This window comes from Microtus oregoni, unplaced genomic scaffold, assembly GCF_018167655.1.
Source record: "Microtus oregoni isolate MIOR12 unplaced genomic scaffold, Mior012 000016F_ref0000370, whole genome shotgun sequence".
In the NCBI taxonomy this organism is placed as follows: domain Eukaryota; kingdom Metazoa; phylum Chordata; class Mammalia; order Rodentia; family Cricetidae; genus Microtus; species Microtus oregoni.
Window position 1 is genome coordinate 22,846,542 of NW_024543075.1, and position 266,197 is coordinate 23,112,738.

General features: G+C 46.4%; 3 protein-coding genes, 1 long non-coding RNA gene and 1 pseudogene across 5 annotated transcripts; 2 read left to right on the forward strand and 3 right to left on the reverse strand.

Annotated features, from left to right (window-relative positions):
• The first annotated feature begins 2,079 nt into the window (after positions 1 to 2,079).
• Positions 2,080 to 40,026, forward strand: Gga2 (golgi associated, gamma adaptin ear containing, ARF binding protein 2). Its single transcript, XM_041666388.1, has 17 exons — positions 2,080 to 2,273; positions 11,849 to 11,933; positions 13,466 to 13,541; positions 15,881 to 15,979; positions 17,935 to 18,058; positions 21,822 to 21,925; positions 25,636 to 25,716; positions 26,171 to 26,308; positions 29,645 to 29,726; positions 30,878 to 30,994; positions 31,729 to 31,818; positions 32,094 to 32,122; positions 32,443 to 32,576; positions 34,588 to 34,745; positions 36,739 to 36,908; positions 38,285 to 38,395; positions 38,977 to 40,026. The coding sequence occupies exons 1-17, from the start codon at positions 2,174 to 2,176 to the stop codon at positions 39,085 to 39,087; spliced, it is 1,809 nt and encodes a 602-aa protein (XP_041522322.1). The 5' UTR covers positions 2,080 to 2,173; the 3' UTR covers positions 39,088 to 40,026.
• Positions 40,027 to 42,875: 2,849 nt separating this feature from the next.
• Positions 42,876 to 47,547, reverse strand: LOC121457551. Its single transcript, XR_005975771.1, has 3 exons — positions 47,497 to 47,547; positions 45,838 to 46,051; positions 42,876 to 43,130 (listed from the first exon to the last, which is right to left on the reverse strand). It is a non-coding gene; the product is annotated as an uncharacterized LOC121457551 (long non-coding RNA).
• Positions 47,543 to 112,110, forward strand: Cog7 (component of oligomeric golgi complex 7). The gene is made up of 17 exons (XM_041666387.1): positions 47,543 to 47,865; positions 50,823 to 50,971; positions 51,593 to 51,709; positions 57,337 to 57,505; positions 65,170 to 65,252; positions 66,308 to 66,430; positions 74,492 to 74,690; positions 81,679 to 81,806; positions 82,722 to 82,876; positions 87,786 to 87,902; positions 90,072 to 90,137; positions 94,502 to 94,688; positions 95,993 to 96,133; positions 103,803 to 103,886; positions 105,098 to 105,212; positions 109,444 to 109,587; positions 111,553 to 112,110. Exons 1-17 carry the CDS (start codon positions 47,697 to 47,699, stop codon positions 111,717 to 111,719), a joined length of 2,313 nt encoding a protein of 770 aa, XP_041522321.1. The 5' UTR covers positions 47,543 to 47,696; the 3' UTR covers positions 111,720 to 112,110.
• A 5,313-nt stretch (positions 112,111 to 117,423) lies between these two features.
• Positions 117,424 to 181,074, reverse strand: Scnn1b (sodium channel epithelial 1 subunit beta). 2 transcript variants are annotated; one of them, XM_041666915.1, is made up of 13 exons: positions 180,984 to 181,074; positions 142,733 to 143,051; positions 137,091 to 137,358; positions 134,879 to 135,069; positions 126,175 to 126,278; positions 123,948 to 124,111; positions 123,618 to 123,725; positions 121,484 to 121,601; positions 120,488 to 120,563; positions 120,340 to 120,397; positions 119,551 to 119,612; positions 118,315 to 118,390; positions 117,424 to 118,210 (listed from the first exon to the last, which is right to left on the reverse strand). In XM_041666915.1, exons 2-13 carry the CDS (start codon positions 143,041 to 143,043, stop codon positions 117,830 to 117,832), a joined length of 1,917 nt encoding a protein of 638 aa, XP_041522849.1. In that variant the 5' UTR covers positions 143,044 to 143,051; positions 180,984 to 181,074; the 3' UTR covers positions 117,424 to 117,829. The 2 variants fall into 2 exon arrangements, with proteins under 2 accessions (XP_041522849.1, XP_041522850.1); XM_041666916.1 differs by lacking the exon at positions 180,984 to 181,074 and adding an exon at positions 169,481 to 169,545.
• LOC121458169 lies at positions 139,839 to 139,935 on the reverse strand (annotated as a pseudogene).
• Positions 181,075 to 266,197: the final 85,123 nt, after the last annotated feature.

Below are 266,197 nucleotides of genomic sequence, written 5' to 3' on the forward strand. Positions count from 1 at the left end.
CTTCGGGCACAAGTCATGTATGTGGTGCATAGATGGGCATGCAAGCAAAACACCCATTCACATAAAAATTAAAAATAGATATCTGTGAGCTCGCTGCCTGCTCACACTGACCCGCTTGGGTGGCTCTCCCGGGACTGGCTGCTCTGTGGACCTGCCTGTGCCAGGGACCCGCCAGCATTTTCCACCACCAGCTGCAGGGATCTCGCCAGCATTTTTTAAAAATCATAAAACATGTATTTGGGATTGTGATATGCCTAAAGTCCTAGGTCTCCTCTTACTACTTCCACTATTCAGGTGTCTGTTCAGATACTTATTGGCACTGGTATGCCAAGTACTTTTTCATGTGCTGGAGACACAGCTCTGCACAAATTAAAATCTTTCCTTATGAGTGTGTGTTGTGGGGGGTGGCATCGAGTGTGGGGAATGACAGGTGAGGGATAGTAGGGAGGAACTGGTGCTTCAGGGGAACCTTGCGCAGTCTCCTTGCCTTCCAGTCTTAACAATGCTGTCGGCAGTAGATCATTGACAGCACTGCAAAATTATTCTGGCTTCTAGACATGAACATTAATCCTGTTCACTGGACAGACAGCTTTCTCCACTGGCTGGAGCCAGTATTGTACCTATTTGCTTGCTTGTTTCAACAGTCCATTTTCTATACAGATTTGCCCTTTGGCTTTTCTTGTGGACATATTAATACATCTTCTTGATTTCTTTTTTTTCTTTTTTTTTTTTTTTTTGGTTTTTTGAGACAGGATTTCTCTGTAGCTTTGGAGCCTGTCCTGGAACTCCCTTTGTAGACCAGGCTGGCCTTGAACTCACAGAGATCCGCCTGCCTCTGCCTCCCGAGTGCTGGGATTACAGGCGTGCGTCACCATCGCCCGGCCTCTTCTTGATTTCTTTTTTTTTTTTTAAATATTTATTTATTTATTTATTATGTATACAATATTCTGTGTGTCTGCCTGCAGGCCAGAAGAGGGCATCAAATCTCATTTCAGATGGTTGTGAGCTACCATGTGGTTGCTGGGAATTGAACTCAGGACCTTTGGAAGAGCAGGCAATGCTCTTAACCACTGAGCCATCTCTCCAGCCCTTTCTTCTTGATTTCTTTAATTCAAGAGTTAAATAAAATAATTTATGTGTAAGTTGGCATGGCAGTTCATACCTGCCGTTCCAGCTCTTGGGAGGCTGAGGCAGAATTACTGCAGGGTTTTTAGGATATCTTGGCCTACATAGTTCAAGAGCATCTCAGACTACTGAGTGTAAGAGACCCTTTCTCAAAAACAAAAACAAGGACTGGAGAGATGGCTCAGAGGTTAAAAGCGCTGGCTGTTCTTCCAGAGGTCCTGAGTTCAATTCCCAGCAACCACATGGTGGCTCACAACCATCTGTAATGAGATCTGGTGCCCTCTCCTGACTGTAGGCATACAAGCAGAGAGAATATTGTATACATAATAAAAACAAACAAAGAAACAAAACCTAAACCACAACAAAGCTGTGGTGGCTGCACTTGCTTTACTCATGCTTGGAATATGGTGGCAAGAAGATCAAGAGTTCTGGGTCCTAGTGTAGTGGTCCAAGCCAACTGGTTACAGGAACCCTTAACCCAAAACAATCAGAAAAAGGTGTGTTTATAGCTATTTAACGTGCTCTTCTTAGGGTATGAGAATCACGACCTGCTTTTGAGAAAACTATTCTCTCTTAAATATGAGTTTTATAAATTATGGTATAATGTGTCATGTAGAAAAATAAAAGTGTGGAAGCCAGAATGGAAGGTGCTCTGGGAAGACCCTAATGTATAAAATGCTGAAATAAAACAAATGTGGAAAAAATAAAAATGCTGAAAGGCTCATTCTTTATCTGAAATTCAGATTAGCCAGGAGTATCTTATCTGGGAACCTACGTCTGAACGAAGAGGGGAACAGTACCTTGCTAGCTTGGTTTTTGACCTTTCAAATGGTCTTGCACAAAAAGACCTCGTGAATTGGAGGCGCGGAGGAGCGGTATGGGGCGGGGCTGGGGCTAGAAATGGGCGTGTCCAGTAGGGTCCCGCCTCCGTCACGTGCCTCTCTGTGCCTGCCGCGTCGGCAGCAGGAGAGAAGGCTAGGCGGCGGCGGCGGCTACAGCTGCAGGTTTTGGGCAGCCGTGTCTGTGGCTGCAACACTGAGCTGGGCAGATGGCAGCGACGGCAGTGGCGGCGGGGACTGGAGCCCCGGCGGGGACCGAGTCGGCGGAGGGTGCCCCGGGGCCGGCGGCGGCGCTGGAGCTGTGGCTCAGTGAGTAGCATCGCGCCGCACGTGATCCCGCTTCCCGCCGCCCTGGTTGTCCTCCTCGGTGTGGAAGGGGCCTCTAGGAGCGTCCAGGGAATTCCGGGGACCGCAGACTACCCCACAGCTCAGAGGCCCAGCGGCTCCACCTAACAGCTGGAGCACGAATGCCTAGTGGTCCCTTGTGCCAAGCACTGTGCAGAAGGCGTTTCAGCCATTGTTAGTCTGGTCGCAGACCCTGGAGGAATCAGCATTTACTAACCCCAGACTCGAGTGTGCAGACTGCGCAGCTTCTTTGCATATTCTTGAGTCTAAGAGCTCTTGTGCTGCCTTTAAGAGTAAAACCAGCCTTTATGACTCTGGCCAGACTTAATTGTTTCTTGTCCTAGCTTCATGGTGGTCCCTAGAGATGGGGTTCTTATGGTTCTCGCTTAATATGAGGAATTGAGGTTCAGAAAGGATAAAGAATCCACCCCTTGTGTGGGCTCCGCCGCGTTCTGGGTGCACTGCGATGGTAACACTGGGGCAGTGCTTACAAAGACATTTTCATTGGGTACGAGAACCGTACCTCGTTACCAGAAGCTGGAGGAGGGGAGCTAGTAGGGGATGTTTTGTTTACCTGGGTCATAGCTTGTATACAGTGTTTGTGTGGACAATGGAGGAGGCCATATTCCAGACAGGAAACTGCAAAAACTCAGGAGGAGAATGTAGAACATTCTGGGAGCGAGCAGGCCTGTTGGCTGGGAGTGCAGAGCTTAAAGAGCAAGGAATACAGAAAAGATACCCCAGGCTAATTTGCTTATGGGAGTAAGAAGAGCATGGATGTCTTTGTATGCTGTAGAAGGAATGGTATTATTTTTAAAAAAAATATTTTTATTACATTTTGTGTATTTGGGGTGGGGCATGCTGTTCCCAGATTATGGAGGTCAGGGAACTGAGGAGGGGGAGCGGTTTATTCCCTTAGACTCTTTTGTGGGTCCTAGGACTTGAACTCAGGTCAGAAGACTTGATTGCAGGAATTTTTATCTTCAGAGTTGTTGCAGGCCCAGAATTTTATATTTTAACGGATGGGAGAAGCTGTTGGAGATAATCTGATCCAGTTGGCCTAAGAAAGGCCCCACATGCGGTCCTACAGGATGAATTGGTTGAGGGTGGTGGTGGTGCAATAGGGCTGATTGACAGTGGGGATCAAGAGGATAGGGATCAGCTGAGCCTACCAGAAGGGTTTAATGTAAACACAGATGCATGTGCATTGCTTTGATTAAAAAAAAAAGCTTGGAGCCGGACGGTGGTGGTGCACACCTTTAATCCCAGCACTTGGGAGGCAGAGGCAGGTGGATCTCTGTAAGTTCGAGGCCAGCCTGGTCTATAAAGTGAGTTCCAGGACAGCCAGCAGTACATAGTGAGGCCCTCTCTAGGAAGAAATAAAACAAAATAAACAACAAAAGACTCAAAAAAACCCACCAATAAACAAAACCCAGAATGGATTAGCCAACAGCATAGACAGCCTTCCTGTAGGGTACCCGGATGGACTCAGGAGATGAAGAATGGGAAGGATCTCTGGTTTCAGGAGTCAGAAGTAATTATGGATGCCCTACCGTGAGGAGGAGGGATTATGTATTGTGAAGTTTGCAAGGTAGTCAGGAAGAGGCTCTGTGAGCCTTCAGTGGGCTCCGGGGAGGGGGAGGGTAAGAGCGGGAGATGTGGTTTAGAGTCAGGCTGCTGGTGTGTGTGTGTGTGAATAACAGAGCTGGAGCTTGGGCAGCCTCCATATTTCCCAAGCAGACAAGACCAGTAGCCTGAAGGCACAGAAGCAAACCTGGAAAGCTGGGCTGGAGAGAGCCTCAGAATGAGGGGTGTGGCCCATAGCTGCTTCAAAATGGAGACTAGAGGGAGGGGAATTTTGAGTCTGGTAAAAGGTTATTGAAAGCGCATTGAGTAACATGGTGGGAACAGGTTTGTGAAGTGGTGGGAACGGCAGGCTTAGATTCGAGTTGGAGGAAAACATGTACGCGGGGATATTTCAGGAAGCCTGTCTGAGGACTCGCCTCTCCAGCGCTAGCCAGGTAGCAGCGAATCACAATGTTCCTAGATCCTCTGCTTTTTCTGAGAGGGCTAGAATCAACCTTTTTATGAGGAATTCCTTGAGTTTCTTCAAAAGTTGGCTACTACTTTAAAAGAAACGTGTTGAAGGGCAGTGGGATAATCTGTAGGGTGGGTGTGTAAATGTTTTCTTTTTATGGTGCTTGGCTGTGAAAGGAAGGGGAGGAGACATCCAGTGGGAATTTGAGAATAATGGAGAGGGCCCGTGAGCCCCTCTTCCTGTGGTGTTCCTTTTGGTAGCTCCCCTTGGCTTCTAGGACCATGTTCGGTCACTGTGGAGGGGCTTTAAGGTGTTGGAGCCCTTGGGAACCTGAATGGGAAGTGTGGGGCCAGGGTGTGGCTGTAGAGGGGAAGAACAGCTTGTCTTGGGGAGGTCTGGGGAAGGAGATAAAGGTGATTGCACATGCAAACTAGTCACTCGTGCGCCAGTCCTTGTTACAGCCGTGGACTTGAGGAAGGTGCGGAAGTTCAGAAGTCCGAGGAGAAAACCACAACGTGAAGGTGCACAGCTGGCCTGCACGGTGTTGGGGACGGGCTGTTAACTTTTTTTTTTTTTCGGGCCGTTAACTTCTGTGATTGACATCTTGCGCCTAAATTCCGAGTGTGGTAGACTGTCCTGTGCAGTACTGAACATTTAAGTTCATCTTGACCTCCATTAGATGCCAATTACACACCTGACCTTGCCAGTCCGGACACCCCAAGGTGTCTCCAGATGTGTCCAATTTTTCAGCGTGGGGAGGGTTGGATCAGGGGCCGCCTGTCTGCCCACCTCCATTTCCCCTCTCAGTTGGGATGTTGAGTGCTCATCAGAAACGTGAACAGCAGGGGCTGGGGACGGGGCTAGTGCTTAGTACACAAGTGGCACTACCTGAGCTGAGATCCCCGGGAACCACATAGAAGGTCAGGCATGACAACACACGTCTCAGCACGTAGCCATAGAGGGCAGAGACAGGCAGATCTCAGGGTCTTGCTGCCCAGCCAGGCTAGGCAAACCAGAGAGCTCCAGTTTCAAAGAGAGACCTTATCTCAGAAAATAAAGAACAAACGTAGAAAGGCAATGGAGAAGATACCGCAGCATTAACCTCTGCCTTCCACAAGTATTTGCAGAGGAGAGAGAGAGCATGTACGCATGGAGACAGTGCTACGGTCTAACGCAGGAGTGCTGAGGATGGAGGACCGGTGGAATGATGTAGAGACAAGAGCTGGAGGAGGGCGAGGTACGGTCAGGACAGGTGTTGCGGAAGATGCCCCACCTGTCTTGACAAGAGGGGAAAGAAAACCATTGGTGGATCTTCCCTTTATCTTCTCCTTAGGGTTGCTGGAGTATCAAAAACGTTAGTAAATTTTCATGAAGTTTGTTTTCTTTTGTTTCTGAGACAGATTCTCACTGTGTAGTCCTGGCTGTCCAGGAACTGGATCTGTAGCCCAGAGAGCTGCTTGCCTCTGCCTCCCGAGTTGGGGATTAAAGACCACTACCTGGCTTCACATTTTTATAAAGTTCTTAAATAGTGCCTTAATATAGTGTATAAAGTGAAAGACCCCTGGTGTAGGGAGACTCTCACTCAAGTCTCGGGATAACACGACCCCCCCAGTAACTCATGAGAGACCATCCTTGCTGCAATCACCCGAGGTTTATTGACAGGTACCAGTGCACTGGGGCGGAGACTCATAACCCACGCAGGGGAGGAGTTCGACTCCAAGTAACTGGGAGAAGGGGTTTTAAGGGAAGAAACCACAGCCCAGAAATCCAAAGGGGTAGGGAGGGCATCATAAAAAATTCCAAAAATACCAATGATAATCACAAGGGGGCAACTCCCTGTTTCTCAAGATTATTCTCAAGATTACAATCTAACTTTAATCTTCAGCTAGTTCCTGAAACTGAACCGACTAATCCTAGATTTCTGATTCTTCCCTCCCTGCTTAGAATTTTGGCTCTATTTTTTCCTGCTGGGGGGGGGGGGTTTCTGGATTTATCCAGGTCTTTCAAAAGTACCCAATAAACTGGGTTATGGAATGAAAGAAAGTCTTCGAATAGGTGTGGCCCCAACCCCAAAGCTCCACGCTGTCCCTGAGATTTTGTTTCTTTTCTTGGATTTGTTCATTTCTCTGCTCCCTGCTATACTTGGGACAGGAATGAGTCAGGAGTCATTTCACCATGATTTTCAAAAGTTACGGTTCTGTTTGTGGGCCTTTTGGCTTGGCTTGTGTCTATCTTGGAATCTGGGTGACCAAGAAGATGAAGTAGGAAGAGTACCAGACGCGAAAGGATGGAGAGGAGACCCCGCTGAACTTCAGACTGGAGAAGGGATAGTTCACCAAAGGAACACGAAGCAGCTGCTTCTGAAACTATGCTCTAAAAAAATACAAAAAGCTGGCGGTGGTCTTTAATCCCAGCACTCAAGAGGCAGAGGCAGGTGGATGGATCTCTGTGAGTTTGAGGCCAGCCTGGTCTACAGAGTGAGTTCCAGGACAGCCAGTACTGTAACACAGAGAAACCTTGTCTTGAAAATAAAAACAAAACAAAAAATTAATTATTTAATATTTATTTATTTTATATATATACACACAGGTCCACTTTAGTTTTCTCTCTTCACCATGCAGGATCTGGGGATGGAACTCAGGTGACCAGGGTTGGTGTCAAGGGCCTTTATACATCGAACCATCTCTCCTGCCCAGGGATTTTCTTTTGTTTGTTTTTTATTTTGTTTTGCTTTTTTTCTTTTTTCAACAGGGTCTTGCTATGTAGCCTGGGCTGGACTGATATTTAACTCAAGGTGGTCTTGAACTTATGGCAGTCCTCCTGTCTCAGCCTCCTGAGAGCTGGAGTTGCCGATTACCACACCATGCTAGCTAGTTCATTTATCATTATTCCATATGACTGCGTATATGTAGCATTGCCCCTAATAGAAAGCTTTGAGCGCCTCTGTGAGCACAGTGTAATCCAGTTAACGGGTTCCTAGTGGGGTCTCAAGTGTTGCCAGTACTATGCTGTTTTTCAGGACACGTGATCATCTCAGTCTCTGACTGTGGATTTTAACTCTGGTCTTGTAAAAATGAAGTGCAAAGTGGACCCCTTGTTCTTACTTCCGCCTGGACTTGCTCCTAAACGACCGCCTATCTTCCTTCCTGCTCTACTTTAATTCCACCCCTGGGGCTCTGGATTGCAGTCGACTTGTTTCTGAATCCAGAGCCGAGCGGCTCTCCTAGCCTGGAGTCCAGATTGCAGCATTCCTGCTGGTCCTGGCAGGTTTCCCTGTAAGGCTGAATTGAATGATTGATTGATGGGCTGTAGGGCCCAGGTTTGTTGCCCTGGGGAAGAACTCCTTAGGCAGTGGGCACTGCTGGGAGGTTTAGTTGGGTTCCTTGAGGTGGCAGCTTCTAGCCTCCAGGCTCCTCTTTCAGGCACACTCTGCGCCTAGCGACGGAGTCATGACCCTGGTGATGGGTTGGCAGCTGGCTGAGATCATTTGGCTCCTCAGATGGTCACTCTAGGAGCCATTTCACTCACAGCTAGGATCTCCACGGGTAATACCTTTGACCCAGCGCTGAGCAGGAGCAGGCTTGTAGCCAATCTTAGGAACACTTCTTATTAATATCTGACAACAGTGTTATTGCTTGGCCTTTCCTTTCCAAGGACAGCCTCAGTGAGGAGCCTGCACGTCCCTTCTCAGGGCCCCGAGGACTGTGACAGTCACACAACAAAGAAGGGGTCCTGTCATGGTTTTGCTGTTCCCTTCTGTCCCCCTTCTGTGTTTGGTTTAGGTTTGTGTCAGACAGATCTCAGCAGCTGTGTTGCCAGGATCCCAGTTGCTGGGTCCTCTGGGGGGCATTTTCTCTGTGGCTGCCTGAGCCCTCCGAAATAGCTTGGGCAGTCAGGGATTAGGTGTTCAGAGGCATTTCAGAACTGAAATAGCCACTGTGTGGCGGCAGCTATGGCCCAGCCTGCTATCCTAGCCCCGCGCAGCAGACACGTTCATTCCTTCTTTAAGTGATTATCTGTGGCAGCCATGTTCTGGTGCCGGAGCAGGTATCGGTGAGAAATCCCCTCGTTCCTGCCCGGCCCTGCCTTTGTCAGGGATCCAAGCCATCCCACGAGGACTTGGAGCCAGGGTGACCTGGGACCTAACTTTTGCTTGTGTGGTTTTCTCGCTCTGTGCCTGGAACTGAGTCTCCTCAGCAGTAAAGGGTGAGGTGATAACATCAGTGCCAGCCCTCTGAGTACTTTGTCATGGTGTCCTGCTTACCAGGCAGCTAGAGAAAAAATGAAGGTGACAGCCATGACTTTGGGGCCTTAGTAACCCTTGAGTGCCCCAAATGTAGCAGATAAAGAAGAAACATCTTATGCCAGTGGAGCCTTTGGCTGCTTCCTGTGGCTAAGGGTTTGGGAGCTCTCTAACTTCCTTTAGTGCAGCGGACCCTGTCTGTGCTGGGATTCCTCTAGGAATCCTGCAGAAGGGAATGAACAAGGCTGGATTCTGCATGCTGGGCTCTGCTGCTCCTTTCCTTTGTCTCCAGATCTAAATTTCTTTGAGGTGTCAACCCTGACCTTGTGTTTTGAAGCTGAAGTTTACTTGGTGAATCACTTTCAGGTGATTCAGGCACTAAGCCTGAGAATCACTGCTAAAAAATTTGCATAAAGATCTCCAGATGGTCCTTAGAATAACTAACTAGGCCACTTGGTTTTTTTTTTTTTCAGATTTATTTTCTTTTAATTTTATGTATGTGTATTTGTACACATTAGTGCAGGTGTTCGAGGAAGTCAAAAGAGGGTGCCTGACCCCTGGAGCTGGACTTTCAGGCTGAGTGGCCCAGCGTGGGTACTGGGAACTGAATCCGGGTCCTTGAGTTCACTACGTGCTCTTAACCACTGAGCCATCACTCCAGCCCCAAGGTTTACAATTAAAACAGTTGTTACATTTTATTTTGTTAATTTTTAAATTACGTGTCCATGTGCTACTGTGTAGGTACCCCAGGAAGCCAGAAGATGGCATTGGATCCCTGTGAAACTGGAATTTTAGATAGTTATGAGCCACCCAACATGGAGGCTGGGAACTGAACTCAGGTCCTCGGCAAGAGCAGTACACACCCCTAAACCCCAATCTGTCTCTCCAGCCACATGTTACTTATTTTGTTATGTTCAAGTGTGTGCTGAAGTCAATTATCTCTTCACTGTGTGGGCCCCAGGGCTCAAACTGAGGTTGTCAGGTTTGGTGGCAGTTGCTTGGCCAGCTGAGCCATCTCACCAACTATCAACAGACTTTGGAAGGTAATCTTTTGTTTTGTTTTAAGGTTTATTGGGGTAATCTTTTGGTTTGTTTTGTTTTTTGAGATAGGGTTTCTCTGTGCAACACTGGTTGTCCTGGAACTTGCTCTGTGGACCAGGCTGGCCCCGAATTTATAGAGATCCGCCTGCCTTTGCCTCCTGGGTGCTGGGATTAAAGGTGTGAGCCACTACCGCCTGACCTATTGGGGTAATCTTTATGGGAAGTTACTTCATGCTTAGTCAGGGAATATCTGTATTTTGTACCTCTTTGGAAAGCCTTGTGCTAAGCACTATAGGAGAAATGTGGCATCTGGCTTCAAGGGTTTTAATCCCTGTAGGTACAATAAGGCATATGTATGATTTTTATAGGAAAAGGCAGAGAGTACTTAGAATTAAATAATTATTGATTATTTCCTCTGTGCTGGCACTTTAGACACACTTTCCCTAAATCACATGACAATTGAAAACACTATATTCCTAGCTGGGCACGGTAGCGAGCACATCTTTAATCCCAGCACTTGGGAGGCAGAAGCTGGCAGATCTCAGCGTTCAAGGCCAGCCTGGTCTACAGAGCTATTTCCTGGGCAGCTGGGTCTATGCAGAGAAACCCTGTCTTGAAAAAACCAAAGACAAAGTTATATTCCTTATTTTATGATTGAAACAGAATAAGAGAGTTCGAGGACATTAATTGATGCTTGTGATTATTTAGGGTAGAGCATCAAGTGGTGGTTGGAGAGAAATGGGTTAAAATACCAGTCTGCGCCTGCTATTGGGAAGTTGAGACCCTGGAGTTGGGGACCAGCCTAGGCAAAATAGTGAAACCCTGTGAAAAAAAAAGTTTTGGGGAGAGAGGCATCATCTGTTTTGTATGGTGGGAGTTAAAGATTAAGGAATTTTAAATTTTTCTTATTTATCTTTTTACTTTTGTGATCCTGGAGCTTCACATATCCTCGGCACGTGCTATGCACCTGAGTTCCACTCCAGCTCCCAAGGCAGCCATTAGGAAAGGGTAGTGTTTGGATTGTGATCTGATTGACAGATAGGGGTCTGTAAGATAAGGCCCTGTGTGTGCGGATGTTGGGGTGGGGGAGCTTTGTGTTTAGGATACAGTCCTTTGATTCTCACGTGACCTCCATGGGACAGGGATATGACTGTAGTGAGAAGCAGTTTAGGCTTAGGTTGAGGATGGAGTCCTGGGTGATCAGGACAGAGGAGACGTGGTCCTGGAGCGGCATGGGGAGGGGACTTTTTTCTAGCAGAAGGAATTCTGGTAAGTCTTTAAAATTTTTCTAAATTATATTTTAGGGTGCGTGCACGTACCCCCTCACACACACGTGTGTGTATGTGTGTGTATGTATGTGTGTGTGCGTGTTTCATTACAGTGCAAAAGTGAAAGTCAGAGAATAACTTTTTTTTTTTAATTTATTTATTATGTATACAACTTTCTGCCTCCACACGCCAGAGGAGGGCACCAGATCTCTTTACAGATGGTTTTGGAGCCAACATGTGGTTGCTGGGAATTGAACTCAGGACCTCCGGAAGAGCAGACAGTGCTCTTAACCTCTGAGCCATCTCTCCAGCCCCAGAGAATAACTTTTTGGAGTCCGTTCTTTCCTTCCACCGTGTGGGGTCAACTCAAGTCACTGAGCTTGGTGACAAGCGCCTTTACCCATGGACCCATCTCATTGGTCTCCTGGGGAGTCTTAAAGAGAGGGTAGGTGTCTGAGAGGAGGAAAAGACCGCTGGGGGAGAGAAATCATAACATCAAACTTCACCCCCCGAGAATAGATCTTCTCGGCCAGGACAAGGGTGGACAATCCAGAGCCTCGAGAATGTTGTAGGAAAAGCTTCCTTGTGGCAGGCTACGGCCTCTCTTTTATGGGCTAAGAAGCTGACAGCTCCCAGGCGCCACCTCAGCCAGGATGGGGGCCGCTGACACTGGCGTGAAGGAGGCCCACACAGACCAACTTTGGCCCTAGAAATAGCCGCTCGTTTACTAATTACTTTTCTCAGTCATGCATCCAGCATAGCTTCAGAAAGCGCACGGCATTTTTGGCAGGCACTGCCTGCGGTGGACAACACAGACATCGATCGGCCCTGCCCCTCTCAGCTACCTGCCCACTGGTCTGACTGTAGAGCTGTGACATCGCAGCCTCTGCAGAAGGTACAGATTTCTTTTGTTATGCTTTCTTTAACTTGATTGTTGATTTCTTAACAGACAAAGCCACAGACCCAAGCGCGGTGGAGCAGGATTGGTCAGCTATCCAGAATTTCTGTGAGCAGGTGAACACCGACCCCAATGGGTAAGTTCCTGCAGAGATGTTCTCGACTTTGGGAGCATGAGACAGAGCTCAGACCCTTGGCTCCAGGGCCTGCAGCTGGGGATGCTTTCATTCTTTTTTTCTTCCACAATCTAATAATTGGTAGTTTTTTTTAAATCAATTTGTTTTGCGGCTGTTTTTTTTTGTTGTTGTTTTTTTGTTTGTTTGTTTTGTTTTGTTTTTTTGAGTCAGGGTCTCACTATGAATCCCTGGCTGCCCTAGAGTTAGTTCTATGTGTAAACCATGCTGGCTTTGAACTCACAGAGCTCTGCCTGTCTCTGTCTCCAGAATACTGGGATTAAAGGTTCACCATACCATGACTGGCTACTTTTTTAACTAAGACTTATTTATTTATTTATTTATTTATTTTGGTTTTTCGAGACAGGGTTTCTCTGTAGCTTTGGTGCCTGTCCCGGAACTAGCTCTGTAGACCAGGCTGGTCTCGAACTCACAGAGATCCGTCTGTCTCTGCCTCCCGAGTGCTGGGATTAAAGGCATGCGCCACCATCGCCCGGCCAAGATTTTTTTTTTTTAATTGTGTTATGTTATAAAATACACTTTGGATTAGGTTTCCCAATGATGGGAAACATACTGATGAATTAGTTATGATTAAAAAATTGAAGAACGCTGAGTAGTGGTGGCGCATGCCTTTATTTAGTCCCAGCACTCAAGAGGCAGAGACAGGCAAATCTCTGTGAGTTCAAGGCCAGCCTGGTCTACAAAGAGAGTACCAGGATAGCCAGCATTGTTACACAGAAAAACCCCATCTCAAAACAAAACAAAACAAACAAAAAAATTAAGGAAGATTTATTTAAATGTATGTGTGTTTTGCCTGAATGTATGTAAATGCAGCGCATGCATACCTGGGGCGAAGAGATCAGATTCCCTGGACTGGAGTTCTAGAAATGGTTGTGGGCTGCCATGTGGGTGCTGGGAACTGAACCCAGGCCCTCTGCATGCACCCCAAGTGCTTCTAACTGCTGAGCCGTCTCCTGGCATCTTTCTAGTATGATTTGAAAACCCTGTTTTATGTAGGAGAAGGAATGGCAAAGCTTTATTTTTTATTTGCAGTGATGAGCATTGGACTCGGGGCTTTCTGCATGCTAAGCAGACACTCTACCACTGAATCACAGTCTCCCTTCGAGATTCTTTGAAGTTATTCCCCTGCAGAGGAACTGGGAAGGAGTAGTTTACGCAGATGTTGACCTGCATAGGGCCGCATAGTCAGCTGACTGGAGTAGCCCAGGGCTTGTCCTCCTCCTGCTCTAGTGTTCACTGAGTAGCTCTGACCCCTGGCTGCCTGGCTGGCTGTTCTGGGGTGGCCAAGCACATGCTGACTCCAGTATTACACACGTATCTAGGGTGGGGGAGCCATTGTCTCACAAGTTCGTGCCTAAGCCCTGCCAGGGGGACCCCGTTCTGAAAGGGGGGCTGCTTGAAGTGAGTGGGTACTGCTAGGTTGCTCAGGTGGTCTACCCCACCCAGAGTCCAGGTCTGTTTTGATTTTTCTTCAGGCCGACACATGCGCCCTGGCTGCTGGCCCACAAGATCCAATCTCCACAAGAGAAGGAAGCCCTTTACGCCCTGACGGTGAGTTGGCTGGCCACTCAGCCCACACATTCCTATCACAACTCTAGAAAAAGCACTGAGGTCACCAGACTGGTTCTCCTTTCCAGGCATTGACAACAGGCTAGGGGAATTCCCAGATGCTTACTAAGACAACACTGAGCCCACTTTGGGAAAAGGAAAGGAGGGGTTCACTTTCATTTGCCTCCCCAGATTGGGTCAGGGCTGGCAACCAACAGAGTGAACATAGATGAAAGATGGAGTTGGTGTGTTCTGTCCTGTGTACGGGGCAGCTGCTGTGCAGGTCTCGCTCATGGTTGCTGTGCCCAAATTTGGGCAGTGTTATTGGAATTTTCATGTTCCCAAAAGAAACCTCAAGTCCAGATTTTAATAAGAATTCTCTGAATATGTAGATATTGATGGAAACACTTAAAAAAGAGGGTTTACCTTTATGTGTAGGAGTGTTTTGCCTACATATAAGCATATGCACTATATCCGTGCCTGGGTGCCCATGGAGGCACAAGATCATACATGTTCCCCTGGACCTGAAGTTGTAAACCCTCGTGTGGGTGCTGGGAATTGAACCTGGCTCCTCAGCAAGAGGTCTTAACCACTGAGCCATCTCTCCAGCCTTCCCCCTTTAAATGAAGTATTTCTTATTTCTAGAATTGAAAATACAGGGTTGTTATCTGTAAAAGAAAGTCAGAGACTGGCTGTGTAATTCCAGCACTCGGGAGGTTAGGGCAGGAGAATCCTAGCTAGAGAGCAGCCTGGGGGAAAATTGTGGTGGTACAGACCTGTAATTCCAGTCTTCTGGAGACGTGGAAAGGGAAACTAGTCTGGGCTAGATAGAGAGTTCTAGGTAGCCCAGGGCTGTGACCTGAGGCTTTGTCTCTGATACAAACAGAGACTCATTTGTTATTAAATCATTGTGGGTGGGGCATGGTGGTTTATGCCTTTAATCCCAGCCTTTGGGAGACAGAGGCAGGTAGATCTTTGAGTTTAAGGCTAACCTGGTCTACATATCAAGTTTCAGAACAGTTACGGATACGCAATAGAGACCTGTCTCTAAAAAGAAATGAAAGAAAAAGCAAAAACTAGTCTGGGCTCAGGAATACAGTCCCAGCTTGCCTTTGGTTGCCAAGGGTAAGTGGAGCAAGCAGTTCTTAGACACTGTGAGCCGGGTTTCTACCTGAGCAGGGGAGACCCTAGGCCAGTTTCACTTGCCCACAGAGTCATCTTAACACCCTGCTGAGCTTCTTCTGCACACCTACGTGGCTCGTCTAGGCAGAGGACATTGTTTTAAGACAGAATCTCCTGTGTAGCCCCTCCTGGCTAGAGATTCAGCTGCTTCTGCTGGGGTTAAAGGTGTGTGTCACAAGTGACCACTGTTTGGTTTTGGCTTTTTAAAATACTTATTTTATGTGTATTGGTATTTTGTCTGCATCATGCATGTTTGTACATCACATGTGTCACACGTGTGCCTGGTGCCTGGGGAGGCCAGAAGAGGGTATCAGATCTCCTAGAACCTAAGTTACAGACAGTATTCAGCACCATAGGTACTGGGAATTGAGCTTGGAATTGAACTCAGGTCCTTTGGAAGGGCAGTTAGTGTTCTTTCTTTCTTTCTTTCTTTTTCTTTTAAAGATTTATTTGTATTATTTTATGCAAATGTATATTTTGCCTGCATGCACAGATATGTGCACCACGTGCATTCCTGGGGCCATGGGTCCCCTGGAACTGGAATTACAGGCAGTTGTGAGCTGCTATGTGGGTGCTGGGAATTGAATCTGGGTTCTCCAGAGGAGCAGCCAATGCTCTTAACTGCTGAGCCATCTTTCCACCCTGCAACTACTGTTCTTAACTGCTGCGCCTTCTCTCCAGCCCCATCATTACCCCCTCCCCCCATAGGGTTTCTCTGTGTAGCTCTGGCTGTCCTGGGACTTGCTTTGTAGACCAGGCTGTTTGTTGTTTTTTTGGTACAGGAACTCATGTAGCCCAAACTGACTTTGAAGTCAGCAATGTAGCTAAGGATGAATTTCAAAAATGTACCCTCCGCCTATTTTCCCAGCTCTGGGATTACAGGTATGCACACCCAGCTGTGCTGCTGGCGCTGGGACTGAGAGCTTCAGGGGTGTTATCAAAGGCTGCCAGCTGAACCACAGCCTCAGCCCAGCGTAGTTTGCTTGATCAGAAGATGCTTGCCTTCTCCTAAAGGCCATGGGTTTTGAGAAAGGCTTGAGGGAAAGTTAGCTCTGGTTCTACCCATCAGCAGCTGAGGTTTGTTAGCCTTGGGTTGAGCCCGTAATGCTTCGAGATAAGCCTCCAGTTTTGACTTTCCCTTCCGGGGACCCTGTCTGCAGGTTCTGGAGATGTGCATGAACCACTGTGGGGAGAAGTTCCACAACGAGGTGGCCAAGTTCCGCTTCCTGAATGAGTTGATCAAAGTATTGTCCCCAAAGGTAAGTGCCTGGACTTGGCATGTTCACTGTGTTGCCCCTGTATCCCGCTTTCCGTCTTTGTCACCCTGCAGATGAGAGCAGGCCAATTCTTCCATAGAACCTGCCTGTGTGTTGGGAGCAAAGACTATTCGTGCTAAAGCTGTCTCCTAGCCAACATCTGGAAGGGCAGTCAGGCTCATAGCTGACCTCTGTCCCTCCAGAGTTAGCATTTCTGCTTTTCCTTGAAAATGGCATCACCTAACCAGGCAGTGGTGGTGCATGCCTTTAATTCCAGCACTCAGGAGACAGGTAGGTGGATCTCTGTGAGTTCGAGGCTAGCCTGGTATACATCGTGAGTTCCAGGACAGTCAGGGCTACACAGAGAAACCCTGTCTTCAAAAACCAACGAAACCAACTAAACCAACCAAACAAACAAAAACACAAACTAACAGACAAAACCCCCAAGACAGCGTCACCCATTTGTGAGCTGTGTGGCCTACAGGAGGTGAGAGACTAGCATGAGGCCCAGGTCTCCTGGTAGAGATGACGGAGTGATAGTGGGTGTGACTGTTTGACTTGCTCTTGCCTTGTCCCCTGCTCCTCTGTTCCTAGCCCTTGTATTAAGCTATGTCACTCATGTCGTTGGCATATGAGTTCTTTCTTGTATGGCACCTGTAGACCAAGTTTCCTTTGGGCCACCAGCTCACAAATAACAACATGGAGACTTGTTAGTAATTATGAAGCATGGCCTTACCTGAGGCTTGTTCCTAACTAGTTCTTATAACTTAAATTAACCCATATCTTTTTAGTCTACATTCTTTTATGTGGCTTTTACCTTTACTCTGTACTGCCTATCCTGCTTTTCCGTGTCTGACTGGTGACTCTGTCTTTCTTTTTCCTAAAGATCTCTCTTTGTCCAGAAATACCACCTATCTCTCCTGTCTAGCTGTTGGTCATTCGGCTTCTTGCTACATCAATCACAACAATACACCTTCACAGTGTACAAATATGTCACAACAAGAGCCAGCCACGGCTCTCTCACACCTGGTGTGCATCTTACAGTTTAGTTGAGTTCTGACCCTGTCTGGTCTTTTGTTTTGAGACAGGGTCTCCCCTATAGCTCTGGCTGTCCTTGACCAGGATAGCCTCAAACTCAAAGTGCTGGGATTAAAGGCATAAACCTCCACTCCTGGCCTCTGTCTGGTTTTAAACACTCCCCACATCCTTCATATAAAGGGCTGAGTCCTACCTATACCATCTGTCTCAAGAGCCAATCACAAGCTTCGGGTGTCTTTGGGGTACTAAACATTGCACTATGCCAGTTGGGAGTTTTCAGGACTCCTTCCTTCCAGGTTCCAAAGTTCATTAGCACTCCCACAGAACACAGGAAAGCACTGTATAATATAAATAAGAATAACCCATGGGGAGAGCTTCATGTGTGAAAAGGCCTGTATACTTTGTTTTTGAGGTTTTTATTGTTGTGGGTTGTTGTTGTTATTATTATTGTTTTTTGTTTTTCGAGACAGGGTCTCTTTGTAACTTTGGAGCCCATCCTGGAACTAGCTCTTGTAGACCAGGCTGGTCTCGAACTCACAGAGATCCTCTTGCTTCTGCCTCCCGAGTGCTGGGATTAAAGGCATGCGCCACCACCACCCGGCCTATTTTTTTAAGACAGGATTTTACCGTGTACTTCAGGCTGGCTTCAAACTTGTGACAATTCTCCTGCCTTGGTTTCCCAGCTATTGGGAGTATAGCAATGTGCTCAGATCCGTGATGAGCTTTGGTATTAATGGTGGGGCCTGGATTGTTTTGAATCCAGGAGAGGCTTTGGGGTCTGGTGCCAGGGAGCTTGTCCTCCGAGTGTGTCTCCTTTCCAATCCAGCTCACATCTGTACTTGCAAGCATCTCTTTGGGGGGAAATGCTGGCCACTTAACCCGAGTCCCTTCCAGCTCTCTAACTCTGCTGTTTACTTCAGTACCTAGGGGCCTGGGCCACAGAGAAGGTTAAAGGAAGAGTAATTGAAATCCTCTTCAGCTGGACGGTCTGGTTTCCAGAAGACATCAAGATCCGAGATGCCTATCAGATGCTGAAGAAGCAAGGTTTGACCTCAGCGTTCACGTCACCTGTCTTCACTGTAGTGCTTTGTTTCCGGGTACAGGGTCTCCATACTTCGACTGTTCTGAAGCTCACTGTGTATGAGGGAGACCTTACTCCTCCTCCTCCTCCTGCCTTCTGTCACGTGCTGCCACTATGCCTGTTTTGTTTGTTTTTCAAGACAGGGTTTCTCTCTTTGATGGCCCTAGCTGTTCTGGAACTAGCTCTGTAGACCAGGCTGGCCTCGAACACACGGAGATCTGCCTGCCTCTGCCTCCTGAGTGCTGGGATTAAAGGCATGCATCCCCACTGCCCGACTTCTTTTGCTTTTTTTAATACAGTACTGGGGATTAAATTCAGGATTTCATGCATAGGAGCCCAGGACTGTGCTATCTAAGATTCCCTTTATTGCTCAGGTTGGAGCTGGCAGTGTGGCTCAGCAGGTAAAGGTACTTGCGATCTCTGGAGCACACATGGCCCAGGAGAGAACCGATTTTTCCCAAGTTGTTTTCTGACTTTCACTTTTGCACTCTCCTCCCAATAAGTAAATTAAAAAATAAATGTAAAAGGATCATGCATACATAGCTCAGGCTGGCCTTTAACTCCTGATTCTCCTGCCTCGGCTTTTCAGGACTGGGATGATGCACAGTAGCTGAGCTGTGTTTACTGGTCTGCCTCCCATTGCTCCTCCTCAGCACCATCTTTCCTTAGATTTTGGGTTAAGTGGTTGTTGGCTGTTGTTGGCCCATGATCCCAACTTGTAGCTTTAAGAACAGTTGTTAAATTGCAAGTTATCGAGTATCTTGGGATTGCTGTTGTTATGGGAATTATATCTTTGCATGCTCTGTCTGGTTCTGGGATTCCTTTCATGTCAGGCTCTCTGGAAGAAGGCTGAGCTCATCACTTACTGTTTTCCCCTGCTGCATGCACTCAGCCTTTTGGGAGCTGCGTCAGAGGTCTTGCAGTCATCTCTGAGCCCTGGGGAGTCATGGAACTGCATATTACCAAAGAGTCCATGCCTTAGGACCAGGGTCTGGCCTGATTTTGTGCAGTTCTTGAATTCCTGAGGTGATATAAAGCCTTAATCAGATCCTGTGTATGTGCTGTGTGTTGTGGTTTTGTTTCTATCTGAAGAAGTGTTTTATTTTAGCTGGGTATTTTTACTTAGGTGGTACTTGCATAAGCTAGGCAAGCTCCCTACCAGTAAGCTATGTCTGAGAGTTTGTTGAGGGCTGGTAATGTTTAGTGAAATTGTTACTGGGGAAGCAGGGTCCCTTTTACGAGTTCTTAGTCTTGTAGATAAAATAGACTCAAAAGGAAACCGAAGACGTTTTAATGGAATTTGAGAGAAAAAGACAAACGGGTTGTGAGCAAGCTATGAATCTCGGCATCTGCAGCGGGGAGGAGGGGCATGAAGAAAGGAAGACAGAAAGCTGTATATTCTGAGTTATAAATTGAGGAAGCAGCAGGCAGGCCCTGCAGCCGTGGAGAGGGGTGACGGCCTTAGGATGATGTCTGAAAGGTGGCTTACGGGGTAACTGCTTGTGTACAAGCATGAAGATGTAAGTTTGAATTCCCGGTGCCCAGGTACAAAATGGGTATGATGTGTGCACAGTCCCGCAGAGGGGAATGATAGGAGAATTGCTGGCTGCCAGAGTACTCGATTTTGTACAGACCATATCTGAAGAGAACAAGGGCCAATTGTGATGGCACACTCTAATAGGATTTGCTGAAGGAGATAGAGACAGAAGATCAAGGCCAGAATATGCTACATGTTTTCAAAAGGACTGGAGAGATGGCTCAGTGGTTAAGAGCACTGGCTGCTCTTTGGAGGACCCTGGTTCAATTCCCAGCACATACACGGCAGCTCATAACTGTAACTCCAGTTCCAGAGGATCCAATGCCCTCACATAGACATACATGCGGACAGAACACTGGTGCACATAAAGTAAAAATAGATCTTTAAAAAAATTTAAAAACAGAGAGATTGCTGAAACACAATTGATCACAATACATATCTCTCTTTGATTTTTGAGAGTGTACACAAAGGCTTTTAAAGTTAAAACTCAGGCAGGGCAGTGGCCGCACATGCCTTTAATCCTAGCACTCAAGAGGCAGAGGTAGGCTGATCTCTTGAGACTTCAAGGTCAGCCTGGTCTACAGAGTGAGTTCCAGGCCAGCCAGGGCTACACAGAGAAACCTTGTTTTGAAAAACAAAGCAAAACAAAAAGTTAGAATTCAGGGCTATGAAGATAGCTTAGTGAAGATAGCTTAGTGGATAAAGAACGTGCTGTGCAAGTCTAAGGACCAGAGTTCAAATCTCCAAAACTCACAAAGAAGTCGGATAGGCATGGTGACTACCTGTAAACCCAGCACTCAGACAAAGTGACAGAAATTCCTAGGCAAGCAGTCTAGCTAGACTCCTTGAGTGAGCTGACATCAGCTTCACGATTCTGCACAATGCATACAAATGTGCCCACACACACATGAACATTCACATACACTACACAAACACAAAATAAATAAAAACCAAACAAGTTAGAACTTAGGAGAAAGTATGCAAGCTTAGCAATGAGGATCTGCATGGAGGATGATTCTCTGGGGTATGTCAGGACAAAGCTCATGAAGAGAATTGTGTTCTTCCCATTGTTTTAACAGGCCATCAGGTGTATCATGTTTCTTGAAATTATAACTTTTTTGAGAGGTAGTTTCCTATCCAGGTGATAACAGTTATCCATTTGGATTAATTTTTTTTATCTATTTTTATTTTATGTAAATTGGTGTTTTGCCATGGGTGTCAGGTTTCCTGGAACTGGGGTTACAGACAGTTGTGAGCTGCCATGTGGGTGCTAGGAACTGAACCCGGGTCCTCTGGGAGAGCAGCCATTGCTCTTAACCAGTGAGCCATCCTAGTCCAGGATTAATGCTTAAAGGAGGGAACAATAGAATGTCTTTGTGATCTAACAATGTTTTGGACAGTTTCAAATGTCAAAACTCCACCAGGGCCATTAATGCGACTCAGATTCTATTCTTTTGACCAAAATTTATGTGGTGGATTAAAAGAATTAAAGGAAAGCAGATATATAAAATAGCCTTGTTTACCTGGAGGAGATAGCTTCCTTTTTAACAAACTCCAGCAAAGCCTTGCTATCTCTACCTCCCTCGCTTTCACCTGGCATTTCACATTCTAAGGAGGGCCACAGTGGCGGTTTGGTTTGGTTGTTTTTCCTCCAGATTAAGGTGTTGGGCTGGTGAGATGGATAAGTGCACTTGTTGCCAAGGTTGATGGCCTGAGTTCAACTCCTGGAACCCATATGGTGGAAAGAGAGAACTGACTCCCACAAATTGTCTTCTGGTCTCCACATGTGTGCTGTGGATTGCATGTATCCCTGCCTAATAAAGGTTATTTAGGAGGAAAAAAAAAGCCTGGGTAGTGGTGGTGCACGCCTTTCATCCCAACACTGGGGAGGCAGAGGCAGGTGGATCTCTGCATGTGAGGGCAGCCTCATCTACAGATGAGTTCCAGGACAGCCAGAGAAACCATGTCTCAGAAACAAAACAAAACAAAACAAAAAAATCACAACAGAGCGTCACCAGGAAAATGGGGGATGGACCAAAGCTACTGATGGGCAGGGCCTATCTTCAGGGAGCTCCAGTGCTGCTCATGCCTAACCTGCTGCTTAGTAGGGTGTAGAGTTGTTAGGAATTAGGGACTTGTAGTTTTGTACCCCAATGTCAGCATCTTAACTCATGAATTTCACATTTTAGGAATAATAAAGCAAGATCCTAAACTACCGATGGATAAAATCTTACCCCCACCTTCTCCCTGGCCAAAGAGCTCCATCTTTGATGCCGATGAGGAAAAGTCAAAGGTAAAATTCCCTCCCTGACCCTGGACTTATGTGGAGCCTGACCGTCCTCTGAGAGTGTGTCGGGCAGAATAATGGCTTCCGTTCTTTCACACATGAGGTAGCAGGAAGTCTGGATAGTCCTATGGGCGGGCCACATGATAAATGCCACACCATGCGCCATCCTTCATCTGTATAAGGATTCCTGTTGGGGTGGGAGAGTCTGGGGCTGATGGCTCTGTTTCAGTAACGTGTGGAATTGGGGGTGGGGAGGAGTAGCAGATGGGAAAGGGGTACAAGTTGGCATGGATCTTTTGGTTCCCATAAGCCTGACCCAACCCATTATCCATTCCCTGGAAACTTTTGGTTTGGTAGTCCTCATACATCAGATGGAAGGCAGGTAGTTAATGCTATGATGGTTTAAAAGAAAATGGTCCCACAGAGAGTGGCATATTAGGAAGTGTGGCCTTGTTGGAGGAAGTGTGTCACTGTGGGAAGGCTCTGAGGTCTCATATATGCCCATTGAGACGGACTGCTTCCTATGTCTGTGAGATGTAGAGCTCTCAGCTACCTCTCCACCACCAGTCCGCTTGAGTGCCGCCATGTCCCACTGTGATGATAATGGACCAAACCCCTGAAGATGTAAGCCGGCCCCTATTAAGTGTTTTCCTGATAAAGAGTTGCCGTGGTTACAGTGTGTCTTCATAGCAGTAGAAACCCAAACTAAGACAGATGTTAAGCCAAGAACTAGAGAGGCTTTTACACGAGCATAGCACTCATCTTAGTTAAGTTTTCTTTAAATGTTATTATTTTATGTGCATGAATGTTTTGCCTGCATGTATGTCTGTGCACCATGTATATTCTTGGTGCCCACAAGGCACAGAAGACTGGGACTGGAATTACAGTTTCTAGCTACCATGTGGCTGCTCAGAATCCAAGCTGAATCCTATGCAAGGATTCAGTGCTCTTAACTGCTGAGACAACTCTCCAGCTCGACATTGGTCAGTCCATGCCTTTTGGTTGGGAGGGTTTGGAGGCTCCATGCTTGTGTTCCCTCTCAGCTAACCTTTCATAGTGTTTTGGGACAGGGTCTCACTCTGTATCTCTGGCTGTTCTGGAATTCACTACGTAGATCAGAATGACCTTGAACTCACAGAGATCAGCCTGTCTTCCCTGCTGCTAGGATTAAAGACTTAGGCCACTAAGCCTGGGTGTTACTTTTTTTTTAAGATTTTTATTTTGCGTGTAAATGCATTAACCACTGAGCCATCTCTCCAGCTCCCTTATCCACTCTTTTTTTTTTTTTTTTTTTTTTTGGTTTTTCGAGACAGGGTTTCTCTGTGGTTTTGGAGCCTGTCCTGGAACTAGCTCTTGTAGACTAGGATGGTCTTGAACTCACAGAGATCCGCCTGCCTCTGCCTCCCAAGTGCTGGGATTAAAGGCGTGCACCACCACCGCCCGGCTCTTTTTTTTTTTTTTTTTTATTGGAAATAGGATCTCTGTAGTCTAAACTGTCTTTGAATTCTTTTTTTTTTCCAGCTGAGAAAAGTCCAGATCCAGAAGGATTTACAGCAGAACTGTAACAGACTTTCTTTCTTTCTTTTTTTTTTTATTTTGTCTTTGAATTCTTTTTTTTTTTTTTAAATATTTATTTATTATGTATACAATATTCTGTCTGTGTGTATGTCTGCAGGCCAGAAGAGGGCACCAGACCTCATTACAGATGGCTGTGAGCCACCATGTGGTTGCCGGGAACTGAACTCAGGACCTTTGGAAGAGCAGGCAATACTCCCAACCACTGAGCCATCTCTCCAGCCCTGTCTTTGAATTCTTGATCTCCACTAGTCCCAGCTTTTTTTTTTCCCTTGAGACAAGATCTCATATAGCTGGGGCTGACCTTAGGCTCCCCATCCTTGCCGTGCCTTGTATTCTGAGTTGCTGGTTACAAGTGTGCTGCTCCGCCCAGCTTCCTTTCTTTGACTCCTAAGTGCTGTTTTTGGTTGGTGTTGGCTGAGTGGGCATGGTAGACTGCATTCATCTGTGGTTTCTCCCCTGCTGGTGCCTAGTGTTGCAGAGTGTGGGAGGACCTAGGGAGAGATGGCGGTACAGCTACCAAGAGAGATGGAACCTTCTTTCTGTAGGTGGAAATGTTAGTTACGCTTCTCGTTGCTGTGACTAAGTACCCAGCAGAAACACCTTAAGGAAGAAGGTGGCTTTTGGCTCACGGTTTGGAGGTGCAGTCCATTCCAGAGGGGATGGCATAGCAGCAGGCGTGTGAGGCAGCTGGTCACGTGTGTGCACTCAGGAAACGGAGAGAGATAAACGCTGGTTCCCATATGGAATTCTCCTTTTTCCCTTTGTATTCTGCCTGAGACTCTAGCCCTTGGCCTGGTACTAGCTGCACCCAGGTGGGTGTCCTCCTCTTCTCAGTTAAACTCAGCTAACATCATCAAAGACTCTCCCAAGGCATGTTTCCTAGGTGGCTTCCAATACAGTAAAGCTGGCAGAGATTAGCCATCTGTGGGATAGTTTTATATCAACTTTATACACGTTAAAGTCATCTGAGGTGGAGGAAGAAAATGCCTCCGTAAGATTAGGCTGTATGTGAACTTATAGAGCATTTTCTTAATTGGTGATTGATGGGAGAGGGTCCAGCCCATTGTGGGTGGTGCCATCCCTGGACTGGTGGTCCTGGGTCCTAGAAAAAAGCATTGAACAAGCCAGTAAGCTGCATCCTCCATGGCCTCTGCATCAGCTCCTGCCTCCAGGTCCCTACCCTGTTTAAGTTCCTGTCCTGACTGCATTTGATGATGAATTGTGATGTTGAAACATAAGCTGAGTAAACCCTTTCCTCCCCATGTTTCTTCGGCCATGGTGTCTCATCACAGCAATAGGAACCATAACTAGGACACCATCACCCTGTCCAGCTTACACTGAGGGACTCTGGGTGCTGGGTGCCAGTTGTCTTGCTCAGCGTGGAGTTAAGTGGGAAACAAGACTTTGGCGGAAGTCTATCTCAGCTTCAGGCATGTGACCCAGGTCACTCTCAGTACTCCGAACATTTATTTGTTTATATTTTTCTTATGCCGCTGGGCTATGGAACCCAGGACTGTGTGTATGCTAGACAAGCGCTCTATAAGGTGCACTCCTAGCCCCACTCCGGTCTTTTGAGTTGATAATTCTCTGTTCTGAAGCCTTCTTGTACTCCAAACAATCTCAACTTCCCTGGCTTCTATCCACTATGTGCAAGTAATACTGTCTTTCAGTTGTGGCATTTGAAAATGTCTCCCTCCTCTTCCTTCCCTTCCCCCATTCCCACAAGCCAGGGCTTTACTATTTGCCTTTTGTTCTATAAGTAGAAAGATACTGTCGACTCCCTTAGTTTGGTTTTAACTTTAGTTTTAGCATATAAAGTGATGGGTAGTCTGTTTCACGGATGTACCACAATGTGTGCAAGTCATTGACCAATGAATATTTGGGTGATTTCAGACCATGATGATTACAAATATTATCCCCAGATGTCCTTTAGGGGCTATAGTCCTCCCATCTTCCACACAGTGTGAAACCCAGTAGTCTTTCTCGGCAGTCCCAGTACCCACATTCCAGTGTCACTGTATGGCTTGATAGGATAATGCATACTGTGTGGGGGCCATAGTCCTGCTAATTCTTCTGTTGCTGTGCTCCCGCTTGGCTGGGGAGAATCACAGCTTCACCTGCTCCTGTTTGCTCTTCAGCTTCTGACAAGACTTCTCAAGAGCAACCATCCTGAGGATCTTCAGGCTGCAAACCGGCTGATCAAGAACTTGGTCAAGGAGGTAAGCATTTTTGCAGTTGGCTCTGTAGAAGACTGGGCTGATGGGTTATGTCTATGTGTAAGGATGTGAGGAAAAGCTGGCTTGGAGAAGAGATCTTCTCCTCGTCCTGAATGGGACCAGCAGGATGGTGACGAGCATCGTGACCCCTTGCCAAGTTTCCCAGCTTCTTTTGTCCATGGCACAAAGCGTTTGGGAATTTCTGTCCTTGTGACAAATGTTGGTGTTGACGGAGTTAGGTTCAGCAGTCTTTCTCCAGAACTGAGAATACATGGACCGTGGAACAGAATCCGGTCCCCAGACTGGGTGTCATCTGCAGGAATTCTATGCAGCAGCCCTCACTCACTTTGTGTCCATGACTTCCTGAAGTCCTAGCATGCAGTGCCTTTGCCTTTCTGGTGTTTAGGAGTTACCCAGGTGACTTCTCTTCCTTCTGTCCTTTTTGTTTCCCTCAAAGGAACAAGAAAAATCTGAGAAGGTTTCCAAGCGAGTCAGCGCGGTGGAGGAAGTGCGGAGCCACGTGAAGGTGTTGCGGGAGATGCTGAGCATGTACCGCAGGCCAGGCCAGGCCCTGCCTGACCAGGAGGCCCTGCAGGTAGTCACTAGCTGTGATCTAAGGCTGCGGCTATTGTTATAAGCACAATGGATTCATTACTATGGCTGCTGTCATGGTCAAGAGAGTGAAATCTCCTGTCCTTTGTCATCCCTCTCTTCCGTTCCTCCCTTCCTCCATCCCCACTGGCCACTGGTTTATTATTTACCTTTTATTCTGTAAGTCAAATGGCACTGTCTACCCCCGTAGTTTTAACTAATGTTTTAGTTTAGCATACAGAGTGCCAGGTAGTCTTTAGCGTGCATGCACCACACAGTATGTATGTGTGCCGTTGCTTGATGACTATTTGGGTGTTTGCAGACCATAATGATTACAAATTAACCTGCTATGTAAACAGTGTACATAATCCTACATGAACCTACATTTTTCCTGAGATGTCTAGGTGTGGGATTGCCAAGTAAATGATCAGTTAGTTAACTTTTTACAAAGCTGTCAGAGTATATTCCTAAGTGTTTGCACTATATTACAGTTCTTACAGCATTGCAGCAGTAGATAACTCCAGTTCCTCCTTATCTCGTTTCCTCTCCAGTTCCTCCTTATCTTATTTCCTCTAAAAGCAGTATTTCTTTTTGATAACACCCTTGAGATAATTAACACATCATAATGGTAATTATTACTAGTATCTGATTTTAGACCACTCATCTCCCCTACTGAAAATCCTGGGATTGTATTAAGCAAGTTTTAGTATCTGTCTATCTGCCTGCCTGCCTGCCTGCCTGTCTGTCTATCTATCTAATTTTTGGAACAGGCTTTCTCTATATAATTTTGGAACCTGTCCTGGAACTCACTTTTTAGTCCAGTCTGGTCTCGAACTCACAGAGATCCACCTGCCTTCCTCCCAAGTGCTGAGATTAAAGGTGTGTGCCAACAGTGCCCAGTACAAATTTAGAGTTTTTTTTTTTTTTTAAGGATTTATTGTGGGTGCCTGTCATGTGCATGGATGCCCACAGAGGCCCGGAGAGGGTGGTGGGTTCCTTGGTGCTGCAGTTACAGACAGTTTGTGAGCTGCCGGACGTGGGTTTAAAGTAGCTACACTGGTGTACAGCTTCCTCAGCAACTCACAAGGATTCTAGGTCTGTACATGGTGCCAGCATTTGCTGTCACCTGTCCTCTTTGGTGGCAGCTCTCCATCTCCTTGAGACTTTGTTTCTGTGTTTCACATTCTGTCATGTGCTTTCCACGTGTGTTGCTTTTGTAGAGTGTCTGCTCAAATCTTTGCCGTTCCCTAACTGGCTTGTCTTAAATTACAAAGATGGTTTATTTGTTTTGTTTTTGAGATAGACCGGCTGGCCTGGAACTTAGTGTATAAACCAGGCTGGCCTCATGCTTACCTCCCCCTACCTCCTGAGTGTTGGTATTAAGGTGCAAGCCACCACACTTGGGCTTAGAACAGTGGTTCTCAGCCTTTCTATTGCTGTGACCCTTTAATACAGTTCTTCATGCTATGGTGACCTCCAACCATAACATTATTTTTGTTGCTACTTCATAATTATAATTTTGCTACTGTTATGGATTGTAAACTCTGATATTCACGGTGGTCTTAGAAGACCCCTGAGTAAAGGTCATTCGACCCCCCTAAAAGGTCGTGACCCATAGGTGGAGAAACCCTGCCTTAATGATTTTTTTGAATATGTCCAGACCCAAGTTCCTTTTCAGACTATTTATTCCCTTCAGTCTAGGCTGTCCTTCCCCTGGCTTGACAAACTTCTTTTGAGGGACAGGATTTGTGTACTTGTGAATGTGTTTTTGTGTGCACGTACACAGGTGTGCATGTTTGTGGGGATCAGGGGTCAGCCTTCGGTGTCATTCCTCAGTTGACTAGCCAGTGCTCTAGAGGTCCTGCTGCCTCCACCTCCCCTAGACCGAGATATAGATAAGGGCCACCACACCTGCCTTTTTTACATGGATTCTGGGGACCAATCTCAGGTCTTTCTTTTCTTTTTTTTTTCTTTTCAATCTATTTATTATGTATACAGTATTCTCAGTTTTCTGTTTGCATGTATGCCTTTATTCCAGAAGAGGGCACCAGATCTCATTACAGATGGTTGTGAGCCACCATGTGGTTGCTGGGAACTGAACTCAGGACCTTCAGAAGGGCAGGCAGTGCACTTAACCACTGTGCCATCTCCCCAGCCCCCAAATCTCAGGTCTTGTGAGACATTTTATTGCCTGGACTATCTTCCAGTTGTGAGGGATAAACATTTTGTGGGTTTTGTTGTTGTTTGGTTTGTTTGCTTGCTTTCTAGTGTCAGTGAGGTCCAGTGTGTCTCTTGTCCTGTAGATGACACCACCAGCTACCAGCTAGCTCTTAAGCCCAAGCCTAGGACAGAGACGCAGGTAGCAGGCAGAGAGGAGACCAGGGTGGGGCCTATGGAAAGAGGGAACTGAGGGAGAGGATGTGAAGCTGCTGGGCTGTCCAGAGCTCACTCCTTTCTCTAGTGAGAAGAAAATGGCTTTGGGGACCCTGTGGAGAATATTAGGCAAGTGTTGTAAAGGGATTGCACCATCAGAACCGTTGGGACAGGAAATTCTCTACAGTGTGTTGGTGACAAAGCAGGGAGATTCTTCCGTTGCTAGAGCTGTTGCAGCTCAGCCAGGAAGGCCTGAGAAGGAGCTGCCAGTGTGTTCCTGGGAACAGTGGGGTCTCTCTTGAGCAAGGTCTTTTTTTTTCCAATTTTCCTTTATTTGAAAAAAGTTATATATGTGGGGCCCCTTATATTTTCTCTCCCCCCCCCCCATTTATTTATTAACGGTTGGGGAGTCACATGCCATCATGCACTAGTGGAGGTCTAAGGACTATTCGATGTGAGTCTCTCCTTCCATCACACAGGACCTTCTAGGGACGAACAGGACTGTTAAGCTTGGCAGTAGCACCTTGACTCACTGAGCTCCTTCTCCAACCAGGGAAGCAAAGTCCCAGGAGAGACATTTGATAGCTAGAGTCATTCTTTTTGTAGTTTGGGTTGGCCTTGCCCTCCTGACCCTCTTCTTCCACCTCCCTAATGCTGATATAGGCATGCATCACTACTCCAACTAACCCAAATGTTCTCATGTTCTGTCTCTCTCTCTCTCTCTCTCTCTCTCTCTCTCTCTCTCGTGGGGGATTGAACCTGGAGTCAGTCGTGAGAGGCAACTGCTCTACTGAGCTATAGTCCCAGCCCTCTAATGTCTTCTGATGCTATCTTGTTACCTTAGAACTGTAGTCACGAGTCTGGCACGCCTAAGTAAGAGGCTTTCAGTCTGAGGCAGCCGAGGGAGACACAGGAGGACTTGGGGGGCCCTGGGTGTGAGGGTGTGAACGAGGCTCTGTTTCTCTAGGTTGTGTATGAAAGATGTGAGAAGCTGCGGCCGACCCTGTTCCGGCTAGCAAGTGACACCACCGATGATGACGACGCGCTGGGTAATGGCTCTGTTCTTTCGGGTGTAGCAAAATAGGTGTGGTTCTTTGGGCCGGGCTGCTGTGAGGCCAGAGCAAGACCGAGAGCTTTGAGTTTGGTGTGGTCTGGTGGCTCAGGTCTGACTTCAGAAGAGTCTGGGCTTGAATAAGAAATGTGAAGATCAGAAACCCAGAAAAGAGTAGAAATCTACTAGAGACATTGTATAGCCCTTCCCCTAGATGACCAGGAAGCGTGTCCTGCCTTTCTTTCTTCTTTTTCTCTTTCTCTTTTTCCTCCTCCTCCCTTCTCCTCCTCCTCCCTTCTCCTCCTTCTCCTCTTTCTCCTTCTTCTCCTCCTCCTTTTCCTTTCTTTCTTCTCATTCTCTTCTCCCTTCTCCTCCTCTCCTCCTCTTCCTCCTTTTCCTCCTCTTTCTCCTCCTCTCCTTTCTTCTTTTCCTCCTCCTCTCCCTTCTCCTCTCTTACATCTCCTCCTCCTGTCTCTCTTCTCTCCCTTCTCCTCCTCCTCTCCCTTCTCCTCCTCCTCCTCTTATATCTTCTACTCCTCCTTCTCCTCTTATATCTTCTACTCCTCCTCCTCCTCTTCCTCCTTCTATGAAACAAAGGTCCATGACTTGTAAGCTTCTCAGAATATGCTTTGTGGGTCACTTCCTCCTGAGCTGATGTTTTTCTGTTCCTGAGATTGCAATTGATCCATAATTCAGGAGCTTTGCCGAATTCAGACGTAATTGAGAGACTGAGAATTTATTATAGCCAGGTGTGGTTATTTGTTATTAAGTAGGCTTCAGTTAGGATGCCAGATTTTCAGTGGAAATGCCCAATCTTTATTTGCAGACTGGTAAAGTGTCTAGGCTACAAAGCTGATTTGTGTACCCATTCACCACATAGGGAAAGCTTTCAGTAACTGAGTCAGGTGCTTTTTAAGTTGCGACACCCACATCAACCTGCCTCAACTTAAAAAAAAAAAAAAAAACACTAGCTCCTCCTCATGGAGAGAACAGTGTTTGGAGTGTTAACTGCTGCCAGTGTGTGGATAGTGGAATACTACCAGGGTCAGGGGTCCTGGCTGTGCCAAGCCTGGCAGAGTATTCAAGAAAAGACAAGAGATAGATGGTTGGCTGCTATACTGAGGAGTTCCCAATGTGCTCTTTCCTCAGCGGAGATTCTTCAAGCAAACGACCTTCTCACTCAGGGGGTTCTGCTGTACAAACAGGTGGTGGAGGGACGAGTCAATGCCGGGAAAGCTGCCGTGGGAGAAATTTCTGTCCCCAGAGGTGCGTGCTGGGATCCTTCTGCCTTAGGGCAGTGTGCAAGCCACAAGAATGCAAGAGCTGCTTCTGTCCCCTCCTCTGTAGAGAAGGCTGTGTTGTGCCAGGTTTTAATCCCTTTCCAGTGCTCCTGGAGCCTGAGACCAAGGAAATGGTTAGCGGTCCAGTAGTAGTGGTTTGCCTAGCACTCACAAGGCCCAAGATTGCATCTCAGCACTGCCCCCCCCCCTCCCAAGGTTTGTTTTTTAATGCTCTTCAGTCTCTGACCCATACCTTCTAAGTCAGAATGGCTTGGAGCTAGGCCTCAGTACTTTGTGTACTGTAGATGAATTCGATCAGAAACCTGCTGAAGAAGTGGTCTAAGCTGCTGCCCTGGGTGATGAGAGGGGCCAAGGGAAAAGAAAGACCCCGATGTCTGGAGGGCTGAGTCCTTTGGTTTCCTAACATGCAAATTCCTATGGCAGGCTGCTTCCCAGCACCCAGCTGAGGCAGAAACTGGTGGGTAAGAGGCCTGTTTTCCAGGAGGGTACCAGTAGGCTTTAAATGGAGACATTGTTTTCATGTTTGAGATTTTTGTTTGTTTTCTTACTTTTTTTTGAGACAGAGTTTCCCTGTGTAGCCCTGGCTGTCCTCAGACTCACCTGTCTCGCCTCCCCAGTGCGGGGATTAAAGGTGGGGATTAAAGGTGTGTGACGCCACCACCCGGCCTTGTTTGAGCCTTTTCATCCTGTCTGTTTTAGTCTTTCCGAATCAAGAACCCTGCGGGAAGAACTGCCCCCTCATTGACCTAGAGGCGCCATCTCTGCTTCATCAGGACCTGGCAGCCTTAGGTAAGAGAGGACATTATACAGGCACAGAATGGCACTGAGTGGAGGGATGGGTGGGTTTGTTTCCTTCTTGCAGCATGGGCCTGCTCTGGGGGCAGGGAGGGGGGGCTCTGGCATAACAGGTAGCATGGAAAAGTCTCTGGGTGGGTGGATTGGCTCTGGGCGGGTCCCTAGATATCCTGGGCTTTCTAGATATCCTGGAAAGGGTGGGCGTGCAATCCAGCCTCATCACCCATCAGGTATTGTTACAGTGATGTATCTCTACTTCTTTCTCACAGGGCTCAGCGATATTCCCACTAGGACCAAGGTAGGAAAGCTGTTCCCCTTGTGGGGAGTTCTGGGAAGGGTCACCCTGGCCACAGTGCTGCCTGCGGGAGAGCGGTCACCACTGCGCCATGCTTTGGGCTTCTCAGATCATCTTGTGGGGTTGGCTCCAGAGCTCTTCGTCTGCACGGTTTGCTTTACCTCTCACCTCCCCGGCAGGGCATCTTTCCCTCTCCCACCCTCACTCTTTGCTTGTACTGGCTTCTGCTTCCTAAAGGTCTGTGCAGGAGTCTTCTCTGTTCAGCCGTTTCTTTCTCCTCTTGCCCCCATAGAGATTTATTTTAGCCATTCTTGGTTTGACAGGTTGTCATTCCAAGTTGCTGTAAAGACAAGAAGCAGCCTGCTGCTATCACGCTCCTGGGGGGTGCCGTCGAGAGCCTTTCTGCGGAGAGGAATTTGATGGATCTCTTCTCGCCACAGCCATCTCCAGGACCGCTGTGAGTGTTCAGGGCCAGTGGCTTCTGCCTGCAGCTCCTGCGGTCCCCTCCTGCTGAAGGGCGTGCTCTGTGTACTGCCAGTGCAGGGTACTGCAGCTCCCGGGGCCCCTCCTCTGAAGGGCGTGCTCTGTGTACTGCAAGTGCAGGATGCTGCTTCCCCTTTGCTGACTTGCCCCATGCTAACTTGGACAGCTCCAGAAAGAGGTTAAAGTCTGAAAGAAAGAAATTGATGACAGACATTTTTGTTCAATTTTAATTTGCACAGATGTGTGCGTGATGAGTGTATAAGGACACGCACGCCATGGTGAGCCTACGGAGTCAGAGGATAGTTTTGTGAGGTGTTTCCTTCTTGCCTTTATGTGGGTTCCAGGGATTGAACCTAGCTTTCCAGGTTTTGCTGCCATCTTGCTGGCCTTTTTTTTGTTGTTGTTTTGAGAGACAGTTTTAGGTCTAGATTGACTAGGATGACCTTGAGCTTCTGTACTTCCGCCTCCCAAGTACAACTCTTCTAGCCAGGTCCCATATGCCCTGTGGCTGTCTGACTGATAATTTTGATGCCTATTTCTTTCCTGACTGCTATGTTTGAAATTAAATGAAACTAGAGAAATAACAATAGGTCCTAAATACCATTCCTTAAAAACTGCAGCAAATTCTTTTTTCTTCTTTTCAAAGAGGATTTATTTTGGCTCCTGATTCCAATTCTTTCTTTGTTAGCTCCCCTGCTACCAGATAAGTCTCAGACAGTAGACTAGCCTGAAAATCATCCTGTGCTATGATAACAGGCACATAACATTATACATGCCTTTGCTTTTGCTGTATATATGATAATGCATTATTGTAGCTTTTTTTTTAAAGATTTATTTATTTATTATGTATATAGTGTGTGTGCCTGCAGGCCAGAAGAGGGCACCAGATCTCATTACAGATGACTGTGAGCCACCATGTGGTTGCTAGGAATTGAACTCAGGATCTTTGGAAGAGCAGCCAATGCTCTTAACCTCTGAACCATCTCTCCAGCCCTTATTGTAGCTTATTTTTATGAAACTGTGTCCCAGCGTGACTTTTTTTCCCCTCTCTTTTAAGGTTTATTTTTATTTATATGTGTTTCTGTGTATATGTATGCCACATGCATTTGAGTACCTTGGAGGGAGTTAGACCCTTTGGAGCTAGAGTTAAAAGTGGTCAGGTTCTCTTTGATGTAGTTACTGGTAACCAAATCTAGGCCCTTAGTGTTTGCTCCTAATTACTGACTCAACCCTCCAGCACTGCCCTCCCCATCCCCTGGGTCTCACTGTTTAACCCTGGTTGTCCCTGAATTTACCTAGCTCCCTACCCTTACTTTCCGAGTGCTGTAGTTAAAGGTGTGTGCTATCATGCTCAGTCTGTGTTTGTATTCTGGTTCCAAAAGAGGGCATCAGATCCCCTGCTGGAATTATATAGGTGACTGTGAGCTGCTGGGAAACTCACGTCCTCTGTAAGAGCAGCGCTTTGGACCACGGAACCGTCTTTCCAGCCTCTTAAAAATTTTTTCTTTTTTTTGTTTTTGTTTTTTTTTTTAAATATTTATTTATTTATTATGTATACAATATTGTCTGTGTGTATGCCTGCAAGCCAGAAGAGGGCACCAGACCCCATTACAGATGGTTGTGAGCCATCATGTGGATGCTGGGAATTGAACTCAGGACCTTTGGAAGAGCAGGTAATGCTCTTAACCTCTGAGCCATCTCTCCAGCCCCTTTTGTTTTGTTTTTTGAGACAGGGTTTCTCTGTAGCTTTTGGAGCCTGTCCTGGAATTTGCTCTGTAGATAGACCAGGCTGGCCTCGAACTCTGTAGATCTACCTGCCTCTACCTCCTGAGTGCTGGGATTAAGGGTATGTGCTACCAGCACCCAGTGCATACGTGTTTTCTTGTTATTTAGGGGGAAATAAACAGAAGAAGAAAAGAAATGACAGATTCCTGAAGTTTTCTTCTAGTTTTTGTTAGTCCTTGATTATTTTTCTTTCTTTGCAGGAATTATGTTCCACAAAAGAGCATCCCCAAGGAAGTACCACCAGGTACCAAGGCCTCTCCAGGTTGGTCCTGGGAGGCTGGACCATTGGCTTCTTCCCCGGCCTCACAGAATACACCTCTGGCTCAAGTGTTTGTCCCTTTGGAGTCTGTGAAACCCAGTAAGTAGTTTGTGCTGCTGCTTCTTTATTGAATCCCTAACAACAATGACAAACCACTCCACACTGATAGGCGTGGTCCTTAAACTGGGAAGTTGAGTCTGAAGCTTGGGGAGAGGTGAGGAGAGCTTTTCAGCCTTTTCTTAGTCTTCTCTGTCGGGGATGTCAGCTGTGAAGGGATTGGCAGGTGGGGTTTAATGATGAGGTTGAAGTCTGTTAGGACATGATGTTTGTTCATGTGGAGCTCAGGAGGGAAGGGTTTAGTGTGACCAAAGTGCCGGGAAAGGTGGAAATGGAAGGAAAGGAAGAATTTGGCTAAGGACGTTACTTCTCTGTGGATGCTCAGTCAGAAAAGTGGGTCTTGCTTGTTACAGGGGAAAGAAAGCCAGAGGCTCTACCGGCTAAGGTTGCACACTGTGGCCTGCATGGTGGTATGGACAGCAGAAACCAGACCTGAGCACCGGGGCTCTGATCTTCTACAGCCCAGAGTCCTGTGTGGTAGCAAGGTGTGGGGAGGTTGGCATGCAGGGGGCCCCAGCAGCCAGGTGGAATTCTTTAACTGGACTTGGCGATAGCAGGCGCTCTTTGTGCTTTTGTTTTATTAAGTTTTCATTGGAACAGTATTGCATGTCCAGTGTTAACTTCTTAGTTGTGATAATTGTGTAAGCAAGGTATTAACATTTGGGGAGGGTGGGTAATGAATTTATGAGAATCATTTGGTTTGCCTTTGTAACTTCATAAGTCTAAAATAATTACAGCACAAAGTTTAAAAATGGGTGTAAAATAAGAGTAACATACTTAGTGTAGAGAAGCATAGAAAAATTAAAGCAGAAAGGTAACGTTCACCATTGCCAGCTGGCCAGAGGCAGGCATTCTATTGAAGTCTGTGTGTGTGTGGTACTGGGTATCAAACTCGAGATCCTGCACTTTCTAAGTAAGCACTCTACTACTGAATTGTATCCCCTCCTCTCTTCTTCTCTCCATCCCTTCCTTTTTTTTTTTTTTAAACATTTATTTATTTATTTATTATGTATACAATATTCTGTCTGTGTATATGCCTGAAGGCCAGAAGAGGGCGCCAGACCTCTTTATAGATGGTTTTGAGCCACCATGTGGTTGCTGGGAATTGAACTCAGGACCTTTGGAAGAGCAGGCAATGCTCTTAACCACTGAGCCATCTCTCCAGCTCCCTCCTTTTTATTTTGTGATCGATAGTCTCATGTATTTCATTTTGGTATAGAACTAACTACATAACCAAAAATGGTCTTAACCTTCGAATCTTCCTATGGGATTGGATTACAGGTGTAGGCCACTGTACCCAGTTTTCAGGGTTTTGGGGATTCAACCTAACACCTCCTGCATGCTGGCCAGGAACCTACGGAGATTCATCTCTAGCCCTTTTTCCCGTTTTGTTTTGAGACAGAGACTCACTCACTATGTAGTTCTGGAAGTCTGGAATTTACTATGTAAAGCTAGTTGTCTTTGAACTCGAAGAACTCACCTGTCTCTGCCTCCCTTCTTAGAGAATCCCCACAGTGCTGGGATTGTGTGTGCCACCACATCTGGCCTGGTGTGTGTGTGTGTGTGTGGTGGGGGTGTTAATGCAGGGTCTCACTGTGTAGCTCTGATTGTCCTAGAACTCACAGAGATCTACCTGCCTTTGTCTCCTGAGTGTTGGGATTAAAGGTGGTGTCCACCACAAGTGACTGTATTTACTGAGTGTTTTGGTTTGTTTTGAATTTCAGTCTTTGTGACACTCCATGCTTTCTATAGTGTTCCTACATACATGATTTTAGTTGTGATCGAGTTTAATGGAAAAAGAAAAGATTCCTTTTTGAAGCTGTGTGTGGTGATGAGGGCGGGCAGGTGGTAGGAGACCATTTTGATTAGAGGAGTCCTTGAGGATTTGGGATACAGATGGTGATGGTGCAGAAGAGATGGGAGGCAGCCGGTGTCAAGCATGAGTGCTGACCCCTGGTGGATCCCTGTCTACCAGGCCGCTTGCCGCCCATCATCGTGTATGACCGCAACGGCTTCAGAATCCTGCTGCACTTCTCCCAGACTGGGGCCCCTGGCCATCCAGATGTGCGGGTGCTGCTGTTGACCATGATGAGCACTGCCACCCAGCCTGTCTGGGACATCATGTTTCAGGTGGCTGTCCCAAAGGTGAGTCATCTGCTGCTGGCCAGCTTTGACCTTTTCACTAGTGACTCATTTCTGGACACTTGCTGAGACATTGTTAGTTAGGTAGAAGGGACATACTCTTCATATAAAATGGGGATTTTAATGGCCTATGTAGCTGGGTATTCCTGTATATTTGACTTCAGATAAGGTTCTATCCAGGTAAGTTTTTAGGTTATTTCCTTAAGAATACTACCAGGAGCTGGGCGGTGGTGGCACATGCCTTTAATCCCAGCACTCGGGAGGCAGAGGCAGGCGGATCTCTGTGAGTTCGAGACCAGCCTGGTCTACAAGAGCTAGTTCCAGGACAGGCTCCAAAGCCACAGAGAAACCCTGTCTTGTAAAACCAAAAAAAAAAAAAAAAAAAAAAAAGAATACTACCAGGTGGTGGTGGTGGCATACACTTTTAATCCTATCACTCTGGAGGCAGAGGCAAGTGGATCTCTGAGTTCAAGGCCAGCTTGGTCTTTAAAGCAAACAGGAATACAACAGAGAAATCCTGTCTTGAAAAACAACAAACAAAACAACAAAATCTTGTTTGTGGTTTTTTTTTTGTTTCTTTTGTTTTTTAAGACAGGGTTTCCCTGTGTAGCTGGTCTCATTATGTAGACCAGGCTGACCCGATTCACAAAGATCTCCCTGCCTCTGTCTCCCAACTGCTAGGATTAAAGGTGTGTACCACCATGACCTGATGTATTTTGTTTTTTGATACAGGATCACACTGTGTAGGTCAAGCTAGCCTAGAACTTGCTTTTAGCCAAGCTTGCCCTTAGACTCAGCTTCTTCCTGACTCTGCAGCCTGAGTGCTGGGTGTATAGGGATGTGCCACCATACCTCACTCAGATGAAGAGAGTTGGTTCTATTTACTCTTTGGGTTGCTCTGGACTTTATAAAGCATGAACATGGCCACTAGCATCCAGGGTTGCCTGGCCCTCCTTAGGTTATAAAGCAAACAAGATAGAAATAGATATGTGTGTGCTCTCATCCGTATGGTAGCCTGTAATGGCCATGAGAGGGCCTGTCACTCTTTATACATTGGCAAGGCAAGGCTCAGAACTAAGTGTTGTACCCAAGGACATAGAGCTGATAAGAGGCAGATTGAGAACCCAGCCCAAGATTTTCTATAGTGTTTTATGCTTTGTCTGGGATGCCAACGGTTGACCACACACCTTCAAACACATTCCTGTGGGCAGAAGGAAAGGTACTTTTGGATCCTCTTTCCCCTCCCCTCATAAGAAAATGTCTGTGTGGGACCACAAGGGTGTCTTGAGGTGCTCCTTTTGAGATCAAGTTGCTGTTGGCTGAGTGCCTTCCTGAAGCTGTGGCTCTCTGGATTAACATGTTGACTCTTCCACCCGTAGTCAATGCGAGTGAAGCTGCAGCCGGCATCCAGTTCCAGGCTCCCTGCGTTCAGTCCCTTGATGCCTCCAGCCGTGATATCTCAGATGCTGCTGCTTGACAACCCACACAAAGTATGTTCCAGAAACCAGGCCCCCCTGAGGCTTTTCTGTCAAGTGTCAGTGGTTCCAGATTGAGTTTAGGGGTGGAACCAGCCCTTACTGGGGCCTCCTTTGCTTTGGGGGAGGGCCAAGATCTGTAATGGGCTGTCACAGCTGTGAACCAAGGGGTAAACATGTGAACTCATACCTAGAACTCCTGAAGGAAGCACCCTGTCTTCCTGTGGGTCTCTGAATTTCCCTTTGGGCCTGCAGAAGTAGGCAGGGCTTCCAGGATACATGCCTGGCTCCCTGTGAGTTTGTAGCTCCAAAGAGACTAAGCCAGGGTAGCCAGGCCATTACTTAAAGACTTCATTTGGGGGAGTTATGTAAATAAACTGAGCATGTGGTGGTGCACACCTGTAACCCCAGCACTCCAGAGGCAGAGGCAAGCCTGATCTACACAGCAAGTTCCAGGCCAGCCAAGGCTACACAGTGAGACCCTGTCTCAAAAAAAATAAAAAAGCTTTAAGCTGTGCCTTGGAGACTCCTAGGTTGGGTGGAGGCTTTTACTGTAGGCTTGAATCTCTAACGTCTTAGCCTCTCTTCTGTCCCAGGAACCCATCCGGTTGCGGTATAAGCTGACTTTCAACCAGGGTGGGCAGCCGTTCAGCGAAGTCGGAGAAGTGAAAGACTTCCCAGACCTGGCTGTCTTGAGCGCGGCCTAACTTCTCCCCCGAGATGCTTCAGTCAAGCTTAGGCCAGCATTCCTTTTAACCGTCTGGTCAGGACTCATTGTGAAGTAGTGCAGAGTGCCAAGCATTCTTTCCTGATGTCAGGCCTTGATTGCCAATCTCTGTAGATCATGTGTGCACGTGTGCGTGTGTGTTATTGGGGTGCCGGGGGTGGAGGGAGAGCTGGGCTTGGGATTTGGGCAGTGTGGGGGATGCTGACGACTTCTGAGATCATCTCTTTTGCACTCATACCTGCTTCTGCATGTTGGTTGATACTGTTGTCCCTGCCTCGGGTTGGAGTTTTATAAGCCAAAGTTTTTTCCATGTATTGTTATCTTTTCACTCATCCACTTTGTGCCTTGTCAGCCTTTGAAAGTCTTAGTTGCTCCCAGGCTGCTATTCTCAGGGACCTTAGAAAGGGACCTGGTTGGTCTTGTGACAGAGTGTGTCTTCTGGGGCACACTCTTCCAAGAATGGCCTTGTCTTCATTTTCATTAGGGAATGCTGCTTGCAGATGTTCAGTAAAACCTAAATGGAATGCTTATTGCACTGGTTCCAGGCAAGGGGCTGCCATGAGACCAGGAGACCACACTCGGTGGGCCAATCATGTCCTTCACTACAGTGCCTTAGATTCTCCCTTAGATGGACCCTCTGAGGCCTTGCTTGGGCTTTGGGTTCTGTGGGCTGGGCAGCCTGTCTGGGCCCTTACTCAGGACCCACGATGTCATCCTCACTCTTTCTGTTCATAAACATCTCAAAGCTCTTTCATTGTGACCCTGTGTTCCTTGTTGTAAATCACAGCTAGCTGGCCAGTCCCTTGACCCTCACAATCCAAGGTGGGGAACTGTGATGCAGGTGGAGAGCCATGTGATGACTCCGTACAAAGCATCATCGAATAAATACTGTGTACAAATTTGCCTGGTGTTGAGTCCATAGGGGTACATTTCAAAGTGATAGGCTGGAAGGCAACTGCCTTCTGTTGACACGTGAGAACATGACGAAGAACAGCATTTTGACAAGCTGAGGTGCTGGAGCAGAGGGTTGTTAACTCAAGCTAACAGTCTACCAATACTTTGAGAGTACCTACTGTGTGCTGGGTTCTTTGGCATGCACGCTTCAGCAAGTTCTGCTTGGCTGGATCTGTATGAAGAGGAACCCTGAAGGCTACTGAAATGGCTTGTGAGGGCTAGTCTTGTAAGATTCTGCCTCAAACTGGAAGGCTCTTTCTATTGAAATGCATTCTTCTGGTCTTTTTGTGTTCATCTAGTTGGGGTGGGTATTAATAGCACAAATTGATCATGCCGGGCGGTGGTGGTGCACGCCTTTAATCCCTGCACTCGAGAGGCAGAGGCAGGCGGATCTCTGTGAGTTCGAGGCCAGCTGGACTACAAGAGCTAGTTCCAGGACAGGAACCAAAAAGCTACGGAGAAACCCTGTCTCGAAAATCCCCCCCCCCCCCAAAAAAAAAACCTGATCATTTATTTCAGTAGATTCAGGATGGCTTCTGGCTGCTGTTTTGTTTTTGAGACAGGATCTCACTGTGTAGCCTGGGCTGGCCTGAAGTTGTACCAAAGAGTTCCATAATAGCCCAGAATGGAGTATAACAAAGGTTTATTTATTTGGGGATAAACTCACAGTAAGGGCAGCAACCTGCAGTCCTCTGCATGCGCTAGGAACTGGAACCAAATCCAGCAGCAAAGAGGGGGCTGTACATGCTTTTCTTCTGCATTTATATTACCATGCCACCAGGGGCATGTTCTGTATGTTCATGTCCCCAGATGCTGCTTCAGTGCCACGGTTGCCTCTGCACTGTCAGTCACAGGAAGCACAGGGAAATGTATGCTAAGGCTTCCTGAAAGTGTCTCACGATGCCTGCCTTCATGTCCCATTTAGATTTTGGCCACACCTAGCTGCAAAGCACACTGGAAAATATGATTTTTCTTGTAATTTATTTAACTTTATGTGCTTTGGTGTGAAGGTGTGAATCACCAGGAATGGAGTTACAGATGGTTGTCAGCTGCCATGTGGGTTCTGGGAATTGAACCCAGGTCCTCTTGAAGAGCAGTCAGTGCTCTTAACTGCTGGACCATCTCTCCAGCCCTGAAAATGGGAATTTTGTATGCAGTACAGCACAATATAAAATTGGGGTCTAGTTACCAAGGAAGGAGAGATTGGTAGGAAGTTAGCAAGCAATCTTCCCTCTGTTGTGAGAGAAAACTGCTTTCAAGCTATTGCTAAATGAAAATGCAGGGCCAGGCAGTGGTGGCACACACCTTCAATCCCAGCACTTGGGAGGCAGAGGCAGTCAGCTATCTGTGAGTTCAAGACTAGCCTAGTCTACAGAGCGAGTTCAAGGATAGCCAAAGCTACACAGAGAAACCTTGTCTCGAAAAACCAAAGCCACAAAGTGCAGGTTATTTTTCTTTGTAGTGTTGGCCATCAAATTTATGGGGAGGGGCTGGAGATATGGCTCAGTGGTTAAGGGCACTGACTGCTCTTCCAGAGACTCTGAGTTCAATTAATTCCCACCAACCACATCACAATCATCTATAATGGGATCTGATGCCCTCTTCTGGCATGCAGGCATAGATGCACAGTACCCATATCTAAAAATATATATAAATAATTTTTTAAATGGACACACTAAAAAATCTTGGAAAAGCAATAGTTTATTTTTGTTTGCTTATTCTCTTATGATTCCATAGCACTCTTCATTGTCCAAGGAAACAGGAAATCAGGACAGGAAATGCAGACAGGACCCACCTACTGTCTTGCTTCTCATGGCTTGCTCTGCCTGCTTTCTTGTAGAAGCCAAGACCACTGCCCCGGGGATGGCACCACCCATAGTAGGTTGGGTCCTTCCCTATTAATCACCAATTAGGAAAATGCCTACAGATGTGCAGACACCCTAATCTTATGGGGACATCACCTCGCCGATGACTAGCTGTATCAGGTTGTCATAAAGACTAGCCAAGCTACATCCTATTCCCTGGCTCCAGCTTTAAACCAAGCAATTCCCTCAGATAGTTGCATATACAGATAACTGGCCATGGTTGGGTCTTGGAATTCCAGGTAGGTTTCTTTTCAAGTTTTTTTCCATTTACTGAAATTTCTAAACCAAATAAAGCCTTGTTTCTTATGTTCAGTGTCACTGTTTAGATAAGTATTAAATATGATTCAAAATTAAAATACAAAAGGTGAAAATTCTGGCCTGGGAAGATGGCTTGTTACAGTGCTTGCTGTGCAGGAGTGAGGTCCTGAGTTCGATTCCTAGAGCCTGTATATACACACTGGCAGAGAGGCCATCCTTGGGCTTCTTAGCTAGCCTAATGTAATCCCTGCGAGAGATCTTGCCTGAAAAAGCAGGGTGGATGGCACATAAGGAATGGCACAGGAAGTTGGTCTCTGGCCTCCACAGGCGCACGTACACACCCACACACAGGACAGACGTTCCCTCATCCTTTTCAGAGACACACCAGGAGTACTTGAGCATGTTGTTTTGACTAGATAGCTAGGGGAGAGTGCTGTTACAGTTTTGGCCACCAAGACCATTCTTTCCCTTCAGCTGAACTGTAAATCAGGCATGCCACGCAGAAAGAGCTTCCGGTTGCTTTCTTGCATTGCTATCCCCTCGTTCCTGACAACTCCCCGTCCCCCCCCCCCCCCACCACCTTGTTTGTAGGCCTTTAGAATCACATTCGGTTCTTTTTTTGTTGTTTTCGAGACAGGGTTTCTCTGTGGCTTTGGGGCCTGTCCTGGAACTAGCTCTTGTAGACCAGGCTGGCCTCGAACTCACAGAGATCCCCTTGCTTCTGCCTCCTGAGTGCTGGGATTATAGGTGTGCGCCACCACAGCTAGCTCCTTATAGTCTTAATTGGTAACATTGTTTAAGATCTAATTAAGGGCCACCAGATGTCAGCAAATGAAGGACAGGCACTGGCTACCTGAGTTTGATTCCAGGTATATGAGGAGGAAGGAGAGAAGTGACTTCTTCAACTTGTCTTCTGACTTCCACACCAAGCTGTGGCACATACACACTATAAATAAATAGAATGTTTTCTTTTAAATCTACTTTTTAAAATCTAGTAAACAATTCTATTTATTCATTTTATATATACAGTGTTCTGACTGCTAACCTAGCGTACAAAGTGGAGAACAACAGAGATCCCATCTCAAGGTGTAAAACTTTAAGACAATTCTGAAGCCATTTATGACAATTCTGAGCCCTCTCAGTCTCAGCAGTAATGCTCTCCGCTTCTCCCCTGGGAACCAAGGACCTAACAATTGCCCGCACACGTACTGAAATGTTGGGAACTTTCCATCATCCCCCTGAGTCCTTGTGAATGTTCTCCAAATAGAACTCAGTTATTGAATAGGGGCAAGATAACCCTTAGGTGTTGACTCAGTTACTGATGTTTTGACTTAGGCCCTGGGAAAGGGGCAAAGTGACCCTCAGATGTTTTCCTTTCCCTTGTCTGATCTGGCAACCACTTTCCAGCCAATTATTGGTAATAGCCCTTTTGAATAAGCCAATCATAATAGTTAAAGAACAACCCCCAGAGACCCCTTCCTTCTGTGGTTTTTCCCTTTAAAAATAGCCTGTACCAGTCATTCGGGGTCTTTCTAGCCTCCCAAATGCTGGAAGACCCTGTCATGACAATGCTTTTACATCAGCTGTGGTGGTGAGAGATGGTCTCTGGGGGGCGGTGACTCCTCGGTGATTGGACTCTAGGGTCCAATAAAGGTAGAAGCAAGGACCATTACCTGAGGTATTCCTCTATTTTCTACACAGTTTCCATGGTATTTGCTCACCCTTATTCATACACACAAATGCTTACACACGCAAGATTCTACTGTGAGTCTGACGTGGGGGCACAGGCCTTTAATCCCAGCACCCGGGAGACAGAGGCAGCCTGGTCTATGGAGCGAGTTCCCCTGGGGTCTCTCACTGTTCCACTCCCTATTGCAGAGGGCATCTGTGCCATGAGAGTCCAATGAATGACCCAGGACTACCACCTGTCATCAGCCCAGGAGGCACATCCCTGCCTGAGGGTCTGTAGGCTTCTGAGTGTCTAGACCAAACTGACCACACGGTCCTGAATAACCTCAAGGCTCCATTCGTATGGGCACAGTATGAAGGAAATGTTGGGTCACACTTGAGAATAGTTTAAACTTGGAATGTGGTCCCCCTTTTAATTTCCTCTTCCGCTGCTGCGATAAAATATTCTAACAGGTGGCAAATTAAGGCAGAAAGGTTTATTTTGCTCATGGTTCAGTGTAACAAGCTGAGGCAGGAAGAACTTGAAGCAAGCAGGCAGTCACATTGCATCCACAATCAGGAAACAGCTAGTGTTCAGCTTGGCTTTCTCCATTTTATATAGTCCAGGACTCTCCTGCCCTTGGAATTGCACCTCCCACAATGAAGCTGGGTCTTCCTACTTGAATTAAGATAATCCCTCACAGCTGGGCCTTGGTGGTGCACACCTTTAATCCGGGAGGCAGGGGCAGGTGGATCTCTGTGAGTTTGAGGCCAGCCTGGTCTACAGAGCGAGTTCCAGGACAGTCAGGGCTGTTGCACAGAGAAACCCTGTCTTGGTGGGGAGGGGAATCACTCACAGTCATGTCCAGAGACTGCACTAACCATACCCACCCACACAAGGATCCATCGAAAGGATCACAGCTTTGTGCATGTGGAACACTATTTAAAGAAAACATGCCGGGTCGCGGTGGTGCATGCCTTTAATCCCAGCACTCGGGAGGCAGAGGCAGGAGGATCTCTATGAGTTTGAGACCAACCTGGTCTTCAAGAGCTAGTTCCAGGACAGGCTCCAAAGCTACAGAGAAACCCTGTCTCGAAAAACCAAAACCAAATCAACCAACCGAACAAACCCAAAACATAACAGCAGTTGAGAACACATGCTGCTCTCGAAGAGGATCTAGGTTTGGTTCCCAGCATTCATACTGGACACCTTACAGCTGCCTCTAACTCCAGCTCTAAGGGTCCAATGTCATTTTCTGAACTCTGGGTACATTCATTCACAAGTGACCAAACCCACACAGAGATACACATAATTTAAAAGTTATAAAATGAGTCTTAAAAGAAAAAAATAGATAAAAAATAGCCTGAGCCTCAGTGACATCAGTGGACACATACAATACAGCAAATATGCTCAAGAAATTTAGTCCAGGTAAGCTAAAAAATAGGCTTTGAGGCTAGCCTGGACTACAGAGTTAGTTCCAGGAAAGATAAGGCTACACAGAGAAACCCTGTCTCAAAACCAAAACAAAACAAAAAGGAAATAATAGGCTTTAAGACATTACTAAATAGAGATAAAGGTGTATTTGACGATGATATTAGGTTAATACTGTAGGAAATAAGTTGCAAGTGCAATATACCCAATATCACAGCCCTGAAGAACCTGAAGCAAAAATAAACGCAGCTGGAACAGAAAAATAGGCAGTACAATATATATTTCACTCTGTTTGGTTTTGAGATGGGGTTGGTCTACATAACCCTGACTGTGGAACTTACAGTGTGGACCAGGCTGGACTCAAACTCAGAGATCGACTTGCCTCTCCTGGGTGTGGGGATCAAAGGTGTGTGCCACTACACCTGGCTAACAATAATGAGTTGGAGATTTAAAGCCTTGGAATAATTGGTGGGACAACTCAGAAGATGAGCAAGGACATAAGTTTAGAAGAACACTAACTACCCCATCTTACTAAGATATACAGAACACTTACCCAATGTCTGCAGATATTTCTTTTTTGCTGTTTGGTTTGTTTTTAGTTGGTTTTTAGGAGACAGGGCCTTGCTGTATAGGCCTGAGTGGCCTCAAATTCCAAGCAATCCTGTTTCTGTCTCTCAAGCGCTGGGATTACAGGCATGTACCACGACATCCATTGTGCATTTGTTCTTCTTCCTCCTCTTCATAGTGAATGTTCATTATACATGGTGCTGGGTTTCATAAAGATAGTTTATTTCAACAGTACTTTAAGTATATTCCCTTCTGAACATCCCCCTTTTTGTCCCATCCCCCTTCCATTCTCCTTTCTTCCTCCTCTATCTCCCCTCTACTCTTAGGTCAGATGTGATTTTAGGTATTTATATAAAATATAGATCCAAAAGTGAGAGAAAACACAGATTTTTGTGTTCTTTTGCTTATTATTTTTAGCTGTATCCATTTTTCACAACATCTCATCCTCCTTCTTCGTGCTGTACATGCTTTCAAAAGCACATAGAACCCTCTCCATGACAGACCAGTGTTAACACAGGCCATAACAAATCTCTGCATGTCTAGAGTGATTTAAGTCATACCAAGTATGTTTTCAAAATACATGGAATTAAATTAGAAATCAACACTAGACCATGGTGTGGTGGCTCAAGGTAGGAATCCCAACACTTGGGAGGCTCAGTCAGGACTGCCTTTGAGTTCCAGGCTAGAAGGACTACATAATAAGACTGTGTCTTCAAAAAAAAAATTCTATTGAAAAAACAAAACAAAATTCTACTTTGCTATTCTAGACAAAAGCAAACAGACTCAGAGAAAGAATAAAAGAAACTGATTAGTGAAGAAACTCATGGAAAAAAGAAATGGAAAATTAAAGAGCTGGCTTTTTGAAGATTATTAAAATTAAATCAGAAATAAAGAGGGGGTACCATTATCAATTCTATTGAAATTTAAAAGGATTATGAAGGGCTGGAGACATGACCCAGCAGTTAAGAGTACCGACTGCCCCTCCAGAGGACCTGCGTTTATCCCCAGCACCCACTAACCACCTGTAAAACTCCACTTCCAGGAGATTCTTCATCCTCGTCTGGCCTCTGTTGGCACCAGGTACGCAGGTGGTTCACAGCCATACATGCAGGCAAAACACTCATCCACATAAAATAAAACTAAAAAGGAAGTGCTGCATGCACTTAGTGAGAATGGAAAAGTAGCAACATTACTCGTAGCTACACACTGAGTTTATCTCAGCTACTCTACTCAGGAGTCTAAAGACAGACACTTTCGGATATTTCAGGAACGAACAGGGAGCAAATATGGCTAGATCGCCGGGCTGCCAATTTCTTTTTTAAAATTTCATTTTATTTATTTAGAGGCCTGTGTGCATGTGTTGAGGGCACGCTCACGAGGTCGGAGGACAACTGCGGGTATCAGTTCTCGCCTTCCGTTTGTGGCTGCTGGGGGTCGAACTCAGAAACTCAGGCATGGTGGCAAGTATCTTTACACAGCCAGCCCACTTCCGAGCTGCCAACCGCCTCAGTCCTTCGTCACCAGCTAGGACAGTAATAGTTCTTAGGAGAAGTCGGGGTTTATACGCGCAGACGCACGGGACGGTTTTCTAGGAAGTACTTGGTTTACTGCTTGGAAAATATTAACAGAAAAAGAACTGTCCTACCTGCTAGGATAGTGCCGGGCCCGCAGCCGCCAGCGCAACAGTCGCTACGGTAACGGGCACTGACTTCCGGAAGGAGTACGGCTCGCGACGAGGGACATCGGCCTCCTCGAGTGCGCGCTGACGGGGCGGCAAGTTGCGGTGCGGCGGGTTCCGGCGGCCGCCCCGTAGGCTGTGTCGCTCGGCGCCAAGTCGGAGGGGCCATGGACTTCTCCAAGTTCCTGGCTGACGACTTCGACGTGAAGGACTGGATCAATGCGGCCTTCAGAGCCGGCCCCAAAGACGGGGCGGCGGGCAAGGCGGACGGCCACGCAGCCAACCTGGTGATGAAGCTACAGCTGTTCATCCAGGAGGTGAACCACGCCGTGGAGGGTGAGCCGCGTAGACACCCACCTCCCCGATCCTGAGCGCCCGACTGCAGGACCCGGCCCAGGGCCAAGCCTCTCCCTTGGTGGGAAAGCGAGTCGTGAAGTAGTTTGAGTTATGGACTTCAGGTTTCACCTTTGGCGAAGCCATAACATTTCCTTTGAAGTCTAAAAAAAAGGTTGGGCTTGGTGGTAGCCGCCTGTAATTTTAGCACTGCGGAGGTGGTGGTGGTGGAGAATCAGGAATTCAAAGCTAGCTTCGGTTGCAAAGTGAGTTTGAGGCCATCCGGGGCTATACGAGAACGGACACACACACACACACACACACACACACACACACTTTGTTTTCTTATGAGACAGTCTGTGTTGTCTAGGCTAACCTTAAATTCCAGTGATTCTCCTTCTGCCTCAGCGTCCCTAATTCTGGGATTACAAATATGTGTCCCCCACCCATCTTAAAGAAAAAAAAAGCTGGGTGGTGTTGGCGCACGCCTTTAATAACAACACTCGGAAGGCAGAGGCAAGTGGATCTCTATGAGATTGAGACCAGTTTGATCTACAAGAGCTAGTTTCCAGGACAGGCTCCAAAGCTACAGAGAAACCCTGTCTCGGAAAACTGAAAAACAAAAAACAAACAAACAAAAAATCCTCTTTTAGTGTTGGAGCGATGGTTCAGTGGTTAAGAACACATACTACACTTGTAGAGGCCCCGAGTTTAATTCCCAGCACCCACATCAGGTGGCTCACTACTACCTGTAACTCCAGTTCCAGGAGCTCCAAAGACCTCCTTGGGCCTGCATGAACCGACACACAGACACACCTGTAGTTATGTACAGAGCAAACGTAATTAAAAAAAATAAATCTTAAAAGAAGTCCTTTGGGGAGTCTCCAGTGGCCTCTACTGGCCTTGAACTTGCTGTCCAGTGAAGGGTGGGTGACCTTTGACTCCCAAGCCCTGGGATTATAGATACATTCTGTCAAGTCTGGTATAAGGAAGCACTTAAGAGCATTAAATAGTTAACTGATCCTAGTAGTTAGCAGTATATGGGACCGGCACAAATCCACTGTAATATGAGGAGGATGGATCATCCTGAATGAAAACCTTTACCGTGTGTGTGTGTGTGTGTACACGCTGTGGATTAAACCCAGGTCCTTGCATACTCTTATTTTGTGACAGTCTTCCTAAGGTGCCCAGACTGGCTTTGAACTTCCTTGAATTTGCAGTCTTGTCTCAGCATCTGGAGTGCCTGGGATTACAGGCCTGTGATGCTATGCCCTGCAGATTTATTGCATCTATTTATTGGTGTGTGATAGAGTGAGTGAATATGTGTGGATAGGCATGAGAGAGAGAGAGAGAGAGAAATAGGGGCATGACTTAGTGCCCCTCTTTGCTGTTTCACTGTGCCCACCACACAGTGCTGCATAGCCTGAGTTATGGTGCTGCAGCTCAGCTTCCAGGGTCTATTTCCCTTGGTCTAGGGGTGGGAGCAGTGGCTCCTGGGACCCACATGCTTGCTTGTGTTCAGAAGTGTTAGAAACACAGATCTTGGACCCTGCCTCACACCAACCAGATGAGAGAATAGATGCTGCGGAAGGTACTCAGCCCTAAGGACACGGGGATGACTGGAGACAGTGGCGTTCTGCCTCTAGGCTGTTGCAGCCAAGGCCATTTCGTATGCATCCATCCTCATGGGTCCCAGAAAGTAAAAACACCGGGTTTTGCTTATGATTCTGTTTTCATGTTCATCAGTATGGTGGCCCCAGCTCACGGAGCTGGAATTCACCTTATGAGTTTCCAAAAGATTACATGTGTATTAAGGGAAAACACAAGACAGGCTGGCTTTCATTGGTAGCTCAGGCATGTCCCTGTCCCCGGCCATTCATTCCACTTTGAAGGCTCTTCCCAGATTCTGAGCACACCAGACACCTAGAAGCTCTAGTGGTTAGAGTTCCTAGTCTCTCATCTCAGATGCTGTCAGGTAGTTAAAGTGTCTGTTTGCAGCATCACTGACGGTCCCTAGTCGATAGAGACTCATAGCAGCTACTCATTTTGGACGAACACCTCTTAAAGGTGCCCTCAACCTGGTTCGTTGGAAAATAAGAACGAAACCGTATTTGAAGGTCACTTGATAAATGCCCCCACCCCCCACCCCGCGCAGCAAGCAACCTGACCTAAGACCAGCAGATGACAAGGCAGAATGAAGGACAAGGTGTGGTAGTGTGAGCCTGCAATCCCAACCCCCAGGAAGCTTTCTATTGTTTTTTGTAATTTGGAAAGCTGAGTATATTCCTGAAAGGGTTGGAATTAGAAGAAAAATATCCCAGAAAAAGTCCAACAAAATAAAAATACGAGAACAAGCAGATGGGCACTAAACTCACATAATACTTGACAAGTGCCTTGCCAGTGAGCTCCAGCCCCAGCTCTTGGGTTGTGTTTGAGATTTATTTTCTTTTATGTGCATGTGTGCGCATGTGCAGGTGCCCTGAGATCCCGTGAGCTAGAGTTAGAGACCCCATCCATATTCCATCCTCTGGTAGAGCAGTAGTTGTTGTTAGTCATGGAGTCATCATCCCCCACTTCTTTGTTTGTTTGAGACAATGTCTCACTATTGTAATCCAGGCAGACCTGGAACTCCCTATGTAGCCTAAGCTGGCATCACTTTTCACAGTATTCTACAGGCCCACACTACCACACCCGTGTCCTTCATTCTTTCTGTTGGTCTTGGATCAGGTTGATAGTGATTGTTTCTGAAGCACAGTTTCATTCTGCTGAGGACACGGTCCTGGCTGAGGGGACCTCTCTGATTTCTGTTTTGCCACACATTCCCTGCAGATTCTCAAAGCTGATTGGTAATGTTACAGGGAAAGTTTCCTTTATGTCACCACACATGTGATGATTTCCCACCCTACCAGCTCCAGTTTCTACCTCTGGTGCACAGTGCCATTCTTGAATTTTTGCTGCAGAAACAAGTCTCCAGGCCCTTCAGAACATGCCCAAAGTGCTCCGTGATGTGGAAGCCCTGAAGCAGGAGGCATCTTTTCTGAAAGAACAAATGATTCTTGTGAAAGAGGACATTAGAAAATTTGAGCAGGACACTTCACAGTCGATGCAGGTACTTTGGCTTCTGTCTTTGATGTGGGTTCTACTGTTCAGCAGGTGCTCTTGCTCACAGGAGATTTAGAACTCAGAACGCTATCTGGTTCTCAGGCTGCCTTTCCACCTAACTTGTCTTCTCAGCCAAATTATCTAGGTGAGGGGCTGGAGAGATGGCTCAGCGGTTAAGAGCACTGACTGCTCTTCCAGAGGACCTGGGTTCGATTCCCAGCACCCACATGGCAGCTCACAACTGTCTGAAAATGCAGTTCCATGAGATCTGACACCTTCACACCAACGAACATAATAAAGTTAAATAAATAAAAAGTTTAAAAAAAAAAACAAATTATCTAGGTGAGGCTGGAGAGATGGTTCAGAGGTTATGAGCACTGGCTGCTCTTTCAGAGGTCCTGAGTTCAATTCCCAGCAACCATATGATGGCTCACAACCGTCTATAATGGGATCTGGTACCCTCTTCTGGCATGCAGGCATGCATGCAGACACAGGAGGGTGGTAATAATAATAAAAATAATAATAATAAATTAGGGGAAGGGTAAGAACACTCATAAAACAGTTTTAGGTCACCAGAGTTGGAGGAAAGGGGACTGTCACTGAATTGTGTACACCGTTTCTCTTTCAGGTACTGGTGGAAATTGACCAGGTGAAGTCCAGGATGCAGCTTGCTGCGGAATCTCTGCAGGAAGCTGATAAGTGGAGTACACTAAGTGCTGATATTGAGGAGACCTTCAAAACTCAGGTATGCTCATTTATGGGCACACTGTTCCAGGCATTTAGGGGAGAACTTGGGGTTTGGAGAAAGCTATCTTACTTGCCTTAAGGACATCAGTAGCAGCAGACAGAATATTCGGCCATCTTGGGGGAGGCCAGAAGAAGCTTCCCTAGCACTTCCACCTCTTAATTTTGCCTCCTCTGCTTGACTGAAGCCCAGGGAACATACATAGGCAGAGATGAGATGAGAGCAACTCTGGCAAGTGACTTCACTCCTCAGAGGCTGCAGACTTGACAAACAGGAGAACTTTGAAACCTGTTTGCACAGGCAGTAAAATGGTGTGGTGTGAAGAATCCTTATAAAGCAAAGCCTAGTATAACCCAACTCTCCAGGCCCCTAATTTCTCGCCTGTAGACACTTGCCAGCTTTAGGCTGCTCCTCCAGATGCGCCCCCCTCCCAGCACCGTGCTGTGGGGTGCTGTGGGCGCTGCTGTGTACTTTGTTTTTCATTCGACAGTCTCCCCTACCCCAGAAAAGTCTCAAGTAACCCAAACTGAAACTCCCTAGCACTGAAGTCTTCAAAGTGTTGGGATTTTGTTTTTTTTTTTTTTTTTAAAAAAGAAAGTCTTTATTTATTTCATATGGTTTTTTTTTTTTTCTTTCTGCATGTATATCTGTGCACTGTGTGCTTGTCTAGTGCCCTCACAGGCCAAAAGAGAGCATTGGTCCTCTGGAAGAGCAGCCAGTACTCTTAATAATCTCTCTAGCTCTGGGATTTTCTTTAATTTTTTTTAAAAAAAATTATTTTTTAATTTTTGGTTTTTTGAGACAGGTTTTTCTTTGTGTAGATCAGGCTGTTCTCAAACTCACTGAGTGCAGAAATTAAAAGCAAGTGCCACTACCACCGGGCAGGATTTTCTTAATATAGACAGTTTTGTTTAATTAAAAAAATTATTTTAGACAGGTGATATTGGCTCATGCCTTTAATCCCAGTGCTTGGGAGGCAGAGGCAGGCAGCTCTGTGTGAGTTCAAGTCCAGCCTGGTCTACAGAGCAAGTTCCAGGACAGTCAGGGCTGCACAGAGAAACCCTTTGGAGAGGTCAGCTGTATTTTTAACTTTTCCTGACTTCTCCAGTTCTTATCTGTGTGCACAAGGCATTTTTGCCCTCTATGGACACTGATCTGTGGGTATCAATATTTAGAGTGTAGTTAGGGTTATGCTGGTTCAGTAAAGTGATGATTGTAGGTTCTCTTCCAAGATCCATGACTTTCTAACCCTGGGTCTAGGCATCCAGTACCAGGCATGGCATCCCTCCTGTTGAGTGGGTCTTGAGGTGCTGGTTACCACCAATGTATTCTTTTTTTTTTAATATTTATTTACTTATTATGTATACAATATTCTGTCTGTATGCCTGAAGGCCAGTTGAGGGTGCCAGACGTCTTTACAGATGGTTGTGAGCCACCATGTGGTTGCTGGGAATTGAACTCAGGACCTTTGGAAGAGCAGGCAATGCTCTTAACCACTGAACCATCTCTCCAGCCCCCACCAATGTATTCTTGCTGCTTCTGTCCCCCCTTAGGGTTATCATGCCAAGCTGGTTGTTGTGGTTCATAGGTGTCATAGCTAGGTGTTATTTGCTTCCTCTCCCAGAAACTTGCATGGTGCTTTCTGGTACCATGGAGGCTAGTTCTCAGGGAGGAGGCATTCGGGTCCGTTCCAGTTCAGTCAGGGGCCTCTCTCTGGGCCCTGTGTCTGAAGTGTATGGTGTCTTCAGAAATAGGGAATTACCTTCCTTCACTTGGAGGAAGCCAAGAGCAACAGCAGTAGACTGTAACGTTCTGGGAGTCTCTTGGACAATAACCCTGACCAATAACTAAAAAGACGGCTTTTCATGCTTGGTGTTGGGGGTTTTGTTAGATGATCTGTGGTCTGAGAGGGAGCATTGTTAGCCCAGATGGGAAAATTTCGTTTAATGTTTCTCTCTTTGCACATACACACATATATACCACCTACTTATGTATATTATAGGTACTTTTAGGTAGATCGTTGGACTTTTCAGACATCCTTACTGTTACTTTACCTTTCTCTTTCCTTCTGTATTTATTTTCCTTCCCCTCCTTAACTAAAGCCGGCCTTCCCCATTTCCCTCTTCACACACGTGTGCCCTGCTGTTTTCCTCTCTACTGCTCCATCCCCTCCCACTCCCAGTGGTCACTCTTTACTTTCCTGGTTTCTGCACTCACTCCAGGATTGTATTCACATATGAAGATATGGTGCTAGGAACTTTCAAAGAGAGAACATGCGGTATTTGTCTTTCTGGGTCTGGGTGCCTCACTCATGACAAACTTTTCTAGGTCCATCCATTTGCCTGCAAAGTTCATGACTTCATTTTCTTTACAGCTGAGTAGTATTCCGTAGTGTATATGCACCGCATCTTCATTGTGCACTAATAGACTGAAGGACATTCAGGCTGTTTCCCTTTCCTTGCTGCTGTGACTACAGCCACAGTGAACTTGACTGAGCACGTATCTATGGAGTAGGGTATCTAGTCTTTGGACATTATGTCGGGTAGCTAAGTTGTGCGGCTGATTTGGTTTTAGCTTTCTGAGAATTCTCCACCCTGATTTCCATAGTGGCTACAGCAGTTTGCAGTTCAATGAGGGTCCCTCTCCCTCACATCCTCTCTAGCATTTGTTGTCATTCTGATTGGAGTGAGATGAAATCTCAAAGTTCATTTGGTTTGCATTTCCAATTTTTGAGAGAGATATTTCTTAGCCATTCCTCTTTCTTTTGAGAACTTTCTGTCTCTGTTCAGGTCCCAGGGTTTTGTTTTTTGTTTTTCCTTTCAGACAAGATCTCATGTAGCCTAGACTAGCCTTAATCCTTCTGCATCTACTTCCCAAGTGCTGGCATTATGTTTATGCACCACCACACACCAGAATTCCTTAGATTCTTTTTTTTAAAATATTTATTTATTTATTATGTATACAATATTCTGTCTGTATGCCTAAAGGCCAGAAGAGGGCGCCAGACCTCTTTACAGATGGTTGTGAGCCACCATGTGGTTGCTGGGAATTGAACTCAGGACCTTTGGAAGAGCAGGCAATGCTCTTAACCACTGAGCCATCTCTCCAGCCCCTCCTTAGATTCTTTTACTTTTAGTTTAGTTTAATTTTGTCTTAGTTAGGGTTTCTATTGCTGTGAAAAGACACCATGACCATGGAAATTCTTATAAAGGAAAATAAATAATTGCTTACAGTTTCAGAGGTTCAGTCCATTATCATGACAAAGAACATGGCAGCAGGCAGGCAGATGTGGTGCTGGAGAAATAGCTGAGAGTCCTGCATTTTGAATACAACAGAAAATCAGCTGAGACACTGGGCTACAGTATCCTGAGCATAGGAAACCTCAAGCCTGTCCCCGCAATGGCACACATCCTCCTACAAGGCCATACCCACTCCAACAAAGCCATACATTCTAATGGTGCCACTCCCTATGAGATTATGGGGGACCAATTACATTCAAACTACCACACAGGGTCTCACTGTGTAACCCTAGTTGGTCTGTAATTCATTATATAGACCGGGCTGGTCTCTAACTCACAGAGATCCTCCTGCCTCTGTCTCCTGAATTCTGATGTTAAAGGTGTATGCTATCATGCCCAGCCTCAGATTATTTCTTTAACACAAATTTGTAGAAAAGAAATACCAAGTTAGAAGATGTGATTTCTTCTTTTTGTTAGTGCTGGCGATGAAACCAAGTTCTTCTAGGCCATGCTAGGCAAGTACTTTCACACAGTCACATCCCTAGTCCTGGAAATACTTTCTTATTTACTTTTGTGTGGTGTGTGTGCGCACGCACATGTATGATATGTGTGTAAGGGCTGGTGTGTCCGTTACACAGCACCCATACATGGAGGTCAGAGGGCTATCTGTTCTTTCTTTCCACCATGGGTTTCAGGGATCAAACTCAGGGTGGCAGGCTGCACAGCAAGTGCTCCTGCCAACCATTTCCCCAATCTTGTATTTTTAAGACTCTTAACCCATTGTTAAATTGCCTTCCAGTAAGACGGTATACATTTTAAAATACTTTAATTTTATTTCTATATCTCTGTGTGTCTCTGAGTGGACATACGGTGGGTGTGGAGGTCAGAAGAGTGGCTTGGAAACCTGGAGCTGAGTTACAGGCTGTTGTGAGCCTCCTGGAATGGGTGCCGCCTGGGATCTGAGCTCAGCTCCTCTAGTGAGCAACAAGCCCTCCTAACCACTGAGTCATCTCCTTAGCCCTAGACACTATGTGTTTCTGATACCAGATTTTTTTTGCATCCTTACCAAAAATAACCATTATAATTTTTCAAAAGCTTTCTCAATTAGAAGAAAATGATACTTCCTGGGCTGGAGAGATGGCTCAGAGGTTAAGAGCACTGGCTGCTCTTCCAGAGGTCCTGAGTTCAATTTCCAGCAACCACATGGTGGCTCACAGCCATCTATAATGAGATCTGGTGCCCTCTTCTGGCATGCAAGCATACATGAAAGGAATATTGTATATATAATAAATAAATAAATAAATCTTTTTTTTAAAAAAATGATACTTCCTTTAATTTGTATTCATTTTGGTACTAATAACATTAAACATAATTTTTATGTGCCTTTTTATTTTTATAAATTATTTCCTTAACTGAATTTTTCAAGATTTATTTATTTATTTTATGTATGAGTACTCTATCTGCATGTATGACTCTGTGCCAGAAGAGGGCATCAGATTCCACTGTAGATGGTTGTGAGCTACCATGTAGTTGTTGGGAATAGAACTCTGGACCTCTGGAAGAGCAGCCAGTGCCCTTTTTAATTTCCTTTTTTATTTATTTTACATACTGACCACAGTTTTCCTTCCCTCTTCTCCTCCCATTCCCAGGCCCCACATTCCTTCTACCCTCCCCTCCATCCACTCCTTCTCTGTCTCCATTTGGGAAGGGCAGCCAGTGCTCTTAACTGCTGAGCCCTCTCTCCAGCCCCTGAAAAAAATTTTTTTTTATTAACTTTTATGTGTATGTGTGTATGCACAAGCACTTGTGCCATGGTATACATGTGGTGGTCAGGTGACAATTTGTGAGAGTCAGTCCTTTCCTTCCATCATGTGGACCCTGGGAGAGCGATGGGAACTCAGGAAGAGGTGGCAAGCACCTTTACCGCTGAACCATCTTTCCAGCCCCAAAGAGTTGCCTTCTAATGTGTTTTATCTAATTTCAGTTGCAGTAGTGTGGTGTGGGATGTCCTTCTGTATATGTGTTGCTTTTATTGGTTAATGAATAAAACTTTTAGGCCAGTGGCTTAGCAGACTAAGGCAAGGTGAGAATTCCAAGCAGATAGAGGAGGAAAAAAGGCAGAGTCAGGAAAAAGCTGTGTAGCCGCCAGTTGGAATCTTGCCGGTAAACCATGAGCCTGTGGTAAAATATAAAATAATAGAAATGGGTTAATTTAAGATATAAAAGTTAGCTAGCAATATGCTTAAGTGATTGTCCAAGCAGTGTTTTAAATAATATTGCTTCTGTATGATTATTTCTGGTCCGGGAAGCCGGGAATGAACGAATAGCCTCCATCAGCAGTAGTGGGAATCTTTCAAGATGAGCATCTTCTGTTTGGTCTTTTTATAGGACGTAGCTGTAATTTCTGCAAAGCTGACTGGGATGCAGAACAGCTTGGTGATGCTTGTGGATACTCCAGACTACTCGGAAAAGTGTGTGCACCTGGAGGCTCTGAAGAACAGGCTGGAGGCCCTGGCCAGCCCCCAGATCGTGGCAGCGTTCACCTCACAGTCTGTAGGTGAGTGTGACAAGTTTCAACGGTGGGTACCTTTGTACATAAACATAAAACTTGGTTGTCAGTCGGTGCTGGCTCATGACTTTCATCCCAGCAGAGACAGGTAGGTAGGTCTCTGTGAGTTCAGAGCCAGCCTCGTCTATAAACCAAGACCAGGACAGCCAGGACTACAGAGAAAAACCCTGTCTCAAAAAACAAAAAAACCAAAAACAAAAAAAAGAAAAAAAAGTCTTTAAATAACTTTGTGTTGATTGAATTATGTAGACTGTAGAAAAATATAACTTCATAGTCAAAACAGGTACTGTGGAGATAACCTCTAGATCTCAGCGTGGTCATTTTCCTGCACCACCTCCCCACGCTGTGGGTGGAACCTAGGCCTTGCAAGTACTCTGCCTCTCAGCTCCTTGCCAGCCTTACATTTGCTTCATCACAGGTCTGTTGTTGCTCCATCTCACGGCTTCTTTTGTTTTATTGTTGTTGTTATTTGGCAGCTCTGCCACTGATTGTCTTTTGGGTGGGGAGTCCTGGTGTTTTGGTGAGAACCAGGGCTTTGTCTTGCTAAGCATCCACTTTAACTCTAAACTGTACTTGGAGCCCATATCTGACTCTTTTCAGAGTAAATTGCAGACATCAGCAGACTTCACTCCTGCATCCTTCATCCACAACAATATCAGCCATTCAAAAAGTGGCAGTAATACCGGGCAGTGGTGGTGGACATCTTTAATCCCAGCTCTTGGGAGGCAGAGGCAGGCAGATCTCTGTGTTTTCAAGGCCAGCCTGGTTTACAGAGTGAGTTCCAGGACAGCCATGGCAGTTACACAAAGAAGCCCTGTCTTGAGAAACAAAACAAAACAAAAAAAGTGGCAATAGTGAAGCTGTTACCTTTCTTTCTTTCTTTCTTTCTTTCTTTCTCTTTTTCTTTCTTTCTTTTTTCCTTGAGGCATGGCTAGACTGGAACTTGTTACGTAGACCAGGCTGACCTCCAACTAATAGTGATCTAACTGCCTCTGCTTCCCGAGTGCTGAGACTAAAGGTGTGTGCACCACACAGGGAGCTGATGCTGATTTCTGAACTTCACAGCTGTTCTGGTCTGTGTTTGCTGCTACTGCTCATGTGTCATGTAAGCCCTTCTCTTCTGAGGTTCCTGTCCTCCTGAACTTAATCTATAGAAGTTCTCAGGAGATATTTTGTCGGCTAACTTGAGAGCCTGGCATCAGCCTGCATTTTTTATCTTTGAACCATACATGGTTGTTTGTGGTGAAACACAGAGATCTGCCTGCCTCTGCCTCCCAAGAGCTGGGATTAAAGATGTCCACCACCACTGCCCGGTATTACTGCCACTTTTTGAATGGCTGATATTGTTGTGGATGAAGGATGCAGGAGTGAAGTCTGCTGATGTCTGCAATTTACTCTGAAAAGAGTCAGATATGGGCTCCAAGTACAGTTTAGAGTTAAAGTGGATGCTGTCTCCTTTTCTGAAAACACTTTCTCCTCTTGGCTTCAGAGATTGCATCATTAGTTGCTTAATGATGATGCTTTTCCTTTTTTTTCTTTCTTTTTCTTTTTTTTGTTTTTTGAGACAGAGTTTTTCTGTAGTTTTGGAGCCTGCCTGAAACTCACTCTGTAGACCAGGCTGGCCTCGAACTCACAGACATCCACCTGTCTCTGCCTTTTGAGTGCTGGGATTAAAGGTGTGCGCATTAAAAGTGCGGCAATGGTACTTTTCTAATGTCAAATTTAGGGTGGTTTAAGAGCTCCAATTCTTCAGTTTGTTTTAGGTCATGTGGGCATACTGACATCAGCTTTCAGCATTTTTTTCTTTGAAAATTAATAAACTACACAATTATAAATATGAACATACAGATGTGTGCACATATGAACCATTGTCACATGAATAAGTGTCATAAGTTTTCAGTCTAATTCAATATGACTATATAATTTTATTTTATTAAACAGGGGCATTATTGAGAGCAAAAGAAAATTTTTCCAGCTCTTAAAAGGAATTTATGTGTACTTAAAGTGTATAACATGCTAATTGGATACATACTATAATTATAGTAATCAGTAATCAAGGGAGCACATCCATCACACACGTTGTCCCTTTCTTTCTTTTCTTTTTTTTTTTTTTTTTTTTGAGATGGGGTCTTTCTATGTAGCCATGACTGACTATCCTGGAACTTGCTCTGTTGACCAGGCTGGCCTTGAATTCACAGAGATCCACCTGTGTCTGCCTCCTGAGTGCTGGAATTAAAGGCGTGTGCCACCACCACCTGGCCAGTGTCCCTTTCTTTTTGTAGTAAGAATAATAATGATCTACTCTGGGCAAATTTCAAGTCTGTAATAATTTATTATTAGCTGTAATCACTACACTACTACTCATAACTGAGAGTTGGCGCCCTTTGACTGATGTTTCTTATTTCCCATCTTTACTCCTGGTGGCTCCCATTTTCCTTTGTTTCTCTTAGCTCAGCTTTTGAGGTTCCATGTATAAATGTGGTCATACTTGATGTCTCTCTCTCACCCTGGCATGGTGCTTTCCAGGTTCTTCTGTGTAGTTGCAAATGGCAGGCTTTCTTGTGTTCACTCCCAAGAGAGAGGTTGTGTAGAGGAATGTGTTGCGGCTGTGGAATTGCAGAGACATCCTAAGCCCGGCTATACTTAAAGCCACGATAGGACAGCTCTGGAGGCTGGAGCTGCAATAGAACAGCTCAGCCCTGGAGGTGTCCTGACTATCAGGAAGCCAGGCTACCTGAAGCTGGGGTGCAGTGGGGGATGGTCTCCCCCCAGGATATAGCAATCCTCCTTCTCTTGGAGGACTGCTGAACTCTGCTCTATTCCCTTAAGGGAACGTCCCAACAGAGCTATCTTCTTCTTCTTGGACCCACGATGTTACTTCTTTGCTAACACTCTGCTAAAGGGGAAAGCCCCTGCAGAAATGTGGCAATCTCCTCTGGCTCTGGTGAAAAGTTACTTTTTCTGCTCCGTCTTGCTCAGTCCCCCTTAGGGAGCATCCCAGCAAGGATTTTCAGCTCAGTCCCCTAAGGGATGTCCCAGCCAGGTTCTTCTATTCTGTGTAGGTGAATGAAAATCGTCACCCAAGACTCTTGAGAAAGAGATTTATTTGGGAAGGAGGAGTTCAGGAGAGTGGCTGCCTCTGCCAGGGAGGGATAAATGGGAGCCTCTAACAGAACAGGCAGAGAGGTTTATATAGGGCTTTTTAGGGGCGGAGTTTTCCCAGGGAGAAGAGGGATTGGTTAGTTTATCCCTGCTCAGGGATTGGCTAGTTTAGTTGGTCAGGGGAAGAAATGGCTCTGATTTCATGGCCAGACTGTGTTTCTTTCACTGGCCTTTTGACTCTCATCTTAGGACCAGGGCATATTTCTTTCACTGGTTCTGATTCTAGGGACAAAGTGTGTTTCTTTGGCACTGGTTTCAGAGTCAGGGCATGTTTCTTTGTTCCTGGGTTCAGGGATAAAGAGATGTTTCTTTCCCTGGCTCAGGTCTCAGATCCAGGGTGTTTCTTTCACTGGCTCTGGGCTCAGAGTCAGGGTGCTCAGTGATTGGTTGGTTTTCTGCTCCAGTTTTCCCTTTCACCCTGCAGGTTGCCCTCCCCATGCCTCTGAATTCATGGGGATTGAACCCAGGGCCTTGTGCGTGCCGGCAGGCACTCTACCACTGGACTACTTCTCTGTGTCTGGGACAGTGCTTTGAGTAATTAAGCTGGAACAAGAGGTGTAAACCTGGACTGCAGAGCATCTCTGTGGCAGCTGAGTGCTCAGTGTGTGCAAACCAGCTCAGCCTTTCCCGCCTCAGTGACAGTGCTGTCTTCCTGCTCATTTCCACAGTCAAGAGCCCCAGAAAGCTGGGTCTCCCTTAGTCTAGTGTTGAAGTCACATCAAATTTGGGGTTCCACACTTGGGTGTAAGTCATGGTATATACCTAGTGTATACAATGCCTTGGGCTTTGTGCCTAGCACTACCAAAAAACAAACCAAAACAAATTGCTTAATTTTTTTAGTTTTAGTAGGATTTGTATGTGTCTGGTCTCTCTCTCTCTCTCTTTCTCTCCGTGTGTGTGTGTATGTGTGTGTGTATGTGTGTAATCTGTGGGGTTTTTACATAGAGGAACATGTCTGTACAAGGTTATTGTACTGCTTTTTCCATCTGAATGTCTCATTTTTCTTGCCTAGCTTTTCTGATAAGGACTTTCAGGATCATGTTGGATATAACTAGAGATTGTAGACTTAAAATTTTTATTTTATTTTATGTGCATGAGTGTTTCATTTGCATGTATCTATGTGCACCATGTGCTTGATGCCCACAGAGGCAGGAAGAAGGCATTGAATCCCCTGGAACTGCAATCATAGATGGTTGTGGCCACCGTGTGGGTGCTAGGATCCAAACCCCAGCCAGTCCTCTATGAAGAGCAAAAAATATTTTTAACTGCTAAGTCATCTCTCCAGTCCCCTTGCTTCTTTCCATCTGAGTATTGTGTTAGCTGTGTCTTTTATTACGGTAAGGCAGTTTCCTTCTATTCCTAGATAACCGAGTATTGCGTTAGCTGTGTCTTTCATTATGGTAAGGCAGTTTCCTTCTATTCCTAGATAACTGAGTATTTTTATCTTGAGAGAGTGTTGTGTTTTGAGGCTTGAGGTTAAGAGAGTTTTATAGAGTACAGGAATTCAGTTCCCAGAATTCCACTCAAGGGAACTGCAGCTCTAGCTCTAAGGGATCTGTTGCTCTCTTTTGGCCTACATGGACATACATGTTCACAGACATGCATAAATAAAAATAAAGTATTTCTTAAAAAATACTTTTATTCATAGTTGAGATAATCATTATCTCCCCTTGTTTGTTAATGTAGTACCCTGCACCCTGCATTCATTCCATTCCATTAATTCTTTTTTTTCTTCCTGTTTATTTATTTATTAAAGATTTCTGTCTCTTCCCCGCCACCTCCTCCCATTTTCCTCCCCCTCCCCCAATCAAGTTTCCATTAATTCTTAATTATTTTTTTTCCTTTTTTTTTTGAGACAGGATCTTACTATATAGCCCTGACTGCCTTGAAACTCATTATGTAGAATAGGCTGGCCTTGAACCCACAGAGCTTTGACTGCCTCTGCCTCCCAAGTGCTGAGATTAAATACCTTTACATTGATTGACTCTATGTGTTAACCATCTTTGCTCTCAAGGATAAACCCCACTAGTAATGGGGTATGATCCTTTTAATGTCCTTCCTTCCTTCCTTCCTTCCTCCCTCCCTCCCTCCCTCCCTTCTTCCCTCCCTCCCTTCCTCCCTCTCTCTTTCCCTCCCTCCCTCTCTCCCTCCTTCCTTCTACATAGTTTCTCTGTAGCTTTGGAGCCTGTCCTGGAACTCATTTTGTAGACCAGGCTGGCCTCAAGCACACAGATCCACCTGTCTGTTTCCCCGAGTGCTGGGATTAAAGGTGTGTGGAGTGTGCACTACTACACGTGGTTTATGTGGTGCTTAGGACCAAGCCCCTTCCTTCATCCTTTTCTGTTTGAAACAGGGTCTTGCTATATAACCCTGTCTGGCCAGAAACTTTCTGTGTAGACAAGGGTGATCTCATACTCGGAGCCTCTGCCTGAGTATTGGAATTATAGGTGTATGCTAATGTGTCCAGCTTAGATTTGAGATTCAGTCTTGGTAGTTGGTAGTTTGTGTTTTTGAGGAACTTATCATTTTCAAGGATATCTGATGTTTTATCTTGTTAATAATTTATTTTTATTTTATGTGCGTTGGTGTTTTGCTTGCATATATGTCTGTGAGGGTGTCAGATCTTGGAGTTACAGACAATTGTTAGGTGCCATGTTGGCATGGGGAATTGAACCTGGGTCCTCTTGAAGAGCAGTCAGTGTTCTTAACCACTGAGCCATCTCTCCAGTCCCTGATGTGTTGTCTTATAATCATCCAAAGTACTTTTCTGTTATTCTTTTATTTTTTTGTTTTTCATTTCTTATTGTCTGCTTTTAAGCATTCTTTTTTAAACACCCTTCCTTCCTTCCTTCTTTTCTTTCTTCCTTCTTTTCTTCTTCCCTCCCTCCTTCCTTCCCTCCTTCCCTCCCTCCTTCCTTCCCTTCCTCCCTCCCTCCCTCCCTCCCTTCTTTCCTTCCTTTCTTTCTTTTTACTAAGTGGATCTAGGTAGATTTTTTTTTTTCAGTTTGCTGCTTTGTTCAGATCTGGCTTCACTGATCTCCTTTTTCATTTCCTGTTTCTTTACTTATCTCATCTTCCTTCTGTTAGCTAATTTAGTTTATCCCTCTTGTGGTTTATTGTGCGGTAGAGTCTTACTGTATCACTATGCAACCCTGAGTGGCCTTGAATTCTCAGTCCTCCTGCCTCTACCACCATCCCTGGTGTTACTTCAGTAATCCTTTTAGTACAATTCGGTGTACTTCCAGCAGCTGTGTTTTGTGCCAGTGTAGCCAGAAACTGAAACAAGACAAGGGATGCCACAGCGCTCATGTAGCTTCTCTGTCTGTGCATGGGAAAGAGAACAAGCACTTATCTAAAGAGCTTGACACAATAAGTGCAGTGTGATTTGTTCTGTGACAGGGAGTTGTGACAGGGCTAGCAGGGGAGCCTAATTTAGGTTGACTGATTAGGAGACCACCCTCGATTATAGCAAGCACCAAGGCCCCGAGGTACTGGGAGTGCGATTTGTTCTTGGCATCTGACAGAAGGCTTGTTTGCTCGTGGTTTTTCAGTCCATATAATCACTAATAGAGTCAGTTGAAGTGGCTGTTTGTGTGAATCAGAGCAATTGAAAGTCAGCGCTGCATATTGCTCACCATGGTTTCCTGTCCAACCACTACCTCGAGCTGGAGGTGCAGTTTCTCACCTACAAAATGAGGCTGATGGATGAGATGGGTTATTATATACTTGTCAGTGACAGTCCGTGATCTGGTGCAGGGCCAGGACTAGGTAAGGGAAGTGGGTGTATCTCTGACTACTGAGGCTCAGAACCTCCCTAGGTTTTAGGCTCCAGCTTTGGCACGAGCCTTGTGCTCATCTGTTTTAGCCAGCAGTCACACTCACTCGTTATTGCACTGCTCCCTTTGCTCTTTACAATAAAACGGCTTTGTTATTTTACGTGCATGAGCCTTTGCCTGCTCTGGGTACCATGTGTGCCAGTGCCCACAGAGGCCAGAAGAGGGCATTGCACCCTTTAGAACTGGAGTTACAGGTGGTTGCACAGGTGGTTGCAAAGTGCCTTGTAGGTTCTAAGAATCAAACTCAAGTTCTTTGAAAGAGAACTCTTACCCGCTAAACCATCTCTCCAGTTCCTGTGTGTGTTCCGTTTGAAAACAGGGACTTGCTATGTAGTCCAGGCTGACATCCTCCTGTTTCAGCATCCTGAGTGTTAGGATTCCAGGCATGTGCCACCATGCCCAGCGAATCATAGCTATATTAATGGTGCTTGATGCATTATTTTAATATGCTTAGACTTGCAGTGTCTGGTAACTGAGTCTCATGTTCTGTCGTTATTTATTATGCTTATGATTCTCATATTTGAATTAAAGCAATTATCTCAGTAGAAACTTTTGAATTTAGTTAACATCTATCTGAATTTACCAGAGTGAGTTGCTTGCCTTGGCTGCCCTGGGAAACCTGGTAACACTTTATACTCATTTTGTGTTCTTTAGATCAGTCCAAAGTCTTTGTGAAGGTGTTTACTGAAATTGACCGGGTGCCCCAGCTCCTTGCATACTACTACAAATGTCACAAGGTAAGCACTGTGAGTGATGTGACTGTGGAGGCCTCTTCCACTACTGGCTAAGGCAAAGTCTGACACGCCTTGCCTTTTGGTCTTTTTTCTTTTACTTAAAGCCAGCAGAGGGTGCTCTTGATCCACTCAGTGGATGCCTTTGTCACTTGAAACAAATCAGTGGGTTTTCAGCCTGGATTCATTTACAGACTTAAAACATTGTTTTAATTTGTTCCTATTTTTGTTTTTTTAAAGAAGATTCATGTCTCATGCTTCATTATGCTTTTAGAAAGTCATAAGAATTTTATGGTTTCAAGGGCTAGGCTATCAACCTGCAGCTTCCTGGGCTAGCCTGAATCCCTTCAAGCACAGTACTCATGTTTTTTTGATGTTTGTTTTAGTTTTCCTTATTGTTATCGTGTGTGCAGTGCATGTGTGCCGGCACAAGCCTGCCATGGTGTTCGTGTGGGTAAGAGGACAGCATTATGGAGTCTGCTTTCCTTCTACCCTTATATGGGTTTCAGGGATTGAACTCAGGTCACCAGGTTTGCATGAGAATGTCTTTATACTGGGAGTCATCTCGTTAGCCCTTGTGTGTGTTTAAAATGTATGGTGGTGGTGCACTTGGGAGGCAGAGGCAGGTGGATCTCTGTGAGTATGAGGCCTGCCTGGTCTACAGAGTGAGTTCTAAGACAGCCAAGGCTATATAAAGAAACCCTGTCTCAGGGAGGGAGGGGGTCGGACCATAAAAATAAAAAGTATGGTGGAAGGCATGAATCATCAGCGCACAGTATGGCCACCCTAAGAGCTCTTCCAAGAGCGCTTTAGACGAGTGCAGTGATGTGCTCTGTGGTGAGGCCAGAGGAGACAGTGTTGCTTGGGGGTTGACGAGCTCAGGCAGTAGATAATGCTTGGAACAGGAGCCTGTGTCTAAGCTGTTGGTTTTCTGCCTTTTCTCAAGTGGATAAATCTCAGTGGGTATTTGTGTGCTCACTAAGTTCTGTAGTGGCATGGGGCAGTTTCCCAGCATGTTTTGGGTTACCTAGTAAGATACCCCCTTTGCTCTGCTTCTGCAGGTACAGCTTTTAGCAACCTGGCAAGAGCTGTGCCAGAGTGACCTTCCGCTGGACCGGCAGCTCACTGGCCTCTACGATGCCTTGCTTGGGGCTTGGCACATGCAAACCCAGTGGGCCACACAGGTAACACCTCAGCATTGGAGAACAAAGCCCATGGTGGCATGAGAATGAGTGACCGCTCTGGACCAAGCACTGTTGTCACTAAAGGGGTTAAAACATACGCTTCTGAACCCACCAAGGAAAGTCTTCTTATTGCTTGCTCTGTATCTTAAATAGGATCTAAGGAGGCAGTGTCCCTGGTGTTCAGCTGGGCCTCTGGCTTTCCTGAAAGTCAGGTGGTGGAAAGAGCAGACTGTTTTTTATTCTAGGTTCAGGTCAGGTCCCCTTGTTCTCACCCAGAGCTAGAGGAAAAGTCTCATCTTAAAAGTACTCTGAACAGGGTGAGGTGAGGCCTGGGTTTGGAGTGGGAGCCTCCCATCACTTCCTCTCTGAGTCCACAGGCATCTGTAGCCATAAGGGATGAGCCACCCTTCCCTGTCTGATGTCAGAGGCACAGCAGCTCTTCTGGGAGGGGAAAAGCCCATCTTGCCTGGGAGTGCTGATGGGTCAGGTCTGATGGCTGTGTGACTTATTTCACAGATTGTCACGACTCCTCATCAGTCACTTGCCGGAATGAGCTCAGTTTTATTTGGGGAGAATTCCTTATTCAGGATTATGTCATTCAAATTGGATAAAGCGTTTTGTTTTGTTTCTTTCTTTTTATCCTCCCTGATTCTCATGAGATAAATTCTTTGCTGTATAGGCAAGTCTGGCCTTGGACTCATTGTGGTCCTCCTTCCTTAGCCTCTGGTTTCTCTGTCATTGTTTATTGTTGCTTGAACTAACCTAATTCAGACTTAGGTTCTAATTTCCCACAGTTCTATGTAGCTACCAGTTTCCAGTGTGCCTGTCTTGTCTACACTCATTTACACATCCTTGCCTCTTGTACACTTCTCAAATCACTAGGATAAAAACAGCCCATGTCTGTACATGAAAATGCTCTGTGCCATCTAAGAAGATCCTGTATTCTCAGCCTTGATTTTTGAAGGCATGTTCATTTGTACCTTTGGCTTGTGGCCCATTTTCTTTACTGGAGACAGGCGTGACAGTCAGCCAACTTGCTGAAGCTTGGGCTAGGACAATCTAAGGCAAGGGGTGACAGGGTAAATGCCATGACCCTTAATTTCCCCCAGTGTTTCATTTTATTTTAGTGGGTTTTATGGATCAAATCTACAGTTTTACACATGCTAGACCAGAACATTTCCTTTGAGCTGTATTCCAGGGCTTTCTTTCTTTCTTTCTTCCTTTTTTTTTTTTTTGAGAAAGGTTTCCTTAAGTTGCTCAGGCTGGCTTTGGCTTTGAACTTTGATCTTCCTGACTTGGCCATCTTAAGTAGCTGAGATTAGAGGCCTGTGTCACTAGATCCTTTCTTTTTTAAAAATTGATTTTAAATTTTATTTTGTTATTGTTTGGGACAAGGTCTTACTCTATGGTCCAGGCTGACTTGAAATTCACTGTGTAGATGGGCATGGTAGTTTACACCTTTAATCCTAGTACTCAGGAAGCAGAGGCAGAGGGCAGAGCAGAGGCAGATTTCTGTATGTTTGAAGCCAGCCTGGTCTACATGGCAAGTTCCAAGCCAGCCAAGGCTATATAATGAGACCCTGTCTTAACAAAAAAAGAAAGAAAGAAAGAAAGGAAGAAAGAAAGAAAGAAAGAAAGTCACTGAGCAGCCCACTCTGACCTCTAATTCATAGCAATCCTCCTGCCTCAGCCTCCCCATTGCTAGGATTATAGTCAGGCATCACCAAACCTATTTTTGTTGTGCTGTTTTGTTTGTTTGTTTTGGGGCCTGGGGGATAGTCTCATGTACTTCTGATCCTCTGAGTGGCTATCCTGTCATGCCTTTTTTTTTCTAATATTTATTTATTTATTATGTATACAGTATTCTGTCTGCATGTATGCCTGCAGGCCAGCAGAGGGCACCACACCCCATTACAGATGGTTGTGAGCCACCATGTGGTTGCTGGGAATTGAACTCAGAACCTTTGGAAGAGCAGTCAGTGTTCTTCACCCCTGAGCCATCTCTCCAGCCCCCTGTCATGCCTTTTTTATGTGTTGCTGAGGATGGAACCTCAGACTTTGTGCAAGTACTCAGTTAATGGAACTATATCTTCACTCCTCCCCGCTATTTTTTAGTTTTCTAGACAGAGTTTCTCTGTGTAGCCCTGGCTATCCTAGAACTCATTCTGTAGATCAGGCTGGCCTCGAACTCACAGAGATCCGCCTGCCTCTGGCTCCAGAGTGCTGTGGTTAAAGAGGTGGCGACACTACTGCCAGCCGTCCTCAGTATTTTAAATGAAACTTTTAAAAAATCTTGCTCCTGTCCTGGGGCTCAAACACAGGGCTTTGGGCCTGCTAAGCAGATGATGTTTACCACTGAGTGCATCCTAGGCCTCCTCTGTTAGTTTACTTTGAAAGAAACTTCCAACTATAAAGGTGAAAGACTTGTGCAATGAATACCCCACCTGTAAGCTTTGCAATAGACATTTTACTGTGTGTGCTTGATCAGAGATATATCCCTCTACCCATGTCTCCATCTGCTCATTGATTCATTTGAAAGTAATCTTGAAACATCATTCACTTTAGAACATACACATATTATCAACTAGAGTATTTTAAATTTAAAACTAGATATTTAAATTTATTAACTAGATATTTAAAATTATCAACTAGAGTAATTTAAATTTTAAACTGTGAAATGCAGTGGTTTGCTTTTTTTTGTTTGTTTTTTGTTTTGTTTTGTTTTGTTTTGTTTTGTTTTGTTTTGTTTTCAAGACAGGACTATCCTAGAACTCATTCTGTTGACCAGTCTGGCCTCGAACTCACAGAGATCCCCCTGACTCTGCCTCCTGAATGCTGGGATTAAATGTGGCTCACTCTTTTTTGATGGACACTTGATCTGATCCTGTCAAGGCTGTTGTTAAAGCCACTCTGAATAGCACTCCACAAGGGTCTTTATACTTAACTGTAAATACCTGAGAGTAGACTTGGTGAGTTCTGTGGGCAGGGTATGTTTTGGTATAGGAGAAATTGCCAGGCCTTTTCCAAAGTGGTCACATTTTCTGTGTTCACACCAGTGTTTGAGGGCCCTGCTTGCTGTGCATCTGTGCTGATGCTGATGTTGTCATTCTGTTTAATTTTAGCTCTTCTGGTGGGTGTGTAGTAGCGTCTCATTGTGATTTTGATTTGCATTTCCATGATGACTAAAGATATTGAACACCCACTCGTGTGCTATTGGCTGTTTGTGTGCATTCCTTTGTGACGTGCCTACTCAAGCCTCTTGCTTGTTTTTAAAAATTGGGTTATTTGCCTTTGCACTAAACTCCTAAAGGGAGTTCGTCTTTTTGGATAGAAGTCCTTTCTCAAATATGTTTTGTAGACACTGTCTTCCTGTTTGTAGCGTGAGCAGAGGGTTTTTGTTTGCTTTGGGAACGCCAGAGAATGAACCCAGAGTTTGCACATGTCAGTCAAGTGTGCTGCCTCTGGTCTGCATCCCCAGCTCTGAGCAGAAGTTTCATTTATTTATTTATGAATCAATATATTTATGGGGCAGGGGGTGTGTTTCCACATGCCATTGTGCACATGTGAAGGTCGGAGGACAGCTTGTGGGAGTCAGTTCTTCCTTCCCCAGGTGGGTCTCAGGAATTGAACTCGGGATGTCAGGCTTGGCAGCAGGTGCCTTTCTCCACTGAGCCATCTTGCAGGTGATTCTTTTTTGTTGATTTTATTTTTATTTGTGTGTTTCAGTGTGCCTCATGTGGGTGGGTTCCTGAGGAGGTCAAAGGGTGTCAGATCTCTTAAAGTTAGGGTTAGAGGCAATTAGCATGATGCTGGGAACTGAACTCTGGAAGAGCAGCATGTGCTGTTAACAGCTTAGTCATCTCTTCAGCCCTTAGAAGTTCTGATTTTGGGGAAGCCAAGTTTATCATTTTTTTTTTCTCTTATGGGTATTGTTTTTCTTACCCTAAAGCACTGTCACTAGCCCACAAGTTGCAAAGGCATTCTTTTTGTTGTTGTTTTGTTTTTAAGATAGAGTTTCTCTACGTAACAGCCCTAGCTGTCCTGGAACTTGCTTTGTAGACCAGGCTGTCCTGTCTCTGCCTCCCGAGTGCTGGGATTAAAGGCCTGTGCAACCACTGCCCATCTGCAAAGGCATTCTTGATGGTTCCGTCTAGAAGCTTATTAGCTTCTCCTTGAGCTCTGGGGCCCATCCTAATGAGTGTTTGTGCACAGTGAAGGGCAAGTCACAAGGTCTCACCACAGATTGGTCAGGCTAACTCTGCAGCCCTCGTTCCTCAGTCTGGTCTCTTAGGCCTTATCCCCGCTGTGCTCTTCTTCTTACAGAAATGACTGGAGCACAGGGGAGGAGGCAGAAGAAGCTGCTCTAGTCCAGCTCTAGTCCAGTGGACTCTTATTTGTTACCTGTGTACAGAGACATTTCCTGGACCTCCACTGGCATTTTGTAAAAGTATGCTTCAGTTAGAACATCCTGGATCCATTCTGTTCAGTTTTCTTTTTCCTTTGAGTGACTGGACAGAAGGATTCTCTGGCCATTTGCCACAGAACAACAAAAATTCAAGTATGATTTTGGAATTGATACTGATTTCTTAGTCATGGATGTAGTAACCATGACACAGACAGGCAGAGAAGCATGGTTAGATCATGTTTCATTGATGCAGAACCTCTCCTAAAGCCACAGGTTGGAGGAAGATGTCTATAAAAGAGCTGATAAAGGGCTTATATTTGAAATAGATATAAATTCTAGTAACTGCTTAGTAATAAAAGGCAGATAAACCAGTTTTTCAAAATGTGCCCAGATCTTGACTAGACCCATTGCAAAGGAAGATAATTCCACAGCTCCTTAAGTAAAGTTTTAAAGTAACACCTAAAATTAATGAATTTAGTAGGGATGTGGGTGATGACTTGGTGATTGGGGATCTGAGAAAGGTAAATACCAGCTGTGGTACAAGCTGGTGATAACAGCCAAGAAGAGCTGGACATAACAGCTTATTGAGAGGCCGAGGCAGGAGACTCACACCTGGGCTACATAGTGAGTCTCAGACCAGCCTGGAAAGAAAAATGTTAAAAAAGAATGAGCAGCCGTTAGGATCTGTTCCAAGGAGTGCTGTAGCAGCTGTTAGTAACCGGAAGAAAGGAAAATCAAAAGAGAGATTTCATTCTTGGTTAGTGGGGAAATTATTGACCAAAACAGAGACAGTAAGGGCATTGAGTCTTGAGAAGTCAGTTGGAAATAATGAATTTCAGTTTGTAATGCTTCAAAATATTTATTTTTGTGTTGAGGTCAGAGGGAGGCTTCTTGGAGTCAGTTCTCTCCTTCCACCTTTATGTGGGTCTTGGGGATTGAACTTAGGTCATCAGGCTTTCAAGATGAGTGCCTTCACCCACTGAGCCATGCCACTAGTCCTGGGATGCTTTAATGTTCCAAAGGAGAGTGGTTAGCAAAATAGATGGTTGGAAGGCTCACTCAGGACATCCAAAGTGGAGTGGGATCCCCATCCAGCCATTTCATTATTTGTTGGATTTTTGGGGTTCTCCCCTCTCTTCCTCTAAGACTCCAGCAGAATATAGAATATGATTCATGAAATGAAACAAAAGTCCATTGAAGTTATATAAATTCTTGGAGTGTCTAGGAAAAAAGTATGAACATATTTTGGGTTATATGTATGACCTTATGACCAGTTGCTAGTTGTCTTTGATTCATTCTGAGCTGGCTTGTGATTTCTTTTCTTTTTTTCTTCTCTCCCCCCCATTTTCTTCTCATAAGAGGAAACAGTTTCTGAGCACCATTTGTTATCGGGATGACACTTTCCCTGTTAAATGGTCTTGGTGTTGTTACTATAATGCTGGCTGAACAGAACAAGCTAGGAAGTGTTCTGTTAGTCTGCTAGCTGATGTTATAGCAAAAGCCCTTACACTGGATAGTTTACATTTTTGAGATTTTTTTTTTGTTTTTTGTGTGAGTATTTTATCTGCTTGTAAGTGTATATGTGCCCCATATGCATATAGTGCCTGCAGAAGCCAGAAGAGGATGCTGGATGTTCTGGGACTGGAGTTACAGAGGGTTGTGAACATCCATGTGAGTTCTGGGAATTGAACCCAAGCCATCTCTCCATTCCTAGACTGGATAGTTAAACAGTAATAGTCTCAAAATTCTGTATGCTAGAAGTTTGAGATCAAGTTATGTGCAGGGCTGGAGTCTTCTCTCCGAGTTTCCCTTCAAATGTGCTGGTTGTCCTGATGTCTTCTCATGAGGACACCATCACGTAGAATGAGAACATGTCCATATGATACCATCGTACTTTCATTACCTCTTCAAAAGGCTGTCTCCAAATAGAGTCATATTTAAGGTATTTGGTGGCTAAGGCATAGCATTTTAGGGAGACACAGTTTAGACTAGGAAATGCTCCTTCAGTGTTTCAGTGTCTCTGAAGGATTGGAATAGATTATTTGTATATTTTATAGAGTTCACCGATGAAGTGCCATCAGTTTTGATCTTTATTTGGACCTTGTTTGAGACAAGGTCTCATGTATTCTAGGCTATTGCTGATCTCTTGGTCTTTCTGCCTCTAGTCCTGTACTGGCATTGCAGGTATGGAGCACCATACCAGCTGTCTGGGCATTTTTGACAGCTGATTCATGATCCCGGCCAACCTTAGGTCTATTTGGAGTTTCTTTTTCCTCTGGAGCCAGTTTTCGTAGACTGCAGCTAGTACCATGTCCACATGTTCAGGCTGCTGGTAAGTAGTTGTTCATAGTCCTCCCTTAGGAGCTTTCTGCTTTTATAGAATTGGTGCTAGTGTTCCTACTTGCGTATCTGATTTTAGCAAGTTGAATACTCTGTCCTGTTCCCTTAGTTTAGGTACAGGTTATCAATTTTAGAGCTCTTTGCAAAAAACCAAAAACAGTTTCTGGCATTGATTCTATGTATCTGAAACCTCAGTAATCTTTTTCTGACTTTAAGTTTAGGTTCTTATTTTTCTAGTTCAGGTTCTTGTTTTTTCAGGCAGAGTTCATATAGCCCAGGCTGGCCTTGTTTTTTGCTGTTTAGCTAAGGATGACTTTGAACTTCTGATTTGCTTGCCTCTACTTCCCAAGTGCTGTGACTCCAGGTGGGTGCCACCACACCTAGTTTTTTGTGTGGTTTTGGGGACTGGAGCCATACATGGTTGATAGGCAAGAACTGCCCCATCGACCTGCATCCCTACCCTCAGTTCTTTAATGCATGCAGTTAGGTGACTGATGTGAGATCTTTACTGTATGCATTTATAGCTGTGAATTCTCCTCCTTGATCTGTTTTTGCTGCATCTTGTAAGTTGAATAGTTTGAATTTTGTTGGCTGTATAGTTTTCATTTGCATCTATTTTGGTGTTTGTTTTTTTTTTTTGTTTGCTTTGTTTTGTTTTGTTTTGTTTTGTTTTGTTTTTCTGTGTAACAGCCCTGGCTGCCTTGGAACTCACTTTGTAGACCAGGCTGGCCTCGAACTTGATCACCTGCCTCTGCCTCCTGAGTGCTGGGGCTAAACGCATGCGCCACCACCACATGGCATTCAGCTTTTCTAAGACTAATTCTTATATCTGAGTTCATGTTTGCACCTTCTGGGTCATAGTAAAAAGGTAATAATCAGCACAGGGAGGTTGAGAGTATTTTCTAAATGGAATTTGTACGTTATTCAAATTTTCCCAAGAGATGTGTGCAGAGAGGAGAAGCGACTTGAGGCCAGGCTCTGGGCTGTGCATGGCCTCCAGCTCTAGTCAGTGTTGCTCTCTCCTGCGTTTGCCCTGCTCGTCCTTTCGTCCCTTCAGTCTCTCCGTTGATGACTGTCTCAGTGCTGTACCAGGCGTTTGGGAAGCTTGAGTAAGTCGGCATGCGGACCATTGATAGATGTGCTTTTCTGACCAAACTGCACTACTGCCACTTTCCATTCTGTCTCTGTCCAGTTTTTCCGGTGAGGGAAACTCGGGACTCCCTGCTGGCCCATCTTGAGTAGTCCTAGGGGCCTTGGAGCTATCGGGAGACAGCTGGCTCCTGTGCACTGATGCACGTGCCTCCCTCCCACTGCAGGTTTTCAAGAACCCCCACGAGGTGGTGACGGTACTGCTGATTCAGACCCTGGGGGCCTTGGTGCCTTCCCTGCCCATGTGCCTCAGTGCAGGCGTGGAGAGAGCGGGACCCGAGCTGGAGCTCACCAGACTGCTGGAGTTTTATGACACCACCGCCCACTTTGCCAAGGGGCTGGAGATGGCACTGCTCCCCCACCTCCGTAAGCATTCCTACCTCCTGTCTGGCTCGTCTTTACTGGCTTTGGGGCCGGGCTTGTTTACTGTCTCAGGTAGCTGTATGGAAGGGAAAGGGGTCAGTGTTTCTCGACTCACGTGGAGAGCTTTCCCATGAAAACAGTGCCCGCATGGAAGTGGGTTTCAGTGTACTCGCCTGGCTCAGTGCTAACCTGGAGCTTCACATACTCCAAGGCAGGGACAACACTTCTGCCATGCCTGAGAGTGTGAAAGAGGGAGGTGGGAGTGGCAGTGAGCTGGCAGCAGGTTTCAGCGGGAGGAGCCTCTTTGTTTTAAGTCAAAGCCTTAGACAGTTGGACCTAAACAGTAAGTTTGCGGGAACACAGGCTAGAGGGGAAGGTTGTGAAGGACACAGCAGCCTTGACCGGTCTGAAGCGACTGTGGGGAAAGTGGCTATTCCCAGTGGCCAGCTGTGAGCAGAGCACAGCTTATCCCACTTGGGTACGCTGTGTGCGGGCCGCCGAGCTCCCCAGCTGTTTTCCACCTGTATGAAAGCATCATAAACTTTTAAGCAACATAGACCTTGTGACGCATGCTGCTGTCAAATCAGGAAATTGCTTCAAGAAGGCCTCATTCTGCCGTGTGGCTGTGGGGTGTCACAGACTTCGTTTATTTAATAGTTATTCTCTTTAATTACATTGTGTTTAATTGCCTGTACATTCCAGGGAGTGTGCTTATTGTTCGGGTTCCTGATGATTCATAGGTGTTGTGGCACACTCACTAATCAGGCCTCACTTGTGGGAGACGCACAGTCATGTGGGTGGTTTCCAGAGGACTGTGATGCCCTGGCCCAAGTGACTAGAGAATGCTTAGCCTGGGTACCCTACTAGAGCAGGCTGGCCGAGGTAGGGCAGAGAACAGGTTATATCCATTCCTCCCTAAGGATGGACTTTCTTAAAGACTTGAGAACCACCCTCTGAAGTCATCATGAAAGCTTAGATTTCTAGTAATTCCAGCTGAGGCCTTCCAATTGCTTTTTTTTTTTTTTATTGACTTAAGCCAAAAATACTTTTGGAAAGATGGATGTGGTGGTGTATGCATGTATCTCAGTACTCAGAGATGTATTGGATTAAAATCCAGCCTGGGTTACATAGTTTGACCCCATCCCAAAACAGTAACAGAGCCACCACTTTAATCCGAACACTCCAGAGTCAGAGGTAGTTGGCTCTCTGAGTTTGAGGCTAGCTTGGTCTGCAGAGTGAGTTCCAGGACAGCCTGAGCTACACAGAAAAATCCTGTTTCAAAAAAACAAAACAGCACTCGGGAGGCAGAGGCAGGCGGATCTCTGTGAGTTCGAGACCAGCCTGGTCTACAAGAGCTAGTTCCAGGACAGGCTCCAAAACCACAGAGAAACCCTGTCTCGAAAAACCAAAAAAAAAAAAAAAAAAAAAAAAAAAACAGAACAAAATAACCCCAGTAGCAAAACAGGGAGCATGAAAATGATCTGTAGTTTAATCGTTAAGAAAGAGATAGCAGTTGCATTCTTTTCTATTCCTCCCAGCAGTTTATATGTAAATGCACATTGAAGCTGGACTTGCTGGCATGCCCTGCAGCCCTGGTCCTTGGGAGACTGAGGAAGGAGGACTGTGAGTTCAAGACCAGTCTGAGCTATGTAGTGAAATCCTGTCTCAAAATTCCAACTTGCCTCAACAATTAAATAAGTGCATACTATTTACAAGCATTAATATAAATATTTAATATATAATATATAAAATATGTTTAACATACTTCATAAATATTTAACATATATTATACTATATAATCTTTAACTACTATGTTATTGCATGAAGCCTATTTAATGCATTGTATATTGATAATATGCATATATGCTATACTACAATAATGTACATAACCCATAAAAATTTATTTATTTATTTATTTATTTATTATTTATGCAAGGTTCCAATATGTAGCTCTGGCTGACCTGTTAAGAGTTCACTACGTAGACCAGGCTGGCTTCAAACTCACAATGATCTACTTGACTTTGTTTCACAAGTGTTAGGATTAAAGGCATGAACCACCATTCCTGGCAAAATATTTTAAAATATTGGTGGTGTATAATCTTACATTCTTTTTGATTTCAAATAATATACTGGGAACCAGGAGGTACTCAGCTGGCAAAGTGCCTACCTCTGAGCATGAGGACCTGAATTCAGCCCTAGCATCCATATGAAAAAAGCTAGGCATAGCATCTCATGCTTGTAACTCTAGTACTGGGACGACAGAAACGGGAGTCTTCCTGGGCTCCCTGGGCAGCTTGTCTAGCCTAATCAGTGAGCTCCAGGCCATTGAGAGACCACGTCTCAAAGGAGGTGGATGACATTCCTGAGGATGACACCCAGCATTGTTCTCTGGATTCCTCACGTGATGTACACACAAACATTTAAAGAAGGATAATAGAATGAATATTTTCTTAGGTTATTGTTATCCTAAAACCTGGCTTCTAATGGCTGCTTCGTGACTATGGCATGCGTTTTGGTTTGCTTGTTTTGAGACAGGGTCTACATAGCCCTGGCTGTCCTGGAACTCTCTACGTAGACCAGGCTGGTCTTGAACTCACTGAGATCCTCCAGCATCTGCCTCCTGAGTGCTGGGATTAATGGCAGGTAGTGGCATGCCTGACCCTATGGCATACTTTTTTCATTTTATGTTTATGTGTATTGGTGTGCTGGGATTTGAACCTGGGTCCTCTAGAAGAGCAGCCAGTGCTCTAACCACTAAACCATCTCTCCAGCCTCCCCCCCCCCCATGGCATACTTTTTACTTAAATAGTTATTATTTAAGTAAAATCTTTACTAACTGTCTGGGGAGAGTTTCTGAACCAGCCTTGAGGTTTTAGAAGTATAGAGCTGAAGCTGCTATGCCCAGGGCAATTTAAAGGTGCCCATCACACTTGTGTCTTCTCCTGTCCCTTGGGTGAGTGGTGCCCCCACCACCCACCTAGCCATCCTCCCCATCATTGCGTTCTTTCTTTCTTCCATCATTTCCCAGTTCTTAGAAAATTAATGACCTATCACTTTGGTTTTTAATGTTTTAAAATTATCTGTTTGGAGATTTAATCTAGTTTTCATTAATTTTTTAGAGCAATTCATTTAAAGCAATGCATTATTGAGTACATGTATAAAAAGCAATAAAAATATGTGTTGCAAAATTTCCTGACAAAGAATCTATAAACAAATGAAAATTTCCCCTAATGCCACTCTTAAAAATTTAACCCATGTTCTTTTTTGTTTGTTTGCTTTTTGTTTTTTTGTTTGTTTGTTTGTTTTTCGAGAAAAGATTTTTCTGGAGCTTGGTGCCTGTCCTGGAACTAGCTCTTGTAGACCAGGCTGGCCTTGAACTCACAGAGTGCTGGGATTAAAGGTGTGGCACTCGTCTTAGCCTATATTCTTAAAAGATTTTTATATAGTGGACTTTCTCCCATTATTTATCTGTTATGTTACAGACATATTTTTAACTTTTATTTTTAACTTTTTGTTATTTAATAGTTAATACATATACATGATACAATGTAAAATATATGAAAGGCTTTCAAATGGAAAGCAATTTGAAAAACAATTTAGGTTCATGTTTTTTTTTTCTTATTTTTATTTTTTGTTATGTACGGGTATTTTGACTGAATGTGACACACACACACACATGTATCATATATGTGTCTGGTGCCTATAGTGGACAGAAGATGGTGTTGGGGCCCTGAGAACTAGAATAATAGATGGTTGTGAGCCACCGTGTGGGTGTTGGGAACCGAACCTAGGTCCTTTGTAAGAGTGGTGGTGATAATCACCACTGAGCCACCTCTCCAGCTCTTAAGTTTACTTCAATAAGCTATATATATTTATTGCACAAAATCTTGACAATAGAAAAAAATAGTCATCCTCAGCTTGCCATCTAGGAATAGCATTTTTGTGTGTAAGTGTATATATGTATATATACTAAATTTATATTGTTTTTGGCCTTTTGAGAAATGATCTCATTTAGTCCAGGCTGGCTTTTAATTCATTAGGTAGCTGAGGGTGACCATGAGCTCCTGATCTCCTTAGTTACTGGGATTACAAAATGCACCTCCATGCCCAGCTTTTATAATGTGTATATAATAGATTGTTGTCATTATTATATCCAAGCATTTAATATGTAGTTATCGCTTGTATTCAGATTTTGCCAGCTCTGGAGAGATCTTTCTGACTGCTTCCTCCTCTGTCTCCCTCTGAGAGCCAGTTTAGTGTGGAGGTCTTCTTTTTGTGACAGTGACATCTTTGAAGAAAATAGCTTTCTTGTAGAATTTCCCATGCCCTAGAACGCTGTCTTTTCCTCTACAATAAGCTATATATATTTATTCAGTAACCTTAACATCCATTGATACAGCCTATCTGAATAAACTCTTATATTGCTGATTACAAAGAAATGATTTCCAAATTGGGCAATGGTACACCTGCCTTTAATTCTAGCACTCAGGAGGCAGAAGCAGGCGGATCTTAGTGAATTCGAGGCCAGCCTGGTCTACAGAGCTAGTTCTAGTACAGCTGGGGCTGTTACACAGAGAAACCCTGTCTTGAAAAACCAACCTCCTCCCCCCACCAAAAAAAGAAATGATTTCCTAATTCTGTCTTTCTTCCTACATTTCCTGGCTGGCATTCTGCTGTAAAGAAGTGATGGAAATGGGGCCGAGGATGGGAGTACAGGCGACAGAGTGCTTTCTTAGCATGCATGAAGCCTTGAGTTTGAACCCCAGCACCACATAAACTGGGCATGTTGGTGTGCACCTGTCATCCATGACTTTGGAGGTAGAGGCAAGAGGGTCAGGAGTTCGATGTCGTCTTCAGCTACAAAGCATGTTTGAGGCCAGCATGGAAATATATGAGACCCTGCTTAAAGAAACAAACAAAGCAGCAACAGCAGCTTGCTTGCCTTTTCTCCCTTCTTCTTCTCTCCTTCTCTTGTTTCCTTTATCCTTCCTGATCCCTCTTTCTTACATGCAGTGTTTGTCTTTCTGGGTTACCTCACTCGATATAATATTTTATGTCCACCCATACATCTGAATATTTCATGATTTCATTTTTCTTCACAGCTGCATAGTATTGCACCACACCCTAAAAAATATTTATTTATTTATTTTGGGTTTTTTGAGACAGGTTTTCTCTGTGTAGCCCTGGCTGTCCCGGAACTCCCTCTGTAGACCAGGCTGGCCTCAGCATCAGAGATCTGCCTGTCTCTGCCTCCCGAGTGCTGGGACTAAAGGTGTGCGCCACCACTGCTTTACTGTACCACATTTTCATTATCCTTTCATCAGCTGAAGGACATTTGGGTTGTTTCCATTTTTTGGCTGTTGTGAATAGAGGAACAATGAACATGGCTGACCAAAAGTCCGTAGAGCAGTGTCGAGGCCTCTGGCAGATGCCAAGGCGTGTGTGCATCTGAGTCATGGCATAGATTTAGTGTTAGTTTTTTGAGGATTCTCCACACTGATATCCAGAGTGGTTGCATCAGTTTTACTTCCCGTAGTGAATGAGGGTCCTCCTTTTCTCCAACCTCACCAGGATCTCTTGTCAGTTGTCTTGTTGATGTTAGCCATTCTACATTCTGACTGGGGTGAGATGCAGTCTCAAGTATTTTAATTTACTTTCCCCTATCTTCTGAGAATGCTGAATATTTTTGAGGTAATTATTAGTCATTTTTATTTCCTCTATTGAGAACTCTCCTTTTAGATCCCTAGCCCATTTTTTAATTGGGTCATTTGTTTTTTTGACTCTTCGTTTTTTGAATTTTTATGTATTCTGGATATTAATCTTCTGTCAGATGCATAGCTGACAGAAATTCTCTCCCATGCTATGGGTTTCTTCTTCACTTGACTGATTAACAATTCCTTAGCTGTTCAGGAAGGAGCTTTTGGTTTTGTGAGTTTACTTGCCGACTGTTTCCCTCATGAATCCCTAGGTAAATGCGGTCTACTCAGAAAGCCCTTGCCTACACTGGATGTGTTTTCTTCTAGATGTTTTAGCATTTGATTCTCTTGGATCTAATTTTTGTGCAGTGCAATAGATACGTGTCTAATCTGATATTTTTACATGTGGAGATGCAGTTTTCCCAGCCCTGTGCAGAGCACCTTCTCCGGATCACTGCAAATGATGGGGTAGGGGAGAAGATCGCCTACAGGGCTGCTTCTCGCTAGCCAGTTCCTGACCCTGTCAAATGTGGTTTTATTTCTCACTGTTTATTTAGTATGTATGCGTGTGAGCATGGACGTGCCATGGCACACATATGGAGGTCAGAGAGCAAGTGTAGAAGTCGATTCTCCCTACCATGTGAGTCCCAGGATCCGAACTCAGGTCATTAGGCCTTAGTTTCTTTCCCTGCTGTGATTCATCTCACTGCCCCCGATAAGTGCTGTTTGTTTTTAAGATTTATTTTTATTATTTTAAATTATGTGTATGTATATGATTATGTGCACATGAGTATAGATGACCAGAGGCTTTGGAGCTGGCATTAAAGGTGACTGTGAGCAGCCTCATTTGGATACTGGGGACCAAACTCAAGTCCTTAAGAGCAGAATATGCTCTTAACTGCTGAACCATCTTTCTAGCCCCTGGTTTTGCTTTTTGAGAGAAGTCTCATGTTGCCTAGGCCGACCTCAAGCTCATTGTGTAGCTGAGGATGACCTGGAATACCTCCTGTCACCTCTCCCTGACATTGTGGACGTGCATCACCGCTCCCGGGTCTTCACTGTGATGGCTCTCAACTCTTTAGGGGCATGGTATATGCAATACTACTTGAAGCAAACAACACGTGAAGCCCAGATCTTTGCTTTGGGGACCACAGGCGCTTTCATGACTGAGAAAGCAGATTAATGCAGTGTATACAGATCAGGGAATGTTCCAGGAGAGTACCTTTTTCCTATTGTTTTTCCAGCAACCAGTTTCAGATTATTTGCCTATTATTCTAATTTCTTGTTCCCTACAGAGGACCACAACCTGGTGAAAGTTGTGGAGCTGGTGGATGCTGTGTATGGTCCATATAAACCCTACCAGCTAAAGTACGGCGACATGGAGGAGAACAACCTTCTTATACAGATCAGTGCTGTGCCTCTGGTAATGTCTGACAATGCTGCAGTTTATCAAGCATTCTGTGTGCTAGGTGCTTGGCTCTGTGTGGCAGAGGGGTGGGGTGGGATCAAGTGTGTATAAAGGGGAAGAGAGGAGGAAAGGAAGAGGAAGAAGGCAGATTGGTTGGCTTTAAATGCCTCAAGTACTCTTGCAGTCCAAATATAAAATAAATAAAGCTACCAATGTGCTTCTATTGTCATTTCAGACCACCAGTTAAAAGGTAAAGCAAACAAAGTAAAACAGAGAGACTTAAATCCTAACTCTCTGTTTCTTCAACTTAGGGATTCTGTCTTGAGTTGGTCTTTTGCCTTTTGTCTCAAGGGTTTCAGAGCAGGTACGCTCTCAAGGGGTCAGGGCCATCTCTGTGTCAGACAGTATCTGTTCTTGGCTCCTTTGAGACGCCCAGCGTGAGGTGAGCTGCTCAAGAAGCCTTGACTGAACAGTAGTTGAAGTCGCCGCCTCAGTTCTGTTCTGGTCCTGCAGGAGGCGCTTCCCTGGTCGTACTCCTTCGAGTGTCTGATCAGGGAAATTCATCCTAGCTAGAGGGATGGAAGGTGAAGAGCCATTTTAATCACAGTAAAAGAGGAAAGAAATAAAGAATGTGAGGACAAGATAGCTAAATTTTGGTTGTATTTTTCTGCCAGGAGTTAATTTTTTTGCTGTCAACAGCCACATAAAACTACTGGCCATCCATGTTTGCATATGTGTTTGTGTGTGCACAGCTCGGGTTTTTGAACCATTACAGTTAGGGATGGTGTTTTGGTTTCTTAGGTGATTTAGCCACAGGTGAGTGGGCTTGCCAGCCATCCATGTAAATGCTGGTGGGTTCTGTGTTAGTGGTATGTACATCAACATTCTTAAGTCTGATGAGGCTTTTGTTTATCTCTGTCTACTGCCCAGGAGCACGGGGAAGTGATTGACTGCGTTCAGGAGCTGAGCCACTCTGTGCACAAGCTCTTTGGCCTGGCATCTGCAGCTGTTGACAGATGTGCTAAGTTCACCAATGGCCTGGGGACCTGTGGATTGCTGACAGCTCTGAAATCCCTCTTTGCCAAGTAAGCTGAGGAAGCCGGGGGCAGGGCTGGTCATCTTGGAGAGTTGTGTCTGTTCCCAATTGAGAGTGTATTCTGTGTTCCCGCTGCAAACACACCTGTCCCTGAGCCCAAGAGGATGTTCCGAAGGGTGCTCAGAGGAACATCATTTGCTTAGGTGGAGCACTGGAAGTTATCAACACATTCATCCAGTGGCCTAAGACTAAATACATAATTTAAAATGTCAAGTGAGTTGGGCGTGGTGTCACACACCTTTAATCCCAGCACAGAGGCAGAGGCAGGCAGATACCTGTGAGTTTGAAGCCAGTGGGATCTATATAGTTCAAGGCCAACCAAGGCTATGTAGAGAGACCCTGTCTCGGAAAAACCAAACCAAACACACATGTGTGCATGAGTGCGCGCGCGCGCGCGCGCGCACGCACACACACACACACACACACACACACACACACACACAAATAATAAAAATTTTAAAGTAAAATAAAAATGTGTTATAAATAGCCTAGAGGTGAAATAAGCTACTTACAGAACATCATCCATTTGAAATGCCCAGAACAGGGAAGTTTGTAGAGAAAACCAGAACAGGTCCCTGCTTGCCTGGGAAAATGTGGAGGAGATGGAGGTGATTGGTTGGGGTCATCAGAGGCAGAGTGTTTGCATACACGAGGACACTGGGGAACCACCTAGTACCCAAAAAGTAAAACCTGAAACTTGTCACTGAAAGAAAGGAAAAGAGAACTGGAGAAATGGCTCAGTGGTTAAGAGCACTGACTGCTCACAACCTGCTCTTGTAGACCAGGTTGGCCTCAAACTCACAAAGATCTACCTGCCTCTGCCTCCCGAGTGCTGGGATTAAAGGCATGTGCCACCACCGCCCAGCAATAAATAAAATCTTACAAAAAGAAAGAAAGAAAGAAAGAAAAGAAAAGAAAGGAGGCTGGGCCCTCTGACCACGTAACTGAGGCCTGAGGGTCCTTGGGAGTGGACATCCTCCAGTATTTATGTAATGTTTTTTGGTCAAATCTGCCCCCATTTCTGTTCTCTCCAGTTTCTTCCTTCTCTCCCCTACCACTTTCCTTCCCAACCTCATGTGCTCTTTCTTTTCTACACCCAGGGTCTACTTAGTACTGCCAGTATGTACATGTGTGTTAGGCACATGGGTAGCCTCTTGGGGACTGCCTCTTTGAAGAAAACTGACTCTAAGACTCTCTTTCCCCAGCAGCCATCAGTTGCCAACAGCTCCTCGGCTAGGGGTAGAACTCCATGACTCTTCTTCCACTTGTGCTTGGATTTTGGCAGGTGTGGTCTTGTGTAGATGTCATACACACAGTCATAACTTCTGTGAGTTCGTGGGCAGTGGGGCTGTCATGTCCAGCACATGCTGTTTCTTTGCAGACGTCCAGCACCTCTGGCTCTTACAGTCTTTCCACCTCTCTCTGATGACTCCTGGCTCTGGGGTTGGAGTGACATAGCTGTCTCCTTTAGAGCTGAGCACTCGAGTCTTGTGCTCTGTGCACGTTGATTGACTGTGAGTCTCTGTACTGATATCCGTCTATGCACTGACCCGTGGGTGTAGAGACTACAGTTTAGAGGACAGTTTATTACTCTGCCCATCTAGTTGAGTGATAGTATTAAGTTTTCTCTACAACCTGCGGCATAGCCAACCACAGATTTTTGCTCTTACAAACAGTACAAGGCAGTGCATAAGTTTCATTTTGTGGATCAGGTCTTAAATCCACTTAGAAAGTGCTTGATTGTTCTCATAATGTTTACGAAGCTATTACACTAGTGGGCATATCTTGCCCTAGTTACCATACACTAGCAAATTAAAACAAAACAATAGTGTTAGGTATGGATTGTGTCTTTTTTAGTTGTCAGTGGAGTTCCATAGCCTCCTTCAAACAATGTGAATTATTGCCATGACTTTTGGTCACCCTTCAGAACTTACAGTGAAATCCTACTTCTGAAAACACTACATAAATTTGAGTCTCAGGACATGGGGAAACCAAGCTGGCTCTAGCTGGAAAAACTTCAGCCTGCTGGGTAGCTTTCATGGTGCTGGCCGGGGGCTATGCACATTACCTCGGGCTGTGGGGAGAGACACAGTCATAGGCCTGCCAGCTGTGAACTTGAGCTGCACGCACATTGTTACACTCTCCAAGGACCTCCCTCTGGTAACCTGCATTTCCAGACTCCTTTACTGAGCTGAATGCTACTTTGCTTAAGATGTTAGGGAGCTCTTGTCATTCCAGAAATACCAGGCTCGCCCCTGTGAGCCCAATGTTCTTGGCTGTGGCCATCAGCCCCACCCCAGGCAGCCCTGTTGAGACCTTATGGGTTAGAGGTTTGTCCAGATGAACCCATGTGTGTTTCTGGAAAGAGAGAAGCATTAGTAGTGAGTGTAGTGTTTCCTTATTACTATTTTTTCTTTTAGATTTGTTTTGTATGCATGGATGTTTTGCCTGCATGCCTGTTTGTGTACCATGTGCTTGTCTGGTATCCATGGAGGTCCGAAGGCAGCATTGATCCCCTGGAACTGGAGTTACAATTTATTGTGAACTGCCATGTGGGTGCTGGGAACTGAACCCAGGTTTCTGCAAGATCATTCAGTGTTCTTAATCACTGAGCCAAGTTTCCAGGTGACTCGCACCCTGCCTCTTTTTGTTGTTGTTGTTTTGTTTGCTTGGATTTTTTCTTTCGCTTTGTTATTTTTGTTTTTTTCAAGACAGGGTTTCTCTGTATAATAGCCTTAACTGTCCTAGACTCACTTTGTAGACCAGACTGGCCTTGAATTCACTAAGATCACTTAATTCTGCCTCCCAAGTGCTGGGATTAAAGATGTGTGCCACCTATCCCGGCCCCTGCCTCATTTTTTAAAACCTCTTCTTGTCCTGCCATCATCAGGGTTTTGTGAGTGGAGAGCTTTTCTTTTGAGATCTAAAAACTATTCTCTACGGTAGTAGAAATAATGTTTCTAGACATAGTCCCCCAATATAAACACACAAAATGTAAAATATGCTCCCCTCTTTCAGCTTTCAGTCCTTTCCACAAAGGTAGCATGTTGGGATGCTTTGCTTTTGGTTTTCTGATTCTTCTTTGCAAATAAGTAAGACTTTATCAACTTTTAAAATCTTATCCATCACCTCTGCTATGAGAATGAGGTCCCGAGCTTTTCAGGCATGTTCTTTCTCTAGCTCTTACTCCTCTGAGCACTTACCAGCTTGACGTTTCTTTTGTTTGTTGTTTTTATGATTGAAAAATAATTAATGTTTGCGTTAAAATATACCAAAGTATATGGGGCAGTAAGGTCACTGTCTCTAGAATTTGAATATTACCAATATCACTGAGTTTATAAATGGAGTTGAAGCTAATTTTTTTGTTTGCCTGTTTTGTTTTTTTGAGACAGGGTTTCTCTGTGTAAGAGCCCTAGCTGTCTTGGAATTAGCTCTGTAGACCAGGTTAGCCTTGAATTTACAGAGATCTGCCTACCTCTGCCTCCCAAGTGTTGGGAATAAAACCACCACCCCTCTGGGTTGAAGCTAATTTTATCAGGGTTCAAGTGAGTGAACTCTTGTTGTCGGGGGAGAAGGTCTTGGGGCAGGGTGGGGCAGATGGGGCAGAACAGATGGCCTGACGTGCACTCTGACCCTGCACACTAAGTTAGCCCATAACGTGGCTATAGAAAGGTGACTTCACAGTTGTTGCCGGCATGGGGTGCTGGAAATCCATCAGCCTGGGCTCAGCCTGGTCCTGGCCAGTGGATATTAAGGAAAAGATTATGACTGATGTCCCTGCCAGGGAGTAGCTCTCTGGTGGTGGACACCCGAACCGGAGTATAATATATTGTATAAGTAATGGGATCAAAGCTACACTGTGTTCTGCATGCTGGACTGAGGGACAGTGAAACCCTTGTCTGCTCAGCGGCCCAGGAGCAGCCTGTCCTTGGGGCATTTGTCATCGTTGCTGGCCGCTGACAGTTGCTTAATTCTCACAACTGAAGCCGTTATCCTGCCCATTTGCTCTTGGGGCCTCTGCCTGGAAGGTCTTTGTAAAGGGAACAGAGTGGCTGTGCAGTATCTGCAGGTTGTGGAGTGTCCGAGGTCAGTTCCTCCACTTAAAGGGAATGGCCTTTCCCTCACTACACAACTTCCCTCTCAGGCCCAGGCATGGTGTTCTGACGTTCTGCTCTGTTGAGGGAGGTTAGGCTTCTTGTGATTCACAGATATTATAAGGACACAACTCCCCCCCATCCTTCTCCCCATCCCGAGGGCACATGGAGGATATTACATCCTTAAAAGAATGCCTTACCAAAGACCTTTCATTTGTGCTTTCAGAGATTGTATGCTGTTTCATTTATTCATAAGATAACACAGAAGACACCATTAAATCTGTTTTAGAGATGAGAGAACTGAGGTCCGAAGGTACCAAGACACCTGCCTAAAGCCGAGGTGTGCTGAGTGCCGTCAGAGCAGCCCATGAGGGTCTCCACCTTGAGTCTAACTTTGCTCCTCTTTCCTGCCACTGGGCTTTAGTCTTCCTGCCCTGACTGGTCCAGGTTGCAAAAGTACCCAGAATATCAGCAACTGCATTCCAGTGGCTGTGTTGTGTGACATTTCTAGGACCTGTCCCAGAGCAGTGCATGTGCTCGGATGGCCATTATGGAGCAGCAGCATCTCACTGTGTTGGCCCTTGGATTCCATTTGGTGGCCATCCCCTCCCTCCTCACCCAGAGCATCCCTTAAGGCTGCCTTGTCTTTTATTAAATGGCCCGGAGATGTTTCTGTAGTCAGAGGTTCCTAAGTGTTGTTACTCTGGGAGAGAAGCCTAGAAGGACATTTGCAGGGCTGACAGTTTGTGCACAGCTGTGGGACTTGAGCAGTCCTTAGAGCTGTCGCTTCCTCCTCCTTCCTAGGTATGTGTCTCATTTCACCAATGCTCTCCAGTCGATTCGGAAAAAGTGCAGACTGGATGATATTCCTCCCAACTCCCTTTTCCAGGAGGATTGGACCGCTTTTCAGAACTCTGTCAGGTAACGTGGATGCTGTGGTGTGTGTGCCAAGTGGAGCCAGCAAGCTTGGCCATGAAATATGTGCATTTATGAGGTGCTCCTTTTTTCTCTCTCACTGCCTGTGTTTGTTTGTTTGTTTTGAGATAGGGTCCCTTTGTGTAGCCCTGGCGGGTCTGGATCTTACTATGTAGATCAGGCTTTGGCCTGCCACCGCCTCCCAAGTGCCACTGCCTCAAAGGTGTATGTGATCCTGGCTCAGTGGCTTTTAAAAAACTAATAGCTAAATTTAAACAGCCAATAAATAAAAAATCAAAACAACTGCCCACAACAAAACACAAAAAAGATCTCTATAGTTTGTAAAATATTTGCTTATTTTTAAAAAAATATTTATTTATTTTTAATTTATGCATGAGTGTTTTGCCTGCATCTATGTCTGTGCACTATGTGCATGCAGTACCAGAGGAGGCCAGAAGGGGGCATCAAATCCACTGGAACCAGAATTAGGATAACCACCACATGGGTACTGGAAACTGAACTTTTCTCCTCTGCAAGAACAAGGCCTTTAAATCTCTGAACCATCTCTCTAGCCCCTGTGAAGTATTTTTAAAAAATTCTTTTCAAATGCCTTGTCTTCTTTAATGACAAACTTCTACATTTGGTATGAGACCTCTTTCCCTGTAGCCTATGGTTTTTTGTTTTGTTTTGTTTTTGTTTTTGTTTTTTTTTTTCCCAAAGCTAAAGTGTACAGCTGTATTTTGAAGAGCACAGCTGAGCTGGTCTGTCCTGTTTTGGGTCTAAGAACCACAGCACTTCCTCATACGAGAAGCCTTTGGAAAGGGTCCTTCAGGAGTTGAGTAGCAGGCATTGAACTAACCCTCTCATGTTGTTCATAACTACTCCCTGAAGAGCTCATGTGACTTTTGGGCCATTAGGGAGTGTGATCAGCAGTGGGTTGGGAGGTTTGACCCTGGTGTGTTCAGCTGAAAAGTCTCTAACTCACAAACACCCTTACCATCATAGCATTTAAAAGAATTTTGGATTCATCGCCAACAAGTAAAACAAACTGAATACAATCCAGATCTCTGGAATTGCCTACAAAATTTGAGGCTGTGGCACAGAGTGGTACATTGTCACAGAGACAATGGGGTTGGCGGCCAAAGTCGCTGGCCGCCGTGTTCAGAAAAACTGCTTTTTAAGGATTGTGTTCCAGAGGAAGCTGCTCTTCAGCTGACCCACTTTATCCGGTTACGCGTCTTGCCTGAGCCCTGGCTTGGGTGTGTCACATGGCAACATCATGGTAGATGCTGTGAATGCCAGAGCTCAGACAGCCACTGAAGGGGGCCAGGGTGAACCAGGACTACTGCAGATCATCTTGGGTTCCACCTTATGGCCTCTGTTCTGTTTATGTTTATGGACGGGGATGTTTTGGGTGCTAACTGCATCTATTCCCCCATGGGGGTCTTGGCACAGCAGGAAGTATTCTGCATGAGGCTGCTCTGGTGCTCCTGAGAGAGTGGAATATTTCACTTTCTCATAAACCTTTCTCGAGATGGAATGCCCAGATACCCTGTGATGACAGGCACTTTTGGAGAGAGTTAAAAGTTAACTAGGCTGGGGGTGTTTTCAATCTTTGAATTTGTCCCAGCATTATGAGTTTGCTATGGAAGGACCAGTAACCAGAATCTGAGGGCTGGCATGGTATTTCTTCAAAATGAAAAGATTATGAAATGCAGTCACCCAGTCTTATCTCTGAGAAACAAATGGATGGATCAGCATCTGTGTTCCATGTGTAAGAGGAAGACAGTTTTCTATGCAAATAGTAGCTGTCTAGTAAGAATTTACATTCACTTTCAAATTTTAAGTACTGAGTACTTCCAGCCAATTTTCTTAAAGTTAAAGCCCAGTAGTTTGGAACCATAGAGCTGTTTGAGGCAGCATTGGGTAGAATTGTGATTCATAGCAGAAGTGCTAGTAGCATGGAGTACATCAGGAGGACCCTGCCCTCGCCACTGACATTCATTATATTTGATGAAACATTTCAGGGAGGCAGTGACGGGTTTACACTTTTCTGGAAACTCAGTGCCATCAGAAGGAGCAAATAGCTGGAGATTTTATGAATGAGACTGTTTGTCCTGTAAGCGCTGGCGTGCCCGGTAGCACTGGGGCTCAAGTACTTTCTGTTCTGTTTAGGATCATAGCCACCTGTGGAGAGCTCTTGCGCCAGTGTGGGGACTTCGAGCAGCAGCTTGCAAACAGGTAGGAGGGGGCATCCTTGATCTCCTTGCCCTTTATTCCCTGGGGTTCTTGGTGGGTGGTATTTGATCCAGTACAGGGACAGAATCTCAAAGCCACAGGGCTGGAGGACAAGGTGTCATTACTGTCATCATTAAACATTTATTGAACACCTAAAAGGGCAAGGCTCATCCTAGTTGGCAGTAGTCACATAAATCTGCTTAGATATGGAGGCACCGGTCCAGAGGAGGAAGTAGTACACATTGTTTTCCAATTATATGTGGGTTAGGCTTCTACTTATAGTCAGTTATTGGGCTCAAAATAAATTTCCTCATAGAGACCAGGTTACAAGTGGTGACTAAGGCCCCCAGACAAGCCCATAGTATTGAAATTAACCCAGGTAGCCTGCAGTCCAAGTTCTGGGGTAGAAATCTAGGCTTCAAGGGGTGAGAATCAAAGGAGAATTTTGGAGTCTACTCTAAGAAAAATACATATTATTCTCCTGTTTCTCCTCGTATATTGCCAGGGCTTTATATGTGATCCATCATTGCCCCATCCAGACATTTCCCTACCAAGCTTCCCAGCTTCCTTGTTCCTTTATTCTGTGGGAGTTAAAGAGCCTGGTATGGGGGGTGGTTGTTGTGTAACTGTTATTTAATGAGTGTGTGTATGTGTATGTGTTTAGAAAAGTCCTTACTATATAGCCCAAGCTATCCTGAAACTCACTGTATAGACCAACTGACCTTGAACTCAGAGGTCCATTTGCCTGTACCTCCCAAGTTCTGGGGTTGGGATTAAAGTCATACACCACCATACCTAGTTGAGAGAGGCGTTGATTTTAACTCTGTTGTCATCAGAATGTGTAAGTATTGTTCCCACACTTCTGTTTGTCTGTCCTTACACTGGCATTGCTTTGAATATATGTTAGACATCACTCCTCTTCAGGACATGGTAACTTTCCTTACTCTTTTGCCTTCCAAAGGGTCAGGACGGCCTTGGTTAGGAAGGTGAGTGAGGACGGTGGCTATGGGGATGAACTTACGCTGCAGGCTGCAGCCAGAGAGAAGCTAAAAGGCTAGCTCTGCTTCAGTGAGAGACCACACAGCCTCTGAAAGAGGTGATGTCATCCTGGAAGCACTGAGCCTGGGGACAGTCACCATCTGTGTTCCCATCTGGGGCACTGATTGGTGTGTGGCAGCCGCCCTGTACAGCTTATCTGATCTCCCATCTGTCTCACCTTAGAACCCAGACTCCAGCAGAGCCGCTCCCCAGGAGCAGGCACACCGCAAGGCAGAGCAGACACTGGTGACATTGACTGTCACTTTTAAGGTCTCTTTGCAAAGGGTTATGGGTTGTGTAAAACAGAACTGGGTAACACTTCTTTCTTGGGTGACTTGGGTGAGATACGGGGGGATTACTGTGACTTCTCTGTACCTTCCTGGTGCTTACCACTTTCCTTTAGAACGCAGAAGCAAACATCCCTGACATATGATGCTTCTGTTTATGATGCTTTGGCTTCACCCTGGTACATTCAGGAAAAAAAATGTGTTTCAAATTTTGGTCTTTTCTTGGGACATGATCCTTTCTTACAATGCAGGGCAGTGTCTGCCACCCTACAGCTCTCTGTCTCTAGTGCTGGTAAGCTAGAAGCCTAGGAAGTTGAGGACTTTAGGATGTTTTTAACTTGTGAGGATTATTGGATCTCAGTCTGATTGTAAGTCTAGGAGTATCTGCATTTTTTTTCCCCCAACTTCTTATGGCTGGAAGAGTATCTGAATTTTTAAGGTCCTTGTAGGGTAGTTCAAATGAACAGTTGGGTTTTAGGAATTCAGTGTAAATGTACAGGCTTCTAGGGCTAAGAGAGAAATAGCTTGTCTCGAGGGGGAATGAGTTGAGGAAATAGGTGAAATTATAACCTTCCTTCCAGGTGTGCACTTGCTGTGTTTTTCAGGCACATTGGTACAGGTGGCCTCCATTAGTCTTTGAGCTTGAGAGTTAAGAATGTTCACCTCTTCAGTATTCTCAGCTGAGCCGTAGAGGCCACTGCAGTGAGGGGAAATTAAGTTCTCATTTCTCTGGGCTCAAGTCATCAGTAGTGACGAACAACTAGTGATGTCTCTATGGAGATGAGGCAAAGAGCAATCATCACTAGTGACGAGCATCTAGTGATGTCTGTGTGGAGATGAGGCAAAGAGCAGATGCCATTAGTTCTCTGAAGTTGAAATTAAGCTTATGGACACTTTAAACTACAATCTTTGCTACAGAAAACGTTTCTAGCATGCCTTGTTTTCTTTGGCTTGCATGGCAAGCTAAACCAGGGAGGCCGGATTTCCATGGGCTACCTGAGATGGAAATATATAATACTGTAATTCCAAGGAAGAGAGGAGGGTCTGGTTACACATGTGTAGCCGCGGATACCTCACACACAGCTGTTGGACCCCTGTCATGTGCCAAGCACTGTGCTGGGTGTGAGGGTTGGGCAATGAAGCCACTTTATTCTGTTGTTACTATTCTGTAGGAGATATGAGGAAAACCTCTGGTAGGTGCACAGCAGAGGCAAGAGGTTGCTAGCAGCGAAGGCCCCGGTGCTTGGGGACTTCCTGAGGGACACACTCAGGGGGAAAGTGTTGCAGAGTGAGTCTGTAAGGCAGGTGTGAGTGCGGAGAGACAGCGTGAGGCTGTGAGGGATCGGCTTCTGCATATTGTCCTTTTATCCTGGAGATTTGAGGTTGCTTCTGGAAAAAAGACAAAATCAGACTTGCCCTTTGGAAGGACTGCTCTGTTAGCTGGGATGGATGAGGTGGCGCGAAGAAGGGAAGGGGTAGGGAAGCAGAGTCCTTCTTCAATCAAGACCTGAGGGGGACATTGAAGGGAGGTGGTCAGGGATAGGCCACAGTTTCCCAGACAGACAAAGGAGGCAACCAAATTGCTGATGGGATTAAGAAATGGGAACAGCTTGAGTGTACAGGGGTTTCCGAGGAAGCCCCTGTCTGCAGTGTTCAGCAAGTGTGGGGGACTGCCGTATTCTTCATTTCTTTTCTTTCCTTTTTATTTTTTTAATTTATTTATTTATTAAAGATTTCTGCCTCCTCCCCGCCACCTCCCATTTCCCTCCCCCTCCCCCGATCAAGTCCCCCTCCCTCATCAGCTTGAAGAGCAATCAGGGTTCCCTGACCTGTGGGAAGTCCAAGGACCACCCACCTCCATCCAGGTCTAGTAAGGTGAGCATCCAGACTGCCTAGGCTCCCACAAAGCCAGTATGTGCAGTAGGATCAAAAACCCATTGCCATTGTTCTTGAGTTCTCAGTAGTCCTCATTGTTCGCTATGTTCAGCAAGTCCGGTTTTATCCCAGGCTTTTTCAGATCCAGGCCAGCTCACTGTGTATCCCTGGCTGACCTGGAACTCACAGAGACCCACCAATGTCTGCCTTTAGTTGCTGGGATTAAAGACATATGTCACCATGCCTGCTTTTGTTTTATTTTCTTGAGATAGGGTATAGGCTTGCTTCAAACTTGTAATTCTCCTGCCTCAACCTCCTGAGTACTGACTGGAATTTCAGGTATATGCTACCCTGCCCAGCTCAAGGGCGTGTTTTTTAATAAATAAGTGTAGTCTAAAACTTGGCATGTCCAAAGCAATTGCTTTCATAAGAAATATTTGAAAGGGGGGGCAGGGTCAGAAAGTTAGCTGCATTTCGGGTTGTCACAGTACCTTTTCTTTTCCCACAATTCTGTGCACATTCAATTATGGAGGCCAAAAGGCAAGCATGGGCGGAGGGGGAAAAGTGTTTCCAGTGCCAGTCCTTGTTAGTAAAGACTCAACTCCACAGAAGTACTGCAGGTGGATTATCACAGAGACGCTCCCTGAGGCATCTTTCTTGAAGACTCTGGAAAGTGCCAGCTTCTCTCTATAGGTCTCCCAGGAGCATCCAAGCCACATAACTAAACTTTATGGTGTGCCAATGAATACCAACATTGTAGTCCGGTGTATGGGGAAGGTATGCAGTTAGCCCGTGGCTCCCGCAGGCATTTGGCTCTTCCACTTCTGATGCCCATGGAGTGAGGAAGTGAACAGTGTCCCAGATGGCAGCGAGCTAAGTGCTTCCCGTGAGCAGGCTCTCTGTCATAGCAACAAGATGGGATCTTGAGGTAGCCTGAGTGTTAAATCAGATTAAAGTTGATTTTTAGTGTTAACCCTGGCTTCTTTTCTACACCTGAGGCCAAGCTCATTCTTAAATGAAGAAGGGTGTCTTCATTTCCTTATAAAGCAGACCTTAATACTGTCTACTTCATGAGGGTGTTCGACATTTAGGAAGAGCCATTGGAGTGCTCTGACAGAAGCTCAGTACAGCCGACTCAAGGTACAATGCTTACCACTTTCCTTTCAGGATCCTGTCCACAGCGGGGAAGTATCTGTCTGACTCCTACAGCCCTCGGAGCCTGGCGGGTTTTCAAGACAGCATCTTGACAGACAAGAAGAGCCCTGCCAAGAACCCATGGCAGGAATATAATTACCTCCAGAGAGATAACCCTGCTGAATATGCCAGTTTAATGGAAATACTTTATACCCTCAAGGTATGAGATCAGAGCAGCAGCGTTCTCACAAATGAAACCTCTCCTTGTCACTCACTGTCCCCGGGTGCCAGGTTTTCTGGCTCCGTTTGCAGGCCCTCCCTTCACCTCTGTCTCCTGTGTGTGAGGTTTTAAGGAGCTAGTAACGGCCACTGGGGTGGAACTTGCTGAGATACAGCTGTAGGAGTTGGGTGGATGGTTCTTTTTATGGATGAAAGCCAGGCTTGAGGATTGTCCAGGAAGCTTACTGTTGCTCAGTTCAGAGATGAACTTGTCTATGAGACTGTGGCAGTGGGAGCCCTTGGTCCCACTGGTAGCAACAGTCCCCTGTCCTGAGCGGCAGCCAGAGGCTCAGATGTATACTGTCTGCAGTTAGAGAAGACATGGAAAGAGGAGCATTTTGGGGGTGGGTCTGGATTGTCTTTGAAGCCTTAGTCTGTCTGCAGGAAGTTGACCTTGGCTTTGAGCTTTAGGCCCCTTGGATCCAGTGACAAAAGGGCTTCCCAGCAAATGGAGTGAGTCACCTAGCTCTAGGCATGCCCCACAGGGTTGTAAGAGGACCTTGGGCATGCGGTCAGAACACTCCTCCTCGAGAGATACAGTCTTATGCCACCAGATGCAGTCTGCGACTCTCCTAACGGGTGCAGTGCTCGGGGTGAATTGTGCATTGAGGCCCTGCTGTTGTTTCCCCAAAGTCTCCCCATCTCTCCACCTTGGCCCTCCACTGGTTGCTTCTGAGCTTGACAAACACACTTCTTAAAGCAGTTCTGTAAGCTCATTCATCCATGCTTCTGAGATTAAGTTAAACCAACTCTGTTTATCTTTATTGCTAATCTGATTTATGTCTGTTGTAATCAGTCCATTTATAATCACAAGAACTAAGGTTACATTTTCCATCCCTGTATTTTCTCAGGCTGTATGGATTCCCAGACTCACACAGGTTGTTCGTACTCTGGCTTTCAGCCAAGGGTAACTGACCTGAGCTCTCTGGAAATCAGAGTTTTGCTCATCACTCTTCCTTATATGTGAGGCCATGACCTCTCCTGCTCGTCCTTAGTCCCCAAGGGATGGTTACGAGTTAGGTTTTACTAAACTGTAAAAACATAAACTCATGTTGGAGTCACCTGGGAAGTCAGTCCTCATGGGTTTGGTATTTTGGAGCTTTTTGCGGGAAGGGGAGCATGGTCAGGTTTGGGGACCACTGTTTTAGAAACCGTTCACTATGCCGCACTCAGTTACTCTTCAGCACTTCGAACCAGCTGACGACCTCATTTGGGGGCTTAACTGTCTTTGCCTTTTCCTCTCAGGAGAAGGGGTCCAGTAATCACAACCTTCTGTCTGCATCCCGCACAGCCCTGACCCGGCTGAACCAGCAGGCCCACCAGCTGGCTTTCGACTCGGTTTTCCTGCGCATCAAACAGCAGTTGCTGCTCGTTTCCAGGATGGACGTGAGTTCCCCCTGACTGCAGTGTCTGTGCTCCCAGGTCGTGCGTATGCTCAGCCTGTGCCAGGATCTCCTCCCTCCCTGCCATGAGGTGCAGGAGCGAACAGGTGCTGTTGAGGACGGCAGAGTTACTTTGTCATTTCTGTCTTCTTGGCACGAGCTCCTATCTTAATTGCAGTTGCTGAGACACTATATCGAGAGGCCATTTCATGTGATGGCAGTGGTGGTGGTGATGATGATGATGAGTTGTCATTATTTGAGACAAGGTCTCACCATGGAGCTCAGGCTGGCCTGAAACTCAACATCTGTCTGCCTCAGCCTCCAAGTGCTGTGACTGCAAGTGTACGCTGTCATGCCAACTTTCTGAAGAATGTCAGTATTGCTTGTCTGCCATTCCTGCTGGCAGACCTTTTCTGCCCTCTCCGGCATAAGGGAGGTTGTGTGCTGCTGTGATGCGCTGGTCAAGAGCTCCTGCCTTCTGATGTTGGACGGTCCTGCCAGGGGAGCAGTTCTGGCTCTTGGGCAGGAGAATGCCTTATCTGCCTCCATCCTGTTTCTGCCTTTTTTGCTTGCTCACTGGCTCTGTTGCCCTGACTGACCTTGACCCTTCTCCTTAGTTGGGCGGAGCTGGGTTGGCGGGACACACACCCAGCTCTGAGCTGCTGCTTTCTTTCCTTGAAACGTCCTGTGTGCCTCTGTTTCAGAGACATCTCACTGCCCCATGCCCCCTTTCCCGTCTCTGCTTGTCCCAGTTGCTTTAGGAGGAGCTGTAGTCACATCTCTCTACTTGTCCTGTCTCTCCCTAGTTCAGATCTCATTGCTTTCTTTTGGGTTACTAGGCAGGACAGGACCCTGGTAAATTGTCTCTCCAGCACCCCTTCCCCCAGTCTGTTCAGGTTCTACTTTTGTGGGAGATAGTTGTTTGGGAAAGCGCCAGTTATACAGATACTTTCAGGAAACGGCAAGAACTTGCACGGCGTAGTTACAAGGCTATGGCTTTCTGCTGCCCTCTAGAAATTGCGTGAAGAGCCCCTGTATAGCCTTGGTCAAGTCTCAGCCCCTCTGTGGGTCTAAAATCTCTGTCCATAAAATGACTCTGTTTAAATGCCTGGTTTTGATTCCACGCTGGGACTCTGATTTTCACTCTGTGAGATTTGGGGGTGTCAACTCTAGGTGGAGTTTGAGCTTCCAGCACTGAGCAGCACTGCAGGGAGCGGCAGCAGAGACGCTGGAGGCCAGGTGCTCTGGGCCTGCTTCCTCAGCCTTCTGTGAGCTATGTGGACACAGTAGTTACCGTCCTATGGATAGTGTATGGCAGATTTGAGCATAGCATCACCACAGAGTGGATGTTTAGTAAATGATAGTTTTCTTCCTTTCTGTGAGTCTGTATTTTGGTATATATATTATAAATATATATGTGTAATATAGACATCTGATATATATCAGAAAACATATATACATGTATATATAATAAAACAAACACATATATTTATGTTTATATATATATATTTGAAATTTACTTTTATTTTATGTGTATAAGTGTGTTTATATGCAAGCGCCATGAGTGTGCAGTACTCACAGAGGTTAGGAGATGGTACTGAATCCATGGAACTGGAGTTGCAGATGGTTTGCGCCATCAATTGGGTGTTGGGAACTGAACCTGAGTCCTCTGCAAGAGCAGCAAGTGCTGTTGACTGCCGAGACATCTCTCCAGGGACCCCCCCCCCCCCCACACACACACTTGCTTTTTGAGACAAGGTCGCCAAAGCTAATCACACACTCACGAGCCTCCTGTCAGCTTCCTAAAGCTGGGTTTCAGGCATGCACCTCCCCTTAGCTGTGCTTCTCATTTCCTAAGAGAAAGTCTTTAAAATAAAAGTCATAGGCATATTCATTTTTCAGAAACACTTAATACTGGAAAATGCAGAGTGAAAAGTACAGCAAATCCCTTTTAAATGTCACATCTAAAGTGTGAGTGTAAACCCTATGACCTGCTTACTCAAGTGTGTCTCAGGCTGGGCAAATGTCATAGAAAAGGATCCAAGTGGCACGCGGAGTGATAGTATACATGTTATCTTTAAAAGCGTGTCATACTCCTTTGATCCCAGCACTCAGAAGGTGGTGGCAGGCGGGTGGATCTCTATGAATTCAAGGCCAACCTGGGCTACAAAGTGAGCTCCGCGACAGCCACAGGCTGTAGTGAGACTTTAGCTCAAAAACTAAACCAAACCAAATAAAAAGGCTTGAGTATAGATTAACAGATTAAGTCTTATTTGGACTTAACTAAAATGGAAGGGAAACTAAGTGCAGCAGGAAGACTCCAGGCTCTCACAACAAGCGTTTCTCCCCTGAGCATCTGGCTGGCCTGTGTTCTTACTGTTTTATTTTGTCATAGTTTAAGCTGTCGGTCTTAGTTGCAGACTGAAAAAGGCTCCCACCTGTCTCTCGTCTCCACCTCTGTTTTCAAGTTCCTAACTGATTCATAGCCCAGTTGCTGGAATCCCCACTTTTGGTTCAGGCTTTCCCACACTGCTGGGACACTGGGATAGACCAGGGTAGCTTTGGAGATTAGAAAGACTTGTGTGGGAGCCAGCATCCAGCACACAATACAAAAGCAAACACTTGGGCCTGGAGGATTTGAAAAGAAAACCCTGGTCACTGATGTTTGTATTGAGCGTTGGCTGGTAAATCATATTGCCCCTTTGTATTTTAAGACTATTAACCAACACTATGTTCAATTCATAATAGGTTATTGACGTTTATCTGTATTACCTGCTGACAGATGAGTAGAAAAGCCCTTTTGAAGGGCAGCTTAAATAAATCTTGAACGATTAAGAAATAATCTACACCATTTCCGCGTTGCCCTCTTCAAGTGAGCCTTACTTGCCTGCTTTCTGAGAGTGTCCCAGTTCAGGTCCCAGTTCAGGCCATTCCATCCTGACCCTTTTCTGAGTATGCCCCTCCCCCCGCTCGCCCTCATTCTCCTGAGGCTCTTCTTGCTTCCTCTCCATCCTGACCCTTTTCTGGACATACTCCCTTCTCCCCCCCCCCCCCCCCCCCGTTCTCCTGAGGCTCTTCTTCCTCTCCATCCTGACCCTTTTCTGGACACCCCCCTGCCCCTATTCTCCTGAGGCTCTTTTTGCTTCCTCTCCATCCTGACCCTTTTCTGGACACCCTCCTGCCCCTATTCTCCTGAGGCTCTTCTACCTCTCCATCCTGACCCTTTTCTGGACACCTTCCTGCCCCTATTCTCCTGAGGCTCTTCTTCCTCTCCATCCTGACCCTTTTCTGGACATCCTCCTGCCCCTATTCTCCTGAGGCTCTTCTTCCTCTCCATCCTGACCCTTTTCTGGACATCCTCCTGCCCCTATTCTCCTGAGGCTCTTCTTCCTCTCCATCCTGACCCTTTTCTGGACATCCTCCTGCCCCTATTCTCCTGAGGCTCTTTTTGCTTCCTCTCCATCCTGACCCTTTTCTGGACATCCTCCTGCCCCTATTCTCCTGAGGCTCTTTTTGCTTCCTCTCCATCCTGACCCTTTTCTGGACATCCTCCTGCCCCTATTCTCCTGAGGCTCTTTTTGCTTCCTCTCCATCCTGACCCTTTTCTGGACATCCTCCTGCCCCTATTCTCCTGAGGCTCTTCTTCCTCTCCATCCTGACCCTTTTCTGGACATCCTCCTGCCCCTATTCTCCTGAGGCTCTTTTTGCTTCCTCTCCATCCTGACCCTTTTCTGGACATCCTCCTGCCCCTATTCTCCTGAGGCTCTTCTTCCTCTCCATCCTGACCCTTTTCTGGACACCTTCCTGCCCCTATTCTCCTGAGGCTCTTTTTGCTTCCTCTCCATCCTGACCCTTTTCTGGACACCTTCCTGCCCCTATTCTCCTGAGGCTCTTTTTGCTTCCTCTCCATCCTGACCCTTTTCTGGACACCTTCCTGCCCCTATTCTCCTGAGGTTCTTTTTGCTTCCTCTCCATCCTGACCCTTTTCTGGACACCCCCTCCTCACCCTCGTTCTCCTGAGGCTCTTTTTGCTTCCTCTCCATCCTGACCCTTTTCTGGACACCCCCTCCTCACCCTCGTTCTCCTGAGGCTTTTTTTGCTTCCTCTCAGAAGCCTTTCTCCACCTCAGAGCACTTGAGCACCTGAGGGATGGTGCTGCTCTTTGTTCTGTGTCATTTCTCACCCTGTCCTCCTCCATGGTGTCACTCTGGGACTGTCTGCTTCATGACTACTGCTCGTTCATGTTTCCACCATCTCCTTCTTAACACTGCTCACTCCCAGTTTCCCTCAGAGAGGTTGCCGCATGCAGCCTCACAGAGCACTGCTCTGCTATCATCTCTTAGCCTTCCCGTGGCTCCCCAGGGCCAATCTGAGAATCTCCTTTATTTTATTTCATATAACTATTTATTTACCTTTTTAAAAAGACTTTTTATTATACATTATTATTATGTATACAGTTTTCTGACTGCATGTACACCTACAGGCCAGAAGAGGGGACCAGATCTCATTACAGATGGTTGTGAGCCATCATGTGGTTGCTGGGAATTGATCTCAGGACCTTTGGAAGAACAGTCAATGCTCTTAACCTCTGAGCCATCTCTCCAGCCCCTATTTATTTACTTTTTAAGACAAAGTCTCACTATGTAGCTCTGACTGGCCCAAAACTCACTATGTAGACCAGGCTAGACTTAGACTTCAAGAGACTTGCGTGCTTTCACCTCAAGAGTGCTGGGATTCAAGGCGTATGCTACCATGTCCAGCTTTAAAGGCTTTTTATTATAGGAATTCTTACACATGCAGAGTAGAGAGAGGAGGCTGGGACACTCATCCTGTTTCCACGATGACCAGCTCTGGAGCACCCTGCTTCATCTCAAATAAGGGGTCTAGGAAGGATATTATTATTATTGTTGTTATTACTGTGTATGTATGTATGTGTGTATGTATGTATGTGTGTATGTATGTGTGTGTGATACATGTGTAATGCAGACACGTGTGCTAAACTCAGTACGTTGAGGCCACAGAACAACTTGGTGGAGTCATTTCTCTTCTTCCGCCTTTATTGAGTTCCAGGGATCAAACTCAGATCCTCAGGCTTGGACGGAGAGCACTCTTCCTGCTGAGCTGTCTATCCAGCCCCTGGAATAGTTTCTCAACATCACTCGTCTGTGTTCTGACTTTCAGTTGTCTTATAAATGTCACTATTTGGATTGGAAGCCAGAGTCTTGCACAGTGACACTGGCTTCCCTTTCTCCTCTTCCCTCTCTCTTTTTTCTCCCTTCTTTCCTTGCTGTCCTCTTCCTGCCCAGCTCACCCCTAGAAAGTTATTTGTTGAATATGGCCCCTGTTCCTAGGCTGGTGTGCAGAGCTGTTCATTCTCTTCCCATCCTCACTTCTGTAACTCCACGCTCGCCTGCATCCTGTGCCTGATCCTTCCCTGGCCTCTCGTACCTCTGAACTCTGACATCTCACACCGAACCCTCAGTGTCAGCCTATCTCTGTGCATATACAAGACAGAGCAGGGACAGGCTGAGGAGATGAGGTAGGGAGGGCTGGGGCATCCCCCTGTCTTGCTACCTCAGTAGCTTCTGAGAACAAGGGCAAAGACTAGCATGGGACTGAACATTACGGGTGCTACGTAAGTGTCTTAGTCACCGTTCTTTTTTGTTTTTTGTTTGTTTTGTTTTTTGACACAGGGTTTCTCTGTACCTTTGGAGCCTATCCTGGAACTCAGTCTGTAGAGCAGGCTGGCCTTGACCTCACAGAGATCCGCCTGCCTCTGCCTCCTGAGTGCTGGGATTAAAGGTGTGCCACCACCCCCCTGGCTTTAGTCTCTGTGCTATTGCTATGAAGTGACACCATGACCAAGGCAACTCTTCTAAAAGAAAATATTTAACGGGGGGCTTGCTTGTAGTTTAGGAGGGTTAGTCCGTCATCGTCATGCAAGGAGCATGGGGCATGCAAGCAGGCGTAGTTCTGGAGCATTAGCTGAGAACATTGCCTAATCCACAGGCATCAGGTGAAGAACTGACCTGGCATGGGCTTTTGTAACCTCAAAATCTACCCCCCAATGACACACTTTCTTTAACAATCACATTCTTCTTTAATCCCTTTAATTCCTCTCAAACAGTTTATCAGTTGGGGACTAAACATACAGGCCATTCCTACTTGAACCACTACAGTAAGTGTGGGTGGGTGGGCGGGTGGGCTGGCTCTTTTTTTTTTTTTTTTTTTTAAATTTTCGAGACAGGGTTTCTCCGTAGCTTTTGGAGCCTGTCCTGGAGCTAGCTCTTGTAGACCATGTTGGCCTCTAACTCCCAGAGATCTGCCTGCCTCTGCCTCCCGAGTGCTGGGATTAAAGGCGTGCGTCACCACCGCCCGGCGGGCTGGCTCTTTAAAGTGGATTTGGAGCAAAGGATATAGGAATATTGACAGAGTGCTTTCCTAGCATTCATGGAGTTGGGGTTTAATCCAACACCACATAGTGATGTATTTATAAACCAGATACTTGGGAGGATCAGGAGTTCAGGGCCAGCCTTGGCTATGTGGTAAATTTAAGTCCAACCTGGGATTTATGAGACCCCCATCTCAAATATATAAATAAATAAAAAAACAATGTATGGGGAGTTAATTGGGGGGCAGGTGGGATATTTGAGTAAAAAGATTCTCAAACAAGAACAAGGAGCCTAGAAAGCAGAAAGGGCTGAGGCACTGGCAGGAAGAGAAACAGAGACTGGATGGAGTTGGCAGTGGTACTCAGAGGCTTGTTGACACTCAGCCTGGGTCAGGAGCCCTGGGCTAGCTTTGTCATTCCGTTCTCAGAACGCTGCTTAAAGAATTGGGCACCAGGTGGCTGCTGAGAGCAGCTTCACTGTGACCTCGAGGGTTACTCCTGGAGGTCAGCCAGAAAGGGCCTTGTTCTCCAGGCTGGAATCAAGAAGCTGGGCTTCCTTGAAAGATGTGCCAAGATAAGGCTGTGGGCACGTGTGTGCTGACGGGGGAGTGGCTCACGGGTTGCCAGGAAACTCATGCAGCAATGACAGAGATGTTTCCGCTTGAAATAGCTGCATGGGGGCTGAGGCCCTCCCTCTACAGAGGGAGACCCAAGAGACGGAAGGTTTCGTCAGCTCTGGGTCAGTCCAGAGCTACACGGAGGAGGCAGTGCATCCTCACTCGAGGCAGAGAGGCCTTGGTGAGTGAGGTTGGGGTGTTCTGTGCAGCACAGGGCTTACTGGGCCTCCCTCCCAGGAGGAACAGTTCTCATACAGTCTCTGAGGTTCCCATCTTCTTTTGAGTTCCAAAGGCCAAGGTTAGTGGAGCCACCTGTATTCAGTCCCTTATTTTTTGCATGGTGACCCCATCATATAAGCACAGACTCAGGGCCACCTAACTCATTTCGTGTTGCTAGCAAGATATACAGAAGTGACCAGTCTTCATCAGGTGACTGTGCTGAGAAGATAAGTGTGCCTGCGTAGGCTGGGAGCTGGAGGGTTTCATCTTATGATGGTCTTCCAGAAGGTTGAAGAGGTGTCCCTGTCTTGCTGAGTGTCATCAGGCCTCCAGGTCAGCTGACCATGGATGACTCCCGAAAGACGATGAGCTCTCTATATACTGTCACAGTGTACCTTCTGAGGCTGCCTGGTAGCATGTACTAATTGCTTCCTCTCTCCTTCCAGAGCTGGAACACAGCAGGCATTGGCGAAACCCTGACCGATGATCTGCCCGCCTTCAGCCTCACGCCTCTCGAGTACATCAGCAATGTAAGAGCTTCTCGGGTACACTCCAAGGTGGCCTCTGCCTTTCACAACCCACTTCTGATTCCCTCAGGGCAGTCACCACACAGTTTGTGCTGTGTGGACCTGGTCTGGGATGGTCTTCATTCAGATCCTGGGCAAATGCAGCGAGCCATCAGTGATTCAGATGCTAAGACACACTTGCTCCACTCTTCCAGTGTGACCCCTGCAGGTGTCAGAATTGAATCCACTTAGAAATTCTGACTTGGAAAATCAAGGAACAAGTGGTCAAATTATTTTCTATTCCATGCCTGTTATAAAACACAGCTGTGAATTGTAATAGAAGGAAGTGCTTGGAATAGGCACAGGTGGCATCATATTTCCATCCTGTCCACTTGTGATAAGTGCTAGATTGGCTGTGGGCTCGGCCCAAATGCCTTACAAGTTTCCCTCTCGTGATTCTGCACCACTAACTTCAGCCGTCTTTGTTTTCTAGTGCATGAAATTACAATGGAATTTTCTCTCTGGACTGTAGTTGTGAATGGCAACTTCCAAGTATAGCCTCTTCTTTCTCCTGGCTAAGCCATCTTGGAGGGGGAGAAACAGAACCAGGTGCTAGTCCAAATGACAGGACACTTGCTGGCATTAGCCCCTAAGTGGACTTTTTCTGTGAGCAGTAATGAGACTCAACTTTACACAGTGCTTTTAATCTCACAAAGTTCTTTGGTACCCACCGCCTCATTGAAGTAGGTGTTGCTGGACGCACTTCAGGACATTGAAGCCACTTTTGAGAAGAGTGTATCTACAGGGTGGACCAGGCCTCTGTGTGTGTGTGTGTGTGTGCGCGCGTGTGCGTGCGCGTGTGTGTAAGGAGTGTGCATGGAGAGGCCAGCTAGCCAGCTTGTTTTTGAGACAGTCTCTCACTGGGACCTAGAGCCTATCTGGCTGGTTAGCAAGCCCCAGGGATTCGCCTGTTGTCTTCTCAGCCCAGGGACTATAGGCATACCCCACCACACCTGGCTTTTTGCATGGGTGCTGCGGGAAGAACTTGAGCAGCAGTGCTTCGCTGGCTGAGCTCTCCCCGGCCCTTAGTGGTTGCTCCTGAGGGATTGCCATACCAAGTATCACCTCACACGGGCACTCATCCCAGGGCTAGCAGTTGTCTCTCCTAAGCAAACCTTTCGAGTAATTAGCTAGGTGTGTCAGTGTCAAGCTGAAAGTGCTTTCTTTCGTTTCAGATTGGGCAGTACATCATGTCCCTGCCCTTGAATCTCGAGCCATTTGTGACTCAAGAGGACTCCGCATTAGAGCTGGCCTTGCATGCTGGGAAGCTGCCATTTCCTCCTGAGCAAGGTGAGAGAACTAGGAAGCCATAGCACCTGCTGTCCAGGGAACAGTGGGCACCATATGGGGCTTATAGCTCCATCTTAACACCTCACCAGCCATAAATCTCTCTCTAAACAACCAGGGATGTAGTCATCAAATATAGAATAGAAAAGCTGAGTTGGTGGTTCATGCCTTTTTATCTTAGCAAGTAGGAGACGAGGCAGGAGGACCACTATAAGTGTGAGGCCAGCCTGGGCTACATGGTAAATCCCAGACTAACCTGGACTATAGAATAAGACCTATTCCAAAAAACAATCAAAAGAAAGCAAAACCAAACAAAACCCATATGTGTGTGTGTGTGTGTGTGTGTGTGTGTGTGTGTGCATGTGCCAACACAACATACAAAAGAAGCATTTAATTCAGGGACTCATGGTTTCCAGAGAGCTAGAGTCCATGACCATCACGGTGAGGAGCATGACAACAGACAGGCATGGTGCTGGAGCAGTAACTGAGAGCTTACATGCTGAGGCAGTAACCGTGAGTCAGAGAGAGAGAGAGCTAACTCAGAATGACACAGACTTTTAAAACCTCAAAGCCCATCCCCAGCACTACACCTCCTCCAACAAGCCCACACCTCCTATTCGTTCCCAAACACTTCCACCATCTGGGGCCTAAGCACTCAAATTTATGAGCCTGTGGGGGCTATTCTCATTCAAACCACCACAGATGTCTTCATAACTTATCCATTTTCTTCATTAAAAAGAATCAAAATCATTAGCACTTAACAGATAAGATCTTCAGAAACATTAAGGAAAAAAAATGAGGTGTGAACTAATACTTACGTTTCTCTATCTCATGCTTTTTTCTGTGAAAGCACTCAAAATAAATCCTTTAACTCAAGTACATATGAGCAACAGTAAATGACTTAATAGGTTTTGTGTGTGTGTGTGTGTGTGTGTGTGAGAGAGAGAGAGACAGAGACAGAGACAGAGACAATAATAATTATGAATTTAAAAAGGAATGGGAGAGAGATGGAAGGAATTGGAGGCGTGTAAATACAGCATTCAGTATGAAATTCTCAAAAAATTATTAAAACAACCCCCTCCAAAAAAACAGGTCTAGGGAAGTGCACATTAAGGAGGGTGCAATCACTGCTCTAGACAGGGGGTGAGGTGTATGAAGGACATTTAGCTGTCTTCACTGTATTTTTAAATGCCCACATTCTTCTAAAATCTAGAATATAGTTCTTTTAAAATATATTTTTAATTTGTATTTGTGTGTGTCTGTGTGTGGGTATGTCTCTGTGTGTGTGTGTGTGTGTCTGTGTGTGGGTGTGTGTCTGTGTGTGGGTGTGTGTCTGTGTGTGGGTGTGTGTCTGTGTGTGGGTGTGTGTCTGTGTGTGGGTGTGTGTCTGTGTGTGGGTGTGTGTCTGTGTGTGGGTATGTGCACATGAGTGTAGGTACCCTTGAAGTTTAAAGAAGGCATCAATCAGATGATTGAGTTGAAGTTATGGATAGTTGTGAAACACTGGATAGGTGCTGGGAATTAAACCCGGGTTCTCCGCAAGAGCAGTAAGTACTCTTAACCTCTGCCATTTCGCAGCCCTGAGAATATATTTCTCTATTGTGTGTGAAATGAGGCATACACCAAAGTGGTGCTAATCTCTGAGGGCCTGTGATGCGTGTGCATCATTTTTATCTTTGTTTACTAACATGTTTTTTCATTTATATGTTTACTTAGCTTTTCTTTTGAAATAAATTCTTCTCTCATACAATACATTCCGACCTAGTTTTGCCCCCTTTTTTTAACTTTTTGAGGCTAAGGATCCAACTCAGGGCTGTGCATTCTGAGCATTCCTCTGCCACTGAGCCACATCTCTCAGCTCTTAATATACCTTGTAAATTTAGAACCTCAATCTTGTTTTCCTAGGAATTTCATACAGATGAACTCAGCATCCAGCCTTAAGAGCTGCTCTGGCTTTTTTTCTATTCTACTTACGTACTGTGCTGGAGTATCTACATAAATCTCAGGTGTCTTATCTCCTCCTTGTGTCCTTCATACAGCTGCTGTGTGGACTGCCTGCTGCACTGCAGCAGGAAGACAGTGTCTTGCTCCTCCAGGACATTGGTGATATCTGCACTCACTCCCTCAGTCACGTCACAGATGCTTACTGACCATTTACTGTTTGTGCGCAGTTAGGATAGCCTCACCAGAGGAAATTTCAATATGACAATTAACAATTTGACAGTATCAACATTAACCCAGATATTTTGGTTTTGTTTGTCGTTTTGAGACAGGACTCATGTAGCCCAGGCTGGCCTTATACTTGCTATGTAGTCAAGGATGGCCTTAAGCTCCTGATCCTCCTGCCTCCAGCTCCCTACTGTTATAATTAAAGATGTGTACCAGCAATATGTGTTGCCATTTCCTTCCTTCCTTCCTTCCTTCCTTCCTTCCTTCCTCCCTCCCTCCCTCCCTCCCTCCCCGTCTTCGCCTCTCTATCTTTCTTCCTTTTTTTTTGGATGGTGCTGGGATTGAATCTAGGGCCTTGAACATGATGTGTAAGTTTTTATCACTGAGCTGCATTCCCAGCCAAAATATTTACGTTTTGTTGAGGGGAGTTGTGTGTGTGTGTGTACATGCGTGTACATGTGTGCACACACTCATGTGTCCCACAGTGTACATGTGGAGGTCAGAGGACAATTTGTAGCAGTCAGTTCTCTCCTCCCACTATGGGATCCAGGGGTTGAATTTAGGTCCTCAGGCTTGTCAAGCCATGATTCATCTTGCCACCCCCTCAAAAATTAAACATATAGAAAATAGGAAAGAAGTGTATAGTGAACATTCATATATAATCTGGCTGTTCTTAGCTTTTGTTTGTTTGTTTTTGAGATAGGTCTCTCTATATAATATAGCCCTGGCTATCCTAGAACATATTATGTAGACTAGTCTAGATTCGAACTCACAGAGATCTGCTTGCCTCTGCCTCCTGAATACTAGGATTAGAAGTGTACACTACTATGCCTGGCTTTCATGTCTAGCATTTTAACATTGCAGATTTAAGGAACTAGATGGGGCTGGAGGATCACAAGTTTGAGATTGCTTGGGTTATTTATCAAGTTCCAAGATATAGACCCTGTCTCAGAAACCAAAACAAACAAAAACCCAGTACCAATGGACCTGCTTACCTAGGCATAGGGTCACATGACTGCCCTGGTATTCTCAAAGTAGTTTAGGCTGGCCTCAAACTCAGGGTAGTCGTGCACACGTGACACCACTTTTTGCTTGAAAATTTTTATTTATTATTATTACTAAAAGTTATTATCATCATATAGCTATTGTTGAAAATGAGTTTCACTCATGGATGATATTTATTTACTCATTTGTTTGCTTATTTATTTGAGACTGGGCATTGTGTAGCCTAGGCAGGCCACAAACTCCACATAGCCATTGATGACCTTGAGCTCTTGATCCACCCAAGTGCTGTGATGACAGGCATGTGCCACCATGATCACACTCAGGACCTGGTACATTTGAGTCACTTGACTGCTGAGCTAGGTGTCCAGTCCTCCTGGGCACTTTTAAAAAATGTTTACTTTATGTATATGAGTATTTTAACTGTGTCTGTGACTGTACACTAAAGTGCTCCCTTTGGTCCCCTGTGCTCATGCAGTGCTCCCTTTGGCCTCCTCATTGCACCGGCACAGCTGTCTTCTGAGATTCCAGCTTTGATGTTTGTCTTCCACTTCTCTTTTCCGTACATTATTATGACTGTGGCTGCTACAGCAGTTCCATGAAACCAGGACTCCTGTTTCTCTCTGTGCATGTGGAACATGATCAGAGAGCCCAGGGCCCTCACCTCTCCAGGGGTGGCATTGTTCTGAGGCTCAGTCTTGGTTCCAGCATGGTCCCTGTCTTATGCATTGCCTCTTTACACCCTCAGTGCCCACCTCTAGCTTTGCCTAGAGGCTCTCATCTCTTTAGGGTCCTCCTCTGCCTGCAGAAGTCCTGGCCTCTATGGCTTGATTTGGTTCCCAGGCTTGTGGGGTCTTGTTTAGCCGTACCGGATCGACTCCTTTTCTGAGCTCTCCTTGTCCCTGGTCAGTCAGTGGACCCATAGGTTCCTTGTTCTGTTCCCCATGTTTCTGACCCATTAGCTCCCTGCACATTAGGGCATGTACCATTTATTGGGAGCCAGGGCACTAAGAGGTGACTTTTTCTGAGCAGATTTTATATTTCTGTGACCTTTCCACTTCAGGGGATGAACTGCCTGAGTTGGACAATATGGCTGACAACTGGCTGGGCTCCATTGCCAGAGCCACCATGCAGACCTATTGCGATGTGATTCTCCAGATCCCGGAGGTGACCCCACATTCTACCAAACAGCTGGCTACAGACATTGGTAAGTGCCCATGGATTGGGCAGGAGAAGAGAAGTAAGTTTGACTTCCTTCTTGGTCTCTAGGAATGTTACCCCCAAGTTTCTCCTAACTTCAATTCTGGGGTTGACTGTGAAGCTGGATAGAAGGGATTCTGGAAGGCCATGGAGGTGGAGAACCATTAAGGGGGCTTTGGTGAGATGCACTGGAGTGAGCGAGACACCTAGCCCTGCCCAGTTTTCTATTCACTGACAGTAATTACTAACGTACCTAACGTTTATGGAGTGCTTACTGCATTCCAGGCGTATCAGGCACTGAAGTAAGCATGCATCCATTGTGTTATGCAATCCTGTAGGTAGGTGATGTTGTATGACAAGGCCACATCCTAGGTTCCTCTATGGTCCCCATCAGAATGCTATCCTGCCCCAGATCAGAGGGCTTGGCTTCCCCACTCCCTTCTCCTGGGGTTTTAAGTGGTCTGGAGAGAGGGTGGAGGGACCTTAACAATCAGCTCCCCCGTGACCCATCCCAGCTGTGACCTGGGTGACCAGGGTTGAGCCAGGTCCCACTTCTGTTTGTTTGCTGATGAAGAATTAGAAGCAAGGTTCAACCCTTGGGGTTCCAGAGTGGTTAGTGATGGGGCCAGCCTATAATCCAGCTGCCCTGAGTCCCTCACCGTGCTCATTTCAGTCTGCCCGTGGCTCTTCCCAGAGGTAGCACCTGTCTTTCAGAGATGGATAAGGAAATTCAGTTGCCCTTTGTCATATGTTCAACTGGTACAGGCGAGAGCACGTCTGGAGTGGGGCAGTGGTGGTGGTGGGCCATGAGATGCTAGGATTGCCTGGAGTTCAGTGGTCCTTGCATTCCTCTTCTCCCCTCCCTGCTCACTCAGAATTGCTTGACCACTGTGTGCCAGCTGTAGTGCTAATGATAGCACACAGCAGGGTTAGAGTGTCTCCTCATCCACTGAGCATAAGGAAGTGAACGTTGAGTGGAAGGCATTCAAATTAAACATTCATACAGCAACATAAAATACTGCTGGCCAGACTGTCATGGCAGACTGAGGCCTCCTGGTTTTACCATTGAGCTGGGCCTGGCAAAGAAGACCCAAGGAAGAGTCTGAGCTGCCCTGGAGTTCAGGTCTAGACAGAGAAGGGGTGAACCCAAGTAGCAATCCCCGTCCAGGCCTTCTGAGTAGAAAGAGGAGGAAGGAGGCATGACATGCCTATGCAGTGATCCCTCCAACACGACAAATACTTTAAAGGTCTCTGTCCCATCTCACATCCATCCCTGCTGCCTGGTGAGTACCGACTGCATGGGCAGGGCTGGTAAAGGGTGGCACTCCTGGCTGCAGCTGCGTGTTTTCCGTTCAGACAGTGCTGTCAGGTGGTTAGAGTCCAGGGCTGCTCTGTCTGTCTGTCTGTCTGTCTCTTTCTCTCTCTCTCTAGACAGGGTCTCATTGTGTAGCCCTGGCTGGCCTAGAACTCACTATGTAGGCTGGCTGTCCTCAAACTCAGAGCTGCACTACCCCCGCCTTTCGAGTGCTAAAGATGTGTCCCATCATGCCCAGCCAGAGGTCTCTCTTCACCATTGTGCTCTATTTGAACTGGGTTCAGGCTAATAAATCTGCATTAGCTAGTTCTCAGGGGCGAGATGCATGATACCAGACCACCACCTCTGACACCAGTCTCGAGTTCAGTATGAGCTTCCTAGCTGGCAGCTTTGGTTGTTCAGCAAGCCCATCCCCCCCCCCCCCTTGCTTCTCCACCTGCTGGAGAATATGCTGGGGGTAAGATGGGGGGGCAGCTGCTGCCTTTACACTGGTGCTGGAGGGATGTGGAGGGGAAGCTAGCAATGCTGGCTGGTTCTAAGGGCTCAGATCATACCCACTGCCTGCAGGTGAAGGAGGGGAGCAAGCACCCAGAATTTGGGAAGGCCTTGGGGGCTCCATGTACTGCCCCGCTGATCCTGTCCCTTTTTTGCCCACAGACTACCTAATCAATGTGATGGATGCGCTGGGCCTGCAGCCGTCACGTACCCTCCAGAACATTGTGACACTCCTGAAGGCCAAGCCTGAGGAATACAGACAGATCAGCAAAGGCCTGCCACGTCGCCTTGCAGCCACGGTGGCCACCATGCGTGGTGTAAATTACTGACAGCTCTGAGAAGACGGTCCAGGACAGGGTCAGAGCCTGAAGGGCAGGGCCTGTCCAGGACAGGACAGGGACTGAAGCCTCGGTGACTCTCAGAATGGTTCATTCTCGGCCTCTGTCAGTGATGGGACACTATATGTGGAAAATGCTTTCACTTCTCATAAGGCAGGCGTGGTGGTGCATGTCTGCAATCCTTGGGAGGCTGAGACAGGAGGATTGCTGTGAGTTTGAGGTCATTCAGGGCTAGTGTGAGACCCAGTCTTTACAAGGAGAAGGGTGTAAATGAGAAGTAATATATTATTTATCAGAAAGGAGTCTTCAGATGGTTTTTTAAAAATAACTTATCTTTAATAAATACTGCAATGGGGCAAAGGCTGTTTCCGTCTTCTCTGGTGACGTCTGATTGCTCGCAGCACGCTGAGCAGGGCCTGAGAACACTGAGGTAGGTAGGGCTGTGAAGGGGCCAAGGACAGTTACAATCAACCTTAGGACAAGGCCACAGCTGATACTGTGGTAGAGCAGAAGGCAGAGGCACAGTGCTGGGAAGAGCCTGCCAGGTGGGAGGAGGTGGGCAGCCAGCAACTGGGGGCAGCTCTGCAGTGGGGAGCAAGGGGGCTTCCCAGCAGGAAGGGTCAGAGCAAGTGCAGAGGCCAAGTCCATCCAGGGTGGCCAGAGAGCAGGGCAGCAGGCATTCAGGTTAGAGAGGGATGGGGCCAAATCATAGGATCTTCCAGGCTGTGTGAGAATTTCCGTTTCACGTTTCCTTTTTTTTTTTTTTTTTTTTTAAACTACAGGATGATGCAAATTTTACACACACACACACACCCCTTAAAAATCTTTTTGGTCTGTTGCATCTGTACTTGTCAAGGCTGTTTGGCTTATATGTAACAGAAAATAATATTGCCTGAATGACTTGAGCCAAGAGGAATTATTTTTTCCACAATGAGAAGCCAAAGGGTGGGAGATCCAGCAGCCTGGACAGAGTAGGGACCTTTGCCAGTGCTCATAGCAGGTGACTCTGGCAGTGTGACTGTCACACCCGTGTCCAGGGGAGCCCATGGGATGGGTCCCGTCTACTAGACAATTAGCAGTGCTCCACAGCCCCTAGTGACCATTTTTTGGTCAGAGGTATGGCTCCAGCTGCAAGGGGTGCTGGGAAAGTGGGGAACAGGACTTGCTTCAGTATTCCTAAGGCTTGGTCCTTACAGCATTTTGAGTCAAGTAACTCTGCTGGGAAACAGTGCTCTACATTAGCCTGGCTCTGTCCACTAGCTACCAGGCGCGTAGCTCTCCCTGGGATGACAAAACTATCTTCAGGGATTCCCAGAAGGGCAAATCAGATGGGGAAATACCGATTGGAGCAGCCAGGATTCATCCTCTGGGCTGAGCAGATGGCTGCCCTGAACAAAGCTGCTTATTTATCATTTAGTGTCACTGGGATCTAATCACAGCCTTGAGAGAAATAGACAAGCGCTCTCATTGAGCTGTGTCCTGGCCCTTTTTATTTAGTTTGAGGTGATGTCTTACAAAGTTGTCCAGCTGATCCAAACTTGTTTTATAACCTGGACAAGCCTTGGATGTGTGACTGTCCTTGCTCAGCCTCTCAAGGAGCTGGCCTGCGCCACCAAGTCTGACTACTAGTTCACTCTGTAGCCAGTGCTAGCCTCAAACTCGCCATCTTCCTGCCTCGACTTCCCAAGTGCTGGGGTTAAGGGCAGACACAACCACACTTGGCTGAAGTAGGCTGTTTCTCAGCAAGGAAAGTGGGAGGGGCTACAGCCTCTGAGAGGGCTGCTTGTCAGAGTTAAGCTCAGCCAGGGTCCCATGGGGTGAAGTGTTACTTCTTGCTGGGGTCTCTCAGAGAAGCCCCCCACAGCCTTGGGAGGGCATAGGCTGTTATCTCTAATCTAGAGAGGTTTGAGGTCTTCCCATGCCAACCAACTGCCTTGTGGCAAGCTAGAGTTTAGAGTAGGTCTGGTGGCCCTAGTATCTACACTGTTAACCCAATGCCAGGCTGCTTTCTTAGTGCACTGTGTGGGAGGTGCGTGACCTAGGTGACACATGCTCTGGGAGGCACGCGGTGTGGGGACACTTAATCCCAGCAGGTCAACCTGCTTGTGCCAGCCTGCGGAGTGGTGCACCACACCTATGAGGCCAGGCCGTCTCACTGAGACTCTCCTTATACCTTGGGAACTAGTTTGGCTGGCCTGGACAACAACATCAGCTGCGACCTTGCCCTAAGGTTGATCGTAGACTGTCGTTGGCAGGAGTCACACCTGGAAGAGGTGAGACCTGAAAGCATGGAAGGTCACAGGTCCTGCTGGTAGTCACATCTGTGGTGACTGGAGCTGGTGAGAAGCATTAGGCTTTAGAAGGACAGTCTGGGACTGGATTCAAGACTTTACTGCCTCCAGCTGTGTGGCCTTGGGAAAGTCACTCCCCTTTTGTGCCAGATTCTAGGACCCCATGTTGGTTCCCAGCTCTTACTTAGACCACCTGAAGAGTCATTGAGAAACAGTAGGGACAATGACAAGTGGCAAGTTCATGTTCATTGTTCATTAATAGTCTCTTCACCGAGCTTCCCTTTTGTAGATGAAGTGGAACTCATACATTGTCTTGGGTGGTTTAAGTGGACCCAACCTATTCCCAGTGCTAAAAAGGCCCATGGGTTCTCTGGAAGGAATAGAACAATACTCTTCTAGAGCAGGCACAGGGTGGCTGGGCTGCCAGGCCAGAGCTACCTTAATGATGGAGCCTGATCCTCACTGTCCCCCTTAGAGTGAGGTCAGCAAGCCAGTTCTGAGGTGGTCCCTGTCTTAGACATTTGCAGATGGCTCCAACGTGTCTGTGAGCAGAATCTTTTCTGGGTTAGTGGCTTCTCCCTCTGTGGACTCTCCCAGGCCTGCTAGTTGGTGTCTTCCATTCCCAGTCACAGAGTGGGGTATATGAGACACTGTCTTAAAAAACAAGGGCTGGAGAGATGGCTCAGCAGTTAAAAAACACTGGATGCTCTTCCAGATGACCTGGGCTTGATCCTTAGCACCCATTTGGCTGCTCACAACTGTCCATGCCTCTAGTTCCAGACGGACCTGAGGCCCTCTTCTGACCTCTGGAGGTACTACACACACCTGGCACACAGGCATATACACAGCCAAAACACTCATACAGAAGAAACAAACAACCCCACTCCCAATTCCTAAAAAACAGGTTTATTTAGCTCAAGGTTCTGGAGGTTGGTAAATCCAAGACTGAGGAGTCAGCATTCAGATGTCATGACATGACAGAAACAGCCTGTGGTAAGACTTAGCTTCCTCTCCCTTATGAAGCCATTAATGCAGCTAGCTTCTCAAGGTGGCTTGGGAGGCAGAGACGCTGGCTGCAAACCATATCATAGAAGGAGAGAACTGACAGCTGCAAATTATCCTCTGCACATGAGTTCCGTGCTATACTTGGTGTGACATGCGCGCGCACGCACACACACACACACACACACACACACACACACACACACGAGGAATGTAAATAAAAAAATAAAGTCAGCAATGCACGCTCTGATAGCTTCAATTCTATTTAACGCCCAATTGTGACGACTCCAGTTGCCGTCACCAGGGTACTTTCTGGGTCTTTTTGTTTTCTTGCTTTGGTACTGGGAATGGAAACGCGTGTTGGGCAGGCACTCTACCACTGAGCTACATTCCCAGCTCAGCATATGATAGGCTTATTAATTTTCAATATGAGTTTCAGAGGAGCTTTTCAAGCCATGCAGTCACTTACTAGAGTAATGATTGTGGGTGTCTTTGCCTCAAGCCCCAATTTACTTACCTGTTTAATAAGATATTAATGAGCAAAGTGTGGTGGTGCATGCCTTTGTCCCAACACTCAGGAGGCAGAGAAAGGCAGATCTCTGTGATTTCAAGGCCAGCCTGGTCTACATAGGGAGTTTCAGGCCAGCCAAGGCTACACAGTGAGACCCCCCTATCTAAAAAAAAAAAAACCCAAATAATAATTAAGATGGCATAATACTGCTTCCCAGGCTATGAGGATGGGATGAAAGGAGAATTCTACAGTGCCCGGCAGGAGGGCCAGGGAGACACTTCATTCAGTCAAGTGTTTGCCACATGAGCATTGAGTTCAGATCTCCAGAACTCACGTAAAAACAAACAACAACAACAAAAGCTGGGCACAGTGGCCTGGGTCTGTACCTGTATAGTAGGTTGGAGAAAGGAACTGGGTTGCAGATCTCTGGAACTCTGACTAGCCAGCCTAGCCAGTCTGTGAGTGCCAGGCTCAGTGAGATGCTTTATCTCAAAATCTAAGGTAGAGTGCAGTCAAGGGAGAAGCCTGGCATCGACTCTGGGCTTCCGTATGTATGTGCAATCACACGCACATGTGTGCACACCACACAGACGTGCCCACACCACATACACAATATGACTATTAAAATGATAAAGTACTCAGCGTGGGATCTGGCACATGGTGGGAAGTGCCCAGTGTACTATGGCTGTTGCTTAGCAAGGGCATGCCAGTGACTTCATCTGCATCTAGCTGGGCCCTGAACTGGGCATCTAGCTTGACACAGGTGGGCAGTGTCCTCCACAGATGTGGCAATGGGGCCTTGATGGCAGACCCAGGAGCCCAGCTGATCTCCATCCACCAGGCTAGACCCTCAGACAGCAGGCTCTGTAGCCAGAGCTCCTTTCTCACTGGGACTTGGCAGGTGGCAGTGGGGCCCCATGTGGTTCAGGCAGCTGCACCTGCTAGCAGCACCTTGCCTTTGGGAGGAGTCATCAGAGTTGCCATATTTAACAGCAAAGGATCCAGGCCATTCACGTAGGTTTGAATATGAAAGAAACAAATGACTTATTCATATAATACATTCCAACCAATGCATTACACTACAAAACCAATTTGTTGTCTCCCTGAAATTGTGGTTTAACAGAGTGACCTGAATTTTGTCTGGTACCCCTAAGCACCAGGCCCCACTCCCCTCAGACTCTGATTTACTGGGTGCAATGGTGGTTTCAGATCTGGTCATATAAAATTGGGTTTGCCAATCTGAGCAGTTTATCCAGCTCATTGACCATGCTGATTGGCTCAGAGATAGGCATATGGCCCAGTCAGGGACCAATGAGTATCAGCCTGGAGCAGGCATTAAGAGAGACCTCCAGAGGTACCCAGAAGCAGAGATGGAATAATTTGGGGTGCTAGAGAGCGTTTGTTTGTTTTAAATGGTTTGTTTGTTTTGGTTTCCTGACACAGTCTCACTATGTAGTCCAAACTGGTCTTGAACTCAGATCCTCCTGCCTTAGGCTTCAAAGTTCTGGGATGACAGGCATCTATCTGCCTTCCATCCGCATGACTGATTTTGCTTGAGTCGGTTTGAGTTTTTTCTACCTGTGTGTGCAACGAATGAAATAGACTGGGTGCCACTGCAGAGGCCCCCGGGCGAGTGCTTTGGGGATTCTGTGGAAGGAAGTGCACAGTTCCTAAGCTAGGGCGGCCCCTGGCCTGCCAAGAGCTCTTGGCTCCCTAGGTAGCATGCTTGCCCTTTCCCAACACGCTCCAGGACACTCGCCTACCTTGGGGATAAAGAACAAGTCTCCACTCAGTGTTTTCTCTCTTTATTTTCTAGACAAAGCATGTGCTCCCCAGAAAAGACTTCTTACCCGATGCTCCCTCCCCATTATCTGCAGCACCCCACCCCACTCCCAGTCTGGTAATATAGGTCAACCAAGGCCAACTAGGGCAGGATCACTGACTCTGGAGGACTGAGGTGGTAACACACACAGAGGTTAGTGGCCTACCACCCGAAGAGGGAATTCAGGGGCCTCTGGAGCCTGTCTACTAGGCCAAAAGACAAAGAGGAAAGACTAGGAAGTGTGGGCAGGAGCCAGGCAAGGTTAGAACTTCAGTATTAAATGGTACCGGCATCTTGACCCTATGGATCCTTCAGCTTGGGGCTGACCAGTTACTGCTGGCTTCTCTAGAGAGACACGGGCTCTGGTGTGGGCACTGTGTTGCTGGCTCTATGGATGAGCCTAATAAAATGAAGCACTGGCAATGGTTATAACTTCCCAGCTTTTGAGTTCACCCGCGGCTCGGCGGGGTGGGGTCTAGATGGCCTCGACTTCACTGTCTGACTCCACAGTGTCCAAAGGCTGCAGCCTCAGGGAGTCATAGTTGGGGGGTGGGGTGCCTGGAATGGGCAGAGTCTGCTGGTCAGGGTAGACCTCAGCATAGAGACTATGGCTGGTTGTATCAGGCTGGAAGCCAAAGTTGGTGTGGGCCTCCACCAGCTCAGCCACAGTGGGTGGTGGACCAGTGTACGACGCCTGTGGCCGTCTCTTGCGCAGGCCTTTGCAGAAGACCACCAGCTTGATGATGGTGATCCAAATGAAGTCGATAATGATCTCCCCAAACTCAATGAGGCACAGCACTGAGCCTCCCATCCAGAAGCCAAACTGGCCCCCCAGGTTTGAGAGCAGCCACACGATCTGTAGGAAACAGGGAAGTGGGGGCCCAGGTCTAGCCAGCTTTAGGGGTCCTAACACCCACCCAGGGTCCCGGGGATCCACGAGGCAGGCACCCACACACTTACATTGTTTGCTGGTGATTCCTCAATGGTGCGGTAGTTGAACTCTTGGAAGTAGATATTGAGCTTGACAACGCCCTTCCTACAGGGGGCAGCAAGGCAGGTTGACACCATGGCCTGCCCTCCCTCCCAGGATGGTTACAATCATGTTTCCCATGGGAAGGGCACTCCAAGGCACCCTGCCCACCTCCAGCCTGAGTTGCTCTCAGGAGCGGGGAAATCCAAACCAGACCTGGAAGAGCCGCCCCTTTCCACTGGCTCTGGGCCTCAGAACCACTAAGGACCTTTGTGGCCAGCACCTGTCCTGTGGATGTCTTTTTCATCCCCATGTCTGCCATTTTCCTAATGGGCCTTCTGGCCTGAGAGGTCCCAAAAGGTTACTCTGAAGCCCCTCTCTGGGCCTAGGGTAACCCAACCCATATGCCACACATCCAAGCAGGGTGACCAGGGGCTGAGAGGGTGACAGGTGTGGTTCCCCACTACATTGGGGAGTCCCTGAAAAGACAGAGCTGTCTTATTTCTGCAGATCTTTCCCAAACTCCACGTTCCCCCTGGGTATCTTGGCCTCTTCTTGACTGGGATCGGCTCCTACTTCTCAAATGTCACCTGTTCACAGACCTTCCCGTTTCTCAGACACACTGGGGTTTCTCCCCATTCCTAAAGAAGACGGGGCTTGTGAAAGACACTCTTGGCTGGAAGGCCTTCTTGCATCTCAGCTCAAGGTTTCTGGGGGTGTAGACCTTACCTTTCCTACGCTCAGTGTGTTGAATGGACGGAGGGAAGGTAGGTAGGTGGATAGGTGAGAAAAAGACAGAAGGATGGGAGTTGGCGAGACAACTCAGCGTGTAAACTGCTCGCCACACAAGCCCGATGGCCTGAGTCAACCTCAGGAACCCACATAAGGAGGGAAGTGGCTCCACAAAGTTGTCTTATGACCTTCTCATGCACACCGTGGCATGTGTGTGCTGCGTACATACATACCACACGTGGCATAATTATTTTTAAATAATGGCAGATGTGGTGATGGGGGCTATGGAGTAGCGCTGGCCTGTGGAACATCGGCCCTTCATCCATTAGACACCGACCCCTCAGCTGCTTTTCTTCCCCTCTCCCTCCTCTAGTCTTGCACTGAATTTTAACAGCAAAAGGAATTTGGGCAACGGTTCCGCGTGCAAACCCTGCCCCAGGCACTGGTTCCTCCCTTTCCTGCCTTCGCCAGCCCTGGTCACAATCCATCGTCACCTGCTCAGGGTGATGTTTGCGCTCTGGTCCCGCTCCTGAGACAGGACATGGAAGATCCAATCCTAGAACCCAAGAAGGCAGCTGAAAGAAATGGACATGCGCGCACATGCGCGTGCACACACACGCACAGGCATGCATACACACACACACACACACACACACACACACACACACACCATAGCCCCTGTTGCCTAGGATCTGGGCAGAGAGAAGCCCCGCACCTTTCAGAAGTCTGAGCCTTGAGTTGAGAACAGAGGAGCTCACAGAAGCCTGTCTGTCGTCAGAGGGAGGAAGGAGCTTGAGGAGCTTGGCTCTCTAGATGTCTTGTCCCCAGGCGAGTATTGCTAGACTCATTCCCATCTCTGGCCATAGCACTTGCTGTTCTTTCTGTGCAGAATCCTCCCAGCCTGCCTGGGCCAGCTCTGCCTCTGGCTATGGCTCTCTGGCACCTCTGTAGAGAGGCCTCCTTGATTGCTGTCTAAGCACCTTCCCTCACTGTTCTCTCATGTTGTTTCTGTGTATATGTCTCTCACTGACTGGGCTCTAGACTTGGCTAATGGAAGCTATGCCTGTCCCGGGCATGGTACCTGAGAGAGTATGGGTGGAGTGGAAAGGAGGGGAGGGAGGAGTGGAAAGAAAGGGATTGTGGGAGGGAGGGATGTAGAAATGGATGGAGAGGGACAGGGAAAGAAAGATGGAAGGGGAGAGAGGGAAAAGACTCTAAAGTCCCAGACTTGTTCTCAACCCAAAGACAGAGGAGACCAGGAGCTTGGCCTTCTGCCATCTCACCTCAGAGGCCTCGGAAGGCCAGTCAGCCATGGAGATGGTCATCTTGTATTGGGTGTCGCTGGAAGAGAGAAGCCAACCCTGTTGCTGTCCTGGCTGCCCTGTGCCCTCCTCCTCACCAGCCCCTGCTGACCCCCTGTGCCACACTCACTTGCAGGAATCCTTGCACATGCTGAGGCAGGTCTCTCTCTGGGCCACGCTCATCTGCAGGCTTAAGTAGCAGTAGGCTGTGTGGGTGAGATGGAGGTGGTCAGGAGCAAGGAGGGCTGCTTCTGGGGGTCCTCCCTCCCCCAGCCAGTGTCTGCTGTCCTCATAAGTCCCCTAAGGGAGACCTAATCCAAGTCTCCAGTCACTAATACCACTGACCTGCACCCCCATCCCTCCCCTGCCCCATCTTGCCCCAGCCTAGTTTGGGGTCCTGTCCCTGAATGTCATAGATGCAGCTCAGAGGGCAGAGTGTCTTCTTTGTCCCTCCTCATCAGTACCCAGAAGATAGTGTACAGAAGTATAAGCAACCAAAAACAAATAAACAAATACATGTATGTTTTCCTCGCTTGCATATTGTAATGGTGGTAGGACCCACGACTATTAATTGTATCCCTAGACTGACTCCAATCCCCCAGGGCCCTTAGTCTCAGGCTCCATCTATGTGGGAACCCATTTGGGATTTGTCCTGTGACGCTGGCTTCTGACTCCTGGAAGCCACCATCACAACAGCAACTTCTTCAGTGCCCCCCTCCTGCAGCCCAGTTCCCTCCATGCATGGATGCACATGCTGAGGATGGAGTCGCGGCTTTACGTGTACATACACACATGCAAACCCTGGGAGCAAGGCGCCTGTTGATGGTAGTGCAGTGATACAGTGTTCTGTGCACAAAGACACAGCTGTACCTTTCCCATGTGCAACCCATGTGAAGATCCCATATACATACATGCCTAACCCCTGGCTCGTGTGTGCAGGGACATACACAGCACACATACACACACATGCCCACATCTGTGTCTCAAGCATGCGTGTCACAGAATCAAAATGGGGAGAAGGAAGGTTCTTTTGGAAGGGGGCCCAGGTGGGGTTGTGGGCTGGGGAGAGACCCCGTTAGTGAGGGGCCTCCCCTCACTGTTGCCAGTCTTCCGGTGCTACACTCACCCCAGTCTGGGAAGTCCCTGCTGTTGCAGTACCTCTCCCCAGCGGGCAGCGGGTACAAGTAGTGGCCGCAGCTGCAGTTACGGATCATGAGGTCTTGGAAACAGGAATGGAGACAGGCCTGCGGGTGCAGAACAGATCTCAGGCAGGGTGGGATGGTCCCACTCCAGTACCGAGAAGAAAGAGCCCAGAGGAGTTACCGCCAGGGAACTAGGCACTACTGGGGACTAGGAGGTGTGGTCTCTGGGGTTAGGCCACTGTTGTTCTTGCACATCGGACCCCACAGCAGCTTCTTGGACTCTGCACAGGGACTCGGGTCAGAGCCCATCAGCCCCGGTCTTCCATCTAAAGCTGGGTCCTGCAGGTGGTATGAGCAGGGGTGGCCTTCCTCAAATAAACCTCCAGTGAAGGGCCAGCACCCTTCTGAGGTCTGTCCACACAGAGACCCGGAAAGAGGCAGGCAAGCTGACTCAAACCTGCTTTCTTTTGGGTGGTGGGGAGCAGGATACCCAAGGGAAGTAGAGGGGTGATCTTTAATGGATCAGAGCAGAGGGGAGACAAGAGTCCCCAGCCCTGAGAAATGTATGTAGTGAGGACACTTTCAAGGCCCATTGCCCATGGTGTTTAGGTCATTCTGACCCGGTTCCAGTTCACTCACAGACCAGCTATGTGTCTCGAAGCAAGGGATTAACTTGTGAGCCTCGGTTTACTCCTGGAGAAACAGGATGCTAGTCACACCTGCTTTCCAAGGTTGGCGGACTAAGCACAGCAAAAGGCACTTAGTATGTGATTACTGTGCTCTCTGCTTCTCTGCTGTGCCTGTCCTATGTGTTGACAACTATGACCTCCAACCCATGCTCACTCCTCATGCCTCTGCCTACCCCATTGTTCCCTTCTTCCCTGCTCCCTCTCCTCCAGATCAATGCATCTGACTTCTTCCAGAGGAACCACTGAGGTCCCCACTGGCAGGAGGTGGGGCTGGCCAGCCCATTCAGAGGTGTGGTCAAGAAGAGACCACACAGACTTTTCAGTGCCTCTTTTGGAAAAGAGGTGCCATCCCCATGCTGTGGCTGAGGCTGGGGTAACCCAGGCAGCTCCTGGTAGAAAGTGGGCAGTAGGTAAAGCTTCTGACAGGGTCTAGATTTCTCTTCTTGCCCTGGAAGTAGCAGGCTCTGAAGTTTCCTTTTCCATGTTCCCTGCCTCCCTGGGCTGCTCTGTCTGTTTGTCCCTTCCTCTGGAAGCTCCAGAGGTGCCCAGAGTTCTCCATGGCAGACAGAAGCCCATAATATAGGAAGCGGCCAAGCTAGCTGATGTTGGGGGCTGTCATGCCAAACTCAGGGCTCCCAGACATGGAGGCAAACACCCTTCCCTTGCCTTTGTTTTCTCATCTCCTCAGGCAGGCTGGACTTGGGGGGAAAGTCAACAAGCTATCCATTTGGTCCTGTTTGCAAGATTTGTTCTCTCCTCCCAAGCCTGTAGAGGGAAGGTTACAAAAGCCTACCTCAGAGATAGAGGAAAGCTCCCAGCTAACAGCACTGAAGCTTGAGGACAGTTGCCTAAGAGGGGCATTCTCCTGTTAATTGGTGAGGCACTCAGTTCAGGGCATGTGCAACCTAGGGGTGCCCCGAGGATGTAACATGTGAATTGCCAAGCGCATGGCCAACCTGGGCAGTTTATACATTCATAAAAGCTGCTGTTGTTGGCATCCTGATATCAGAGAGCGGCTGAAGAGATCAGATGGGGAAATGCATGCAGATCCATCCCCAGCACTGAATCTTACACACTGTGAGAGTTCCATCCTGGGTGTTCCCCGAGGGAAGTCTGCTAAAGAGATGGAAGAGTGGCTAGCCCTGGGCCCTGGGTGAGAACCCAGAACCCTTTTCTTTGCAGTACCATGGTCCCTGGTGCTACTTACAAAGGTCTGCCTGGAGCTCATGCCTGTAACCCCATTACTGAAAAGGCTGAGAAAGGCAGATTGTAAATTTCAGGCCTGCCTGGGCTACATAGGGTAACCCTATCTCAAATAAGTAAGTAAATAAGAAATAAAAGATCTGGCAGAGCCAGCCCAGCTCTCACAGAGAGCTGAGGTAAAGGGGACCGAGCCCCGACGGTCACCAAGCCTGCGGAGCCTTCCTACCTGGATGGAGTACGTCGTGTTGTAATCACTGTACAGGTTCTGAATGGCGACGTCGGAGCCGTTCATGGTGCAAGGGCTGTAGGGCTCCCCCTTGCGCTGCAGCTTGTCCTGTGGAGAGAGGTGGCTCATGGAGACCCCTGGTGGTCTCCTATACGTGTTTCGGGAGTTGCAGGTCCCAAAGGGCTGGAGGGGCTCAGCATGTCTAGAGCATTGCCAGATACTGAGGTCTGCACTGAGGCAGAAGAATGCTACTTCCAGGCCATGGTAGGACAGGGGAGCTTCTCCCCTCAGCCCTCTCCACTCAGGCTGCCCTGGGGACCCCTGTTGTACCACCAGCACCCCGATGGACGTCTCAGTTCCCGTCAGAGCGTAGATGCCCTCTTCTTTGATGAAGGGGTATGTCCGCTGTTCATGAAGCATCAGTCTGGCCCCTGCTGTGGACGCAAGGAAGGGGACATAGTCCTCTGGGCCGATGTCCAGGATCAACTTGAGACCTGTGCGGGAAGGATAGGGAGGGCAGTTGACATTTCTCAGATGGAGGGGAGACCCGCCATGCAAGTGTTCACGCCTCATTCAGCCAAGGGGATCCTCCTGGGCTCATGTGCCCCACCTGTAGTCTCCATAGCACGCCCTGCCCACCCGTGGTACCCAGCCCATTCCCTCCACGAAGACAGGTGACCTCATTCTCCCCCATTCAGTCCTTCCCAGTGGCCTTTTTCCTTCCTGTTACACCCCTGAAGATGCTTTTCCCTCACTCTGGAATGCTGTTCCCGCCCTCTCCTTTCTTCTGGAACGTCCCACTCTTTCTCTGGCTGCAGTCAGTATCACTTCCTCCAACAGCCTTCCTGCTTGTTCAGAGTCCTCGGTGTGCCCCCTCCTAGCTCTAGAACGTTCCTTCCCAGGACCCGCCTCCCTCGTCTTCTCTTTGTCTGTCTTCTTCCCAGCTGGGCTGCCTGGTTTGGAGACAGACTTGTTTCCAGCCCTGAGCTTGGGTCACTGGGGTGGCCATCTCTGCCCGAGACAACCAGAGCTGCCACTGGCTTAGCACTTGCTACATAGTATGTGTTAGTGAGGTGCTCATTTAGGACAGATCTGGCTAGGTAGCCCAGGCTGGCCTCAAACTGGTGATCTTCTTATCTCAGCCTCTTGATTGCTGAGATTGCAGGCTTCTGTTATTATGCCTGGCTATAAGGTGCTTTATTACAAAATATCCCTATTATTGAATGCTCACCAAAAAACCCATGAGGTACTATAATTATCCTAGTTTTACAGGTAAGCAAACCGATAAAGAGGTAAAGGGACTTCTCCAAGGCCACATTGGGAGGAAAAGAATTTTCTAGGTTCTAAGGGGGCCCACTGGCTCCTTATTGTAATTACGTATCTCCCAAGAGAATAGTTCAGTCATCTGTTGACTGCTTTCGCTAACAAGGGCTGGGTTAAGGCGGTCAGCTCTGTGGCCTCCTCTTGGCCAGTAACTATGATGTTCAAGGAAGGCCATCTTGCCTTTTGATGGTTAGGAGTGTCACAGCCTGAGACTGTGCTATGCCCCCAAAGTGGGTGTTGGGGTGTGGTCTGAGACGTGTGGTCATCTATCTCACGCCAGCCACTCAAGTGTTGGGATTACAGGTGTGCACCACAACAGCCAGCATCCCCCAGCCTTCCTCTAGAGCACAGGACGGTGGAATGGGGACCTGTCACCAGCCATGTTCCACTGCCTCTCTACTCCTTGCTCTTTCCTGCTGTTGGGCTGCTCTTTGTTCTGTCAACAGTCAGTGACCTTGGACCCATTGTGTAAAACCTTTACAGGGTGCCCAAAACAGGCTGGACATTCATGATTTCCCAATCAGATGAGGTGGCCTCTTAACACAAGGTGTGTGACTCAGGAGTTAAAATTGTTGCGGGCCACTCTTAGCTACCATGTACTGTGTTCTCAAGGAAGACATGGATGTTTTGAGAACGTATCATAGCCATGTGTTGTGACAACAAATTAGGAATACCAGTCTGGACCCCAGCCTCGCCATAACCTAACCTTAACCCTAACCTTCACCTAACCCTTACCCTAACCTTAACATTAACCTAACCATAAACTTAACCCTAATCTAACCATAACCCTAATACTTACCCTAATGCTTACCTAACCCCTAACACTAACCCTAACCTAATTCTAATCTTAACCTAACCATAAACCTAACATTTACCCTAACCCTAATCTAACCCCTAACACTAATCCTAACCTAATTCTAACCTTAACCTAATCATAGCACTAACCTAACCATAACCCTAATATTTACCCTAACCCCTAATACTAACCTTAACCTTATCTAACCATAACCCTGACCTTACCCTAACCATAACTATAACCCTAACCCCTAACCCAACCCTAACCCTAACTTCTAACCTAACCTAACCCTTACCCTAACTCTTACCCTGGGCAGAGGGCTCCCCCAAGGGGGTGCTGCCCTGGTCTGCTGAAGAGGGGGTAGGCCGCTGCTGCCCACCTTTCAAACCCTTCAGAGAAGCCATATCTCATAGTGTCTCCTTGCACACCAAAACTCACCAAATTCAGTCCCAGGGTTGGCAGAAGGAAGCGCCATCTCTGTCATGCCCCAGTTGAAGATGTAGCAGTTGCCGTAATCTGGGTAGAAGATAGGTGTGAAGTTCCTGAAATGAACAGCAGAGGCTGGAGGGCAGGGAGCTTTGCCTGGGCAGAGGGCTCCCCCAAGGGTGCTGCCCCATCTGCTGAAGAAGGAAGTGGGGCCTGCCTTGCAAACACTCCAGAGAAGGGCAGGAGGGAGAGGCTAGAGTAGTCTGCTCCACGTGGCCCACAGCAGGGAGACCCCTGGAAGGCTGTGAGGGGGAAGGGAGCAAGTCTCTCCTGGCTGGGGCTGGTTTTGCCTTGTGGCTTGTGAAGGAGAAATGCTCTCAGATCCTTGTCTCAGTTACTACACCTTCAAAAGGACGAGGCCTTGTCCTGTCCCCTTCTGCTTTTACCTTTGAGATCCATCTCACTGTGCAGGCCACGCTGGCCTGGGCATGGAGAACCTAGGCCCTGCCTCTCCAGGGCTGGGGTTCGAGATGTGTGCCACTCTGCCTGGCTTTGTGGCAGCTTCTTGCATCTCTATCCAGGCTAGGGCTTTCTAAAACCATGCTGTTGCCATCTTCAAAGCAATCAGAAAGTCTCTCAATGCTATTGATTAGATATATAGTTCCAATTTCCTTTTGTCTTGCAAAGATTAAATTTGTTTATTTAAATCAAGACCTAAATAATTTTAAGGGGTGGTTTAATTATAACTGGTTAATAAGCCCTGTTAATCTCTTTTGACTGTGTCTCTTGGGCTGATAGGAAAAGCCCAAACCACATAAGCCTGACAACCTGAGACTGATTCCCAGGACCCAGAGTGGAAAGGAGGAAACCAAGCATTAAGAGTCATCCTTTGGCCAGGTGGTGGTGGCGCATGCCTTTAATCCCAGCACTCGGAAGGCAGAGGCAGGTGGATCTCTGTGAGTTCGAGGCCAGCCTGGTCTAGAAGAGCTAGTTCTAGGACAGGCTCCAAAACCACAGAGAAACCCTGTCTCGAAAAATCAAAAAAAAAAAAAAAAAAAAAAGAGTCATCTTCTGACCTCCACGGATACACCATGGCCATCATGCACATATGTGTGCGTGTACACACACACACACACTAACAAAATCAAATGAAAAGTTTCAGTTTGATCCAGGAACTACTGAAGATGAGGAAACCTTGTCCAAATGCGATCACACAGAACAGACAGGAGTGTGGAGGTTGCATTAAATAGCAGCACAGACAGTCATCAAGGACACAGACAGTGGGGAACTTGATGCTATTGGTAACCCAGTTCCTGCAGTAAATAAATTGTGTAAGAGACGAGGAAATCACCTCTAGACAGAAACTCAAAATTCACAGTGTGTGAGCTCAAACTGCATGCTCACTTCGTGTGTGCCAGCTGAAGAGCGGTTTCATAGACGGTGAAGGACTTGGAAAGAGGAGTATGAGTCTCTAAAGACCGAGGATGGGCACGGAGAAGCAGTGGGTAACAAGTTCCCAGAGCTGGGAAGTGCAGAATGAGATGAATAATAGCAAGGCTTCTCTTAGGAAGAAGAAGGTCTGATGTGTACGGCACAGCAGGACCATGGCAGTTCATGAGAGTGTGTTACATCTTTTACACAGAGCTGGAAAAGAGGGCTGGTGTGGTGGTCCATGCCTGCCATCCAAACACTCAGGAGGCCGAGGAAGGAGAATCTTGAGTTTGAGACCACCCTGGGCTATGTAGTGAGATCTTATTTCCAAAAACAAAACAAACAAACAGAAAGAAACAGTTTTTAACAACAAAAACCAGAAGTGAGGTTTCCCACTGAAGGAAGGATAAGTATTTCAGAAGGTGGAGATGCCTAGATTTGGTCACTGTGTGTAGTAGTAGGGTATGGTCACACTGTCCCCAGATAGGCAGGACACATGGGTACACACACACAAACACACACACACACACACACATATATATACACAACATATATGTGTAAACAATACATCCTATCAATTAAAAAAGATTATTTGATTACAAGGAAAATCACAAGCTTGGTATAGCGGTGCATGCCTGTAATCCTAGCACGGGGCTGAATTGTTCTTCCACCTCGGCTCGGCTCCGTGATGTGGATGCTCTCGTGTCCGCAGAAGTAGCGCTAAAGTGTATTTCAAAGGATGGACGGATGGCTCATCCAATAAGTGTGCTTGCTGACAAGCCTGACCTCCAGAGTTCAATCCCCCTGGACCCTTGGGGACAGAGAACCGGTTCCCGCTGGTTGCTCTCTGACTTTGGAGTGTAGGCTGTGGCAGAGACTCCCATGGATAAATGAATAGACAAATGTGTTTTCAAAGTATTCCTCAAAACAAAAGCAAGAAGAACCCCCAAGCAAATACCTATGTATCTACACCGTTCCTTTATATTTATTAAAAACAAGCAGGAACAGAGTAAGTCCACCAAATGTGAGAAATTTAATGTCCACTGATGTCCCAAACCCCAAGCCTTTATTCTGTGATGTTTACTAGCAATTTTCACAGCCAGGCCTGTGCTGCTTTGGTTTACATCATCTCACTTGGCCCTCGGGATAATGAAGTGTTATTCTCCACATTTTTTGTTTGTTTGTTTTGATTTTTTTTTTTTTTTTGTGAGACAGGGTTTCCCTGTGTAGCTCTGGTTGTCCTGGAACTCTCTGTAGACCAGGCTAGCCACTCAAAGAAATCAATCATCTTCTACCATGTGGGCCCTAGAAACTGACCTCAGACTGTCAGGCTTGGTGCAGGCACCGTTACCTGTTACCATCTCACTGGCCCTAGCTTGTCCAATTCTACCTAAGGCTCAGTCTCTGGTCCAAGCTCCCCAGGACTCCTGTTCCCCTTGTTCCCCCACAGCTTTCCTGCTAGACTCTCTGCAGAAGTCCTGTTCCACCTTTGCTTCCTCCACCCTGCCGTGGAGCATCAGGGCTATTGTCCCTGGCAGTGTGGCAGTGACTGAGGCAAGGCACACCCTGCAGACCCCTCGGCTCCGTCCCTGTCATTCACTGCACTTCAGCCACACTCCAGATGTTTGTAAACACAGCCCTCTGCACACCTGCTGTTCCCGGCAGCTAGAACATTATCTAACCAGCCCATCAAATAGTTGATTTCTTCATTTCCTCCCGTTTCAGCTCCTCTGAGACTCCTGAGTGCAGCCCCCCCCTGCAAAGTAATAGAACGCAGCTGACTGTGACAAGGAGTTAGGAATTGATACCCCCTCCCACATCTCCACCTCTTTATTACCTTCAATTCAGCACAGGACTGGGAAACACACCGATTTATTTGCTTGCCTATCTGTTACTCCAGCAATGGACCCTGAGCCTAAGGAGAGCCATGACCTCTGGTACTGGCTCAGAGTCATCTGCCTTGAACTGACTTCTGACTTTGTTCTTTCCTAGTCCAGTGAACTTGATGATGTATTTAGTGTCTCTGAGCTCCATGATCACCTTCTATGTGTATATCCCAGGGACATTAGCAGCAACTACTGCCTTCCAGGACTGAACTGAGGGAGAGATGCCTGGCAAACTGTGACATGCAAAACACCGTGGCTGGTTCTGTTCACACCTCTTCTTCCAGGGTCCGGCTCACAATGCAGCAGCACACTGACATTTGGTAAATATTTGCTGACTAAATTGTGGTATGTGATAAGGACATTGGGAAGAGATAAACTGGGGGGTAGAGATGAGTCAGGGAAGGTGTCTCAGCCAAGCCAGGGCCTGAGGAGTCTCAAAGGCTGAGGAAGAGGTGGTAGAGTCTAGTGGGAAAGGGAAGGGTATGTCCTGATGGGAGCATAGCACCAGCAAAGACTTGGAGGGGAACAGGTGCTCTGAGCAGACACCACAAGGTCTCATACTGTGTGGGTCAGTGCTGAGCAAACAGGCTGCAGCCAGGCCCTGTTCTGAAGGGAGAGGCCTCACCCCAGGCTGTGAGGACATTGTGTTTCCAAGTGACTATCTCGGGCAGATGCAGCCCAGAAGGGATCAGGAGACTGCTAGGGTGTGGCCAGTCCCCCACTGCCAACTGAACTCTGGGCTGTCATCTCTGTCCACTTCATTTGTTGGTGATGCCTGTCACCTAGAAAGACAACTTTAGTAACCTCTAGTTCCAGAGCAAGCATCCCCTCTATAAACATTTTCTGGGATAGGGGCCATGAATGCAGAGGCCAGCAAGCAAGCCTTCAGAAATGACTGTGAGACAGCTAGGGACACTCATGGTCCCTTGCAGTGTCAGGTACTCTGGAGATTTGAACTTAGGAGTTCCATGCCAGACTGGACATTATATCTAGAATAAGAGAGGGAAGGGAAGGGGGGAAGAGGTAGGAAAAATGGCTCCACTGGTGAAGTATTAACTGCCAAAGCGTTAGGCCTGAGATTAGGCTTCTAGCATCCATGAGTCTACTAGCCCACTCCCCCACATCTTGTGATCATTCGCTTCCTCCATCAAATCATAAAACTCACTTCCAGAATAAGGGAAGGAAATACCCAAGTGAGGAAGATGATGCTGTGTGTGCTATAACCTGGCTACCATGCTCCACGGGTTGTGATTCCTTATAGGCATCAGGTGTCCTCTGGGGCAGGCTTCTGCCAGCCCGTCACTCCTGCTAAGATCAAACAGGTCCACCCACATCAAGGGCTTCCCCTGAGACATCCAACCAGTGCTCTAAAGCACTCAAGGTCACCCCCTCACAGAAGTCGGAGAAATGGTCCTACCAAAGAGGTTCCGTGTTCAATGCCACCTGTCCTCCTGGATGGAGTCCTTGGCAGGAAAATGTCGCGTGGGAAAATGGATAAAATCAGAACAAAGCAGGTTGCTTCCTTCCTAGAGACGCAAGTTTGCATACTTAGCTGTTTGCTTTTGCAGTGCTGGGGATCTGACCCAGGACCCTTATGTGCTAGGGACTCTGAACCTCTACCGCTGACCTATATCACATTCATCTTCTTAATTTTGACAGATTACAATTGAGAGGCAGAATGCTAAGGAAAGAGATCACTGGCCAAGGGGTCAGAGTTCTATGTTCCGGTTTTGGCAGGGTGTGTGTAGTTTATATGTGTGTGCATGGGGTTTATATGTGTGTGGTGTGTGTGTATATGTGTATGGTGCATGTGTGCACATGTGCACGTGTGTGTTGTGTGTCTGGAGTCAGACCGTCAGCTCGCAAGCCCCAGGGATCTTCCTGCCTCTGTCCCTAGTGCTGAGGCTGCAGGAATGTGCAGCCATGCCCAGCTTTTCACATGGGTTCCAGGGATTCAAATTCAGGTCCTCTTGCTTGCATAGATGTGATGTTATCCCCTGAGCCATCTCCTCAGTGCCCTGTCTGCCACTTTTCAACAAATACGAAGGAATTCCATAATCAGCTTGCTTTTTACAATGAGGTGGGAGCGCGTCCTGGGTCCCAGGCACAGCTCTAAGCCTTTACTGCCAGCCCACTCATTCAGTTCTCGCAGGAGCTGCTCATCTTTAGATAAGGAAATGGACCCATAGAGAAGCTAAGTGACTTTCTGATCTGTCGTTTGGGGTGCAGTCACTGCCAAGATGCAGACGTTTTTTGTAAAGGCCCTTGTAGGAAGTGGGTGAAGTCTTGAGAGAATGCGTGTTGTTGACATGGGCACAGCCTTGTCAAGTACCCCAGTGATGCAGAACCATGGGGGTGGCCAAGCCTTCTCTGGGGGAGGCCCAGAAGGACAGACAGCCTTCCTCAGGGCTGAGCGCAAATGTTGGCAGTGTGCAGAAAATCCCACCATAGCTTTCTCCCTCTGAGGAGCAGGCCTGAAGACTCCTTCCCGACAGAGACTGCTCCTACCAAGATCAGCTAAACATATCTCCTGGATCTAGCGGGCATAAGCCAGGCCTACTTGTCTATCTGTATGTAATAATCCTTGTTCAGTTGTATGTAATAATCTCCCTCCTTGTTCACCTGTATGTAATAACCTCACCTCCATGTTCTGCTGTATGTAATAACTTGCCTTGTTCTGCTGTATGTAATAAGCCGTCTCCTTGTTCAGTCGTATGTCATAATCCCACCTCCCTGCTCAGATGTACATCTTGAAGACGCTGAGCCTCCAGGATGCTGCAGCTTCTCCATTTGAGAGCCCACACCACACGATGACAGCTTTTCTGTGTCTGTGTCTGCTCTTTCTTCATTCCCTCACTTCCCCAGTGAGGTCAGTCCTTGAAGCCATGAGAGATCATGGCAGATCCTTACAGGAAACACCATGACACTGGAGGCTAAGCCCTCGGACACTAAAGAGAATGCTAAGGCCAGAATTCAAGATAAGGAACAAATGGCGGCTGGATTTTGTCTGACTACAGCATTCAGAAGGAGTCCCTCCCTACTTAGCTTCTGTTGAGGAGGGGTTAAGAAAAGGAAGGTGTCTTAATGATCCTAAGGACAAGCTTAAGAGACACAAGGTTAAGCTGGCTATTCTGAAACACTGTACAGTGACAATGGCACAATTTGTCACCTTGGTGGAGATGGCTGGTGCTTTCCCTGGTAGTCACTTGGACAGACATTACTAAGGCAAGTGTTGTCTGACTGACAATTGCATATGAATTAATAAAAGAATAGGAAGTGATAGGGGAGAGAGAGACAAAGACGTATACAGAGAGAGACAGAGACAGAGACAGACAGAGAGAGAGAGAAGCTAAGTGGTTGGGGTGGGAGTGTCTGAACACGCAAGTGCTGGCTAATGTTCAAATCTAGACTGCATGATGTCTCGGCGTAGCTCTGATGCATGCTCCTAACTCTGAATCTTTCCTCGGAGGAACATTTATATGGCCAAGAGAGGGCACAGAACCAGAGAGCAAGGAGGCCAGGGATAGGAGCATCAGGAGCCCAGGACAGTAGAAGGCAAGGTCACAGTTCCACTCAGTTCCCACTCAGGAAGCTGGGGAGTAAGGGACAGCCCAGATGCAGGTTGGCTATGGTTTCGTGACAAGGTGGCTGGGTGGCCCCTTTTGTTCAGAGGCTTGGCTTGGGAGATTTAAAAGGAGTGGGTGGGGAGGGTGACTTCAGATAGCTTTGTTTTCTTTCTTTTCATTCTTCCCCTTTCCCCTCCCCTATCCTCCCAACCCCGCCCCATCTCTCTTTCTTCCCAGGGTCTCACACAGCACAGCCTTGAACTCCTGCTCCCTTGTCTCACCTGCTGGGACTACAGGCATCTGCCGCCATGCCTGGGTGTCTGAGCTCCATCTTCCATGAATTATAGAGGCCTCTGATTCTACCACTTACCAGTGGTGTGACTTAACCTCTTTGAGGCAAGTGGGAAAAATAGTACCCTTCATGGCTTGTTGCCGGGATGAATTATAATTTCATATGTGAGAAGTGTTCAGAATAGAGTTTGGCCCATAGGAGGTCCAGTAAACAATGCATCATGACTGAATTTGAATTCCTTATCAAATGTGGGTTTAGTCATAAGAATAACTAGGTGAAATCCAACCTGCCTCAAGGCAGGCCTGTCCTTTCAATGGGGTATCACCATGCCATTATTACAACCATGGGGACCACCGTCTTTCTGATTTGCATTATGGGACACTGGTTCTATATTGCATGGCGTGTGTGTGTGTGTGTGTGTGTGTGTGTGTGTATGTGTGTAGCCAAGGAATTCTTGGTCCTCCTGTCTTTGCCTCCTGAGGGCCAAGACCACAGGTTTATACCATCACTTTTGGTTTGATTGGCAACTCCATGATACTATGTGCAAGATGCCTGCCAAGACACCTGAGTAGAGAGGAGGGCAGAGGATCTGTAGCTCTCGGCCAATGCTTGGCTGAGCCTGTGGAAGGTTCGGGATTGAGCCTATGGTTCTTGGAAAATGAACCTGGATGCAAGCCATACACCCAAGCATGAGATTTAGGAAGGTGGCCCAGTGTAGCCACAGAATTGGGAACTGAAGTGAGATCTCAGACCAGGAGGACACAGTCGCCATGTCCAGGCGAAGGAGACAGGCTTCTGTGGACAAGCTGGAAGATAGCCCAGACTTCCTGGGTCACTGTCATCCCCTGCCCCTCTGCCACTCTCTCACCATGAAGGCTCATTATAGGGAAGAGGAGGCACTCCAGCCCTCATAGACTCTACTCTATGTGCCAGTGTGGACCTAGCTATACACCTGAAGCGGCGGGTAAAAGGGTTTTCCTGTTTTAGAGAAAAGAAAACAAAAGCCAGACAATGCCAGGTGCCCACCCAGATATGCCATCAGGTGCCCACCCAGATATGCCATCAGGTGCCCACCCAGATATGCCATCAGGTGCCCACCCAGATATGCCATCAGGTGGTTGTACCATCCCTCAGCTGTTGGGAATTGTAGACTAATGACCCAAGGCCCCTGTTCCTGGGGTGGCCAACAGCCAAGTCTGACTGCTGGGAACATTATGAACGGCCTAGACCCACTGCCAGTGGAACAGCTCTGTGTTTTTATTCATGCACACAGCAGCTCCTCTCCTGAATCAGGCCAAGCCCAGACTTCCCCCAAAGTCATCACATCCTTGCCTGTTCTTATCTGCCTTCCTCATCTGCCCTTCCTTACCGACTTGAGCCTATCTCAGACCCATCTCCAACAAGCTGCAGCAAGACACAGAGGCACAGATCAGCCTGTGTGCCGTAAACAGCTACTGTAGAGTTGGGTGGGTCTGACCCCTAGCAGGCCAGGCTCCTAACTCATTCTGTCTGTTAGAGCAGGGAACAGGAGTTGCTCTCACCGATAGCTGCAGGGCTCTGTCCCAAAGAGGCAGGCTAGGATTATGCGATCAGGGGCATAGCCCATCCCCACCAGGTCCTTTCGAGGCACTTGTGAGAAGATGTTGGTGGCCTGCAGGATGTACCACTCGGTCACGGCCTGGGTGGCACTGGTGAAGTTCCGGAAGGTGCACACAGTCCCATTGTCGCTGCACTGTGGAAGGGAAGAGGGGTTCCTGAACCCAGCAGGGAAGGGCAACGCCACGTCAGCTGCCCATGGCTTCACCCTGGTGGCGGGAAATGCGCTAGAATCCTAACTCACCCATACTCAGGGGCAACTCCAGGCTGGACATACACAGCCACCACTGGTACTCATAGGCATGGACACGGGACATATGTACAGAGATATGGCTCCTCTCCGACACATTACACATACAGAGGCATACAAAGATACACACTCACACACAGGGGTACACATTCAAACACACATGGGTACAAACACATATGGACACACAAGCACACACACTCAGATGCACAAACACACCTGGGTACACAGACACACAAACATACATGGGTACACACAGACATACTCAAACAAATATGACTACAAATACAGACACACAAACACACATGGGCACATACAGATATACTCTCACACACAAGCATACATACACTCACACACACAAACACATACACACATGCACGCACACATACATACACTCACACACATACATGTACACACATGCACACACATGGACAAACACGGACATTGCGGTCGCCCTAAGAGCTAGTGAACATATAGGCTTGGACTGAATTCTCAGACACGTAACCTGTGACCCCAGCCTAAAGTGTGGCATCCACTCCTGGGCTCCCGGCCATTTGCTGGGGGCTTTGGAGGCTGTGAGCAGGTTGCTAGTGCAAGGCAAACAGTTGCCCCTCTGGAGGCTGCACACCTGACCCTTGTTAATGCCAAGGCTGACCCTCAGGGTAACCAGGGATGCTGCCGACAATGCAGGCCTGGGGCCCTGAACTGCATCCGTGGGCTCTCCAGGGGTGACATCTGGATCATGGTCTGGCTCGTGACAGAGCTCTCGGAGATCCCAGATGAGGCTTTCTCCCCCTGGGGCTGTACGAGCCGGTGGCACCTCAGCCTCAATGTGGGCAGTGGTTTCTTGGTCTCTGACTGCGTCCTCCCTAGTCAATCCTTGTGAAACTGATATCACTTCTGACTCCAGAGCATGTGATCCAGAAGTGGCCAATCACTGGAGGCGGTCCCGTAGCCCACTGTGATTTAAGCTGAGATGTGACCAGAGGAGTTAGCCCAAGGCGTTTGACTGGCTCTACGGAGAAAGAGAAACTGTGGGGAGAGATTGCTGTGATGTCTGCAGGGAGGACACGAGGCCTGAGCTGAGATGGAGGGCAATGAGTTCTCATGAAAGCCCCTGAGTGCCTGGATCCATGCATGCCTGGACCCGGATGGGTTCTGGACATCTTTGTGACATGTGCCAATGGCTCCCTGCTTTGCACAAACTCGTGCAGAAACTCGTTTGAGCTGCATCACTCTCATCCCAGGGTCTCAGTCAACACACCAGCCATTTTTACTTTTTAATAAATGCTTGCAAGGCTCAGGGAGTCTTCCGGTTGATAAAGTGCTGGTAGCACTAGCAGGAGAACCTGAGTTGGATCCTCAGAAGTCACATGAGAAACCCAGACAGGGGCTGAAGAGCTGGCTCAGAGGCTAAGACCACTTGTTCTTCCAGAAGACCCCGGTTTGATTCCAGCACCCTATGGTGGCTCACAGCCATCTACACCTCCAGTTCCAGGGAATCCAGCACCCTCTTCAGACCTCCATAGGCACCAGGCACATACATGATGCATAGACATTCACGCAAGCAAAAACACTCATATACATAAAATAAAATAAATTGAAAAATAATTAAAAATACGGTGAAAAGGGGTTTGTTTGTAAACTCAGAGCTGGGGAGGTAGAGACAGACAGATTTCTCAGGCTTGCTGGTCAGTTAGCCTCGCCTATGGAGAAATGACATCTGAGGTTGTCCTCTGGCCCCCGCCCCTACTCCCCCATGACAGGTACACCTGCAAATACATCCACACACCCCTTTAATCCTTTGCATATGTACAAAACAGGCTTGGGTCCTCTCAGCAAATCTTAGATTATTAATGAAAATAGATTGTCACCAACCTCTCTGGAGGGCCTGTGCTTGGGGAACTTACCAGCTTCATGGCCACCTTGCACCCCTGGGCATTGCAGACGCTTCCTGGGGCTGGACTGCTGCTGTTGTGGCTGTCCCCAAACAAGTCGAGGACCAGTGGGTGGTCAGGGTTCCGTTCGTCAATGAAGACCAGGGGTGTGTGATTCCAGATGGTGAAGTTCAGGGCACTGGTGGTGTTGGTGTGACCAGTGCCCGGAGCCAGAATCTTGTCCAAGACCGCTTCCATCAGCTCATCCAGGTCCTTCAGCAGGTGCTTGACTTTGGAGTACCTAAGTAAGAAGAGATTGGGTCAGGTGGGCAAGGGGCCACCACAGAAAGAGCACGCAGAGCTTGGGGTCTTCTTGCACGCCAGAGTACAGGAACTTGTTGCCACACCAGGGCCTGGTGATGCACACCTGTAATCCCAGTTATGCTGGAGGCGAGGCAGGAGGAGCGTAAATTCAAACCCTGTCTGGGCAATGTAGTGAGATCCTGCCTCGCTCTGTATTTCTTAAAGGGCTAGAGACACGTCCTAGGGATAGCATGCTTGCCAGCATGTGTGGTGCCCTGGGTTCAGCTCAGACACCACCTCTCTCCCACGGCACCCACGTGTCTCTCTGTTGTCCACTCAGTTCTCTCATTCACCAATACATATTCAACATCGTCTATGTGCGAGGCGACAGAGGCAGAGACAGCCGCGAATGCCCCTGGCAGTGAAGAGCTGTCTGTTGATGATGTGTCATGGGTCAGATGTGTGGGGCTCTTTCTTTCCGTTGCTCTTTGTCACAGTTTGTCACCATCCCCACCCGCAGACAGGGAGGCTGGCTCTTGGAAGCCACTTTGATTTCTTGGATGACCCTGGGAATAAGGGGCAGGGCTGAAGCTGGAGTTCAAGTTTGGTGGTGGGCTCCAGCAGCAGGATGGGGGGTTATGCTCAGGGGTTCCCCTCAAAGCCTCCTCTCAGTAGAGGAAGAGGGTGGAGAGGGGGCAGGTCTGTGACCTGAGGACCAGGACCAATCATAGGATGGAGAGGCGGTGAGACTGTGAAGGTGGCTTCTGTCTTCCCTCCTCCCCCCAGGGGCTCCATGTTAGAAGTGTGACCAGGCCCTGTGGGAAGGGTAAGAAAGTGTCCCTCCTTGAATGCATTGGCACAGGAGACCACTTCCTAAATAGAACCCCAGTAGCACAGACACTGAGAGAAACAGTTAATAAATGGGACCTCCTGAAACTGAGAAGCTCTGTAAAGCTAAAAACATGGTCAACAAGACAAAACAACAGAAAAACCCCACACTGGACAGAGAGCTGATCTCCTAAATATACAAAGAACTCAAGAAATTGGCCATCAAAAGAACAAATAATCCAATAAAAAATGGAGTACAGACCTAAACAGAGAACTCTCAACAGAGGAATCTAAAATGACTGAAAGACACTTAACAAAAATGCTCAACATCCTTAGTCATCAGAGAAATGCAAATCAAAACAACTCTGAGATTCCATCTTCCACCTGTCAGAATGGCCAAGATCAAAAACACTGATGACAACTTATGCTGGAGAGATTGTGGGGTAAAGGGAACACTTCTGCATTGCTGGTGGGAGTGCAAGCTAGCAAAGCCACTTTGGAAATCAGTATGGTGATTTTTTAGAAAATTAGGAAACAACCTATTTCAAGCAATACCACTTTTGGGTATATACCCAAAGGATGCTCAATCATATCACAAGCATATGTGCTCAACTATGTTGATAGCAGCATTATTTGTCATAGCCAGAACCTGGAAACAACCTAAATGCCCCTCAACTGAAGAATGGATAAGGAAAATGTGGTACATTTACACAATGGAGTACTACACAGCAGAAAAAAATGACAGGCAAATGGATGGATCTAGAAAACATTATATTGAGTGAGGTAACCCAGATCCAGAAAGACAAATATGTACTCACTCATAAGTGGCTTTTAGACATAAAGCAAAGAAAAACCAGCCTACAGTTTACAACCCCAGAGAACCTAGACAACAAAGAGGACCCTAAGAGAGACATACATGGATCTGATCTACATGGGAAGTAGAAAAAAACAAAATCTCCTGAGTAAATTGGGAGCATGGGGACCATGGGAGAGGGTAGAAGGGGAGGGGATAGGAAGGGAGGGGAATAGAGAAAAATATATAGCTCAATAAAAACAATTTTAAAAAAAGTTTCCCTCAGAAAGAATTGCGGTGGTTTCTAATATTATTGTATTAATAATCTCTCTCTCTCTCTCTCTCTCTCTCTCTCTCTCTCTCTCTCTCTCTCTGTGTGTGTGTTCATGTGAGTGTGTGTGTGTGTGTGTGTGTGTGTGTGCGTGTACTACATGTATGTTGTGCCCATGGAGGCCAGAAGAGGGCATTTGATTCCTGGGGCTGGAATTATCCTCAGTTGTGAGCATCCAATGTGGGTGCTGGGAACAAACTTGGGTCCACTGCAAACTTTCTTAACCATTGAGCCATCTTGCCAGTCTCTGCTGTTTTTATTTTTTCAGAATATGAGAATTGACTACTGTTTCCATTGTCAAATTTTATGATCTTGGTCTTTCCTTCTTGCCTTTGTACAGAGTTGAAAGGAAGCCATCGGCTACTTCAACAACTTTAAAGCGGACTCCAGGAATCTCAAGACCCTTTCAACCAAACCCAGCAACCAGAACTTCATCCTCAAGGATGTTCAAGCAGCCATTATTGGGCACAAAAAACTGTGATCTGCTATTCTGGATGAGCTACACCCTGACACACTTCCTGATAGCAGAAACATGGAACCCTTCACGAATGGCGTGTCAGCCTTGCACAGGGGCCATGCTAATCTTCTCTGTGTTGTTCCATATGTTCTGCCAAAGCGAGCACAGTCTCTGCTGTTTCTTAGACTAGGTCTCACTTGTAGTCTGAGCTTGCCCTGATCTCAAGATCTTCCTGCCTCAGCCTCCTAGGTGTTGGGATTGCAGGCCATGCTACTTGAGCCAGGTGGTTAATGCCTTGGGCTCTCTTAGGCTCCCAAAAGCTACTCAAGCAGAGGAAACCCTCTAAAAAAGATGGACCTTCTAGGGCTTGAGGCAGTGGCTCAGGGGTTAAAGTGCTTAGCGGGAGGACTGAGTTAGGTCCCCAGCATTCATGTAAACAGATACGCATGGTGGACTACACTGCACTTTAGACCCGGTGCTGGGAACAAGGAGACAGGCAGCTTCCCATGGAGAGCCCAGTCCCACAGAGAAACCCTGTCTCCAAACGCAACATGTGCTGCTCCCTGAGAAATTACCCCAAGGCTGACCCTTGATCTCCACACACAAATACCAAAGTCTAAGAAACTTTGGAGGACTGGGAAGGTAACCACAAAGTGTGAACTCTCTTCTAGAACTTTCCTTTGGACAAGAATATCCTCTGTCATTCCACTCTTGAATTTTCCAGGCTGTTTTACCCCCAGGCCTTTGCACACCTGAACAGTGCCTCTATCCCTCCTGGCTAGCCTTAGACAGTTTTTTTACTGACTGGCTGCCTACCTGTGCCCCCAGTCCTGGTTAGATGGGGGTCTATTTGTCATCACACCCTGAAGCCTTCTCATTGTGTAAGAGACAGCATGGCAGAGTGGTTACAAAGTGGCCCTTCTGGAGTTAGACCAGGTTTCTCACACTGGGTGGTTGAACAGATGTGCTCACCCCTCTGCAGATGGATTCCCTCACCTGTGAACTGGGGTTGCTACAGGAATGCCTGTCTCCAGGAGGGCTGTACATGAAAGAATTGTACCAGTTCCCCTAGGCATGATCAGACCAAGCACTGGGGGAAGTGGGGATGAGTTTTTTGATCGTCAGAGTAATAACTCAGTATTCTTGGAAAAATCTTTTAAAGTTTAGGGCTTAAAATCTAAAAAAAAAATGTTACTTTAGTTTATGTTCATGAGTATTTTTCCAACATGTGTGAATGTACACTGAACACTTTCAAGTGCCCGTGGAAGTCAGATGAAGGTTTCAGGTTCTCTGGACCTGGAGTTTAGATGGATGTGAAGTGCATGTGGGTGCTGGGAACGGAATCTGATCCTCTCGAAAAACAAGTGTGTTTAGCCCCTGCACTGTCTCTCCAGCCTCCAACGTATCTTTTCTTTTTTTTTTTTTTTAAATTGTTTTATGTCTATGGGTGTTTTGACTGTATATATATCTATGCACCATGTGCATGCCCGGTACCCAAAGAGTCCAGAAGAGGGCATTGTATCCCCTGGAGCTGGAGTTGCAGACCATTGTGAGCTGTCATGGGGGTGCTGGGATTTTAACCTGGGTACTCTGGAAGAGTAGTTGGTGCTCTTAACTGCTGAGCCATCTCTCCAACTCCAGTATGGAAAAAAACCCTAATGGTTGTTTCCTCTGACAGGTTTCCTCTGCGGAGGGCGGGGGGTTGGTTCTGTTTGGTGCTAAAATTTCCAGCATGCGAACAGTGGTGCTCAACAGTAGATGCTCAGTAAACACAAATGCAGGATCTAGATGTGGCATTGCGGAAAACAGGAAGCGCCATTTACACTGTATGTGGCCTTGTTTTTGAGACTGGTTCTGGCTGTACAGCCCAGGTTGGCCCGGAATTCATCATCCTGCTTCAGCCTCTGAATGCTGAGGTTATAGATGTGTGCCACCATATCTGGCTTATAGACATGTATGTAGCTGCAGGCATGAAGGGCTGGGGAGTTGGCTTAGTTGGTAAACTGTTTGACCTATGAGTATGAGGACCCGAGTTTGGTCCCCAGCACCTATATGAAAAGGTGTGGCAGAACAAATTTGAAATCCCAGGACTGGTGTTCTGGAGAGACATGGATCCCTGGGGCTTGGAAGCCTGCCAGGCTATGCTAATTAGTGAGCCTTGGTCATAATGATAAACCCTGAACCTCCTCTCACTGAGGCTCAGGTATCAGCACGAGGAGGAGGTGGGGGAGTCAATGTCTGTAAGGAAACATTTGCTGGATGTGACTGCACATTTGTGCCTGTGAACTCACAGCAAGAGCTGCACAAGATCAAGCCAAGATCCCAGCCTGGAAGGGAGAGGGGGTCGTGAGATTCCACAGCTAGCTGAGTAACTATCAGAAACTGATGGCCGCTGGGGAGGGTAGATCAGTTTCCTTCAGAGGTTTGGACCCTAAGAGGCTGCCTGTGCTTCTGTAGATGTTCCTACACCCATGCACACCCAGACAGCACTAAGTAAACAGAAGGGGAGAGAGAGAGAGAGAGAGAGAGAGAGAGAGAGAGAGAGAGAGAGAAGAAGAAGAAGGAGGAGGAGGAGGAGGAGGAGGAGGAGGAGGAGGAGAGAGCACACACAGGACAAAGAGGTGGGAGATAAGGGAGGAACCAGAGAGAATGGAGAGGAAGTACTGGGGGGTGGCTAAATAAACTATTTTAAATAGGAGATGGACAGTGCCTTAGGCACACGCCAGAGGTTGACCTTTTTCCCACTCCAAAGTTACTTAGATCTAGATACACTGTGACTCTCTTTAAGTGGAGGAAGCTTAGGATTTTTTAAAACATCTTATATGTTGCAAAAAGTGGAATAAAAAAAGGGAAAGAAAAGGGAAGCAACAAAATGGTCTATGGAGAGAAAGGAGAAATGGGAAAGAAAGGAGGAAAGAAAAAAAGGGAAGAGTCGAGCCGGCTCTGCTCCAGGGACCACCTACTGGAAGGGGCTGGAATTGCAGACGGTGACCGCCGGGAAGTTCATGGTCTTAAAGCCCATGGAGAGGGAGACGCTGACCTCCCAGCTCAGATAGGTCTGGATGAAGACGCCCCACTGCCAGCACACCAGGCAGGCGAAGAGCAGCGTGAGCAGGAACCACATGGCCTTCTTCTTGGGGCCCTCGCAGATGATGCGTTTGGGGCCGTGTGTGTTGGTGTTGTTACAGTACCACACGAGAAGCTCCTTGTAGGTATAGCCCGGGCCCTTCTGCAGCCGGTGCAGGCACTTCAGCAAGTACTTCTTCACTGGCATGGTGGCACCTGCTAGGACATGGGATGCCATCAGACAGGACACTGTTGGGGAAATCACAGGCCAGGAGACTGGTTACATGGTCCAGCCCTTTTTCCCTCCCTCCTTTTGCCACCCGCCATCTACCCTTCCACCTCTCTGTCCACCGAACAGAAAGCCCTTTTTGAGTGACCACAGCATAAATGAACTAGTGTCTCTGGACTCAGTGATGAACAAATCAGACAAGGTGTCTATGCTCCGCCTGGCCCTCTGCTCCCCTCCCCCAGCCCATGCTGGCCTTGGATTTACCTCTATCCCCCTGTCTCTGCCTCCTGCTCATTGTGGGATTACAGGCAAGCACCACCATGCCCATCCTAGTGACTGAGATTTTTTTTTGCCCCCAGGGAATGCCCATCATGATGGACCAGTTGCTAAATTTCTCAGCTCAGGTTTCCCACGTATAAATGTTGACATATCTGTTTCTTTCATTTCATTAAAAAATTACCCTATCTTAAAATTTTTGTTTTATTTATTGAATTTAGTGTGTGTGCAAGTGTGCCAGTGCATGCTTGTGGACAACCTTCAGGAGTCTGCTCACTCCTACCATGTGAGTCTTGGAGACTGAAGCCAGGCCATCAGGCTCAAGTAGCAAGAGCCTGAACTGCTGAGCCATCTCTCTCCTCACTCCCTTTCTTCAGAGGAGCTAAGCTTGGAGCCCTATGCATGCTAGGCAAATGCTCTGTCACCGATCTCCGTCCCAAGTCCGGCCACAGCTAATTTACGGAATTGCTGAAACGGTGAAAAAAAAAAAAGCATGCAAAGTCCAGAGCTCGCCCATCCTAAGCGAGGCATGAACTGACGGCTTTCGGACTCAACCAAGTGGAACCTAGTGCCGCTAAAATAACCCAGCAGAAATGCTGAGCTTCCGAGTGGGACAAGCACAAGGGCTGGGGCTCTGCACCATGAGAGGGTGATGGTTAAACATGAGGTCTCTGAGTAGGCACAGTGGTGCCTTTTTGTAATCTCATCATTTGGGAAGCTGAGGCAGAAGGATTGCCATGAGTTACAGGCCAACTTGAGCCTCAGAGTGAGACCCTGCTTCATGAAAAGCAAGGGCCTGGGGTCTAGTGCCATGGGGGAGTACTTATCTTGCCTGAGGGAGGCTTTGGGTTCCACAGCCAGAAAGAGGGGGAGAAGACAGAGGGGGAGGGAGAACTGTAGGGAAGGAGCGACAGAAGGAAGGAGGAAGGGGGAGAGAGAGAAGGAGAGAGAGATGGAGAGAGAGGAGGGAGAGATGAAGAGAGAGAGAGAGAGAGAGAGAGAGAGAGAGAGAGAGAGAGAGATCGGTCTTGAGTTCCCATCCCAACACTACAAAACATGAAAATAAAAAAAGAAAAGAATTAGGACTGGGAATGTAGCTCAGTGGGCAGAGTTCTTGCCTAGCATGCACCACAAAGCCCTGGGTTTGAGACCCAGTACCACACAAAGTGGGTGTGTGGTGCAGAAGGATCAAGGTCCTTTCCAGCTACATAGTGAGTTCAAAGTCAGCTTGACTATATGAAACCCTGTCTAAAAAACCAAAAGTAGCAAGACTTGACTGTCATCCTGATTCTATATGTATGTAACTTGCCCGTAAGTTGGAGATTCTGAGGGGGGCAAGAAAGTTGGTTCATTTTGCTAATCAAAGGGAGGTGGGTATTAAGTCTTGAACTTAGAAAGAATGCTTCAGCACCTCCGTAGGTCAGGTTGGACTGGGGTGGTGGTCTTAGACCATTGGGTGATCAGGGAAGAGTCTTAGACTTTTCTAGCTCTGTCTCCTAGGGACACAGGAGGCAGAGCTCATGCAGAGATTACTAAACTGATGCCACCACATGGCACGAGTGAGCCTCAGGGAGTCCGCCCTCCCCCCAGCAGTCACTCTAGCCCTGGGTTCCTGCTGTCCCAGCTTAGTCCACCTCTAAGGGCAGCAGAGGCTATTCCTCTTGGAAGCTATCCTGACTCTGAGCTGGCATGACACTCTCTCTCTCATGAGAGTCTCTTCCTACTGGGACACTATGGTGGGCCATTTGGTACTTGCTGATCCCATCCATACCCCCTCCTCCTTCCCCAACAGTTCAGGGGAACCCTGGCCTCTCCATGAGTGGCCAGGATGGCCCCTGCCATTAACCCTAGGGAATGTATGTCTTCCTTAGCCATTGTCATGCAGACCCCAGAAACTCAATGCGGCCACTTCAGGCTAGAACAACAGAGGAAGAGACCTCCCCTTTAGCTGAGATTTCTGACATAGTAGTTGCTGTCACCACACAATAGAACAAAATTAATATGGGCATGGCAGAGCCTCAAGCCACTAAGATGCCAGATCAGCATCTGGACCTAGCTGTGCCCGAAGCCATTCCTTTGAGGGCTGTGGGGCCCAAGATGTTTTTTTCTTATGCATGCTGATCCAAATTGTTAGAAGGTTAAGAGGAGCTCATCTCTTTACCCTGTGTTACAGTTACTCACTGAGATGGCTCCTTCCTTAAACTCTCAAGCTTGCTGTGGGAGCGGGAAAGGCTGCAGCTTTCCTCCAGCGTTAGACTTAGCTCTCCACGGAACAGCCAAATAGAACATGCCAGGCACCCCTTTCTGCACTGTCCAAGTGTATTCACGCCTAATCTGGCTACAGTGGCACCCTCATCTTTCCTCCTGCAACCAGAGTACCAGGGACCTTGCCATTTCTGCGGTCTTCATTCTCTGTGTGAATCAAATTCCATGGCCTCCAAAGTCATTGTGGCTCTAAGGTGAGCATTTACAGACTTCTCCAGCTCCAGCGTCCCTCAGCCGGTCTGTCCTCTGCTCTCCTAAACCGTACAGCAGCTCGCGTGTACAGCAGCTCGTAATAGTGTCAACACACGGACTGTTTCCGGCCATTTGCAGCTGCTTCGGCCGTCACTTTCCCCTAACCCATTATTCTCATGGCTGGTAAGTGCAAAGAGAATAAGGCTGGCCTGTCTGGAACACTCCAGCACTCCAAGGCCTCCTAGGAACCAGGGTGTTAGGTTCCACTGAATTGTCTGTGGCAGGAAGAAAGAAACAAAGGGCTCCTCTTGGGTCCTAATCTTTTCCATTCTCATTTAATCCTTCTGGTTCAGTCAAGGAGAAAGTCGAAGCTCTGATCCTCGATAATCTCCCAGCTCAGCCGTGGAGCCTCAGGCTCAGAATACAGTCAGGTACAGCATCCGTTTAGAATATGCAACATTTGTGTTTTCACTGAGCTGATTTGTTTATTTATGTTCCGAGACCACCTTGTCGTTCAATGCTGACCTCGAGCTTTCTAGTAACCTGAGAAGGGCCTTGAACTCCTAAGTATTCAATCTTTTGGAGTTCTGGGATTTCAGGTGTATGCTATCATAACTGTCTTGTAATTTATGTTTAATTTAATATAATTTTTTTTATGAAGCTGGGGAATCAAACCTATGGCATGCTAGGCAAGTGTTTTGTCACTGAGCTGAATCCTCATCTCTTTATTATTATTGTTGTTGTTATTATTATTTATTATTAACAGGCACGCAGACAACACACTGCTCACTGGACTTGTTTTTAGTTTTTAAATCACAATATATATTATTTTATGTGTGTATGTATGTGTGTGGGGAATAACCTTGGCTATTGTTCCTCCAGCACTACCCACCCTGATTTTTGAGACAGGTGCTCCCCCGGACCAAGAACACTCGGAGCAGGCTAAGATGGCTGGTCTCTCTCTGTCCCCAAGCAGGGCAGTCTCTTCCTCCCTGGTGCTGGGATTACAAGTGTGAGTCACCATACCTAGCTTTTCATGTGGTTTCTTGGGACTGAACTCTGATTCCTGTGTGGTAAGCACTTTACCAACTGAGCACCCTCCCAGGTCTTTGCTTTTGTATGTTGGGCTCACATCTGTAACCCCAGCTTCTCTGGAGGCTGAAGGAGGAGGCTCTGAAGCTTGAGGCCAGTCTTGGGTATGTACTTAGCTCACAGCTAGCTGGGGAAACTTAGTAAGACCCCCATCTCCATCAATGAACAAACCAGTCAACCAATGGTTGGAGATGTTGCTTACTGCTATATTGCTTGCCTAGAATTTGCCATCCTCAGAAAAATTGCACCTTTAAGAAAATGAAGGAACAAGCAAGCAGAGAAGACACCTGTGACATACAAGTGTGACAGAGAACTCGAATGCCAGATATATAGGGACTCCTACAAATCAGAAGGTAAGCAAGAACACGGAGTCAGTTCAGGTAACCAACCACAGGCGAATGGAAAAAGAAAATGTGATGGCCAGCTATGGTGGTGAGATAGGCCAAGGCAGAAGGGTTGCAAATTCAAGGCTAACACAGTAAGAGAGGACCTCAAAACAAGAAGGAGTAAAATATGAACAAGTAAACCCGAGCAAAATATAAACAGGTAAACAAAACTCAAACCAAAAACAGAAAAAGAAAAAGCAATGGAACATTATTCATCTATAAAAGAGAAAGCAAACTGGGCTAGAGAGCTGGCTCAGGGGCACTTGCTGCTTTTCAGGGGACCTAGCTTTGGTTCCCAGCACCCACATGGAGGCTCACAAGCAGCTGCAACTCCAGATTCAAGGGATTTGATGCCCTCTTCTGGCCTCCATGGGCACTGCATGCACAAGGCACACATGTTCAAACAGACAAGCAGACAACGCACCCAGACACATAGCCAGGACTGGGAAGGGCAGTGATGAGGGAGGGAGTAAGGAGGAGGGACTGCTAGCAGGGGGTGGGAGGAATGACTTTCCATTTCTTGTATAGTGGTTACTAGTTGTTAACAATTAATCGAATATTCAGAAAGGGGTAGAGAGGATTGTGACTGCCTCCAGCAGAAAGAAATGATAAACCTTTGAGGTGATAGATGCATCAGTCGCCCTGATCATTGCCTGTTGTGTTCATGGATGAAAATCCCATACAACATTGCCAGAATGCCTGGGACTGTATTAGTTAACACCCAGAAACACCAAAACACCAAATTCACCTGTCTGAGGTCGGTACCCCTAAGTTACCACAACTAACAATGCCAGCTCTACTTTATTATTTGAAGAGAGTAAAAACCATCCTCAGAGCCAGCTCACCTCGCTTTGCCTGGTGGTCCTGGGGGTTGAACCTGTGTCCTCACACATAAATGTTGCTTTTCAAAATGGGCAAAGGAGGCTGGCCATGGTTCAGTGTGTAAGCGCACTTGCTGTGCTTGAGGACCTCTGTTGGAATTCCCTGAACCCACATGAAAAACTGGATGTGACCACACATACGCCTGTAACCAGGGGGTCCTATGGACTTGCTGGCTGCCAGCCTCAGCTCCAGAGCCAGTGAGAGATCCTTCTCAGGGGAATAAAGTAAGGCAAGGGGTCATAGAGGGGGACAACTGACATATTCCCTTGGCCTCCTCATGGGTGACCACAAAGGGACATACTGCACACATATGCACACTAGAAACACACACACACACACACACACACACACACACACTAATAAGATAGCATAAATGTCAAAAGACTTGAAAAACACATCATAAAAGAAGATTATAAACACAATAAAAATATCTCAGGGTCTTTATTCCCTGAGAAAACCAAATCAAACTGCCGTAGGGTACCACGTCCCACCCATGGGAGGGCCAATCGCTCTGGGCTGGTAAGGATGTGAAGCAACACGCATGCTGGGAGCTGTGGTGGAATGACTTTGGAAAACAGTTGGGAGACTGTCTTAGTCAGGGTTTCTATTGCTCTGATGAAACACCGTGACCAAAGTAAGTTGGGCAGGAAAGGGTTTATTTGGCTTACACTTCCATATCACTGTTTGCTCATCACTGAAGGAAGTCAGGACAGGAATTCAACCAGGAACCTGGAGGCAGGAGCCGATGCAGAGGCCATGGAGGGGTGCTGCTTCCCGGCTTACTCTCATGGCCTGCTCAGCCTGATTTCTTACAGGACCCCCAGCCCAGGGATGGCACCACCCACAGTGGGCTAGGTCTTTCCACATCAGTCACTAACTAAGAAAATGTCCTATAGGCTTGCCCATAGCAGATCTTATAGAGGCTCTCTTTTCCTTCATCTCAGACGTCTCTAGCTTGTGTCAAGTTGACATAAAATTATCCAGCACAGAGACCTATAAATGTGAATGAGCTGGCAAGGTGGCTCAGTGGGTAAAGGTGCCCGTTGTGAAGCCAGAAAACCCGAGTTTGCTCCCCAGAACCCACATGGTGAAAGGAGAGATCTGACTCTTTCAGGTTGTCCTGTGACCCCCACATATATACCATGGAGCTCCCAAAACAAAAATTATAAGTGCAATAAAATTAAATTAAGCAATTCTCTCTTAAAAATTAAGTTGAGTGACATCTCACACGATTCATTAAGTCCACTTTTATTTATCAAGAGAACTAAAGTGTGTGCATTAGCAAAGGTACCCATGTCTCTTCATGGCAGCCTTAGTCACAATAGTCTCAAAGGAGAGACTGCTCAAATTCCTATCCATGCACATCCATGGAATACTATCCAGCAATAAACAAGAATCAATGATTAATACACAGATCAACATGGACAGTTATCGGAGGAAAACGAGCCAGGCACAAAAGAGAACACCCTGTAAGATTCTCTCTTAGGAAGCCCCAGTCATGCTGAACTAACTCATTGAGACAGTGGATTAGAGACTGCTGTGTCTCAATGAAAGGGTTGGCTAAAAAGTTTCACAGAAGAACATTCTGGAGATGATGGACTTATTTTAGATGGCCCTGGGATGGTGGTTAATTTGGATGCATTAATCTACATATTTATAAGGATTATTTTTTTAATTTAAAATACTTAATTTGTGTGTGTGTGTGTGTGTGTGTGTGAATGTCTGTGTGAGTATAGATATTGGATTCCCTGGAACTGGAGCTACTGACAGTTGTGAGCCACCATGTGGGTACTGGGAATGGACCCAGGTTCTCTAGAAGAGCAACACGTGCTCTTAATCCCTGAGCCATCTCTCCAGCCCCCAAAGAGTATTTTTATTTTATGTAAACTATAGATCAGTAAACTTTGGATAAAATGTACTCATTGCCATTTTGCATGTATGAGATTCTGCATTAAATAAATATCTAGATTTTTTTCAACTTTGAAAAAAAAATCAGCAATTGTCCCAGCATGGCAATAGCCGTGGGAAGTGTCTCCCATCCTTTTTAACTCGGCCATTCGTGGGGATGTTTTATACCCAACCCATTGTACCAGCTTCCCTACTAGCTGTTTTGTTTTGTTGACATCTGACTTTGTGATCACAGCAAAGTGCAGAGATTCTTTCATCTAAATTTTCTGTATTTATTTTTGTAGCAAATCTGAGGAGCTAGGTATGAGCAGCCAGAGTTTGATACTTAATTGCAGGTTAACCTGAGCGTAGACTCGGTTCTGGTTGTTGAGAAAGTTTCCACCTTCTTGTCTGTGCTGGAGAGCCACAGCCCATGACTGAGGCTTTGTTCTCAAGCATCAGCCAGTGTCAGGGCCAGAGGTGGGGCTGGCTGTGCTAGGCAAGCTAAGCTGAAGGGGAGCCTTTGTTCTTAAGAGGTGAAGTCTCACTATGCTCCCCATGTGGGTCTGGAACTCCAGGGCTCAAGGGATCTTCCCACCTCAGTCACCTAAGCACTGTGGTTACAGGTGTGCCGAGGGTTTAAGGGAGGGGTCAGGCTCTGTGGGCATGCCCGTTGGATTTTTCAGTCCTAGGATTGTGTGCGCCCCATCCTCTGCATCTTCTTGTTTCTGTATCACAGTTGACAGAAGCAATGAGGGCTTCCTGGACAAACTACTATACTGGCTTTGTTGTAAGAAGGCGGGCTTGAGCTACCATCACACTAGAGAGAAAGGGAAATATCAAAGTGTTGGGGTTCGTCAGGAAGGTGTTCTCACCGGCAGAGCGGGGCACTTTAGGCACCTTTGCAATGTAAAATAAGACTAGAACTAAATCAAGCAAGACACATTGTGTATTAGAATTCCAGGGGCTTTAGGGGACACCAAAAATGGGAAGGTGGGTAAACCAGGAAAGTCAGTAGTAAATAAATACCATCGATATGTGGGCCCTTGGAAACAGTGCACCCCACAAACTCCCCAGTTATAGCAAGAGTCTGTAAATTTCAGCTCGGAACCTACTTCTGTGGCCTGTATTTGTGATGTCCTTAAGCCAAGAGCGAATTCTACACTCCTGTATGTGTGTGAGTCCAAGTACTCACCCGTGGGTGTGCCAGTGGAGGCTGGAAGTCGACATCCTGCATCTTCCACTACTGTTCTCCGTCATACTTTTGGAGACAAGGGCTGTTTGGGGCTAGACTGGCTGGCCAACAGGTCCCCCAGAGCCTCCTGACTTGTCTAGGCACCCCCAAGAGTTGGGTTTATAGCTATGGACCACCCTGGTCAGCTTTTCCATGAGTACTGGGAATCCAAACTCAGGTTCTCATGCTTTCTTGGCCAGCACTTTGCTCACTGAATTCTATTTATTTATTTGCTTGTTTGCTTGTTTGTTTTGAGGCAAGAGCTCCCTGTGTAGCCCTGGCTGGCCTGGAACACACAGAGATGCACCCGCCTCTGCCCCGCCCCCAGTGCTGGGATTTAAAGGTGTGTGTTCCACAATGCCCAGCATGATCTTAATTTTCTGGTCTTACAAGGAGAAGAATATGTGATAGAGGTGTATGTAGTTCAGAAAACTGAAAATTTAACTATTTGACACTTCACGTGAAAAAGTTTGCTATTACCTTTTTGTGTGTTTTAGTTACTCAACAGCTAAACCTTTGGAGAGAAAGATTTATTTGAGCTCACGGTTTCAGAGGGTTCCAGTCCAACATGGTGGCAAAAACTGGGCAGCTGGAGTGTGTAGCTTGGGCTCCTAACATCATGGTGGACCAAGACACTCACACACACACACACACACACACACACACACACACACACACACAGAGGCTGGGACCAGGGGTAGCTGACTGGAACACACCTCAGAGAGCTGCCTATGCTACTAGATCCCACCTCATCACGGTTCCACCCCCTGCCAGATAGTGTCACCAGCAGGGAGGCAAGTAGTCAGAGCACAAGCCTCTGGGACATTTCAGAGTCCCACCACAGCGCTGTGCCATCGTATGTGTTAACATTAAAAGGAGGGTTCCCTGTGTTCCCCCAAACAGTTCAATGGCTTCTGAGTCATTTGTCACTTATAGGTCACCATGACATCTGCTGAATTCCTGAAGCATTTGCGACATTATTTGTGGAACAGGTAACACTATGTCCACTGGCTTTTGTCACTGAGATCAATGCAACCTCAGCCTGAGAGGAGCAGTGAGCACTAAGTGGATAGTATGTGTGTGAAATAACAATCTTGAAGCACCGAGACCCCTCTCCCAAAAGTATCTTTACAAACCATTCAAAAATAGGTCATCCTGTGAGCCCCTCCAGACCCTTTTGGCTAGGCATGGCTACGTACGCTTTTAATCTCTGCACTCGGGAGGCAGAGGCAGGTAAGTCTCTGTGAGTTCCATGTCTACCTAGCAATGTTCGGGGCAGGTGGGGCAACTTAGTGAGAACATGTCTCAAAATAAAAAAGTAAAAAGACAGGGCCCAGGCATATAGATTGGTGGTGGAATACTTGCCCAGTATGTGTGGGGCTCTGGGTTTAATTCCCAGGACCCTAGGAGAAGCTCATCTTCCCAGCAGCCCTTGGTGTTTGCCATAGGCTGAAGCACCTGCTGATCCAAGGACACAAGATCCCTCCAAGGCATCTTTCTCATGTGTCTCTCTGTGTCCATCCTTTTAAGAACGCTGGCACAGACATAATTATGCCCATTTCTCGGAGAAGGTAATGAGAAGGCAGAGGGGTGTGTGCGCAGTCCCAGTGAGTCAGAGCAGATCTGGAAATAGAAACTATAGCCATGGCTCACTGATACACTCAAAGGACACCTGACATTCTGCACCTGTTTCTGTGGGCGTTGGGAAAGTCACAAATGTAGCAATGGGGCAGCTGCCTCCGAGTGCACCTCCGTGCCTCCTTCACCCAAGGCTGTGACATACCAGTGTCTAGGTGTTCTCCCAGAGTGACAAGCTCGGCACTGACAGACGGAAATGGTAGCCAAGGTGGCTTCCTGAACTGCCTTCTGGAAGGGGAGACTCACTGGACGCAGTTGAGCTGATGTATAGTGTGCACTCAAGTGAGAGGAAGAGGGGACAGAGTGACACAGTCGGCCAGCAGAGCCACTCCTGTCATCCCAGTGTTCCCTAAGCAGAGGCAGGAGGATTGCCAGTTTGAGGCTGGCTGCAGAGTACTTGCCTAGCATGGATGAGGCCTTGGACCTGATTATTAGCAGGAGAGAGGGAAGTGGGGGTGCAGAGAGACAGAGACATAGATGGAGAGAGACAGATAGGAAGACAGACAGACAGAGACGACAGACAGAAGGGAGAGGAGGCAGGGGGCATGTTAAAGCGACCTCTAAGGGGTTCCTTAAGAAAGTGGTAATATGACTCACCTTCCAGGAAGGGAACTGCTTGGAAAAAAGACTTAAAAAACAAGTCACTTTTTTTTTTGTTTTGTTTTTGGAGACAGGGTTTCACTGTAGCTTTGGAGCCTGTCCTGGAACTAGCTCATGTAGACCAGGCTGGTCTCGAACTCACAGAGATCCGCCTGCCTCTGCCTCCCGAGTGCTGGAATTAAAGGCCTGTGCCACCACCGCCCGGCCAAGCCACTCTTTTTGCTTTCCTTGTAGTTTGGACATATCAGCCCAATCCTTGTACTTCTTTGATCGTCAACTATTTCTTAGGTATTATTCTAGGCCCTGGCACTCCTTAGGGCTCAAACCAAGTAACAGATCTCTGTCTTTGAGTCACATGTATGCCCACAGGAGACAAAGAGTATGAAAAAGAGTAATTAAAGTTTAAAACTTACACTCATCAGCGTTAGGTCAGAGAAACCATGCATCAGTCGTGAGAATGTTTCATAACACCAACAATGGGTGAGCCCTAGGGAAAAGAATGCCTTTATACACCCGTGGGGTTTACACTGACACAATCTGGAGTCTCCTAACATTTCTGGTGACACATACCAAGGTATTTGCACTTCTTGTGTGCACAGGCAGATCTGTGCTCGAATATGTGCAGGCGCTCATAGAGTGTGTTGGCTGGCTGGGACACGGGATGCCCTCTGACTGGATCCACCTGTCCTATCGTCATTTCTGCTGCTGTGGTAAAATACCCTGATGAAAAGCAGCTTAGGGGAGAAAGGAGCTTATCTGGTTCACAGCTCCAAGTTATCGCCCATTACTTCAGTCAAAAGCAGAGAGAGGATAAAGGCATGGGTACTTGCTTGATTGCCCTCAGCTAGCTTTCTCTTCTCTGACACTGCTCAGGACAACCTGCCTAGGGGATGGTGCTGCCCACAATGGACTGGGTCTTCTTACCTTCACGGTCAAGACAATCCCCAAAGACAGGCCCACAGACCAACCTGATCTAGATAGTTCTTCATTAATATTCTCTTCCCTGGTGATACTAGGTGACAGTTAAAATTAACTAGCATGCCACCCGAGACGATTCCTGAGGGGCAGAGGGGAGAATAAGGGGTCCTTGAAGCAAAGCAAGAGAAAGAAAACACCTATGTGGGCTCTGAGTGTGCCTCTGAACTTCAGGTAAGTCAAGGATATGTTGATGCTTTAGGGGCTGACCCCTGCCTCTACTGGCATCAGTTGGCTTGTGCTGATTTATTTATTTTTGTTTTATGTTTATCGTTGTTTATATTTTTGCCCAGGACTGAATCCGACAACACACATTGCCTCTTTTGGTTCCCACTCTCACTGTCTCTCCCTCTCTGTCTCTCTGTGGTGCAGGGCATGGAACCCTGAGCCTTGGACATGCTAGGCGAGCTAGATAGCTCTGAGCCCTGCTCCTAGCCTGCCCTGTGCAGTTACTGTGGCTCACGATGTTGCTACCTCATATTCTCTGTACTCTGATGGAGGAGAAGCTCTGCAAGGCTTGGCACAGGGACACTGTAAGTGACATTTATCCCGGCTCTGGAATGCTAACATGTGGCAATGCCACACTGATGTCATTTCTCTGTCCTCTGTGACAGGTATGGGCAGGTCACTCTCCTCTCTGGAAGTACTGAAGCAATGGTCCCACTCAGAAATGGTATGGGACTGTCCTTTGGGCTTGCAGTCCACATTTTGGGATGGCCTCTGGGTGGCACTGAGCCTGAGGAACATGTCATTGGTACTCTATGTTCTCATGCAGCAGTGGGATGATGGTGGAGTCCTCCTTGCATCCTTCATGACAGGGGACACCCTCACCATTGTAGACTTCCATCCACAGCATATACACATCCCACGTTGTGACCACTGTTCCTATCCAGAGGCAGGTGGTGCATTTGTGGATGATTCTTCTGTATCCTTAGAGAAGGGCTTAGGCTACGATAAAGATGGGTTTAGATATTGAGTGCCCCCCGCAAATTCACACATTGAAGGTTTGCTTTCCAGTTCGTAGTGCTATTGAGAAATGGTAGCACCAGGAGAACATAGGGCTCAGTGTTAGGTCATTGGGGTCACATTAAAGAGATACCAGGACTCCAGGCCCTCCCTTTTCCTCTCTTTGTTCCTGACCACATCATGCCTTATTGACACACTGGACTACACCAGGCAGAAAGCAGCAGGCTCTAGCCACCAAGACCCAACACTCTGAAACAGTGAACCCAACAAGACCCTTCCTTTGTCCACTTAATTGTCTCAGGGATTTCATCAGTGGCTGGGCACTAACACACACTCTTCGGATCTTCATTTTCTTTGCAAGTGGGGATGATGGTATTTGCCTTCTGGGTTGTCAGGTTTCAGGGAATTGCTACTTGGAAACTCATGTACACGGTATTTTCAACAGGTAGATATCAGGGGTGGTAACTGATATTGTCCTCATCATGTCACACTAGGGACAGAATTATTCAGAATGATGGCTGCTGTTCACCCTGGAATGCTGAGGGAGGCATTCATGAGGGGATGGTAGGTGGGAAAGAAGGCTCTTGGAAACCATGGAGCAGACCCTTACCAGATAGGACATGCCAACAAGTTTATCTTAGACTTGTTGTTCATATGCCACCAATATGGTGGCCTTTATTTCAGCAACCTGAGCAGTAGGCAGCTGGCAAAGCAGTAGTTTCCGGTAAAAGGCTGGTTGCAATGTGTAGAGGGTCCACGAACCGCACCCTGCTCACTCTCCCCCTGCAGCCTCTCAAAGCCCCAAGAGTTCCTGCAAATGACTCCGGGCTTCACATTTTCCCTTCTTCCCAGTCAAAGCAAAACTATCTTCCATGGGCAGGGGAGACAGCTTGGAGCTTAAGTGGTAGCTGTGTAAACTTGAGGACTGGGGTTCGGAGTTCCAGAACTGATGGAAATGCCAAGTGGGCGTGGCAGCCCACCTGTAATTCTAGCCCCGGAAGGCAGAAACAGGAGATTCCTAGAGCAAGCTGTCTGTGGAAAGTAGCCATATGGGTGAGCTCTGGGCTTGACTGAGAAACTCTACCTCACTGAATAAGGTGGAAGAGTGATTGGGGCTGATTCCTGATATCAACCTCCAGTCTCCACAATGCACACACTCAGGACCCACACAGAAAGCAGGAGACACAAGAGCTAATTGTTTCACATCCTCTCTGGCCTCTTTCCAGCTCCCATGAAGGCCTGCACCTCTCTATGAAGGGTTTGGTCAACACCATACATACAGATGTTCCTGGGAATGAGGTGAGCATGGTCTCTTAAACCCTCAAAGTTGGATGCATACACTTGCTTTTCTCCCTAACCATCCCAAACAGGGTGGGTGCTGAGCTGCATGATGGCCAGAGAGGGGATGGTAGCTCAAGGGCAGCATAAGCCCTACTGGCCCAGTTATGAGTCTGCGCCTAAGGCACCCACCAAAAGGGTGACTGAGCTTCTCCTGCCTGCTCTTAGGTACCATGTAGGACCTGGATGTTGCCAAATGCTGACTTCTGCCAAGAACCACAGTCAGCACTTCTTGGATGAGCAGGGTCATATTTTCAAAATGAGAAAGATTCCCATCCATTGGTTCCAAGAGGGAGAATAATAGAACAGACAGAACTGGCAGGAAAAGCTTATCCAAAGTTCCGTCAACCCTCTGGGTGCTAATCCAGGGAAGCTGTGCAGCCCTGGGAAGCTACGTGTTATCTCTGAGCTTCCATTCCCTTATCTGAGGTGTGGAGACAATGTTGAGCCTTCACCCAAGGGTGTTTAGAACTGTATGAGGCTCACAGCCTTCTATGTGCACTGGCTCCTGCTGGCTTTTATCCTCTCAAGGACCCAGGCAAGTGAAAGGCCATGCTGCTTTCCAAACACAGAAAGACCAGGGCAGTGTTTAAAGTGGACATAGGAGCCAGGTGTAATGGCTTGTGCCTGTAATCCTACCACTTGGGTGGAAGCCAGAGGATCAGGAGTCCAAGATCATCCTCATCTAGATGACAATGTAAAGACAAGCCGGATCTACTCAGGTTTTGCCTAAAAACAAAAACAAAATCAAAAGCAAAACCCAAAGACCTGGGTACCAATCCACATATCTACAAACACCTGATTTTTGGCAAAGAAGCAAAAAATATCAAATGGAAAAAAGAAAGCATATTCAACAAATGGTGTTGGCATAACTGGATATCAACATGTAAAAAAATGAAAATAGATCCCTATTTATTGACATGCACAAAACTCAAGTCCAAATGGATCAAAGACCTCAACATAAAACCAACCACACTGAACTTCATAGAAGAGAAAGTGGTAAGTATACATAAATGCATTGGCACAGGAGACTACTGTCTAACTATAAACCCCAGTAGCACAGACACTGAGAGAAACAATTAATAAATGGTGCCTCCTGAAACTGAAAAGCTTCTGTAAAGCAAAGGACACGGTCAGCAAGACAAAACGACAGCCTACAGAATGGGAAAAGATCTTCACCAACCACACATCAGACAGAGGTCTGATCTCTAAAATATACAAAAAACTGGCCATCAAAAAACCAAATAATTTAATAAAAATGGTCTCCAATATATACAAAGAACTCAAGAAATTGGACACCAAAAGATCACATAATCCAACAAAAAAATGAAGTACAGACCTAAACAGGGAACTCTCAACAGAGGAATCTAAAATGGCTGAAAGACACTTAAGAAAATGCTCAACATCCTTAGTCATTAGAGAAATGCAAATCAAAACAACTCTGAGATTCTATCTTACACCTGTAAGAATGGCCAAGATCAAAAACACTGATGATAACTTATGCTGAAGAGGTGGTGCGGTAAAGGGAACACTTCTGCATTGCTGGTGGGAATGCAAACTGGTATAACTGCTTTGGAAATCAGTATGGTGATTTCTTAGAAAATTAGGAAACAACCTACCTCAAGACCCAGCAAAACCACTTTTGGGTATATATACAAAGGATGCTTAATCATGCCACAAGGTCATGTGCTCAACTATGTTCATAGCAGCATTGCTTGTCATAGTTAGAATATGGTAACAACCTAAATGCCCCTCAAACCAAGAATGGATAAGGAAAATATGGTACATTTACACAATGGAGTACTACACAGCAAAAAAAAATGACATCTTGCAATTTGCAGGCAAATGGATGGATCTAGAAAACATAATATTGAGTGAGATAACCTAGACCCAGAAAGACAAATATCACATGTACTCACTCATAAGTGGTTTTTAAACATAAAGCAAAGAAAACCAGTCCACAAATCACAATCCCAGAGAACCTAGACAACAAAGAGGACCCTAAGAGAGACATACATGGATCTAATCTACATGGGAAGTAGAAAAAGACAAGATCTCCTGAGTAAATTGGAAGCATGGGGACCATGGGAGAGGGTAGAAGGCGAGGGGGAAGAAATGGAGGGTGTGGAGAAAAGTATAGCTCAATAAACACAATAAAAACAGACCGAACTAGAGAGACCTAGTTTAAAGATGGGCAAAGGCGGGGCGCTGGCGTCATGCCAGCGAGACGATGGACTGCAGCTCTGTAGTGGTGACAGGTAAATGGCTGTGAATGAAGAGGCAGAGGGACACAGCCCAAGTCCAAGAGTGCCATGAAATGGCACTCTGTGCCAAGGTCCCAGTCACTGCAGGGGCAGCCATGGCTTTCTTCTGATTTCAAAGTTTGATACAGTCTCTTATAAATATTTCCATCCAATGACCAGATTGAAACTAAATTTTTAACCTTAAAATTTAAAATCTATTAAGCTTTTTTTTTGGAAAGCTTTCCCAACTCATAGGCAACTGCACACCTATGTCCGGACCCCAGGTCCGACCCTCTCTTCCGCTTTTATTCTCCACCTTCCTGTTTATCCTTTTTCCTCTTTCTCTCTCCTCTTCATTCTTCCCTCTGCTTTAAAGCAACTTCCTCCCATGGTGTCATTTCACCGTGTCCTTCCCTGGTCATCGCTAAAACTGCCAGACAGCTGTCTTCCTAATTGCTGTGTCATTAGAGAGTAGCATTAATTATAATGGGAGCTCACTTGGCTCGCCAGTGAAAGTTATGACAAGAGAAGTGACCAGGAGTGACAAGCTGCCCTTTCCGTAGATGAAGGACATCCTGGGGGCCCACATCCACGGTGACCCTCTTTTCTGGTGACCATGTACCATCTGTTTTCTGCATCACCTTTACCAGTTCTAGCCAAAAGCTTAGAACAAAAGGCCCAGGTGCATTAGAATAGTCGGAGACCAATGTCACCAGCAACAGTTGGGTGTGACTTGGACCCCTTCACAGGCCAACATGACAATCCAATTCTAAAGAAAATCTTAAATCTACAGGTCCACTTGGAGATTTCACCTCAAGGACAGACATGGAGGTGAAGACTTGTGATTCCAATCCTTGTGGAGGTGGAAAAAGGAATGGCCTTGGCTACTTAGTGAGTTCAAGCAAACCAAACAAAAATCCTAACTTCAACCATGGATATGGGGCCAGCAGACAGCTACAATTCTATCACTCAGGAGGCTGAGGCAGGAGATTGACTCTGAAGCCAGCCTGGGCTACATAGCAAGACTTTATCTAACAAAACAAACCAAACCCCTGAGCCCAACTAAATAAAGACCAGAGTGTGGGATGGGGAAGCTCAGCTCACAGCTCAGAGGCCTTTGCCCCAAGTTGTGAGGCAGGAGTTCTGCTTTCACAAAACTAGACCAGAGTGGGCAGTACATTTGTGCTGTCTGCTCACTTCTAGAATCTTCTGACTTCTGTAGTTCAGTGCACAGATGGTTGAAGAATCCTGTAAGGTTATCTCTGTAGACCGACGTGGTCCAGAGTGTCACTATCAGCGACAGCTTCCTATCTCTGTTTCTGGAGACTGACTGCTTCCTGTACAAGGATGTCTTTGGGCCCGGTCATCATGATACAAGATGGGCTGCCTTTGGGAACCAATTATGCTGTCATTTACTTAATATCTTTCTTTCAGTTGACTCACTCCTGGTTTTGCTTAAATACCCGCTTCAGCTTCGTCCCGAGCAACAATATCCACTAAATCACAGGTTGGATGTCACTAATTATATATGTGTTCTAATCCACCTCAACATAAATAATTATGAACGAGATGAGAAACAGCGCCACAAGTGCTATCTGAAAGCCGCCGGTACCCTCTCTCAGGCAGACGCATTCAGCAGGCAGCCTTCTCCAACTCACTAGATTCGATAAGATGCCTTGCTGCCTGACATGCTGACCCCGCCCCCGAGTGGTCATGCCTGGTGGATTTTAGCCTGACCTGTTTTGTAGGTTTACTCTACCACCAAGTGTAGATCTATATTACATAGGCCTCAATTCCAGGAACAGCTTGACATGTGCTCAGTCAACCCAGTCTGAGGTTCCCAGTCTCTAAGACCTCAGATGGCCACAGCTGCCAGAAAGACTTAACTGGCTGCCCTGCCCCTACCAGGGCTGGAGCTTGAACCCAGGGTCCTGTGTCAGGCTAGACACAATATACCACTGAGCCATATCCCTAGCCCTTGAATTCCCTCCCCGTCCCCACACTGGCCTAGCATATGCCATCTTTCTATGTATGCGTCAGATTCTGAAGTCCAGGATTATGGTCATATGTCATCATATCAAGCTTAGACAACATTTAGTTTTCCGGAGGTGCTGTGATGCAACCCAGGGACTTCAGCATGCTGTGGAAGTCCTCCATCCCTGAGTGACATCCCAGCCCTTCCTTGAATGACCTTTTAAGGAAACATCTGTCATTTCCTCTGGCACCTGGTGATTAAGGTCTGCAACTGGATCTAGAAAGGTAACACACCCAGGACAGTCCCATCCTTTCTGTCAAGACTTTCTACAACAGTGCAGATGCTCATGGAGAGAAAACGTAAATGTGGGTTGGAATGGGGGAGCCGGGCATGCTATACGCAGTCCAGACCCACAGAGGAGTGCGGGAGGCCATTAGGGAAGGTGATTTAAGTGCTACTGTTGAAAACAATCTGTGAGGTCTGGGAAGATGGCTTAGTTGGTGAAACACTTTCCTTGTAAGTGTTAGGACCCAGACTTGCTCCCCAGATGCATATAAAAAGCCCGGCAGGGAGGTGGAAGCTGGTCACCCCAGTTGAGGTGTTGCAATGGGAGGTGGTTCTCTAGAAGCTCTGTGGCCAGTTAGTCAAGTCTACTTGGCAAACTTCCAGGCCAATGAGAGACTCCATCTCAACCCAAAAGGTAGAGGAACCTGAGGAATGATAGTCCAGGTTGTCTCTTATCGATACATGTATGTGCTACCTATGCAAGCACACCGAGATATACATACAGACACTCACTCACTCACTCCCACCTGTAGAATTGACCACAGTGACAGACAATTTGTAATCCCAGTTCTCAGGAGTCTGATGGAGAGTTCTAGGCTAGCCAGTCCCCATCCATCCCCAGATTAAAACAACCTGTAGGATTATATATATCTGTGTACATAAGAAAAAAAATCATCTGGAATGCTATTAATCAGGGTGTTTATTGTGATTACCTCCTAGAAGCAAGAGCTTCAGTTACTAAGGATAATATTTATAGTTTATCTGTGTGTTACCACTTTCCCATGATGAACATATATTGTTTATACCACAAAAACATAATAAGCAAGCCCATTCTTAGCTTTGCAGCAGTGTGGGAAAAGACTCCAGGCAGCGTTACTACCTGGAAAATTGAGATTATGAAAGTTAGGGCCAGCGAGATGGCTCAGGAGTTCAAACCCTTGTCACACAAACCTTATGATCAGAATCTATGTAAAAATAGTCAGATGTAGTATCATGGGCCCATAAACCCAGCACCCCTACTGCAAGGTGGAAGGCACAGAGACAAAAAAAATTCCCTGGACTCTTGGTCCAGCTAGCCTAGAATATACAGCACAGCTAGGTCTTTCTCAGAGAAAACAGAGGAGAGAGCGGGCTCCCAGAGACTGCCCTCTGCTTGTCATGGCCTTGTTATAGCCCTCATTCTCTCCCGCTCTCCTTCCCCTCCTCTCTCCAATATAAATCAAAATACAATTGGTTTCTTGTATTCATCTGTGGACTCAAGCAATCTCAGGTCAGATTTTTTTTAAAGTAGTATATTTGTCCTGAACATGTATAGATACCTTGTCACCATTATGCCCCAAACAATATAGTCAACACCTACGTTGTAGTAGGCATGATAGGTAATCTAGAGATGCAAAGTCTCAAGGCAAGTCCATAGGCAGTAGTGAACCATGAATCACTTTATATGAGGGACTGAAGAGTGAGGGTTTAGGTCCTCTCTGGATGGAGTCCCCTGTGGATCTGAAAGGTGTGCCTGAAAAACTTGGTTGTTATGGGAAAATGATGTGTGTGTGTGTGGGGGGGTAGCAGAAAATACAGTTTGATAGTTGTTGATGGTGTTTTTAAGTTAAAAAAAAATCTAGTTATATAGCCCAGACTTCTCTGGGACTCACTATGTAGCCCAGGCTTGCCTCAACCTCATGGTGATCCTTCTGCCCTCTGAGTGCTTCTGGAATTCCGGGAATGTGCCACCAAGCCCAGAAAACTCTATGGGCTTCCTAGAATTGAGAGGCTCAGGGAGTGGTCTAGTGAGCACCTGGGTTGCTTGGGATCAAGTTTCTATTAATTGGCCAAACGGGTTTACAAGAGAACGTAAGATTGGGCATACACTTCAACTTATGATTTAATATTTGTCCCCATTTACTCCAGTTTTTGTGACTTTATAATTTATTTTCAGTTCAAAAAGAAATCAACCGGAAGTGATGTTTGGTCAACTAGCAAACATCAGGACCTCCTGCCTTGTTCCTACAGTCTCTGGAGGTGACCCTGGCCTTACCTTTTGAGGCCAGGCTGAACTAAAGACTGCAGAGGAGGCGACGTGACTGTGGCGTACCCCTCCATGCTGATGTCCTCCATCTCTGTGCTCTTTGGCCTTCCTATCTTGTGCGATCCCCAGTCAGTGGGAGAGCACCTCCTCCACCAGGCCCAGAGTCAGGAGATCTGTCATCTGGTCCCAGGGAACGGATGACTTGGGGACACCAATGGCAAGCACCCAAGCCCTTGGCCCTACCCTCACTCATTCAAGTGGCCACCTGCCCACGGTGGGTGGAGTGTCATGTGCTCAGGGCAGGCTGGAAAGGAAGAATGTGGCTGCTTTTATCTGCTTGCTGCCTCCCCTCCCTGTCCAGGCTAGAGGCAAGTGCGGAGGATAAGATCAGCTAAGCCTGGAAAAGGTGTGTGTGTGCGTGCACGCACGCGTGTGTGAAGCGGAGGGAGGGGGCTGACTAATCCATGGATAGAGATGGAAAAGTCAAGCTGATTTGTTGATAGCTCGAGGCTCCATGGTGGTAGGCCCAGCTTTGCAGCCTTTATCTGCCCCCACTGACACTCATGAATATTGTGCTATTATTAAAATGAAGGCTCATTCCTGTGATCCTGACCTGGAGAGACTGAGGCAAAGGGATGGTAAGTTCAAAGCCAATCTGGTCTCCATAGTGAGACCTTGTCTCAACTATGAAAACTGGTCTAGAGTCAGATGTTCTTAGGCGGAATCTGTGTTCATCTGTCTTTAGAAAAGGCGTGTATGGTGTGTGTGTGTGTGTGTGTATGTGTGTGTGTGTGTGTGTGTGTGTGTATACATGTGTGTATGTGTGCATGTGCTACAACCTGCCTGTGGAGGCCAGAGGACGACTTGCAGGAGTTGGTTCTCCCTTCTACTGTGTGGGCCCAAGGGATTGAGCTCAGGTCGTCAGGCTTAGCAGCTAGTGCCTTTCCCACTGAGGCATCCTAGCAGCTCCCATGGGTTTCTCGAGATCAGGATTCACTATTTAGCCCTACCTGGCCCTAGGCTGACTAGGTAGCGCAGACCGGATTTCAAACTCATGGCTATTTTTCTCCTTCTGCTTTCTCCCAAGTGCTGATTTCAAAGGTGCGCACTGCCACTCCCAGATATACTTTTGCCTCTAATTTTTTTCTTACAATTAATTAATTAACTACTGTATGGAGTGCATACATGCCACAAGAGGACAGCTTGCAGGAAGTGGTTCTTTCCTTCCACTGCATAGGTTTCAGGGATGAACCTCAGGTCATCAGTCTTGGCTGCAAGCACTACTGAGCTAACTGGCCACCCCATTTTGCCTTTAAATAAGAAATGGGAAAGGACTTTTAAAGTGGGTGGTTTAATTTGAGAGTGTATCCATAGAAAGTTCTGGAAGCCTTTGTTTGGAATAATGCAGAAGGCATTCTCTGGGTATGAAGGGTGAGCCTCCACTCTCCTCTTCCCTATCCAGAATCAGGAGGGCTCTTTAGCTCTCTCCGCGCCCCTCTCCTCCACCTCTCTGCCTGCTTCTCACCCCCTCATCTCCTCCAGTCAGCCCTAATAAGACATCAAGCTGCGTGGCTCAGACAGCAGAATGCATTTTCTCATCGTCTGTAGGCTTGAAGTGTCAGGTCAAGGTGGCGGCGTTGGGTTGGTTCTGCGGAGAGTACTCCTTGGCCAGCACGTGACTGTTGTGCTCGTCCAGCCAGTCCCCTGCCTGTGTGCAGACGGCCCTGCTCTGTACCAGGGCTTCCTCCTCTTACACTGACACCATTCACGCAGATGTAAGCTTTCTAACGGCTTCGTTTTAAAACTGAATCGCCATTCTAAAGGCCCCCATTGCGGATATAGACATCCTAGGGGCTAGAGGGGCAACCTGGGCTTTTGGAGGGACAAATTCACCCGAAGCACAACTGCAAGATGCAGGTGGCTGGAGGGAGAATAGGTCAGGGTCGCCTTCCCTTTGTTGTCCCACACCCACAGGACAGGGGGTTTACAGAACGTGGAGAGGAAAGGCATCCTTCAAGCTGTGGTGCACACCTGTAACCCCAGGCCTCCGGAGGAGGAAGCATGAAGATCAGAAGTTCAAGGTCAACCTCAGGGATGTAGTGAGTTTGAAACTAACTTGGGCTACAGGAGATCCCGTCTCCAGAAAACATAGGAGGGATGAGAGGGAGGATGGAAAAGAGAGAGGGAGAGCGAGAGAGCAAGAGCAACAAGATGGCTCAGCAGTGAAAAGCATTTGTCACCAAACCTGATGATCTAGTATGCTCTCTGGGACTCACACAATGGCAGGAGAGAACCAACTCCCATGAGTTGTCCTCTGACCTTCACATAGGGCATAGGCACAAGTACACACACACACACACATACACACGTACACACACACACACAATGCATGCATGCACACACACACGCACATACACATACGCACACACACATGCACACACGCTCACACACACAGACACACACTCACACGCATGCGTGCACACACACACCCACATGCACACACACACACACACACACACACACACCTCTACCTCTAAGCAGTCCTTAAACCCGTGTGCCAACCTGTCCCCCAGCCCTGACCCCCCCTCACACATACGAAAAACCTACTGTACACAACCCAGCTCTTCTCTCCTGGCAGGAGAGTTATGGGGCAGCCAGACAGCCATGCTGTGAGACAGCTTGCTAACGCGACAAGAGGAGAGGCTAGTCCTCAGAAAGGCCATGGGCACCGAAGAGGGATGGTGACTGCCATTTGTGAGGGACTTCTTGGAAGAGCTGGCATGAACGGATGGATCTGGGCAGATATCAAGAATTCGTCAGGGGAGGGACTTCCAGGAAAGAAGCTTCCAGAAAGGGGGCTGAGAGCCCCCTTGAATGCACTCTCGCCCTCTCTCCCTCTCTCTCCGCCACACACACTGCTGTGATCCATCCTATGTAGAAGCCAATTTTCCTGCCAACTCAATGGCATAGGTGCTATTTCTACCTCATTTTATGGGTAGGAGAACCAGAACTCAGAGAGGATAAAAAACTACACAAGGTGGTGACCAGCAAGTGGCGAGCTGGAATTTGAACCTGGGTTCTGAAGAGCAGTGAAGGGAACAGAAGATGTGTGTTTGCCAGAAAACCAATGAGGGTTTGGCCTTTGCTCCACAGCCAATCGAAAGCTCTCTAGGGTGTATGCGGAGCAAGGGGCACATTCATTGCCAGTCCAGCCTCAGGGAAGTGGACCCAGCGTCTAACGGTTCTTTTCTAGACTTGGAAGAAATTGTCTCCAACAGCTGTCCTTTCTAATACAACCGTGCAGATAAGACTGTAAACCCAGCAGTTGCTGCATGTTTTCATCCTCCTTTCCCTCCAGTAATTACAAAAGCCAACATTTGCTCAGCACAGTGCCAAGGGCTCTCTGCCGGCATGACCTCATGAAAATCAAGGCAAGAAAACAGAGAGAGCCTATCACTGCCCCATTTGCAGAAGTGTCTATAGAGGCTCAGAGAGGTAATGGGATTTTGCCAAAGTCACCAGTAGTACTGGACAGAGGAAGGGCCTGTCTTCCTACAGTACCCCGGGGGCTCTGTGCCAAGGCTTCCCCTCAGGCAAGTCTCCCTGACTCTGATCTGCTCCCTTACTGCCTGTTTCAATCCACTGGAGCCTACCTCCCCAAGGTGGTCAGCAGACAGCATCCAGCTCCTTCCCAGGTCCACTCCATAAACAGGGTCTTCAAGCCATTTGGGTAGCCCCAGTCACACAGCGGCTACTGGGTGTGGGAAATGTCCCTTGTGGAACTGAGATATGCCACAGGTATAGGACACAATCTGGTCTCCATAGATACGACGCGAAGATGAAAGACCAGACTCTGAGCATCCTTCACGCTACGGAACTATGTGCTCAAAAGTGAGCTCAAGTGGGCAGGCAAGATGGCTCGGCAGGTAGGCACACTTGCTGCCAAGCCCTGCAACCTGTTGGATCCTGTTGGTAGAAGGACAGAGCTGATTCTCCCAGAGCTGTCCTCTGGTACACACTATGGCATATGTGTGCCCACCTCAAGATAAATAGAGTAATTTGGAAATTAAATTTTAGAAGTGATTTTCTGGGCATGGTGGAAACGCCTTGGGAGACAGAGGCAGGTAGATTTCTGTGAGTTTGAGGCCAGCCAGGGCTACGTAGTGAGACCCTGTCTCAAAAACAATTTTTTTTTTTAAGATGTGGTGATTTAAGGTGACAGGTTAGAGTTATGTGGAATCTTGTTCTGCATGCCAGAGGCCCTGGGTTCCATCCCCAGCAATAAAAACAAAGATGTGACCATTTGTATGTTGCAAGTTTTTTTTTTAATTTATTTTTCATTTCATTTTTTTTTTTAAATCACGACTGAAAATAAAATACATTTCTGGGTGTGGTGATATATACCTTTAACCCTAGCACTGGGGAGGCTGAGGCAGGAGGACCATGAGTTCATAGCCAGCCAGGATTCCACAGCTAGACCATGTCTGGCATTGCAAGTGCACTTGGTTAGCTCGTGCCAGGTCTTGGGCTCCATCCTCAGTATCACAGAATTTTTAATTGCTTCTGTGGTTCATGCTTGTGCATAGCATCACGTTACTATAAGACAGCATAGAGCGTGAACAATGAGTTAAGGGCTTAAATATGGGTTAGCTATTACAATGAATATTTTTGGGGACAAATAGGTGCTTTTGGATTATAAATCAACTCTCATGAGCAGAAGGCCACAGAGGTCTGAAGAGGGCTGGGGTGGGGGTTTAGAGTGTGGGGGGGGTGAGGTCGGGGTGCAGGGAGGCAGGGTAGGGAAGTGGTGTTCTGGGTGTTTGCAGAATGAAATCATAGTTCCTATCTGTACTTCCACGGTGGCGGCAACAACGCTTGCTGAGCGCCTGGTACGCACCAGGAACTATCACATGACATCGCCTCACTTAATCCTCGAGCTGAGCCTGCAAGGAATTGTCACCTCTCCAGCACAGCAGGCCGCTCAGGGTCACCCAGCTGTGACAAGAGAAACCTAGTGAAAGGTACCAATGCACCTGCCTTCTCCAGTGAAAGGTGATGAAGTTCTCCAACCCCCACGCCAAAGTCGTCAGCGCGCCAATCCAGGAAGAAAAGTCCTGAGAGCAGTTTTACTCCCTGACCTCCATCAGCCCCCCCCCCCCCCCCCCCCCCCCCCCCCCGCCATTCAGACCTGCCTGCCAGCCCTCTCAAGTTCAAGGCCTTAGGGAAGTATTTGGGGGCTGGGTGGTCATTCTTGATCAGGGCAGATGTGGAGGGTGGCACTGGGCCCAGTCTGTCTCCAAAGCTGTGGTGGCTCCAGCTTTCTGAGGGGGTGGCGTCTGTTCCCTCCCTCCCATGGCTCCAGGCCTGAGGCTAAAGCCCCCAGAAGTGAGGCTAAAGTGCACTTGACGGGCTCGCCTGTGTCACCCCCAAGACCCCTCTGTGGTGAGCTACACACAGCAGAAGCCGTGGAATGGGGAAGACCTCATGCTTGACCACAGAAACTCTGTCTTCTGGGTAGCAATTATATCTTTAAATTGTGGGTTTGAGCTTGAGGAAACCGCTCAGGTCTGGTCAAAGACATAGCTTGGCCACAGAAGCAAACCAAATTCTGATTTTTTTCTATGTGACCTGTGTGCCTTAGACCAAATAAAACTGTCTTGTAGGGGCCTCTGGAGAACCCAGCTCGGCAAGAATCCCTGGCTAAATGCCCAGGGTATGACTGAGAGAGGTGGTTTACAAAGTCTGGTTGTCATCCTGACCGTAGCTGCAGCCCCTGGGAGCGCTGTTGGCAAGGCAGATCCTCAGGCCCTACCCAGTTCTCCTAAGTCAGAAACTCCAGTTCAACCACCTTCTGGCGTTCCGGGTCATGCTCTAGTTTAAGAACCACTGCCTTATTGTCTCTCCACTTAAAGGATGGCACCAGAGTAGGGTGTAGTAGTATGAGCCTACAAACCCCAGCCTCTCCAGAGTGTGAGGCAGGAAGATGGAGAGTTCAAGGTCAGCCTGGGCCTCAAGTAAGTTGGAAGTCATTCTAGTGAGACTCCATGTAGGAAACCACAACCAAACCAAACCAAAAAACTCCCAAGAAATGAGAGGGACAGCAGAGATGGTGCCTGGCCAATGACCGACAGCTCTACACAGAGACAAAATTCAAACCTGGTGTGATCCATCGGTACAGAATCTTTCTCCTTTAACTCTGCCATGCTGGGGATGCATCCGGGACCTCGAACATGCAAAGCATGTAAGCAGTAAGAAACACCCCAACCAGAAGATGCACTGTAGCCAGATTCCAAGGAACCTGTGTGCTCGTTGGAATTGGCAGTCACCCTGGCGTAAGCTTTCTCTTCTCTCCTGGGCTTCAAGCTCTCATGGAAGGTGATGTCACCAAGGAAAGATGAGTCAGACTCAGGAGACCATGGGAAATTGGGACGAGATGTTTAGAGAAAACCTGAAAACCAGATGTGAGCGAAATTTGACGAAAACCAAAATGACTATTGCTGGGGACACAGCTCAGTGGCAGAGCGCTCGCACAGCATGCTGCGAGGTCTTGAGTTCCTTCCCCAACATCCTCCATCCCAGAGAAGAATGCTAAGTGAGTCACACAGCCAGGCATCTGGAACACCGGCTTGAGATCCTGTCCACAAGGATGGTGCCAAATCTGGATACAGTGGTGTAGGCCTTAAGGGACAAGAACACTGTGGTCTGCTCTCTCTCTCTCTCTCTCTCTCTCTCCCTCTCCTCTCTGTGTGTGTGTCAGTGTGCTTTGTGTGTGTGTGTGCTTGCAAGGCGTGTGTGTGTGTGTGTGTGTGTGTGTGTGTGTGTGTGAGGGGGTCAACCTGGGCTGTCATCCTCAGGGATGTCATCCACCTGCTTTGGGACAGGGTCTCTCATTGGCGCAGACCTTACTCAAGAAGCTAGGCTTGGTGACCAGCTTGCTCCAGGAATCCTCCTGTCTTTGCTTCCCCCATGTTGGGATTATAAACAGGCACTTCCCTGCCTTGGCATTCTTACAGGGGTTCTGGGGATTGAACTCAGGTCCCGCACTTAGACAGCAAGGGTTTCACTGGTCACGCTGTCTCCCCGGCCGCTGGGATGGCTTTCTGACCATGGAAACAGGAATTGCTTCTGGGCAGAAAGTTACGGAAAGAACTGGAGAAGAACCAGGGAAAGAGCTCTCAATATGTCTTCCTGGAAGGTTACCTACAGGTGCGGAAATGACACCGACACCTGCCTCTGCCCTCAGAGTGCGATTTGCTTGGTCTGGGGTGTGGCGTGAGCCTGGAGTTCACACAATTCCCCAGAAAGCAAGCACCTGGAGCAGGGGTTGGGAAAATAAGCTAAAATAAGGATGATACACTTTTGGCGAAGGCCTAGACAGTAAGATTTTGTTATTATATTATTATTATGTGTGTATATGATGCTTGGAATTGAACCTAGGAATCTGTGTTTTGCTAGGCAGTGCTGGGGATTGAACTCAGGGACTTGAGCCCACAGCTAACTGCAGAGCCTGCTTATGTGATCACTCTGCCTCCCTGCTTCCTCGTCATCTCTCTTAATGACCATCTATAACCCGCTGTCATCCCCAGTCACCACGAGGCCTACGCACAAGCTTCTCAAGGTCAGCTACAAACCTGCTTGGTCTGCTTAGGCAGCAAGCCTGGGCTATTTGGGTCTTGATTGACATCTAGACGCCATCCAACCACTCTCTGCTTTGAGCTGGCATCGGGAACTGATAAAATCATTCTATCGTGCTCAGGAGAAGGAGCCTGGCAGACCTGTCCTGTTTGTTCGTGCAATTGTGTACCTCACAACTCCAGGGGCCACCATTCATAACGTAGTTGGTTGGATGACATCCCGGGGTCGTGTAGCACACATTCCATAGCTGTGTACAGCAGCCCTGGAGGCTGGAGGTAAGAATTTCAGAATACACCAGCGCAGGAGCTGCCCTGGGCTGTCTTTATAGCTATTCAGAAACAATCATCAAGAAGAGAACAGTCTTAGAAGGGAATGTCTCCATGTATGAAGGGGGAGCGGGTCTGTGCTGGTGCTGGGGGAATGGCTTGGAATGAGAGAGGAAGTAGTTGGTCCTTCCTGGACTTCTGCCTTCAGCTGGACAAGTGTCCTTCCTGACTTGTCTCAAACTGTGCAGATCACAACTTCAGTGGGCATCTCAGCCTCCATCTGGGCAGGAACTCTCACTTCCCTCCACGCTCAGTGCTTAGGTGGACTCTGCTGGGCAGTCTGCAAGCCATGCTATTCAGGCCCATTCTCACACTGGGCTCCACCTGCCTCTGAAATCCAGAGCTGATGGGAACTGACTCAGAGCCAGAGCCTCGAGCTATGCCCTTAACTACTGTTCCCCTGGCCTGTGTGTTTTCCTGTATTTGTTTTGCTTTTACAATCCAAGCCAGGCCCTGTGCCAGGGCTGTACCTGAATGAGCTTATGTGTCCCTTCCCATGAGTCTAAGAGGGAGGAATTGCAATCATTCCATTTTATAGATCAGATCTCTTTTCAGAGAGATTGGGTCAATTCCCCGAAGCCACGCAGCTAGAAAGTGGAAGAACTGGGAACTGAATTGGTGCTTTTTGAACTGTTGAGGTCCACATTCTTCCTTATCTTTCTAGGGAATGAGATGCATCATGTCCTCTGAGTATGTCCGTCTTCAGACTGGGCCTTGACCTTGGGTCTCAGAAACCATGTGGGTCCTGTGGCTGTTGTGGATGGGGGTGATGGTGGACATGATAAAGATGATAATGGGTGTGGGAATGGTGCTAAGGGGATGGTGGGGGCTGGGGGGCTGGGGGCTCACATCTCCCTGGTAGTGTTATTGGGAGCAGACTGACGAGGAAATACAGGTAGCCTATACTGTCTGCCAGCTCCGACAGCTTCGCAGTCATTTCTTTGTAAGTGTAAAGGCTCCTCCATAAAGACCTCCAGAGCAGGTCTCACGACACCCGGGCTAACTAGATACCATCCCACTCCAACCTGAGATCAGAAACAAGGAGGAAGAATGAAGGGCTGGGAGCGCGACTCAGGGTCAGTGAGTTGACCTAGCGTGTACACAGTCATGGGTTCTGCCCTAGTATTACAGAAAAAGCAGAAAGGACAGTACCGTTGTCCCTCTCAGGGGCCTTCGGAGCTTCCTACTGAAGTCTAGCTTCTCTTCTCCCCGCATGGAGGCGAGGCCATACATTCTCCACCTTGTTCCAGGGGCAGGCTGGCCCAGGGACTGAAGTCAGTTGCTAGTCTTTTTGCCTGCCTCTCCTTTGGAACCATCAATCGGGTCAGAGGAAGTTGTGATTGTTGAGCAGTTTGGAGGTTGAGCTGGTGCCCCAGATTAGAAGGGCCCTAGAGTGGCAGTCACATGCTAACACTTGCCAGCCTCTTGGTTAGGGGCGACCAAGAGCTCAACCCACACAACGACACAGAGTGAGTCCCAGTTGATCCGAAAGCTGAAACCTTATATTTGACTGCAGGTGGCCCAAAGACATCGAGAGCTATGTCTCAGAGGGAAAAATTCCACTTCCCATCTACCCCGGGTTGTTCAGGTGACACCCAGCATCTGAGAGGACACGGCCAGGCAAATAGTGCACTCTGCAGCCAAACTGTCCAGGTTATAATCCCAGTTTCACCATTCACTAGCTCTTAGTGACCTAAAGCAAGTGACTTAGCCTCTCGGATTCCATTCAACACTGTCACCTGTTTTACAGGACTGCCGTGAGGCAGTAACACATTCGCGCAGAGAGAAAACTCAGTTTCCCCATATGTAAAGTGGAGATAGTTACACTGCCTACTTTTGTGGCTGCTGAAATAATTCAATGACATAATGCAAGTGCTTGCATGTAGTATATAGCACTGTCCTGGGCTGGGGGTACGGTACATGCTTAGCAAAACACAGTTTTGGGGCTGGGCAGTGGTGGCACACGCCTTTAATCCCAGCACTTGGGAGGCAGAGGCAGGTGGATCTCTGTGAGTTCGAGGCCAGCATGGTCTACAGAGCTAGTTCCAGGAGAGGCTCAAAGGCTACAGAGAAACCCAGTCTCAAAACAACAACAACAACAACAAAAACAACAACAAGAAGAAGAAGCCACCACCACCACCACTATCACCACAGTTTTGGTGCAAAGCCCAGGGTCTGATCCCCTTGCTACTATATTGATGGGGAGAAAGCCCCGTGGCTTCATCTGCGTTCATACCATTCTAGAAAGAGAAAGCAGGCAGAACAGCTGTTTCCAGGGCAGTGTGGAAACCTCTGGGGGAGGGGCTGAGATACCTTTCAGAGAGTCTCCAGGGAAGAGACTTGGCCTATTATACTGTCAGCTCCGCCCGCCGGGAGCAACCCTGCCCACCTAAGGCCAGCCCTACTGGGAAGGTCCTCTTGGGAGTTGCAGGATTGAGATGAGGGTGGGAAGGGGCTCTCCAGGCGAGGGGCCGAGGAGGCTCGGGGGAACTGAGCCATGGCTTGGCATGCCAGGGATGTTTTCAGTGTCTATTTTAATGCTGGCATGCACCCACTTCTGCCATGCTTCCTTCCCACCCTCCCATCACTCTTACTTTGCAGATGTTCGATGAGCATCAGCTTGGAGCCTCAACTCCCACGGCAACCAAACACTCTCACTTTGCCCCTTGTTTAAATTCCTACAAAGCAGGTTATAGTAGCCAGCATGCGGGGCACCCCGGATTCCTGCCTGGGATGCCTCCAACTTCTGAGTGCCTCTTCCCATGGAGTCCCAGGTTCTGCCACCCGCGAAACAACCCAGTAACCCCTAGCCAGTCAGTGGGCCAGAGCCAAGGTAGGGTGGAGTGGGGGATTGGCACTATCCCCAGAATACCTAGCCCTAATGCGATCTTTTAGCGTGCCAGGCATAAGTGACAGTGTTTCTGACTTTGCCCCGCCCTCATGCTCTCCCTGAGGAGCCAAATGTCAGCCCTGGGGCAGCCCTTGGAGCACACTCTGCACAAGCCTGCTCACACAAGGGTGGGAAACCCTAGCGGTGCCTTTCGGACGGTAAATTACACAAATTGTCTGGAGGAGGCAGAAGTAAGGAGCTGGGCAAGCCTTGATGCCTGGGTCGGGGTGGGGAGGTCAGGGGGTGGCGGGGAGGTAGAAACAGGTTCAGGGATGCCCCCCAAACCTTCCTCCCCAGCAGGTGGAGGCCCTCCTCCAAGAGAGTGAACTCCTTACTGAAGCTCTCCCTAGAGTCAGCAGCCCTCAGTGACAGCCCCTGCTCTTCTCCCTCCAATGCAGAGGGATGGGTGGTGCGGTCAGGGTGTTCTGTTCCAGCAGGCCGAAGGCTGTGTCTAGCACTTCTGGCCTCCTCTCTGCCTCCTCCCCCTTCTCATCATCGCTTTGCCTTCTCTGTCCTTTCCTCTCTTGCCTCCCTTTAATGAGCCTTTACTACCCATCAGGTGCCAGGCTTGTTCTTCATATCTGACACTTGCCACCCCCTAATCTGTAGGCAGTCCTTCAAAGGCTGCCCTTAAATTCACAGCCTCAGACCCCAGTTTTTTTTTCTCTAACAATCCACCAAGGCCAAGACCAACCGCTTTTCACTGTGGTATGAGCAGAGGGCAGAGGTGATTCCAACCTGTGTGTTGTCACCAGGCTTCAAAAGGGGGGAAGAAACAACACACACACACACACACACACACACAAATATGTGTAAACACACTCACTAGTCTAGGAATGCCAGCAATTTCAAGCAATGGGATCTTGTTGGCAGAGCATCCATCTCTGCCGGAAGTGCTAAGAGGAGCCTGATCAGCAGTTCCAGAGAGGCCACAGCCTTCAACTGTGAATGAGCGCCCTCCCCCCACACAGAGAGAAACCAGTATGTTTTCCTGACTTTGTCCCTGAGGACTGCACCCCAAGGACAGCAGGGAAGGGAAGTGTTTCCAAATCTGCTGCCACTCTCCTAAGACTCCCTCAGTCCGGGGGTGCTGGGGCAAGGGAGGAAGAAAGTTGAGCCCGGGGTTGTTTTTACTGTGTGGCCTTGGGAAGTTAGGAACCTTTCAGAGCCTCCAGGATCCGTCACACTGTCTGGTCACAAATGACCTTCTGTAAAACTCAGAGTCATGGCTCGGATAAGAATCGTTAGAGTCAAAATAAATAAATAACCTCTTTGAGGTAGCTTTCACCTCTAAACCCAGTGCTCAGGCTGACCTGAATAACATAGAGCCTACTTCACAACTCAAACAAACAGGGGCCTGCAAGACGGCTCAGTGGGTAAGGGGCTTGCTGCCAAGCCCTGAGTTCTATCCCTAGGATTCACACAGGGATTCACAACTTGTCCTCTGACCTCCGTACACTTACGGTGGCATGTTCACACCTCCACGCACTGACAAAATAAATATATAACTGTAACAGATGAAAACAAACAATAACGTCTCTCAAAACACAACTTCTAAGGCTTTCGTTTCATTTCAAAACTAGTTACCTAACATCCATGTACTCAGGACTTACTGGGAGCCAAGCACTGTGGTAAGTGCTTTGCCCTTTAACCCTCAAAGTGTCCGTCTTGTGGGCAGAATCTTTATTTCCAGTTTATGATAAGAAACCCGAGGCACAAAGGGGTTATGGGATTAGCCTGGGTCTCACCGTCCCTAAATTGGCAGGGCCGGATTTGAGTCTCTGTGATCTGTCTGATAACAAGCCAAGGCCGAGGATCCCAGCATCTTGTGTTTCTTCCCAGCTGACAAGAGTTTATCTGGCTTGACACTTTGTACTTTGCATTATAAAATCATAATTTCTAATTTGTTCAAAGTCAATGATAATAGAAAATACAGACTTGACCCCTCCCCCCACTGTGTGTGTGTGTGTTTGTGTGTGTGTGTGTCTATGCCAGAGTCAACTTCGGGTGGCATTCCTTAGGAGTGGACCACTTTGTTGTTTTGAGATGGGGTTTCTAGCCGGGGCTGGGACTTGCTAACTAGGCTGACACACAGGCCAGTGAGCTTCAGGGACTGTTCTGTCTCCACCTCCCCAGGACTGGATTACAAGTGTGTGCCACCATGCCCATCTTTTTCATATAGGCTCTAGGGATCCATTGGGCTCTCATCCCTGTGCAGAACTTAAACCTGAGGTCTTAGGATCTGATTCCAGCTGCTGGTTTCAGTCACCCTGCTCCCCTGAGCCTGACCTGTGATGGCTTCAGACAGCAGAACCATGTGTACGCACAAAATGACTTAATACAGGGTCTATGCGGCCAGCAATTTGCCCGCCCCATTCTGCAGGTGGGAAAATGAAGCGTGGAGAAAGAGTCACTCAGCTGGGTCCACAGCGTTGAGAAGCGTCAGGACCAAGCAAGGCTGGGACCCAGGACAGCTGAAGGTGAAGCTCCTATTTTGTTGTTGCCGTGTGTGTGTGTGTGTGTGTGTTTGTGTGTGTGTGCGTGCGCGCTGAGGATCAAACCTAGGATCTTGCACATGCTAGGCAAGTGTTTTACCATGGAGCTACATATACCCAGTTCCCTAAGTGAATTTCTAGCTCGCTCTCGTTCTCTCTTTTTTCAAATTATAAACCACAAACCGTTTTCAAAGGCACAGTTTAGTGTGCCCAGGCACACTTCTGTCATCGTGCGGCTTACACTGCTGTTCATTTCCAGAGTCTTTCACCCCCACTAACACAGGGGAGTCTGCACCATGAAGCACAGCCCCCTCCCTCCCCAGCCCTCTCCTTGAGGGCCTCCTCCTATATATGGGCTCACACAGTGTCTACTCTTTTACCATCACAGCCTCTGCTTTAAAAAATCAAATTCTCATTTCAAACCCAACACATGGGCCTGGAGAGGCGGCTCAGCGGACTAAATGCTTCCTGCACAAACATGGGGATCCGAGTTCACATCCCCAGCATCCGTGAAGAAAAGCTGGCCTGGAGCTGGCTAACTAGACCAGGCTGGCCTCAGACTCACAGAGATCCTCCTGCCTCTGCTTTCTGAGTGCTGGGATTCAAGGTGCGCGCCACTGCTGCCTAAGGCTGCTTCCTCTGTATGTATTTCCTTTCTCTCTCTGTCCCCGGAAGAACTTCCTTCAAAACCTACCCCAGAGATTTCCTTCTTTGTGCCCTTCCTTGAAACGCTGTCACCAGGTCTGGCCAGTTAACACTGCCGTTATCAGAATGCTGAGGCCGTATTTACTGTAATCCAGGCAGTAACGGAGTGGTTTAAGTGTATTGACTTACTTAATACCCGAAACAACCCTTCAAGGCAGCCACTGTGCACCAGTTCTGCTTTCCCCACAAGGAAACAGTCAGGAAAGAGCCAAATTAGAGAGCTGAAATGACACAGTTTATCTAAATCACCCGGGAGACAGAAGTGGCTTTCGAGTCCTGTTCTCGCTCTGCAGTGTGCTATTCTTAGAGACTAAGGGGTAGCCTCCTCCAGGGGACGGTGGGATCTTGGAGGTTCCCATCCGGTCTAAAGGGAAACTGACCAGCTCTCACTGCTTAAAATCTCAGGGCTAACCTACACCTTTGAAGATTTGCTTTTTAAAATTATGTGTGTATGTGTCTGTGTGTGGGTAAGGGCATGTGAACACTGGTGCCCAGGGAGACCAGAGGTGTCAGGTCCCCTGGGGATGGAGTTACGAGTGGCGTGGGCCACCTGACATGGTGCTGACAACCAAAGTCAGGCCCTCTGCCAGAGAGATACATGCTCTTAATAGAGCCCAGCCATGGCTCCAGAACAGCTAACCTACACCTTTAAAAGGAGCGCATGGGGCTGGGGAGATGGCTCGGTGGATAAAGTACTTAAGGGGCAAGTTTGAGACCAGAGGCTACAACCCCACAGCCTACATAATTGAGGGTGTGGTCAGGGTAAGGGCAGAATCCCGGGGCAAGCTCACTATGTAGGCTAGCCAGAGAGACCCCGCCTCAGTAAGAAAAGTGGACAGGCTGGATGAAGACAGCAGATATGACTCTCTGGCTCTATGTACAAACATATAGGCATGCATTATCTCACAGGAGCATGTGAACAGGTGCACACACACACACACACACACACACACACAAAACACAGAGCCTCACAAAGGCTGCCCAAAGGCTTTCTTTTTAAAAGCTTTTTTTTTAAATAAAAGATTTATTCTTTTGATTTTATGTGTGTGGATGTCTGCCCGCATGTGTGCAGCAGATGCATGCTTGGTGTTCACAGAGACCAGAAGTGGGCATGGAATCACCCGGAACTGGAGTTACAGATGGTTCCCTTGACTCCTATCCAGTGCTCAGGCCTCTGGTTGCCCTTGAGGTGTGGAAGAGGTCCCCGGTGGTAGCTCGACATTGCCTATACCACAGCACCATCTAAGGATCTCCCCTGGCCAGAAGAAGACATTCTGAATTTTACTTGCATCATCCTACTGAACACTCAACAGTTTGCAGAAGCTATTACCCTTAAGCCCATTTGACAGATGTGAAAACAGTGGTGCACTCGCCCGACCTGAGAAAAGCAAAGCTGCAATTGAGACTGAAGTATCTCTGCTTTTAGCATTTTGATAGCCTGGCGGTTACCAAACGTTCCAACAAACTGTTTGCTGTTTATTTATTTAGGTCTTTTGGAGACCATATCTTGCTATCAACTCTGGCTACCTTAGCATTAGCATGCTATGCAGCCAACGCTGGTCTCGAGCCTGCAGTTCATCTGTATCTCTTTTTTTTTTGTTTGTTTGCTATTTTTATTTATTTGTTTGTTTGTTTTTCAAGACAGGGTTTCTCTGTAGCTTTGGAGCCTGTCCTGGAACTAGCTCTGTAGACCAGGCTGGCCCTCGAACTCACAGAGATCTGCCTGCCTCTGCCTCCCGAGTGCTGGGATTAAAGGCGTGCGCCACCACCGCCCTGCTTCATCTGTGCCTCTTAAGTACTAGGAATACCAGCATGTACCACCGTGCCAACTCCAGCAAACTTTTGATCGTCCTATCATACCTTTGAAGAAGGACATGATCTAACACCCAGAAAGTGTGGGGCTCATGACCAGGTGACTGGGCACTCGGCTTAAGAACCCATGTTCTTACATTTATGTGTCTCCCTGTGTTTGTGCCCCGAGTGTGAGTATTCTCAGGGGCAGGAAGAGGGTGGCAGATCCCCTGAAGCTACTTCCAGGTGGTTGTGAGCTGCTCGACTTGGGGGCTGGAAACTAAACTTGGCTCTTCTGGAAGAGCAGCAAACACTGCCAACTGCTGAGTCCCTGGCTCTCAGTTCTTAATCGCTCTGTCTCCTATTGGAGAGTGAGAATGACAGAGGTGGCCGTTCTAGAGAGCCCCTCAATGGGGTCTTTGGTGTCATCTCTGTCCACTGGGCACAGACAGGCAGTGGCCGCAGGCAGAGGAAAATTTGTCCTTGACCATGGATAGCTAGCATAAAGATGGGCTCGCCTGTCCATATGTCTGTGTGCTTTGGAGTCTGTCTTATGTTGGTGTGTGCTTGTAGTCACACGGCTGTCTGTACATGTATGTATGCATACAGGACTTCTGTGTATGCAAAAAGAAAAGAGACCTTGTCCCCCAAATTTATACCCTGTGAAATTGGGAACAAAGAACAAGAATTCGAACTTGACCCCCAAATAGTAGTTTGCGTTAGCTCCATGTCTACACAGTAACATAGATGATTCGAGAATGTTGAATGTAAGTCACCATTGCCCAATGGTGGGGATGGATTATACAATTAACTTTACATATCTGCCCACCATTTTCCTATTGTACATATTTCCTATGGGCTTGTATATATGACTACAGTATAGGTGTTGAGAAAGGTCGAGAAGAAATACTCCGTTTGTAGAAGGTGATTATCTTTAGGGAGCAGGGAGAGCAGGACTTGGAATAAGTTTGAGAGGAAGGAGGACAACCCCTTGTACTGGCTTGCTGCAAGATATTTCATCACGGAACTCTCCAGACTCTCACCCAGGGATCACACCAGACTGAAGTGCTCCAAGACCCTCGCTGATGGAGATTTTTTGTGAGTGGGAAAAACGGCAGCTTCTTCTCTAAACTTTCTGCCTCAGTTTCCTTCTCTATGGTCTGTTCTCTGTCCCTCATGTCCTGTGTTCAGCACATCTAGACCATGTGACATTCTCTAGACACTAACTTTTGCTCAAAATCCCGGAATGGTGACAGGGTAGGTTGGGACCTGGATCTGGGTTCTTCCCCAGTACTACCTCTTACATCGGTGTGCCCCAGAGTTGGCTGGCCTGGCAGAGGAGACCACAATCAGCTCTAGGGTCAGATGCCTGGACTCAGATGTGCAAGCAGCACCTTGTCTCTGGGATCCTTGCAGGAGTGCGCTCCCCGCCCCCCATCCTTGGGCGAGCCCTCCTGAAGGGTTTGCTTGGCGACCTGGGATGCGCTCTAGTTTTGCTGTTGTCACCTCTTGAACTACAGCTCGCCCCGCCCATTCCGCGTGAGGACTTGACCACAGCCCTTCCCTCCAGCTGCGACACGAGTGTGACCCTCTCTGGGTCTCTCCCCGATTCGCTGAGCGAATCTTCCCCCTGTTCTCCCCGCGTCCCCAGCGGGTCCAGTCCCACTCTCTCCTCAGTGGCGAGTTTGGTGGCTGCCAGACACCCCAACGCCCTCCCGTGGGAAACTGAGGCTGGGTGGCCGAGACTCTCGCAGTTGTCAGGGGCCGGACTGAGGTCACTGCCCAGGTGCGAGCGCGCGCGAGGGTCGCTGTCATACCTGCTTAGGCTGGGGCTCGAGTCTGCGGTGATGGCAGCTAAGGTGGTGGCGTCGGAGTGGCTGTGGCGCTGGGTCACCTGTAGAGCCTGGGCGCTGTAGGCGGAGGGAACGAGTGCAGAGGGCGGGGACCGACCGGGAGCGCCCGCGCCCGCGGGTGGAGCCTGCCTGCCTAGGTGAGTTAGCCTGGCTAGTTGCAGCGCCAAGCTCCCTAGCCTCCTGGTCCCACTTCACAGGCTGCAGGCTCGCATCCTCTGTAGTCCCCCAAGGACACTTCTCACCTTTTAGTCCCATTCTCTACACACCCCGGGGACTCCATACCCTACCCACGTGCAGAAATCCCTTCCTCCGTGTGTCGCCATTCTGTAACCATCACACAAACTCTCCATCCTGTCCTACTCCACCTCGCTGGAGCACATCACAGGCACCATGACAAGTCACTTGCTGTAGCTTTATTCTAATGGTGCTGAGATATTCTGGCACAAATTGGGGGCTTCAGGAAAGCTCCCGTTCTTGGTCTTTCCAGAGACCTGCACCTTACTGGTCTTGGGATATAACTTCCACCTCTGCAGTAGATAAGGAGGGGCCATCTAGAGGTCTGGATCGCTGCTGGCTTGGTCCCAGGGAGCCCACCCACCACACTTGTGGTGTAGCCTCAAGGAATCCCTGTTGCTCCCGTGCTAGGGGCTGAAACATGGTTTGCTCCTTCCAAGTAGAAGTTGAACTTCCATTTGGAGAGGAAAAGAGGTGGCATTTTAAGACGCGACCAGGAGCACCCAACTTATAGCACTGCTCTGGGACTCTGCCAACAAGGAGGGCATCACCAGGAGCAGGGCCTGGTGACCTTGGTCTAGAGCTGGAAGCCAAAACAAACTTTTCTTTTAGACTTCCCCAGCACTGTGGCATTTACAACAGAGAGCAGAGTAAGGACACTCGCCTGGCCTCTGGAACTCCTCAGTGCCTTCCCTTCACTAGGCCTCCTCCCCCCAGGTCAAAGTCACCCTTGTGTCTGTTCAACTCCTTTCGCTCCAGTAACCATAATGTTTCATTTCCAGGGTATCTTTCCATGGCTGCTCCTGATACAGGAGCTCTTGCATTACAAGCATTTATTATACTTCTAAAAACTATTAAGACCCCAGACTTTTTATTTACATGGATGTCTTAGTTTGCTTTCTTTCTTTTTCTTTTTCCATTTTTTTTGAGACAGGGTTTCTCTATAGCTTTGGAACCTGTCCTGGAACTAGCTCTTGTAGACCAGGCTGGCCTCGAACTCACAGAGCTCTGCCTGCCTCTGCCTCCCGAGTACTGGGATTAAAAGACAGTGCATCCATCCACTGCCTGGCCTTAGTTTGCTTTCTATTGCTATGATAAACACCATGACTAAATCCAACTTGGGCAACGAAACGTTTATTTCATTTTACACATTCCAGTTCATTGCAAAGGAAGCCAAGGTAGGATTTCAGGGCAGGAATCTGGAAGCAAGAACTGAAGCAGAGAAGAGACCATGGTGGAACAATGTTTACTGACTTGTGTTCCAAGGCTGGCTCAGCCTGCTTTCTTATACAACCCAGAACCACCTGCCCGTGGGGTAGTAGCTCCCACAGTGGGCTGGGCCCTCTCACATCAATTATTACTCAAGGATGCTCACAGACTGCCTACGGGCCAATCTGATGGAGACATTTTCTCAACTGAGGTTCCCTCTTCCTGGAAGACCCGAGCTTGTATTGACAACAAACCAAGCAGAACTAAGCTACTGCTGCTTTCTAGATGAGAAAGGAACACACAGCGGGGCTGCCGTCACACTCCTTCAATCTTATCACTTGGAAGGAGAGGCAGAGAGACCCCGAGTCTGAGGTTAGTCTGGGCTACATGGTGAGGATGAGGCCCACTTGGGCTACAGTGAGACCTTGTGAAAACAAGCAAGCAAGCAACAACGGTGGCGTGGCTCTGGGGGTGAAGCGCTTGCTGTGCAATCAGGAGGAGCTGAGTTCAGATCCCCAGCACTCCTGTCAGCGGTATGGTGGCATGTGCCTGTAATCTCAGCACAGGTGGATCCTGGGGGCTCCGTGGCTAGCCAGGCCAACTGAAACAGCAAGTCCCCGATTCAGCGAGAGACTCTGTCTCAAAAAAGAAGGTGGTGAATAATGGGGGGAGTTACATTAAATATACACCTGAAGTCTACCTCTGTTTTCCAGACATGCATGCCCAGTCAAGCACACTGTGGCTTGTTCCTGTATACACACACACACGCACACACACACACACACACACACACACCCAGAGACACACACACATAGACACACACATACACACACCCTTTCTCCCCAACAGAATAAAATAAAATATTTCCAAAGTCACCACACAGACACAAATCCCTTATTCCCCAATGTAAGTAAAATGCTTTGACAAAACCTATCTCTCTGGGATGAAAACTTTTAGGAGGGCGCTGTTAACACTTCTTTGTATCTCCTTGATGCCTGGCTTCCTAATAGGCCCCTGGACCATCCTGTGTGCTTTCTGCATCCTGTCTGCTGCCCCATGTTCTTCCAGTGGAAGGCAATGAAGGAATCCCAGTTTCAAATAATATCACCCTTTGGCATGCTGTAAAGATGCCCTGTCCTCATGGACATGGTGGCACATGCCTTTAATCCTAGCACTCCGGAGGCCAAACTCTGTGAGTTCCAGGCCGGCTTGGTCTACAGAATTAGTTTCAGGACAGCCAAGACAGAGTGAAACCTGTCTCAACCCACACGTCTTCCCCCAAAAGATGGCCTGTCCCTATCTGAAACTGACACTGGATATGAAGCCTCATTGTGAGGTGTGGACAGGATGCTGCTCCAACATCTTAACCCAACCATGGCATTTAGAGGTGGGGCCTTTGGGAGGTGATTAGCTCTAAGTCATCAGGGTGGAGGCCCATGATTGAGTGCTGATGGCTTTATGAGGAGAAAGGGCTGGTCTTGGTGGTGTGGACCTGTAATCCTGACATCCAGGAATTGAGGAAAAAAGAGCATGAGTTTGAGGTCTGCCTGGGCAAAAGTGAGATCCTGTCTCAAAAGCAAGAAAACCAACCTGAATATCTAGACACAAAGAGGCTGCCCCTTTCTTTGCTGTGACGTCTTGGATCACCTTGGGACTCTGCCAGCAAGTAGGCCAGTTGCATCTCCTTGAGCCTGGTCTAGACTTGTGTAATAGTGACAGAAAACAGATAAGGACCCTTACCATTGCTTTTGCACTTGGATTTAAAATTGTATTTATGCATTTGTACATTTATGTATTCTTTCATTGATTTATTTTGTGTGTGTATGCATTGAGTGTATATGCAAGCATGCACACATAGAGGTCAGGGGACAACTTGCAGGACCTATTCTTTCCTTCCACCATGAGGGTCCTGGGTATCAAACTCTTGTCAAGCACTTTCACTGACTGAACCATTTGCCAGCTCTGCTTTTGCACGTTGAATATAACCATTAGCTTGGTGGAAAAGACAATGTCCTGGTATTGCTATGAAAGTGAATTTGGACTTTTTATTCCTTTTGAAAGGGTCTTCAAAAACTGCTGTTCTAGCCTCTTCGGGTGAAAATGATCAATAGTTAGCAATTATCTGCCTGAAGACATGGCTGATTCAGATGGGTCAACCCAATGTGTGTTAATGGAGAGGACTTTCCCCTTGGCTGGACTGTAGATATTAACAGAACTGACTCTCTGTGGGCCTGGGCTGCTGGGATCATCTTTGTCCAACTGACATTTCCTTCTGTGATATGGTTTCTAATGAGGGGAGATTGGAGTTTGGAGGTGTCAAAGAACTCCAGATTGCCTGATGGCAGGTTGATGTTTGTGTGTGTGTCTGTGTATGATCATGCAGGTGCACATGTGTACACATGTGTATGGAAGCCAGAGATGGACATGCGGTGTCTTCTATCAGTCTTCACCCTAGTTTTTGAAACAGGTCTCTCACTGAACCCGGGAGTCTACTGATTGGACATGCTGGCTACAGGAACTGTGGTGCTATCTATCTATCTATCTATCTATCTATCTATCTATCTATGCTAAGATAGATTGATTGTTGATCTGATGCAAGCTAGGGTCATTTGAGGAAGTGGGAACCTCAATTGAGAAAATGCCATGATCCAATTGGCCTGTAGGCAAGCCTATGGAGGTGTCTTAGTTTGAGTTTTATTGCTGTGAAGACACGCCTTGGCCATGTTAACTTTTATAAAAGAAAACATTTGAGGGTGGCTACAGTTTAGAGGTTTAGTCCTTTATGGTGGGAAGCATGGTGACATGCAGGCAGACATGGTTTTTGAGAAGGATCTGAGAGTTCAACATCTTGATCCACAGGCAGTAGGAAGAGACTGAGCCACTAAGCCTGGCTTGAGCTTCATGAGACCTCAAAGCTGGCCCTAAGTGATACACTTCCTCCAACAAGACCACACCTACTCCAGCAAGGCCACACCTCCTAATAGTGCCACTCCCTCTAAGCTTATGGGAGCCATTTTCTTTCAACCACAGGAGGCATTTTCTTGTTTTGTCATCCATCTGAGAGGGCCCATCCACTGTAGGCAGTGCATCCCTAAGCAGGGGGTTTGGGTAGGATAAGGAAACAGGCGGAATGTGATCCTGGAGAGCAAGACAATAAACATTGTTCTCTGTTTCCATTCCTGCATCCAGGTTGTACTGGAGCTCCTGTCTGGCTTCCTGCCATGATGGACCCTAACTTGTAAGGTGTAATAAACCCTTTGGTTCTCCAAGTCAGTTCTTATTATGGTGTTAACTACCAGAAAGCAGGCGAGGACACCCACCTGTGTCCAAATCCCCAGTGCTGGAGCTATGGATGCAGACTGTCACGCGTGCATCTTACATAGATGCTGGGGACCCAAACTCAAGTCTTCACGCTCCCATGATGGCCATTTTGCTGACTTGGCCCTCTCCCTAGTCACCTAGACTGACATTTGTTGTTGCTGGTATCGCTTTTTTTTTTTTTTTTTTTTGAGACAGGGTCTCTTGCAGCCCAGGCTGACCTCAAAACCATTAGCATCGAGGCTGCCTTTGAACTACTGATCCTCTTACCTCCTCTTCTCCAGTGACCAGCAAGCCTGATCAATTTTAAGCCTGTGATTTAACCACGGTGAACAAAGAGGGCTGTGTTCTCAAAGGCAGCCTAGGCAAACCTGCTTCCCTCCATTTTTTCTTTATTTGATAGAGATGTTGCTCCGAGGACAGAGAACACCCACATAGATTGTGGCCACGTCTGTATGTCTATGCTTCTATTGGCCAGTTTTTGTTTGTTTAGAATATCTTTTTTCCCTCTAGAGGAATGTATGTGGGCTGAATTATGGCGTGACTTCATTTTTGGATGGATTCATGACAGGTCCTGGGGCATGGATTTCTGCCAATAGAAGTTCAATGGAACATTTAATGCTATTGTAGAAAGGTAACTGTCTGGTTTAAAAAAAAAATAGCATAATACAAGGAGATGGTGGCAATAGGAAAGGGGATCCAAGATTAACTAGGCCAGCCCTGGTTAGCAATGCATTGCTCCATGCTGAAGCCCTGGTTCCCTCAACCAACACAATGCAAAGAATGTTTTGCATAGGAAACGAGGTAAATATTTCTTCTGTGGGGAGGAGGTGTCACTAAGCATCCACTTGTTTAGCTTCAGGTAACGGCACCCAATTTAGATCTGGGCATTCCGCATCCCTCTGTTCTGATCTGTGTTTCGAATTTGGAAACACTGCTTCCATTTGTCACTCCCCTGCAGGGATGATCTGTGGAGGTCTTGCAATCAACTCCTTGTATCCCCTAGTAGAGGAGGCAGAACTCAGGTTAGTGACATTCTATACCAAGATCTTTCCCCCCTTGAGCTATCAGGGAGTCTCCTTGGCTAGGGTGTTGAAGACACTGTGTAAGAATAGGTGCAGGGCCCACAGGATGATTTAGCAGGTAAAGGCACTCGCTACTGAGCCAGATGATCTAAGCTCAATCCCTGGGACCCATGTGACGGAAGAGAGAACTGAAGGGACCTCCCCACACATGTTTTGACATGTGTGCCTCACCCCAAATAAATAAATAGACATTATTTAAGAATAATTGCTGGCGTCTGGGTGTGGCTAGAACATTTGTCTAGCAAGCATAAGGCCAGGGGTTCGAGGCCAGCATCTCAAAACAAAACCCCAGAAAACACAGGGATCCTACCCGGAAAGACGCACAGTCAGAGTGTTATCGTTGGACCCATCCACAGCCATACCACAAATTAGCCTGCCATCCGGACATTCCAAACCCACGGGGCTATATATTTCCTTTGTGCTGGGCTACGCTGGAGTTTCTATTGGCTTGCAATTAAAACATTCCCAATTATGATTCCCCTCCTACCCCAGCTACATAAGAGGGAAGTCAGAGGGACAGCTAAGATTTTTTTTTTTTGAGACACATATTTATAGCATCGTGACAGACCTGAATGTTTGCCCCCAAACTAAGATAATCTACAGCTACAGTGGTCTCGGTGAAGGCCAGAGTATGGAATTGCAAGCCCTGATTTTGGAGAAGGGACTCCCAGAGATGCAGCGCCACCTGCAGGGCTGGAGGCCCCAGCAAGGCTCTCTGGCTCTGCAATCTCAGACTAAAGATTAAGGACTGGCCCGTAGGCAGTGCCATGGCAATCTTCAATTCCCCTCCTCTGACCGTACCACACCAGCAGATGCTATACACATATCCCTTTATTATCTCCCACTTATCCCCCAACATTTCCTAGGCCCTCTGTTTATGTCCTCTTCCCAAAATCGTTGAAGTGCAGTGCTGTGTGCTAAAGTCTCCTTTATCCAAAGAATCTTCTGAGATCGCGTTATATTTTGGTTCTGGTTGCAGTTGAAGAAACGAACCCGGAAGTGTCAAGGGCTGCCCCCACACAAGGGCAAAGTCCCCGGAACAGAATTGAAGTCCGAGAGTTTGGTGCTGCGTGGGGACACTGCCTGCAGGCCTGAAGCGAAGACTGTGGGGTTGGAAGAGGTCCAGGTTTCAGACATTTTGTCAGGTCACCTGTCGTCCTTGTTGTTTTAGAACCGCCGTTAAATCAGGAAATACGATTCAAAGCCTCGGCCTGAGCGGAGGCAGTGCCCTCTTAACCTAGGATAATCTCTCGTCAGTACCCTGGGGGCGTTTGAGTGTTCAGCCTTCTCCAGCTGATTTTTTTCCTTTTTCTTAGCAATGGCCTCAAAGGCCTCCAGTCCCTGCCAAGTGTGACAGTCCTCCCATACCCCTGGTTCCCAGAAGTGCAACCAGAAGCCCCAAGATCACACAGGGCATAGCCAGACTGGCGTTAGCGTTTACCTGGCCACTGAGCACATAGCTTCCCCTTTCTCTCTGCTCCCTGGCGGGACTCCCAGGCCTTCTTAGCCTGGGAAAGAGGGCTCTCTGAGAACAGACAGCTCTATCACTCTGGAAGTTTTCGGTTGCATCTGGGAACCTTGACAAAGACCAGGCTGCTCCTTGGAGACCTTGAAAAGGCTGTGGGACAGTGGCCCTCTTCGGTGAGGGGGCGTGGCATGGGGGGGGCGAAGAGGGACTGAAGCAAAAGGAATGATATGGTTTTCTTTTTACTATTTATTTATTTATTTATTTTTTTATTTATTTATCTATTTATTTATTTATTTATGGCCCACATGAGCCACAGCACTTGTTAGGAGGTTAGAAGTTAACATGTAGGAACTTTCTCTCTCTTTCTGCCTCGAGCAATCTGGACTCTGAGACTGTCAGAGTTGGTAGCAGGCGCCTTTTGTAGCTGAGCCATCTTGCTTGCCTGGTTCTGTGCTTTTTCCAACGAATGAACCCTGTGTGGGGAATAAAAGGAGACGGAGTCACAGTTTAGCTGTGTTGGAAAAGCCAAGTGACTCTGTGATGATTGATACGGAGAATGTTGTTGAGTTCCCGTTAGGCGTACACAATTATGTAAAATAAAGAATCTTCCAGAAAGTAGAAACTGATAAGGAGAAAAATGAGTACAGGCCAAAAGAGATGGTGAGAGAGGGAACTGTTTCAGGAGGCCGCTTGTTGGTTCCCAGCCACTTAGCCCCGAAACAATCATACAGAAACTGTGTTGATTAAATCACGACTTGACCCATTAGCTCTAGCTTCTTATTGGCTAGCTTTTATTTCCTAATTTAACCCATTTCTAGCAATCTGTGTATCAACATGAGGCTGTGGCTTACTGAATAAAGTTCTGGTGTCCTTCTCTGGCTGGGGTACATGGCTTCTCTCTGACTCTGCCTCCTTTCTCCCAGCATTCTGTTTAGTTTTCCCTGCCCAGCTCTGTTCCCTTATAGCTCTACTACAGGCCCAAAGCAGTTCTTTTATTAACCAATGATATTCACAGCACACAGAGGGGAATCCCACGACAAATTTTTAATTCAAAGGAGACCTTGGGGAAAGGTGCTGATGGAGGGAAGAGACCCTGCAGACCTCTGGGAGCAGAATGGCTCAGGCTGAGACCAGCAAGTGGTCTCACTTGCTGAGGTGGGGCTATGCTTGGTGAGCTTGAGCAGCAGCAAGGGGACTAGAGTGTTTGGAGAGGGCCAGAGGAATGGAAGAAAGGGCGAAGAGGGAAGTTCTCATGAGATAACGGGAGCTGATAGAGCCTGGGGACAAGGCCCAGCATTTGGTGACAGGAGTGAGGTGGGGGCACGTAGAGGATTTGAGGTCATGTAAACTGACTGGAAATGGCTGTACCATTTTATCTGCTTTGCTGGAATAGTTCAGTGTCATTAGAGACATTTATGTAGTCAGTTGTCACCCCCAGGTATCTCCAGGACCTTCGCATCTTCCCAAACCGAGATGTCAGCTGATCAGCAGCTCCCCATGGTCCTCTCCCAACAAGCCCTGGCAGCCACCACCCTACCATCTGGCTTTCTGAGGAATGGGTATTCAGCCACCTCACGGAAGTGAGTGCTAGCTTTCAGTCTGACTGCTTCCATCAGCACAAGGCCTCACACCAGACTTCCCCTTTTACTCCTCTTCTTCTTCTTCTTCTTCTTCTTCTTCTTCTTCTTCTCCTTCTCCTTCTCCTTCTCCTCCTCCTCCTCCTCCTCCTTCTCCTCCTCCTCCTCTTCTTCTTCCTCTCCTTCTCCTCCTTCTCCTTCTTCTTTTGCCTCTTCCAAGTCTTACTTGTCACCAGACTGGCCTTGAACCCACAATGTTCCTGCTTCAGCCTCCCTGGTGCTGAGGTTACAAATGTGCATCTTAGAACTTCCTTCTTTCTAAAGGCTGGGCAGCCTTCAGCTCTGCGGACACACCACACTCGTTTTCCCACTCCTGTGTCAGCGGGGTTGGGTTGTTCCTATTCTAGGCTGTGATTTGTCAGTCCTTCCCCAACACCTACATGAAAACTGGGGATGTCTGTGTGTGCCTATAACCTCAGCCTCGGGGTAAAGGTGGAGACAGGCAGATCTGGGGGCTCACTGGGCAGCCAGGCTGGATGAAGGTGGAGACAGGCAGATTTGGGGGCTCACTGGACAGCTAGGCTGGGTGAAGGTGGAGACAGGCATATCCGGGGGATCACTGGGCAGCCAGGCTGAAATGATGAGATTCAGTTTCAGTGAACCACCCTATATCAAAACACAAGGTAGATAGCAATAGAGAAAGACACACAGTGTCCTCCTCGGACCTTCACAGGCACATTCATAAACACATGAGCCATGAATACATGCCCTCACACACATGTACATAACACACACAGAGAGAGACACACACAGAGAGAGAGAACCCATCAATAAAAAATTAAAAAGAAAAAAAAAGAAAAGAAAAAACAACAAAACTCCTTTTAAACCAATAGATTGCATTTTAATGTATTATATATACACAATTATATAAAAACAGAGACAAAACTTTATCAAAACACATTTTTGACTCAAACAGGAGTTACTTTGTGAAAGAGAGACTGCTGCCATGGACATGTGGCTTGATGGAGGATTTCATTGTTAGCTGTGAAGCTTCGTGTAAAGTGTATTTTAGATACCTCTTATGTAATTAAAAATCTAAAGCTCCTAGTGAACAGTCCTTATGGTTTAACTTTTCGGTTACAATTGCGTGTGTTTATGTGTGAGTACACTTGTGCCATTGTGCTCCCGTGGAAGACAGAGGATAATTTGCAAGTAGCAGCTCTTTCCTATGGTGTGGGTCCAGAGGATTGGAATCAGGTCCTTAGGTTTTGGCAGCAAGCACCGTTTACCCGCAGAGAGCATCTTGCTGGCTCAGTACTCATGATTTTTAAAAGACTAAGAAGACTTGATTTGGTTTAGAACCATGTTCCCTAAAGAGTTCGATTCCCTTTGGAAGCTGCTTCATGTCTATGTGGTCTGAAATCACCAGTTTTGCTTGGGCTGCTGCAAGAGAGAAAATTTCTTGTGGGGTGAGGTCTCAGCTCCATGCTGAGCCAGGCAGTCCCAACAAAATCCACAGCCATGTGGCTTTAGACCAGAGTCACAGAGGCGCCATTGCCACAGTTTCAACAGCGTAAGAGTAGCTTTGACTGCTTGTAGCAACAGAGGACCGAGCAGTTGCTGCACCAGCCTCTAATCTAGGCATTCTGAGTGCGCTCTGTGTGCGGCTGCATAGCCGAGTGAGCTAGATGTGAGCCTTCTAATTCCACAGGGGAGGAAATGGAGATGGGGGGGGGCAGTCAAGTGAGTTGTCTCTTGTCTTCCAGGCAGGTTCAGTCCTTCATTAGCGAGGACTGGGTCATGCTGAAATGACAGGGGTGGAATGATGACTGTACAGTTTGGCTTGGTTTTAACCTTGCTCTTTGGCCTGTAGTCACCCACGGAACTGCAGGAACAACTTCATCATGATGATCTGAAGGACAATTTTTATTGTCCTAAGAAATAATGTCAAAACTCTCACCAAGCCGGGCGGTGGTGGCGCACGCCTTTAATCCCAGAACTCGGGAGAGGCGGATCTCTGTGAGTTAGAGGCCAGCCTGGTCTACAAGAGCTAGTTCCAGGACAGGAACCAAAAAGCTACAGAGAAACCCTGTCTCGAAAAATCAAAACAACAACAACAACAAAAAAAAAACCCAACCAAAACTCTCACCAAACAAGTCTTATTAATCATCTTTGGAGGCACCTGAGTGTAGGGCAGACCCTCAGGAGGCTGCCAGGGATTCTGCCCCCCACTATTAACAGCCCTGTGTGTCCCCTCTCCTCAGGCAGGCTGTTTTTGTGGTTGGCTCTGGTCCTTCTCTGGCTTTGATGGAACAAGTTGCCAAGTTGGGAGGCTCACATGGCCAATAAGAGACAGTGGTTTCCAGGCATCAAGCAGAGAAACTGAGACCCTAAGTTTAATCACTCTTTAATTGAAGATTGACCACCACCATCAACCCCTGGTCAGGACCTCGGGAAGCCTGATTTGCGGAAGTACTATGGCAATCAGGGAAAAAGTACCACTGCTTTGGGGAAGCTTTCTTTCATAGACATAGCCCAGCTAATATAAGAAGACAATCTCAAATCTCAGTCCTGTGCAGCTTGCAGTAGCTTGATGGACCTAGGTGACGATCCTGTGTCTTTAACATTGTGCTCTGAAGATGGAGCAGAAAAGGCGATCTCCTGGACGCTGCCTCGCATCATCTGAGTGTCCGTGGCAGAAGGAAGACCACAACCCAAACAAAACCCCCAAGCAAAATATCTACCTGAATCTGATGAGGTGTCTAGATGTAACTGAACTAAAGTGTAGGGACAGAGGGACATGCTAGGTGACATCATGGGAATGCAAACAGCAAAACGAAATTCTGCCTGTTCTCCCTCCCTTCCTCTCTCCCCATTTCCTTTCCTTTTCTGGGGGATACATGTGGATGTGTGTGAGGGTGTATGTATATACATGTGGGGCAATGTATGAGCATGTGTGTTCCCATGTGGTGCAGGCATGTGAGCATGTGTCTGGAACTAGAGGTTGACATCTGGCTTCCTCTTTTATCAACCTCCATCTTGTTTCACGAGACCGGCTCTCCTCCTGAAACCAGCCCTCACTGGTTGACTAAACTGACTGGCCAGGAAGCTCTGGGGATCCTCCTGTCTCCTTCCCTTAAGTGCTAGGGTTACAGACACAGGCTGGCTTTAAAAAAAGACTTATTTTCTATTTATGGGTGTGGTCCCGAGTGCCTGAGGAAGCAGAAGTGGGCATTGGATTCCTTGGAGCTTGAGTTGTAGGTGATTGTGAGCTGACTAATGTGGATACCGGGAACTGAGCTGGGAGCAACTGCTGAGCTATCTCTCCAAACCCATGCCTGGCTTGTTTCCCCTAGCATTTTTTTGATGTTTGTGTAAAACGTTTTCATAACACACACACACACACACACACACACACACACACACACACACAGAGAGAGAGAGAGAGAGAGAGAGAGAGAGAGAGAGAGAGAGAGAAACACAGAGAGAGAGAGAAACACAGAGAAACAGAGAGAGAGAGAGAGAAACAGAGAGAGAGAAACAGAGAGAGAGAGAGAAGCAGAGAGAGAGAGAGAGAGAGAGAAACAGAGAGAGAGAAACAGAGAGAGAGAGAAACAGAGAGAGAGAGAAGCAGAGAGAGAGAGAGAAACAGAGAGAGAGAAACAGAGAGAGAGAGAGAGAGAGAGAGAGAGAGAGAGAGAGAAACAGAGAGAGATTTTAGTCAGGTTCTCACTATGCAGCCCTGGCTGGCCTGAAACTCAGTATGTAGATCAGGCTGGCCTCAAACCCATGAAGATCTTTTTGCCTCTGCCTCCAAGTGCTAGGATTAAAGGTGGAGCATCACCATTCCCCACTAAAATAATATGTTTTCAGCCTGTTCTCTTCAATTCCTCCAAGATCCTCCTCACTGCCCTGCCTTTTCTCTCTCTGTTTTTCAAAAACAAACAAAACCCCCAAGAAACACACACTCACGTTATCTCCACAAAAACGACAATCAAAATGAACAAAAGACCAAAAGATAAAAAGAAAAAGGGTCAAATAAAACAAAATCAAATCAAAAGACCATGGAGTTCATTTTGTGTTGGTCAGTTCCTCCTAGGAAGGCCTGCTGTGGAGCATGGTTGATAAACCCTGTGACGCTCTATTAGAGAAATGGATTTTCCCTTCCCTAGTGGGTATCAATTGCAGACAGCTTCTTGGTTAGGAGTGGGAGCCCATGTCCATTTTCACCCCACAGTGTGAGTTTTACAATCTTTCGCCGCCTTGTCCACATAGATACCTGAGCCTTGAGGGGAGAGGTTTGATGAAGACATTCCATTTAGGACTGAGTGTTCCGATATCCCTCACTCTCTCATGCCTGGCCTTTAAACGGGTACTGAGGATCAAACTCCTCATTCTTGCATGCTAATCACTTTAATGACTAAATCATTTGTCCAGCTCCACCTTCAGCTGTTACAGCCCGAGACTCAGCTCAGTGCCAGGAACATGGCAGGGATCAGTTAAATATTCTTACAATAGGCAAATGCTTGTTTGTCTATACTACTTTATAATTTCTTGCGGATAATTTCAAAGATACAGCAAAGCAGAGTGAGTCGTGTTGCTGGTATGGATGTTCTTAGCACCCCTATCTTTCTTGTTTCTATGATCTGGCAAAAGCAACTTAAAGAGAAGAAAGCATTTATTTCACTTCTTGGCTTGAGGATATTGTATCTCATGGTGAGGGAGGCACTGCGGCAGGAACATGAGGTGGCTGGTCACATCGCATCGCATCCAAAATCGGGAGAGGGGGATGAGCACTGGTGCTCAACTTGCTTTCTCCTTTTCCCTTTTTATTCACCGTGAGAGCCCTGCCCGTGAGATGGAGCTGCCCACATTCACAGTGGGTATTCCGCCTCAGTTAAATCTCTCTGAAAACACCCTCAGGCTCACAGACAGAGGGGCATCTCCTGGGTGATTCCAGGTATTCAGTGGGGGTTAACCATCACAGTGCCCTTTTCTCCTCTGTAACCACTGGCACATTTTGCTATTTTGGCTTCATCTACTTTTGTTTTACCTCAGTTATTTCTCTTGTGTCTGTAGTTAACAGTACGTGCCTTCCCTAAAGACACGTCCTTAACTCACTCTATCACTGTGACCCCTAGCTATGCAGAACCCCAAGTCTTTATTGATTTCTAACCCCTCCATATTCACATTTCTCCAACAGCCCCTAGAATGTCTTTTTTTTTTTTTGGTTTTTCGAGACAGGGTTTCTCTGTAGCTTTGGTGCCTGTCCCGGAACTAGCTCTTGTAGACCAGGCTGACCTCGAACTCACAGAGATCCGCCTGCCTCTGCCTCCCGAATGCTGGGATTAAAGGTGTGTGCCACCACTGCCCGGCCCCCTAGAATGTCTTAAGGACTTGTTGGTTGATTGACTGCTTGGTTGGTTGCATATGGTCATACTCGTACAGGTCTGAAAGTGGCTCTCAGGGACAGGTCCTCCCCTTCCACCCTATGGGTCCTGAGGATTGAAGTTAGGATGTCAGACTTGGTGGCAAGCTCTTCAGCCTGCCAAAGCATCTTGTTCACAGTTGAGTCCAACCAGGATCCAGAGTTCATAAACTGGTTCTCTTTGAGTCTCAGCTTTCTCTCTATTTTCTCCCTTTTCCCAGGTCGTTGACTTGTTGAAACCACCAGAGTCATTGTCTTGACATTTTCCCCACTTCTCTTACTGCCTCCTAAGGGCCTACCTCACCAGTCCCCCTCTGACCCATGCTTCTTGTAAATGAGACTCATTCCACGGCTTGATCACACCTAACTAAGCGCTGCTGGTCATAATTCTCCCCAGGGAGTGCTGTGAGTCGTCCTACACAGTGCAGAGTGACGGGTTGTTGCATCAGCACAGCGGAGATTAATCCGTAGGTTCATGCGGTGACAACCTGATCCCTTCATGGTCAAGCTATTGCTTCTCTTATAACCAGTCAGTCCTCTGTGAGATGACAATTTGGCAGTGGTGACGGTGTAGCCAGACTTTCCTGAACCTATCGCCTGTGGCTCCACAGCCGTCTGTGACCCTTGCCTGATTCAATTGTTTCGTTCCTGGTTGCAAAATCTGAGTGCGCCCCTTCCTCCACCATGATGAGCAATGAACGGTTCAGAAGAGAGCTTTTCCCTTCACTGACTAGGGTAGAGAAGATTCTTTCCACTTAGCTACTACTGTTTTCAGAGTGAGGATTTGCTGCAATGGCTGACAATACCAGTGACAAGTTTATTTTTTTTATCTCTTAGATATCATTATCACTATCCACTAATCTTTAAAAACAGATTTGAAGGCCAGAGAGGTGGCTCAGTGCTTAAGAGTCCTAAATGCTTTTGCGGAAGACCAGAGTTTGGTTCCCAGCACCCACATCAGGCTGCTCACAACTGTCTGTAACTCCAGCTCCTGGGGATCCATTGCCTTCTTCTGAACGCCATGGGCACTTGCACTCACAAATACACACACACATACATACAGTTCAAAGTAAAAACAATCTTAAAGCAAAATGCAAATCTTAAGATATTCCAACAGACAGACAGGCAAAAGAAGAGTTTCCTGTCTTTATCTAATTAGCCTCATGTTCATGTCTTCCAGTACTAAGACAAGACTGAAAGACCAGTATGGGCCCATTACTATCAGCCCTCACTGATCTTTTCTGGGGTGCTGAGGATCATACCCAGAACCTGTTGCATGCTTGGAAATCAGCTCTACCAACAACGCTATACCCATCTCTTTACTTTCGATACTCAAATGTGGTCCAGCTTCAGCAAGTGGGACCGTCAGGCTAGCTGTGTGCTGTTGACATGGCTGTGACCCCAAGTCATCTCTGGTAAGTGTCTTCACTTTCGGACCCTACTTTTAAAAAGTGGTGGAATTAATTTGACAATCAGGATTTTCTTTCTCATGTGTGTGTTTATGTACATGTTTGTGGAGGTATATACACATGTATGTACATGATGTGGGAGGACACAGTTCCTCAGTTACTCTCTCTCTCTGTATATGCATGCATGCCAGAGTGTGGAAGTCTGAGAAGAACTTTTGGAAGTCAGTTCTTTCCTCCCACCATGTGGGTTATTGGGATTTGAACTCAGATTATCAGGCTTGGCAGCGAGTGCCTTTACTCTCTGAGGCACCCTGCAAGTCCACCACCTTAGTTTTTGAGGTAACAGAATCCCGAACTGAAACTGGACCCCCAGGGATCCTCCTGTTGCTTCCTCCACAGCTCCAGGATTATAGGCTTGTACAGTGTACTCAGACTCTTTTGTGGGTTCTGGGGATCCGAACTCAGGTCCTCATGCTTATCCAGGCAAGCATTTTACTAATTGAACCGTCTCCCCAGCCCCTGACAAGGTTTTACATCTCTCCCGAGAAAGCATTCTTGACAGAAACTTTATTTTATTTTGGGGCAAGGTCTCGCTGTATAGACCAGGCTGGCCTTGAACTTATAACTCTCCTATCTGTGCCACTTCAGTGCTGGGACTTCAAACAACTTCCGTGAGGGCAAGCAGATAGCTTTGAACCCTGTGCCTTCTGACTGGCTCTCATTGCTACTCTTAGCAGGGCTGCCCCCGTTAGACAGATGCGGTCCCTTGTTCCTCCTTATAACCAGTTTGCTCTAGGCCTTGGTAGGAACTGCCTGGATTTTGAAGGCTCTTAGCCCCCTTCTCTCTGGGCTAAGAATATCAGTGTGTGTCTGCTCTGTCTTCTCCTCCCATCTTTCCTTCCCAACAGTGCAGGAACTTCCCTGCCCTGGCTGCTGGTCTTAGCTCCACTCTCTGCTCTTCCTCAGCAGACTGCACTTCCCATGTGCTCCTGCAAGCCAGCCAGCAGGCTTTTAGTCAAACTGTGTTTAGTCAAAGAGGCACCCACAAGAGGCTGGTTGGAAGGCACAGGTATCCTGCCCTGAGCCCCTGAGCTCCACTAGCAGGAACAGCTTCTGGCTGAGGCTAGCCCTGGGCTGCTTCTCTGTCTCTTGTTGGCTCTCAAGTTATTATATACTTTGTATACCCAATTCACTTGTTTTTTTTTAAAAAAATTAAATGTCTCCTGTTTGATATGCCTAGAGCACTTTCTGACGTAACAGTAGTGACCCTGACCGTATAGACCATGCCCTGGTTGCTTTTCTTATCTTTCTTTAGTAAGCTCTCCTTTTAAATTTATCTTGGTGTTTTGAAGCAAGGTTTCGTGCAGCCCAGATTGGTGTTTGAACTTGCTTTGTGACTGAAGATAACCTTGAACTCTGACCTTTTTGCTTCAGTTTCCCCATCAGGAAAACTGGGTAATAATGACATCGTCTTATTAGCGATGTTTGGATCAAATGCAGTGTGTAGCTCAGATAGGCTATTTATTATTCTAGCTGCTAGGGTAAACTGTCGCTGATTCCACCAGGGACAGCGGAGACTTTGAGACTCTGTTCCTCCATAGAAACACAGCTAATTTTATTGATCACCTACAGTGTGGTTGGGTCTTATTTTACGTAGTCTAATCTTGATAAATATTCTTAATGAGTTCATGTGGGTGTGTTTATTCTTTCAGTTTTTAGATAAAATATCAAAGCACAGAGAGGTTGAGTTATTTGCTCTAAGTCACGCAGCTAGTAGAGAAGAGGAGGTGTGATTTGAACCCCTGGCTTCCATGTATTTTAACCAGTATTCTGAATGTTTTCATGGTGAACTTCATTGTCAAAGAGCATGTCTATAAATGCCTTTATCTTCCATTAGCTCATAGCTTAGCAGGGAGAAGGGCTGACTAACCACTAAGCACAGTCCTACATGGCATATGCTAATTATTCCTTCGTGTACTTTTTCCTTCATTCAGCTCATTCATTCAACAAATTCAAGGAAACAATTACGCAACAGTTTCATACCAATCCCAGCAGGAAGGGCTGATCAGGAGACTCATGGTTGTTCTCAGGGTCCTAGACCCCATTCTCTCTCTCTCAAGCTATAGAGTGGTGTGAAAGAAAATTTCCAGAACGTTCTGTGTTTAAAGCAGAAGGCTTTTGAGTAGGACACATTCGCGTTCACTCTTTGCTTTGTTATTTTCTTGTTCTGTGTCCTTTGGCAGATCACTGAACCCCTCAGTGCTTGTTCAAACTGGGGTTCGGAACTATGATGCCTACCTAGGGGCTTCATACGAGAACAGAACCGGATGAGCAATGCAAACACCCTGGCAGAAGGCAAGGGCTGACTAACCAGCTTTACGGTTGTTTGTTGGTGGTCTGTACTAATTGCCCATGAATACTAGCAACATAGGATTGTTGTTCTAAACCAGGCTCCTCCTCTGGCAAAGTCTTACGCTGCTCACCAAACCAGATGTGGCTTCTCAAACCAACAAGTCTCAGCAGATCCAATCAGTGCAGAAGGGGCCCAGAAAACGGATCTGTCAGAAGACCAAAGACAGCCCTCGGGTGCTCCGGGGGCTGTGAAGGAGCCCTGGTTCCCTGGCTCCTGCCAACCCTCTGCCCTCCTGACATGCCCAGCCCTGCCTGGCTCCAGGTCTGTCACGCCTGGATAGTTTTAAAGAGCCGCAGCACTTTCTAACATAGAAGGTGTGATCTGTCAATCCACACGTAAACTGTTTGCTCTTTTCTGATGATGTCATCCTGTTTCTGCCCGTTCCCCTCCTGCCCCCCACAGGAAGTGTAAAGATGAACTCCTGGGGAGCCCCAATGTTTTCCTTGAAATCCCAGCCCATCTGTGGGTGGATGGCTTGCTGGGATGCTCACAGCAATAAGTGGTGATGATCCAGTATTTCTCCAGAATTATCTCCCAAGATGGCTGTACCTATTGTCTTTCCCTTCCCATTACATGAGACAATCGATTTCACTCTTACTGTTCAAATAGTGCAGTCTTAATATTTTTAGTGTAAAAAGTTAGCATGGTATTGGACAGCTGTGGTCCCAGCACTAGAGAGCCTGAGGCAAGAGGATCTCGCTCAGCTTGAGACCAGACTGGGCAAATAGTGAGACCCTGCCTCAAAAAAATAAAGCAAGTGAAAGAATATAAAACCAACCATTTTTTTGGTGTGTGCCTATATGTGTGTGTACATGTATACACATGCATGTGTGTGTATAGGTAAGACACTGACTTCAGATGTCTTCCTCAATCACTCTCCACCTTATATTTTAAAAATTTAGATTATTTTAATTGATTATTTTATGCCCATGAGTATTTTCCAAGCTTGCATGTCTGTGTACCATGTGCATGCCTGGTTCCCGAGGAGATTAGAAGAGGGCTTCAGATCCCCTGGGACTGAAGTTATAAATGGTTTTGAGCTGCCATGTGGGTGCTGGGAATTGAACACAGGTCCTCTGCAAGAGCAACAAATGCTTTAATAACAGAGCCAATGCTTTAGCCTGTCCGCCTGCCTTCCTTCTTCCTTCCTTCCTTCCTTCCTCCCTCCCTCCCTCCCTCCCTCCTTCCTTCCTTCCTTCTTTTTTCTTTATCCTTCTTTCCTTCCTTTCTCTCCTTCCTTCCTTTCTTTCTCTCTTTTCTTTTTTTATGACAGGGTTTCTCTTTGAACCCTAAGTTTGCTGGTTTGCTAAGCCTGGCCACCCAGCTCTAGGGATCCACCAGTGTCTGTCCCCCTCTTCCTCCAGCCCTGGATTACAGATACCAGACATGCGTGGCTTCTACATGGGTACTTGGGATCCCACTCAAGTCCCCGTGTTTACATGACAAGCGCTGTACCTGGAGAGCCATCTCCCCAGCCCTCAGCCACTAACAGGTGACAGTCCAGTGGCACTTCATGCAGCCACTGTGTTGCATAACCGTGACCTCTAGCATTTTCATGTCACGTGAAACACTGCTCTGTCTAACCCATAGGCTTCTGGTGACCCGCAGCTCTGCATTCTCTGTGTGACTTACCCAGGCTGTGGAGTTCCTTAAATAGAAACTCTTGCTATGTGGCCTACTGTATCTGACTTCTACTTGGCGAGGTATCTTGAGGTTTGAGCATGCTGTGGCACGTCTGGCACCTTGTTCTCTTTTATAGTTGAATCATTCTGGAGGCAAGCTGGATGTTAGTCTTATTTCTCACAGCCAATAGCCAGCTAGTCCAGCTGGCTCTGTCTTCAAGATATTTTTAGAACGGAGTCACTTCCCACCCCCTCTGTTGCTGGTGCCTGGTCCCTGCTCATCGACTCTCATCTGGATTATTACACTTGTGTATGTGTGTGTGTGTATCTGTGTGTGCACGTGTGTATATGTGTATATGTGAGTTATGTGTGTACATCCATGTGTGATGTGCATATACCATGATATGCATGTGGAGGTCAATTTGTTTCTCCTTCTATGATATGGGATCTTGGGGGCCTGAACTCAGTCTGTCTTGGCAGCAGACACCTTTGCCTGCTGAGCCATCTTGTTGGCCCTTTTGTCTTATTTTTAAAGATAAGGTCTCTCATTGAACCTGGAGCTCACTAGTTAGCTAGACTGACTGGCCATCAGGCTCCTGGCAGTCCCCCTGTCTCCATCTCCCAGGGCTGGGACGACAGGTGTGTGCTGTCACACGCAGCTTGTGACGTGGGTCCTGCGGATAAAATCCAGGTCCCCATGCTTGCACGACAACACTCCACCTGCAGAGTTCTCCCTCAGCCTTGGATTAGCACACTCTGCTCCTTGTGATGATATTTTGTTTGTGCTGTAACAAATAAAGCTTGTCTGAAGAGCAGAGTGCAGACCTAGCCGCCGCGCTAGTTAGCCATAAAGTCTGGACAGCGGTGGCACACACCTTTAACCCCAGCAGTCAGGAAATAAAGGCAGATGAATCTCTGTGAGTGCAAGGCACTCTGGGCTACGTGAGATTGAATCAGTCTAAAAGAGAAACAGAGCTCACACCTTTGATGCCAGCACTTGGGATCCCAGGCCTTTAATCCCAGACTAGGGGGGTGGAGACAGGGCGATACGGCTGGGAAGAGAGAGAAATATAAGGTGGGAGGAGACAGGAGCTGAGCATATTCAGTCTGAGGATTCATAGGGACAGGATCACCTCTTTGGTTTGAGGACTCCGCAGAGGTAAGAACTCGTGGCTGGCTGCTCTGCTTCTCTGACCTTTCAGCATTTACCCCAGTATCTGACTCTGGGCTTTTATTATTAAGACCAATTAGAATTCATGCATCAGCACCTTCTTCTCTCTCTCTGCCTCCAAGACTTTCTATATCAATTCTGTCTCCACACAGAATCCAGACAGATTCCAGAAGAACCTAAGACACACCCTGTCCATCTCTTCTGGAACTTCTCCAGTGTCCACCCCTGTCTCATTTATCATCAAACATGTCCTGTGATTCCTCAGTGCTCTGGGAACCTTTCGTGGTTCCCTCCCTGTGTCATATAGGCATTTGGACCAGTATCCTTAATATCAATACATGTGAATATGTCTTTTTAATTTCAATTTTTAAGATATATCTACTTTATGAATGTTAATGTTTTGACTGCATGTGTGTATGTACTACATGTACATGCCAGATACCGTAAGTGCAGGGCAGAAGCGCTCACTGGATCCCCTGGGACTGGAGTCACGAACATTATGTGTGTGCTGGAAGCCAAATCCTTTGGAAGAGCAGCAACTACTCTCAACTGCTGAGTCATCTCTCCAGCCCGTACTCCCTTTAACTTTTTGTTCTTGTGTTCTTTCTGAAACATTCTTCCGCAGAGATAACTAAGCTGTTTGCTTAATTTGCATCAGGTCTTTGTCCAAATGCCCCCTAGCCAGGTAAAGGTCTTAAGTTGCATCCCCCAGCACATTTGTCTGTTCTCCAATAGGTTTTCTTCCCAACACTGTTACCTCCATTCCACACACTTACTGTGCATTTCTCTGCTGCCTCTGCTCTTGGAATCCAAGTCACCAGGAGTGAGGACTCCATGATGTTTGGAGGCAGTGCTGTGTCCTCACTTGCTGAAACCAGGGCAGGCATTTGCCCACTGCGTAGGAAGCACTTGATAAACATTTGATAAAGTCATGAATTTGGAACTTCCATTCTTTTCTCTAGGCGTCCAGGCAGGTTATAGCAGGCCAAGATATAGAGGGAAGGTTCACTAGTGTGTGTGGTGATGCGGGTTTGGAAATCGCTTAACCACTTGAGAGGCTAAGATGGGAGGATCATGAGTTTGAGGCTAGTTTGGGCTGCATAGAAAGAACCTGCTCCGAACCCCCTAATCAGAAATTCGGGAGCTGGCTCAGTGGGTGAAGTGGCTGTTGTGTCGTACGAGGACCTGAGTCTGAATCCCTGGCACCCACATGAGAAGCTGGGTGTGGTGACAGGCACCTGCAATCCTGGTCGTGCTGGAAAGGTAGAGACGGGAGGATCCATACGGCTTGTTGGCAGCCAATCTTGCCAAAACAGTGAACTCAAGGGTCAGTGAGGACTCTGTCTCAAGAAAGAAGCGGGCTGAGGAAGACTTCTGCCATCTGGTCTCCACACTTGTGTGCACATACCTGTACACTCGGATGCACACCTACATGGATACACACGCATAGATGTTTCCTCCCATACACATCAAAAAAAGCCAAACCTGGAAGAGCTTCTCAAAATCACGGTCTTCATTTGGTGTACCCAGTCCTCCACAACAACGTCCTGAATGGTTCCACCTGCCACGGGGCAGTGCCCTCAACTGGGCTGCCCACACTTCTGCCTCCACCTCCCCGTCTTGTCTTTGAGGTCAGCTCTGGACTTCCTTGATGCCAAAAGTGATAGGTGATTTATAGTCTTTCATTTTCTTTACCTCTCTGGTTTATACTGTTGAACTTCCGTGATGCTGTGTGGGTGGAATGTTCAGCCCTCAGAGATCATGTATTGGAAATGGAACCCCCAGATCATATGTCAGTGGTATTTAGAGGTGGGGCATGGGGAGGCAATTAGGATTAGATGAGGCCATGGAGGTGGGGCAGTGGTGGTACGGGTGAAGAGGAAGAGAGGCCTGAGTTGGAGTTCTTTCACTGTGCAATGCTTCTGCCAGGTGCTAAAGGAGCATGAGCCCCCTACCAGCTATCCGCAGATGCCAGAGCCATGACTTTGGAACTTCCAAGTCTCCAGAACCAAGAAGCGGATAAACTTCTGTTCATTACAAATTAACCAGTGTCTGGCATTTTGTTATAACAACAGAAAGTGGATTGAGGCACATGATTCCATGACGTCACAGTCTTATTTGCTTTTGTCCTTCAGTATGGGGACTGTGTGTGTTCTGCACCTGTCACCTACCCTCATTGCCCACCTCAATGCTCACCACGTGGGCGTTCCATGGAGGTCTGTTCTGGAGCCTCTTCCATCTTTCCTCCTCTCCTTGCACTTAATTCATAGACTCTCATGAACGTGAGCAGCCTAAACTGCCATTAGACTCTAGACCCGCTGGTAACTGACTGCAGTGTGTGACTCTCTCTAACTGTTCAGGTGGTCATGTAAACTGAGCCTGTGCAAAGGGAACCTCAAGCTGTCCCTAAGCCGCAAGGTGCTTGTCCTGTACAAACAATCAAGGACTCAGGTGGCTCCTGCAGGCTATCTCCAGTTGCTGGGCATCCAGTGAGCTGGATTCCTGTACATCCTATTTCCTGGTGTCTTCCACTCCTGTAGCTCAGACCATATTTTTTCTGAACTTCATAGCTAGTCTTCTAGCATCTTCTCCAGCTCCCTTCATCTGTTTGCTATGCAGCAGACAGAATCTCTCTCCCTCTCTCTCTCTCTCTCTCTCTCTCTCTCTCTCTCTCTCTCTCTGTCTCTCAGATATGGGTCCTCTACAGAGCCCTAGCTGTCCTTGAACTCACAGAGTTCCACCTGCCTCTGCCTTTCTAGTGCTGGTACTAAAGGCGTGTGCCAGCTACCACACGACACTTGCCTCAGAACTCTAAAAGACTAAAGCAGCCCTACTTTTAAGGTTTCTATGACATTGGAAACTATTTATATTTTATTTTTTTTTTTGAGACAGAGTCTCACTGTGTGGCTCAGGCCAGCCTAGAATTCACTGTGTAGCTCATACTGACTGTGAAATTGTGGCAATTTTCCTGTCTCAGCCTCCCAATGGCTGGTATTACATCCTGCTGAGATAAATTCTTAGCCCAGTTGACAATTGCCCTCCTGGTGCAGCGCTGTGATCGCCCTGGTGTCCTGGTTTGCCTCTGCCCTCTAGAGAAAGGTGGGACCTCTTCAGCTTACCTAGACTGTGGATGCTCCTATGGTCCTGTCTGTAACCCAGGTCTTCCTGACCCTCTCCCATCCTGCAAAGTGTAGAGACTTTTTCTTTCTTCAGGTCTCGGGCAGCCCAGGCTGCTATGAATTTACCAGCTCTGGCTTCTCTGATGTTTTGGGAGCATAGCTGGAATACATTTTGTGAGCTCCAGTGCAGTCAGTACATACAGCCGAGTTCTGGCTGATAGGAAGTCAAAAAACTCTAACTCAAGGTCAAACCCTGTTCCATGGGATCCTCTCCTCTGCCCTTCACATTCTCTCTTTTTGCCAAAATGGTGCAGAGGATCCCATGGGGAACTGTTACTCTTGGGAAGGGTGGTGCAGCCAAGTGACAAATAGGATATTTTAGGATCCCTTGTATGATGTTATGAAGCCACAGCCCATCTACCCGTTTTCAATAAGCAGTATGAGATTATTCTTTTCCCAGCTACAGGGCATGCCATAGCACATGGGTGGGGGTCAGAGGGTGACCTGCAGGCTTGTCAGCAAGTGCCTTCCTTCCCCCGCTGAGACTTCTCACAAGCCCAGAAGACTATGATGATTCCTCCGACTCTTCCTCCTCCAATTCTTTCTTTTATTTTTTAAAGACTGAAGCTTGCTGCATAACCCTTCAAACTTGCTACAGTCCTCCTGCCTCAGCCTCTAGAGTGATGAGATTACATGTGTGTACCTCAATGCCCAGTACAACATGAAATTTTAATGTAAAAAAAATACACTTTTTTGTCTTAAATATTTTGAGATCTGAAGGTTGTTACAACAATTGGCTTACCTTGGTCCTTGAAAAAACACACCTGGACTCATTCCCTCTCCTTTTTACCTCTATTCTTTTCCTGCTTGTATTTAGTTTTGTGTGTGTGTGTGTGTGTGTGTGTGTGTGTGTGTGTACGTGCACACGGTGTGTATTTTGTTGTTGTTGTTGCTTTGTTTTTGTTTTTTTGAGACAGGGTTTTTTTTTCTACATAGCCTTGGCTGACCTGGAACTTTCTATGAAGATCAGGTTGACTTTGAACTCACAGAGTTCCCCTACCTCTGCCTCTTGAGTACTGAGATTAAAGGCATGTGCCGCCATTACTGGCATCATCACCCCTATTCTCGGAAGGAAGTCCTTTTCCCCCATCATGGCGGGGAGACTGCATCGACAGCCTCTCTAGCTGTCAACTTGCCTGGCTGAGCTGTGGGAGGACAAGGCTCGGGGCTGCTTTGTCCCAGCAGCACTCAGCTCACACCTGGCCTGGAGCAGCCGCTGAACAAATATTTGTGGAATTGTTTTTGTGGTTGCCGTACTCTCTGGGTCTGAGTGCCTGTTTTGGTAACCTGCCCATAACTGAATTCCTCCTACCTCTCAGCAATGATCCCTTTCTCTCTGAATACCAGTTCCTGCCTGGGAAGCCTGGGAGCTGATGACACAGCTCTGGCTGCCGATCCACCTGCTAAAATTCCCAGACTGGGCCTCCACCCACCTGTCAGAATCCCAGATGCTCTCCAACATCTGGCTGTGCTGTCTGCTGTTTGTAAGTTGCTTTTCTACCTGCGAAGCTGGACGCCTCTCAGGTCCCCAACAGGTTCAGAGGCTCAGCTCTGACCCTGAGACGGTCACCAAGACATGCTGTTAAATAAAAAGAAGTCAGAGCAGAAGATTGAGTATGTTATATATCATGTGGGAAAAAAATTAACAAACAGACATTGGAGCTTGAACAAAACATTTATTTACCTGTTCATTTGTGTGAGTGATATGTGTGTTCATGCAAGTGTGTACGGCGGAGGCCAGAGGTCGATGTCGGGCGTCTTCTTCACTTGCCCTCCACTTTGCTTTTCCTACAGGGTCTCCCACTGAACCTGGACATTCATGGCTTTGACTAGACTGGTGGTCTGGGCTCCAGGGATTCGCCCACTCTCAACCCTGACCCCAACTGCCGGGGCAACAGATACATGTGCCTGACTTTTATGTTCATTCTGGGGTTCCAAATTTAAGCCCCCATGCTTGCAAAGCAAGTGCTATTGACTGAACCTCTTTCCAGGATGAAACCATTTTTAGCAGAACATGTGAGAAACCGGAGGTGGGAGTTCGGGCATAAAGTTCTGGGGCAGCTGAGGTGAGCGGCGTCTTTCTAGCACGTTTGAATGGCATAGCCACTGATTAATGTTCCTTTCTTCAAGACACCCACTTTTAATTTCTAAAGTCCTGTGAGTATGTCACCATACCCGGCTGAAGGGACTTCGCAGATGTGGTAAACTAAGGACCTGGGAATGAGATTAGTCTGGATTATCGAGGTCAGTTGAGGGGATTGCGAGGGTCTCAGTAGCAAAGAGGCAGAGGACCAGAAGGAAGGATGCTGCATTGGAAGCAGGACAAGGTTGCTGCTCCACCGAAGATGGAAGGAGATGCGGGCTGTAGGCTAAGGACCGCAGGCAGCCATAGAAACTACAAAAGGAAGGAAACAGAGTTTCCTCTAGAGACTTCGGAAAGCACACAGCCCTTCGCAAAGCTCCCTTGCAGGACTTCTGATCTTCAACATCCCTGAGGGGATAAGTCTGTGCTGGTTCAGGCCACACAGGCCTAGAGGGCTCCTGGAGATTTGTCCCAGTAGGGGTAAGAAGCTAAAAGCTGGAACTGAGATTACCAATGTCGTGCCTGGATCTCTTTTCCATGTCCACATTAGAAAATGCTAACTAAAGCCTGTAAGTAGCTGAGACACTCCACTCCTTAGACTCCATCCCTTGGATAGAAAAGCAGCGGGGTGCAGGGGCGTGTGTCCAGGGAAGTCCTTGCCTCCTGTGCATGGCACTATGCTGAAGTGGGCAGTGCCCACGGGTACAGGATGGCAGCATCTCCACAGAGGACCGTGACTTTGGTGCACAGTAGTAAGCTAATGCCACAGAAGATGATCCAAATGATTTTCAAAGGTTTCATTGGCCAAGGAAAGGAAAAGGTCTGGGTTGGGGATATAGTATTGATAGAGCACTGTGTGTGGCATTAGCACCAAGCCCAGCATGGAAAGCAAAGATGGTGACCATATTTTTTTGTTGTTGTTGTTGAAAAAGACAAGTTGGGGTTGCAGAGATGGTTCAGTGGTTAAGAATGCTTCCTGTTCTCACAGAGGATTTAAATTCGGTCACTTGCACCGACATCAGATAGCCCACGAACGCCTGTAAACCCAGCTCCAGGGCATCCGAGGTCCTCTTCTGGCCTTTGCAGGAGCTATACTCACATCCACATGCATAGACTCACACCCACCCATACACATAATTTAAAATGAAACATATTTTAAAATAAAAAGGCAAAATTACAAATAAGTTGTATATGTATAAGTAATGGAAGAGAGATAGAGACACACACACACACACACACACAGAGAGAGAGAGAGAGAGAGAGAGAGAGAGAGAGAGAGAGAGAGACAGAGACAGAGAAAGAGATATGTTTTTGGGAGTGGGTAATAATAAGATTATGTAAAATAAAGAAAAATATTCCTCATTCGGATTTGTGTAGGTTCCCGGGAGAGACCTGGGCAAGAAGACAGGAATGGTAGAGGGAGGTGGACCAAGCCAATGAGAGACTGGCTCTAAAGAGCACACAGGCGATTCCACTTCTAAGTCTAAGTCTAATCACCCACGATGTCTACATATCAGCGAGAGTTCACATGCCAGAGAGCCTACCAAACAAGGCTGGGCCACAGCCTTCATGAAAGTGTTTACCTTGGGTGGAGGATGAGGAAAAACACAAGCGACCACAGCAATTTGGAAAGTCAGGCTCCAGAAGGCTGACCCAGATGGTTATCGCTCCACTGTGGGGTAACCCCCTGCACCCACTCTTCCTCTTCTGTGCAAGGTGGATAGTGTTGTCTTCCTCAGAGCTCGCTGTGAGAAGGGAAGAGGAACGAAGCCCAGTCTGCGAAGAGTTTAGCTCTGTACCTGGAGCCAGGAATCCTTAGTGAGCAAGAGAGGGTCTCGGCTTGCACTCGTCTTGTGTTTCTCATGAACTCGATGGTCTTGTTCTTATCTCCTGACTTCCCCATCTCTACTGATCTGAAAGTTCTGATCTACATTTAAATTTTACTAGTAATAGCTGTGAATCATAATAGTAATGGTATTATTTCATCCATCTACCCATCCATCCATCTATCCATCTGTCCATCCATCCATCCATCCATCCATCCATTTTGCAGGCATGGGGACTGTACTATGCAAATGCCCCATCATTAGGCCACATCTCCAATCCCCCTTAGTTTCTATTTTGGGACAGGTTCTCACTAGGCTGACAGGTTGATCCTAAGCTTACTATGAAGCCAAGGCAAGCTTTGAGTGCATGGAATGACCTTCCTGCCTTGGCTTCCCAAACAGGATTGCAAGTTCGTGCCACCAGGCCTAGCTGACCTTAAAACTGCAATGAATCTTGAGGATGGTAGCCTGGCTCAGTGGGTAAAGGTGCTTGTGACCAAGACTGATGACCTGAGCTCAACCCCCAAGATTCATACCATGAAAGGAGTGAACTGACTTCCCAAAGTTGTCTTTGGGCCGCTACAAAATGTATGTACCCAGCCCCCACTACAATGTAATTAAAATTTTTAAGATTTTTTTTTTATTTTCAATGCTAAGGAGCAAGCACAGTCTTTACACAAGTTAGGCAGGTAATCTACCATTGAAGGTCACCATCAGTCTTTAATTGTTTGAGCTCAAATTAACTGAGAAATTATCTACCTGACACTTTATATTACTTTCCATCATGCATTTATTTTCCACAGTGATCCAAAGAAGTAGATGCTATTATTGTCCCCACTTTAGAGATGAGAAAACTGAGGTTTGGAAGAGTTAGTGGCATGGAAGGATGTCACAGGAGATGTAGAGCCAGACTCTGAATCCAGGTAGTTTGGTTTCATGGCCCACAAACATGACTGTGTTTAGTTACTTTTACCCTCGATGTCCCGTAACCCTGACAAGAAGCAACTCTGGGAGCAGGGGATTGTTCTGGTCCAAGGTCTAGGGGATGTAGGCTGTCATGGCAGGGAAGGCATGGCAGAGTGTGAGGTGGCTGATCCATTACTTTCGTAGTCAGGGAGCATGAACACTGGTGCTCGGCTCACTTTCTCCCCTTTGATCTCAAGGGCCCCAGCCCAAGGAATGTGCCACTCGCCTTTGGGATGGGTCTTCAGACTCACAGAAGCACCCGCAGGTGTTGCCATGGTGGCTCTCAATTCATTCAAGTTGTTGATGAAGACTGACCCTCATGGAGCCACCCAGTTGTGCCCTCTGCAGTTCTATACTGACGCCAAGACTCCACAATAGTATTATGGGATTTTCAGATCTCTGCACATGAATCCACACCACCCCTCACCTGAAGCTAGCTCTCATCTCCACTCTAGCTTGGCTTCAGTCTTACTCTCTACTGGTTCTTTAGTTCTTTGTGGCCCAGACTGACCTCCTCCCTGCACCCAGGGAGGCTTTTACAAGGGTTCTTGCTGTAGGAAATCTGACAAACGCACAGAGATCAGCTCTACCAGGTATGCAGGAGTGCTCAGTGCTATACCAGTAATCACTAGCTGTGGGAATGTGAGATGGGTCCTAGACCTCTCTGAGTCCCAGGTTCTTCAATTATAAAAGCAAATAATCAGACCCATGACCTCATACGAGGGTCAAAAGCATATAGCGCTTAGCACAATGCCTGATAGTTACTATCTACTATTACTTCATATTATTACAGTGGGTACCACACAGATCCAGGGATCCAGGGTCAGACTTGCTCTTTTGTCAGGATCCATTCTCATGGAAACAATTTACTCCAGGAGTTCTGCCTATTGTCCTCTGGTCATCATGGACACTCCAGCTGTGCCTCAGTTTCTCCTTTGCATTCCTCTGTATTGGTGGATCACCCCCAGCTACAGATCCAGGAACTAAGATGTTCACTGTATCCCATGCTCAGATAGCCACAATAACACAGGTTCCCTTAGACTCTCCAGTGTTCTAAACTGGGAGGAGTCTAGATCAGCCAAAACCCACATACAAGATGCCACATCCTGGTACCAGCTCAGGAATTCTGTATTTGTTTAAATGACATTTGCATTTTCTGCTGTGACAAATACATATTGTTGCGTAATTACTGTATGTAGAAGCACTTGAAAGTTGGTAATTACAGAAAACCATACCAGTCACGTCAAGGATATTCCTACTCTTCATCTGCGACTGTTGAGCCCTTAAATAAGAAGCGTTTTTTTTATGACAAACCGATGTTTATTGTAGACAGCTACAGATATAGAAAACTGCATGGAAGTTTTCCATCTGCCTTCTCCACTTCGAGAGGAACTGTGAACAGTGTGGCATGCATCCCAAGCTTTTCTTTTTCTGTATATCCCTTTTTCTTTACAAATGTGTATGTAAAGAGCCCAAAATTTAATAACAGTATTTAGTAAATGTTTCCTGAGCTGGTGGCTATTCCAAAAGTTAGTTTGTCTTTTTGAGACAGGGCCTTGCTCTGTAGCCCAGATTTGCCTCAAATCCATGATCCTCCTGCCTTATGATGTCTAAAGACTACATGCTAAAGTATCTAGATTTTATTGTTCACATCATTTCCTCAGAATACATCCCCATCATTGTTACAATGCATTTACGGCCTTAAATCCCCTTCTATGATAATTGTATCAATATGATTTCTAAGTTGTAGAAATCTTCTCATTACTGTAATAGAATATCTGGGTGAAAAATTATAAAAAAAACATTAAAACTTGATTAATTTTTTCCAAATACTTGCTAGAAAATGCTACCACCAAAGCTATGTGAGATTTCCTGGCTCATGCACAAAACTCTAGGTTAGATCTCCAGCACTGCAAGGGCTCCAGGCATGGTGGCAGAGACACAGAATTCCAGTAGGCAGGAGGGTCAGGAGTTCAAGGCCATCCTTGGCTATATATTAAGTAGGAGGCTACCCCACGTTGGGCGCCACCTGTGGGCGTAAGTCACAAACAATGCCACACCAGTTTGGAATTATGATTAATAGGGTGGTATTTATTTAAAGGGGAAAAAACTTACAGATCACCGTCCAACAGCCCTCTACGCAACCAGGAAGGGAGTCTAGTTGCCGGTGGAGCAGGAAGTGAAGAGAAAGAGGAGAGGGAAGTGGCCGCTTTTTTAAAGGGAGAGAGACCACGCCCCAATGGGCTGGTATCTCAGTGGCTAGAGGCTGGAGGAGTGGGAGGACCTCCCGCAACACCTCCCCCTTTTGTTTAAATAAGAGAGTTCTAAACCTACTATGAAATTATATACAATAAGTACAAATATCCTATTCTAACTAGTTTAGGTCTTGTATAATAAATAACTTGGCCAAGTCATGAGAGAAAGTAACTACATTTATATAGTCTTCAACCCCATCGAAGATCTGAGAAGGGAAATAATGTTACCTGGGTAATTAGGAAGTTCAGTAAAACAACTTCCAAAACATGCAACAAATCACAAAGACAACTAGCTACCTGGGCAATCACCCAAAGTCACGTTAGCAGCGTTGAAGCAACCAACTTTGGCTAAGGCCTAACATAACTGACATACCATTTTCAAAGGCAAGCAACTTTTTCAAAACTATCTTACCCTGTCTTGGCAGGATATGACAGTCCTGTTTTATCCATTGATGCATGCTCTGTATCTCTGTCAGTGGTTGAGGTATGGGCATTTCTTTGCCCAAAGGCCAGTTCTGCCAAAAAAAAAAAAAAGGCTCCAGGTGGAGTGTCTTTGGTGCTCAACATTCTCTCGGGAATAGAGTGGTGTTGCCAGGAGCAATTGTGTCTCACTACCACAAAACTCTGAGTTAGATTAAAGGCCATTTTCTACAGCTCTTTGAAGAAGTTGAAGATTATCTATCTATACTGAGTATAATCTCTATATATCTAAAGAACCAGATTAGTCTAATTATAAATGACAAACTTAGATGACTATTAATCTATATAATTCTCAATATCTATCTAACTTAAAGACTAAGACAATAAACGACTATGAAACAAATGAGGACAATGACCTCCAAATATAAACAATGCACAAATATACATTGCAGTAGGTAAATATATATCAATACACAAACATTATATAAGTATCTTAATCAGAGGTAGAAATGTACACTGCAATATGGTAAATATATACAATATATATATATCAATACAATATATGTCAATACATAAAAAATGTTTTAAACAGAGGTAGAAACATGCATGCATACAATAGTCAATATAATTTAACTTTGTATCAATATACAAGAATCTATACCAATATATTTGTCTAAAAACAGTAACTCACAATTACGAATCTATTGTCCCATCATCCCTCTTTTTTTTTAAATGATCCCTGAGCTTATAAAATTCCTCCCCCAACCCTCAATCGTATACTAATTATAATCAACCCCTAAATGATGTCCCTAAACCCAAGGGCAAACTTTACTGGGAGAGGGGACGTCGTCTTCTAGAATTATTTCCAGCTGTCATGGGGGCGACGTTCTTTCTGGGGGATCCTGTGAAAGTAAAATGATGGTTAAATTTCAAGATCAATGTCTTTTAAAATTGCCAATAGTCTTTGAGTATTTTGTGCAGGTCTGGCCAAAATGTTGTATAAGATGTGCACCTTTTCAGCTAACCAAGTTGGAACTGTCTTGTGCAGCTGGTGCCCAAAGCAGGTCTTGTAGTAGCGCTATCAGTATCATGACGTCATATCAACCAGGTGGAGTTGTTGTTATGGGGCCCCATCTTCTTCCTGGAAACTTCAAATGTCACTTCAGGAAAAACTCTTTGTTCATTGTGAAAAACTTAAACATTAATCATATATATATATATATATATATATATTCACTGAAAGGCATGATAGATATATTCAATGAAAAGTATGATAGATATGAAGAAAAGCAAAGATGTTTTCTAAACTCATATTTCTTTCTGTCCCATATCATGGCTCTTGACATGAGACAGAAACTCTGGGTTTTTCTCTTACTAACAGGCTTGGAATTGGAGAGGGACTGAGCCAGAGTCCAACTTCAAAACCAGTTTTATAAATTTAGAAATATGGTTTAATATATTTTACTTACACAACTCATTCAGTTTTCTTGATATTTCCTATTGGGCAGGTATTTTTCCATCTGTCAGTATCCAAACATCCAGGGTCCCTTGAATTTTTCAAAGATGAGTGTTTTCCTGTGGAGATAAGAACAGAACCCTGCCCCCATTCTATATGTTTTTCTTACCACCTGTATTAATATCATCATTGTGGATGAGTTGTCATTTCTCCTTTCCAAGAGGTTTCTCCTCTTCAAATCGAAACTTTATTAATTTTGATGGTATCCATAATTTTTCTTCTCCTGTGGAAACAAGAGCAAAACCTATATAGTGTCTCAAAAAGAAAACAATGGAAAAAGAAAGCCCGTGGGAAATCCTTGCCACATCCATGACAGAAAAGCGTGGCCCTCCTTTACTGAGCCTTTATAAGAGCTCTTAGACAGGAAAAACCCACACTGTTCGGAAGACGGGAATGTTATGTGAATTCACAGAGAAGTAAATACAAGTAGGTAATGAACACATGGGAAAAAACGTAAAGTATGAAAGAGAAACTTTCCACCACGAAACTGGCATGGACATTAGGGATGATGCTGGCATCCAGTATCCTGTGTTGGGGAAACAATACACAGGAACTTCTGGGGTTGCCCAACCTTCCCCGATGCCAGTTTGGCACGATGGATTGAGAACCTCAAACATATTCATGCTCTAATAAAGGATATAATGATAGATGTGTCCAAACATTAATCTTGAAGCATATTTATTTATGACTGCAGAACACCGAAAACAACTTGTCAAATAGTAGGGCATTGTTTAACGGATCCTGGCACACTCAAATGTTGAAATGCGACACCGCCACTGAAAGCCGTGGTGCAGAATTATTTGACCTGGGAAAATATTGATCATGTGTTAAAGCGGTGATTCTCAGTATATGAGAATCTGCTGGGGAAACTTTTGCAATACCGAAGTCTAGGATCCAAGGCCAAAGGTTCTAATTTTATTAGTGTAATGTGGAACCCAGGTGCTTGAAGCTTTTTAAGTTAAAATTAAAATCTGGCTTGGAGACTATTATAGATCCACACGCAGTTGCAAGAAATCTTCTCATTCCCACGGCAAAAGGCTCTACATCAGCTCAGAGTTCCAGGGTGCCTTGGTACCCCAGCATGAGCTTGAGGTGGCTGGTCACATTGCGTCCACAGTCGGGAAGCAGAGAGAGATGAATGCTTGTGTTCACCCTGCTTCCTGCCTGAATTAAAGACGCAGTTCAAAACTCCTGTCCAGAGAATGATGCCGCCTGCATTTAGGGTGGGTCTTCCCACCTGAGTTAACTAATAAGATTATCTCTCACAGCTGTGCCTCGTTTCCTAGGTGATTCAGGGTCCTGTCAAATCGACAGTCAATGCCAACCATTACACAGACAAACTCATTTTCCCCAATAGTAACATCTTGCAAAACTGTAACACAGTAACTCAAGCAGGATACTGCCAGTCATGATGAAAAACACCAGCACCATGCAGAAGGTCCCTCCTGTTACTCTCCCAGCACCTGTTCCATCACAAGCCAATGCCACAACGCCTGTTATTTACCCCAGGGGACCACTAACTTATTCTCATTTATCATTCAAATGTTCTTGAAATGTACTGAACTATGATCTTCTGTCCTCTGTAGGGTTTTTGCTCTGTTTTGTGGCGCTGAAGATGGGACACAAGTTCTCACGCATACGGGACAGGTTCTCGACTTCTGAGCTCCACTCTCATCTCTCAGAGAGGATGTTTGTCCTGTCTTCCATTTCAGTGACCACTCTACTCTGTCCGTTCCCGCTGCTGGGCTCATCAATTCACACACACACACACACACACACACACACACACACACACACACACGTAATACTGTCTTAGGTTTACTATTGTCGTGATAAAACGCCATGACCAAAAAACAGCTTGGGGACAATAAAAGGGTTTGTTTGGTTTAAGTGCCCTGATCACAGTCCCTTAAGGGAAGCCAAGGCAGGAGGAACTCAAACTGTGTGGGAACGAGGGGACAGAAGCTGGTGCCGCAGAGGCCATGGAAAGAGTGCTGTTTGTTGGCTTACTCCTCTGGCTTGCTCAGCCTGCTTTCTTATAGAGCCCAGGACCACTAGCTGGGGTGGCCCCACGCAACAGGCTAGGCATTTAATCACTAATTAAGAAAACACTCCACAGGCTTGCCTATAGCCAGATCTTATGGCAGTGTTTTCTCAATTGAGGTTTCTTCCTCTTAAATGACTTTAGCTTGTGTCAAGTTGACCTAAAACTAGATAGTCCTCTGAAACTGTAAGCAATTAAATGTTTTCTTTATAAGAGTCGCTTATAAAGTTGCTTATAAGAGTCTCTTCAAGCTGGGCGGTGGTGGCGCACGCCTTTAATCCCAGCACTCGGGAGGCAGAGACAGGCAGATCTCTGGGAGTTCGAGGCCAGCATGGTCTACAAGAGCTAGTTCCAGGACAGGCACCAAAGATACAGAGAAACCCTGTCTCGAAAAAAAAAAAAAAGAGTGTCTTCACAGCAATAGAGGAGTCTAACTCAGACAACGTCTCATCAATCTGCCAACTACTCCTTTGAGACATTCCTGGTTATGGATGGAGGGCGATATTCATATTTGCACGTATTACATTACAAGACTCTGAATCCTAGCTATTTAGTTTTGAGACAGGGCCTCATTATACTTCCCAGGCTTGCTTCAAATTTATGATCCTCCTGTCTTAGTCTCTGGATGCTGGGATTATAGGTGGACACCACCACACCCAGCTGGATCTTATTTAAACTTCTGTATCCTTGGCAGTGATCCAGTCGGTAGAGGCTACATGCACTACCTTGCTTTTGCCTGGTGAAGGTATAAATTCCGGTAGAAGACCTGATGTGAACTCCTGTGATGCATAAGGGAGGCCGAGGAGGCTTTACTGCTGCTTGGTTGCTCCGATGGATGTGAAGGGTGAGCTCTGGCTCTTCACATGGTCTCTGCTGATATCAGAAGCAAGTAATTTTGATTCCATCCAGTAAAGGTAAAACCCGCTTTTCCAGTAGAACTCCTTGTGTGACAGAGGTGGTCTTACTTTATTTCTTGGACTTTTATGGTGTAAGATAGGGTAGTCTATAACATTTTGCTGGGATAAATTAGTTGTTACCTATTTCGTAGCATTCTCTGTGATGTTTGCTTCTGTTCCTACCTGGAGTTCTTGCCTTGGCTTCCCTTGATGATGGACTGCGAGCCAAACAAACCCATTCCTCCCCACGTTGCTTTTAGTCATGGTGTTTACTGCAGCAACAGACAGAAAACTAGTTCTGTTTTATACACAATGTCTCAAATTTGGAAGGAACAGAGAAGATTTGTACTCCATTTTTCTGGAAGTAAAAGTTACCACCATATGTTTTTAAAGGCTTATCAAGTGGATCTAATGTGTATGTGTGTGTGTATATATATATATATATATATATATATATATATATATAAACTGAATTAAGAATTCCTGAGGTGACAGCTTTTGTATTTGTTAACCTTGATTGCCAACTTGATGGGATTTATAGTCACCATAGAAATAAATCTCTGGGGGAGTCTGTAAGGCTAGGTTAGGTTAACAAAGATGGATGATCACCCTAAATATGGATGGTACCATTTTATGGACTGAATAAAAAGGGGAAAAGAAGATGAGCATCTTCATTACTCTCTGTTTCATGAGTGGATATACTGGGACAAACTGCCCCCAGGTCCTACTGTGGTGCATTCCCCACCATGATGGACTGTGTCACTCCAAACTGTGAACCAAAGTAAAGCCTCCTTTAGAAGCTTCAGTTGTTTTGGTTAGTTGTTTTATCAAAGCAATGAGACAAGTAACTACTAGAGTGCATAACATTTTTATTATAAATTACTACTGTAGAATAGTGATGTGGGAGTTTCCTCTGTATGCTGTGAATACCATTGGTTAATAAAGAAACTGTCTTAGGCCTGTTATAGGGTAAAGTAAAGCTAGGTGTGGAAAACTAAATTGAATCCTGGGAGAAAAAAGGTGGAGGCAGGAGAAGCCATGTAGCCCCATCAGAGACAGACACTGGACAAAACTTTACCTGGTAAACTACAGCCATGCGGCAATACACAGATTAATGGAGATGGGTTAAATTCATATGTAAGAGATAGTCAATAAGAAGCTAGAGCTAATAGTCCAAGCAGTGATTTAATTGATACAGTTTCTGTGTGGTTATTTTAGGTCTGAGCTGCCGAGTGTCCAGAATGACCAAGCGGCCTTATTACAGTAGGGCTCAGGAGAAGTTTGAAAGTATGGGAAAACTCCCCAAGCGCCCTCCCCAGCATGCCCCATGACATCTCACACCCAGTTACAGCACTGTTCACTCAAATGCAGACACTCAGGTCACATCAGTTTTTATGTTACAAGCCATTTTTTCCCTCTGGTAACAACAAAATATTTTTACTGTTTGACTCCTACTTTATTATAACATGAATTCTCTCCTCATTTTTTATCTTTGGCTTTACAGCCCCATCCACATTATGAGCATCTCCACAGGGCAGTCACTGAAAAACAGTCTTTAATTATCCTCAAAATTCATTAGTACAGCACATATTTTTTTGCATGCCCCAATGGAGGCCGAATCCTTGTGCAGCATGGCATGGGGTGTGTATTTCACTTTCTGCATGTTCTGTTGTATTGACCTCTTAGACATTGGCTCAGGAGTCCCTCTCCTGGGTAGGTTCTTTTTTATTTTTTTAATTTATTTTTTTTTTAAAAACTATCTTTCCTCATTTTACATGCCAAATCCAGTTCCCACTTCCTCTCCTCCCTCTCCTCCCTCTCTTCCCTCTCCTCCCTCTGCTCCCTCTAGCTCCCCCCCCCACCTCCTATCCCACCCTCATCCACTCCTCAGAGAGGGTAAGTCTTCCCATGGGGAGCCAACAAAGTCTAGCATATTGTTTTGAAGCAGGACCAAGGCCCTCCCCACTATATGTAGGCTGAGTAAGGTATACCTCCAGAGAGAATGGGTTCCAAAAAGCCAGAACATGAAGTAGGAATAAATCCTGGTCTCACTGCCAGTGGCCCCACAGTCCTCTCTAGCCATTCAACTGTCATCCACAATCAGAGGGTCTAATTTGGACCTATGCTGATTCCATTACTGTCAGGATGGAGATGCTAGGCTTCTATTAGCTCAGGTCAGCTGTTTCCGTGGGTATCCCCATCATGGTCTTTACCTCTTTGTTCATATTCTCACTCTTTCCTCTTTGACTGGACTTTGGGAGCTCAGCCCAATGCTCCCACTGTGGTTCCCTAATCTGCTTCCATCAGTTGCTAGATGTAGGGTGGTCCTTGGACTTCCCACAGGTCAGGGAACCCTGATTGCTCTTTGAGCTGATGAGGGAGGGGGACTTGATCAGGGGAGGGGGAGGGAAATGGGAGGCAGTGGCGGGGAGGAGGCAGAAATCTTTAATAAATAAATAAATTAAAAAAGATAGTCATCAATCTGACTACAGGGCAAGGTCAGTTCAGGCACCCTCTCCACTATTGCTTACGGTCTTAGCTGGGGTCATCCTTGTGGATTCCTGGGGATTTCTCTAGTGCCAAGTTTCTTGTTAGCCACATAACAGCTCCCTCAATCAAGATATCTCTTCCCTTGTTCCCCATCTCTGTCCTTCCCTTACCTGGAACATCCTCTTCCCTCTAGTTATTCTTCCCCTCCTCTTCTTCCCCCTCCTTCCCTTCCACCTTCCCTTCTTCCCCCAACCCACACACTCCCAATTTTCTCAGGAGATCTTGTACATTTCCCCTTCCCAGGGGGATCTATGTATGGTTTTCTTAGAGTTCTCCTTGTTACTTATCTTCTCTGGGGTTGTGGACTATAGGCTCCTTATCCATTGCTCTACAACTAATAGTCACCTATGAGTAGGTACATACCATGCTCATCTTTCTGAGTCTGGGTTACCTCACTCAGGATGTTTTTTCTAGTTCTATCCATTTGCATGCAAATTTCAAGATGTCACTGTTTTTTACCACTGAGTAGTACTCCATTGTGTAAATGTACCACGTTTTCTTTATCCATTCTTCAGTTGAGGGACATTTAGGTTGTTTCCAGGTTCTGGCTATTACAAATAATACTGCTATGAACATAGTTGAACAAATGTCCTTGTAGTATGGTTGAGCATCTTTTGGGTATATGCACAAGAGTGGTGGGTCTTGCAATAGGTTGATTCCCAATTTTCCCAAAAAACACCATACTGATTCCTGAGTGGTTGTACAAGTTTGCATTCCCACCAGCAATGGAGGAGTGTTCCCCTTACTCCACATCCTTTCCAGCATAAGCTATTATTGGTGTTTTTGATCTTAGCCATTCTGACAGGTATAAGATGATATCTCAGAGTCATTTTGATTTCATTTTCCTGATGGCTAAGGATGTTGAACATTTCCTTAAGTGTCTTTCAGCCATTTGAAATTCTTCTATTGAGAATTCTCAGTTTAGATCTGTACCCCATTTTTAATTGGATTATTTGATATTTTGATATCTAATTTATTGAGTTCTTTATATGTTTTAGAGATCAGTCCTCTGTTTGAAGTGAAGTTGGTGAAGACATTTCCCACTCAGTAGGTGGCCTTTTTGTCTTATTGACTGTGTCCTTTGCTTTACAGAAGCTTTCAGTTTCAGGAGGTCCCACTTATTTATTGTTGCTCTCAGTGTCTGTGCTACTGGGGTTATATTTAGGATGGTCTCCTGTGCCCATGCATGGAAGGCTACTTCCCACTTTCTCCTCTATCAGGTTCAGTGTGGTCAGATTTATATTAAGATCTTTAATCCATTTGGACATGAGTGTTGTGCATGGAGATAGGTATGGATCTATTTACATTCTTCTAAATACTGAAATCCAGTTATGCCAGCACCATTTGTTGAAGATGCTTTTTTTCCATTGTATAATTTTAGCTTCTTTGTTAAAAATCAGGTGTTCATAGGTGTGTAGATTAATATCAGAGTCTCTTATTTGATTACATTGGTCAACCTGTCTGTTTGTATGGCAATACCAAGTTGTTTTTATTACTGTAGCTCCATAATAGAGCTTGATGTCAGGGATGGTGATGACTCCAGAAGTTCCTTTATTATACAAGATTGTTTTTGGCTATCCTTAAATTTTTTTCCATTTGAAGTTGATTTTTATTCTTTCAAGGTCTGTGAAGAATTGTGTTGGGATTTTGATGGGAATTGCATTGTATCTGTAGATTGCTTTGGTAGCATCGCCATTTTTACTATGTTGATCCTGCCTATCCAAGAGCATGGGAGATCTTTCCATTTTCTGTTATCTTCTTCAATTTCTTTCTTCAAAGACTTGAAGTTCTTGTTGAATAGGTCTTTCACTTCTTTAGTTAGTGTTACCCCAAGATATTTTAGGTTATTTGTGGTTATTGTGAATGGTGATAGTTTCTCTGTTCTTTCTCAGCTTCTTCATCATTTGTATATAGTAGGGCTACTGATTTTTTTGAGTTGATCTTGCATCCTGCCACATTACTGAAGGTGTTTATGAGCTGTAGGAGTTCCCTGGTAGAATTCTTGGGGGTCATTTATTTATACTATCATATCATCTGCAAATAGCAAAACTTTGGCTTCTTCATTTCCAATTTATATCCTCTTGATCTCCTTTTGTTGTCTTATTGCTGTGGCTACAACTTCAAGAGTTATGTTGAATAGATATGGAGAGAGTGGACAGCCTTGTCTTGTTCCTGATTTTAGTGAAGTCGCTTTGAGTTTCTCTCCATTTAATTTGATGTTGGCTGTCAGCTTGCTCAATATTGCTTTTATTATGTTTAGATATGTTCCTTGTATCCCTTATCTCTCCAAGACCTTTGTCATGAAGGAGTGTTGGATTTTGTCAAATGCTTTTTTCAGCATCTAATGAGATAATCATTATTTTTAATTTCAGTTTATTTATATGGTGGATTACATTGATAGATTTTTGTATGTTGAACCATCCCTGCATCTCTGGAATGAAGCCAACTTGATCATGGTGAATGACTTTTTTGATGCATTCTTGGATTTGATTTGCCAGTATTTTATTGAATATTTTTGCATCAATGTTCATGAGGGAGATTGGTCTGTAATTCTCTTTCTTGTTTGAGTCTTTGTGTGGTAATGGTATCAGGGTACTGTAGCCTCACAGAAAGAATTTGGCAATGTTCTTTCTGTTTCTATTATGTGGAACAATTTGAGGAGTATAGGTACTAGTTCTTTTTGGAAGTTCTAGTAGAATTCTGCACTAAAACCATCCAGGCTCTGGGTTTTTTTTTTTTTTTTTGGTTGGGAGGTTTTTGATGACAGCTTCTATTTATTTGTAGGTTATAGGTCTATTTAAATTGTTCACTGGTCTTGATTTAGTTTTGGTATGTGATACCTATCCAGAAAATTGTTCATTTCTTTTACATTTTCTAATTTTGTGGACTACAGATTTTCATAGTATGATCTAATGGTTCTCTGGATTTCCTCAGTGTCTGTTGTTATGTCTCCATTTTCATTTCTGATTTTGTTCATTTGAATCTTCTCTTTCTGCCTTTTGATTAGTTTGAACAAGGGGTTGTCTATCTTGTTGATTTTCTCAAAGAACTAGCTCTTTGTTTCATTGATTCTTTGTCTTGTTTTCTTTGTTTCTATTTTTATTGATTTCAGTCCTCAATTTGATTATTTCCTGTCATCTACTCCTCCTAGGTGAGTCTACTTCTTTTTGTTCTTGAGCTTTCAAATGTGCTGTTTAAGTCCCTAGTGTGAGATTTCCCCACTTTCTTTATGTAGGCACTTAATGCTATGAACTTTCCTCTTAGCATTGCTTTCATAGTGTCCCATAGGCACTACGTTATGTTATGAAAGTATGTTATGCTTTCATTTTCATTGAATTCTAGGTAGTCTTTAATTTCTTTCTTTATTTCTTCCTTGACCCAGGGGTGTTTTAATTGACCAATGTACAATTTTCATGAGTTTGTAGGCTTTCTGCAATTAGTGTTGCTGTTGAAGTCTAACTTTAAACCATGGCAGTTATTTCATTTTTTTGTATCTGTTGAGGTTTGCTTTGTTACCAAGAATGTGGTTAATTTTAGAAAAGGTTTTATAAAGTGCTGAGAAGAAGGTATATTCTTTTGTGTTTGGATGAAATGTTCTATAGATGTCTGTTAAGTCCATGTGAGTCAAGACATCTGTTAGTTCTCTTATTTATCTGTTAAATTTCTGTCTGGTTGACCTGTCCATTGGGAAAGTTGGGAGTTGAAGTCTCCTACTACTAGTGTGTGGGGTTTGATGTGTGATTTAAGCTTTAGTAATGTTTCTTTTACATATGTGGGTGCTCTTGTATTTGGGACACAGATGTTCAGGATTGAGACTTCATCTTGATGGACTTTTCCTGTGATGTGTGTGACATGTCATTCTTCATCTCTTCTGATTGATTTTAGTTTGAAGTCTACTTTGTTAGATATTAGGACAGACACACCCACTTGTTTCTTGAGTCCATTTGATTGGAAATTCTTTTCCCATCCCTTTACTCTGAGGTGATGTCTGTCTTTGATGTTGTGGTGTGTTTCTTGCATACAGCAGAAGGATGGATCCTGCTTTTGCATTCATTCTATTAGTCTGTGTCTTTTTATAGGTGAATTGAGTCCATTGATAGTAAGAGATATTAATGGCCAGTGATTGTTAATTCCATTATTTTTGGTAGTAGTACTTGTATGTTTCTCTTCTTTGGGTTTTGGTGGTGTGACGTTATCTGTTGCCTGTGTTGTTTTTATTTTTTGGGTGCAGTTAGCTTCTTTAGGTTGGAGTTTTCCTTCTAGTACTTTCTGTAAGGATGGGTTTGTGAATAGGTATTATTTAAATTTGGTTTTGTCATGAAATATCTTGTTTTCTTTCCATCAGGTGATTAGTGATTTTGCTGGGTATAGTAGTCTGGGATTGCATCTGTAGTCTCTTAGTGTCTGCAGCACCTCTGTTCAGGACCTTCTGCCTTTCATGGTTTCCATTGAGAAGTTAATTCTGATAGGTCTGCCTTTATTTGTTACTTGGCCTTTTTTCTTTGCAGCTCTTAATATTCTTTCTTTATTCTGTATGTTTTGCATTTTGATTTTTATGTGGTGAGGGGACCTTTTTTTGGGTCCAATCTATTTGTATCTTAATCTTCTGTAAGCTTCTTGTACCTTCATAGGCATGTCCTTCTTTAGGTTGGGAAAGTTTTTTTCTATGATTTTGTTGAATATATTTTCTGTCCCTTTGAGTTGGAGTTCTTTTTCTTCTACCCCTACTGTTCTTAGGTTTGGTCTTTTCATGGTGTCCCAGATTTCGTAGATGTTTTGTGTTAAGAATTTGTTGGATTTATCATTTTCTTTAACAAATGAATCTATTTCTTCTATAGTATCTTCAACATTTGAGATTCTCTCTTTCATCTCTTGTATTCTGTTGGTTATGCTTGTACCACTTGTTCCTGTTCATTTTCCCAGATTTTCCATTTCCAGAATTTTCTTGGTTTGTGTTTTCTTTATTGCCTCTATTTCAGTTTTCAAATTTTGAACTGTTTCCTTCACCTGTTTGATTGCTTTTTCTTGAGTTTTTAAAAGAGATTTATTGAATTCTTCCAATTTTTGTTTGTCTTTTATTTCAATTCTTTAAGGGATTTTCTCATTTCCTCTTTAAGGATCTCATCATCTTCATAAAGTTATATTTAAGATTGTTTTCTTCTGCTTCTTCTGGGTTAAGATGATCAGGTCTTCTGCTGTATGACCACTGGGTTTTGATGTTGCATTTTAGGTTGTTGAGTGAATTTTTGCATTGGCACCTACCCATCTCTTCCTCCAATTGGTGCTGGCAGTGTCTTTGCCTCTTGGTCCAATCCTTGCAGATGCTGTCTGTGTCTCAGGGAGCCACTGAGGTCTCTCTTGCCCTGCTCTCTTGGTTTGCTCTGTGTCATTACAGCCTGTGCTTCAGAGTTCCTCGGAGGTGGCAGGGGATGGGTGGGTTTGGAGTCAGAGTGGGCTTTGTAGCTTACAGAGTCTGACCAATGGGGGGGGGTGTTGGAACAGCCTACCTGTAGGAAGCTTGCCTGCTGACTGCCTAGTGAAGCTGAGGCAGGTAGGGGAGGGGCCCGGGATTTTTGACCCCAGTTTGGAGGGCCTAGAGAGTGGGGTGTCCAGCTGGATAGCTGATCACTCACCTCTTGGTCCACTCTGTGTAGCTGCAGCCTGTGATTCAGAGTTTCTCTGAGGCTGCAGGGGATGGGTGGGTCCTGGGTGGGTTCTTAAAGATGGAAAGAGCACAGTTGCGAAAGCATCTTTGACTTGTAAACCATCAAACCCCGAGCCACACACTTCCCTCTGGTCTTGACCTCAGGATGTGAAACTCCTTGGCTTTAAGCATCCCAGGTCAGGCACCTGGCATGTAGGGACCATCATTTCCAGTCCACTGGAATTACCCAATCCCTCCCAACCCTATTACAAGCTGGCACCATTTGTGGCACACTAGAGACCCTAAAGGTGCCTAGCACGAGTTCTTCAGCGTCAGACCCTGAGAAGAGGACTTCTGTGCTGGTTATTTATCTGGGAGTTAAAGAGTAGGGGGTGAGAAGTGATACAGAGAAGAGAAGGGAGTTGATAAAGCGCACCATCTTGTATGTGGGAAACAGAAGCAGAAAGATGCAATGTATGCAGTCATACATGACCTCACAATGCTCTGTCAATGCTTATGGACAGTGGTCTTTTAAGATCATATTGCCTAGCATTATTGTAGCATATCGATTGTGTAGGTGCAATCTACAAAGCTCAAAATGATGAGACTGACAACTGATGTAAGACATTCTATGGTTTAGTTAGTTTTTTTAATATTCCATCTGGATCTTTGCATGCATGAAAGAATCTATCATCTACAGTTATCTGCCTGTAGAAGAAAGGCATGATGGATAAGGACATGCTTACTTATATTAAGGAGTTAGCTCATATGATTTGATTCTGGAGATGGGCAAGTCCACTTCTGTAGAGCAACCTAGAAAGACTGGAAGCCGAGGCAGGAGGACAGGCAATCCCGAGGCAGTGTTTCTCCTTGGAAGTGCCTTAGTTTTCACTTCTAGCAGACCGAAGCTTACCTGAGCTGGAAAGAGCAATCTCTTTTCATCAAAGTCAGTGGACTGGAGATGTGGTGACATCTATCACATCCCTTCATCACGGTCACACCCAGGTTAGTGTCTGATTGAACAACTGGGTGACACAACCTAGCCCAGCAGACACATAAGATTAACTTTCACAGCTGCCAAAGTAATGACCACTGTGGGCCACTGGGTTTCAATGCCATGGGAGCCTGGAGCATACATTGGAATGATTCACCCATGTGAGGTGATGGAGCTGGGGTATAAAACATCCATCCTTCTTAGTCCTTGTTTCAGGGCTAAGGATAGGAGGTGGGCTATATAAACAGCTTAAAAGGTTAGCGGAATCAATTCAACTAAATAAAGCAAGTTCTGGTAGTTAGAAGAAGGCAGGCAAGGGTCCAGAGCAGTTGCGATGAAGGAAGAGCAGAACTTTTGCTGCAGGAGGCCTCTATGAATGAAGGGCAGAGAGAGGAGTGGAAAGAGGCCGAGAGATAAATGACCTTGTAGGCTGTGTGAGGGTTTGAGTCTCTGCACTGAGAATAGTGGAATGGTACTACAGTCGTTTTGCAGTATCTGAAGAGGGATAGATGTCAGTACCCCAGTACAGGTACCAAATTCCTGGGGTTGCTTGAGCTCCATTACAAAATGGTGTGATATTTGCATCTAACCTACAGACATTCTTCTATGTACTTAGACCATTCCATCATGCTTGCAATACTTCCTACAGTATAAATAGTTGTTTAGGGACCACAGACAAGAAAACAAAGTTGTCATGTATCCAGACACCATCTTAGCGTTCCATTTAAAGTTGTGTTGGTTCCCAGATTCAAAACCTGAGGGTCCAGAGGCCATGGTGGTCAGCTCCATGTGCTTAAAGAGTGTGTTGGGCCAAGCTAGAAAGGATATGGGACTGTTTATGGTAGGTTCAAGTTGCAGATAATCCTGCTGGGGAGAACAGGGGCAAAGCAGATGCTTGGGATGTTTAGGACACCAAAGCAACAGATCTTGGTTGTTGACCCTGCTTACTGGCTGTAGGGCACCCAGCCGGGTGTGGTGGGGTACGTGTGTAACCCCAGTGTTGAGGTGTGGAGGCAATGGATACTGGGGATTTCCTGGCCAGACAGTCGGGCAGAAATGTAGAGCTACAGGTTCAGAAAGAAACCTGGTCTCAAAAAATAAGGTGATGGAGAAGTATAACGGGCATTGGTTTCAAGTATCTGCACATACACACGTGCGCTTTTTTCTGTAAACTTACACACTATACATAACACACGCATACAAATAAAATAAGACAATAAAATTAAAAAAAATTCTTTAAAGGGTCTGGAGAGACGAAACAACTGTTAAGAAGATGCACCGCTCTTCCAGAGCACCCAAGGTCGAGTTCCAGCACCCACTTCGGGTGGCTCACAGCTGCCTGCTGCTCCAGTTTCAGGAGAGCTGACACCTCTGGGCTCCACGGGCACCTCATGCCCACGTGGGCATACATTCACATACACACATGGTTAGAAATGAAATAACTCTTTAAAAAGCAAATGGACAAACAAATGAACAACAACAACAAAAATCCCCATTTTAAAATTTCAGGAGCTCCAGTGTGGACCAGCGGGCCCGGAAAGTTGCCTTCAGCCAGTCTGACCATGAAGATGACCTCAGCATGACCTTGACTGGTGCCTGATCTGTTTCCACATCCTGGGATGCTTATTGCATAATCAGAAACCTCCTGTTGAAAATACAGCTGGGAGATAGAGTCAGTGGAGGGTAACGGTGGAAAACACTCCAACCTCCCAGCATCACGGTGAGACCCGGAGAGCAGGGGATTGAGCAGTCACGCTCCTGAAACCCATCACCGTGAAACTGATGCTTTCAACCCCCGGGACTTCGTTGTCCCAAACACAGGATGTTTCTTAAGTTCACACCTGCTTTTTGTGTTGTGTTGTGTTTTGTCCACTGTGTGAGACAAAGGATGGATTTACTGGCGGAGGAGGGGACAAGGGGTGATGGGAAGAGGAAGGTCACATTAGGATTTTGTTCGTTTGTCCTTGCTTTCAAGAAGGCAGGTGTGGGGAGAGGGCACCAGGTGGTTTCCTCCTCCCCTAGCCCCACCCCCACTCTGTGAGACTCTCCCTCTGGCCCAGATACAGAACCAGAAGATGGTACTAGATCATTATCACCAGACCATGCGAATGACAGGAAAGCCTACCTCTGGAGCCCAGGCTGAGGTGTTGTGTGCCTCTCAGGATATACAGTTATTCTCAACCAAAGAGCTCAGGGTAGAAATGAAGGAGGAGTTGTTCGTGACCCACTGAGTGGTATTCATGTGGTACTCTATACAGCAACTAGTCTGTGTGGTAGGCAGGGCAACAACACCCAAGTATATCCAGGTCTTAATCCCTGGGGTTTAGGAATATGTCACGTTACAAGTAAAAGGAATGAAGGCTGCAGAGGGGGATCAATCAATTGACCTTGAGATGGAGAATTATCCCGAGTTACCTAGGTGGGTCCAATGCTTCACAAGTGTCCTTGGTGAGGAAGAGGGAGGGAGAGGAGCTGGAACCTAAGAAATGGCATCATTAAAAAGAACAACCAGGGATTGGAGAAGTGGCCCAGGAGTTAAGGGCACTTGCTTTTCTTTCAGAGGACCAGAGTTCAATTTCCAGCACCCATGTAAGTCATCTCACAATCCTCTGTAACTCCAGCTCCAGGGGATCCAATGCCTTTAGACTCTGTGGGCATCTGGAGTCATGGGCACATACCTGATGTGGGATGTCCTTCTGTATATGTGTTGCTTTTATTGGTTGATGAATAAAGCTGTTTCAGCCAATGGCTTAGCAGAGTAAAGCCAGGCGGGAAATCAGAACAGAGAGAGAGAGAGAGAGAGAGAGAGAAGAGTCAAGAGAGATGCCATGTAGCTATAGAAGGAGACAGATGCCAGATCCTTACCAGTAAGCCACAGCTTCATGCCAATACACAGATTAATAGAAATGGGTTAATTTAAGGTATAAGAGTTAGTTAATAAGAAGCCTGAGCTAATAGGCCAAACAATATTATAATTAATATAGTTTGTATGTGATTATTTGGGTCTGAGCAGCTGGGAAATGAACACACAGTCTCCACCTACACATACCCACATGCAGACACATGTCATCTTCTCCCATGGGCACATACCACATGCAGACACATGCCATTTTTTCCCATGGGCATATACCACATGCAGACACATGTCATCTTCTCCCAGACCCTGGACCTTTAATCAATTCCCTTGGGCTAGATGAGTCAGCACTGTTTCAAAACCCTCACAATTCTCAGATCTGCCTTCCAGCGTTCTGTGTGCCCACTCAGAGAAGAGTCAGCGTGGACACCATCCTTCACCTCTGATGACTGTGCCCTTCTGTGGGTGGGTGCTCCTATGCTGTGTTCGCTTACTGGACTCTTTTGCTCCCTAGCAATGGTGAATTATGCCTTTATCATTCAAGATTCAGTTCAAACGTCCCATGTGGAACGCTTTCTTGAGGCCTCAGGTCAGGAGGAGCACCCACTGTCTGTGGCCACCTAAATTCTGACATTGATAGGCCTGTGTTGTCCTTAGCTTCCTGCTTGTCTGCCTCCAGCGTCATGCTGAGACAGACGCCTCTCACACTCGTTCAGTCTTAGTTCTCCTTGTAACTGCTTGAGATGAAGAACCTTGGGGAGTAAACACTACTCTCAGAAATGATGAACTAGAGCTGTGGAGGTGATTCTGTGCGTAAAATGCTACTTGGAGAGTGTGAAGACCCAAGTTCAGTCCTTAGAACCCATGTGAAAAAGCTGTGTGTGGCGGTGCATGCTTGTAACCCCCCCGTGCTGGGAAGTGATAACAGGGGGATCCCTGGGCTCACTGGACTGAGAGTCCAGCCCTAATCAGTGAGATCCAGCATCCAGGGAGAGGCCTTGTTTCAAAAACAAAACGACTAGTTCCTGAAGAAAGACACCTAGTTGACCTCTGAATTTAATATGCGAGCACACACATGTGCAATATACTTCCACACATGTGCAAACACACACACACACACACACACACACACACACACACACACACACGAACCAGCCTGACGTCCGACAACCCAACAACCAACAACCCGGATGTTTTCCTTTCATTCTCCCTGCTGGGATCTCTCTCGAGACATTAAACTTCTGTGTCATTTCTTTTTTTAAAAAAAGGACAAAAATATAAACATTTTTTTTCTTGATGATGACAGTAATGCACCACCGTTGTGCAGCATGTGGGGGCAGAGAAACCTATCCAGAAGAGATCATCTATCAACTGTCACTCACTGAGCTAGATAGCCTTTCTTTAGTTCTGACTGTGTGCCAAGCACTGGGCTACACTCTGTGTTGGGGTGATCCATCAGAAACCCCATGAACGGATGAAAGATGAGGTTCAGTCTAGACAGGAGAGCCCGAGTTTATATACTTGAATTCTTTTGGGACTAAATCTAAAGTCATTAACAGGCCTTGAGGATGTATCTGTGAACCTGTTCTGGAAGAAGCCAGTGACTCAAGGACAAACTGTTCAGTCAAGAAAAAGATTTACTTAAAAAGCTAGCAGGCCAGGAGCAGAGTGTCTCATTGTCATGAAAAGCCCTAAGTTATTAAAACATTTAAAATGCCATATTCTATAATCTTTGAAAAATATGAAGAATACCTATTTAAAATATATCTATGTACATCTAGAAAATATTAACTAACATGACTACAAACTTGACTATTATTGATTATCCATTAACAACCTATATACATTACATTTTTAAGTGAACTACACAATCACAATACCTTAATAAAGATCAGAAATACATTTACACATAACAAAATTGACCTTAAATCTCTATCAATAAAGCAAAATCTATAGTAATGCAAATTATTCATATCTATATCATATCCCCCTTTAAATGTAAAAGAATGTTTATAAACCATATTTGGGAACATGGGCACAGTTTTTTCCCTCCAAACTGCTTCCTGCTGAATGGGGGCGTCATTAATTAGGTCTTTCATGGTATAACCTGTGTGTTAGTTTCATCTCAGTTGGCAGTTGATCGAAGCAATTTTCTGAAGGTGTTCACAGCAACCCTTCAGGAGGGCGTGGTCCATCATACCATATTGGGATAGAAGCAATCCACAGACTCTCACCCTCTGTGAAAACAAAATAAGAAACTCCTTCCCAAAGCATCATGTCCTTAGATCCAAATTTCAAAGTCAAGGCATTTTCAAAATATCTATGTTGGATTAGTTCAGCAGCATTTATAAAAAAATATCTTTTAGCAGCGGTTGCTCTTTTCTCAGCATTCAAACAATTCAAACAGAGCATAATAGCATACAGTATCAAAATTCTCTGTGTATTTTCCATCTTTGTGCGTTTTATTTTAACCTCTATTTTGTTTATTTTTATTTTTATTTTTTGCTTTTTGAGACAGGTTCTCTGTATCTTTGACCTGGAATAACTCTGTAGACCAGGCTGTCCTTGAACTCTCAGAGATCCGCCTGTCTCTGCCTCCCAGGCATTGGGATTAAAGGCATGTGCTACCACACCTAGAAGTCACAGAGGTCAATCTCCCTTTGCTTCCCAAGTGTTGGGATTAAAGGTGTGTACTACCACACCCAACAACTCTCTTCCTTTTTTTTTATTGTTTTTTACTTTAAGAACTTCAACTTTTAGCCTGCACATATTTTTAACACACTGTAAATCATTTAAAAATTTTTCTTTTTTCTTTTAACCTTCTTTTACTGTATATGTCTCTTTTTTGACCACATGAGTCTTTAATTTACCAAGCAATATCAGTAGGACTAAAGCGTGGCTTTGACGGCTGGATCCAGCCCATTCCTTAGCTTTCCAGTTTCATGGCTGAGGTACTGGCTGTAGCCATGTTTACTGCCACAACTCTATAGCATTTCAAAGTCCCTGCCAGCAAGTAAGTTGCAGCATTATGTCCACAGACAGCATTCAAGTCCTCTCTCTGTGGTCGACCCTCCTGCCTCAAACAGTCAGAGTTTGCCCTGGCAGGATGGCCCAGAAAGCTGGCATTATAAAACAACACAGGTTTTTTTCCTGCTACTGCTGAAAACAAACAAGCATTCAGTCGGCTTTTATTAACACCATTTAAGTGTTTCATGGCAGAACCTCTTAAAAGAGCTGCTAGGTTTTGCAGCTAAAGCTGAGTCAGGAAGCCTCAGCGCTTGCTTGTCTCTAGCAAGCAGAGAAGAACTGAGAAATTGTTGCTATCAAGAAAACATGCTTTACTCTATTCTTTCTCAAGCTTTCTCAGGCTTTCAGTGAATTCAGTTGTCCACACGTCTGGGCGCCATTTTGTAGTAAGAGCTGCAGGCCTGCTTTTCATCCCGCCTGGCTCCCACACAGCTAGCTTTACACCAGAAATAACAACACACAAATTGTATTCTTTTAAACACTGCTTGGCCCATTAACTCTAGCCCTTACAGGCTAATTCTCATATCCTGATCAACCTATCTCTAATAATCTGTGTAGCATCAGTCTTACCCGGAAAGATTCAGCATGTCTGACCTGGCAGCTTGCTTCATGGCGTCTGCCCGGGAGAGGGGAGCATGGCCTCTGAGCTCACTTCCTCTTCCTCCCAGCATTCTGTTCTGTTTACTCCACCCACCTATGTTCTAACCTATAAGATGGGCCAAGGCAGTTTCTTTATTAGCCAATGACCTTCCTCCATCAGTCTCAGGATTCTGAAGACCGAGACAGGAGGATCAGGAGTTCTCTGCATGCACACACGTGTACATGATGAGATTCTGTCTTCAAAATGCTTTGCAAGTCACTGGTTAGAAAGTCGACTTGAGAGTTACAGTTTATTGTCGTTTTCCACAGGAACAGTTAGTTATTGGATACAACAGTCACTCGTGTTTTCCCCGGAGAATAAGGGAAGGCAGAGAGTGAACGGCTGCCTCCTCCAGAGGATGAGGGAAACGTCTGATCAAGAGCATCTTTAACCAGTCAAGTGATTTCACTCAGAGGTGTCTTTTCTAGAAAAGTCAGAGGGAAGCCAACAACTGTCCCACAGCTCTGTGACCTCACAATTAGTGGCTTTCAAAAATCCACAGCAAGCAATCCACAGGAGCAAGGAGGATGTGACACAGGTGTCACCTTGGTATCTGAGATGCTTCTTATTCCTGAGCAACACCTGAACTTACCTGTCCCTGATTATTACCAGTTCTTCTCCAATCAGAAGCTTGGAGTTAAAAACCAAGAAAGACAGACCTGTGGCTGGAGAGATGGCTCAGCACTTGAGAGCACATGCTGCTCTTCAGAGGTCCTGAGTTCTATACCCAGTGCCTACGTCAAGCAGCTCACAGCCACCTGTGACTCCAGTTTCAGGGGATCTCATGGCTCTGCCAGCACCTGCTCTCATGTTCACTTCTCCCCCCATACCTCTGCACTTGTGGGCATGTCCCTGTGTGTGTACACACACACACACGCACATGTACACCTCTGTACTCATGTGCCTGTCTCTGTGTGCACACACACACACGCACATATACACCTCTGTACTCATGTGCCTGTCTCTGTGCACGCACACACACACACACACACACGGACACACACACACGGACACACACACCTCTGTACTCATGTGCCTGTCTCTGTGCGCGCACACACACACACACACACACACGCACACACACACCTCTGTACTCATGTGCCTGTCTCTGTGCGCACACACACACACACACACACACACACACACACCCCTCTGTACTCATGTGCCTGTCTCTGTGCGCACACACACACACACACACACACACACACACACACGCACATGTACACCTCTGTACTCATGTGCCTGTCTCTGTGCGCGCGCACACACACACACACACACACACACACACGCACATGTACACCTCTGTACTCATGTGCCTGTCTCTGTGCGCGCGCACACACACACACACACACACACACACACGCACATGTACACCTCTGTACTCATGTGCCTGTCTCTGTGCGCACACACACACACACACACACACACACAACACACATCTACACGACTTAAAAGAATAAAAGTAAACTTTTAAAAGGGAAAGACTTGAAAGGAAGATTTATATAACTGATTACTGACTGAGACCTCCAGGGGCTAGATAGGCTCCTCGAAGACGAAGGGTTCCTGGAGCAGAGTGCTGTTTCCCCCAAATAATAACTTAGTTTTTAATCGCTTTGCTGTTTTTTATTATTCTAAAGTCTGAATTTTTATGGCTTCAAATCTCTACTCATTTCCATTTATTGAATCTGGGTTTCTTGTAGGCCTTTGACAGGCTTGTGAGATCCATCTTCCTGAGCTGGGCACGGTGGTGAACACTTGCCATCATGGCTACTTGGGAAACAGGCAGGAAGATTACTTAAGTTCAGATATTTAAGAAGAAAAGGGAAGACAAGAAGGTAGAAGGGAACTAGTTGGAAAGAAAAAGAACATTGTGGCAGTGTGAAACTCAAGAGATAAGAATGGTGGGAAAATCAAATACATTCTATGCATCTATGAAAATGTCGCAGTGGAGCTTACTGAGTGCTATAAAAAGACCAGAAGTCGCCTTCCTAGTTCTATTTGTTTTCTTTTTCAGTGTGTGTGGTGGGTGCGTGTGTGTATACATGTTTGCATGTATATGGGCACATGTGTTTGTGGGTGCCCATGAACATGGAGGTGCAAGGTTGATGTTGGGAATGGTCCACCATATCTCTTGCACCTTATTCAATGAGAGTCTCTCAATCAAACACCGAGTTTGTCACGATGGCCAGTCTTGTTCACAACTTGCCCTGGGTATCCTGTTTCTGCCTTCTGAGTCTGGAATTATAGGTGGGCCATTATGCCCACCTGGCCTTTATATGGGTTCTGGGGTTCCAAACCTTGGTCTTCACCCTTGCATGCCAAGCACCTAACCACTGAGATATCTCCCAAGCTCCCGTGTTCTTATTTTTCTTATTTAAATTGAGACGGTCTTTTGAGTATTTTTGAGAGCAGAATTTTACTTTTTTCCTAGCCCCAAAGTGAAATATCTCCATGCCTTTATCAACTCTGGTTGCAATGAGTGATTCTTTTCACCAGTTCAATTTTCCATGTCAGCAAATGTAAAGATGTTCCAGGACAACTTAATAAAAAAAAATCTATGTGAGATACGCCTGAAACAATATAAAGCAACACAGAAGGGTCTGAGGAAGGTCATTCAGGCATGAGATATAGTTTGGATGAGAAGATCCAATAAAGCAAAGAGGCTATATTTTCCAAATTAATTGAGATATTTCATGGATTTAATTGATTTTTAATCTTTTTAATGTATAACATTTAATTGATTAGTGAAGTCACCTCTTTCTTTTGTTTGTAGGTCAGTGTGCCTGACTTTATGTAGGTGTGCACTCTGTGTGTGAAGGTGCTTGTGGCAGCCAGAAGAGGGCACTGGATCCCCTGGAACTGGAGTTGCGGGTGTTTGTGAGCTGCCTAGCGTGGGTGCTGGAAACTGAACCTAGGCTTTTTACAGGAGCAGTAAGTATTCTTGATGGCCGAGCCATCTCTCCAGCCTCTAATACAGGGTCTACTATGTTACCCAAGCAGGCCTTGAACTCTTGATCTTCCTGCCTCAACGTCCTGAGTACTGGGATGAAAGGTGTGTTCTTCCACTGCACACATGACCCGAGGATGGCTTTGAGGAGAGCGGTCTCTCCCTCTACAGTTACATGGGTTCCAGGGATCGAACTTAGGTTCTTATTTGTCAGCAAGCTTTTATTCGCTGAGCTCTCTTGCTGGGGCCCAGAGGGGATTTTAATCATGTTTCCTGGTCCTTTTTATAAATCGGGATCATCTCCACATAGAGTGGCCCCATTCCTCCCTCCATCCCTGGGCCAAGTCATCACCCTGCTCCACATGAATTGTCATCCTCAGTGTGATGGTTGGTGTGGGCAAGCCTCCGGGCACAACTGTGAGGGGTTGTCTAGGTTGAGGTCAGCCTCTGTGGGCATTGCCTTGACAATGTTAGTTCATGGGCAGACCTTAACCATAGGGACAGTTCCCGAAACAGGACACCTCGGGGTGACAGTGAGCTGAGTGCCCATGTACATTTGTCCTTGCTTCCTGACTGTGGATCTGATGAGACCAGATTTTCAAGTTCCTGCCTCGGCGATGTCCCTGCTGTACCTTGACCTATGAGTCAAATAAAACCCTTTCTCTTCTAAGTTACCTGTGTTGGGGCTTTTTTATTAAAACAACAGGAAATGAAACCAAGACAGCCAGCCTTGCCACTCCCCCTTCAGTATTCCATTATCAGATCGACTAGAATAACACAGTGACTTTCAGATTTCTGTAATAGTTACAGGGGGGAGGAGAAGGATCTAGATGGAAAATATACAAATAGGGGATCTTAGAAGTAGATTAAGAAGAAGATAGGATTTTATTTTCATAATTGCACATGCACATACTACATGCACACATATATTACACACACACATGCATGCATGCACATATGCACACATTTGCATGCAGGGGCTGTATTAACTAGTCTTTTTAATAACCATCTCTTATTTAAGATTCTTTCATTTCTCACTTTTTCTTCCTCAATGTGTTTGTACTTTTAGGTTTCTCTCCTTCTGATTACTGGTATTGTGAGTGTGTGCTATATAAACTTATGTGCACATGCATGTATGGGTATGAATACCAGTGCAGGCCGACCCCAGAGGAGGAGAAACTTCCAGTGTCCTGCTCTATAGCTCTCTACCATGTCCTCTTAAGATGGCTTCTCACTGAATCTGGAGACCTGGAGTGTGGATTTTAGGCTAGGAAGTCTGGCCATCAAGTCCCAGCCATCTTCCTACCTCCCATCTCCCATCCGAGCTAGGGATCTGAATTCGGGCTCTCAAGTTTGTGCAGTGAGCTCTGCTTCTTTTTGATTTGTTTTTCTGTTGTCTTTTCCTTGAGTTGAATGGATAGTCCATTTCTTTCAGAACTGCTTGTTTGTTTAACAATGTTGTTCAAGGGTAAGCATTTTTCTCTGAATCCCTCCCTGACTCTTGGCTTTCTTGGCACATGTTCTTACCCAGAGAGTTAGCTGTGTCATGCTAACTCGAAGGGCAGCTCATACTCTTTCAGCTTTGCTGACTCATGTCCCTGAACTCTTCAGGGTTCCAGACACCCATTGGCAGAGGTATGGGGCGGGGGGGTTCAGGACAGTTTTGCTGATAACTTCTCTTCTCCAAACATTCATGATGGGCTTCAGTGGGAACAATCATCAAAACCCTTTTCTTCCTCCCAAAGCCTAGTTGTGCTTCCCAGAGAGAGAAATGATCTGCTCTGTACAGGGTGATTTACGTGGAGCTGAGAAATGAGATAATTGTGGCGATGGGCATTCCTTCTCATATTGCTCCGAACTGCCCAATATTCTTCAAAATTTCATGTTGACGGCAGTGTTGAGGTCTTTCCACACAGATGCAGTTTATCCTCTACTGCCAAGTGCTTTATTTGCATATCTGAAAGGGTCCTTTGAATTTTTGGTTTAGAAACATATTTTCAGCTTTGTGTTGTTGTTTTGTTTTTTTGAGATAGCATCTCCTCAAGGAACCCCGGGCTGGCACTACTCCACCACCACCCACTGAGTGCTAAGATTATAATCATAAGTCACCACACTGCGCAAGACTTACACTCAGCATTAACGTGGGACGTGTTCTCTTTAAGATGACAAAATGTGAGCTAAAGTGGTGTCTTAGAACAAAGTACTCTAGTGGAATTAATTCCTTTTCATAGTCACATAGAGAGCACTGATCCTGCTGTGTCCAGCTGGACTGAGTCTCAACCAATGTCCCAGGAGGCCACACTATGTCTTTATATTCTCAACCTGTGTCTCTCTCCAAGCCTGTCTTTCTGTCAGTCTGTCAGTCTCTCTTTCTTTCTTTCTTTCTTTCTTTCTTTCTTTCTTTCTTTCTGACTCATGTAACCCAGACAGGGTGTTATATAGTTGAGGATGACTTTGAATTTCTGATCCTCTACCTCCTAAGTGCTGGGGTTACAGTAACATGCCACCTTATCTGATTTTGGGCAGTGCTGGGGATAGAACCCAGGGCTTCTTTTTTTTTAAATTTATTTATTAAAGATTTCTGCCTCCTCCCCGCCACCACCTCCCATTTCCCTCCCCCTCCCCCAACCAAGTCCCCCTCCCTCATCAGCTAGAAGAGCAATCAGGGTTCCCTGACCTGTGGGAAGTCCAAGGACCACCCACCTCCATTCAGGTCTAGTAAGGTGAGCATCCAAACTGCCTAGGCTCCCCCAAAGCCAGTGCATGCAGTAGGATCAAAAACCCATTGCCATTGTTCTTGAGTTCTCAGTAGTTCTCATTGTCCACTATGAGAACCCAGGGCTTCTTACATGCTAGGCAAGTACTCTATTAATTGAGCCATGTCCCTAGCCCTCACTCACTAATTTTTATATTGTTTCAGGCCTTCCTCCCTAAATGTGCAAATTTAGCAAACCTCCAGAAACTCCAACAGCCCCAGACCCAACTTTCCTCCATCTGCCATGGTTACCTGCTTACCCCTGAACCAATCACTGTTGCTAGAGAAACAGAACTCCCTGGTTGGGTCGTGGATGCTGGGCTTTCAGAACATCTGGTACCCAGCACCTGGTTTATATGTCGCTCTGTTCCTAAAATAGCTCTTTAATCATAGCTAGATTCATTTTAAAGTGTTGCTACCTCTTAGCAGGTGTCAAAGGCTCTTCCCCATCTCAGCCTGCCTTTATGACCTCAGCTTCCAACTCAGCTCCTCTCTCCCACACCCTGTGTTCTCGTTAGAGCAAGCTACTCCCCAATTCCAAACAAACGTGTACTTCTGTTTCTCTGCCCATGTACGTGCTGTTCCTTTGGCTGGGAATTCCCACTCCCCCTTACTCATCCTCTAAAATCCCCAGTCACACTCAGGAAACACGTGTTTCCTCTGGGCTCCCACCCACCACCTCTGCCGCCAGACCTCTCACCTTGGATACGAAATAATCACATGCACTCCTGTCACTCTGGGGGCCACGGGACTGGAGCCCTGAAGGCTAAGCCTGTATCTCAGCAAGTTCCTCGGAGTGTCTACTGATGCTGAGTGAATGTTAGTGAAATGTTAGGTCTGGATTCTTCAGTTCCACCCCACCTAGACCCTTGATTATTTTGCCCTTTTGTTTAGTGTGGGCTCCTGTGTGCTCCTTATCCTGAAGCCAGTATGCCTTTCTTTCCCTTGAAGGGCTGTCCTCAGGCTGCTAGGACTTGCTTTTTCTACTTGTTCCAGAAATACAACAATACCTAGAGGTTCCTGTGCCTTAAGGGCAGCCCCCAGTCAATGACTGACTCTCAGTGGATGCAACAAGAAATCAATTGCTTTGTGTAATTTACACCATCGCTTGATGGCACATCTGGCTTTGTCTTCGTCCCTTTCACACCCCACTGGCCAACTCTCTTGACAGTTTTCCTAGAGGAACATCTTCTTATCACTTTCACACAAGTCTGTCTCCCTAGATATGTATTTGGAGAACCAAGTTTAAAACAGAGTCTAATCGATGATTCCTGAACAGAAGGGAAAGAGTGAAATTAGAAACCAACAAATGTTTATAGATTACTAGCTACATGGAAGAATTAAGAGCTGGGGATGAGCTCTTTCTGATATATACATACATACACATGTACATCAATATATACATATATGTGTGTGCACATATATGTTTATGCATATATAAACACATATGCGTGTCTATGTTTGTATGTGATTTCTATTTTAAGTTTTTAGGGACAGAGTCTTGCTATGTAGCCCATGCCAACATTAAGTTCTCTGTCCTCTTGCCTTAGTGTCTAGAACACTGGGGTATAAGAATGTTCTACTGTGACCAGCTGGATCTTCTTAAGGATATAAGATTTGCATGGACAGAAAAACAACTCGGTCTGGGAAGATGGCTCAGCCAGCAAAGTGCCTGCTGGGTTCAGAACCCTAGGACCCATATTAAAAGCCTGGCACGATGGCGGCATGTGCCTGTAACTATAGCATTAGGAGGTGAAGACAGGCAGCCCCTGAAGCTCAGGAGCCAGGCTGTCCAAATAAGTGAGCTTGAAACTCAGTACGAGAACGTGTCTCAAAATGTAAGGTGGAGAGCAATTGAGGAAAGACATCCAGTATTGACCCTGGACCCTCACATACACCACACACCACCGCCAGCACCACCACCTATAAATTTTGTTTTAAAAAAAAGAACTATGGCATAGAATGAGACGGGGTAAAGAGTGAACATGGAGAAGACCCAGAGAAGGGGCCAGTACGGTCCTGGAAATGTTAGAGGCTGGTTCCTCCTCTCCCAGGTGAAAAAGGACCTGGGCTAAAGGTCAAGGGCAGGAAGAGATGGTGAAGATGAAGACCCAGTGAGTATGTCAACTTGACTAGTGGGATTGACAGCTCCAACACTAGACAGGGACACCTGGAGTCCATTCAAATGCTCTTGGACTTTATCTCTGAATGCAATGGGGGATCAACATTAATTTATTCATTCAACAAACATTTAATGTGTGCCTATAAGATGTGGCACACCCAGACAGGAACAAGATGTACTCCAGGAAAGGGTGTTCCTTCACTGGCCTGCTTGTTATGGCCACCAGACCCAGACTGTTTGTTGGATCCACCTAATATTATTGGATAGATCCCCCCACAAATAATTTTATCATGCGTGTAAGTCATTTTTCTGATCATGAGACAAAGCGACGTCATCACAAAGATGCAAACATTGGACTGTGCACCCTGGTAAGATGTTTCTTCTGCTCAGGTCAGTCACGTCTTAAGTGGGCTGGGCTTCACCATCCTGTGGAGACCTGTCGGAAAATAGACGGTCCCTGGGGATGTCTGGAGAGCTCCTTTTTGTCTGTGTCATATTTTAAAATAGAGACTGTGAGGACCACACCACACAGGTCCTACCTGTTTATAGAGCCATCAACAACTCATCAGAGAGTTGTGTTCCCCTCCATCCTCTCAAACCCCAGATATTATTAGATCGTTTTCTTTATTCCAGTGTAGGCCATGTCAGCTAAATTGGACATGTGCAATATATCATATATATATGTATGTATATATATATATACACACACACACTGGTTTGTTAAATCATATGTTAATTAAATGTGTTTGTTTGGTAAACATATGTGCATGTGTTAGTTAAATCCATTTAATTGTTAGTAAGGTTGAGCATCTGGGTTCTGGCCATTCCTTGGTCATCTGTGCTTCTTCTGGGCTGACCATGCCTCTGCAGCCTTTATCCCCTGTGACTTCCCCTCTGTCTGGGTGGAGGTGATTTGCCAGTTTTGTTTGGTCCCACTCTTAAGTGGTATTCCCAGAAGAAAGTGCTTTGAGAATGCTTCTTTCAGCTTTGGTCATAATTTGTTCTCTTATTCTTCTTTTGGTCTCTGGAGTTACCAAGTTCTTGCCTCCTTTCTTTAGATTTGGTTCTGTTTGCTGGGGTCCAGTTGTTCTGCCATCTTAGCTACTCTCCATACACTGGCTCCTCATGTGGGTTCTCTTGAAGATGGCTGCATTACATCCACATGTGTGTTTTCCCAGAATGAGCGGCAGTGCTCTAGTAATTTGAGTCCTTTCTGCATCTGAGATATTCCAACACATGTAGAATTCAGCAACAGATGGGCACATCTCCTGGCATGCCAGGCAGGGAGCTAAGCAGGATAACGAGGACCAGAAAGGTGAATTGTGTGTCTCGGAGGTGAACGGAACTTTATTTTATTTTAAATTATTTAAATTTCCCCAGCCCAGTCCCATTTTCTCCTTCCTCCCTCTTATCCTCCCAGTCCCTCCCCCTAGCCTCTCTTCATCCATCCCCCCTCCTTTTTCTTCAGGAAATGGCAGGCCTCCCACATATTAGTCCACCATGGCATGTCAAGTTGCATGGCATGTCATGAGTAGGCATCTCCTCTTCTAGTAGGGCTAGATGAGCCAATCTGGTTGGAGGAAAGGGTCCCAAAAGCTGGCAACAGAGTCAGATGATATTCTGCTATACTTATAGGTCATTGCCTAGCCTGATTGCCATCAGGAAGGCTTCACCCAGCAACTGATGGAAACAGATGCAGAGATCCACAGCTAAACATTATGTGGACCTGAGGAAATCCTGTGGAATAGGAGGAGGAAGGATTATGGGAGCAAGAGCGGTCAAGGCCACTACAAGAAAAGCCACTGAATCAACTAACCTGGGCTCACAGGGCTCACAGAGACTGAACTGACAACCAGAGAGCTTGTATGGGACTGACCTAGGCCCTCTGCACAAATGTTACACACGTGTAGCTTGGTCTTCTTATGGGGCTTCTAACAGTATGAGCAGGGCTGTCTCTGCCTCTGTGAATGGAATTTTCAGCGTCCAGAATGTGAGAGCAAGTTCTGAATGTTCTTCTAGCAGAGAAATGGTTAGATGTTTGAGGTAATGGACGTGGCTAATTACCCTGACTCCTGGCAGTGCCACTGCCGGCACGTGCCAAACAAAATAGATCAGTTGCTATGAGCAAACAGCTCGTGGGGTTGGAGAGAGGGATCTGTGCGTAGAGCACTCGCCAGTATGAACATGAGGACCAGAGTTCAGATCCCCCGAACCCAGTAAATGCTGGCCAGGTGTGGAGGTTCACCCGGAAGTCCAGTCTCATCCTCAGAGCAAGCTGACTCTCTAGATCGGCCTTATTGGTGGGCTCTGGGTTGGGTTGCGTGAATGGCTCATTGAGTAAGGTGTACAATGATTCCGGACACCAACCTTGGCCCTCCACATGCAGACACACATCCACACATGTATGCCCACACACATGCACACGTGTATGCACATGCACACAAAGGGAAAAAGGAAAAGAAACTTATGTACCACCATTACACTATATATATATATATATATATATAATATTTCACATATACTTGAAACATCATATTACATACAGTAAATGTGGGGTTATGTATTAATGCAAGTTTTTTAGAAAAAAATGAGTGGAGACAGAAGCTATGTTAGGGTTTTGGAGGCTCTACAAGCTAGGATAGAGGGCCCGAAGAGACAGCTCACTGGCTGGGCACTTGTTGCTCTTACAGAAAACTCAGGTTCAGTTTCCAGCACCCACATGGAGGCTCCCAAGCAGCTGCAACTCCAATTCTTTTCTGTCATCTTTAGCCACCAGGCATGCATGTGCTGCATAGACATGCATGCAAGCAAAACACCCATACGCATAAAATAAAATCTATAAAGCTAAGAAAGAAATGTTTTGTCCAAAAGCCAGGATGAGCCGGGTGGTGGTGGCGCACACCTTTAATCCCAGCACTTGGGAGGCAGAGGCAGGTGGATCTCTGTGAGTTCGAGACCAGCCTGGTCTACAAGAGCTAGTTCCAGGACAGGCTCCAAAACCAAAAAAAAAAATAATAACAATAATAACAAAAGCCAGGATGAAGGCGTTGTAAGCCTCTGATGAGGGGAACATGTGCTTAGCTAAGTCACAGGAAGATTAGCCCAGCAAACAGAGTGGGGAGAGTTATAGAAGGGCAGAGGGAATGACTCCAAGTCGTAGAAAGTTTTACATAGGAAGTCATTCTGTCACACAGTAACATGCTGGGTACTAGTGTTGAGGAGTGATTGCAGATGCTTGCAGCTCTATGTATCTAACTGGCGTCAAAGCACCAAAAGAAGGAAGAGAAGGACCAATAAGCCAATCATTTTAGCAGGAAGTTAACAATGTCCCCAATGTCCCTTTCTTCCCACTAGACATCTCAAAAGACTGAGCTCTGGCACAGGGCTGCATTACCCCCAAGGAGAGTGGGTGGAGAAGGCAAGTTATTTAGCCGGCACATTTCAAAGGGAAAATGGAGTTTTAGAGGTAACCGGAAGCATCACCAGCACACAGACATCCCCAGCGGGATGAAACAGAAGCGTGTGACACATTGGGATATCTTAAAACTAAGGACTGCTGTCTATCCACTAAACAGCATCACAAAGAGGGTGACAGCCACGCCAGGTCTGAGCTTAGAAAGAAGAGTCTTTGTCATGGCTTCCAGGGCTGTAGGCACGGCCCACTTGTTCCCTTCGGGTGCACTCTTCCGTGCAGGCAGTCAGAGCGCCATCCGAAGAGCTCCACTCCAGACTGCTTCATGATTTGGTGAAAAGAGCAGACACACACGACAGTCGCTCCATCCTTATTATTCGTCTGGTGATCTCCCAGTGGAACGCCCGCAGAGGCTGTGAGGGTGGGTGGGTAGGAAGCGGTGGGATAGTGGCTACCACTGAAGGCAACCATGTGCTGTTTTGGCTGGTAACTGCCATAAGGGGATGAAGGCCTATGAAGTCATAGTTAACTTTTTTTTTTTTTATGGTGATGGGGCTGCAAAAGGCGTATAGCTTTCTGCTTTGGCAGTTTGCTCAAATGAGCTGGGTGAGGCCCGAAGAGGTGGCTCAGTGTTTCAGAGTATGCATGGCTTTGGCTGAGGACAGATCTCAGTATCTGTATCAGGTGACCGACAACCAGCTACTTCAGCTCCAGGGGATCTCATAGCGCCCTCTCCTGGCCTTGGAAGAGCCTGCACTCATGTGCACATTTCCACACACAGGCACACAAGATTTTAAAAACATCTAAAAAAAAATCCCCACATAAACAAATGATCCAGCTAACAGAAGCATGTGTGGGGGCCGTAGTTGATCAACAAGCCTCTTCTTTGCAACCTCTAGCTTAGCTGGTTGTAGCTGCTTGTTCCTGGGTCTTGGCTGTGACTATTATCTAATGGACATTTCTCAGCTCCAAGATGCCATTCACGTGTGTACGAGAGCTTCCAGAAAGAGGAGAAAAAAGGAAAAAGTAAAGAGATCTTCGCACTTGATGCATCCATCAGTTAAACAGAAGGATTTCAGAAATGTTAAAATATAACGCTAAGGCTGGGAGGTGGCTCAGTCTGTAAAATGCATATCATGTAAACAGGAGACCTGAATTTGATCCCAGAACCCATATAAATAGGCCAGGCACAGTGGTGTGTCTATAAGCCCAGTGCTGGGGAGGTAGAGACAGCGGATTTCTTGTGTGCCCTGGCCAGTCAGCTTAGATGAATTGGCAAGCTCCAAGCCAATGAGAGACTTTATCTCAAATAAACAAACAAACAAACAAAAACAACAGGATGGTATTTGAGGAAGTACACCTGAGGTTATCTTTTGATTGTCATATGGGGCATACACATATGCACCTGAAAACACACACACAAACATACATGCACCTTCATACATACATGTATATACACACATGCCTGCACACACTAACATGCCTACACACGCATATATACACACTAACATACACATACGACACTCACAGAATCACAAGCCAAACTATAACAGCACAAATACTTGCCTGAGAAATGAGTTAAATAGATAGCACATTTTTCTCATTTAACTTTCAAAGCCATTCTGTGAGGGTACGGGAGTGAGGCCCACTGCAGCAAGGTTCAGAAAGGCCCACTAACTACCCCAAGTTTACCCTCGTAGCAGGTGACACTGCCAGGGCTCACATCCAGACCTGCTGACTTGATCCCTGCTGTTGTAACCTCTGAGCAGAAGCAAATGCCACTGGGAGGAAAGTGTCACAGCAGGCTGAGCAGCTGTAACAAACAGACCCAGACGTGCAACGGCGCAGGTGAAGTGGGAGCGCATGACTTGTTCTTTAGCTCTCCATGGTTGTTCAGGGGAGGGGCAGCTCTCTCCCATGCTTGCCCATCAGAACATGGGACATTCTGCCTCTTCAGTGTTGTGAATCTCAAGAGAATACTGCCCAGTGAGCTTGAAGGGAAAGAGGAACCTGCGGTTTGGAAGTCTTAGCATGCAGGGAACTATATTCATCAGTAGCTGTCTCCAGCACTGAAGGAGTGGCCTGTGGATATGACAGTCACGTGGGAACGTTCCTTGCACATGAAAGCATGGTGATAGACACTGCACCACACTGCAAGTACTAGGCCCCATCCCCAGGCATTCTTGTCGCTTCTTTTAACTGTGACAAAACACTGAGACCATTAGCTTAGAAGAGGAAAAATTCTTTTCAGCTCATGGTTTCAGAGGTTTCACACAGTAGTCAGCTGGCTCTGGTGCTTATAGATCTGTGGTGAGGTAGAACTCTATGGTGGGAGCCAAGAAGCAGAGAAAGAGGAAGGATCAGGGTCAGGATAGGCCTCTTTGGGACATGTCCCTCCTCCCCCAGGCCACCCACATGCTAGGAGCCCATTCACCAATGGAGTAACCCATTGATGAGTTTAGTGTCTCTGTGACCCAGCCACCAATAGCCACTGTTGAAGGAAAAAGTCTTCAACACTTGATTCTTTGGGGACCTTTCATTTCTAGGTCACAATGCTGCATGATGGCAGAGTTCTGTGTAGTTTAGGCTGACAGCAGATGGTCCCTGCTTAGGCCTCAGATGGTCCCAGGGCCTTTGAGGGAAGCCTGGCTGAGGGCAACCCAAGGCTAGTCCCTGTTCCTGTCTCCACTGTGTCCTCAATGCATGAATAGGGCTTATAGGTCTTGCCCAGGGCCTGAGGCTGGGTACATCCCTTCCTCCTTGCTCCCCTTTGTCCCATTGGGCCTTTCTCCAGAGCATTGAATTCTTAGATGCCCTTGTAGAAGATTCTGTACCCTGGTGAAGCTTTCTATTTGCTGATGAGCACACTTCCCGAGGGCAAGAGGAAGGAGAGGGAGAAGGCAGCTTGCTCTCCAGAGTCCACATTCTTCCAGGAAACACCTGGTGGACAGAGGCATTTCTAGGTATTCCGTGTGGCCGGTGACGAAAAACTGAATTTGCTTAGAGGTGGAGGATCATGGGAAACCCCTCAGGAGATAAAAGACCTGGTAGTGAGCCAAGAGTGTCTGTGCCCAGCGTTGCTGAGGGCCCTGGATGTCTGGTGACAGGAGGATACTCATGAGTTGTCACAAGATGCACGCGAGACATTCTTCATGCTTTAGAAATCCAAGATGGAAATCTCACAGCGTGGGTGCTCTCGGAGATGTGGGAGACCCTGCCAAGCACAGCCAATGGGCTGTCCTCCAGTGTTTACACTAGGAACAACGTGGCATCATCTAGCAAAACATTATTGTGTGCTGCCTAAAAATCTTGTATACATGTGCACACAAGGATGTATACATGGTTGCTCATGACTTAGAACCAAAGCAGAACTGGAGAGCTACGGTTTGGATATGAAGACTCATGTTTGGAAGGCTTGGTCTCTAGACTGGTGATATTACTGAGAGACTTCAAATCATGAGGGCTCTGACCTAATCAATGGAGGGCTTATTAATTTACTGGCATTATTGGGATGTGGTGGAAGCTGGTAGTGGGGTCTCACTCTAGGAAGCAGGTGACTGAGGACAAGCTTCTGAAAAGTACATCTCCTGTTGTTTATGTCAGACATCATCATATAGAAACCACCTAGTTACCTAGCAATAAGAGTAAATAGATAGACTGACTGTGGAAGTCAGGACAAATGACTTTACTTATTATATCAATATGAGAGAAGTAAGAGCCATAACACTGAAGGGGAAAAGCAAGATATAGAATACACGCTTTTAGGTCACATAACAAAGTAACCTCAAACTTAGCGGCATTTATCGTTGTCATAGTCTCTGTTAGCTGGGAGATCAGGAGCAGCCCAGTTGGGAAGTTCAGGCTCATGAAGTAACAATGGAGATGTTGGCTGTAGTCATTGAAGACAGGCCTGAGGCTAGGGGAGCCATTTCCAAGGAGTCTTATTCATGTGCTGCCACACTGGAGCTCTGAATTTATCCCTGGATCAACCTTCTCAGATCTGCTTGAGGATCCTCAGGACGTGGCGGCCCATCACTCCCAGAGTGAGCATGCCCCAAGAGTACAGAGCAGAAGCGGCAATGTCTTTTATGGCGTAGGCTTAGAAGCTGCACCTCTGTTTTCATCCACATCCAATTGATGACGAGTGAGTTTGTCAGTTTGGTCCACATTTAGGTAAGAGGAACAGGCACCCTGTTTTCAAAGGAAGGACGATTGAAGAACTGGTGGACCTGTTTTAGAATGTACATATGCATGGATTGATACCATTTCTATAGTTAAAAGGTTCGCACGCAGGCCTGGGCTATGGTTAAGAGTAGGTTTGTGTCTATGACAATTAGGTTCAAAGATGGTCCCCAAAGAGTACTGTTGCCTGGTGTTGATGCTCTTGTGTAATTCTGCTGTGTCCTTCCATATGGCTAGGTCCAATCTAGACAGCCAATCAGAGACCGAAAATGCTGGCACATGTGCCATGTTTCCTTCATGCATCAACTTGGCTGGGCCGTGGGGGTGCCCAGATATAGGTGAAACATTATTTCTGGATATGTCTATGTGGACGGAAGATTCCAGATGAGGTTAACACTGGAAATGGTGGGCCTATAGAGTAGAGTGGTCTCCATTACCTGAGTAGCTGCAGTCTACTCTGCTGAGGACCTTGATACAGAAAGGTAAGAGGAGGGAAGGGGAGACTTTAGTTTCTCTCTCTATTAGAGATGAGATGCTCTTCTCTTTTTCTCAGACGGGACTCACTGGACTAATGGACCTGGCACTCCAGGAGAACTAAGGATATCGCTTCAATCCAAGCGGGCAACGACACAGTCATGTGGAATCGTGGGAGCCACTGCTAGGCTCCTGCTCTGCTCTTTTGGGGACCATTTATCACTCTAATGTTTCTCTTCTTCTCCCCCTTACATTTTTCCTTGGGATTTTAGGGAAAATTTAAACCCATTCATTAGTTTCACCATCTTGACCGCATCGACTCATCTACTAAGTAAAACTCCTGCTTCTGGGGCTCCAAGAGCCCCATCTCCAGAATGTTTTTATGTTCTAGGGGTTGTTTTGGAGACAGAGTCTCGCTACGTGGCCCTGGCTGGCCTAAAACTTCATCTGGAGACCATGTTGGCCTCAAATGCACAGAGATCCATCAACTACTGTCTACTTACTGTTGGGGTTAAAGGTGTGTACCACCACACCTAGTGGGAAATTTTCTTGTTAAGAATTGTTTTAGGGATTCAGTAGTCTCAAATCCACGAAGGCTACGATTTAGATCATCTCACTTAAATGCTGTCACTCGGGCAGGAGCACCATGTATCAGGTACTTCTGATCTAATTCTTCCATTCACTGTCTGTCCTTTGCCCTGCTTTATAAATTACCCGGTCCTCCTTCTCTGTTTGCTCGTCTTTACAGAAGGAGGCCCATGTTTGTTCAATGCTGGCTGTTAAGATGGGTTAAACTCTGTTTAAATAATTTTTGCCCTGTGAAGGAATGAGGGAAAGGTTTATATTTACTGTACTTTCACTTTGCCCTATTAAAGACTCGGCAGGCTATGAAGGGAGGGAGCTTCATAACCAGGCAGACACAGCGAGGCCTTTACCTTTGTGCCAAACGTTCAATTTTATCTTTGTGATTGTTGAAAGGCTCAGATTTAGTTGGAGTAACGGCACCTTCCTTAACACAGCTACTTGTCCTATTGGGGGCCAGGCTTCAGGGGGCCCTATTTTGTCTATCATGGATCCTGACTTGAAAACACTTAAGCCTTACTTCTTCATAAACTGCACCAGCAGTCTGTGTCCCTGGGAGAGATCACAGAGATTTTTAGTCATTGCTTCTTCTTAGTGTGTGTGTGTACTCTCACAATATTAACCTTGGTGTCTTCCTCTGTGGCTTTCCACCTCTCTCTCTCTCTCTCTCTCTCTCTCTCTCTCTCTCTCTCTGTGTGTGTGTGTGTGTGTGTCTGTGTATATAATGTATGCTCACAGTCAGGTGTAGGTGCATGAGCCCATGTGTGTAGATACTGGAGGACAACAAATATCTTGCTCTATCACTCTCTGTCTTGCTGTTTGTGAGACAGGGACACTTGCTAATCCTGAAACTCACTGATTCTGCTAAGTCAGCAGACCAGCAAGCCCCAGGGATCCTCTTATCTTCTTCCTGAGTTGGGGTTACAAGTGCTCACACCACACCCAGCTTTTTATGTGGGTGCTGAGGATTTGAACTTAGGTCTTTATCTTGCACACCACTTCCTGACTGAACCATGTCCCCAGACTCTCATTTCTCTTTCCCTTTCTCTTTTAACTTTTTCCTTCCTTTTTTTCTTGTTACAGTCTCACTATGTAACCCAGGCTCACCTTGAACTCTCATCTCCTGCCTTCATTGACCCAGTGCTGGGATTCCAAGTGTGAAGTCCTATGTCCAGCCTCCACTTTTTGGCCGACTTATCTCTCACCTAAAGTAAGCCATGACTTGGCACCCACTCTTCACAGTCTGACCTAAGTTCCATGTACCTGGCAGGGACTCCTTCAAGTTTCTAGACTGTTGTAAGCCCTGTTTGTCCCATCTCTGTGGCAAGGTGGAGGCCTTCCTCTCTTTAGAAACCTGCTGTCTCTTTGTCCTCATTTTCCCTCTCTTGGCCTCAGGCTTCAGCTAAAACACTGCTTCCTCCAGGTAGAGTTCCAGGAAGATTACTCTCATAAAGTCCAATGGTGTCCTCTTAGAAAATGTTCTCTGCTGTTGTTGGAACTCATCATCTGAAATTCTATCCACTTGTCTTCTAGACAATCAGATAAAGAACAAGGCCAATATCCATCCATCCGACCATCCATCCATCTACCCATTGCATCACAGTATAGGTATAGAGGGCCAAGCATATGTGAAGCACAGTACTGAGTGTTTTTATCTCCTTTCTGGTTTCTGTCACAGTTTGCTATTACTATTTTGAGATGAGGTCAAATGTAGCCCAGGCTGGACTTGAACTCACTATGTAGCCAAGGACCACCTGACTTCTGATTCTCTTGCTTCCACCTCCCCAGTGCTGGGATTACAGGTATGCCCCACTCCCCCTGGTTAAGGATGTGCTGGCAATTGAATCCAGGGCTTTCCGTGTGCTAGGCAAGCACTCTGCAGCAAAGCTCCAACTCCAGTCCCGTCATGGATTATTTAGTGAATGAATTTTACAGTCAACTTCAGGAAACCACGCCTGCAGAGGTGGTTGGTGAAGAGAAAAGAATGTCAGAACACCAGGGGGTGGGACATTGCCACAGGACCAGGGAGCATGATAAGAGGTCACATGGAACTGTGCTTTCCTAATCAGAGCTGGTGTCCTGCAGTTGATCAACAGGAGCCTCTGGGAAGTCACCCTAGAATGCAAGGGCAAGGGCAAGGGGGTGAGTCAGGGCTAAGTAATGGCCAGACTGTCTGGTACTTGTTTTTGTTTCTGAGATACGATCACACCATGTAACTCTGGCTGTCCTGGACCTCTCTGTGTAGACCAGGCTTTCTAGAAAGGATGGAGAGCTGCCTGTGTCTGACTCTTGAGTGCCGTAATTAAAGGCATATGCCAGAAATCTCAGATGGGCATGGGAAAGCAGTGTGTCTATGGCTGGAGCTTGCTTTCTTTCTTTCTTTCTTTCTTTCTTTTCTTTTTTTTTTTTTTTTGGTTTTTTGAGACAGGGTTTCTCTGTGGCTTTGGAGCCTGTCTTGGAATTAGCTCTTGTAGACCAGGCTGGTCTCGAACTCACAGAGATCCGCCTACTTCTGCCTCCCAAGTGTTGGGATTAAAGGCGTGCGCCACCATGCACAGCATAAGTGTCAGGTTTTTTTTTTTTTTAAATATAACTTTTATAGAGTATCTTTGGGTTCACAGAGAAGTAAGAGGAAGAGACACGGGTTTGCCACAGACATTCTGTCCCCCAAACATGCGCAAACGCCTTCACTCCAGTGCCTCCTCCAACAGTGCAGTTGCTGCAGCTGGTGAACCCTGCTGGGGTGCCATCATTATCACCTAAAGCCTCATTGGACACGTGGGGACTGGGACAAGTATGCGGTGGCTTTAACCACACAGACAGGGCAGCATTCAGAGTCTTCTCACTACTGTGCTCTGGCATCCTTCCCATCCTTCCCCAATTCCCTGGCAACATCTATCTTTTCCTGTCGATATAGCTTTGCCTTCTCTCGCAAGCCACACAGTCTCAGTAGTGGAAGGCTGCCTCTTCCACTCAGCTGGATGTGTCTGAGTCTTCTCCAGATTCTTTTCTGGCTTGATAGCTTGTTCCTGCTCAGCACTAAACACTGCTCCATTGTGTAGCTTCTTTAGCCTCTCGACTAGGGAAGGGTATCTCGATTGCTTTCAGTTTTTCTTCCAGTTTGGCAATTATGAAAAAAGTTATCATAAATACCCTTGTGTAGATTTTTGTGCAGATGTAAGCTCTCAGCCCATTCAGGCCACTTTTTTTGGAAAGACCTCCAGGCTGACAAGAGTGGGAAGGTTGAATATTGTGTAGAGAGGATGTGGGTAGGGAAATGGGCCTTCTACAAGGGTAAAGGCACACACCCCTTGGCATTGGCCCTCCCCTTCTGGGAATCTATTGACCAGAGATTTTTACACGTGTATATTAAGAGTTTGTTCAAGGATATTGTCATGGACAAAGACTGGACACAAATGTCCTCCAAGAGGGACTTGCATGGTTACAGGTCTCTCATTTCAGCTCCCTCGGAGGTAGCAGCAGGAGGATTTCAAGCTGAAGGCCTGCCTGGGCTGCCGTTAGTTCAAGCCTGGTCTGTGCAACTCAGCGAGGCCCTTCCAATGTACTGAGTGAAAGAACCCAGAGATTTAGAATTACCACATAATTTCATTTATAAACAGGTTAGGAAGGGCAGAATTACAGGAATATTATAAATGAGTGCTTTCCCAGGATGAGGGGTGGGAAGAAATACCAGAGACTCAGGGAGCTCCAGGGAGAAGACACTTCCTCCATGACAGAGGAAGTGACTGACTCCTGTTTACTTTGATTGTATTTTAGTTAGCATTCAAATAATGGGTTTCACAACATCTTCATAGATGTAGACCATTTCATTCTGCTAATATTTACCTCAATTTCTTCCGCTTGTGTCCCTTTTCCTTCTTCTGTTCCTCTTCCTCCTCCAAATAATCTTTCATTTTCAAGTGATATATAAAATATATGTGGTGGTTTGAATAGGAATGGATCCCAAAGGCTCATATTTGAATGCCGACAGGGGTTGGGAGGGGTGGCCTTTTTTGGAGTAGGTGTGGCCTTGTTGGAAGAAACATGTCACTAGCAGTGGGCTTGGAGGTTTCAGAAGCTCAAGCCAAGCCCAGTTGTTTCTCTCGTGTGGCTGCCTGAGGATACAGATGTAGAACTCTCAAACTGCTTCTCCAGCACCACGTCTGCCTGCATGTCACTGTGATTTTTTACCAGGATGATATAATGCACGAATCCTCTGAAACTGTAAACCAGCCTCAACTAAACCTCAACTAAATGTTTTCCTTTATAAGAGTTGCCATGTCATGGTGTCTCTTTGCAGCAATAGAACACTGACTAAGACAATATGTGTGTATAATTTATTCATATAATTTAAGTTTATAACTTTTGTGTGTGTATAGTGTATACACATGTATCTGTGGGGGTGTGGCTGCCTATACATGTGTTTGTGTCCATGCATGTGTGTAAAGGTCAAATGTCAACTTTGAGAGTCTTCTTTTATCTCCCTCTGCCCCTTTTTTTTGAGACAGGGTCTTCTGTCAAATCTTGATTTAGCTATCCAGCTAAGACCGGCTGGCCAGCAAGCCCCAGGGGTCTACTTGTCTCCACCTTCAGCACTAAAGTTACTGACATGGGTCACCCTACCCTGCTTTTCTGTGAATGCTGAGGAGTCAAACTTAGTTCTTCATCATGCTTGTCCCTAAAATTTAAATCTAGATCTCACATATGAGAGAAGATATACTCTAGTTTTCTTACTTTCCCCCATAACTCTCTCTTCTGTCCCCTCCGCCTTTTGCCATGACTGTGTTTGTCAGTTGAACATCTTCCAGAAGACGACCATATATCCAAGAATATTTGTACAGTCTGTCTTGAAGGATATTTTTTAAAATGACGTACTATTGGGTGGGTAGGGAAGGAGAGGACTAATAAAGATAACTCCGTTTTATAATGCATTTTACATTTTGGGCAGAGCATGGTGGCATATGCCTTTATTTTTAGCATTTGGAGGGTAGAGGCAGGGGGATGGATCTCTGTCAGTGTGTGTTCAAAGCTAGCCTATCTATATAGTGAGTTCCAGGTCAGCCAGGGCTAGACAGCAGAAATCTGTTTTTTGTTTGTTTGTTTTGTTCTTTTTCTTGGTGCTGTTTTTAAATAAGGTTAATTCTGTAAGCAGAGCTGGATTTAACAAAAACATATTCAATTAAACAGCCATAAAAAGCTTTAAAAAAAAGGTTGACCTGGCCTGAAATGCTAAGGAGAGGGGCACGTCCTGGTTAGTGATGCTCAGAGAGGGGATATTCAACAAGGTGTGGCTGGAAAGGGCTCATGTGCCTGTGTTCTTATGAAGTTAGTAGCTCTTGCTGCAGAGTCTCGGTGTGAGCGCGACTGGGAAAAGACTGCCTATAAAGAGCCAAAAAGTCAGTGGAGAGTGAAAAACAGGGGGAAAGGCTATGTGGTCATTTCCCAAGAAACCTGTCTGTGATGCCCATGGAACAAACATGCGCCAGCCTCTCAAGAAATGCAGATGAGATTGCTAACGCCATGGTTCATGTGCTTGTTACGATCTGATAACCCGAGTGGGTCTGGGTGCACGGAAGGAATGTGCAGTCTTTGTGGAGAGAGGTTTGAATGCGAACGCCCTCGGCAGAGGAAGTGGACTCTCTGACGGACTCCAACCCGTGCAGGGCACGGGCGGATGCACACTGTGTGCTAGTCCAGTCCTGTTTAAACAGCCAGAGGATTTAGAAACCAAGGACTGGCTGCGTAGAATAGCAGTTTATTTCCACATTTGCCAATTTCTTTTAATTTTTTTTTAAGATAGTATCTTACTGGTTTTGAACTCAAGGAAACTCCTGTTTCCACCTCCTGAGTACTAGGGATCATAGAGAGGAGCCACCATCAACAATTTCTGGGCTTTGTAATCGTGTAGAAAGGGATTAGTTGAGTGGAAAATAGGGATAGGAAGAAAATTTTGCTAAATTCCCTTGTCTGCCTTTTGAATACTGAACCCTGAAACTGACTCTATCGTCTGTTCAAAGGTTAAATTTTTTAGAGACTGGTTTATTTTTGTGTGTATATGTATCTCTCTCTCTCTGTGTATCTGTTTGTTTGTGTACATTTGTTCGCGTGTGTGAGAATGAGCGTTTGTGTCTGAGTGTGTCTGTGTACATGTTTGTATGTGTCTGTGTGTCTCTGTGTGTTTTTGTGTGTATATGTTTGTGACTTTGTGTGTATGAGTGTGTGCGCGCGCGTGTGCATGTTCGCTCTCAGAGACTACAGGAAAGCTTCGGGTCTTCTAGATTTGGAGTTAAAGGTGGTTGTTCATGTCCTAGGGGTTCCAGGAACCAAATTCAGGGCCTCAGTAGGCTCTTCTAACCTCTCAACCACCATCTAGCCACGAAGTTTAACTTTTAATAAAATGAAAAAATTTAATAATTGCCGGGCGATGGTGGTGCACGCCTTTAATCCCAGCACTCGGGAGGCAGAGGCAGGCAGATCTCTGTGAGTTCGAGACCAGCCTGGTCTACAGAGCTAGTTCCAGGACAGGCTCCAAAGCCACAGAGAAACCCTGTCTCAAAAAACCAAAACCAAAACAAAACAAAACAAAATTTAATAATTAAAAATATTTAGTTTTTACTAAAATAAAAATAATCAAATGAAATTGATCTAGAAGTATAATTGCTATTATGAACAGCAATAGAGTATAACATTTAGTGGGAAAAATGTATTGCAGGGCACAGTGAATGTATTTTTGCTCTATGTGTGTGCATGTAGTTTACCAGTGTTATAAGAGAAGCAAACAGTTGTATGTTGATCTTTTAAATTTTTAGTAGATTTATTAAATTTTATTAGATTTATCTGTTTATTTTTTTATGTGTATGCACACACACACACACACACTCCCATGCCATTATGTATATATGAAAGTCAGAAGATAACTCGGGATAGTCAATTCTTTCCTTCTATCGTATAGGTCCTAGGGCTGGAACTCAGCCTTGGTAGCCAGCAACTTCTTCAGCTAATCCATCTTGCAGCCTTAGATGTGTTTTGATGCCTATGATTTTTTTCTTTTTATATTTGTACTTTCTAATTATTAAATTAATGAATGCAATCATTGTAGAATTTAAAACATACACTTTTAAGACATTAGTGGGGAAAACAGTAAAATATTCAGCGTATAGCATTGTATCAATGTTCATTTCTGTAGTTCAGTATATAGTATTTTATCAGCGTGCATTTCTTAATTCTAACACACAATTCATCGTTTCAGGAGATAGTAATATTAGCAGGAACTGTCTGCAATGTGCATGGGAATCCCCTATACTGTTTTTGCCACTCATCCAAAACCTCAAATGATTTCAGAACAAAAATGTGTGTGGGAGATGTGTGTTGTGCAGGTATGTGTCTGGAGCATGAGCATAGGCCAGAGGAGGACACGGGGGTGTCTTGCTCTAGTACACTCCACCGTATTTCCCTGAGACAAGGTCTCTCACTGAACTTGGAGTCCATGACTGTTGTTTTGGGTGGCTGGCTAGCTAGACATTCCCAGTGTTCTGTTTCTGCCGCTTCCCTCCCTCTCCTGGCACTGGTATTACACTGTGCACAGTCACAGTGCAGCCATGTCTGACTTTTTACGTGGGTCTAGGAATTTGTAAGTTAGGTCATCATGCTTATGAAGCAAGCTTTCTTGCTCACTGGGTTGTCGCCCCATTTCCCTGAAAGGCTTTAAAAATGTCTAAAAAGTGCTTTTACTGATACTGTGGTATCACCATTCAGTGCTAGTATTATAGGATGTGGAGAGATATGAGTAGAAAGGGTAAGTTTCGTGGTGAAGGAAGAGGGAAGATGAGGCACAAGATGGAAGAAGTTTTAGGAGAATCCTCATAGGCAGAAGATAGGCCAGTTATGGAAGAGCTGAAGACCCCATAGAAGCAGAGCTGCCATAGAGCAAGGGAACTGAGAGATGTGAAGGACGAGGCCAGGTAGACCAGAAATCCCTTTCTCCCGTATTAGAAAGCCATGAACAAAGGCAAGAGGGCTTACAAGTAAGGTTACAGGCAGGCTTAGTGCTTTCATGTCAACCACTCTGAGTTGGCTCCACAAGGTGGGGGAGGGAGGTCAACTCACCTCCTAGAAGTTAAGGAGACTGGGAAAGGGTGGATCTATGGGAAACAGAGAAATCTGGGTGCTGGCAAGTCACATGAACCAAATGGCATGAGGAAGCACTGTTTCCCAACCATTCCCAAAGATAAGAATCACTTTGAACTTGTTAAAACCACATAGTCAAGTCATAGCCCGAATCTGGACACAATCTAAATGCCCCTCAACCAACAAATGGATAAGGAAAATGTGGTACATTTACACAATGGAGTACTACACAGCAGAAAAAATTAAGGACATCTTGAAATTTGTAGGCAAATGGGCAGATCTAGAAAACATCATGTTGAGTGAGGTAACCAGACCCAGAAAGACAAATATCATATGTACTCACTCATAAGTGGTTTTTAAACATAAAGCAAAGAAAACCAGCCTACAAATCACAATCCCAGAGAACCTAGACAACAAAGAGGACTCTAAGAGAGATATACATGGATCTAATGTACATGAGAAGTAGAAAAAGACAAGATCTCCTGATTAATTGGGAGCATGTGGACCATGGGAGAGAGTTGAAGAGGAGGGGAGAGGAAGGGAGGGGAGCAGAAAAAAATGTCTAGCTCAATAAAAGCAATAAAAAAAGAACTCTAAAAAAACACATAGTCAATTAGGCTCCAATATCCCTACTGATCAAAAACTTCATGGAAGAACATGGGCAGTCTTTGCATCAAATTTTACCACTAGCAGGCAGTACCTTTAGAATTGCCCAAAGAGCACCAAGCAGAAGAAATGCCACGCCCTAATTGCTCTAAGAATCTCTGAGGACTGTGGCTTTGACCTCACTGGCTGGCTAGAACTGCACATCTCTCTCCTCATCTACCAGATGAGAACCTGCATTTCAGGTTTGAGCCATATCAAAGTTGGAAAAGCCATATGCTGTCATTGCCCTTGCCAGAATAAGTAACCGGTTGACTGGTACCGTTATGACTGTCCCCAGAGTGGCTGGTGAGGACACTAGCAGGAAGACGAAGTCTCCCATTTGTGTGATCCGGAGTTGTGAGGGCTGAAGGGTAGGAGGGATTGAAAGAATAGCTGAAGTGTTTAGACATTGGGCCTAGAGTAGTAAGAAGCCAAGGAGGAGGGCCGATGTCCAGGGGAGGCTAAAAGGCAGAGAGGCTCAGAGTGGGCCAAGCACAAGGGAGGAGGGGAGCAAAAAGAGGGGAAGGAGAAGGGCTGAGAAGTGTTGCACATTCCAGGAAAGCCTTGGGAGGAATGAGGGTGAAAGTCAGGGGAGCTGAGGAACGCAGAGACTTGGGAGGTCTCCCAACTGAGCGGGTCATGCAGAGTTCAAGTAAGGTTTGCTCAAGATGAGAGCTTGTGCTTCTTTGCTCAGCCACTATTCTATGGGGATCCACGTGACTTGGGTGAAACTCATCCGGAACAAGAATGGGAATGTGACAGGGACACGGCCAATCAAAATATTCTATCCTCTGACCTACTGTGATTGGTTTATAGCTAGCCACATGACCCAACTGGGCCAGTAAGAATCCCTTGGTAAATGTGATAAATGTATGCTGGGGGGAAGGATCGCATTTTCTTTGACATGAATGAATTATGAAAGCTATACAGACTGGCGTGTGGGAGCAGGCTTTTCCACCCCATGGAGAGATGGGGTCTGAGACAGACTAAGAGCAAAATCACAGAAACTGGGGAGAGGGAGTCATCCCATGTATCCCATCTCTGGTCCATATGATGCTTAAAGCAGGGCATACCTGCACATTTAATTTAACTGAACACATTGTCCTCTGTGCTCACTTACAAAAGCTAGTAGGAGCCAGGGAAGCTTAATACAGGAGGAAAAGAGGACATTAAGAGTCTTCAGTGAACCTGGGTCCTGGTTGACAGCTGATGGGTGTAGTGTGAATGAGAGTGTTGTAAGCAAGAACCAGAGGAGAGGCTATCGAAGTCCAAGAGAGTCAAAGGAGGGGAGATTCAAACTGCAGAATTGGGGTGAGGAGAGGTTCCGGGAGAATGCCAAAAGCCACGTGGGAGAAAGCATGCAGGTAGAGAAACATCCTTCACCTGAAGACACCAGGGCCAGCCACCTGACACCAGTGGGGCCTGGTTGACCTCTGATCCAACAGCAGAAGGGTGAGATCACCACCAGAAATACCTATGTTATTTTAAGTTTAAGATAATCAAGTAATAATTTTCCTTCTTCCTTCCTTCCTTCCCTCCTTCCTTCCTTCTTTCCTTTTCCTCTCCCTTCCTCTCTCCACTCTCAAATTAGGAAGACCCAGAATACCCGTGGTTCCAACAGTTCTTATAGCCAAAATCTACCTGCAGGAACACAGAGAGGAAACAGTGGCCTGCTCAAAACAACCTGTAAGTTGCTTTACCAACATCTGGTATGTGGTGTTTAATGTTGGAAAACAACAACAACAACAACAACAGAAACTCAACACAGAAAAAAATCCAGTCTTGATGTGGGGTAGGGGGCGGAGCTCGGTCCTGCCTCAACTGATGTACTGTGCTTTGTCCAAGGCCTTGGGAGGCCTTCCCCTTTCTGAGTGGAGACAGGGGAGGAGTAGATACAATAGAGGGGGAATGGTTAGGAGGGAGGGGAGACTGCAGTAGGTATGTAAAATAAATGAAAAATGGTAATAAAATAAAGTAAAAATTCTGCCAACAGGCTGGAGAGATTACTCAACTGATAAAATGCTTGCCACTCAAGCATGGGACCTGCATTTGATCCATGGCATCCACACGAACACCCAGCTGTGGGGGTGGGGAGATGGCTCAGTGTCAGTGTTTGCTGTGCAAGCAGGAAGACCCAAGTTCAGATCGCCAGCATCTACGTAAAGGGCCGATGTGGTGGTGTGTACCTATAACCCCAGGGTCTGAGGGGAAGGTTGAGGCAGGGAGATTCTGGGGACTCATTGGTCAGCAAGACTGCCAATAGGTGGGTCAAGGTTCAGTGAGAGATCCTGTCTGAAAAAATCAAGTGAAGAGCAACAGAGGAAAATATCTAATAATGACTTCCGGGTTTCATACACACACATGCATTGGTAAGTGTCCCCTAACACTAATGTGGGTACACATGCATCGGCCACACACACAGAGAGAGAAATAAAAATAAAAAGTCAGATATGATGGTGCATAATACCAGTAATAAAGAGACAGAAGCAGGTAGATCTCTGGGGATCACTGGCAAGCAGCCTAGCCTAATCAGTGAGCCACAAGTCAATGAGTTTCAACTGTTTCAAAAAGTGGGAGGATGGCACCTGAGGAGCAACCTCCATAGATGACCTCTGGCTCCATGTGGGCGTGTGCACACGTGTGCCTTCACACGAGCCCACACCAACCTGCAAACACACCCACACCTCTCCCAAGCACACAAAGCAAACTCTGCCAGGAGCTTTCATGAGTCCATCCCTTAGCAGAGAACTTAGTCACTGTCTTTTTTAAGTCATATGCATGTAAGTATTTTTATCTGTTATTATGTTTTTGAGGTGCTGAGACTGGACCCACAGTCTCACGCTTGCTAGGCAGGTGCTCTACCATTAAACTGTATTTCCATCCCTCTTTACACTTCCTTCCTTCCTTCCTTCCTTTCTTTCTTCCTTCCTATTTCTTCTTCCCTCCCTCCCTTCTTTCCTTTCTTTCTTTTTTAAATACAGGTCTTCAATATTACCTAAATTGACCTTAAACTCACTTTGTAGCCAAGGCCCCCCTGAGTAGTGAGCATTAGAGGCCTGGGCCACCAGACCTGGCTCAAAACAATCTTATGTAGCAAAATTGGAGTCATATACAGATCAAAAATCCTGCCCAAAGTCACATATATATAAGTGTTATGACTTGGATTTAAACCAGAAAGTACAACTATAGAGTTTAAAAAGGTAATTATTGAATAGGTGGGTAGTTGGATAAATATATAAATATGTGTATGAATGGATGGATATGTGTATGGATACATAGATGGATGTGTAGATAGTTGAATGGGTGAGTGGATGGATAGGTATATGGATGCATGGATGCATGCATAGGTGTATGTATGTATGTATGTATGTATGTATGGGTGGATGGATGAATAGATGTATAGGTGGATGGATGTATGGGTATATTGATCATGGATGAGTAGCTGCAGGTAAAATTTAAAGTGACCTTAGAAGTTTGCTACAAGGTTGATGGAGACCTGCTGGCTAACTGTCTTGCAAGACTGTCAGGGAGCCACAGACAGCCAGACTCATTTTCTCACCCCAATAGCCTCTGCTTTGCTTCCTCATGTTTACACCCCAGTCATGTTAACATTTTTGGCTTGGGAACTCTTTCAAGCTGGATTGGTATGAAAAGATGGCCCAGGTGACATCCCATGGAAACCTGTCATCATAGAATCACGGTGGCCTTTGTTTTCTTCCTGTTTGATGCCCATTTCCTATGTCGTATCTGTCATATGTAACTGTTATCCCTGATGAGTGCTAGAGACTCTTGGGTAATCACTCCATACCCTACTCTCTTTCAGTGTTGCCTTTAAAGCCCAGGCAGCTCCCCTAGTTGAAAAATAAGTGCAGGATCCAGGCCCGGCCAGTCATGGTTCCGTCCCTTGGCTGCGCTGTTGGATTCAGGAAAAAGCCAATGGCCCAAATATGTAATCACAGCTCACTTGGTGAGCTAGAAATTGTTTAAGGAGAGAATCTTCTTTTCTTTTAGGGTACTGAGAAGTGGGGCACGTGCTAGGACTATGACATCATCTTGACATACTGTGTGGAAGAATATGTCTAAGAACAAACCTAACATCGTAGATGAGAAGGGGGAAGTCCAAGTTCTGAGCTCATGTTTGGGTCTCTGCATCCTGCAGCACTTGAAACTGCAGACCGCTAGACTCTTCAGTGACGGGAGCCAAAATTTATAGCATTTATTGTTTTCTTAATTCAAATTGAATTGGGGTTTTGTTATTTTTCAAAACAGATTTCTAATATATTATTTATTATTTTTGTGTAGATACAAGTAAAAGATATTTTTAATAATGTTATTAAAAAGAGCAAAAGGTGGCTGCTGACTCCCTGAGTCCAGGCAGGCAGTTCACAAACAGCTGCTGGGTAGCAGAGTTTTTCAGACAAGCCCTTAGCTGGTTTGGCTGGCGATATGAGGAGAGGAGGTTGGGAAGATCCCTCGGGAATGTCCCAGAAGGAGGGAGAGGAACAAAGTAACAACTGGAGCGGTTTCACCTGCTCTTCCTGCTTCTTGATTCCGGCTGGACACAATGAGGCTCCTTTAGCTGGGTAGCCAGCAATTACAGCCCGTGTGTCAGGAATCCTGCTGAGCCAGGCTTTCTCCACCCCGGGCTGGCTCTGCCTAAGGACAGAAGGGGCTGGGATAGTTTCTCAGTTTGCTGGGATGGACTGGAGGCTGTGTGAGCCAGAGTTGGGACAGACAGAAGATGTTCCCAGGGCCCAGAGGATGGCTACACAGAGGATGGCTGCACAACTGTTTCTCAGAACAGTTTCTCTGGAGGAGGAGGGGACAAAGCAGGGGGTGTTTGATCTCAGGGCATTTTGTTGAATGCCAGCTGTTTTTAGGGGTGTCTGGCTGCTTTTAGGACTCATATATTGCCTGCCTTACCATCCACATACTTTTCTTTCTTTTCTGAGATGTGTGTGTTGTGGATTGTGGTATGTGTGTGTGGTGTCTGCAGGTATGTACTGGTATACATACATGTACATGTATACATGCTTATGCACACCTGAGGCCAGAGCACCAACTTTGGGTGTCATTCCGTTAGCACCATTCACCTTGTTTTTTGAGACAGGGTCTCTCACTAGCTTGACTGGTTAGTGAGCCCCAGGGATCTGCCTGTCTCTGCCTCCCCGGAGCTGGGGTTATAAGCATGTCTTTTTACATGGGTTCTGGGGGTTCAACTTAAGTTCTCACACTTATAAGGTAAGTGGTTTATAGACTGGGCTATCTCCTGATCCCTAAGACCTTTTAAATCGTGCAAATTCACACTCTGTAGAAGAATGTGTAGAAGATTTATATGTGGTTTGGCAGGAAAGCCTACACCTGTATGTGATGCCATTCGGGGTGGCAAGCAGCCGTTCACCAGCCGGGGTCCACATGCCTCGGTGCCTCTGAGCTCTTCTGCGCCCCCCATGCACCCAGAGGTTTCTACTCTCTTGGCTTCTGCAGCTAGAGCATCTTGCTTTGCTTTGTTCTCTCATTTGTGGCTTTCTTTTAAGTCAGCTCACTTTTTTTTAAATATTTATTTATTTATTTATTTATTATGTATACAATATTCTGTTTGCGTGTATGTCTCCAGGCCAGAAGAGGGCACCAGACCTCATACAGATGGTTGTGAGCCACCATGTGGTTGCTGGGAATTGAACTCAGGACCTTTGGAAGAGCAGGCGATGCTCTTAACCACTGAGCCATCTCTCCAGCCCCCAAGTCAGCTCACTTTTTATTTTTATGATTTGATTTTTTTTTTTGAGACAGGGTTTCTCTGCATGGCCCTGACTGTCCTGGAACTTCTCTGTAGATGGGGCTGGTCTTGAACTCAGTTATCTGCCTCCCTTTGCCTCCCCAGCGCTAGGATTAAAGGGGTGAGCTGCCACCTCCCGGCAAGTAAGCTCACTTTTTAAAATATACATACATATAGTTGGGGATCTTCCCTAGAGCTGCCTTTTCCAAACCCTGCCCTCAGTACACCAAGCAGCAGCCCCTTCTCTGGAGCTGTTTCCTTCAGACCCTGCCCAAGGAAAGCCTGCCAAACAGTGGCTCCATCCCAAAGAATATGTGAGGTCTGGCTCCATAGGCTTCCCCTTGTGTTTTTCCCATGATTTCTTCTCTTCCCCTGGGACCACTCAGGAGTGCCTTGCTTAGATTAAAACCTGGACTTTATTTCAACTTGATTGGGTTATTGTATCCGCAGAGTTACCCACTACCAGGCTCCTGGGGGGATATTCTTATCAATACATACATATGTACATACATACATACATACATATTATACATACATCTGAGGCAGGACTTTGCTACATAGCCCAGTCTGGTCTTCAAATTCGAGATCCTTCTGCTTCCCTTGTACTGAGATTATAGATGTGTCTTCATGTCCATCCTTAAACTTAATTTGAATTTTTTACTGAGGTAAAATTCACCTTCTGTAAAGTCAACCCCTTGAGGTTCAGTGGCCTCTGTGTAGTTCCAAAATGTTTTCCTATCCCGCGGGGAACCCCGAGTCATTCAGCCATCAGCAACCTTCCTTCCTCTGGGCTGTCAGTCTACTCTGATGCTCCCAGTTTGTCCTTGAGTCTTAGTTCTAAGTGGAAACAAACAGTTGTGGTGATCTTCTTTGTCTGCTGGCTGTTTCAGTTGGGATGATAAGTTTGAAATTCACCCATATGTCAGTACTTCATTACAAATTACATTAATTTATTTCCTTTTTTTTTTCTGTGAGGGAAGGCAATCAGTATGAGGACGTGTGGAAGTCAGCACAGCTCGACGGAGACAGTTCCCTCCTCCCAAGTGGGTGCTGGGGATTAAACAGAGGTCTTCGGGCTTGACGCCAAGCACCTTTGTGTGATGACCCAATTTGCTGGCCCCAATTTATTCCTTTTTAGTGACTGAATAAAATTCCATTATAAAAAGAAGTATTTTTTGCCAGTGCTGGCATTCTTCTCAGAGCATTCTTCGTCTCCACGATGTATCTATCCGCATGAATGACTACTTCACCTCTGTATTTTGAAGATAAATTGTTCTCCGCAGCTGATGTGCTGAGGACTTGGAAGGAAGCCTCTGAGACCAGGAGTGAAAATCTGTCTTTCCTTTGGTAAAACTGCTTCTCTTAGATAACACCATCTCCGGGTTGTGACGGTGGTGGTGCACACCTTTAATCCCAGCACTTGGGAGGCAGAGGCAGGTGGATCTCTGTGAGTTAGAGGCCAGCCTGGTCTACAAAGCAAGTTCCAAGACAAACAGGGTGGTTACACAGAGAAAAATCTGTCTTGAAAAAAACATTTAAATGTTTTTCTTTTTGAGACAGGGTCTCATGTATCTCAGGTTGGCCTTGAATTTACTGTGCAGCTGAGTGTAGCTAGGGCTATACATAAGTAAGTGCCTCCATGCCTGGCAGAAGTGGTGCAAGGAGGTGAACCCAGGGATTCTTGTATGCCAGGCAAGTGCTCTACCAACTGAGCCATACCAAGTCTAGAAAACATAAGTCTTTATTCAATGTCACCCTTTGGGGTGCAGGTTCCCAGGGGATCTCTGAACCATTAGGAAATGCTTGATGGACCATGGGGTTGTCCTCACCCTTGTCTTGACATAAGAATACCTCTGGACATAAATCCAGAGAACCAGTGACAGTTTCCTCGGTGGCAGAAAATCCTGGCCCCTGGGGGAAGCTCTGAGTGAAAGGCAGTTTGCAGGTGGTGGATAGCTAGGTCCACAGGCTCCACTACTGGGTGGGGCACATGAATTACCAACTGTGTGGTTAGAAGAGAATTCTCTGTGCTTCAGTTCATTTGCAAGAGTACTCAAGGGGCCAGCACTACAGAAGTTGATGTGTGTGAGGAACCTCACAGAACCCCTAGCCAATAATAAGATCTGGAAAAAATTTTTGCCACTCTTATTGTTCTTTTTTTAAAAAAATTATTTGTTTGCTTTGTATGGGCACACATGCTGTGGCATGCGTGTGGAGGTCAGAGGAAACTTAGTGAGTTGTTTTTTCTCTCTCTCCTTTCACATGTGTATTCTGGGGATTAAATTCAGGTCATTTAACTTGGCAGCAAGTTCTTTTACCCACTGA

Bases quoted from the DNA above. Each gene is read 5' to 3' on its own strand.
- Gga2 (XM_041666388.1), top strand. From the start codon at position 2,174: ATGGCAGCGACGGCAGTGGCGGCGGGGACTGGAGCCCCGGCGGGGACC. The intron at 29,727-30,877 runs GTAATGGCTCTG...CTCTTTCCTCAG, and splicing joins CGATGATGACGACGCGCTGG to CGGAGATTCTTCAAGCAAAC. The intron at 32,123-32,442 runs GTAGGAAAGCTG...TTGGTTTGACAG, and splicing joins ATATTCCCACTAGGACCAAG to GTTGTCATTCCAAGTTGCTG.
- Scnn1b (XM_041666915.1), bottom strand. From the start codon at position 143,043: ATGCCAGTGAAGAAGTACTTGCTGAAGTGCCTGCACCGGCTGCAGAAG. The intron at 126,279-134,878 runs GTGAGAGCAACT...TGTTCATTTCAG, and splicing joins ACAGAGCCCTGCAGCTATCG to GAACTTCACACCTATCTTCT. The intron at 120,564-121,483 runs GTGAGTGTAGCA...TCACCCACACAG, and splicing joins CAGGGACTTCCCAGACTGGG to CCTACTGCTACTTAAGCCTG.
- Cog7 (XM_041666387.1), top strand. From the start codon at position 47,697: ATGGACTTCTCCAAGTTCCTGGCTGACGACTTCGACGTGAAGGACTGG. The intron at 74,691-81,678 runs GTAAGCATTCCT...TGTTCCCTACAG, and splicing joins GGCACTGCTCCCCCACCTCC to AGGACCACAACCTGGTGAAA. The intron at 94,689-95,992 runs GTATGAGATCAG...TTTTCCTCTCAG, and splicing joins AAATACTTTATACCCTCAAG to GAGAAGGGGTCCAGTAATCA.